The 243,793-nt window shown below is 41.4% G+C and overlaps 2 protein-coding genes and 1 non-coding gene across 7 annotated transcripts; all 3 read right to left on the bottom strand.

Moving 5' to 3' along the window:
* Window positions 1-280: 280 nt before the first annotated feature.
* On the bottom strand, window positions 281-157,764 carry MEIKIN (meiotic kinetochore factor). Its single transcript, XM_066276734.1, has 15 exons — window positions 157,632-157,764; window positions 157,390-157,483; window positions 156,909-156,999; window positions 155,193-155,253; window positions 141,115-141,252; window positions 132,062-132,181; window positions 129,216-129,255; window positions 118,542-118,606; window positions 115,509-115,567; window positions 79,274-79,435; window positions 75,683-75,763; window positions 65,191-65,310; window positions 33,659-33,782; window positions 1,048-1,241; window positions 281-787 (listed from the first exon to the last, which is right to left on the bottom strand). The coding sequence occupies exons 1-15, from the start codon at window positions 157,762-157,764 to the stop codon at window positions 281-283; spliced, it is 1,989 nt and encodes a 662-aa protein (XP_066132831.1).
* Window positions 157,765-163,829: 6,065 nt separating this feature from the next.
* On the bottom strand, window positions 163,830-222,938 carry ACSL6 (acyl-CoA synthetase long chain family member 6). Of its 5 annotated transcripts, none has more exons than XM_066278428.1 (21): window positions 222,668-222,938; window positions 204,839-205,059; window positions 201,127-201,241; window positions 200,431-200,495; window positions 200,058-200,159; window positions 199,452-199,551; window positions 198,781-198,959; window positions 197,765-197,797; window positions 196,414-196,465; window positions 193,123-193,196; window positions 191,290-191,367; window positions 189,915-190,049; window positions 189,417-189,551; window positions 188,253-188,348; window positions 187,214-187,286; window positions 185,013-185,101; window positions 183,704-183,820; window positions 180,352-180,495; window positions 178,616-178,717; window positions 177,591-177,662; window positions 163,830-166,597 (listed from the first exon to the last, which is right to left on the bottom strand). In XM_066278428.1, exons 1-21 carry the CDS (start codon window positions 222,714-222,716, stop codon window positions 166,460-166,462), a joined length of 2,169 nt encoding a protein of 722 aa, XP_066134525.1. In that variant the 5' UTR covers window positions 222,717-222,938; the 3' UTR covers window positions 163,830-166,459. The 5 variants fall into 5 exon arrangements, with proteins under 5 accessions (XP_066134525.1, XP_066134524.1, XP_066134526.1 ...); XM_066278427.1 differs by lacking the exon at window positions 191,290-191,367 and adding an exon at window positions 191,425-191,502 and having other exon boundaries at window positions 222,668-222,937; XM_066278429.1 differs by lacking the exon at window positions 191,290-191,367 and adding an exon at window positions 191,425-191,481 and having other exon boundaries at window positions 222,668-222,937.
* Window positions 222,939-238,856: 15,918 nt separating this feature from the next.
* TRNAS-GCU (transfer RNA serine (anticodon GCU)) lies at window positions 238,857-238,932 on the bottom strand. Its single transcript has one exon. It is a non-coding gene; the product is annotated as a tRNA-Ser (tRNA).
* Between the last annotated feature and the right edge of the window lie 4,861 nt (window positions 238,933-243,793).

The following is a 243,793-nucleotide window of genomic DNA, read 5'->3' as shown; positions in this document are numbered from 1 at the left end:
TAAGATTTTTGCCCTCAACAGTTAACGGTCCTCTCTCTTTGTAAATTGCCCCATGTACTTGGAGAATGAGAAAAACAAAACAGGAATCTGTAAAGATATTCACTCTTTTCCTTTCACTAAGCTCTAAGGCTTGAGTCAGGGCAATCAGTTCCGTCTGCTGAGCAGAAGTGCCTTGAGGTAGAGGCTGTGCCTCTACAGTCTCTGCTAGAGTTACTACTGTATACCCTGCCTGCCTTTCTCTTCTTGAGTTGATGGAGCTGCTTCCATCTACATACAGCTCCTAGTCGGGCTCCCTTAGGGGTTGATCTAGCAAATCTAGCCTGCTGGAGTACACAGCATCAAGCACTTCTAAGCAATAGCTTTGCAGCTTTCCCTTATTCACTGGGAGCAGTGTCACTAGATTTAGAGTGGTACACACCTCTATTACTAGTCTTGAGTTTTCACATAATAAACTCTGGTACTTAGTGAGGTGGGCATTAGTGAGCCAGTGATGTCCTTTGGCATTCATCAGAGTCACTACTGCATGTGGCACCCACACTTTTAGGTTTTGTCCTAAAGTTAGTTTGTCTGCCTCCTGCACCAGCATGGCAGTGGCTGCTAGGGCTCTCAAGCATGGTGGCCAGCCCTGTGCAACCCCGTCTAGTTCAGAGAGGTAGGCCACCGGTCTAGGCCATGACCCTAAATCCTGGGTTAATACACCTACTGCTGTCTTGCTCCCCTCTGAGACATACAGCACAAAAGGTTTTGCTAGGTTAGAAAGACCTAACACTGAGGCAACTTGTAATTCCTTTTTAAGAGTCCAAAAGGCACAGTCTTATTCTGGCCCCTAGTCCATGAGCTCTTTTTCTCCACCCCTTTGTGACTTCATAGAGGGGTTTGGCCAATAATTCAATGTTGGGGGTCCACAAACCGCAGAATCCTACTGCACCCAGAAATTCTCTTAACTTGTCTCCTTGTGGTGGGGGCTGGAATGTTCTAAATAACCTGTTTCCATTCTACTCCTAGCCTCCTTTCCACCTGCTGGAGAATGAATCCTAAGTATTTTACCTGCCTCTGGCAGATCTGGGCCTTCTTCTTTGAGACCTTGTATCCATTCTTCTCTAGATGGTGTAGAAGCTCATCCGTTCCTTGAGCACATCCTTGGAGAGTCTCATGACCTAGCAACAGGTCATTTATGTACTGAAGGAGGGCACACTGATGTCCTGTGCAGGAAACCTCTGGAGGTCCTGAACAAGGGCCTCCTCAAAGATGGCAGGGGAGTTTGTGAACCCTTGTGGGAGCCTAGTCCAGGTGTACTGCACCTTTACCACTGTAGCTGGGTCCTCCCATTGGAAGGCAAACAGCTCCCGGTTTCAGGGGCAAGTTTTATACTAAAGAAGGCATCTTTTAAGTCCAAGCAAGTGAACTATGAGACTTGAGCAGGGAGGAGGTTTAGGAGTGTATAAGGATTTGGTACTGTTGGATGCAGGGTCACTGCTGCCTCATTTACAACCCTCAAGTCCTGTACTGTCTGATAATCACTGGTCCCCAGTTTTCTGACAGGGAGCAAAGGAGTATTCTAGGTTGAATGGCATAGGATAACAATGCCATACTCTTTGAGCCTCTGTAAATGAACTTGGATTCCTTCCAAGGCCTCCCTAGGAATTGAGTACTGTTTCTGGTTGATGGGCAGTGCCCTAGGTTTTAACTCTATCCGCACTGGCACTTGGTTTATTGCCAGCAGGGGAAGGAGGGTTCTTCAGGGTATTTTTGAATTAGTTTTTGGCTTGGAGGCTTCCCAGATGCAGCAGCAAAAATCCTCTACTTCTCCTTTCTGGGGGTGGTTAGAGTTAGAACAAGCCTGGGCTTAGGCACCTGTTGTAACCTCCCAGCTAGGGGAAGAGAGCCTGGGCCTGATTCTGGCGACGCAGTGGGAGTCATCTCCGGCTTGGGCTCAGGCGAGCTTATGCTGGGACCTCATAAATCTGACGAAGACAGGCCTGAGTCAGTGCAGTATCTGGGGTGGACAGAGAGTCAGGTTTGGACGGGTAGAGCCTCAACAGCACATAAGGTGGAGGAGCCAGAGATTCTGCTTCTTCTGGGTCACTAGGGGTTAAAATTTCTGGCGTTGGCTGCTACAGCGGCTCTCTGGGTATAGTGGAACTCTTCCCTGCTTTAACTACCAGTACTGTAGAAGCCTGACCTGTAAGTCAAGTGGGTGGGTGAAAAACTAGTGTAAGCCAAGTGTCTATGTAGGGAAACTGGTCGGGGTGGCCTGGATCTCTAGTGACTACCTGCCACATCTTCTGTACAAGAGCCTTACCTAAGCTTCCTTCTGTAGGCCATTCTACCCTAAAAGGAGGCTACTCCTCAATTTCCCTGGGGACATAGTAACCCTGTAATCCCCTGAGAACTTTTTCTTAAAATTCTTAACCACTGTGGCTAAAGGAGTGGGTTTTCCCTGTGAGCCTCCTATACCTACCACGACAGACAACAGTCATGCTACAAGAAGGAATAGGGGAAGGGGAGGGGAAACTTGGAAGGGGACGCTATTTGCTTCAGTCTGTCACCAGTCATTCCCCTCATGGAAATGGCGGGCCCTGTTGGCTTATGGCAGGCTGATATAAACTGTCAGCACACAATTCTGTCTCTTAGCCTTACGAGGAACCCTACAGAACTGCAGTTCAAGACCCAACACTCACTTCAGCCCTGTGGGAGAGTCAGAACCCTCTCCCAGTGTCCATCTCATTCACTCCGCATTCACTCTCTTTCACACAACCTCCCACACACCAGTGGAGGGTGATGAGTCACCATTCCTAACCCTGTGGGGCCCATTCCCCACAACCTGTGGAGGGTGATGAGTCACCACTCCTGTGGGGACCACTCCCCACATCTGTGAAGAGTACACAGTCACCGCTCCTAATCTAGGGTCACCCTCTCCGGAGGGTGATCAGGCCTCCCTTCTGCCCAGTGGGACAGGACCCTAGCTAGCTTCCCTTGACCAGTTTTCCTTACCATGGCTCTGACATGCCTTCATTTTCTTGTTCTTTCATTGTCTGGTCCTTGCTGGGACCAGTGATGGGGATCCCCCCTCCACCCTACAGAGGCATCCACACGGGGAAATTCCCAGCATACTCTCAGCAGGCATGTCTGCAGGGTGGCTTGGGGAGTCCCCAACAGGGTGCCTGAAGTCCACAAATTGCAGGCATCTTTCCTCCTTGGTTCCCAGCCAATGAACCATATATTGCAGGAATCAAAGGAGGACAAGGATGCCCAGACAACTTGATGAAGGAAGTAGGATGTATTAAAGCCGGTGGAGCATGTGGGGATTATAGCTCCAAAACATGGGCTCCCCGAAGTTGATTTTCTTACAATTTATATACCTTTACAGTAGCTAAGCAATAGGCATGTGATTTCTTTGTTTAAGGTTTCCCAGGACTCAAGGAGAGGGGAGGGAAAGTTTTGGTGGGGACAGCAAAGGAGAAGGGGTTTCCAGATCACTGGTCATAGTTACATACAGATCCTGCTATTCTTGCTTTGTATTGTAATTATGGAATATAGATAATTTATTGCTGGCTGACTAGGTTACCCCTGCTGGCTCCTTTCCCTTATATTCTTTTTTGTTTCTTCCTTCTCAGTGACGAGGGGGCCTGCTCCTCCTTCCTCAGTCTCTGAACACCTGCTTCCAATAACATAAAAGATTGGGCAGTCTTTTCTGGTTATCAGACCTAGGAAAAAGTGGCGGTAAAATTGGAATTTTTAAACCACCATACAAGTAAGAATGGCATTAATTGCCATGGCATAAATTTTCCTGAAAGAAATTAATTTTCATTGATAGCATCTAGAAAGAAGACATTCAAGATCAAGATGATGAAGTAAAACTGCCTAATAACACTTAGATGAACTCAGGGTACATCATACATCAAAGGTTTTGAAGAGATGGATACAGCAAAGAAGAGTGAGAAGGAGCAGTAAAAAGACAAGATAAGAAAATGTCCCCCACATGAGGAGGGGGATCAACTGTGTTGAATATTGCTGAAAATTTAAGTGTCCATTAGATTTGTCAACATAGATATCTTGACAAAAACAGTTTCAATGAAGTCACATGAGCAAAGGTCTGAATGGAATATGTTCAAAAACAAGTAGAGAGGAAACAGAAAAGCAAGTACAGACGTCTTCTTTTGCTGACATAAGAAGCACAGAAATGAGGATTGAGAGAAAATGAGAGGAGGGAAAACTGAGTTTCCTCTTTTTTTAAGATGTAAGATATTAGAGAATTTTATATGCTACTGGAAGTACTCTAATAGAGATGATGAAATGAAGCATCTACTATGTGCCAGGTGCTAAGAATACATTAACAAACAAGGGCCCTGGCCGGTTGGCTCAGCGGTAGAGCGTCGGCCTGGCGTGCGGGGGACCCGGGTTCAATTCCCGGCCAGGGCACATAGGAGAAGCGCCCATCTGCTTCTCCACCCCCCCCTCCTTCCTCTGTCTCTCTCTTCCCCTCCCGCAGCCAAGGCTCCATTGGAGCAAAGATGGCCCGGGCGCTGGGGATGGCTCCTTGGCCTCTGCCCCAGGCGCTAGAGTGGCTCTGGTCTTGGCTGAGCGACGCCCCAGAGGGGCAGAGCATCGCCCCCTGGTGGGCAGAGCGTCGCCCCTGGTGGGCGTGCCGGGTGGATCCCGGTCGGGCGCATGCGGGAGTCTGTCTGACTGTCTCTCCCCGTTTCCAGCTTCAGAAAAATACAAAAAAAAGAAAAAAAAAAAACAAACAAACAAGACAGGTACAACCTTCACCCATAAGAAACTAACAAGAAAACAAGCAAAGTTATTACAGATTGTGATAAGTGCTTTTAAAGAATCAAACTTTTACCTTCAATATGAAATAGTCTTGAATTCCTCGCCTTGAATTCTATTAGACATATACAAAAGAAGGTCCTTTATATAATGACATTTCCATGAGTAACATTCTTTTAACAAATATTTTTAAAACATTTAACATGTTTAATAACTCTGGCAGTTGTTCTAGAACCCGTAAATACAAAGAACAAGTTGCAGTTCCTGCATGAAAGGACCTTACAGTCTAGAAAGTAAAAACATAATTTGTACATTGTGTTAAATGCTATGATGTGGGCATGTACAGGATGCAGTGGGAATACAAGAAAATAAAACTAACCTTTTTTTAAGAATTAAGCAGAGTTTTCTGAAGTAAAGAGTAAATATGAATTAAAAATAACAATAGGAAAATATAAAAATTCAGTGACCCATATAATCTAATGGTAAAATTGAACTACTTAGATTAAGAGAAGTATGTAAAATACATTTAAAAGATTAGAATTTATTCATAAGACACTGGAGAGCTATTGAGGGATTTTAAGCAGAAAACAACATGGTCAGATGAGCATTTTAGAAAGCTCCCTCTGGATACATTGTGGAAAATTGACTATAGGGTAAAGAATAAAGTCTGAGAAACTAGTGAGGAGGCTGTTACATTAAACCAAGCAAGGCCCTGGCCAGTTTGAGGAAGGAGGGTCAGGCCCCCTCTTCCCTAAGAAGGAAGAAACAAAAAGAATACAAGGGAAAGGAGCCAGCAGGGGTAACCTAGTCAGCCAGTGATAAATCAACTATATCCCATAGTTACAATTCAAAGCAAGAATAGCAAGATCTGTATGTAACTATGGCCAGTGATCTAGAAACTCCTTCTCCCTTGCTGTCCCCACCAAGACTTTTCCTCCCTCTCCTTGAGTCCTGGAAAACCTTAAACAAAGAAATCACATGCCCATTGCTTAGCTAATGTAAAGGTATATAAGCTGTAAGAAAATCAACTTCAAGGAGCCCGTGTTTTGGAGCTACAAGTTTCACGTGCTCTGCCAGCTTTAATAAATCCTACTTCCTTCATCAAGTTGACTGGGCGTTTTTGTCCTCCTTTGATTCCTGCAACAGGTTGGATCAGTGGTACAGTGTTGGCCCAGTGTGTAGAAGTCCCGGGTTTGATTCCTGGCCAGGGCACACAGGAGAAGCACCCATCTGCTTCTCCATCCTTCCCCCTCTTCTTTCTCTCTATCTCTCTCTTCTTCTCCCGCAGACAAGGCTTCATTTGAACAAAGTTGGTCCTGGTGCTGAGGATGGCTCCATGGCCTCTGCCTCAGGTGCTAGAATGGCTCCAGTTGCAACAGAGCAATGTCCCAGATGGGCTCCCTAGTGGGCATGCTGGGTGAATCCCGGTAGGGCACATATGGGAGTCTTTTTGCCTGCCTCCTGCTTCTCACTTCAGAAAAATACAAAAAAACAAAACAAAACAAAACAAAAAAACACAACAAAAACCAGGCAAGAAATATTGACATGAACTCAGGTAATAACCATAAAAATGAAGAGTGGAAAATATTGAGGGTTATTTAGGATTTAAAATCAACAGAACATCATGATTGACCACCTATGAGAAGGTTAGAGAAAGGGAGGGGTCATGGATGATGACCAAATTTCTGGCTCAGGTAACCTAGATGGATGAAGCCACCTAGCATTGAAACATATAAGAGGGGAAAGAACTGCTTCAAGAGGGAAGATAAGTTCAGTTTGGTATATGTGGAGCATGAGACACCATGAGAACCCATATGGTAATGATAAGTATTTGGCTACATAGATCTAGAACCTTTAGAAAGGTCTTAGTTAAGTCCATCAGTCAGGATATTATATATTACACATGATAGAAAATCCAAACTAAACTAGCATAAGCAAAGAATAGAAAGAGAGAGAGAGAGAGAAAGGAAAAGAAAATTAACTAGCTTTCATAACTAGACCTAAAGTAGATAGACAATGCAGACACAATTGCATCCAGGAATTGAAACAATGATATCAAGAATCCAGTTTATCCAATGGGAAAAAACTAAAAGTGTTTCCCTTAGGATTGGGAACAAGACAGGAATGTCTGCTTTCACCACTCTTACTCAACACAGTACTGGAAGTCCTTGCCACAGCAATCATACAAGAAGATGAAATAAAAACTATCCAAATTGGTAAGGAAAAAGTAAAACTCATTATTTGCTGATGACATGATACTGTATATAGAGAACCCTAAAGATTCCACCAAAAAGCCACTAGAACTGATAAATGAATTCAGTATAGTAGCAGAATAAATGTAAATATTGAGAAATCAGTTGCATTTTATAGCAATAATGAATTATCAGAAAGGGAAACTAAGAGAACAATCCCATTTAAAATTGCATCCAAAAAAATACCTAGGGATTCTTTTTTAACTTTTCCATTGATTTGGAGAGTGAGAGAAGATGGGAGGGGGAAGGGCGAGAGAGAAAGGGAGAGAAACAACAACTCATTGTTCCACTCAGTTGTTCCATTTAGATGTGCACTCATTGACGGCTTCTCAGAGTTTTGAACTGGTAACCTCAGCTTTCCAAGTTGTTGCTTTATCTACTGCACCACCACCAGTCAGGCAAAAGAGCCCATCTTTTGATTGTATTGTTTGTGTTTTTGATTGTATTGTTGTGTTTTGATCCCTAAACAGGGATCAAATATGACATCGGCACACCAGGATGATGCTTTACACACTGAGCCATCTGGCCAGGGCATCCTAAGAATAAAGTTAACCAAGGAAAGAAATTGAAGATACAAATAACTAGATGCATATACAGTATTCATTGATAAGAATAATTAACATTAAAATGTCCATACTACCCAAAGCCATCTATAGATTCAATGCAATTCCTATCAAGATACCAATGGTGCCCTGGCTGGCTGGATAGCTCAGATGGTTAGAGCATTGTCCCAAAGCACAGAGGTTGCTGGTTCAATCCCTGGTCAGGGCACATACAGGAACAGATTGGTGTCTTTCTCTCTCTCTCTCTCTCTAAAAAAAAAAAAAAAAAAAAAAAAAAAAAAAAGATACCAATGGTGTATTTCACAGAACTAGAACAAACAGTCCAAAAATTTATACAGAACAACAAAAAAACTCCTAGTAGCCAGAGTAATTTTGAGGAAAAAAAAATATGGAAGAATCATGCTACCTGATAGCAAACTATACTACAAGGCCATAGTAATCAAAACAGCATGATACCATCATAAAAACAGATATACGGATCAATAAAATAGAATAAAGAGCATGAAAGTAAACCTACACCTTTATGATCAATTCATATTTGAAAAAGAAGGCACACACATACAATGGCATAAATATAGTCTCTTCAATAAAGTGTTGGGAAAATTGGACAGATACATGCAAAAAAATAAAATAAAATCAGACCACCTTCTTACATCATACACAAGAATAAACTCAAAAGAGATTAAAGACTTAAATGTAAGACTCAAAACCATAAAAAAATTGAGGAAGACATAGGCAGTAAAATCTTGGACATCTCTCTTAGCAATATTTTTTCTGATACATATCCTCAGGTAAGGGAAACAAAAGAAAAAATACACATATAGTAGTATATTAAACTAAAAAGTTTTTGCACAGCAAAGGAAACCATCAGTAAAATGAAAAGACAACTCACTAAATGGCAGAACATATTTGACAATGTTATATCTGATAAGGAGTTATTAGTCAAATTTTATAAAGAACATATACAACTCAACACCAAAAATACAAACAATACAATCAAAAGATGGGCTCTTGGCCCTGGCTGATTGGCTCAGTGGTAGAGTGTCGGCCTGGCGTGCAGGAGTCCCAGGTTCAATTCCCGGCCAGAGCACACAGGAGAAGCGCCCATCTGCTTCTCCACCCCTCCCCCTCTCCTTCCTCTCTGTCTCTCTCTTCCCCTCCCGCAGCCAAGGCTCCAGTGGAGCAAGGTTGGCCTGGGTGCTGAGGATGGCTCTGTGGCCTCTGCCTCAGGCACTAGAATGGCTCTGGTTGCAGCAGAGCGATGCCCCAGATGGGCAGAGCATCGCCCCCTGGTGGGCATGCCGGGTGGATCCTGGTCGGCGCATGCGAGAGTCTGTCTGACTGCCTCCCCGTTTCCAGCTTCAGAAAAATACAGGAAAAAAAGAAAAGAAAAGAAAAGAAAAAAAAAAGATGGGTTCTTTTGCCTGACTGGTGGTGGCGCAGTAGATAAAGCAACAACTTGGAAAGCTGAGGTTGCCAGTTCAAAACTCTGAAGTTGCTGGCTCTGAATGCATGCTTATTAGCGCAGCATGACTTGAATGGGAGATTGTCCACACAATCCCAAAAGGTTGCTGGCATGAAAAGCCCAAGGTTGCTGGCTTGAGCAAGGGGAAATGAGCACAACCCCAGTCAAGGTATGCAAGGTATGTACGAGAAGCTCAATGTACTAAAGTGAAAGCAACTCACTCTCTCTCTCCCTTCCTCTCTCTCTCTCACTCTAAAAACAAACAAACAAACAAACAAAAATACCAGGATTTTTTTTCCTAAATAGACATGTCTCCAAAGAGGACATACAGATGGCCAACAGACATATGAAAAGATGTTCAACATCACTAATCATCAGAGAAATACAAATTAAAACAACAGTGAGATATCACTTCAACCTGTCAGAATGGCTATCATCAATAAATCAACAAACAAGTGTTGGCAAGGATGCAGAGAAAAGGGACCCTTCTTCACTGTTAGTGGGAATGCAGAATGGTATGACCACTGTGGAAGGCAGTGTGGAGTTACCTCAAAAAATTAAAAATGAAACTGCCTTATGACCCAGTAATTCCACTTCTGGGAATATATCAGAAAAAGCCTGAAACACTAATTCAAAATAATATATACACCCCAGCCCTGGCCGGTTTGCTTAGTGGATAGAGCATCGATTGGCCCAGCATATGTACATCCCAGGTTCGACTCTGGGTAGGGCATACAAGAGAAGCAACCATCTGCTCTGCTTCTCCTCCCTCACTCCCTTCTCGCTCTCTTCCCCTCTTGCAGCCAGTGGCTCAATTGGTTTGAGCATCAGCCCCAGGCACTGTGGATAGCTTAATTCGTCTCAGTTTATCAGCCTCAGATGCTAAAAAAAGCTCAGTTGGTTCAAGCATTGGCCCCAGATGGGAGCTGCCAGGTGGATTCCAGTCGGGACACATGTGGAAGTCTGTCTCACTCTTTCCCCTCTTCTCATAAAAAAAAATATATATATATATTTACAATAGACAAGATTTGGAAGCAGCCCAAATGCCCATCACTAGATAAGTGGATTAAAAACTATAGTATATTTAAACAGTGGAATACTAACTACTCAGCCATAAAAAGGAAGGGAATCTTACCTTTTGTGACAGCACGGATGGACCTAGAGAGCATTATGTTAAGTGAAATAAACCAGTTAGAGAAAGACAACTACCATTGATTTCACTTATATATGGAATCTAATGAACACAACAGAAACAGATTCATAGATACAGAGAACAGACTGACAGCTGTCAGAAGGGAGAGGGTTGGGGTGCTGGCTAAAAAAGATGAAGAGATTAAACAAAACAAAACAAAAAACTCATAGACAACTATATGGTGATTACCAGAGGAATAGCAGGGACTGGGGGAAGTAGGAGAGGGTAAAGGGAGGATAAATGGTGATGAAAGGAGACTTAATTTGGAGTGGTGAACACCTAATACAGTATATGTATAGATGAGGTGTTATATAATTGTACATCTGAAACCTATATAATTTTATTAACTTATGACACCCCAATAAATTAAAAAAAATAGAACTCAATTTCTCCATCCCAGCTCTAATATTTTTAAAAAATTTTTTGTTTTACTGACTGATTTTAGAGAGAAGAGAAAGAGAGAAAGGTGGGGGTGGAGGGTAAGAGAGAAGCAGAAAGAATGAACTCACAGCTGCTTCTCATATGTGCCTTGACCAGGCAAGACCAGGGTTTCCAACCCGTGACCTCAGCATTCCAGGTCGATGCTCTAGCCACTGTGCCACCATTGGTCAGGCAACAGCTCTTAATTTCTTAATGTGAACTCTACTCCCAGGCAGGATCTCCATTTGTGGACACAAGATAGCTGCCAACAGTTCCTTTCAGGTAAAATCCTTTCAAATAAAAATTCAAGTCTATATCCCAGTATTCCCCCAAAAGCTCTGAGATTTAATTCAATAGTGTCATTTTAGGTCTTGGACCCATTCCTGAATCAATCACTGTGCCAGAGTTGGAAGGGCTATGTTAATTGACTTAAGCCATTAAAAGCCCACCCTTGGAATAATGGGATCTCATGAAACCATGTGGCTTAGAAATTCAAAATCCAACTAGGATGAAGGTAGAGGGAAATAGAAATACAAGGATGAACAAGATGGAGTTTCTGCACTAAAGGAGTTTGTAGTCTAGGAAAGAAAAACATACTTTGACAGGCAATTATATATGTAATACACTGTGATAAATGCTATGATGTGGGCAAGTAGAGAATACCATAGGGTTACAGGGAAACACAATTAACCTTTTGGGGAACAGAAGTAGGGACAGTCACCACACATATCCACTATCAATATCCATGGCAGTTAGAGACAAAGATTGAGGTCAATTGTATAGAGATGGTAACTGAAGCCAGTGGTAGAAATGATCACCCAGGGAGACTGTGTAATATGAGAAGAGACCCTAGAAAAGAACCTAGAACACACAAAAATGTAAAGGCAGAGGAAACCAAAACTTTGGAAGAACTGGAGGTGAAAAAGCTAAAGATTAGATAAAATCCTGGAGAGTAATGCTTCAAAGACATCATTCCTTACTGGAGGCTTTCAAGAAGAGAATACTAGTTTGCAACATCGCTAGCTGGGAGCTGTTGAGTAACATGAGAAATGAAAAGTACCCCTTTGATTAGCATCAAGGAGGTTGCTGGTATACCTGAGGGGACCAGTGTCACTGGAGAGCCAGAACTGAAGCCAGTCAGATTCAATGTGTGTTGGGGAGAGGGAAAAGAGGAGAAATGGATGAAGAATGGTTGGGTAAGTAGAAGAATATATGAAGTAAAGGGAAGATATTTATTTATTTATTTATTTATTTATTTATTATTAATCTTTTTAGCCAGAGAGAGACAGAGAGAGGGACAGATAGGAACAGACAGGCAGAAAGGGAGTGAGATGAGAAGCGTTCTTTGTTGCAAAACCTTAGTTGTTCATTGATAGCATTCTCATATGTGCCTTGACCGGATTGGGGAGGGGGGCTACAGCAAATCAGTGACCCTTTGCTCAAACCAGTGACCTTGGGCTTAAGCCAGTGACCATGGGACCACATCTATGATCCCACGCTCAAGCTGGTAAGCCCATGCTCAAGATGGATGAGCCTGCACTCAAGTCAGGACTTCAGGGACTTGAATTTAGGTCCTCTGCATCCCAGTCTGATGCTCTATCCACTGTGCCACCTCCTGGTCAGGCAAAAAAAGAAATTAAAACAAAAAGATTTGGAAATAGATTCTACATATACGTGAAATCATATGGTATCTGCCTTTCTCTGACTCATTTCACTTAGCGTTAATTCCCTCTAAGTCCATCCATGTTGTTGCAGATGACAAGATTCCATCCTTTTTTATGGCTGAGTAATATTTCATTTTATATTTGTATCACTTCTTTATCCATTCATCTATTAATGTACACTTAGGTTGATTCTATATCTTTGGTCTTGTAAATAATGCTTCAATGGACATATGAATGCTTATGTCTTTTTGATTTAGTCTTTTGGGTGTCTTCAGATAAATACCTAGAAGTGGAATTTCTGGGTCCTTCTAGGTCTCTTGTTATAGCCCTTTGTTTTGAAGTCTACTTTGTCTGGTACAAGTGTTGCTACCCCATCTTTTTTTTACCCCATTTCCATTTTCATGAAAAATTTTTTTCTATTCCTTTACTTTTCATCTGTGTGTGTCTTTCAATCTGAAGTGAGTCTTTTGTAGGCAGCATATGTAAGGGTCTTATTTTCTTACCCATCTACCCTTTGTCTTTAGGTTGGAGCATTTAATTCATTTACACTTAAAGTAATTGTTGATAAATATATAGTTATTTCCATGTTATTATTAATACATTTGACCTTTTTTTTTATTCTTCTCTTTAAGAAGTCCCTTTTATATTTCTTGTAATCCTGCCTTGGTGGTGATGAACTTTTTTCTTGACAAAATAAGTGAACAAAAAAACAGAAACAAACTCATAGATACAGAGAATATTTTGATGGTTGACAGATGGGAGGGAATTGGGAGAATGGGTAAAAAGGGAGAAGGGATTAAAAAGTACAAACTAACAGTTACAAAATATTCATGGGGATGGAAAATACAGTATAGGGAATATAGTCAATAATATTGTAGCAACTATGTATGGGGTTATATGGGTACTAGATTTATCGGGATAACTTTTTCTTTAATTATTTTAGAGAGATAGAAAGATGAAGGGAGAGAGACAGAGAGAAGCACTCATTTGTTGTTCCACTTAGTTGTGCATTCATTGGTCGCTTCCAGTATGTGCCCTGACTGCAGATTGAACCTGTAACCTTGGTGTTTTGGGAGGATGCTTTAACTGACTGAGCTAACAGGCCAGGACCCAGGATGGTAACTTTTTAAGTTATATAAATGTCTAATTACTATGCTGTACACCTGAAACTAAGTCACCTGTAATTTAAAAATTACAAAATACTTTAAAAAATTTAATGGAAATTATGTCATACCTGGCCTTTCATGCATTTTTTAAAATTTATTTATTAAATTTAATGCAGTGACATTGATAAATCAGGGTACATATGTTGAGAGAAAACATCTCTAGATTATTTTGACATTTGATTCTGCTGTATACCCCTCCGCCAAAGTTAAATTGTCTTCTGTCACTTTCTATCTGGTTTTCTTTGTGCCCATCCCCTCCCCCACTGCCTCTCCTCTTCTTCGCCCCCTCCCCCCTCCCCCCACCCCCCACCCCTGTTGCCATCACATTCTTGTTCATGTCTCTGAGTCTCATTTTTATGTCCCTTCTATGTATGGTTTCATATAGTTCTTAGTTTTTTTTCTGATTTACTTATTTTACTCCGTATAATGTTATCAAGGTCCATCCATGTTATTGTAAATGATCTGATCTCATCATTTCTTATGGCTGAGTAGTATTCCATAGTATATATATACCAAAGCTTTTTAATCCACTTGTCCTCTGAGGGACACTTGGGCTGTTTCCAGATCTTCGCTATTGTGAACAATGCTGCCACAAACATGGGGGTGCATTTCTCCTTTTGGAGCCATTCTATGGTGTCCTTGGGGTATATTCCTAAAAGTGGGATAGCTGGGTCAAAAGGCAGTTCGATTTTCAATTTTTTGAGCAATCTCCATACTGTTTTCCACAGTGGCTGCACCAGTCTGCATTCCCACCAGCAGTGCAGGAGGGTTCCCTTTTCTCCACATCCTCGCCAGCACTTATTCTGTATTGTTTTGTTGATGAGCGCCATTCTGGCTGGTGTGAGGTGATATCTCATTCTGGTTTTAATTTGATTTCTCTAATGATTAGTGATGTTGAGCATTTTTTCATATGCCTATTGGCCATCTGTATGTCCTCTTTGGAGAAGTGTCTATTCATCTCTTTTGCCCATTTTTGGATTGGGTTGTTTGTCTTTCTGGTGTTGAGATTTACAAGTTCTTTATAACTTTTGGTTATTAACCCCTTATCAGAAGTATTGTCAAATATGTTCTCCCATTGTGTAGTTTGTCTTTTTATTCTGTTCTTGTTGTCTTTAGCTGTGCAAAAGCTTTTTAGTTTGATATAGTCCCATTTGTTTATCCTGTCTTTTATTTCACTTCCCCGTGGAGATAAATCAGCAAATATATTGCTCCGAGAGATGTCAGAGAGCTTACTGCCTATGTTTTCTTCTAGAGATGCTTATGGTTTCACAGCCTACATTTAAGTCTTTTATCCATTTTGACTTTATTTTTGTGAATGGTGTAAGCTGGTGATCTAGTTTCATTTTTTTGCAGGTAGCTGTCCAATTTTCCCAACACTATTTGTTAAAGAGGCTGTCTTTACTCCATTGTATTTCCTTACCTCCTTTGTCAAAAATCAGTTGTCCATAGAACTGTGAATTTATTTCTGGGTTCTCTGTTCTGTTCCATTGATCTATATGCCTGTTCTTATGCCAGTACCAGGCTGTTTTGAGTACAATGGCCTTGTAGTATAACTTGATATCAGGAAGTGTGATACCTCCCACTTTATTCTTCTTTTTTAAGATTGCTGAGGCTATTCGTGTTCTCTTTTGGTTCCATAGAAATTTTTGGAATATGTGGTCTATATCTTTGAAGTATGTCATTGTAATTTTAATTGGTATTGCATTGAATTTATAGATTGCTTTGGGTAATATAGACATTTTAATGATGTTTATTCTTCCTAACCATGAGCACGGTATATGCTTCCATTTGTTTGTATCTTCCTTGATTTCTTTGATCAATGCTTTGTAATTTTCCGAGTACAAGTCTTTAGTCTCCTTGGTTAAGTTTATTCCTAGGTACTTTATTTTTTTGGTTGTAATTGTGAAGGGGATTGTTTCCTTATTTTCTCTTTCTGACTGTTCATTGTTGGTGTATAAAAATGCCTCTGATTTCTGAGTATTGATTTTATATCCTGCCACTTTGCTGAATTTATTTATCAGGTCCAGTAGTTTTTTGGCTGAGACTTTAGGGTTTTCTATATACAATATCGTATCATCTGCAAATAATGATAGTTTTACTTCTTCTTTTCCAACTTGAATGCCTTTTATTTCTTCTTCTTGTCTGATTGCTGTGGCTAGGACTTCCAGGACTATGTTAAATAAGAGTAGTGAAAGGGGGCACCCCTGCCTTGTTCCTGATCTTAAGGGGATTGCTTTTAATTTTTGCCCATTGAGTATGATGTTGGCTGTGGGTTTCTCATAGATGGCTTTTATCCTGTTGAGGTATGTTCCCTGTATTCCCACTTTGCTGAGAGTTTTGATCATGAATGGGTGCTGGATTTTATCAAATGCTTTTTCTGCATCTATTAAAATTATCATGTGGTTTTTCTCCTTCTTTTTGCTTATGTGACGAATCACATTGATTGATTTACGAATATTGTACCAGCCTTGCCTCCCAAGAATAAATCCCACTTGATCATGGTGTATGATTTTTTCCATATATTGCTGGATCCGGTTTGCTAATATTTTGTTGAGGATTTTAGCATCTATATTCATCAGAGATATTGGCCTATAATTTTCTTTCTTTGTTTTGTCTTTGCTTGGTTTTGGAATCAGAATTATGCTCACCTCATAAAAGGAGTTTGGAGGTCTTCCTTCCTCTTGAATTTTTTGAAATAGTTTGAGAAGGATAGGAGTTAGTTTTTCTTTGAATATTTGGTAGAATTCACTTGTGAAGCCATCGGGCCCTGGACTTTTCTTTGTTGGGAGTTTTTTGATAACTGTTTTGATCTCTTTTGTTGTAATCGGTCTGTTTAGGTTTTCTGATTCTTCCAGATTGATTTTTGGAAGATTGTATGTTTCAAGGAATATGTCAATTTCATCTAGGTTGTCTAGTTTTTTGGCATACAGTTCTTCATAGTATTTTCTTACAATATTTTGTATTTCTGTTGTGTCAGTTGTTATTTCTCCTCTCTCATTTCTAATTTTATTTATTTGAGTCCTCTCTCTTTTTCTTGGTGAGTCTAAAGGTTCATCAATCTTGTTTACCTTTTCAAAGAACCAACTCCTAGTTTCATTGATCCTCTGTATTGTTTCTTTAGCCTTTATGTCATTTATTTCTGCTCTGATCTTTATTATTTCCTTCCTTCTACTAGCTCTGGGCTTTACTTGCTGTTCTTTTTCTAATTCTTTTAGATGCAGGGTTAAGTTGTTTATTTGAGCTTTTCTTGCTTCTGAAAGTGTGCCTGTAGTGCTATGAACTTCCCTCTCAGTAGTGCTTTCGCTGTGTCCAAAAATTTGGAGTTGTTGTATGCTCATTGTCATTCGTTTCTAGGAATTTTTTAATTTCTTCTTTAATCTCATTCTTAATCCATTCATTATTTAACAACCTGCTATTTAGTTTCCATGTGTTTGAGAATTTTTGAGCTTTTCTGTTGTGGTTCATTTCTAGTTTCATGCCGTTGTGATCGGAGATAGTGCTTGATATGATTTCAGTCTTCTTAAATTTGTTGAGAGCACTTTTGTGCCCTAACATGTGGTCTATCCTAGAGAATGTACCATGAGCACTTGAAAATAATGTATATTCTGCTGCTTTAGGGCGAAAGGTTCTGAAGATATCTATTAAATCGAGTTGATCTAGTGTGTCCAATAAGGGTGCTGTTTCTTTGTTAATTTTCTTTCTTGAGGATCTATCTAGTGATGTTAGTGGGGTATTGAAATCCCCTACTATTATAGTATTGCTGTTGATCTCACCCTTTAAATCCATCAAAGTCTGCTTTATATATTTGGGTGCTCCTATATTAGGTGCATAGATATTTATAATAGTTATATCTTCCTGTTGGATTACTCCCTTTATCATTATGTAATGGCCTTCTTTATCTCTTACTATATCCTTTGTTTTAAAATCCAGTTTGTCTGATATAAGTATTGCTACCCCAGCTTTTTTTTCATTTCCATTTGCATGAAATGTTTTTTTTCCATCCTTTTACCTTCAATCTATGTGTATCTTTTGTTCTAAGGTGTGTCTCTTGTAGACAGCATATGTATGGGTCCTGTTTTCTTATCCATGCAGCTACCCTATGTCTTTTGATTGGATCATTTAATCCATTTACATTTAAGGTTATTATTGATATGTAATTGTTTATTGCCATTTTATTCTTTAAAACTGTATTCCTCTTTTGCTATATTCTTTTCCCACTTTGATCTGTTTATAACAGGCCCCTTAACATTTCCTGCAGCATTGGTTTGGTTGTAATGAATTCCTTGAGTTGTTTTTTGTCTGGGAAGCTTTTTATTTCTCCTTCGATTTTAAATGATAGCCTTGCTGGATAAAGTAGTCTTGGTTGTAGGTTCTTGTTCTGCATTACTTTGAATATTTCTTGCCATTCCCTTCTGGCCTCAACTGTTTCTGTTGAGAAGTCAGATGTCATCCTTATGGGGCTCCTTTGTAGGTGATAACTTTCCTTTATCTTGCAGCTTTTAATATTTTCTCTTTATCACTTAGCTTTGGTATTTTAATTATGATGTGTCTTGGTGTAGGTTTCTTTGGGTTTCTCTTTAATGGAGTCCTCTGTGTTTCTTGGACTTGTGAGAGTTTCTCTTGCATTAATTTAGGGAAGTTTTCAGCTATGATATGATTGAACAAAGTCTCTATCCCTTGTTCTTTTTCTTCTTCTTCAGGAACCCCTATGATGCAGATGTTATTTCTCTTCATGTTGTCACAGAGCTCTCTAAGAGTTTCCTCTGACTTTTTGAGTCTCTTTTTTCTTTTCTTCTCTGCTTTCATGCCTTCATTCCAGTTGTTCTCCATCTCGCTGATTCGATCCTCAGCTCTATCTATCTTGTTTTTAATTCCTTCCATTGTGGTCTTTATTTCTGATATTGTATTTGTCATCTCCGACTGATTCTATTTTATACTTGCTATTTCTTTATTTAGTTGTTCATGATGACCATCCATTGTTGTTCTAAGATCCCTAAGCATCCTTTCAATCATTATTTTGAACCCCGCATCTGGAAGTTTGATTATTTCCATATCACTCAGTTCATCTCCTGAAGGTGTCTCTTGTGGTTTCATTTGGATTGCACTTCTTTGTCTTCTCATTGTCTGTTTTTGGGTGTTTTATTTGTAGAGTTGGTTGAGTCTAGGCTTGGTGTTGTCTGCCTCCAGTTTTCAGTTGTGTTATTTCTAGGTCTTCTTAGGTTGGTATCAGCTGTTATCTGTAATCCACTTTCGGATTTGGGCAGCTTTGAAGTCTTGATTTGTTTGTTTTCTTAACAGGTGATAGTCTTGTTTACTGATCTCAGCAGGGGGCTTCCTTGAAACTGTATCCAGGAATGCGATGGGTGTAACCTGAGACTCTGAAGGTCTCTTTAGCCAACTAATCTCCCTGGGGGCAGGGTGTTTTCTCAGCTTCAGTAGGGGGAGGTGTATCTCAGATCTCCATGGAGACCTGAGTTGCTGCCCCTCCTCCCCACTTCTTGTTTTCAGCTGTGTCTTGTTGCGCTGATTGGAGCTGGATAGATGTCCAGAGATCTCTGATCCGGGAACAATTCAGCTCTGCGTTGTGAAAGGTTCAGTCCCTCCCCCAGCTATGGCCACCTCCAGCACGGATGAGTCAGCTTTTTTAAGTCATCTCCTTCATTCCTTAGCCCCTCACAGTCTGTCCCTCTCTCTTTCCTTTCCACTTGGGAGATAAGCTGGTCTTTTCAACACACCTCGCTCCCTGGTTGCCAGGTAAGTGGCTGTGAGCAGTAGTTTCTGCTCTTTTCCCTTGTATGAGATCCCCTCTGGGTTCTCAGCCTCACCCCCCCTCCATTCCTGTACGCAGGGGAGATTCAGGCGCTCCCTACCATGTTTGCTGTGGCTTCTTCTTTGCTCCTTGGTTTTTGAGAGCTGTTCTTGCAGTTCAGAGTTGGTTTTTCATGCTGATTTTTTCTAAATTGATTTGTATTTCAGTTTGGTGGTGAGAGCTGGGCATCTGTGCGTCCGCCTACTCCGCTGCCATCTTTTTCTCCCCTTTCATGCATTTTTAACTGAACTTTCTGGGTACTTATGACCTGAGATTTTTTTCATGAAGTATAATTTTAAAATATCATTTTAAATGCTTAATAATTAAATTTAATTAGTTATATGCTGAAGTAAAGTCCCTGAGGCAGAGAAGGCACATCAATCCTGGGGCAGGGCACATACAGGAATAGACTGATGTTCCTCTCTCTCGCTCTCGCCATCCCTCTCTCTAAAATCAATAAAATAAACATTTAAAAATCATAATTAAAGTTATATCCTCTACCCTTAAGCCTTGAACACCAGTTGCAACTCCCTCCTTCTTCCCATCTTTCCTTGTGCTCTGATGATACAAAAACAAACAAACAAAAAATATTGGGCTCAAATGGTCTTGTCTTCATATCCTGGCTCTATCACTCTCTAAATTACATGATCTTGGCCAAGTATTTATCTCTCTTAGCTATATTTTCCTTAACAGCAATATGAAACTATTAAATGTTTATTTCCTCCAGCCCCACCAGGCTCAGTCTAAGAGTCAGGTATCATTCTTTCTCATAGGCACCTACCACCTGATTAAACTATCAAATAATCTGTTCTCATTCTTGCCCCCTGCCCTTGGATTATAAACCCCTTGAAGTCAGCAAACAGGCCTTCTATTTAATTTAATCTTTCCCCACTGCTTATCAAATTTTTGCTTTTAAAACTACCACAAGATTTAATGACAGCTGAGTACTGATTTAGAATTCAGGTCTAAATTTGGTTGTAGCCACCACCATTAATGATTTCTTCTACATTTCCTAAAACTTTCCCATATTTCACCTGCAAATGAAAATGTAAAACAAAAATTACAAATAGCTTTGTACATGGGTTAAGGCCCTGTCAAATCATTTACAAGAACACTTTTATAGGACTCATTTAAAAAGAAATACTATATAGATTACATAACCTCAAAGATTATGTAACCTATATAGATTACATAATTCATCAATTTTAGAATTTTCTTTCTTATGGAAACAGTTTCAAAAACTTGACTCTTATTTACTTTTATGTATAATAACATTAGTAAAACCATGGACTATGTTAACTGACAATAGGATTGCTGCTTTGTAAAAGGGCATTGTTGAAATGTGACAAGTTACATTATTAAAAAAATCCTACAGATAGTATTAGCTAAAGAAGGTTATTTGGGGATGAGGTAACATAGTAAATATTAAGTGCATGACTTATTGTCCATGTTATACATTCCCTGCTTCAGCAAATCTTGAATGTAGAGCAGCGGTTCTCAATCTGTGGGTCACAACCCCGGCGGGGGTCGAACGACCAAAACACAGGGGTCGCCTAAAGCCATCGGAAATACATATTTTATTTAAAAATGTATTGTATAATAAATATGTATTTTCCGATGGCTTTAAGCGACCCCTGTGTTTTGGTTGTTTGACCCCCACCGGGGTCGCGACCCACAGGTTGAGAACCCCTGATGTAGAGTTTCTTCCAGTCAGACCTGAAATTAGGTCTCTCACTCATATGATTTCAATTAAGTTCTGTTAAAAATAGTTCATAATATAAGCGAGTGCATTTTTAGTGCTTCAACAACTTTACTATAATTTTAACCAATACAAAAGAAAAACTTGGGGGAAAAAACAATCAAAGGAAGTTACATAGAACTCTGAGGTAGGTTATTTATAAATAAATAGTTGAAATCATCTATTTAGTGTACAGTTCTCTAATATAAGTTATTTTTTCTTATTTTACATTACAAATACATATATTAAAGGAGCATATAGGAAAATGTTTCTTTTTTAACTGATTATAAGTTATAAGAATCTCAGTAGAATTTTAACACCAGGATATATATAACATGTAATTAGAGAATTTTGGTTTTTAAATTTCATATAATTTCAGGCAGATATTCTACTTTATGGACTTTGACTTCACATTCATGTCTTCAAAGAAGTGAAGATTCAGCCACAGCTGCTAAATTCTGCCATTTGCTTTTATTATAATATCTGGAGGAAAAAAATATAACAATCAATTACTTCATATACATCACAAACAGTTGTCCAATAGTTATTAATAACCAGACATTGGGGAGAGAGCTCTTGATGTCCAGGTCACTCTACTTTCATCCCATTGAGCCATAGGAAACAAAGCCAGAGTTCATCAAAAAATGAAAGGAATAGCAGCTGGCCCACTCCTTCCTGGATATGCTGAGGGCACCCTTTGGAGAGACCTCAATAACATCCCAGTGGAAATCCCAGCAAAGACAGCTGTCAGTGGCCATCACAAGGCCTCTAACCCCAGCCTGTAACCAGTGGTGGGATTCAAATAATTTAACAACTGGTTCTCTGCCCTAATGATCACTTTAAGTATAAAAAAAAATGATATACTGAACGCTAGTTTATTATTTCATGCATTTAATACTTAAATAACAACAATTAAAGAGGTACACAAAACTAGATTATAAGAGTTTTAAAATATTAATGAAAAAATATTAAATAATACCTGACAAAAAACAATAAAACTGTTATTTAAGATTTTTCCATATTGCTTCTTGTTTGGCATCCTCACTTGCAATTTTTTTCACCTATGGACAGAATGAACATTACTACGGGTGCTTAGAATAGGTTGTTGCGTAGATGAATGATAAAAAGAGTAAGGAATGTAAATTTGTGATTTCTACATTTTTAAGCCGCCCACCTTAGAGAGAACCCTGATTACAAGTGCCATTTTAACAACTGGTTCACTGAACTCAACAAAAAATTAGGTATCGGTTCGGCCGAACTGGTGCGAACTGGATGAATCCCCCCACTGCTGGTAACTTGGAGGAACTGATCCCTGTCTCCTCAGCCACCACTCAAGCTGAAGACCCTCACATTTTCCTATCCACCCTTCCTTTGCATTCTCCTACCCTTTGGTTTAACTGGGCCCAGATTCCTCTCAACACAGATCCTGGGGCCTTTCCCCACCACACATACATCTTGTACCATGAGATTCAGAGTGGAGCCAGCTTTACTTATTCCTGTTGTCACTTTCATACTGTGATACATGCCACCACCTGACCTAATCCACCATTCTATATCAGTGGTTCTCAAACTTTGTAGTACCTTAGAATTAACTCATTTATTTATTTTAAATATCCTGATATTCAGGCCACACTCCAGAGCAATCCAATTAGAATTTCTGGGCAAGGGACTCATATATCCAGGAAAGTCTGAGGTACAGCTAAGTCTCAACACCAGTGACCTATTATCTTTGCCATCAAAGTGTGGTCCATGGACTAGTAATTTCATCATCACCTAGGAGTTTATCAGAAATGTAGAATCTCGAACTTCATTCACTGAATCAAAATCTCCATTTTAAACAAGATTCTCAAGCAATTCATAAGTATATTAAAATTTGGGGAGCACTGGCTATTCTACCCTCTACTCCTCCTTACTGTTGTTTTTCCTGACCTCAGACACTATTTGCTCACTTATTAAAAAATATAGAAACTGGGCCACAAGTCAGTCCACTTCATTCCAACTTTTGAATAACTTCCCAAGTGGGCAATCATCCCATCCAACTAAAGTCCCATCTACCCTCCTTAGCCTTCATATATACATCCAGAGGTATGTCCTGTGTTTTCCCCTGACATCACCTAGAATGCATCATTCCTTTTTTTTTACAACTATATATTTTCATTTACTGATCAATTTTAGAAAGATAGGAAGGGAGAAAAACAGAGAGACAGAAACATTGATCTGTTTCTCTATGTGCCCTGACCAGGGATTGAACCTACAACCTTTGCATATTGGGACAATGCTTGAATTATTAGGCCAAGACTAGAAAACATCATTTCTGAAACTTTACAATAATAGCAACCTGAGAGTCATCCTGTAACTGTCCCTCTTTCTCACTACCCTGTATCAGTACCTAATCGGTCACTAAGCTATGGCAATTATACCAATAAACATTTTCAGTTGTTCTCAAATCCCAGAACTCTAGACCAGATTGCTGGAGCTGTGACTCAGGAATATGCATTATTTATAAACTCCCCAGGTGGTCTGAGTGCCACACTTTGAGATACACTTGCTCAGATCCTCATTTTCTCAACTTTGGTCATTATGGCTTTTGTAAAACTCCCATCTGATCTTTCTGTTTCCAGGCTCACTTCTTTCCAAGACATCTCCACATTTCTAGCCAGAATGATCTAATAAAAAAGCAATTTGACCACGATAAAGTCAAAAGTCAGTATGACTTAGGAGAATTTCCATGATCTGATGCCTTATTATTATTCATGACTCAGTTCTCAGAGTCCTATATCTATTTCAGCTGAATATAACTACTTTTAGTTCCTTAACTGCCTGAGATATGTTAGGCCTCTGTGCCTTTATTTGTGCTGATGCTTCGGCCTAGAGGCCTATGCTCAGAATGCTCCTGGGGGCTTAAGATCATCCTCTGGAGCATTTCCTACCTTTCCTATGTACCCCGAAAGAGTCCTACATAGAGCTCTATGAAAGTGTCTATGCCTCCATTGCACTTGTTTTATATCTCTGACTTCCTCTATGAGATAACACATTTCATAAAAACACCTATGTGTTTATCTCAATATCATCAGCAAGTAACTGTGTCTAGCACGACATCCAGACTCAATACATGTTAGCTGAATGAATGATACAATCAACCTCAGAACTTTCTCTTTTTATTCTTTAGCTACAAGACAACGAATGAACAGTTTTAAGAAGTCTCCACGATGCCAAACTAGTTTGAGTTCCTTTTCCCCAAGAAATGGACTGGCATCCTTCACCTCTGTATTTGTACTTGGTCAATGGGTCTGTGTCAAAGACTACACACACTTACCCGGAATATTCTTTATATGAGATGGCATGACCAAACATCATAAATACAATAACCACACAATATACTTTAGACTTTTTGCAACCAAATGAAAAAAAAGGAATTAAAGTTTTCAAAGAAGAGAATATGTAGTGAGCTAAACTTGAGAAATTAACCTAACCTATAAAAGCAAAAAATAATTACTGCAGATGAATGATTATTATATGTCAGATACTTTACATAGGTTATCTCTAATCTTTGCAACAACTCTTTAAGTTAAGAGCTACTATTATGTCAGTTTTACAGATAAGAGGGTAAAATTCAGAAGATTTAAGGAATTTGCTCATGTGACAGAGCTAGATTTGACCTTAGGAAATGTCCTACTCTTTATTTATTTATTTTTGCTTATTTATTTATTTATTCATTTATTCACTGTTTTGTTTTTTGTTTTTTTTGTGTGTGGGTTTTTTTTTGTATTTATGATTTTAATTTGTGTTTACATAGATTCAAGTGTCCCACCGAGTATATCTCCCCCACCCGTGTTCCCCTAAGCGCCCCTCTCTGTCCCCTCCCTCCAATGCCATCCTCTCTTCCCTCTAGGATTTGCTGTCCTGTTCTCTATAATGCTGTGTTATGTGTATAGAATTTCATTAATCTCTTTCCCTTCTCTGTTCCCATCTTCTCTTCTACTTTCCCTCTGACTGCTTTTTCTCTGGTCCCTTTGATTCCATCTCTGCCTCTGTTCTGTTGCTCAGTTTACACTGTTCATTGGATTCCTCATATGAGTGAGGTCATATGGTATTTTTCTTTCTCTGCCTGGTTTCTTTAACTTAGCATAATAGTTTCCAGGTCCATCCATGTTGTCGCAAAAGGTAAAGTTTCCTTCTTCTTCATGGCCATGTAGTATTCCATTGTATATATGTACCAAAGATTTTTAATCCACTTGTCCACTGATGGACACTTGAGTTGTTTCCAGATCTTGGCTATTGGAAACAATGCTGCAATAAACATGGGGGTGCATTTCTTCTTTTGAATCAGTAATTTGGTATTCATAGGATATATTCCTAAAAGTGGAATAGCTGGGTCAAAGAGAAGTTCCATTTTTAATTTTTTGAGGAATCTCCATACTGTTTTCCACAGTGGCTGCACCAGTCTGTATTCCCACCAGCAGTGCAGGAGGGCTCCCTTTTCTCCACATCCTCGCCAGCACTTATTGTATGTTGTTTTGTTAATGAGTGCCATTCTGACAGGTATGAGGTGATATCTCATTGTGGTTTTAATTTGCGTTTCTCTGATGATTAGTGATGTTGAGCATTTTTTCATATGCCTATTGGCCATCTCTATGTCCTCTTTGGGAATGTCCTTCTCTTAAGTGACTTCTATTACCATCTCTCAGATACTCAAATATTTTTTCATCTCATTCCTGTGTGATACTTCTACCTGCTAAAAACTAAAAACTCAAACTTCTTACTAAATATATATTTATATATAAAATAAAGGCTGTTATCATATTGCAAACTTGAGACAAATTTATAACACACTATCGGCTTTTTTGAAGATCAAAATAAAATAGAAATCATAAAACCTTACTATAAGAATAGCCAAAGGTTTTGTTTGATTTTCCAAAAGGTATTGTTAGCTTAGAAGCCTTCCCTGACACTTCAAAGCAAAGTTCTAGTTTCTAACAGAGCCTGGTTCCACTTCTAGCTTACCACCTTACAGAGGAGACTGAGGGATTTATCTTATCACTAGTCTGTAAGCCCTGGAGGGCTAATGCTGTACACAGCGAATACTGTTGTGCCTAATAAATACTTGCTGGTCAAATTAAACTGGCAATATTTTAGACATCCATTGCTATAACTATAAGAAGTACAAAGCAATGATTGTCCAAACTTCTTCTTGGCAAAAAGAGAAAAAATCTCTGTTTAAATAGAATACAGAAACCCAATGTATAAAGCAAAGGGGAGCAAAACTGCTCTTTCTAAATAAACTAGAAAACTCAGAGCTCTATCTACTCTACCTCCCTTATCCCTTATTTGATAGCTTCCTAAACCACTGAGAGTCAGGAAAGCTAAGTTCTACTTCTTATTCTGCCAGTAATTAGTTGTGTGAACTTGGACAAGTCACTTATTGATCTGGCCAGGTCATTTTTGTTATGTAAAATGAGAAAAAGAGACTAGATCATTCTATAGTTCTCAAAATCTAGTGCTTATTGGAATCACTTTGAGAGCTCATCAAATTGCAGGTTCCTGTGCCTTATCTCTAGGAAGTATGATTTACCAGGGCTGCAGTGATTCTGTGCCTATGGTCAGAGAAACCCTGGACTAGATGTTTTCTAAGGCCTCTTTTATCTAGCTGTCACCATACTTGGAGCTCCACTTATCCACACCACATTCTCTATCACATCTCTTTTCGACACTTTCACCATGTTTTCTTTAATCACCATAGTGCCAATCATTAATGAACAAGCAGCATACTGAAAAGAGGTCCTAGCCCATCAAAAGTGAGCTTCACCCTGTAATGCTGATTAGATTACTGCCAAACTAGCTAAAACATTAAATGCCAGAACTAAAAATAGACTGCTGCATGTTTAAAATAACATGATCATTAGTTAGCTCATAGCTTTGCTATTTTTATTAAAGGAAAGGCAGAGACAAGTTGCGAGAGGTTAAAAGGGAATTTCTTAAATGAGGAGGCTGCTAAAGGAGGTGAGAGCCTAGAAAGAAACCAGATGATGGCACAATTGGTTCAACGTGCAACAATAGGTCTCAGATTTAAACCAAAAATTTTGGTCTCACTCAAAAGAACTTCCCACACACATTTTAGTTTTGATTTGTTACATACTTAAACCCAGAATGGTGGCACTACGTGATGTCAGAAACCAATATGACAGGCCAAAAAGTTCAAATTAGAAGAAGTTTCTCTATTTTTATTTTTAAACTTTTTATCGAAGTATAGCATGCACACAGAAATGTACACATATGTGTACTGTACAGCTTTATGGGTTTTCATAAACAACACACCAACATAACCAGCATCCAGATAATAAACAAAACACTACCAGCACCCTAGAATTCTCTCACATAACCCTTTCCAATTACTACCTCATCTCCCAACAAGGTCACCCAATACGGTAATTTCAATCATAGTTTAGTTTGCCTAGTTTTGTAATATATATAAGTAATAATACATGTACTTTTTTGTGCCTGGCTCCTTATGTAATATTCATCAATAGTATTGCATGTACAGTCATCCCTTGCCACATCATGGTTCACTTTTCACAGTCTCACCGTATCACAGATTTTTAAATTGCATGTATCTAATTTTGTATCATGGATTTTTCACAATATTGTGGGATTTTGTGGTGTATAGGTATTTTTATATATTTATTATTTTAATTATTTTTGTGGTAAAATAAGCAAAATACGTGTGGGAAAGGTTAATAACAGTGTGGGAAAAGTTTATAAGAATGTGGGAAGGATTTATAAAGCCTTCAAATATATATAAATAATAAAATAAATATAAGGTTGCTACTTCACAGATTTTCACCTATCACAGAATGTTCTGAAACCTAACTACCACAACAGACCGACAGATGAGGGACCACTGTAACTGTACATTGTTGATTCTCACTGCTATACAGGTATAGCATTTCAATGAATAACTATACCACAGTTTACTTATCTATTATATTGTTGATGGACATTTGGATAATTTCCAATTTGGAGCTACTATCAACAGTGCTGCTATGAAGATTCTAGTATAGATCTTTTGAAGAACATATGTACATATTACAGTTGAATATATTCCCAGAAGTGGAATTGCTGGGTCTCTTTCCTCCTCTAGGAGGTGTGAAATATCTAGGAGACTAGAGAAATGAGAGATATGCCTCCTAAGGTAAAAAATGCATTGTTGTTGCTGGCCCCTCCTACAACCAAAAAAAAAATGCATAATGCATAGGGGTCCTTTTTAGATTTTGGAGTCAACATATTTCTCATTTCAGTGTACTTCTATAGCTCATTTATCAAGTCACCTAAAAAGCTGCTGGTTTTGAGAGGGTCTCAAAACAAGAGAAGGCTCTGCAATAGGTCCAGGCTACTGTATAAGATACTCTGCCAATTGTACCATATAATCCAGGCAATCCCATGGTACTTGAAGTGTCAGTGACTGATAGAGACATTGTTTGGAGCCTGTGATGAATTACAGCACAGGTCCTTAGGATATTAGAGCTAAGCCCTGTCATTCTTTGTGGATAACTACTCCCTCTTTTTGACAGAGTATTTGGTTTGTTAGTGGGACATAGTAGAGACTAAACACCTCACCATGAGCCATCAAGTCATAACAGGAGCTGAGAATGCCCATCATGAATTGTGTGTCGTCTGATGCACCAAACCCTAAAGATGGCTGTGAAGAAAAGCACTCTATTATCAAATGGAAATGCTATATATGAGATTGGACTAAAGCAGGCCCTGAGGCATAAATAAGTTATATGAGGAAGTGGCCCAGATACCCATGGCCCCCAGTTCTGCCAGATTACCTTCTCTCTCCCAGCCTGCACTTATGGCATCATGGGAAGTTCCCTACAATCAAGTGAGTGAGGAAAGAAAACTCAGACTTGGTTCACAGATGATTCTGACAGATATGCAGGCACCAGCTGAACGTAGACAACTGTAGTACCTATAGCTCCTTCCTGGAGCAACCCTGAAGGAAATTGGTGAAGGGATATTCTCCCAGTGGGACAGAACTTAGAGCAGTGCACCTCATTGTTCACTTTGTTAGAAAGAGAAAGGGGCATGATCTGTGCTGGCGCAATGGATAAAGCTTCTACTGGAACGCTGAGGTTGCCAGTTTGGAACCCCGGGCTTGCCCAGGCAAAGAACATATGAGAAGTAACTATGAGTTTATGCTTCCTGCTCCTCCACCCTTCTGCCTTTCTCTCTCTTTGTCTCCTCTCTCTAAAATCAATTTTTTAAAAAAGGAAGAAAGAGAAAGGGTCAGATGTGCAATTATGTATTGATTCAAGGATGGTGGCTAATAGTTTGGCTGGATGGTCAGGGACTTGGGAGGGACACGACTAGAAAATTGATGACAACAAGATTTAGGGAAAAGGCATGTGGATAGACCTCTCTGAATGGGCAAAAAAAATGAAGATATCTGTATCTCATGTGAATGCTCAACAAAAGGTGAATTCAGCAGAGGAGAATTTTGATAATCAAGTTGATGACTAATTCTGTTGATACTAATTAGCCTTTTTCCCCAGCCACTGCTGTGATTGCCCACTGGCCATGATAGAGATTACACATGGGCTCAGCAACATGGACTTCTGCTCACCAAAGTCGGCCTGGCTATAGCTACTGCTGAATACCCAATCTGTAAGCAGCAGAGACCAACACCAACTCCCCAATATGGCACCATTCCTTGGAGTGATCTACCAGCTTCCTGGTGGCAGACTGATTACACTGGACCATTTCCATAATAGAAGGGGCAACATATTATTCTTATTGGAATAGATACTTACTCTGGATATTAATTTGCTTTCCCTGCATGCAATGCTTTTGCCAAAACCATGATCCAAGGACTTATAGAATGCCTTATTTACTATCATGGTATTCCACAGTATTGCTTCGATCAAGGAACTCATTTAGCAAAGAAGTGTGGCAATGGGCCTATGCTCAAGTTATTGGTCTTATCATGCCCCCCACCATCCTGAAGCAGCTGGCTTAACAGAATGGTGGAAGGGCTTTTTGAAGACTCAGTTACAGCACCAGCTAGGTGGCAATACCTTGCAGAGCTGGGCAAGGTTCTCCACAAGATTGTATATACTCTGGATGAGCATCCAATATATAGTGTTGTTTATCCCATAACTAGAATTCAAAGGTCCAAAAATTGAAGGGTAGAAATAGAAGTTGGACCACTCAATATTATCCCTAGTAATACACTAGCAAAATTTTTGCTTCTTGCCCCCATGACTTTATGCTTTATTGGTCTAGAGGCCTTAGTTCCAAAGGGAGGGAGTTCCCACTGGGAGATACAACAATAAACCTGGCCACTTCAGGCTCTTTGTGCCTCTGAATCTACAAGCAAAGAGGGGAATTTCTGTACTGGTTGTGGTAACTGATCCTGACTACCAAGGGAAAACTGGGCTAGTACTTCACACTGGAAGAGTATGTCTAGAATACAGGAGAGCCCTTAGCACATCCCTTAGTATGTATTATATTATCATGCCCTGTGACTAAGGTCAATGAAGAACTATAAGAACCCATTCAAGTAGGACTAGTAATGTCACAGACCCTTCATAAAAGAGGATCTGTGTCACCCCCTAGTTAAAGTACCATAACCAGCTGAGGTACAGAGGGAATATGGAATGGATACTAAAGAAAACTAGTATAAATACAGTTATGACTACATGGCTAATTAAGCAAATGTATTTGTTTTCTTCCCTCTCTTATGCCATGTCATCCAACATAAGATGTATTAATAACATTTAACTTTATATCACAGTACTTGAGATACAGAATACCAAGAAGAGTAAACATCACTCAAGGACTTTGAAACCTCTTCTGGAGAAGTAGTTAGCACATTTTTGGTTGTATGTAGGACAGTGGTATTATGTTAGGTAGAGTAGGACTTTGTTACTGTCTTTATTTGGAGATTATATATGATTTATGGAGATGTGTATGAATACATGGTTGACAAAGAGTGGACTGCAACAGTTAGCTGTATGAGTCAACTTGTCTAGGCTATATTACCCAATTATATTAAATACTAATGTTGGCATTGCTGTGAAGGTATTCTTTAGATGTGGTTAACATCTGTAATAACTAACTTTGAATAAAGGAGATTATCCTTGACAATGTGGGTAGGCCTCATCCAAACAGTTAAAAAACCTTAAAAGCAAAACAGGTTTCTCTGAGGAATAATAAATTCCTCCTGAAGACTGCATCAACATCATCTCCTGCCCAAGAGTTTCCAGCCTATAGTTTTTAGCCAGGTGTTACAATTTCACTGAGTCATGTCCTTGAAGTGAGTATTTACATCCTACTAGTTCTGTTTCTTTGGTAAAACTCTGATTGATATGGCATCTACTATTCCTGTTTCTTTGGTAAAACTCTGATTGATATGGCATCTACTATTCCCTACCACCAGGGGTCCCCAAACTTTTTACACAGGGGGCCAGTTCACTGTCCCTCAGACCATTGGAGGGCCGGACTATAAAAAAAAACTATGAACAAATCCCTCTGCACACTGCACATATCTTATTTTAAAGTAAAAAAACAAAACGGGAACAAATATAACATTTAAAATAAAGAACAAGTAAATTTAAATCAACAAACTGACCAGTATTTCAATGGGAACTATGCTCCTCTCACTGACCACCAATGAAAGAGGTGCCCCTTCTGGAAGAGCAGTGGGGGCTGGATAAATGGCCTCAGGTGGCCCGCGGGCCGTAGTTTGGGGACCCCTGCCTACCACTATGCTAATGTTCCCAGAGATAGAAATAAAAGTCTATTATGTGATCTCTGTCCTTGAAAACTTCATAACCTAAAGAATATAAAAAGTCAGCATTATAACTTATGACAGGTAGTAGTATATTCTAAAGTGTCAAATGAGTAGCACTGAATTAAGTATTCAAGAAACTTAGAGAAGAAAAAGGTCTCTGAGGATTTAGGGAGTGCTCAGGACTGGCTCCGTAGAAGTAACAGAAACAAGGATCAATGGGAACTGATATGCAGTGAGGGAGGCATGGAAACACCTGAACTTGAAGTTTAGATACAAAGATTGAACTTCTTGGTAGAAATGTGACCTTGGACAAATTGCATACTAATTTGAGCTTCTGATTCTTTTTTTTTTTTTTTTTTTTTTTAGTTTCTGATTCTTAATATACAAGATGAGGATAATAGTACACATTCTGTCTAAACAAATGATATATAATAAGGTGGTTAGCTCAATTCCTTTCACAAAGAAAGTAATCAACCAATGTTAAGTAAATGCAGGATAATCACATCTTTAAAAAGAATCCTACTAAAATAAAACCCAACAATACTAAATTTCAAATAGTCATAAGAGGAATCATCTTAAACACACTTTAAGAGTAATACGAACATGGTATGTCCTCGTGCCTCCTGACCATCCAGAGTATAATTGTATATGCGTAAGGCAACATTAAAAAAAAGCAAATGTATGTTCTTCTTGTTTCCATAAATTCGTTATCAAAAAGCATGATTTTAAGTTAATAAAACTGTAATTGGAACTAATTTCATTTTTTGAAAAAAATCTCACTTCCAGGGATCAATGAGCATGAAAAAAACTCACTACTGGCCCTGGCCGGTTGGCTCAGCAGTAGAGCGTCGGCCTGGCGTGTGAGGGACCTGGGTTCGATTCCCGGCCAGGGCACATAGGAGAAGCGCCCATTTGCTTCTCCACCCCCCCTTCCTCTCTGTCTCTCTCTTCCCCTCCCGCAGCTGAGGCTCCATTGGAGCAAAGATGGCCTGGGCGCTGGGGATGGCTCCTTGGCCTCTGCCCCAGGCGCTAGAGTGGCTCTGGTCACGGCAGAGCGACGCCCCGGAGGGGCAGAGCATTGCCCCCTGGTGGGCAGAGCATCGCCCCTGGGGGGCTGCTGGGTGGATCCCGGTCGTGCACATGCGGGAGTCTGTCTGACTGTCTCTCCCCGTTTCCAGCTTCAGAAAAATACAAAAAAAAAAAAACAAAAACAACAAAAAACTCACTACTCAAAGAATTAAATAAATAGCACTAATTTTTCAAAAGATAAAGTATTTGACTTTCAAAAAATTATTTTAATGGTTCTGAAACCTGGCCAAACTTAAAATTTTACTATTTTCACTTGTGCAAGAACTGTCAGAATACAATTTAGCCTGACCAGGTGGTGGCGCAATGGATAGAGCATCGGACTGGGATGCGAAGTACCCAGGTTCAAGACCCTGAGGTCATCAGCTTAAGCGCGGGCTCATCTGGTTTGAGCAAGGCTCACCAGCTTGAGCCCAAGGTCGCTGGCTTGAGCAAGGGGTCACTCAGTCTGCTGTAGCTCCCCGGCCAATGCACATATGGGAGAGCAATCAATAAACAACTAAGGTGCCGCAACGAAGAATGGATGCTTCTCATCTCTCTCCCTTCCTGTCTGTCTGTCCCTATTTGTCCCTCTCTCTGACTCTCTCTGTCTCTGTCACAAAAATAAAATAAAGTAAAATAAAAAATTCTTAAAAAAAGAATGTAATTTATAACTGAAGTTCCTTTATACATAAGGAATTTATGATGAAAACATGTTTTATGGCTTTAAAAATAGGCTCTGCATTCATACTACAGTACCTTGAGGAATACCTTTAGGAAGAGAATATTTTTTCTTTTTTACAGTAACACCTTTACTTTTCATTTGTCTAGTTCCTGGTGATGCTCTAATAATACAACAGAGTTCTGATGTATTTAAAGGAACCTGAAAAAGAAGGAAAAGCAGACATTGCATAATTTTTCCCAGTACCATATTTGTATGTTATTTTATTTCAAAGGCAAATAGTCTTAATATCCATATTTCATCAACATTAATAAAAAGCCTTTGTAAAGTGCTTATTCATGCTGGATACTACTTAATTGGTTTTATTTTTTTTTAATTTTTTAATCATTGATTTTAGAGAGAAAGGAAAGGAGAAGGAGGGAAAGGGAGAGAGAAAGAGAGAAACACTGATTTGTTATTCTATTTATTTATGTATTCATTGGTTGGTTCTTAGATGTGCCCTGATCAGGAATTGAACCCACAACCTTGGCATATGGGGACAATGTTCTAACCAACTGAGCTACCTGACCAGGGATGACTAATTGGTTTTAAAACATTTGCTTAATATTCACAAGAACTAGGCAAGGCAGATTATATTATCCCCATTTGTAAAATGAGGAACCTTAGATTCTAAGAGATTGGATAACCTATTTAAGGACAGACAGAGAGTAATGATAGAGTTGAAACTTAAGCACTCTCAAGTGGGAGAGAGTGTCTAAAAATTTACTAAATTAAAATACAATTTAAATTTAATTGAGTTAAACACTAGATTTTCTTGATTTCCTAACTCCTGTAATCTCAACAATTTCCCATCAAGCAGTCTCCAGAATAAAGAAATAATATATCTTTCAGAAGTGATATATTTGTTTTTTAGGACACAAAAGTAGAGATGTGTTCATTTTAAATAAGCCTATATGGAAGCCTCTTCTACTGTAAAATTCCACATCATCCTCTGTGGTGGAAATTTGCAATTTTCTTGCCCAGCATTCATTTTCCATTCTTCTGGTTCTCTTGGGAGAAACTATTTCTACCAGCCTGCATATCACCTCTTCTGTATAGATAGGTGAAGCTGATAATACTTCTGGTGCCAAGATAGCCATATAACTGAGCCTAGCCATTCAATATATTCCATGACCCTGGACAGAGTGACTAGCTCAGATAAGGACAATAAAAAATGGGCCAATAGGAAGAGGATATGCTGAAACTGAGGTTCCTGCACTAAGTGGTCCCAGATTGATACCAATCCTTGCTATAGCTGTTGTAGTAGAAACAGACACAAATATTCTTAGGGTGATAGATCTTCAACTTAGGTCCATAAGATTCTTATCAAATAAGAGCAAGAAAATAAATGATCAGGGTCAGGATCAGTGTCCAAGTTGTCATTCAAGATTCAGCCCAGTGTCCAAGTTGTCACTCAAGATTCAGCCCAGAATAGTGTCAAGCAGATATGATGGACAAAATACATTTCATATCCTTCTATAATTTCACTATACCAATGAAGGAAGCACTAAATTCACAGAAATCAAGCTACCATGTATAAGGCTGTACAAGAATATCAAACAGTAGATTTAAGCTCTCAGGACAGAAGATATAGATTGCCAAATCAGAATAGAATAACAATGTATAAAATGATTATAGAATTAAGAATTCACATCTCACAAATAAGCAGACAGAAGACTATGAGGAATGAAAAATAGACCTGAAAAAGAAACAACTGGAACTTCTTGAAATACAAAATAAAATGTGTGAATAAAACATTGATGGAAGGTTTCAAGCAACAGAGTAGACACAGCTGAAAAGAGAATTACTGAAGAAATTATCCAGAATACAACAAATAAGTGAAAAATATTAAGAGGTTTAAAGATATAAAGGATAAGAAGAGGCTTAACATATTCTAATTACCATTTCAGAAAGAATAAAACAGATAATAGCTGAGAAATTTCCCAAACTGATGAGATATATGAGTCTACAGATTCAGAAAGCCTAATAGCATAAGCAAAATTAAAATAAAGAGCTGCAAACAAACATATTAATCCATCTATGTATACATTGTAGTGAAATTATAGTATACCCAAGATAAGAACTTTTAAAAACCCAGAAAGTAAAGATATATCAATCCCAAAGATCACCCTCAGGCTCAGTGACTCACTAGAAAGACTAATAGGATTCAGAAAATCTCTAATATTCAGAAGCAGATTAAGGTCAGTTGAGCCCCTGGGTGCAGAAGAAAATATTGGGCCCCTTGACATTAGAAAAAAGGGTAAGGTTGGGGTTTTGTGGAGCCCTTCAGAAGTCGGGGCCCAGGGCGTGCACTCGGTGCACCTGCTATTAAATCCGCCTCTGATAATACTCATACTTATGGTTTATTTCAAAATGGATACAGATTAAAATCAGCAAAGGGAAAAGGTACATACAGTCGAGTTCAGAAGAAAAGGCCTGTAGAGCTGAATGGAGGAGGATAAACTTTCAGTTATCCTCTTAGTTGAGTCACATAAACAGTAATTAATTCTCCCATGTGCAGAGTGTTGCCAACCAGGGAAGCTTAGTAAGCCTTGACTTAGACCCCAGTCCCCCAGAGGTCAAACTGATACAAGGTGGTCCAAAGACTTAGGCATCAAAAACAGTCGTTTACTATAAATCATGTTGTTAGCATAAACTATCTGGGTAGCTCAGGACAAAAAAGACATTATTATTGGGCAGAATACTCCAAGGTCATCTCTCAGGATCCTGTGGGAATGTGCAGGCCTGCTGAGTTAACCATTTCTTGCTTACATACCATTTACAAGGAAATGACAGAGGCTAACGAAAGAGTTGCAATAGCAATATGGTAGTCAGAAGACAGTGGAATGATAACATCAAAGAAAAAAATGTCAACATAGAAGTATATACCCAATAGATGCAAAAAAATTAATAAAAATCATAATCACATCAAAGCAAACTAGAAATAAGAGGTAATCCTCAACCTTGTAAAGGATGTTAGTGGTTGTGGGTATTGTTTCTCAAATTTTTTTCACTTTTATTGGAGAGGATGAACAATCTGGTGCTGTGGTTCAGTAAGACCATATGATTATTTCTGGCTGAGTTCTGAGCAGAGGCATGTCCCTTCTAAGCCAGAACATTTAATTACTAATGTAAAAGAACCTTATAGCATGATCGGTGGTGGCACAATGAATAGAGCATTCACCTGGGACACTGAGGTCCCAGGTTTAAAACACCAAGTTTGCCAGCTTGAGCATGGGCTCATCAACATGATCCCATGGTTGCTGGCTTGTGCCCAAAGGTTGCTGGCTTGAAGCTGAAGGTTGCTGGCTTGAAGCTGAAGGTTGCTGGCTTAAGCAAGGGGTCATTGGCTTGGCTTGAGTCCTCCACCCCCATGAAAGCACATATGAGAATCAATCAGTGAACAACTTAAGTGACACAACAACGAATTGATGCTTCTCATTTCTTTTCCTTCCTGTCTCTCTCTCTCTCCCTCTCTTTTATATGCATGTGCTAAAAAAAAAACAAAAACCTTCTAGAACTTATTTTTTCAACTGGTATAATTTCTAGCAATATTCAAGATGACTTCTCTGTCACCTATAATGATCAATGGAGGTATAGATAGCATGAGTAAATAATGAACCTTTGTTGTTTTAGCTGCTAAAATTTTTTGAGTTGTTTTTTACTACATTTTATCCTGTTTAGCACAATTTATCTATAAAAAATGTTGCACAACTTTTAACCTTATCAATTTCCTTTAAGATCTCAAATATGAAATATGTTGTACTGGAGGTCTTACTCAGGAATATAAGGTACAATTCACATGGAAAAAACATTATTATTCATAGATGATATGACTGACTACACAAAAAGTTCAAAAATATTTGCAGACATATATTATCATTAATAAGATTTAGCAGGGTTTGAGCTAAGCACAAATATATATATTTAAATTGTATTTTTATACTTCATCAACTAGTTAGAAAATGTAACTTATAAAGAGACATGTCTAACAAAAAAACTTGCAAGATAATTCTGGTTAAAAAGATAACTCTGTCAAAAAGTATTAAAGAACACCTAAATAAATGAAGGGATATACCATGTTCATGAAATAAAAGATTTAGTAAAATCACTCAATAAAATTGGAATAGAAGGAAAGTACCTCAACATAATATGTGACAAACCACCAGCTACTATCACACTAAATGGTGAAAAAAATGAAGGCTTTTCCTCTAAAATCAGAAACAAGACAGGTTTCCCACTCTCTCTAACTTAACATAGTTCTGGAAGTTTTAACCAGAGCAATCAGGACAGAGAAAGAAATAAAAGGCATCCATATTGGGAAAGAATTAAAGGTATCACTTTTTGAAGATGACATGATTCTGTATATAGAAAACCCCCAAGAGTCCACCAAAAAATTATTAGAAACAATAACCAATACAGTCAAGTCACAGGATACAAAATCAATATACAAAAGTCTACTGTTTTCCTATATGCCAACAATGAAACTTCAGAAAATGAACTAAAAAAAACAAAACAATTCCTTTTACAACAGCAACAACAACAAAAGAATAAAATACCTAGGAATGAAATTAACAACAGATGTGAAAGACCTATATACTAAAGAACTACAAAACATTACTGAAAACAAAAAAGACACAATGAAATGAAAAGATATTATATGTTCATGAATAAAAAGGATCAACATAAAAATAACCATATTACCCAAAGTAATGTACAAATTTAATGCAATCCCCATCTAAATCCCAATGTCATTGTTTAAAGAAATATAACAAAAAATCATCAGGTTTGCATGGAACCTTAAAAAAAATCCTGAATAGCCAAAGCAATTCTGAGAAAAAGAATGAAGTTGGAGGTATCACACTACATGACTTCAAATTATACTATAGAGCCATGATAATCAAAACAGCATGGTATTGGCAGAAAAACAGACATACAGACCAATGGAATAGAATTGAGACCCCAGAAATAAAGCTACATATATATGGACAAGTAATCTTTGACAAAAGAGCCAAAAACAGACAATGAAAAAAAGAAAGCCTCTTCAATAAATGGTGCTGGGAAAATTGGAAAGCCACATGCAAAAGAATGAAAGTTGACTACAGTTTGTCCCCCTGCACAAAAATTAATTCAAAATGGATCAAAGACCTAAATATAAGATCTGAAGCAATAAACTACACAGAAAAAACATAGGTACTAAACTCATGGACCTTAGCCGTAGAGAACAATTTATGAATTTGACCGCAAGGGCAATGGAAATAAAGGCAAAAATAAATAAATGGGACAATATCAATCTAAAAAGCTTCTGCACAGAAAAGAAACTTACAACAAAACAAAAAGGCAGACATCCAAATGGGAGATGATATTTGTAAAAAACAGCTCTGGTGAGGGGTTGATATCCAAATAAATATTATATAAAGAATTCACAAAGCTCAGCAACACAAAAGCAAACAATCCAATTAAAAAATGTGGAAAGGACCTGAACAGACTCTTCTCCCAAGAGGACATACAGAAGGCCAAGAGATATATGAAAAGATTCATTTTCACTAGCTATTCAAGAAGTGCATATCAAAACTACAAGAGATACCACCTCACACCTGTTAGATTTGCTGTTATCAACAAGACAGGTATAAACAAGTGTTGGAGAGGCTGTGGAGAAAAAGGAACCCACATTCACTGATGGTGGGATGGCAATTTAGTATAACCATTTTGGAAGAAAGTATGGTGGTTCTTCAAAAAATTAAGAATAGAATTACCATATGACTCAGCAATCCCTCTTCGGGGTATCTCTATCCCCAAAACTTGAAAACATTGGCACAAAAAAAACATGCACCCCCATATTCATTACAGCCTTATTCACAGTGGCCAAGACATGAAAATACCCAAGTATCCCTTGGTAGAGGATTGGATAAAGAAGATGTGGTACATATATACAATGGAATACTACTCAGCCATAAGAAATGATGACACAGTGACATTTACAAAAACATGGATGGACCTTGAAGTTTTTAATAGTTTTTTCTATTTCCTCCCTGCTAATTGGTCTGTTTAGGCTTTCTGCTTCTTCATGACTCAGTCTAGGAAGGTTGTATTGTTCTAGGAATTTATCCATTTCTTCTAGATTGTTGAATTTGGTGGCATATAGTTTTTCATAGTATTCTACAATAATTATTTGTGTATCTATAATGTCTGTGGTAATTTTTCCTCTTTCATTTTGGATTTTGTTTATATGAGTCCTTTCTCTTTTTTCCTTGGTGAGTTTTGCCAAGGGTTGGTCAATTTTGTTGATATTTTCAAAGAACCAGCTCCTTGTTTTATTGATTTTTTCTATAGTTTTTTTTTTTGTTCTCTATTTCATTTATTTCTGCTCTGATTTTTATTATGTCCTTTCTTCGGCTGGTTTTAGGTTGTCTTTGTTCTTCTTTTTCTAGTTCCTTAAGTTGTGAAGTTAAGAGGTTTACTTGGGATTTCTCTTGTTTGTTCATATAGGCCTGAAGTGATATGAACTTCCCTCTTATTACTGCTTTTGCTGCATCCCAGAGATTCTGATATGTCGTATTGTCATTTTCATTTGTCTGTATATACCTTTTGATCTCTGTGCTTATTTCTTCTTTGACCCATTCATTTTTTAAAAGAATGTTGTTTAGTTTCCACATTTTTGTGGGGTTCTTCCCCTCTTTTTTTGCAGTTGAATTCTAGTTTCAAGGCTTTATGATCAGAAAATAATGCTTGGTACAATTTTAATTTTTCTGAATTTGCTGATGTTATTTTTGTGGCCCAGCATATGGTCAATTCTTGAGGATGTTCCATGTACACTAGAGAAAAATGTATACTCTGTCGCTTTGGGATGAAATGTCCTGTAGATGTCTATCATATCCAGGTGCTCTAGTGTTTCATTTAAGGCCAATATATCTTTATTGATTTTCTGTTTGGATGGATGATCTAGAGCCGTCAGCGGTGTACTGAGGTCTCCAAGTATGATTGTATTTTTGTCAGTTTTTGTTTTTAGGTCAATAAGAAGCTGTGGTCCTTGGTTTGGTGCATATATATTAAGGATTGTTATGTCTTCTTGATTCAGTGTCCCCTTAATCATTATGAAATGACCATTTTTGTCTCTGAGTACTTTTGCTGTCTTGTAGTCAGCATTATTAGATATGAGTATTGCTACACCTGATTTTTTTTGGATGTTGTTTGCTTGGAGTATTGTTTTCCAACCTTTCACTTTGAATTTGTTTTTATCCTAGTTGCTTAGAAGTGTTTCTTGTATGCAGCATACAGTTGGATTTTCTTTTTTAATCCATTCTGCTACTCTGTGTCTTTTTATTGGTGAGTTTAATCCATTTACATTTAGTGTAATTATTGACACTTGTGGGTTCTCTCTCTCTATATATAAATACATATAAATATATTTTTAAATGAGGGAAGGAGAGATAGTGAGACAGACTCCCGCATGTGCCTCAACCAGGATCTATCCACAACCCCCATCTGTGGCCAGTGCTTGAAACAAATGAGCTAATTTTAGCTCCTGAGGCTGACATGCTATTGTCATTTTATAAATTGCTTTCTGTTAGTTTTGTATCTTATTTGATTCTTCTCTTTTGTTTTTCTATCATTTGTTTTTGTTTGCTTGTATTCCATACTTCTTTCCTCTGTTACTACTTTTTTAAGTTATGTGCTTCTGTGGTGGTTTTTTTCAAGGGTAGTTATCATTAAATAATGAAAAGGGTACCTACCATGTTCATTGTAGTACACTATCTTATGAGTGCTTCTGCACTCCATCGTCCTTTGCTATTGTTAATCTCCATCCTCTCCCCCCACTTTTTTTTTGTTGTCACAGTTTAAATTTGGTTTTATTGTGTTCTTGGTGGAGCTTTTACTTGTGGTTTTGTTTTGTTTTGTTCTTTGTATCTGGTTGGAAAACCCCCTTTAGTATTTCCTAGAGTGGGGGTTTTCTGATGATAAATTTCCTCATCTTTTCTGTATCTGTGAATGTTTTTATTTCTCCTTTATATTTGAAGGATAGCTTTGATGGGTAATGTATTATTGGCTGAAAGTTCATCTCTTTCAGGACTTTAAATATTGGGGTCCACTCTCTTCTAGCTTGTAGAGTTTCTGCTGAGAAATCTGATGATAATCTAATAGGCCTTCCTTTATATGTTGTATTCTTCTTTTCCTTGGCTGCCTTGAGAATTTTTTCTTTGCCATTGGTTTGTGCCAATTTCATTATGATGTGCCTTGGAGTAGGTTTGTTGGGGTTAAGAAAACTCGGTGTTCTGTTTGCTTCTTGAATTTGAGGCTTTAGTTCTTTCCACAGGCTTGGGAAGTTCTCGTCTATTATTTGTTTGAATATGTTCTCTATTCCATTTTCTCTCCTCCTTCTGATATACCTATTCTTCTTTTTTTTTTTTCCTGAAGTTGGAAATGGGGAGGCAGTCAGACAGACTCTGCATGCACCCGACCAGGATCCACCCGGCATGCCCACCAGGAGGCAATGCTCTGCCCATCTGGGGCATTGCTCTGTTGCAACCAGGGCCATTCTAGCACCTGAGGCAGAGGCCACTGAGCCATCCTCAGCACCCGGGCCAACTTTGCTCCACTGGAGCCTTGGCTGCGGGAGGGGAAGAGAGAGACAGAGAGGAAGGAGAGGGGGAGGGGTGGAGAAGCAGATGGGCACTTCTCCTGTGTGTCCTGGCTGGGAATCGAACCCAGGACTCCTGAACACCAGGCTGACGCTCTACCAATGAGCCAACCAGCCAGGGCCCCTATTAGTCTTATGTTAGTCTTTTTGATGGAGTCAGACAGTTCCTGTAGGGCTTTCTCATTTTTAAAAATTTTTGAGTCTCTCTTCTGTTGTGCCTCAAGTTGCTTGTTTTCTATGTCACTAATCTTACCTTCTATCTGGCCTGTTTTATTAGCTAAGCTTGGTACCTCGTTTTTCAGTTCATGAATTGAGTTTTTCATCTCTGTTTGATTTGTTTTTATAGTTTCAATTTCCTTGGTAATATATTCTTTGTGTTAGTTGAGTTGTTTTCTGAGCTCCCTAAATTGCCTTTCTGTGTTTTCTTGTATATCTCTGAGTATTTGTAGGATTTCTGTTTTAAATTCTCTGTCATTTAGCTCCAAGGTTTCCAATATATTAAATTTTTTCTCCACAGATTTTTCCTCATCTATCTGTGCTACATCTCTGTCTTTTGTATCCATGATACTTTATTTCCTTTTCTGTAATGGCATCTAAAGGCAGTTTTGGTGATAGCACTAATGAGAATTAATAAAGAATAAAAAGAAAAAAATGGAAATAAAAAAGAAAATTTATTACTTCCCTCTTTTTATCTTCTCCTCTCCCCTCCTTCTTGAGAAAATATTGTGATGAACTGTGAATCATATTGTGCTAAATGGAACAAAAACTACCTATAACGGAGGGCTGAGTTGGGAAGAAGTGATAAAGGGGCAAAAAAGGAAGTAGGGACCCACAAAATGCAAAAAAGGAAAAAATTTGGGTCAAGAATAAAATGATTTGCTTTTAAGTGATGGTTGACTAAGAGATATAATGAGAGGGATAAAAGGGAAACAGGAAAAAGGAAAAAAATTAATATTGTATTAAGTGGAGCAAAAACTAGGTAGAATGGAGAGCCAGGGTTGAGGGGAATGCTAATGAGTTAAAAAGCAGAGTCAAAAGCACCCAAAATGCCACAAAGAAAAAAAAATTGAGTCCCAAATAAAGTAATTTGTTTGTGATTGCGGATTGAATGAGAGGAAAATTAAAGGAGAAAAGAAACTAATAGAAAGGAAGAAAGAAGATAATGGGAAAATGGAAAAGAAGAAGAAAGAAAAAAGAAGAGAGAGAGTTAAGGGTTTTGGAGTGTAACCCTCATAGAGAGAAAGCAAGAAGAAAAGAAAGAAAATGGGAGATTTAACACTTATGGGTAGTATAGTTCAAGAAGGTGAAAGAATAAGACGGGCAGAGAATAAATGAACCAAGGTGGAAGAGAAAAAAAAAAGACCAGAAGATGAAAGAAACAAAAAAAAAAAAAGAAAAAATTTATAAAGTCTGTGGATTTTTCTTGATTTTGAGAGGTTATCTTCTTGCTTTTTCTTTCCTCTCCCTCTTCCTGGTTGGTGACTCTATACCCCAGCTCTGCCCCTGTGGCATGCTTAGGTAGAGATTTGCAGTTGATAAGTCTCTGGCGATGTCATATATTAGGCTTCAGTCTCATTGGTAGTCGAGGCTTGTTGGCATTTGCAGGCTCCGACAATGAAAGAGTCCATTTTCCCAGAGCTTCTCTCCTAGTCTCTCTTTCCTGAATTAGCAGCCTGATGATCCAGCTATGAGGTTGCTGCTGCCTCTGTCTGGAGAGTAAGAGGCTCAGAGAGCTGGCAAATCCCCACTCTATCCCCACTCTGCGCAGGGCTCTGGGTAAGGCTCTCTCAGTCAGAGCTGCCAGTGTAATCAGGCGGGGCTGGAAGCCAATTGCTCTCAAGGTGCCTTTCTATGAGCCTCCAGGTGTGTCCAGTATGCCTCAGTATTCTGTGGCACCACTCTCCCCAGGCTTTTTGCACTTTGTACCCTGTTTTGGCTGGGAAGAAGATGCCCTAGTTGCTGCCTGCAGAACAGGAGGTCTAAAAAGCTGCCAAGTCCCTCTTTTTAACGTATAGCCCTGAGTATGAAAGCTCTGCCAATCACAAGTTGCCCCCACCCCTACGTGCATAGCAAGAGGCACTCAAACATATCACACCTCTTGTCTCTCAGATCGCTGAACTGAGAGAGATCAAGCCACGTAGGTCAGTTGGGAGGTGATCAGACTGTGGGTTAAGCTAATTTCAGCGATTGGATCTGCAGATCTGCTCCGGAAACAGAGTACAAGCTGCTTGCGCACCCTTCCCCCTAACGCTTTTGTATTTTTTCTTCCCAGGGATGTTAGCTTGAATGGCTGGGTGAGGCACCCTGCCTGCCCAGAGAAGTTTGGGAGTAGGAAAGTTCGCTTTTGCACACTCCCTGTGTGTCGCTGTTCAGGGTGCAGGGACCACACCGAGACTCTGGTCACAGTCCATGCAGAGGCCTCTGACCCTGCTCCTCTGTCCAGGAACATGGGCGCCCACTCCTGGGCACTAGGAGGAACCTCTCGCACACTATCTGTGCTGCCAACCAGGGTATCGGGGCTAATGGCGGCTTCTGCTTGCCTGTCTTTGCCGGGTCCAGCACAGGCATTAGCTCATGTTGGCTGAATCGCTGCAGGCACACTCTTTCCTCGGCTTGGACGTCTGTGCCACAGCCTGGCTCCCTCTACACCCTTAGCCCTCTATCTCAGTTCCAAGTGAAAGCAGCCCTTGCTCAGGTTAGTGAGGAAGGCAGAGTGTTCCTTTCTCTATCTTATTTTCTACAGGGTTGATTATATATTTAGTCAATTTTTCACTTGATCATACCTTCGTTTTCAGTGTATGGGACTTCCAGATGCTCCAAGGATAGATTATTCTGTCTCTGGTTGAAGAATTTGTTGAAATTTTGGGGAGATTAATTGGTAGCACTCCTCACAGTGCCATTTCTCTGACGTCACTCCCAGATTTTTATTTTTAAAAATGTTATTATTGTCATTATTATTTTTCTTTTAAAGTGAGAGGAGGGATGATAGTGATACAGACTCCTGCATGCATCCCAACTGGGATCCACCTGGTAATCCTTGTCTGGTACCAATGATTGAATCAAGCTATTTTTAGCATCTGAGGCCCACACTCAGACCAACTGAGCCATCCTCAGTGGCTGGGGCCAATGCTCAAACAAACAGCCATTGGTTGCAGGAGGGGAAGAGGGAGAGAAGAAGGAGAAGGAAAGGGAGAGACACAGATGACCGCTTCTCTTGTGTGCCCTGACCAGGAATCAATCCTGGAACATCCATATACCAGGCCTACACTCTATCTACTGAACAAATCAGCCAGTGCCCCAATCAGCTTTTAGAAACACAATCTTTTAAAATATATATATTTTAGAGAGAGACAGAAGGGGAGAAAGAGGGAGAAGGGAGAGATGAGAAGCATCAACTAGTAGCTCTTTCACTTTAGTTGTTAATTGATTGATTCTTATATGTGCCTTAACTGGGGTATTTGGGGGAAGGGTCAAGCTGAGCCAGTGATCCCTTGCTCAAGCTAGCAATATTTAGCTCAAGCTAGCAACCTTGGGATCATATTAATGATCCTACACTCAAGCCAGCATGCCCATATTCAAGCCAGCGACCCTGTGCTCAAGCCAATGAGTCCACACTCTAGCTGGTGACTTTGGGGTTTCAAACCAGGGCCTTTAGTGTCCCAGGCTGATGCTAAACCCACTGTGCCACTACCAGTCAGGCTAGAAACACAATCTTAAATATGAGCAGATAATTAATATAACAGGTAAAGAGCCCTGGCCGGTTGGCTCAGCGGTTGAGCGTCGGCCTAGCGTGCGGAGGACCCGGGTTCGATTCCCGGCCAGGGCACACAGGAGAAGCGCACATTTGCTTCTCCACCCCTCTGCCACGCCTTCCTCTCTGTCTCTCTCTTCCCCTCCCGCAGCCAAGGCTCCATTGGAGCAAAGATGGCCCGGGCGCTGGGGATGGCTCTGTGGCCTCTGCCCCAGGCGCTAGAGTGGCTCTGGTCGCAACATGGCGACGCCCAGGATGGGCAGAGCATCGCCCCCTGGTGGGCAGAGCCTCGCCCCTGGTGGGCGTGCCGGGTGAATCCTGGTCGGGCGCATGCGGGAGTCTGTCTGACTGTCTCTCCCTGTTTCCAGCTTCAGAAAAAAAAAATGAAAAAAAACAACAACAACAACAAAAAAAAACAGGTAAAGAAAGAAAAAAGGGGAAAAGATAAAGCAAGCAAGAAACAGACTACAGTAGTGAAAGAAAACAGTGAGATTAACTAATTAACATTAGAAAATATGCAACCAGGAAATAAGTATGTTATAATAAAGAGGCATCCAGAAAACAAAATAGGAATTCTTATGCATTAAAAAAATATACATTATGGGACTTCAGAGTAATGTGAGAGATACCCTTGATCTCTCCACTTGAAATTTCAACAAATCAGTGACGTCACGGAAATGGCGCCGTGAGCAGCGCGTCTGACAGCTCTCCCCTAAATCACAACAAATTTATCAACTAGAAACAGAAAAATTTATCCTCGGAGCATTCCGGAGTTCCACACAAACTGATAGCGAAAGGACTGTTATCACTTGAATCTGAGAGACGAGGGTGTGGAGAAATCTACCACAGGGACGTTCTTTCAAACCGCAAGGAAGTGCGCCTGTTTGCTATCAATAAGACCACCCTCAGATGCCGATAAGAAAGAGGAAATCGAATATTATGGATACAAAAGAAAGAGAGGTAACACAAATAGATGTGGAAAAATCTATGGAGAAAAGACTTAACATATTGGAAGCCTTGGAGCTAAATGACAGAGAATTTAAAATAGAAATCTTAAAAATACTCAGAGATATACAAGAAAACACAGAAAGGCAATATAGGGAGATCAGAAAACAACTCAATGAACACAAAGAATATATTACCAAGGAAATTGAAACTATAAAAACAAATCAAACAGAAATGAAAAACTCAATTCACGAGCTGAAAAACGAGGTAACAAGCTTAGCTAACAGAACAGCCCAGATTGAAGATAGGATTAGTGAAATAGAAGACAAACAACTTGAGGCACAACAGAGAGAAGAAGAAAGAGACTCAAAAATAATAAAAAACGAGAAAGCCCTACAGGAATTGTCTGACTCCATCAGAAAGAATAACATAAGAATAATAGGTATATCAGAGGGAGAAGAGAAAGAAAATGGAATGGAGAATATACTCAAACAAATAATAGACGAGAACTTCCCAAGCCTGTGGAAGGAACTAAAGCCTCAAATTCAAGAAGCAAACAGAACACCAAGTTTTCTTAACCCCAACAAACCCACTCCAAGGCACATCATAATAAAGATGACACAAACCAATGACAAAGAAAAAATTCTCAAGGCAGCCAGGGAAAAGAAGAGTACAACATATAAAGGAAGGCCTATTAGATTATCATCAGATTTCTCAGCAGAAACTCTACAAGCTAGAAGAGAGTGGACCCCAATATTTAAAGCCCTGAAAGAGAGGAACTTTCAGCCAAGAATACTATACCCATCAAAGCTATCCTTCAAGTATGAAGGAGATATAAAAACATTCACAAATACAGAAAAGATGAGAGAATTTATCAACAGAAAGCCCCCACTCCAGGAAATACTAAAGGGGGTTTCCCAACCAGATTCAAAGAACAAAAGAAAACAACACCACAAGTAACAGCTCCACCAAGAACACAATAAAACCAAACTTAAACTGTGACGACAAAGGAAAAAAAAGGGGGGAGAGGATGGAGATTAACAGTAGCAAAGGATGATGAAGTGCAGAAATACTTATAAGATAGGGTACTACAATGAATATGGTAGGTACCCTTTTCATTACTTAATGGTAACCACCCTTAAAAAAACCACCACAGAAGCATATGACTTAAAAAAGGTAGCAACAGAGGAAAGAAGTATGGAACACAAACAAACAAAAACAAATGATAGAAAAACAAAAGAGAAGAATCAAACTAGATACAAAACTAACAGAAAGCAATTTATAAAATGGCAGTAGGGAACCTACAAGTGTCAATAATTACACTAAATGTAAATGGATTAAACTTACCAATAAAAAGACACAGAGTAGCAGAATGGATTAAAAAAGAAAATCCAACTTTATGCTGCCTACAAGAAACACATCTAAGCAACAAGGATAAAAACAAATTCAAAGTGAAAGGCTGGAAAACAATACTCCAAGCAAACAACACCCAAAAAAAAGCAGGCGTAGCAATACTCATATCTAATAATGCTGACTACAAGACAGAAAAAGTACTCAGAGACAAAAATGGTCATTTCATAATGATTAAGGGGAAGTTGAATCAAGAAGACATAACAATCCTTAATATATATGCACCAAACCAAGGAGCACCAAAATATATAAGACAGCTACTTATTGACCTTAAAACAAAAACTAACAAAAATACAATCATACTTGGAGACCTCAATACACCGCTGACGGCTCTAGATCGGTCATCCAAACAGAGAATCAATAAAGATATAGTGGCCTTAAACGAAATACTAGAACACCTGGATATGATAGACATCTACAGGACACTTCATCCCAAAGCGACAGAGTATACATTTTTCTCTAGTGTACATGGAACATTCTCAAGAATTGACCATATGTTGGGCCACAAAGAATATATCAGCAAATTTAGAAAAATTGAAATTGTACCAAGCATATTTTCTGATCATAAAGCCTTGAAACTAGAATTCAACTGCAAAAAAGAGGGGGGAAAACCCACCAAAATGTGGAAACTAAACAACATACTTCTAAAAAATGAATGGGTCAAAGAAGAAATAAGCGCAGAAGTCAAAAGATATATACAGACAAATGAAAATGAAAATACGACATATCAGAATCTCTGGGATGCAGCAAAAGCAGTAATAAGAGGAAAGTTCATATCACTTCAGGCCTATATGAACAAACAAGAGAGAGTCAAAGTAAACCACTTAACTTCCCACCTTAAGGAACTAGAAAAAGAAGAACAAAGACAACCCAAAACCAGCCGAAGAAAGGAGATAATAAAAATCAGAGCAGAAATAAATGAAATAGAGAACAGAAAAACTATAGAAAAAATCAATAAAACAAGGAGCTGGTTCTTTGAAAAGATCAACAAAATTGACAAACCCTTGGCAAGACTCACCAAGGAAAAAAGGCACAGGACTCAAATAAATAAAATCCAAAATGAAAGAGGAGAGATCACCACAGACATCATAGAAATACAAAGAATTATTGTAGAATACTATGAAAAATTATATGCCACCAAATACAACAATCTAGAAGAAATGGATAAATTCCTAGAACAATACAACCTTCCTAGACTGAGTCATGAAGAAGCAGAAAGCCTAAACAGACCAATCAGCAGGGAGGAAATAGAAAAAACTATTAAAAATCTCCCCAAAAATAAAAGTCCAGGCCCAGACGGTTATACTAGTGAATTCTATCAAACATTCAAAGAAGACTTGGTTCCTATTCTACTCAAAGTCTTCCAAAAAATTGAAGAAGAAGCAATACTTCCAAACACATTTTATGAGGCCAACATAACCCTCATACCAAAACCAGGCAAGGATGGCACAAAGAAAGAAAACTACAGACCAATATCTCTAATGAATACAGATGCTAAAATACTAAACAAAATACTGGCAAACCGAATACAACAACATATTAAAAAAATAATACATCATGATCAAGTGGGATTCATCCCAGAATCTCAAGGATGGTTCAACATATGCAAAACGGTTAACGTAATACACCATATCAACAAAACAAAGAACAAAAACCACATGATCTTATCAATAGATGCAGAAAAGGCTTTTGATAAAATACAACACAATTTTATGTTTAAGACTCTCAACAAAATGGGTATAGAAGGAAAATATCTCAACATGATAAAGGCCATATATGATAAACCATCAGCCAACATCCTATTAAACGGCATAAAACTGAGGACTTTCTACCTTAAATCAGGAACAAGACAGGGTTGTCCACTCTTTCCACTCTTATTCAACGTGGTGCTAGAAGTTCTGGCCAGAGCAATCAGACAAGACAAAGAAATAAAAGGCATCCATATCGGAAAAGAAGAAGTAAAGCTATCACTTTTTGCTGATGATATGATCCTATACATCGAAAATCCGAAGGACTCCACAAAAAGATTATTAGAAACAATAAACCAATACAGTAAGGTCGCAGGATACAAAATTAACATACAAAAGTCCATAGCCTTTCTATATGCCAACAATGAAATATTAGAAAACGAACTCAAAAAAATAATCCCCTTCACGATTGCAACAAAAAAAATTAAATACCTAGGAATAAACATAACAAAGAACGTAAAGGACCTATATAATGAAAATTACAAAGCATTGTTAAGGGAAATCGAAAAAGATACAATGAGATGGAAAAATATTCCTTGTTCTTGGATAGGAAGAATAAATATAATCAAAATGGCCATATTACCCAAAGCAATATACAAATTTAATGCAATTCCCATCAAAATCCCTATGAGATTTTTTAAAGAAATGGAACAAAAAATCATCAGATTTATATGGAACTATAAAAAACCCCGAATAGCCAAAACAATCCTAAGGAAAAAGAATGAAGCTGGGGGCATTACAATACCTGACTTTAAACTATATTACAGGGCCACGATAATCAAAACAGCATGGTATTGGCAGAAAAATAGACACTCAGACCAATGGAACAGAATAGAAAGCCCAGAAATAAAACCACATATATATGGTCAAATAATCTTTGATAAAGGGGCCAATAACACACAATGGAGAAAAGAAAGCCTCTTCAACAAATGGTGTTGGGAAAACTGGAAAGCCACATAAGAATGAAACTCGACTACAGCCTGTCCCCGTGTACTAAAATTAATTCAAAATGGATCAAAGACCTAAATATAAGACCTGAAACAATAAAGTACATAGAAGAAGACATAGGGGCTAAAATCATGGACCTGGGTTTTAAAGAACATTTTATGAACTTGACTCCAATGGCAAGAGAAGTGAAGGCAAAGATAAATGAATGGGACTACATCAGAATTAAAAGTTTTTGCTCAGCAAGAGAAACTGATATCAAAATAAACAGACAGCCAACTATATGGGAACTGATATTTTCAAACGACAGCTCAGATAAGGGCCTAATATCCAAAATTTACAAAGAACTCATAAAACTCAACAACAAACAAACAAACAATCCAATAAAAAAATGGGAAGAGGACATGAACAGACACTTCTCCCAGGAAGAGATACAAATGGCCAACAGATATATGAAAAGATGCTCAGCTTCATTAGTTATTAGAGAAATGCAAATCAAAACTACAATGAGATACCACCTCACTCCTGTTAGATTAGCTATTATCAACAAGACGGGTAATAGCAAATGTTGGAGAGGCTGTGGAGAAAAAGGAACCCTCATTCACTGTTGGTGGGACTGTAAAGTAGTACAACCATTATGGAGGAAAGTATGGTGGTTCCTCAAAAAACTGAAAATAGAACTACCTTATGACCCAGCAATCCCTCTACTGGGTATATACCCCAAAACCTCAGAAACATTGATACGTGAAGACACATGTAGCCCCATGTTCATTGCAGCACTGTTCACAGTGGCCAAGACATGGAAACAACCAAAAAGCCCTTCAATAGAAGACTGGATAAAGAAGATGTGGCACATATACACTATGGAATACTACTCAGCCATAAGAAATGATGACATCAGATCATTTACAGCAAAATGGTGGGATCTTGATAACATTATAAGAAGTGAAATAAGTAAATCAGAAAAAAACAAGAACTACATGATTCCATACATTGGTGGAACATAAAAATGAGACTAAGAGACATGGACAAGAGTGTGGTGGTTACCAGGGGTGGGGGGGGAGGGAGGACATGGGAGGGAGGGAGGGAGAGAGTTAGGGGGAGGGGGAGGGGCACAGAGAACTAGATAGAGGGTGACGGAGGACAATCTTACTTTGGGCGAGGGGTTTGCAACATAATTTGATGACAAAATAACCTAGACATGTTTTCTTTGAATATATGTACCTTGATTTATTAATGTCATCCCATTACCATTAATAAAAATTTATTAAAAGAAAAGAAAAGAAAAGAAATTTCAACAAATTGAATAGCTATAACTCAGCAAAGCAACCTCAGTTGGGCTTACAGGCTTGCTTGAAAAGATCACTGCATAGAATTGACCAAAGGTGGGAAGGGTAGGCCCTGGCTGGTGGCTCAGTGGATAGAGTGTTGGCCCAGCATATGGATGTCCTGGGTTTGATTCCTGGTCAGGGCACACAAGTGAAGCAGCCATCTGCTTCTCTCCATACCCCTCTTTCTCTCCCTTTTCCCCTCCTGTAGCCAGTGGTTTGATTGGTTCGAGTGTTAGCCGTGGGTGCTGAGGATGGCTCGGCTGGTACAAGCACCAGCCTCAGGTGCTAAAAATAGCTCAGTTAAGAGCATCGTCCCCAGACAGGGGTTACCAGGTGAATCAGATGCATGTAGAAGTCTGTCTCACTATCTCCCCTCCTCTCATCTAAAAAAAAAAAAAAGAAAAGAAGAAGGTGGGAAGGGTTGATAAGTGGGGTAGAAGACAGGAGCACTTTTGGTCAAGGTCTGGAGAGGAGAGAAACCCAGACAGTCTGGGTTTTTGTCAATCAGGAATCCAGAGAGGGGAGAACCATAATGGTAACCACCTATGAAAAAACCAATACTGAACCACATAGTTTAAAAAAAGAAGAAATGGGGAAAATGTATGTAATACCACCATCAAAAACAACTAAGAGAAACACAAAAAAAGAAGAATCAAAGGAGACACAGAGCTACCAGAAAACAATGGCTATAGGGAATCCTCAAGTGGCAATAATTACCCTAAATGTAAATGTACTGAACTCACCAATAAAGAGATACCAGGTAGCAGATTGGATCAAAAAGCAAAATCTAACCATATGCTGCCTTCAATAGACATATTTAAGCTACAAGGACAAAGCAGACTCAGAAGTGAAAGGCTGAAAAACAATTCTCCAAGCAAATAAAATAAAAAGAAAAGCAGGTATAACCATACTCATATCTGACAACACTGACTTCAAGACAACAAATGTAACAAGAGACGAAGATAAACATTTCATAATGATAAAGGGGGACATTGTATCAAGAGGACATAACACTTCCTAATATATATACACCAAACCAGGGAGCACCAAAATATATACAACATCTACTATCTGATCTAAAAATAGAAACAGACAAACACAATCATACTTGGAGGCTCAACACACCCTTGATGGCTTTAGATAGATCATCCAAACAGAAAATCAATGAAGAAATGGCCTTAAATGACACACTATAATAATAAATATACATAATTGACATTTACAGAACATTTCATCCCAGAACATCAGATTATACATATTTTAGTTTGCATGGACATAACATATAGATAAACCATGTGTTAGGCCTCAAAACTAACCTCAACAAATTCAAGAACATTGAAATTTAGCAAGTATATTCTCTGACCATAAGGCTTTTGAAATTAAGACTTCAGTTGTAATAGGAATTAAGGAAACCAACACAAATGTAGAAATTAAACAACATACTTCTAAGAAATGACTGGGTCATAAAATAAATAAAAACAGAAATTTAAAGATATATACAAACAAATCAGAATGACAACATGACATATCAAAACTTCTGGGATGCAGTGAAAGTAGTAATAACAGGGAAATTAACATCATTACAGGTTTATATTAAGAAACAAGAGAGATCTCAAATAAGCAACCTAACATCACATCTTAAGGAACTCAAAAAAGAAGAATAAAGAAAATCAAAAGTCAGCAAAAGAAATAGTAAAAATTAGAGCAGAACTAAATGAAATAGTGAATAAAAAACTATAGAAAAAATTAATACAACAAAGAGCTGGTTCTTTGAAAAGATCAATAAAATTGACAAACCTCTGGCTAGACTCAATAAGAAAAAAAGGAAGGATTCATATAAACAAAATTCAAAATGAAAGAGCAGAAGTTACCATAGACATCATAGACATAAAAAGGATCATACCAGGCCCTGGCCGGTTGGCTCAGCGGTAGAGCGTCGGCCTGGCGTGCGGGGGACCCGGGTTTGATTCCCGGCCAGGGCACATAGGAGAAGTGCCCATTTGCTTCTGCACCCCTCCCCCTCTCCTTCCTCTCTGTTTCTCTCTGCCCCTCCTGCAGCCGAGGCTCCACTGGAGCAAAAGATGGCCCGGGCACTGGGGATGGCTCCTTGGCCTCTGCCCCAGGCGCTAGAGTGGCTCTGGTCGTGACAGAGCGATGCCCCGGATGGGCAGAGCATTGCCCCCTGGTGGGCGTGCCGGGTGGATCCCGGTCGGGTGCATGCGGGAGTCTGTCTGACTGCCTCCCTGTTTCCAGCTTCAGAAAAATACAAAACAAAACAAAACAAAACCCTAAAAGACAAAAATCATACGATTCTATCAATAGATGCAGAAAAGGCATTTGATAAGATACAACATCCATTTATATTTAAATCACTCAGGAAAATGGGTATAGAAGGAAAGTACCTCAACATAATAAAGCCCACATATGACAAGTCATCAGCCAATATCATACTAAATGGTGAAAATCTGAAGATTTTTCCTCTAAAATCAGGAAAAAGACAAGGCTGTCCACTCTCTCCACTTTTATTCGATGTACTGCTCGAAGTCCTAACCAGAGCAATCCAGCAAAAGAAAGAAATAAAAGGCAAAGCCCTGGCCAGTTGGCTCAGTGGTAGGGCATTGGCCTGGTGTGCAGGAGTCCCAGGTTTGATTCCTGGCCAGGGCACACAGGAGAAGCGCCCATCTGCTTCTTCATCCCTCCCCTTCTCCTTCCTCTCTGTCTCTCTCTTCCCCTCCTGCAGCCGAGGCTCCATTGGAGCAAAGTTGGCCCAGGCGCTAGGGATGGCTCCATGGCCTCTGCCTCAGGCACTAGAGTGGTTCTAGTCACAATGGAGCAATGCCCCAGATGGGCAGAGCATCGCCCCCTGGTGGGCATGCTGGGTGGATCCCGGTCGGGCGCATGTGGGAGTCTGTCTGACTGCCTCCCCATTTCCAACTTCAGAAAAATCCAAAAAAAAAAAAGGGCAACCCTACTGGGAAAGAAGTAAGTAAAGTGATCACTTTTTGTAGATGACATGATCTTGTATATAGAAAACTAAAGACTCCCCCAAAAACTACTAGAAACAATAAAATACAGTAAAGTTGCAGGATACAAAATCAACATACAAGAGTCTACTGCTTTCCTATATATCAACAATGAAATATCAGTAAATGAACTAAAAAAAACAATTTGTTTTACAATTGCAACAAGAACAACAAAATACCAAGGAATAACCTTAACAAAGTTTGTGAAGGACCTATATACTGAAAACTACAAAGCATTGCTGAAAGAAACTGAAAGACAAAATGAAATGGAAAAATATTCCAGTATCATGAATCAGAAGAATCTATGTAGTTAAAATGGCCATATTACCCAAAGCAATATACAAAATGCAACCCTCATTGAAATCCCAATGTCATTTTTTAAAGAAATAGAACAACAAAAAAAATCACCAGGTTTGTTTAGGACCATAAAATACCCCATATAGCCAAAACAATCCTAGAAAAATGAATGAAGCTGGTGGTATCATCCTACATTATTTCAAATGATACGATAGAGCCCTGATAATCAAAACAGCATGGTATTGGTAGAAAAACAGACATACAGACCAATGGAACAGAATCAAGACCCCAGAAATAAAACCACATATATATGGACAAATTATCTTTGACAGAAAAACCAAAAACATACAATGGAGAAAAGAAAGTCTCTTCAATAAATGGTGCTGGGAAAACTGGAAAGCCAAATGCAAAAAAATGAAACTTGACCACATTTTGTCCTCTGCACAAAATTAATTCAAAATGGATCAAAGACCTAAATATAAGACCTGAAACAATAAATTACATAGAAAAAACCGTAAGTACTAAACTTATGGACTTTAGTCTTAGAGTGGATTTTATGAATTTGACCCCAAGGCAAAGAAAGTAAAGGCAAAAATAAATGAATGGAACTATATCAAACTAAAAAACTCTGTACAACAAAAGAAACCAACAAAAAACCAAAAAGGCAGACATCCAAATGGGAGATGATATTTATAAACAACAGCTCTGATAAGGGGTTAATATCCAATATATATAAAGAACTCACAAAGTTCAGCAATTAACAAGTAAAAAATCCAATTATAAAATGGGAAAGACCTGGCTTCTGGTGGGACAGTGGATAAAACATTGACCTGGAATGCTGAGGTCGCCAGTTTGAACCCCTAGGCTTGCCTAGTCAAGGCACATACAACAAACAATGAATAACTAAAGTGAAGCAACTATTTGATACTTCTCACTCCCTGTCCCTCCCTCTTTCTCCTCTCAATAAATAAAATCTTTAAAAATAAAAAATTAAAAAAAATTTTTTTAAATGGGGAGAGGACCTGTAGAGACACTTCTCCCAGGAAGAAATACAAATGGCCAACAGGGATATGAAAAGATGCTCATCTTCATTAGCTAGTAGAGAAATGCAAATCAAAACTACAATGAGATACTGCCTCACACCCATTAGATTGGCTATTATCAACAAGACAAGTAATAAGTGTTAGAGAGGCTGTGGAAAAAAGGTATCCTCATTAATTGCTGGTGGGAATGTAAACTGGAACAGTCACCATGGAAGAAAGTATGATAGCTCCTCAAAAAATTAAGAACAGAACTACCATATGACCCAGCAATTCTCTAGTGGACATCTACACAAAATACTAGAAAACATTGGTATAAAAAGACACATGCAGCCCCATGTTCATTGCAGCATTATTCACAGTGACAAAGACATGGAAACAACACAAGTGTCCCTCGGTAAAGGACTGGATAAAGAAGATATGGTACATATATACAATGGACTACAACTCAGCCACAAGAAATGATGACATATTGCCATTTACAAAAACATGGATGGACCTTGCGAACATTATACTGAGTTAAGTAAGTAAATCAGAAAAAGCTAAGAAGTATAAGATTTCACACATAGGTGGGATATAAAAATAAGACTCATGGACATATAAAAATGTAAAGTGGTTACCAGGGGGAGGGGGTGGAAAAAGAGGAGTAAAGAGGGACAAATATACTATGACAGAAAGTAATTTGACTTTGGGTGATAGGCACACAGTACAATCAACAGTTCAAATGCTATAGAAAGTTTTCCCTAAAACCTAGGTATTCTTAGTGATCAGTGTCACCCCATTAAATTTAATTTTCTAAATAAAAAATATTATGACATAAATGTAAAATCTTCAATACAAGATTTGGAAGATAAAATTGAGGGACTCTTCTAGAGGGTAGAACAAAAGCATTAAGAGGTTTTTTTAAAAAAGATAAGAAGATGGAGGGTCAGTATAGGAACTCCACTATCCAAATAATAGATGTTCCAAAAATAGGAGAAAAAACAGAGACCTACAACTTATTAATGAAATGATTTAAAAAATTTCCCCAAACCGAAGTGTGTGTGTTTCCAGATTAAAAAAATTTACTGAGCGGGCGGGTGGTCCGCCGCGAGGCGAGCCACCGCCCGTCCCCGCCCCTTGCCTCTCGGCGCCCCCTCGATGCTCTTAGCTGAGTGTCCCGCGGGGCCCGAAGCGTTTACTTTGAAAAAATTAGAGTGTTCAAAGCAGGCCTGAAAAGAAATAAAATTAAAAAAAAAAAATTACCATGTTCTAGCTTGATATACAAAGACCCATACCAAGGCACATTACCATGAAATTTTATAACACTGAAGATACAGAGAAAGAGAAGTTGATCATTGATAAAAGACTAGGAATTGGCATTTTGAAATAAAGGTGGGAGGGTAGAACTATAATAGTTATGCTAGAAAACTTCTAAGAAAAATTATTTGCAACCTAGAATTCTCTGGCTAACTTATCAATCACATATGAGAAAGGAAATAAAAAACAATTTCAGCCATGAAAAGGTCTCAAACAATTTTTATACCAATGTCTCCTTTTCTCAGGAACCTAAAGAATGATTAGGTTCACCAAAATAAGGCAGAAAGGGAAAGCTATGGGGGAAACAGAAGATACAACCCAGGAGAAAGTGAAAGTGAATTCTAGGATGATGGTACAGGGCGATCCCAAGATGTCAACCAAGCCCTACTTCTAGAGGGCAATACAGCACACTCTCTTAGAACAAGTCAGAAGGCTCCAGGAGAGATTTTAAAAATTATTATTGACTTTAGAGAAAGAAGAAGGGGGAGAAAGAGAGAATGCGAGAGAAATATTAATTTGTTTTTCACTTATTCGTGCATTCCCGTATGTGCCCTGACTAGGGATCAAACCTGAAACCTTTGCATATTGAGATGACACTCTATCCAAGTGAGCTACCTGGCCAGGGCCCATGAGACACTTCTTTAGTAAGTTGAAATTCAGGAAAAACTTGATGCAACTGAAGATCTAGAGAGGCCATATAGATAATTGGTGAAGTTTAGGATTGATTAGACAGAAAAATAGAAAAACAAGTGTTATGGGTTGAATTGTATCCTCAAAAAAGGGGGGGGGCTGATCTGTGGTGGCGCAGTGGATAAAGCGTCGACCTGGAAATGCTGAGGTCGCCGGTTCGAAACCCTGGGCTTGCCTGGTCAAGGCACATATGGGAGTTGATGCTTCCAGCTCCTCCCCCCTTCTCTCTGTCTGTTTCTCTCTCTCCCTCTCTCTCTCCTTTCTAAAAATGAATAAATAAAATTTAAAAAAAAGCGGGGGTATGTTGAAGTTCTAACCTCAGTACTTGTGAAGGTGACCTTATTTGAAAATAGCATGTTTGCAGATTTAATCAAATTTAGATGAAGCCATTGGGGTGGGCCTTAATCCAATATGACCAGACAGGTGTCCTTTTAAGAGGCACTTACAGAGAATGCCATATGAAGACAGAGACACACACAAGCACAGAATGAAGAAAGGCATATGAAGATAAAGGCAGAGATAAGAGTAATGCCTGGGGCTGACAGAAGCTAGAAGAGGCAAGGAAGATCCTCCCCTAAAGGATTCAGACACAACATGGCTAACACTTTGATTTCAGATTCCAACACTTACTGTGAAAGAGTCAATTTCTGTTGTTTTAAGAAGCCACCTACCTTGTGGTACTTGATTACTGCAGCTCAAGGAAACCAATGCAACAAGTTAACAAGATAATTATTTACTCCTGCACACCACCCAGAAAAATAAAACCACATACAAGGAAAAGTGATCATAGTTCATCCTTTACCAAAATTGAGAAAATCTCCATTGATTTTAAGAATTATGAAACTGAATTGAGAAAAAAAACATTAAGTCTCAGTCTCATAAACTTCCATTTTCAGTGCCTGAAAAAAATAAAACGATTTCCTCTCTCATCTCCAGGGCTAACATTCAGCTGAGGTTCATACTGGTATCAGTTATTTACAGTCTGAGGTAGACCTGACTGGGCCAACATCTATTTTCATATATCAGAACCTGTACCTCTGCCTGAACCATTAAATATTTTGAAGATCAACCCTTTCCTAACTCAAAGGCTCAGTGCCTTTCCAGAATGAAAATTCTCTATATAGACCCAGGACAGCTATCTCAGCGGATAGAGCACTGGCCTGGTGTGTGAACATCCTGGATTCAATACCCAGTCAGGGCACACATGAGAAGTGACCATCTGCTTCTCTTCCCCTCTCTTTTCCTCTTTTCTCTCTCTTCCCCTCTTGCAGCCAGTGGTTTGATTGGTCCAAACATCAGCCTCAGGTGCAAGGATAGCTCGGTTGATTCAAGCATTGGCCCCAGATGGCGGTTGCCGGTGGATCCCGGTCAGAGTACATATGGGAGTCTGTCTCCCTTCCTCTCGACTAAAAATAAATAAATAAAATAAAAAGAAAAGTTTCTATATACGTAGCTGCTCTTTGAGACTGCTATGTTTTCTAGTATTTTGAAGGAAACACTTGGGAAGCTCTTTCAAAACACAGAAGAAAAGAACCAAAAGATGCAAAACAATGGGAGAAAGGATAGGTCAGTACAGACGACAAAAAAAAAAAAAAAAAAAAAAAAAAGTTAAAAATTATGCATTTTAGGATATAGAATAAATAAAATTAAACAATAATCAGAGTTATATTAGAAAATGTTTGAACTAAAAAGTTATCGTATAAGAGGACTGAAAGGCCTCAACATATTGCTAAAGCCCCTCAACTCAACCCTTTTCTCCTACCAGTTTTATTGAAATATAATTGCATATTACACTGTATAAATTTAAGGTGTATAACATAATAACTTAACATAGTATATATTGTGAAATGATTACCCCACAAAGTTTAGTTAACATCCACTACATGAAATATTTACAAAAATATTATTTTTCCTTGTGATGAGAACTTTTAGTATTTATTCTCTTAGCAATTTTCAAATATATTTTACAGCACTGTTTCCTTCTCTTCTAATTTAAAAAGTACATTTAAGTATATCTTCAAAAGAAGGATGTATTCTGCTTACAAAGTGACCATTCTAATAAGTCGCATACCCACCTGACACCATACATAGTTATTGGAATATTATTGACTATATTCCCTATGCTGTACCTCACATCCCCATGACTGTTCTGTAACAACCAATTTGTACTTCTGAATTCCTTCACCTTTTTCATTCATTCCCCCAGCCATCCTTCCATCTGGCAACTGTCAAAATATTCTCTGTATCTATGAGTCTGTTTCTGTTCTTCTTGTTTGTTTTTTAGATTCAGTTGATAGATATGTAGTTATTGATATTTCATTGTTCATGCTTTTTACTTTTTTTCCTTCTTAAAGAAGATCCTTTAGCATTATATGTAATACTGGTTTGGTGGTGATAAACTCCTTAAGGCTTTTTATTGTCTGGCAAGCTTTCTATATGTCCTATTCTAAATGACAGCTTTGCTGGGTAGAGTAATCTTGGTTGTAGGTCCATCACTTTGACTATTTCTTGCCAATCAGTCGTGGCCTGTAAAAAAGTTTCTGTTGAGAAATCAGCTGATAGTCTTATGGGAGCTCCTTTGTAAAGAACTGATTTTCTCTTGCTGCTTTTAAAGATTCTTGCTTTGTCTTCAACCTTTTGTATTTTAATTATGATGTATTTTGGTCTGGGCCTCTTTCATTTTATCTTGTTTGGGACTTTCTGTGCTTCCTGGACTTGTATGTTGATTTCCTTCACCAGATTAGGGATGTTTTCTGTCATTATTTTATGCAATAGGTTTTCAATTTCTTGCTCTCTCTCTTCTCCTTTTTGCACTCCCATGATACAATGTTGGTATGCATGAAGTTGTCCCAGAGGCTCCTTACACTATCTTCATTTTTACAAATTCTTCTTTTGTTGTTGTTGTTCTGACTGGGTGTTTTTTTGCTTTCTTATATTCTAAACTGCTAATTTGATTCTTGGCTTCATCTATTCTACTGTTGATCCCCTGTAGATTATTCTTCATTTTAGTTAGTGTATCCTTCATTTCTGACTAGTTATTTTTTATGGTTTCTATGTCTTTTTTCATGCTGTTGAAGTTCACACTAAGTTCGTTGAGCATCCTTATAACCACTGTTTTGAACTCTGTATCTGGACATTTGTTTTGCTTGCCTCCATTTTCACCAGTTCTTTTTCTGGAGATTTCTCCTGTTCTCTCATTTGGGACCTGTTTCTTTGTCTCTACATTTTGGCTGCTTTCCTGTGTTTGTTTCTATGTATTAGGCAGAGGTGCTATGTTTCCCAGACTTGCTACAGTGGCCTTATGTAGTAGGTGTCCTGTAGAGCCCTATGGTATAGCCTCACTGGTCATCTGAGCTGTGTGTTCCAGGTGCACCCTGTGTAGGCTGTGTGCTCTATACTGTTATAGTTGAACCTGAACTGCTGCTGGCATCATTAGGAGGTATTGACTCCTAGGCTGATCAGTTGTGAGGACCCACTGTGACTAACTACAGTGGAGGAGCTGCTGTGCATAAGTTGGCCCTACAGAGCTAGACTTGCTTCAGTGGAGATGATAGGGTTGTAATCCAGCATGGTATGAAGCTATCCACCAGGTGGAATGGCTCTGGAGCCTTCTGGGAGGTGCAAAGTCAGCCTTTGCCTGTGCCTTGCTTGGGGCCACCCAGCATGAGCTACAGTGCGATGTGTAGACGGCTGTTACTTGTACTAGGTTTAGAGGTGCCCAGGAGAGGAAGAGCTGTGAACCAAGGCCATATACCACTAGTTCCAGGCCTAAGATGAGGGTTGCTGAATCCAGATACTTCTTGTTTGAGAGATTTTAGGAAAATCTGAAGCATCAGCCAGACAAGCTATTCTCATGAAAAAGCCACTGGAAACAGCTTGGGTTGACCTGCAAGTTTGCTGGGGTGGGGTCTCAGGGAATCATCAGAGTGGGCAAACAGTGTGAGCCAGGTTGATGGAGTCTCAGATATAGCACCTGCTCGCTGCCTCTGTGGAGTGAGGGAGGGCTCATCAAAGGAACAATGGCCTCTTCCAGTAGGCCTGGCAGAAAGCTGCCTTTCCAGCTCTTGCTTTGATGCTGGACAATTCAGTTCCTCCCTATACATCTCTGGTGCCTTTTTTTTTTTCTGAAGTTGGAAATGGGGAGGCAGTCAGACAGACTCCTGCATGCGCCCGACCAGGATCCACCCGGCATGTCCACCAGGTGGCGATGCTCTGCCCATCTGGGGGGTTGCTCTGTTGCAACCAGAGCCATTCTAGTGCCTGAGCCAGAGGCCACAGAGCCATCCTCAGTGCCCGGGCCAACTTTGCTCCAATGGAGCCTTGGCTGCAGGAGGGGAAGAGAGAGACAGAGAGGAAGGAGAGGGGGAGGGGTGGAGAAGCAGATGGGTGCTTCTCCTGTGTGCCCTGGCTGGGAATCGAACCTAGGACTCCTGCACGCCAGGCCAATGCTCCACCACTGAGCCAACCGGCCAGGGCCTCTGGTGCCTTTTAATCTGTTGCCTCTAGACTGGAGCTCAGAGGAAGCAAGTTTGAGTTAGTCCATGTGTGTGGCCCTTCTAGAGGAACTGCCTGGGACTCCAGCAGTCTCTGTCTCCTTAAGTCTTAATCCCCACTGGTGTTTTTTTTTTTAATGAATTTCTTTTTTTTAATATATTTTTTTAATTTTTTTATTCATTTTAGAGAGGAGAGAGAAATGGAGAGAGAGAGACAGAGAGGGAGAGAGAGAGAAGGCGAGGAGGAGCTGGAAGCATCAACTCCCATATGTGCCTTGACCAGGCAAGCCCAGGGTTACGAACCGGTGACCTCAGCATTTCCAGGTCGATGCTTTATCCACTGCGCCACCACAGGCCAGGCCCCCACTGGTTTTTATAGCCAGAAGTTATGGGGTCTTCTCTTTCTGGCTCTGGAATACTGGGCTAGGAGGCAGGGTGTGGGGCTGGGAGGACTCGATCCTCAGGGGGAACATCAACAGTCGAGATATGCCTCCCAATTATAACCCACTATACGTGGGTATAGGACCAGTCTGTTCCATGTCTCCACCCCTCTTACTAGTCGTGATGTGGCTTCTTTAAATCCCTAGTTGTAGGCCTTCCACTCAGTTTGATTTCAGGTGATTCTGAATTTTGGTTGTTCTGTAGTTCAGTTGTAATTTTGATGTGGATGTGGGAAGATTAGAATACTGCATTTATTTACACTGCCATATTGAGGAAGCCCCTCTTTATTAAATGTTTGTTCGGATTCACCAGTGACACAGCTGTCTGGTCCTGTATTTTTGTTTGTTGGAAGATTTTTGATTATTGATTAAATCTCCTTGCCATTATTGGTTTGTTTAGATTTTCTATTTCTTCATGATTCAACCTGGATAGGCTGTATTTTTCTAGGAATATTTCCATTTCTTCTAGGTTGTCCAATTTGGGGCATGTATTGTTCATAGTAGTCTTTTATGACCCTTTATGTTTCTGTGGTATCAGTTTTAATGTCTCCTCTTTCATTTCTAATTTTATTTTTTGAGTCTTTTCTTTCTTAGTAAGTATTGCTCAAGGTTTGTCTATTTTGTTTATCCATTCAAAAAGTAGCTCTTAGTTTCACTGATCTTTTCTTTTGACTTTTAGTCTATTTCATTTATTGCTGTCTGTTTTGTTATTATCTCTCCAAATGCCTCTAGTCTCAGCCATTTTCAATCTATTCTCTACCTCTGGAGCCAGAATAAACTGTATACAAAAACATCTGATATCATCTCCTGTTCATAATCCTTTATTGGCTCCCCTTAGGAAAAACTCCAAATTCTTTAATATGGATTATGAGACCCTATACTCTCTTGACCCTGATTTATCTTTATAATTTTACCTCTATCCTTCTCCTCACCACCTGGATCCCCGCCATCACCCCAGAGTCACAATGAAAAGGTCTGGCTACACTAAACCATGACACAATCCTCAAGTTCTGCCTCTTTGTTTCTTTTTTTCTTTGCCTCGTCCTGTCTTACTATATCTTTCTCTCTGTATCTCTGCCCTAGCTCACTGCTTTCTGGCTCTTTTCTGTCCCTTCTCTCTTCTGTTCTCCCTTTTTCTGCTCATCCCCTTTCTCTACTGCCACCCATACACCTATGGCTCCTAGAGTCATTAGTTTTATGTATTCTTTATTAACAGAGCATAGCACTTTCACATAACACAATTTATATGTAAAGATAAAAACTGAGTTTTGGATCAAAGTAGGATAACATTATTTCCTCTAATTCTTTAATATCTCCTAGTCCTAAGGATATAAAATGTTTTGGCCATGGCATCCAAATATCCCTTGTTTGGAATTATAACTGATAACTGATTCCACATGTACATGATAATAACCTTAACTGAGTTACATATTTTTAACAGTATCTCATATACAAAGTATCTATCTAATATAATAGTAAGTATTTCTTTTGGCAATTGAAGGGAAAATTGAAAACACTACCTCATTTGAAAAATGTCCTTGCAAACTTGATACCAGAACAATTTCATCTGAATTAACACAGTTGCTGACATTTGGAAATAGGTCCTCCAAAGATGCTTTTTGTACTGAGGACAGATCCATCTATAAAAGAATAAATTACTCTTTTGTAAAAGTTAAATGTTGCAAAACCAAGTATTTATAAGTAATTAAAAGAAAGTTAAAATATACTATTTCATTAAAAGCATTTTCTGATGAACCTGACATAATTTTATCTGAATTAATATAATTGCTGACAATTTTGAAAACAATTCTTCAAAAGATGCACGTTTTACTGGGGACAAGTCAATCTATAAAGATTATAATAATACTTGGAAACTAAATAGCACGTTATTAAATAACAAATGGGTTAACATTGAGATTAAAGAAGAAATTTAAAAATTCCTAGAAACAAACGATAATGAGCATACATCAACTCGAAATTTATGGGACACAGCAAAATCAGTCCTGAGAGGGAAGTTTATAGCATTATAGGCATACCTCAAGAAGCTAGAAAAAGCTCAAATAAACAACTTAACCCTGCATCTAAAAGAACTAGAAAAAGAACAGCAAGTGAAGCCCAGAGCTAGTAGAAGGAAGGAAATAATAAAGATCAGAGCAGAAATAAATGACATAGAGGCTAAAGAAACAATACGGAGGATCAATGAAACCAGGAGCTGGTTCTTTGAAAAGGTAAACAAGATCGATGAACCTTTAACGAGACTCACCCAGAAAAAAAGAGAGAGGACTCAAATAAATAAAATTAGAAACGAGAGTGGAGAAATAACAACTGACACAACAGAAATACAAAATATTATAAAAAAATACTATGAAGAACTGTATGCCAAAAAACTAGACAAACTAGATGAACTGGACAAATTCCTTGAATCATATAATCTTCCAAAAATCAATCTGGAAGAATCAGAAAACCTAAACAGACCAACTACAACAAATGAGATTGAAACAGCTATCAAAAAACTCCCAAAAAAGAAAAGTCCTGGGCCTGATGGCTTCACAAGTGAATTCTACCAAATATTCAAAGAAGAACTAACTCCTATCCTTCTCAAGCTATTTCAAAAAATTCAAGAGGAAGGAAGACTTCCAAACTCCTTTTATGAGGCGAGCATAATTCTGATTCCAAAACCAGGCAAAGACAACACAAAAAAAGAAAATTATAGGCCAATATCCCTGATGAACTTAGATGCAAAAATTCTCAACAAAATATTAGCAAACCGGATCCAGCAATATATGAAAAAAAATTATACACCATGATCAAGTGGGATTTATTCTTGGGAGGCAAGGCTGGTATAATATTTGTAAATCAATCAATGTGATTCATCACATAAACAAAAGAAAGGAGAAGAACCACATGATAATTTCAATAGATGCAGAAAAAGCATTTGATAAAGTCCAGCACCCATTCATGATCAAAACTCTCAGCTAAGTGGGAATACAGGGAACATACCTCAACATGATAAAGGCCATCTATGACAAACCCACAGCCAACATCATACTCAATGGGCAAAAATTAAAAGCAATCCCCTTAAGATCAGGAACAAGGCAGGGGTGCCCCCTTTCACCACTCTTACTCAACATAGTCCTGGAAGTCCTAGCCACAGCAACCAGACAAGAAAAAGAAATAAAAGGCATCCAAATTGGAAAACAAGAAGTAAAACTATCATTATTTGCAGATGATACGATATTGTATATAGAAAACCCTAAAGTCTCAGTCAAAAAACTACTAGACCTGATAAATGAATTCGGCAAGGTGGCAGGATATAAAATCAATACTCAGAAATCAGAGGCATTTTTATACACTAATAATGAACTGTCAGAAAGAGAAATCAAGGAATCAATTCCCTTTACCATTGCAACCAAAAAAATAAAGTACCTAGGAATAAATCTAACCAAGGAAATTAAAGACTTGTACTCAGAAAATTATAAAATATTGATAAAAGAAATCAGGGAAGATACGAATAAGTGGAGGCATATACCTTGCTCATGGTTAGGAAGAATAAACATCATTAAAATATCTATATTACCCAAAGCAATTTATACATTCAATGCAATACCGATTAAAATACCAATGACTTACTTCAAAGATATAGAACACATATTCCAAAAATTTATATGGAACCAAAAGAGAACACAAATAGCCTCAGCAATCTTGAAAAGGAAGAATAAAGTGGGAGGTATCACACTTCCAGATATCAAGTTATATTATAAGGCCATTGTACTCAAAACAGCATGGTACTGGCATAAGAACAGGCACATAGATCAATGGAACAGAACAGAGAACCCAGAAATAAACCCACAGCTCTATGGACAACTGATATTTGACAAAAGAGGTAAGAAAATACAATGGAGTAAAGACAGCCTCTTCAACAAATGGTGTTGGGAAATTAGACATCTACCTGCAAAAAAATGAAACTAGACCACCAACTTACATCACTCACAAAAATAAACTCAAAATGGATAAAAGACTTAAATGTAAGGTGTGAAACCATAAGCATCTTAGAAGAAAACATAGGCAGTAAGCTCTCTGACATCTCTTGCAGCAATATATTTGCTGATTTGTCTCCACAGGCAAGTGAAATAAAAGACAGGATAAACAAATGGGACTTTATCAAACTAAAAAGCTTCTGCACAGCTAAAGACAATAAGAACAGAATAAAAAGACAAACTACACAATGGGAGAATATATTTGACATTGCGTCTGATAAGGGGTTAATAACCAAAATTTATAAAGAACTTGTAAAACTTAATACCAGAAAGACAAACAATCCAATCCAAAAATGGACAAAAGAAATGAATAGACACTTCTCCAAAGAGGACACACAGATGGCCAATAGACATATGAAAAAATGCTCAACATCATTAATGATTAGAGAAATGCAAATTAAAACCACAATGAGATATCACCTCACACCAGTCAGAATGGCGCTCATCAATAAAACAACACAGAATAAGTGCTGGCGAGGATGTGGAGAAAAGGGAACCCTCCTGCACTGCTGGTGGGAATGCAGACTGGTGCAGCCACTGTGGAAAACAGTATGGAGATTCCTCAAGAAATTAAAAATCGAACTGCCTTTTGACCCAGCATATCACTGTTAGGAATACACCCCAAGAACACCATAGTACTGTTTGAAAAGAAGAAATGCACCCCCATGTTTATGGCAGCATTGTTCACAATAGCAAAGATCTGGAAACAGCCCAAGTGTCCATCAGAGGACGAGTGGATTAAAAAGCTTTGGTATATATATACTATGGAATACTACTCAGACATAAGAAATGATGACATAGGATCTTTTACAACAACATGGATGGGCCTTGATAACATTATACTGAGCGAAAGAAGTAAATCAGAAAAAACTAAGAACTATATGACTCCATACATAGGTGGGACATAAAGATGAGACTCAGAGACATGGACAACAGTGTTGGGGTTACAGGGTGGGGGGAGGAGAGGAAGGGGGTTGGGGGAGGGGAGGGGCACAAAGATCATGGCTTTTCAGCATTTGCCATATTCCCCCCTTGATCTATAGACAGACAGCAAATATTTACTTATGGTGTTTCCACTATAAAGACTGCAGTCTTAGGGACAAATGCTGATGAACCATTTCAGCAGTTCCTCCTTCTTCAAAGACTTATATGTCAACATAGAGCTCCATGTTTCATAGGACATACTCAAGCTCACTCCATGCTCTCTGGAGCTTTAGCACAAGGGAATGCCCTTTTTTTGTTGTTGTTTTTGTTGTATTTTTTCTTTTATTTATTTATTTTTTGTATTTTTCTGAAGATGGAAATGGGGAGGCAGTCAGACAGACTCCTGCATGCGCCTGACCGGGATCCGCCTGGCATGCCTACCAGGGGTGGGAATGCTCTGCTCATCTGGGGTGTTGCTCTGTTGCAACCAGAGCCATTCTAGTGCCTGAGGCGGAGGCCATGGGGCCATCCTTAGTGCCCGGGGTGGCTTTGCTCGGGTGGAGCCTTGGCTGCAGGAGGGGAAGAGAGAGACAGAGAGGAAGGGGAGGGGGAGGGGTGGAGAAGTAGATGGGCGCTTCTTCTGTGTGCTCTGACTGGGAATTGAACCTGGGAATCCTGCACACCAGGCCAATGCTCTACCACTGAGGCAACCGGCCAGGGCCTAGGAATGCCCTTGTTGATCAAGCTACCCAAAAGAAAATTATATGGAGCAACCATGACAGACCGAGCAAGTCAGTTTCATACTATTCATCACTAGAACGCTGCAGCCCTGTGTAAACAGTTTCAACTTTCTCGGGAAGCAGCACGGCACATTGGGAAATCCTGTCCAAGGGGTCCTATACTGCCCCTTCATTTGGAGTTAACCCTCAAGGACCCCTACCAGGACAACTTTGGCAGATGGATGTTACTCATATACCTTCATTTGGCATACAGTCGTATATCCATATTACAGTGAATACATATTCCGGATCTATAGTAACCTCTGTCAGAACAGGAGAGGCTGCTAAGCATGTTACAGCTCATTGTCTGTATGCATTGTTCTATTATTGGATTTCCTAAACTGGCTAAACTGAAAATGCTCCTGCATATAGAGCAAAAGCATTTACTGTATTTTGTCATGCTTACAATCTTTATAGTTAAGGTATTATTAAAGTGTACTCAGCAAACATTTTAAGGTCAATTTAAAAAAAAATTTAAAAGGGGGTAGTCATATCCTGGAACTCCTACGGGTCTACCATATCATGCTTCTTACTTAAAAAAAAAAAATTTGGCCCTGGCCGGTTGGCTCAGCGGTAGAGCGTCGGTCTGGCGTGCGGGGGACCCGGGTTCGATTCCCGGCCAGGGCACATAGGAGAAGCGCCCATTTGCTTCTCCACCCCCCCCCCCCTCCTTCCTCTCTGTCTCTCTCTTCCCCTCCCGCAGCCAAGGCTCCATTGGAGCAAAGGTGGCCCAGGCGCTGGGGATGGCTCCTTGGCCTCTGCCCCAGGCATTCGAATGGCTCTGGTTGCGGCAGAGCAACGCCCGGAGGGGCAGAGCATCGCCCCCTGGTGGGCAGAGCGTCACCCCTGGTAGGCGTGCTGGGTGGATCCCGGTCGGGCACATGCGGGAGTCTGTCTGACTGTCTCTCCTCGTTTCCAGCTTCAGAAAGAAAAAAAAAATTTACATTTCTTTTGAATGCTGATGAACAAGAGACACCAAATCTTTTTCGCCTGCAAACTATTACCTTCTTTATTTGATCCAGCTAATAACACTGTTTTGTCTTTTTCCAAATAGCTCCAGATATATGGAAAAGATTTATATAGGCGGATGGGGATCCTCAAAACCCTCAGTGAGATCTTATGAGCATGGCTTTTAAGACACCTAGAGGCAGATAAAGCCCAATAGAGATCAGGGGAACTACCAGCTTTTAGGATATACCCTTAAAGGCTCCAGCGCCCCAAAGGGGTCTCATAGGATGCCATCTGGGTCCTGCTTCAATAGTGGAAAGGAAGGTCACTGAGCTAAAGCCTGCCAGGCTTACATGCCTCTGCTGTGAGGAAACAGGGACACTGGAAGGTAGGCTTCCCCCTTGCTCCTCTAAGGGAGGGTTCAGTCTCTTCCAGCCCTGCTCCAGCCACCTATGACCTAACCTTGCCCAGAATGCTGGGGTTAGCCACTGAAGGCTGAAAGTGCCCAGGGCCGTTGGCCCCATCTACGACACTGTGGACGAGCCTAGGGTATTTCTTCCAAGAAGCAGGTAAACTGATCTCATTTGCACAAGGGCCACTTAACTATGTTTTGCCTGAATAGTCAGGTTTTTTATTCTTCCCTCAAAGATCTCTGTTGTGGGTGTTGATAGTCCTATTTTCTGCTGCTTTGCTTAATATATAGTGTTTCCTTTATCCCTCCTACCTCAATGCCCACTCATATTTAAGGCTGGGACCTACTCCTAATTTAGAGCTCTCTTTCCCCCTTTTTCCAACTTCTATTATGAATCTACCTTTGCCACCCAGCTTAGTGTATCCCAAGGTTCTCTTTACCATGCCACAGTCACAGAGCTCCAGGGAAAAGCAACCTGGTCTCATCTCTCCAGGCAGAGAACAGAAGCTCCATATCCATGCATGCTGCAAATGGCTTTTCCAGTCTACCTGAATCATTACCAGCTAGAAGCAGCGGTCATTGGGACTTGGACATGAGCTGCAAAGTATATAATGGTGACAACAATTCCAGTGCCAAGAGGACTTTTCCTGGATGTGGACTTTTCCTGGACTCCTGCTTTCTGTGACAGCTCCTAAGAGACTGAACTGTGGTTGGGTTGCATTTTTCAGGAATTTGGCATGGTAATGGGGCCAACTTGGACTTGGTGAACATGTTAAGGACACTACTCTTTTATGGATTCTTGCTGTATTGGCCAAGAGTTTGCTTAAAGGCTTTTAATCACTGTAAAAAAAAATAGAAGACTGGATAAAGAAGATGGGGCACATATACACCATGGTATACTATTCAGCTAGAAGAAATGATGGCATCGGATCACTTACAGCAGAATGGTGGAATCTTGATAACATTATGGGGAGTGAAGTAAGTGAATCAGAAAAAAACAAGAACTGCAGGATTCCATACATTGGTGGGACATAAAAATGAGACTAAGAGACATGGACAGGCGTGGGGTGGTTATGGGGGGTGTGGGGCGGGGAGGAGGGAGAGGGGAGGGGGAGGGGGAGGTGTACAAAGAAAACTGGATAGAGCACTGTTTCCCAACCTTTTTTGTGCCATGCCCCACCTTAACCTTTCTAAAATTTTTATGTCCCCCCATGTAACATACATAATTTTTAACATTAAAAAATTGATTTGTTCACTTAATAAACATAAATGATAGGTTTCTAGGAAGAAATCACTATGAAATTGTTAACAAAACACAGTAAGTAAAATTTCAAAACATATAATGAAAAACAGAAATTTAAATTCCAAATAATTTTAATACAGATTTTTCTATATTAATTTATTATTTTAATTTAGTGTGATCCTTGCGCTTGATGCTTGCTGCACAGAGATTTTATATTAGGTTCCAACTTGGTTAGCTTTAGTCTCAAGTCTCCACGTTTTGTTATATCCAGCCGATTTCTTTTTTTTTTTTTTTTATACCAGTAAATCATTTACAGCACTAAATCCACATTCAGCTAAAAATGAAGATGGAAATGGTAGCAATAGTTTTCTTGCACATTTGGTTGAATTTGGGTATTTGATTTCTGTTTCCTCACAAAGCCATGCCATCGTTCCTTTGATATTAAATAAAGCTTTAACTGACTCATCATTTTGCAATTCTGCAAGTTCTTCTTGATACTGCATATTTGATATATCAGACAAATCCACTAACATTGGCTGCATCATCCATGTTGGGAAATCAATTTGTTTTAAATCAGAAAATCTTTCTTTTAAATCAGCTGATAGAATATTCAAATGATTGACAATAACAAGTAAAGCGGTATCAGTTACTTCACATTTTTGGAGCCAATGAAACTGTTTAAAGTTTTTGTTGTTAATATGTTTCTGACATAACTCAATATTGGTAATGAAACCAAATATCTTTGCTTTTGCATCGACAAGAGTTTTATTTGTTCCTTGAAGTTGCTTATTTAATATATTTAGTTTTTCAAAGATATTGGCTAAATAACTCACAAATGCTTTACCATCTATTGTTAACAGATACTTCATTTCAGGTTTGTCGCTTAAAAAATCACTAAGAGTATCAAACAGTTCCATAAATCTTTTCAAACAGTTTCCTTTAGATCAGGGGTCCCAAAACTTTTTACACAGGGGGCCAGTTAACTCTCCCTCAGACCGTTGGTTGGCCAGACTATAAAAAAAACTATGAACAAATCCCTATGCACACTGCACATATCTTATTTTAAAATAGAAAACAAAACGGGAACAAATACAATATTTAAAATAAAGAACAAGTAAATTTAAATCAACAAACTGACCAGTATTTCAATGGGAACTATGCTCCTCTCACTGACCACCAATAAAAGAGGTGCCTCTTCTGGAAGTGCGGTGGGGGCTGGATAAATGGCCTCAGTGGGCCGCATGCAGCCCGCGGGCTGTAGTTTGGGGACCCCTGCTTTAGATAGCCATCTTACTTCAGTATGAAGTAAAAGTCTCACATGGTCTTCATTTTGTTCTTCACAACATAGCTTGAAAAGACGCTCACATTTGGCACTAGCTTTAATAGCATTAACACACTTTATTACTGTATGGAATACTTCATTCAGAACAGGCGAGATGTTTCAGCTACCAAGTTTTCCCTATGAATAACACAATGCACAAGAATCATTTCTGGATTCACATCTTTCATCAATTTTAAGCAGCCATTTTTCTTGCCCATCATATTGGGAGCACCATCTGCAGCACAAGATGTTATATTTTCATTGGTATATCATTGACATCTAAGTATTTTTTTAGCTTATTATATATATCTTTGGAGGTAGTGGTGCTTTCTAATCTTTTACAGAACAACATTTCTTCAGCAAAATGTCCTTTATCAATATATCTTACGTAAGTTATCAATACTGCCTCACTGTCTCTCAAAGTTGATTCATCCATTTGCAAGGAGAATTTTCTTGTTTTCAGCTTTTCAATAAGTTGTTTTTCAATATCCTCACTCATTTCGTCTATTCTTCTGCTAACAGAATTGTTACTGAGTGGCATAGCTTTTACATCTTTGTCATCTTTTTCAAGAACCGTTTTAAGAAATGCTGATATTGATGGTTTTATTAAATTCTCTCCTATAGTGTGTTTTCTCCAGTTTTAGCGATGAATAAAGAAATTTGATAACTAGCCTCAAGAACACGATTATTAGTTGAAGTATGAGCAGTAAATAGAGACTTTAATGTTGTTCTTTTTTCAAAATTTTTCTTTAAAGTTTTAAAGTAACTCGAATCTGAATTAATATGAGCACTATGTTTCGCCTTCAAATGCGCCTCAAGACGACCTCGTTTCATTGATTCGTTGGTCAAGCATTGCTGGCATAAAAGACAAAAAGGAATCCGCTCATCGTGAACAGCGGGTATGAACCCAAATTTTAAATATTCCTCCGAATATTGACGAGTTTTTTTCTTGCTTGCACCACTCATTTTACTATGGGCTATAATAAAAATAAGATCAATTAAAAACTAATATTAAAATATGTGTTAAAATATATTCAATGTGACATAGAGTAAACGTATACTAAAAATTCATATTTATTTAAATGTATATAACACATTTACTACACTACCACCGCAAATCAAAAGGTATCTATATTTTTTCCACTTGACAAAATTTTCTGGAAAGTTATGCTTCTAAAATTAAAATTGTCGTGCATGCACTATTATAGCCCCAATAATATTTATAAAATTTCTAGCCCGGATGCAAGAAGTACTTAATAAAGAGTTTAATATTGATAAAAATAAAATCAAATACTTACCAATTATATCTATACAATATATATATGTATATTTATTAAATCAACGAGCTTTTACAACAGTTTTGACTGACACTTATTTCAAATTAACACCAACTGAATGATGTGAAACACTACAGAAGTTGCGATGGGCCAATTAGGTGAGAATAACTGCATTGTTTAGCGAGTTTTTAAAACGTCCGGGGTTCCCTGCGGCAGACGGCACGCTCCGCGGTGAACCCAGGACGAAGTTTACTTGACGATGCCAATCACCCAGTTGATATTTTGGTCTCGTCAAACGAAATTATACTTAATAATTATTTACCGCAATTATTTAAGAATTGCATTTTTTGTTAAATTTGGCACCGATATCTAGCATTGCATTTAAATGGCCCGGGGTGAAAGAGTTAAAGTCGTGTCGAGTCCATTTTCAAATTGCCCCCCTTAACTATCGAAATGCCCTCCTGTGGGGCGTGGGCTCCACGTTGGGAAACACCGGGATAGAGGGTGACGGAGGACAATCTCTCTTTGGGTGAGGGGTATGCAACAGAACTAAATGACAAGATAACCTGGAAATGTTTTCTTTGAATATATGTACCCTGATTTATTGATGTCACCCCATTAAAATAAAAATTTATTTATATAAAAAAAGATTATAATACTTTGTAGCTTTAAAGTTATTATTTAAATAGGTATTTTTTTAGCTATAGCATCATGTAATTTTTCCTATTCCTCGTCCAATTAATATTTATAAGGGACTTATTAACTGAAATCCATCTACTTTTTCTGTGAGTTTAAAGACTGAGACTGACAGTCAAAGAAAGAGAGTCAGATACAGAAAAGGACAGATAAAGAAAGCGATCAAGATAGGTTAGTGCGTCAGTATTCTAATCCTTTTCTTTCTTTTATGTATAGCAATATACAGAGCACTTCCACTGAACGTGTGTTCATTCAAAATAAAAATAAAAATATTATTCTCTATATGCTATATTCCCCTGGTGTGACAGAAACAGAACAACAGGAAGGAAGGGGAGCCAGAAAATAGATACTACAAGTGCAAATACTAATACTTACCTCTAAACCAGCTGTTTGCGAAGTTGGAGTACTTGTTAACAGGTATCTGCTTTTCTTACCAGCAGTAGTGGGATTTGTGTTCTATCAATGTTTTGTGAAATAGTGAATTAAACAACAGAAAGAAACTACTTTAATACCATAAAAACACAACTTAAAATGAGTAGACTAAATCATAATGTTCCATACTAATAACATTTTAATCTTCTAATTAAATTTTAAACCTCTAGACAGATAACTAAAGAATTTTCTGAATTGAGCTAGGTGTAACAACTCCCAAGAGAACTTCATGTAGTGCAACAACTATTTGAGAATACCTTGGTTGAAATCACTCTTTAGGAAGAAAAGCTAATTAAAGTTTTGAAATAAAGAATGATGCTTTGATTATCTTTGTTAACTGCTAAGAAAGGTATTTTACTGGCTCTGGCTGGGTGGCTCTGTTGGTTTGAGTGTAGTCCCAATATGCCAAGTTTGCAGGTTCAATTTCCCCCAACATGATCAGGGCACACACAAGAATTAAACAATGAATGCATAAATAATTGGAACAAGAAGTTGATGTTTCTCTCTATAAAAAAAAAAGAAATGTATTTTACTTATAACATTTGTTATATTTCTAGAATATACTGTACTTTTTATGGAAAATAAATAATTTTTGAAGCTGTTAAAACATGTAATAAGGATACTTGGTTTAAAATATATACATTTAAATGCATATAGATACTTTCTTTTATGGAACATCAAAGTTAAAGAAAGTACAAAGTAGGATACAGACTCATTTTCTATTTCTTCTTTTTTTTTTTTTTTTTTTTTTTTTTTACAGAGGCAGAGATAGACAGGGACAGACAGACAGGAACAGAGAGAGATGAGAAGCATCAATCATCAGTTTCTCGTTGCATGTTGCGACTATTTAGTTGTTCATTGATTGCTTTCTCACATGTGCCTTGACCGTGGGCCTTCAGCAGACCGAGTAACCCCCTGCTGGAGCCAGGGACCTTGGGTCTAAGCTGGTGAGCTCTTTGCTCAAGCCAGATGAGCCCGCGCTCAAGCTGGCGACCTTGGGGTCTCAAACCTGGGTCCTTCCGCATCCCAGTCCGATGCTCTATCCACTGCGCCACCACCTGGTCAGGCTCATTTTCTATTTCTTGAAGATGCAAAGAAGCAGACAAAAAGAGACAAATCAAGATGAGAGACAGAAAGAGAAAAAGACAGGATCAGAGAGTTAAAGAGTTGAAGACAGAGAGAAAAGAAATTACACGGAGAGGGAGAGGGAAAATGAGAGATAAAGAGAGAGAGAGAGAGAGAGAGAGAGAGGAAGGGAGAGAGAGAGAGGGAGAGGGAAAGAGAGAGAGAGAGGAAGGAAGAGAGAGAGAGGGAGAGGGAGAGAAAGAGAGGAGAGCAGGGAGGATGAGGGAATAAAGAGGCATAGGGGAGGGGGAGGGAAGATAGACAAAAGGCACAGAGAAAGAAAAAAAGAGAGGAAGATTAAGAGGAGAGATGGAGGGAAAAGAGATGGAGAAGACAGAGACCAACAGAGACTGGGCAGAAAGACTGAGATTGACAGCAAAAGAAAGACAATCAGAGACAGAAAAGGACAGAGAGACAGAGATAAAAGCAGAGACAGGGAGAAGAGAGAGACAGAGCTTGAGAGTGAGAGACAAAACCAGGGAGAGCAATAACAAAGAAGCAGGTAGAGAGGCAGAGCAGAAAAATAGTGATAGGGTCAAAAAGAGAGAAGACAGCCAGCTTCCTTTCTAGCCATCATCTGCCTTTTCAATTCTTGGATTCCACAAAACAACCATGTCCTTCAGATAAATCTCTCTGAATAGGGGTCTATTATATGCTGTGAAGTGTGGAACCCAAACTCAGAGTTAAAACTTGAACAGCATAGGAAAGTTTGTGTTAGGTTTCTTTTTTCTTTCTTTTCTCTTTTCTTTCTGTCACTTTTCTTTCTGGCTTAAAAATCTCTGAAACTAGTTGTTTGTTCAAGATATAATCTAGAATAATTCATTAGAAAAAATTTTTATCAAAAAACTAAGATAAAGAATGTAACGGGCATATTTACCTGATATACCGACTATGTCAGCTCTCTAATTTATTAGCTATATAATCTTGTAATTTCTTCATCTGAACGATGAGGATTATTCTACCCCTAGGGACTGCTGTGCAAAGGTTACAAATAACACATTTAAAGAGAACCTCTGGTTCTTAGAGAGTAGGAGATAATGATAACTGTTTTTATTAAAAAATTCTTTTCTCTTCTTTTCCAAGTGAAAGGAGGGGAGACTCCCTCATGTGACTCAACCAGGATTCACCTTGCAACTCCCATCTAGGGTCGATGCTCTGCCCATCTAGGGCCATGCTCGCAACTTAAGTTATTTTTAGCACCCAGGGCCAACATGCTCAGATCAATCAAGCCATGGCTGTGGGAGCAGAAGAGAGAGAGAGAGAAGGGGAAGGGTAGTGAAGCAGATGGTCACTTCTCCTGTGTTTCCTGACTGGGAATCAAACCCAGGACATCCATATACTGGGCAACACTCTACCACTGAGCCAGCCAGATAGGGCCAATAACTGTTATTAACACTGTGGTACCCATGGAGGTACTCTGCTCAGACCCAAAACAAACAACCTGTTGTACCATCTCAAGGAGTGCAATGAACCAATAGTCCCCTGCTATAACATCTTTAGAATCTGCTTTAGCTTTCAGGCTGAGACCATAATTTTCTCAGGCAAATCTCAGCCAACATTTGAGCACAGCAGCCCAACATAAGATTCCTGTAATGGACAATCTTTGCTCCAGACCTCCCCACTCAGAGTGTTTCTGTCAGATCCACATTGAAGACTGAGGTTCTCTTCCTCGGTGCTGTCTTTAGAGGTGACAGCCATTTCCTACTCAGCACCATGGCTGCCCTCAGACCCTTTCAAGAAACCCAAGATTGTCAAAAAGAGGACCAAGAAGTTAATTCGGCACCAATCAGACTGATATGTCAAAATTAAGCAGAATTGGTAAAAACCCAGAGGCACTGACGAGAGGGTGCACAGAAGATTCATGGGCCAGATCTTGATATCATCAGAGTCACTGACCCCACGCCAAGCTGTGCAGTGAAAAAAATGAAATAGCTATGTGCATGCTGTGTTTGTGTTAATAAAGCCATAAACTTTTAGCATTAAAAAAAAAGGTTATTCCTGCTCGATCCTGCTTCCTCCCTGCTTTCCTTTCTCAGGTATTGCCTGTTCCAATATGTAACTTGAACTCTAATTCTGTCTAAATAGCTATGCCCCAAGAGACACAACTGTCAATTGTCAGTCCATTTACAAAACATCTGGCTATATAGAGCTATAAATATAGCACCTCTGCATATCCCCTAGATTTGTTAAAAAATCGAGCACATCTAAATCTTCCCAATAAGTATATTTTCTTTTTAGCCTTTTTTAAAAATTTGAATTTTATTGGGGAGGCACTGTTAACATAATTCTACAGGTTTCAGGTGCAGAATTCTACAACACATTTCTGCACACCATATTATGTGTTCACCGCACCAAATCAAGTCTTTCATAGTCTTTTCAAGAAGTAGTTAGTAAAAGACCAGTGCTTACCAATGCAAGTTCCAGGGGCTGAGGCAGCAGAACGTTGATAACTGATTTACCTGCATTGCTTTCAAGAACAGACCTCTGGTGAGATGATGGAACCTTGATTTTTAGATGAGAGCTTAACTTTGTTTCAAAAATTGTATCTCCAGTTTCAGGATCTTTCCCAGTCTGAAACAAATTCATAATCACGGCTATTAAAAAAATGTCCTATATTAAAATAGGACAACTTCTCAGATGTCCTATTTGTATTGTTATATATAATTGTCACATTTAAAATAAAACATATGTATTATTCTATCTATCCATCCATCTATTCCCTCAACTTGAAAAAAGTTTTAAACTTAAAAATAAATCTTTTTCTAAAAATAGTAAGGTGGTCTTCACAGGAGTGGGCAAAAGGCTTACAGTTGTTCATATAGAAAATAATGCAACAATTATCAATAATAATATAAGAATGATCCTGTGTTTTGTGTACTTATAACGATAAACCTACTTTTACCCACCACTGTATATTTAAGTCAAAAAAATATGTTGAAAGACAAAATGGTTTGCAATATACTCAGCTCAAAAAACTTCCCTACCACATTTAAGGCAACATCTCCCAAAAAGTGTTCTGTTAAAAGAAAACAAATAATTACATCTATCAATCAATAGTTAAAACTAAATTTTAGAATAAACACTGAATGTCTTCATTATGCAATAATATGCATTTAAAAAACCAAAAGTCCTTTCTAAGACATCAGAAAGCTGCAACTATAAGAAAATGTTGCTTTGCCAACTAATCCCTGTATTGAAAATGGTAGACTGTTCAGTGATTGCTTCTCTGTCTGTTCTAAATTGTGTAACTTGTCTACGGCCATACCACACTGAACGTGCCCGATCTCGTCTAAATTGTGTAACTTGACTAACACTTTCAAGATGTATTAAAATAGTACTCAAAGTTTAAATACATTCATCATTATTGAGGAAGTGCAATTTGAATGGGGTCCTGAAAGAATGATGAGATTTTAAGTTGAGGGTGAGAGGAATGAAGAGGATGGTAGAGGATGGTAGAGAGAAAAGAGGAGAAGGAAGTAGAAGAGGCATATTGCAAGCAAAGGAAAGAACAAAGGTATAAAGCGAAAAGTAAGGTACTTAAAGGCATCTACTGACTTCTTTCTTTCACTGAAGATTTCACACCTGTATACAGCTTTTTCTCTCTCTCCTGTCATTATTCTCAGCAATTTTATCATTCAAGTGGATGACCCAAGCAACCACTGGCCTCTCAGTTGCTTGACCTCTGCATTTCTAATAACCTTTCCCTCTCATGCTATTTTGGTCACTCCATGATCAAGCTTAATTAGTCCTTAACCATCAACAGAAACTAAAGAATCACTAATTCAAATAGCTTCTTCCCTCCTTCCAACTCTGCTCAGTTGTCTTCATGAAATAAACTTCCCCCTACATTGAAATCTCCAGTTTACTGATCCTACCATTTTATCTGCATCCATGATCCTTCTCCTGTCATTCCTTTCGTATCTACTGCCATCCATCATTACAAGTGCTTTCTTATCCCTTTCTCCTTACAATTACTTTCTTATTCTTTTCTCTTCCCGATCACACATGCCCGACAAATCCCTAGCCCTAGATAAACCCTGACATCAATGTTATCTGGACCACCAGTCCAAGTGAGTGCTGGAGAAAATGATACAATCTGGCATATTAGACACCACAAACTCAAAGGGAGTAGCCACAGATGGGGAACTCTTCTATACTTCTCTAGCTTTTTGTGACTATTTCATGCTTACCCTATTTTCCTCAAACCTCTCATCCCTTCTCTCTTCCATTCTCAGCTGACAGCCTTACTTTATGCTTCCCTCCAATTACATAAAATATCAAACAGGATGCAACCACTCAGGACTCATAATTTTTAGGAGCCTTTGCAAAATGAAAATGGCCCCTGTTAAAAAGCTATTAAAATATCTTTCCACACACAAAGCTTTCCTTGCTACCACTGTATTTACAAATGTTCCACAATGGAAATCTCTCTTCTTTTAAAAGCTGGTTCTTCCACTGGTATTCTGGATCCTATTTCTCCTCATTTTTTCAAGGACTTCCCTCTTCCATATAATAGTATCGAAAGTTTTTTTAAACACCTTATTGAGATATAGTTCACATACCATAAAATTCACCCATTTAGCCTGACCTGTGGTGACACAATGGTTAAAGCCTCGACCTGGAATGTTGAAGTCACTGATTCAAAGTCCCAGGCTTGCCTGGTCAAGGCACACATGAAAAGCAACTACTACAAATTGATGCTTCTAGCTCCCTCTCACCCCATATCACTTTCTCTCTCTCTCCTTTCTAAAACAATTAAAAAATATTCATCCATTTAAAGAACAAATTGATGGTTGTATATTTACAGCATTGTTCAATCATCACCACAGCTTTAGAACATTTTTGTCCCACCTAAAGAAACTCTATACTCATTTGCAGTCAATCTCCATTTCATCTCCATTAGCCCTAAGTAAGCAGTAATCTATGTCCATTCTAGATTTGCATATCTTGGACATTTCTTATAAATGGGTTAATATAATACATAGTCTTTTGTGATGGCTTCTTTCATGTGGTATAATATTTTAAAGGTTCAACAAGTTGCAGCATGTATCAGTGCCTCATTTGTTTTTATTCCAAATAATATTTTATTGTATGGATACAATACACTTTACTTTTAAAAAAGAATTCATCAGTAGACAATGAAGATGTTTCTACTTTTTGGCTATTATGAATAAATGTTGCTATGAACATTCATGTGTAAATTTTCATGAGAATGTATATTTTTTATTTATCTTGGGTATAAACCTGAGAGTAGAATTGCTGGGTCCTATGGTAACTCCATGTTTAAAATTTTGAAGAACTGCCAAATTGTTTTACAAAATGACTGCACTATTTTGCATCCCCATGAGAATGTCTGAAGGTTCAATTTCTCCATATCCATTTGTTACTATCTTTTGTGTGTGTGTGTGTGTGTGTGAGAGAGAGAGAGGGGGGGGGAGAGAGGAAGAAAAAAAGGGAGCGAGATGAGAAGCATCAACTTGTAGTTGTATCACTTTAGTTGTTCATTGATTGTTTCTCATATGTGCCTTGACCCCGGGGCTCTAGCCAAGCCAGTGACACCTTGCTCAAGCCAGTGACCTTTTGGCTCAAGCCAGTCACCATGGGGTCATGTCAATGATCCTACACTCAAGCAGCCCTGTGCTCAAGCTAGTGAGCCTGCACTCAAACCTTGGGATTTTGAACCTGGGTCCTCAGTGTCCCAGGTCAACACTCTATGGACTGCACTACCAATGTTCAAGCATTATCTGTCTTTTTGATTACAGTCATCCTGGTGGATATAAAGTAATATCTCATTGTGGTTTTGATTTGCATTTCCCTAGTGACTAATAATATTGAGCATCTTTTTATGTGCTTACTGGCCACTCGTGTATCTTCTTTGGAGAAATATAGGGAAGTTCTTATATACTAGCTTCTCAGGGATGGTGAGAAAGAGATGCCTACTAGGACCAGAACTTTTGAGAAGAGACAGAAGATACATGAGCATAAGAAGTGACATTTATTGCAAGATGACACATTTAAATTACAGGATGCCTGATTTACATAGAGGTGTGGGGGGGGGGTAAGAGAGAGAGAATTGGTGAAGCAAGAACTGAGAGTATTCATAAAAGCAGGAAAGGAAAGGGAAATATAACCATGAGAAAGTAAAGGAGCATAGAAAAAAACCCTAGAAAGTATGGGAAAAATTTTTATTGCTTTAGATTGAAGAAGTGAAATTCAGCCCAACTTCAAATAGATCTTTAGGTAACAGGAAGCTCTAGTTGCCTCCTACGTTACATTCAGCTATCCCCTCTTCTTCCCTTCCATAATTCCTATTAGCCTACTTTTTTACTATGTTCCGGTATATACTATCATTAAAACAAAACAAACTACCTCTGACCCTGCCTCTCCCTCCCATTACTATTTTTTTTCTCTATTTCTCTCCAGTGTCTAGCTCTATACATAATCATTACTTCCTCAATTTTTCTGAGAAATATTTGACAAATATAATTGTATATTATTTAAACTTGTACAGGGATAATTTGATACACATATACCTTGTGGAGTGATTACTAAGATCAAGATAATTAACACATCCATCACCTCATTTAGGTAACTGTGTGTGTGTACACGTGGTGAGAAAGTTTCAGATCTATTCTCACTAACTTCCAGGTATATACAGTAACATGTTATTAACTATCATTACTATGCTGTACGTTAGAGCCTCAGAACTTGCACTCTTTTACCTTTATCTCCCTATTTCCCCATTTGGTTCCCCCTAGACCCTGGCAGACATCATTCTATTCTGTTTCTATGAAATTGAAAATTTTTTTTTTTAGGAGTTCATGTATAAGTGATACCATACAGTATCTGATTCTATGGTTTATTTCACTTAGCATAATGCCCAGACACACTGTCACAAGTAATGAAATTTTTTTGTGGCTGAATAATATTCAATTCTATCAATACCTATATCACATTTTCTTTATCCATTCATCCATTGAAGAACAGTTATGCCTGACCTGTGGGGGCGCAGTGGATAGAATGTTGACCTGGAACACTGAAGTCACTGTTTTGAAACCCTGGGCTTGCTGAGTCATGGCACATATAACAAGCAAGCAATGAACAACTAAAGTGAAGCAACTATGAGCTGATATTTCTCGTTGCACCCACCCGTCTCCTCTCTCTGTAAAATTAATAAATAAAATCTTAAAAAAAAAAAAGAACATTTAGGCTGTTTCCTTATCTTGATTGATGTGAATAGTGCTGTAATGAACATGGGAGTACAGCTATCTCTTTGAGATACTGATTTCATTTCCTTTGAATACATAATCAGGAGTGAGATTACTGGATCACATAGTATTTCTATTTTTAATTTTTTGAGGAATTGCCATATGGTTTTCCACAACAGTAGTACCAATTTATATTCCTATCAACAGTGTACAAAGGTTATCTTTTCTCCACAATCTTGACTACATTTGTTATCTCTTGTCTTTTTGACGATAGTCATCCTAAAAAGTATGAGGTAATACCTCATTGTGGTTCTCATTTGCATTCCATGATGATTAGTGATATTGATCACTTTTTCACATGTCTGTTGATATGTCTTCTCTCAAAAAATGTCTATTCTGGTATTTCACCCATTTTTAATTGGATTATTTGTTTTTGTGAAATTGAGGTGTACAATTCCTTTACATATTTTGGAAATTAACCCTTATAGGACATGAGATTTGCAATTTTTTTCTCCTGTTGTGCATTTTCTTTTCAATTTATTATTTTCTTTGCTGTGCAGAAGCTTCTTAGTTTGAAGTAGTCCCACTTTTTTATTTTAGCTTTTATTGCATTTCTCTTTGGCATCTTATCAAAGAAATCACTACCAAGACCAGGCATGGCCAACAGTTTTTGCCCCCAGGCCAGATTAGAAAGAAAACTTTTTTCACGGGCCGGATGAAATATTAAAATTAAAAAATGTTAAATACAAAAATGATTTGTTTAAGTAAACAAAATTTTATTATGTAATTTGTTTATGAATAAATGTGAGTGAAAAAAATTTTAATATGCAATATTACGTCACGGAAATGGCGCCGTGAGCAGCGCGTCCGACAGCTCTCCCCTAACAACAAATTTATCACAACAAATTTATCAACTAGAAACAGAAAAATTTATCCTCGGAGCATTCCGGAGTTCCACACAAACTGATAGCGAAGGACTGTTATCACTTGAATCTGAGAGACGAGGGTGTGGAGGAATCTACCACAGGGACGTTCTTTCAAACCGCAAGGAAGTGCGCCTGTGGTGAGTCAGCCCATATACTTGGGAACCGCGAGCCGCCGCGAGCGGCCACCGCGAGTCGCCGCGAACCGCCGCCGCGAGCGGCCGCGCGCGCGCGCCCGGTCCGGTTGAGCACCGCTGACGTTCCCAGCGGCCTGCACACAGCGAGTGGGGGTCGCCGGCCACCGGTGCCCGGAGCGCCCCATTCGCGCGCGTGCCTTGGGCATTCCACGCGCCCAGGGCGCCCTGCTGGTCCGCACACCCAGGGGGCTCCATTATCCTGCGCCTGGTGCGGTCCAGCCGCCAGCGGTGCGGCCAGCGGGAGAGGCTTGGGAGATTCTCTCCGTGGGCGGGGCACCTCACCCAGCCATTCAAGCTAACAATCAAGCGTTGGGGGAGGGGCGCGCGCAGGCAGCCTAAAATACCTTCGGAAGCACAGCTGCGACCCAATCACTGAAATTAGCTTAACCCATGAAATCTGCGCACCCTCGGTTCTAATTGATAAGATCTCTCTCAGTTCAGCGATCCAAGACAAGAGGCGTGATATTTTTTAGTGCCTCTCGCTAAAGGGGCGAGGGCAATTTCTGATTGATAGAGCCTCCATATTCAGGGATAAACGCTAACAAGAAGGACTTGGCAGATAATAAGGTCTATACTACACTAGTCGTAAGCAGAGACTAGTGCCTCTTCTTCCCTGCAAAAACAGGCTACAAAGTGTGGAAAGCCTGGGTTGAGAGGTCCAACTAAATGATAGGCGCTGAACAGTCACCTTGACAACAATTGACTCCCACCCCCGCCTGATTACACTGGAGGCCCTGACTGTCAGAGCCTTCCCCAAAGCCTTGCACTCAGTGGGGATAGAGTGGGGATTTCCCAGCTCTTTGAGCCTCTTACTCCCCAGGCAGAAGCAGTTGCAGCCTTATAGCTGGATCACCAGGCTGCTAATTCAGAAAGGGGGGACTAGGAGAAAGAATCCAGGAAAACAAACTCTCTCATCGTTGGACCCTGCAAACGCCAACAAGCCTTTACTTCCAGCAAGACTAAAGCCAATTATATGACATTGCCATAGAATCCCATCAACTGCAAATCCCTACCTAAGAGTGACACAGGGGCAGAGCCTGGGGTACAGAGTCACCGACCAGGAAGAGGGAGAGAAAAGAAAAAGGAAGAAGTTAACCTCTCAAAATCAAGAAAAACCCACAGACTTTACAACTTGATGCACTAATTTTTTTTTTTGTTGTTGTTGTTTGTTTCTTCTATCTTTTTGCCTTTATTTCCTCCACCTCGGTCCTTCTATTCTCTGCCCATCTTATGCTTCCCCTTTCTTGAACTACACTACCCATGAGTGTTGCATTTTATTTTTCTTCTTCATCCTCACCCTCCTTTAAGGTTATACTCCAAAACACTTAACTCTCACTCTCTCCTCTTTTGTTTTGTTTTTTTTTTTGTCTTGCTTTATTTTGTTTTTTTCTCTTCCTATTTTATCTCTTCCTTCGTTTTTCTCTTTTTCTTATTTTTTCCTTTCTATTCGTTTTTTCTTTTCTCATTTTACTTTCCTCCCATATAATCCTCAATCATGAACAAATTAGTTAATTTGGGACTCAAGGCTTTTTTTTGGCTTTATTTCTCTTTTTTGCTTTTGTTTTTATTTTTTTTTCTTGTTTGTTTATTTTTGTGGCATTTTGGGTCCTCCCAACCCAAGGTCTTCATTGTATTTAGTCTTCACTCCACTTAATACAACAGATTTTTACTTATTATTTTTATTTTTTCTTCTTTATTATTATTTTTTGGTCCTTTTTTCTGGTTCCCTCTTATCCCTCTCATTATATCTCTTAGTTGACCATCACTTACAAGCAAATCATCTTATGCTTGTCTAAGATTTTCTTCCTTTTTTTTTTTTTTTGCATTTAGTAGGTCCCTACTCCCTTTTTTTTGCCCCTTGAACTCTTCACCCCAAATCAGGCCCTCCATTATAGGCACGATATTTCCCTGAGGAGGGGAGAGGAGGGAAAGAGAAGAGAGAAAAAAAGGGGGAAATAATAAATTATTACTGTTTTTTTTGTTGGGGTGTTTTACCCTTTTTTTTTTCTTTTCTTTTTACTCTTTATTAATTCTAATTAGTGCTATCAATAAGACCACCCTCAGATGCCATTAAGGAAGAGAAAATCGAATATTATGGATACAAAAGAAAGAGAGGTAACACAAATAGATGTGGAAAAATCTATGGAGAAAAGACTTAACATATTGGAAGCCTTGGAGCTAAATGACAGAGAATTTAAAATAGAAATCTTAAAAATACTCAGAGATATACAAGAAAACACAGAAAGGCAATATAGGGAGATCAGAAAACAACTCAATGAACACAAAGAATATATTACCAAGGAAATTGAAACTATAAAAACAAATCAAACAGAAATGAAAAACTCAATTCACGAGCTGAAAAACGAGGTAACAAGCTTAGCTAACAGAACAGCCCAGATTGAAGATAGGATTAGTGAAATAGAAGACAAACAACTTGAGGCACAACAGGGAGAAGAAGAAAGAGACTCAAAAATAATAAAAAATGAGAAAGCCCTACAGGAATTGTCTGACTCCATCAGAAAGAATAACATAAGAATAATAGGTATATCAGAGGGAGAAGAGAAAGAAAATGGAATGGAGAATATACTCAAACAAATAATAGACGAGAACTTCCCAAGCCTGTGGAAGGAACTAAAGCCTCAAACTCAAGAAGCAAACAGAACACCAAGTTTTCTTAACCCCAACAAACCCACTCCAAGGCACATCATAATAAAGATGACACAAACCAATGACAAAGAAAAAATTCTCAAGGCAGCCAGGGAAAAGAAGAGTACAACATATAAAGGAAGGCCTATTAGATTATCATCAGATTTCTCAGCAGAAACTCTACAAGTTAGAAGAGAGTGGACCCCAATATTTAAAGCCCTGAAAGAGAGGAACTTTCAGCCAAGAATACTATACCCATCAAAGCTATCCTTCAAGTATGAAGGAGATATAAAAACATTCACAAATACAGAAAAGATGAGAGAATTTATCAACAGAAAGCCCCTACTCCAGGAAATACTAAGGGGGGTTTTCCAACCAGATTCAAAGAACAAAAGAAAACAACACCACAAGTAACAGCTCCACCAAGAACACAATAAAACCAAACTTAAACTGTGACAACAAAGGAAAAAAAGGGGAGAGGATGGAGATTAACAGTAGCAAAGGATGATGAAGTGCAGAAATACTTATAAGATAGGGTACTACAATGAATATGGTAGGTACCCTTTTCATTACTTAATGGTAACCACCCTTAAAAAAACCACCACAAAAACACTTGACTTAAAAAAGGTAGCAACAGAGGAAAGAAGTATGGAACACAAACAAACAAAAACAAATGATAGAAAAACAAAAGAGAAGAATCAAACTAGATACAAAACTAACAGAAAGCAATTTATAAAATGGCAGTAGGGAACCCACAAGTGTCAATAATTACACTAAATGTAAATGGATTAAACTTACCAATAAAAAGACACAGAGTAGCAGAATAGATTAAAAAAGAAAATCCAACTATATGCTGCCTACAAGAAATACATCTAAGCAACAAGGATAAAAACAAATTCAAAGTGAAAGGCTGGAAAACAATACTCCAAGCAAACAACACCCAATAAAAAGCAGGTGTAGCAATACTCATATCTAATAATGCTGACTACAAGACAGAAAAAGTACTCAGAGACAAAAATGGTCATTTCATAATGATTAAGGGGAAGTTGAATCAAGAAGACATAACAATCCTTAATATATATGCACCAAACCAAGGAGCACCAAAATATATAAGACAGCTACTTATTGACCTTAAAACAAAAACTAACAAAAATACAATCATACTTGGAGACCTCAATACACCGCTGACGGCTCTAGATCGGTCATCCAAACAGAGAATCAATAAAGATATAGTGGCCTTAAACGAAATACTAGAACACCTGGATATGATAGACATCTACAGGACACTTCATCCCAAAGCGACAGAGTATACATTTTTCTCTAGTGTACATGGAACATTCTCAAGAATTGACCATATGTTGGGCCACAAAGACAATATCAGCAAATTTAGAAAAATTGAAATTATACCAAGCATATTTTCTGATCATAAAGCCTTGAAACTAGAATTCAACTGCAAAAAAGAGGGGGAAAAACCCACAAAAATGTGGAAACTAAACAACATACTTCTAAAAAATGAATGGGTCAAAGAAGAAATAAGCGCAGAAATCAAAAGATATATACAGACAAATGAAAATGAAAATACGACATATCAGAATCTCTGGGATGCAGCAAAAGCAGTAATAAGAGGAAAGTTCATATCACTTCAGGCCTATATGAACAAACAAGAGAGAGAGCCGAAGTAAACCACTTAACTTCACACCTTAAGGAACTAGAAAAAGAAGAACAAAGACAACTCAAAACCAGCCGAAGAAAGGAGATAATAAAAATCAGAGCAGAAATAAATGAAATAGAGAACAGAAAAACTATAGAAAAAATCAATAAAACAAGGAGCTGGTTCTTTGAAAAGATCAACAAAATTGACAAACCCTTGGCAAGACTCACCAAGGAAAAAAGGCACAGGACTCAAATAAATAAAATCCAAAATGAAAGAGGAGAGATCACCACAGACATCATAGAAATACAAAGAATTATTGTAGAATACTATGAAAAATTATATGCCACCAAATACAACAATCTAGAAGAAATGGATAAATTCCTAGAACAATACAACCTTCCTAGACTGAGTCATGAAGAAGCAGAAAGCCTAAACAGACCAATCAGCAGGGAGGAAATAAAAAAAAAAGTATTAAAAATCTCCCCAAAAATAAAAGTCCAGGCCCAGACGGTAATACTAGTGAATTCTATCAAACATTCAAAGAAGACTTGGTTCCTATTCTACTCAAAGTCTTCCAAAAAATTGAAGAAGAAGCAATACTTCCAAACACATTTTATGAGGCCAACATAACCCTCATACCAAAACCTGGCAAGGATGGCACAAAGAAAGGAAACTACAGACCAATATCTCTAATGAATACAGATGCTAAAATACTAAACAAAATACTGGCAAACCGAATACAACAACATATTAAAAAAATAATACATCATGATCAAGTGGGATTCATCCCAGAATCTCAAGGATGGTTCAACATACGCAAAACGGTTAACGTAATACACCATATCAACAAAACAAAGAACAAAAACCACATGATCTTATCAATAGATGCAGAAAAGGCTTTTGATAAAATACAACACAATTTTATGTTTAAGACTCTCAACAAAATGGGTATAGAAGGAAAATATCTCAACATGATAAAGGCCATATATGATAAACCATCAGCCAACATCCTATTAAACGGCATAAAACTGAGGACTTTCTACCTTAAATCAGGAACAAGACAGGGTTGTCCACTCTCTCCACTCTTATTCAACGTGGTGCTAGAAGTTCTGGCCAGAGCAATCAGACAAGACAAAGAAATAAAAGGCATCCATATCGGAAAAGAAGAAGTAAAGCTATCACTTTTTGCTGATGATATGATCCTATACATCGAAAACCCGAAGGACTCCACAAAAAGATTATTAGAAACAATAAACCGCCCTGGCCGGTTGGCTCAGCAGTAGAGCGTCAGCCTAGCGTGCGGAGGACCCGGGTTCGATTCCCGGCCAGGGCACACACAGGAGAAGCGCCCATTTGCTTCTCCACCCCTCCGCCGCACCTTCCTCTCTGTCTCTCTCTTCCCCTCCCGCAGCCGGGGCTCCATTGGAGCAAGGATGGCCCGGGCGCTGGGGATGGCTCTGTGGCCTCTGCCTCAGGTGCTAGAGTGGCTCTGGTCGCAACATGGCGACACCCAGGATGGGCAGAGCATTGCCCCCTGGTGGGCAGAGCGTCGCCCCTGGTGGGCGTGCCGGGTGGATCCCGGTCGGGCGCATGTGGGAGTCTGTCTGACTGTCTCTCCCTGTTTCCAGCTTCAGGAAAAAAAAAAGAAGAAAAAAAAAAAAAAAAAGAAACAATAAACCAATACAGTAAGGTCGCAGGATACAAAATTAACATACAAAAGTCCATAGCCTTTCTATATGCCAACAATGAAATATTAGAAAACGAACTCAAAAAAATAATCCCCTTCACGATTGCAACAAAAAAAATTAAATACCTAGGAATAAACATAACAAAGAACGTAAAGGACCTATATAATGAAAATTACAAAGCATTGTTAAGGGAAATCGAAAAAGATACAATGAGATGGAAAAATATTCCTTGTTCTTGGATAGGAAGAATAAACATAATCAAAATGGCCATATTACCCAAAGCAATATACAAATTTAATGCAATTCCCATCAAAATCCCTATGAGATTTTTTAAAGAAATGGAACAAAAAATCATCAGATTTATATGGAACTATAAAAAACCCCGAATAGCCAAAACAATCCTAAGGAAAAAGAATGAAGCTGGGGGCATTACAATACCTGACTTTAAACTATATTATAGGGCCACGATAATCAAAACAGCATGGTATTGGCAGAAAAATAGACACTCAGACCAATGGAACAGAATAGAAAGCCCAGAAATAAAACCACATATATATGGTCAAATAATCTTTGATAAAGGGGCCAACAACACACAATGGAGAAAAGAAAGCCTCTTCAACAAATGGAGTTGGGAAAACTGGAAAGCCACATGCAAAAGAATGAAACTCGACTACAGCCTGTCCCCGTGTACTAAAATTAATTCAAAATGGATCAAAGACCTAAATATAAGACCTGAAACAATAAAGTACATAGAAGAAGACATAGGTACTAAAATCATGGACCTGGGTTTTAAAGAACATTTTATGAACTTGACTCCAATGGCAAGAGAAGTGAAGGCAAAGATAAATGAATGGGACTACATCAGAATTAAAAGTTTTTGCTCAGCAAGAGAAACTGATATCAAAATAAACAGACAGCCAACTATATGGGAACTGATATTTTCAAACGACAGCTCAGATAAGGGCCTAATATCCAAAATTTACAAAGAACTCATAAAACTCAACAACAAACAAACAAACAATCCAATAAAAAAATGGGAAGAGGACATGAACAGACACTTCTCCCAGGAAGAGATACAAATGGCCAACAGATATATGAAAAGATGCTCAGCTTCATTAGTTATTAGAGAAATGCAAATCAAAACTACAATGAGATACCACCTCACTCCTGTTAGATTAGCTATTATCAACAAGACGGGTAATAGCAAATGTTGGAGAGGCTGTGGAGAAAAAGGAACCCTCATTCACTGTTGGTGGGACTGTAAAGTAGTACAACCATTATGGAGGAAAGTATGGTGGTTCCTCAAAAAACTGCAAATAGAACTACCTTATGACCCAGCAATCCCTCTACTGGGTATATACCCCAAAACCTCAGAAACATTGATACGTGAAGACACATGTAGCCCCATGTTCATTGCAGCACTGTTCACAGTGGCCAAGACATGGAAACAACCAAAAAGCCCTTCAATAGAAGACTGGATAAAGAAGATGTGGCACATATACACTATGGAATACTACTCAGCCATAAGAAATGATGACATCAGATCATTTACAGCAAAATGGTGGGATCTTGATAACATTATAAGAAGTGAAATAAGTAAATCAGAAAAAAACAAGAACTACATGATTCCATACATTGGTGGAACATAAAAATGAGACTAAGAGACATGGACAAGAGTGTGGTGGTTACCAGGGGTGGGGGGGGAGGGAGGACATGGGAGGGAGGGAGGGAGAGAGTTAGGGGGAGGGGGAGGGGCACAGAGAACTAGATAGAGGGTGACGGAGGACAATCTTACTTTGGGCGAGGGGTTTGCAACATAATTTGATGACAAAATAACCTAGACATGTTTTCTTTGAATATATGTACCCTGATTTATTAATGTCATCCCATTACCATTAATAAAAATTTATTAAAAAAAAAAAGAAAAAGAAAAAAAAATTTGTTTATTAATAAATGTGAGTGAAAAAAATTTTATTATGCAATATTATTTTAATAAAAATATAAGTACATACCATATAAATATCCAAACTGTATCGCAATCAATCGAAACAATATTTAATTAATAGAACGAGCTTGAAGGGGTTATATCACAAATAAAACAATTATTTCGTTTTACAAACAGCCCGGACACGTTTTCAGTTATCAACTGCAGCTATTGTCTATGCTACAATGCCACTTGATTCAGCAAACTTAACCACAAAAATAACAAATTGTTTGACCTTGGGTGTGCACTGGCAAACTCCACCTAAAAGAATATGGGTTTCACATCGCCGCTAAATGTCAAACAGTTCATATGAGTACAGAGAGTACAAAGTTGTAAATCTTTATAATGGAATTTTTTTAAAAAAAATAAAGAAGTATTGCAAATCCATTTGACCAATTATTGGAAGTTAACCCTAGATTAGTCACACGCGAAATTCTTTTAAATCTTCTTAAATATCTCGATTTCCAATAGTCAAAGATGCTTCTGCTTCTGAGTAGCTGAGATTTTAAAGTAGCAGAGAATATTAAAAATTTAATCGCGGGCCGCATAAACTCATTATGAGGGCCAGATCCAGCCCGCGGGCCGTATGTTGGCCATGCCTGACCAAGACCAATGTCAAGGAGCTTTTCCCTTATGTTTTCTCCTAGGAGGTTTATGTTTCAGGTCTGATATTTAAATCTTTAATCTATTTCTAGTTAATTTTTGTGAATGGTATAAGGTAGGGGTCTAGTTGCATTCTTTTCCATGTAGATATTCATTTTCCCCAGGACCATTTATTGAAAAGGCTATCCTTTTCCCATTCTGTATTCTTGGCATTCCTGTGAAAAATCAGTTGAATATAAATGTGTGCGTATATTTCTGGGGTCTCTATTCTGTTACAATGGTCTGTATGTCTGTTTTTATGCCAATATCATACTATTTTCATCTCTATAGCTTTGTAATATAGATTGAAATCAGGAAATGTGATTCCTCTAAACTTTGTTCTTCTTTCTCAAGACTGATTTAGCAATTTGGGGTCTTTTGCAGTTCCATAAAAATTTTAGAATAGTTTTTATATTTCTTGGGGGGGGGAATGCCATTGGAATTTTGATAGAAATTACATTGACTCTGCAGATCACTTTGGATAGTATGGACTTTTTCATAACATTGATTCTTCCAATCCAAGAACATGAAATATTTTCCCATTTACTGTGTCTTCTTCAATTTATTTCATTAATGTCTATAGTTTTCAGTATACAGGTCTTTTACCTCTTCAGTTAATTGTAGGTGTCCTACAATTCAATTCAATTCTAGCATTACCTACTACCTAAATATAGTGTCAGATCCCATGATTAAGGGTTCAGCCCCACAGACTGCTCTCACCCTAGTTCAGATGCCAATTCCAAGTAGAGGTCCCCAGGTTACCTACAACTTCTGTCCAATTTGGCTACAAATTGGAGTTTCCCACCATCTCTGCTCAGGTTCAATTAATTTGCTAGAGTGGCTCACAGAACTCAGGGAAACACATTTGTCAATTTATTAAAGGATGTATAAAGGATAAATATTAATAGTTAGATAAAGAGATACATAGAGTGAGGTCTAGGAGGGTCCTGAGCATAGGAATTTTTGTCCCTGTGGAGTTGGGGTGTGTCACCCTCCCAATGTGGATATATTTCCCAACCTAGAAGCTCTCTGAATACCCTGTTATGGGGATTTTTAAGGAGGTTTCCCTATGTAGTCATGAGCAATTATTAACTTCATTTCCAGCCTTTCTCCACTCTGGAGAAGAGGGGTGGGGAGGGGTGGCTGAAAATTCTTAGCTTCTAATTATGGCTTGGTATTCTTGGTGACCAGTCCCCATCCAGGAGTGTCTCATTGGAATAAAAGATCTTCTCGTGTTCTTATTGCTTAGGAATATACAACGGTTTTAGGAGACTTGTGTCAGTAATGGGACCAAAATCCAAAATTAAAACAAGACTTGTTTCTAGGGTTCTTATCACTTAGGAAATGACAAGATTTAGGAACTCTGTACCAGGAACTATAGGCAGATATTTTTCTAGTATCTCATAGGACTGCTTTCTAATTTCTCTTTCAGAGAGTTTGTTGTTAGTGTATAGAAATGCAGTGGATTATTGTATGTAGTCTTGTATCCTGCAACTTTATTAAACTTGTTTATTAATTATAACAGGTTTTTTTTGGCAGAGTCTTTAGAGTTTTCAACATATAAAATCATGTCATTTGCAAACAGAGGTAATTTCACTTCTTTTCTAATTTGGATGATTTTTTTCTTTTAATTACCTAATTGATCTGGTGAGGACTTCTAGTACTATGTTGAATACAAGTGTCAAGACAGCTTTATCTTAGTGTGATCTTAGACGAAGAGCTTTTAACTTCTCACCTTTGAGTATGATGTTATCTGTGGGCTTATCATATATGACCTTTAATTATGTTGTGGTATAATCCTTCTATATCTAATTTGTTGAAAATTTTATCATAAAAGGATGTTGAATTTTGTCAAATGCTTTTTCTGCATCTATTGAAGTGGTCAGACAATTTTTGTCCTTCATTCTGTTAATGTGGTGTATATATCATTAATTGACTTATACATTGAACTATGCTTTTTTATTTATTTTAATTTATTGTGTTTACATAGATCAGGGGTCCCCAAACTTTTTACACAGGGGGCCAGTTCACTGTCCCTCAGACCACTGGAGGGCCGGACTATAAAAAAAAACTATGAACAAATCCCTATGCACACTGCACATATCTTATTTTAAAGTAAAAAAATAAAACGGGAACAAATACAATATTTAAAATAAAGAACAAGTAAATTTAAATCAACAAACTGACCAGTATTTCAGTTTGGAGCATGGGAACTATGCTCCTCTCACTGACCATCAATGAAAGAGGTGCCCCTTCTGGAAGTGTGGTGGGGGCCGGATAAATGGCCTCAGGGGGCCGCATACGGCCCATGGGCCGTAGTTTGGGGACCCCTGACATAGATTCTAGTGTTGCCCCAAATGCATCCCCCCTCCCCCGTATTCTCAACATCTACCTTACCCCCCTCCCTATAGTGCCCTCCCCCCTTCCCTTCAGGTTTATCCCATCCTATCATCCCCCTTCCCTCTGTCCTCTTTTCCTCTGGTCCCTTTGATCCCTCCTCTGTCTCAATTCCATTCCTCAGTTCACTTTGTTCATTGGATTCCTCAAATGAGTGAGGTCATATGATATTTTTCTTTTTCTGCCTGGCTTATTTCACTTAACATAAACATTGAACTATTGTTGCATGCCACTTGATCATGGTATATGATCCTTTTAATGTGCTCTTGAATTTGGTTTGCCAGTATTTTGTTGAGAATTTTTATTCTACATTCATCTGGAATATTGACCTGTAATTTTCTTTTCTTTCAATGTCATTGTCTGAATTTGGTATCACAGTAATGTTGGCATCATAGAAGGAATTTGGAAGTATTTCCACCTCCTCAATTTTTTGGAAGACTTTGAGAAGGACTGGTATTAATTTTTTTTAATGTTTGCTGGAATTCACGAGTGAAGCCATGTGGTACCTTTAATTTACTGTGAGATTATTGATTACTAATTCAATCTCTTTGCTTGTTATTGGTCTGTTCAGATTTTCTATTAATGATTCAGTTATGGTAAGTTGTATATTTCTAGAAATTTATCTGTATCTTTTAAGTTATCTAATTTGTCAGCATGTAATTTTTTTTTTAGCATGTAATTTTTACAGTAGTTTACTATGATCTCTTGCATTTCTGTGGTCTGTTGTAATGTCTCCTTTCATTTATAATTTTGTTAATTTGAGTCACCTCTTTTTCCCTAGTCCAGATAAAAGCTGATCAATTGTTTACCTTTAAATAAACCAATTCTTAGTTTTGTTAATCATTTCTATTGTCTTTCTAGTCTCTGTTTCATTTATTTCTGCTCTAATCTTTAATACCTTTCTTCTAACTTAGGATTTAGTTTGTTCTTTTTCTAGTTCCTTGAAGTGTAAGATTAGGTTGATTACTTGACATCTCAATTTTTTTTTTTTGAAAGGAGGGGAGCTAGAGACACAAACTCCCGCATGTGCCCTAACTGGGACTCACCTGGCAACCCCCATCTGGGGCTGATGCTTGAATCAACCACTATCTTTAGTGCCCGAGGCCAACACTCAAACCAACCAAGCTACCCTCAGTATCCAGGCTTATGCTCAAACCAATGATCAAACTAATAAAGCTACTGACTTCCAGAGGAAAAGAAAGAGAGAAGGGGGAGAGGGAGGTGAAAAGAAACAGATGGTGGCTTCCCTGACAGAAAATTGGACCTGTACATCTGCAAGCCAGGCTAATGCTCTATCTCTTGAGCCAACCAACTAGCCAGGGCCTTAACTTTTCTTCTTCCTCCTCCTCCTCCTCCCCTTCCTCTTTCTCTTCTTCTTCCCTTCTTCTTCTTCTTTTTCTTTTTCTTCTTCTTCTTCTTCTTCTTCTTCTTCTTCTTCTTCTTCTTCTTCTTCTTCCTCCTCCTCCTCCTCCTCCTCCTCTTCCTTCTTCTTCATCCTCCTCCTCCTTCTTCTTCTTCCTCCTTCTCCTCCTCCTCCTCCTTCTTCTCCTTCTTTTTCTCCTCCTCCTCCTCCTCTTCCTCCTTCTCCTTCTTCTTCTCCTTCTCCTTCTCTTTCTTGTCCTCTCCTTCTCCATCTTCTTCTCCTCTGCCCCTTCTCCTTCTTCTTCTTCTTCTCCTTCTTCCTCCTCTTCTTTGTCTCCTCCTCCTCCTCCTCCTTCTTCTTCTTCTTTTAACAAGACAGAGACAGAAACAGAGAGAGGGTCAATAGGAACAGACATACAGGAAGAGAGAGATGAGACATATCAACTCTTTGTCATGGCACCTTAGTTATTTATTGATTGCTTTCTCATTATGTGCCTTGATCAAGGGGCTCCAACTGAGCCAGTGACCCCTTGTTCAAGCCAATGACCTTTTGGCTTAAGCCAGATGAATAGGCGCTCAAGCCAGTGACCTTTGGGTTTTGAACCTGAGTCCTCTGCATCCTAGGCCACCACTTTAATCCACTGCACCACCACCTAGTCAGGCTCAACTTTTCTTTTTTTTTTTTTTAAAAAAAATACTTTATTGATTTTACAGAGACAGGAGAGAAATGGGAGCATGGAATGGGAAGTAACAACTCTTAGTTGCTTCATGTTAGTTGTTCATTGCTTGCTCGCTGTATGTGCCTTGACCAGGGAAGCCCAGGGTTTCAAACCGGCAACCTTGGCATTCCAGGCCAAAGGTTTATCCACTGCACCACCACAGGCCAGGCAGGCTCAACTTTTCTTAATGTAGGCATTTATCACTATAGGCTTCCCTCTTCAAGCTGCTTTTGCTGTATTTCACGGTTTTGGTATGTTGTACTTCCATATTCATTTGTCTCAAGATATTTTTTGATATTTCTTTTTTCTTTTTCTTTTACTCTTTCTCTTTTTATTACTTTTTTACTTGTATGTTGTTTTAACTTCCACAAATTTTCTAACTTTCCAGCTTTATTTCTGTTATTTTTTTATTTTTTATTTTTGTATTTTTCTGAAGTGAGAAGTGGGGAGGCAGACAGACTCCTGCATGCACCCAACTGGGAACCACCTGGCTAGCTAACTAGGGAGTGAACTCTGCCCATCTGGGGCATTCCTCCACTGCAACAGAGCCATTCTAGCACCTGAGGTGGAGGCAATGGAGCCATCCTCTGTGCCCAGGCCAACTTTGCTCCAATGGAGCCTTGGCTGCGGGAGAGAAAGAGAGAGATAAAAAGAAGAGGGGGAAGGGTGGAGAAGCAGATGGGTGCTTCTCCTGTGTGCCCTGGCTGAAAATCAAACCCAAGGCTTCCACACACCAGGCCGATGCTCTACCACTGAGCCAACCAGCCAGGACCTTCTCCTGTTATTTTTTTTTTCTTCTCCTGTTATTGATTTCTAATTTCACATCACTGTGGTAGAAAAAGATACTTGATAAAGTCTTCTTAAATTTTTTTAAGACTTATTTTATGACCTAACATGTGATCTATCCTGCAACATATTCAGTATGCATTCAAGAAGAATGTGAATTCTACAGTTGTTGGTGAAATGTTCTGTATATATCTGTTAGGTCCATTTGATCTAAAGCAGGGGTCAGGCGGTAGAGCGTCGGCCTAGCGTGCGGAGGACCCGGGTTCGATTCCCGGCCAGGGCACACAGGAGAAGCGCCCATTTGCTTCTCCACCCCTCCGCCGCACTTTCCTCTCTGTCTCTCTCTTCCCCTCCCACAGCCAAGGCTCCATTGGAGCAAAGATGGCCCGGGCGCTGGGGTTGGCTCTGTGGCCTCTGCCTCAGGCGCTAGAGTGGCTCTGGTCGCAACATGGCGATGCCCAGGATGGGCACAGCATCGCCCCCTGGTGGGCAGAGCGTTGCCCCATAGTGGGCGTGCCAGGTGGATCCCGGTCGGGCGCATGTGGGAGTCTGTCTGACTGTCTATCCCTGTTTCCAGCTTCAGATAAATGAAAAAAAAAAAAAAAAGAAAAAAGAAATAAATAAAGCAGGGGTCAGAAACCTATGTCTCGTGAGCCAGATGTGGCTCTTTTGATGGCTGTATCTGACTCGCAGACAAATCTTTAATAAAAAAAAAAAAACATTAAAAATATAAAACATTCTCATATATTACAATCCATTCATTTCCTACTGCTCATGTTCATGGTTTGCAGGTGGCTGGAGCCAAACACAGCTGTCCTCCGGGACAACACCAAATTTTTATTAAATAATGTGTAACGTACATGGGTCGTTGTGAGGCCAGGAAGTAAACTTCCCTCCTTTTAATCAAATAGTCAGCTAGCTAATTGCAGAAACCCTTTTGACGAAGAAGATGGCTAAAAGAAATAAAGATGAGCAGTATTGTACTTTTCAGCAGGAATGGACAGAGGAATTCACCTTTGTGGAGAGAGCAGGTTCTGCAGTGTGTCTAATATGCAATGATAAAAATGCATCAATGAAATGGTCAAATATAAAGCGGCACTTTGACACACGCCATACTACATTTGCATAGAAATATTCAGTGGGGGACAGCAGGAAGAAAACATGTCAAGAGCTACTGTGCAAAGTGCAAGCTAGTCAGCAGCAACTCTGTGTTTGGACCCAACAAGATGACTGGAATTTGGTCAGCTTTGCTGGTGCTTTAGCAATTGTGAGAAACAAAAAGCCATTCACAGATGGGGAGTATGCCAAAACATTCATGCTTGATGTTGCCAATGAACTTTTTGACGACTTTTCGGATAAAGACAAGATAATCAAATGAATAAAAGACATGCCTCTGTCAGCAAGAACTGTTCATGATCATACCATCATGATAGCAAGTCAAATTGAGGCAACACAAGAGAAGGACATAAATGCAGCACTATTCTTTTCTCTCGCTTTGGGTGAGTCAACAGACGTAAGCCATTTATCCCAGTTCAGCGTGATAACAAGGAATACTGTCGGTGACACGCTACGTGAGGAAAGTCTTGCTGTTTTGCCTATGAAAGAGACAACAAGATGGGAGGATTTATTCAAATCTTTCACTGAGTTTGCTAAAGAAAAAAAATCTACTGATGGATAAACTTATCTCGGTGTGTACTGATGGTGCTCCGTGCATGGTACGGAAAAACAGAGGATTCATAGCGCTTCTTCGTGAACATGAAAAGAAACCCATCCTAAGTTTTCACTGCATCCTACATCAGGAGGTGTTTTGTATTCAGATGTGTGTGGAGCAGCTTGGTGAGGTGATGTTGCTGGTCATTTGGGTGGTCAACTTTATTGTTGCCCAAGTTTTAAATGATCGCCAGTTCAAAACACTGCTGGATAAAGTTGGGAATAGTTATCCTGCTCTGCCTCTGCACAGCAATGTGTGTTGGTTGTCAAGAGGGAAGGTGTTCAGCTGTTTCACGGCTTGTCTGAGCAAAATCTGGATTTTCTTTTTTTTAATTTTTTTTTATTTTTCTGAAGCTGGAAACAGGGAGAGACAGTCAGACAGACTCCTGCATGCACCCGACCGGGATCCACCCGGCACGCCCACCAGGGGCAACGCTCTGCCCACCAGGGGGCGATGCTGTGCCCATCCTGGGCGTCGCCATGTTGCGACCAGAGCCACTCTAGCGCCTGGGGCAGAGGCCACAGAGCCATCCCCAGCGCCAGGGCCATCTTTGCTCCAATGGAGCCTTGGCTGCGGGAGGGGAAGAGAGAGACAGAGAGGAAAGTGCGGCGGAGGGGTGGAGAAGCAAATGGGCGCTTCTCCTGTGTGCCCTGGCCGGGAATCGAACCCGGGTCCTCCGCACGCTAGGCCGACGCTCTACCGCTGAGCCAACCGGCCAGGGCTGGATTTTCTTGAAATGAAAAAATCAAGCATCTTGAGTTAGCTAATACTTAGTGGCTCCTGAAGTTCTACTATCTCGTGGACATTACTGAACATCTGGACCAGCTCAATGTGAAGAAACAAGGCATTGGAAATACAGTCTTATCCCTTCAACAAGCAGTGTTTGCATTTGAAAACAAGCCAGAACTTCTCATCACCAACATTAAAACTGGTCGTTTACTACACTTTGAAAAACTGGGAGAGTTTAAAGATGCATGCAGGGCCCTGGCTGGTTGGCTCAGTGGTAGAGCGTCGGCCTGGCATGCGGGGGACCCGGGTTCGATTCCTGGCCAGGGCACATAGGAGAAGCACCCATTTGCTTCTCCACCCCCCCCTCCTTCCTCTCTGTCCCTCTCTCTCTTCCCCTCCCACAGCCAAGGCTCCATTGGAACAAAGATGGCCCGGGCGCTGAGGATGGCTCCTTGGCCTCTGCCCCAGGCGCTAGAGTAGCTCTGATCGCGGCAGAGCGACGCCCCAGAGGGGCAGAGCATCACCCCCTGGTGGGCAGAGCGCCGCCCCTGGTGGGCGTGCTGGGTGGATCCCGGTCGGGCGCATGCGGGGGGTCTGTCTGACTGTCTCTCCCCATTTCCAGCTTCAGAAAAATACAAAAAAAAAAAAAAAAAAGATGCATGCACGGCAAGTGACCCTGCTCATATCTTGATCTCCAGCAGCTAGTGGGCTCCACATCTAATCTCCTACAGCAGCGGTTCTCAACCTGTGGGTCGCGACCCCGGCGGGGGTCGCCTAAAGCCATGACCCACTGGTTGAGAACCGCTGTCCTACAGTAATTCAAAGTGCGCTTTGGAGAATTTCATGAGCACACTCGTCTTTTCAAGTTCATCACCCATCCAAACGAGTGTGCAGTGGACAACGCCAACCTGAGTTACATCCCCAGTGTCTCTGTCAGAGATTTTGAGCTACAAGCTGCTGATCTGAAGGCCTCAGACATGTGGGTGAATAAATTCAAGTCACTGAATGAAGATTTGGAAAGACTTGTATGACAGCAAGCAGAGTTGGCAAGTAAACACAAGTGGGGAGAAATGAAAAAACTTCAATCCACAGACCAGCTGATTGTCAAAACTTGTAATGCGCTTCCCATCACATACCACACACTGCAGCGTGTGAGTATTGCTGTACTGACAATGTTTGGCTCTACATATGAAAGTGAGCAGTCTTTCTCACATCTAAGAACATTAAGACCAACCTCTGATCATGTTTAAAGGATGGAAGTCTCAATGCCTGCATGAAGCTTAACCTCACCACATATCAACCAGACTACAAAGCCATCAGCAAAATCATGCAGAACCAGAAGTTGCATTAATGGTAAGAAGTACTTTATTCATCATTGGTTAGCAACAGCATAACAACGTTATTAAAAAGAATTCAGAGACTTATTGTACTTTAAAAGTGTTGGTCTTACATAAAACACACACATATACTTGTATTTAGTGTTAAACATATTGTATGGCTCTCACGGAATTACATTTTAAACTATGTGGCATTCATGGCTCTCTCAGCCATAAAGGTTCCTAATCCCTGATCTAAAGTATACTTCAAGTCCATTACTTCCTGTTGATTTTCTGTCTGGATGATTTATCCATTATTGAAAGTGGGATACTGAAACACCCAGTAGTATTGCATTGCTATCTATTTCTGCCTTTAGATCTGTTAATGATCATTTAATATATAATATATAGGTGCTTCAATACTGGCTATTTATATATTTATATTTGTTATATTATCTTGGTGAATTGACATCTTTACTATAATACAGTGACCTTCTTTTGTCTCTTATTACACCTTTGACCTGAAATCTATTTTGTATGATTTAAGTATAGCTCTCTTTGGATGTCTGTTTGCATAGAATAACTTTTTTCATCTCTTCATTTTCAGCTTGAGTGTCCTAAAAGCTTGAGCAAGTCTCTTGTAGGCAGCATATAGTTGAGATATATACATATATATTTTTTTTTATTTTTTATTTTTTCACTCTATGTCTTTTAAATGGTAGATTTTTTTCTTTAGCAAACTCAGTGAAATACTTGAATAAACTACTTATATTTATAGTAATTATTAATAGGTAAGATACATAAGAACTTATAGATACATAGAACTACCACCATTTTGTTAATTGCTTTCTTATTGTTTTATAGTTCTTTTTTCCTCTCTTGCCTTTCTTTATGAATTGATAGTTTTGTAGTGTTATTTTTAGATTCTTTTCTCTTTATCATTTGTGTATTACACACATTTCTGCTTTGTGATTACAACAGGCTTTCATAATACATTTTATAGTTATAACAGTATTATATACTTATAACAAATTAACTTCAATTGTAAAATAAAAGGTTCTACACATTTGTTTTCCTCACACACAAACATTTTATGTTCCTGGTGTTTCAATTAACTTTTTATGCTTTTAGACTTCACACTTCTATACCTCTTCAACCTATTCCAATCTAGCTTGCTTCTCATTAGTCCACTAAAATTATTCTTGCCAAAGTAATCAGTTTCTTTCTTGATTCTAAATGCAATTGACATTTCTTTCTTTTCTTTATTTTTAATTTTTAAATTTTATTGAGAAAATTAAATTTAACACAGTGATACTGATCAATAAGAGTATATAAGTTTCAGGGAAACATTTCTATAGAATTTGAACTGCTGATTATGCTGTATACCTATCACCCAAAGTCAAATCATTTTCCATCACCTTCTATTTGTTTCTCTTTACACCCTTCCCCCAACCCCAACTCCCATCCCCATCCCCTACATCCCCCTCTCCCTGGCAACCACTTCAGTTTTATTTATGTCCATAAGTCTTAGTTTCATATCCCACCTATATGTAAAATCATACAGTCCTTAGCTTTTCCTGATTTACTTATTTCACTCAGTATAATGTTCTCAAGGTCCATCCATGTTGTCATAAATAATGTAGCAACAGGTCATCATTTTTTATGGCTGAGTAGTATTCCACTGTATATATGTACCACATCTTCTTTATCCAATCCTCTATTGAGGGACACTTTGGTTGTTTTCATATCTTGGCCACTGTGAATAATGCTGTGATGAACATGGGAGTGCATATGTCTTTATGTACCAATGTTTTCGAGTTTTTGGAATAAACATCCAGTAATTCTATTCTTAATTTTTTGAGGAACCACCATACTTTCTTCCAAAATGGTTGTACTAGTTTGTATTCTCATCAGCAGTGAGTAAGGGTTACTTTTTCTTCACAGTCTCTCCAACACTTGTTAGTATCTGTCTTGTTGATAATAGGCAATCTAACAGGTGTGAGGTGGCATCTCATTGTAGTTTTTATTTGCATTTCTTGAATAGCTAGTGAAGATGAACATCTTTTCATATATCTGCTGGCCATTTGCATGTCCTCTTGGGAGAAGTGTCTGTTCAAATCCTTTCCCTATTTTTAATTGGAATGTCTGCTTGTTTGTTGTTGAGCTTTGTGAGTTCTTTATATGTTTTGGATATTAACCCCTTATCAGAGCTGTTGTTTGTAAATATCATCTCCCATCTAGTTGACTGCCTATTAGTTTTGTTGTCAGTTTCTTTTGCTGTGCAGAAGCATTTTAATTTGATATCATCCCATTCATTTATTTTTGCCTTTACTTCCCTTGGCTTTGGGGTCAAATTAATAAATTGTTTTCTATGGCCAAGATCCATGTGTTTAGTATCTATGTTTTCTTCATATGTAATTTATTGTTTCAGGTCTTATATTTAGGTCTTTGATCCATTTTGAGTTAATTTTTTTGCAGGGGGACAAACTGTAGTCAAGTTTCATTCTTTAGCATGTGGCTTGCCAATTTTCCTAGCACCATTTATTGAAGAGGATTTCTTTCTCCATTGTGTGTTTTTGGCTTTTTTGTCAAAGATTATTTTCCATATATATGTGGTTTTATTTCTAGGCTCTCAATTCTGCTCCATTGGTCTGTATGTCTGTTTTTCTACCAATACCATGTTGTTTTGATTATTGTGGCTCTGTAGTATAATTTGAAGTCATGTAGTGTGATACCTCCAGCTTCATTCTTTTCCCTCAGGATTGCTTTGGCTATTCGGGTTTTTTTTTATGGCTCCATACAAACCTGGTAATTTTTGTTTTATTTATTTTAAAAAATGACAATGGAATTTTGATGAGGATTGCATTAAATTTGTATATTGTTTTGGGTAATATGGCCATTTTAATGATGTTGATTCTTCCAATCCATAAACATGGCATATTTTTCCATTTCATTGTGTCTTTTTCAATTTCTTTCAATAATGTTTTGTAGTTTTCAATATATAGGTCCTTCACATCTGTTGTTATGTTTATTCCTAGGTATTTTTTGTTTCTGCAATTGTAAAAGGAATTGTGGGGGTTTTTTAGTTCATTTTCCAATGTTTTATCACTGGTATATAGAAATGCAGTTGACTTTTGTATACTGATTTTGTATCCTGCAACTTTACTGTATTGGTTTATTGCTTCTAATAGTTTTTTGGTGCAGTCTTTGGGGTTTTCTATGTATATACAGGATCATGTCATCTGCAAAAAGTAATACTTTTACTTCTTTTTTCCGATATGGATGCCTTTTATATCTTTCTTTTGCCTGACTGCTCTGGCTAAAACTTCCAGAACTATGTTGAATAAGAGTGGAGAGGTTGACAGCCTTGTCTTGTTCCTGATTTTAGAGAAAAAGAAAAACACCTTCATTTTTTCACCATTTAGCATGATATTAGCTGATGGTTTGTCATATATGGTCTTTATTATGTTGAGGTACTTTCTATCTATACCCATTTTCTTGAGTGTTTTAAATATAAATGGATGTTATATCTTACTGAGTTCCTTTTCTGCATCTATTGATAGAATCGTATGATTTTTTGTCTTTTTTTTTTAATGTGATGTATTATGTTGATTGAGTTATGTATGCTGAACCATCCTTGTGCTCCTGGAATGAATCCCACTTGATTGTGGTGTATTATTTTTTTAATGCATTGTATGCAATTTGCTAGTATTTTGTTTAGGATTTTTGCATCTGTATTCATTAGATATTGGTCTGTAGTTTTCTTTTTATGTATTGTCCTTGCCAGATTTTGGTATGAGTGTTATGTTGGCCTCATAAAATGCATTGGGGAGTATTGTTTCTTCTATCTATCTTTTTGGAAGATTTTGAGAATAGGTACCAAATCTTCTTTGAATGTTTGGTAGAATTCACTAGTGTAGTCATCTGGTCCTGGACTTTTATTTAGGGGTAGTTTTTTTTTTTTTTATATAGTTGTTTCTATTTTCTCCCTGCTTATTTAGGTTTATTTGGGTCTATTAGGTTTTCCACTTCTTTTTGGCTCAGTGTAGGTATAGTTCTAGGAATGTATCCATCTCCTCTAGGTTGCTGAATTTGGTGGCATATAATCTTTCATAATATTCTACTATGATCCTTTGTATCTCTATGATGTCTGTGGTAATTTCTCCTCTTTCATTTCAGATTTTGTTTATGAATCCTTCCTCTTTTTTCCCTTAGTGAGTCTAGCCAGTGGTTTTATGATTTTATTGATCTTTTCAAAGAACAAGCTCCTTGTTGTATTCAGTTTTTCTATACTTTTTGTTTTCTATTTCATTTAGCTCTGCTCTAATTTTTACTATTTCCTTTCTTTTGTTGACTTTGGGTTTCCTTTGTTCTTCTTTTTTGAGTTCCTTAAGATGTGATGTTAGGTTATTTACTTGGGATCTCTCTTGATTCTTGATATAAGCCTGCAATGATATAAACCTCCCTCTTATTACTGCTTTTGCTGCATCCCAGAAACTTTGATATGTCCATGTTGTCATTTTCATTTGTCTATATATATCTTTTGATCTCTTCTTTTATTTCTTCTTTGACCCAGTCATTTTTTAGAAGTATGTTGTTTAATTTCCACATTTTTTTTGGATTTCTTTACTTCTTTTTTATAGTTGAATTCTAATTTCAAAGCCTTATGATCAGAAAATATGCTTGGTATAATTTCAGTCTTCTTGCATTTGTTGATGTTAGTTTTGTGGCCCAACATATGGTCTTTCCTTGAGAATATTCCATGCACATTGGAGAATATATAATCTGACATTTTTGGGTGAAGTGTGCTATAAATATCTATTATGTCCATTTGGTCCTGTGTGTCGTTTAAGGCCAATATTTTTTTTATTGATTTTCTGTTTTGATGATCTATCTAAAGCCATCAATGGTGTGTTGAAATCTCCAAGTATGATTGTGTTTTTTGTCTGCTTCTATTTTTAGATCAGTTAGTAGATGTCATATATTTTGGTGCTACCTCGTTCGGTACATATGTATTAAGAAGTGCTATGTCTTCTTGATACAATGTCCCCTTTATCATTATGAAATGTCCATCTTTGTCTCTGGTTACCTTTGAAATCAGCATTGTATCAGAAATAAGTATGGCTACACCTGCTTTTCTTTGGATATTTGCTTTGAGAATCATTTTCCAACCTTACACTTTGAATCTACTTTTGTTCTTGCAGCTTAGATGTGTCTCTTAAAGGCAGCATGTAGTTGAGTTTTGTTTTTTTTATCCAATCTGCTACTCTGTGCCTCTTTATTGATGAGTTCAGTCCATTTACATTTAGGGTAATTATTGACACTTGAGGATTTCCTACAGCCATTTAAGTTTTGTTTTCTGGTAGCTCTGGGTCTTGTTTGGTTCTTCTCTTTTGTGTGTCTGTCAGTTATTTTTGTTTGGTGGTATTCCATACTTCTTTACCCTGTTCTTTTTTTTTCAGCTGTGTGTTTCAGTAGTGGCTTGTTTGTGTGTGGTTACCATTAGGTTGTTTGTTTGTTTTTTTGTATTTTTTCTGAAGCTGGAAACGGGGAGGCAGTCAGACAGACTCCCGCATGTGCCTGACCGGGATCCACCTGGCACGCCCACCAGGGGACGATGCTCTGCCCATCCGGGGCATTGCTCTGTCGTGACCAGAGTCACTCCAGCACCTGGGGCAGAGGCCAAGGAGCCATCCCCAGCGCCCGGGCCATCTTTTGCTCCAATGGAGCCTCGGCTGCAGGAGGGGAAGAGAGAGACAGAGAGGAAGGAGAGGGGGAGGGGTGGAGAAGTAGATGGGCACCTCTCCTGTGTGCCCTGGCCAGGAATCAAACCCGAGACTTCCGCACACCAGGCCGACACTCTACCACTGAGCCAACCGGCCAGGGCCACCATTAGGTTTTTAAGAGAACAGTGTTCATATGTACAAAAGTCCTATGAGTGCTTCTGCACCCCATCCTCCTTTGTTACTGCAGATCTTTATCCTCTCCCCTTTTATGTTATTGTTGACGGATATTATCCTTGTTTTTATCACGACCTTGTTTGAGCTTTTACTTATAGTTTTGATTTGTTTTATTCTTTGTATCTGGTCAAATAATCCCCTTGAGTATTTCCTGCAATAGGAGTTTTCTGGTGATAAATTCTCTCAGCTTCTGTACGCCTATAAAAGTTATTTTCTCCTTCATATTTGAAGGATAACTTTGATGGATATAGTGTTCTTGTCTGGTAATTCCTCTCTTTCAGTACTTTGAATGTTTGGGTCCACTCTCTTCTAGCTTATAGAGCTTCTGCTGAGAAGTCTGATAATAACCTAATGGGCTTTCCTTTGTATGTTATGTTCTTCTTTTCTCTAGCTGCCTTGGAGAATCTTTGTCATTGATTTTTTACAATTTTATTATGGTGTGCCTCAGAGTAGGTCTATCTGGGTTGTAGTAACTTGTCATTCTGTTTGCTTCTTGGATTCGAGGCTCTAACTCTTTTCATAGACTTGGGAAATTCTCATCAATTATTTGTTTGAATAGGCTCTCCTTTCCCTTCTCCCTCTCTTCTTCTGATATACCCATATTTTTATATTGCTTTTTCTGGTGCAGTCAGACAATTCTTGTAGAACTCTCTCAGTTTTTTTAATGCATGAGTCTCTTCTTTTCTCTGTAGCATCTCTAGTTGCCTGTCTTTGATGCCACTGATTCTTTCCTCTATCTGGCTTGTTCTATTAGCTAAACTTGCTACCTCAGTCTTCAATTTATGAATTGAGTTCTTGATCTCTGTTTTTAAAGATTCACTCTCCTTGTTGAGGTATTCATTTTGTTCATCAATTTGTTTTCTGAGCTCAATAAGTTGCCTATTGGTGTCTTCTCACACCTCGTTGAGTATTTTCAGAACTTCAATTTTGAATTCTCTATCATTTAACTCCAAGGTTTCCATGTGATTGAGATATTTTTCTGGAGATTTTTCATTTTCTTTCTGAACTATATCTATGTCTTGTGTAGTCATGGTATTTGATTTTTTCTTCCTTGATGGCATTTGTGAGTGATATTGTTAATAACCCTAATAAAAACAGCTAAAAGAAAAAATTAAGATAAAAAGAATGCAATAAAACATAAAATTTTTTAAAAATTATAACAAAAAACCTCACAGAAATAAAGATCAAAAGCAAACAAAAAATAATAACAAAAACAAAGCACCCACAAAAAAATAAGAAAAAAATATAAAAATTAAAGAATGAAATTCAAAGGGGATACAGACAAAAAATAAGAAGAGGAAATAAAGAAAAACAGAAAAAAAGGGTAAAAAAAGGAAAAATAAATTTCAGTTTTGAAAGGTTTCTTTCAGTAGCTGGCAGTGAATTACAAGTTTTAGCTCTGTGAAATTCCTCCGCTGAGATGTTCCTGTCACAATATCACCAGATGTTCCTACAAAATAACATAGGTGGGGCTACAGTTGCATTGGTGGGTAGGGTGTGTTGTGAGGGCTTTCTGACTTCAGCATTACAACTTTAGTGTTCCAGCTTTATGGCTCTAGCAATGGTGATTTCAGGCTTCCGATTGTTCCTTCCCACATCTCAACAGACCTGGGGACTGGATTTGGAGCACCTCTGTTCTTCAGGGGAGAGAGTGGCTCTGGAGAGCTAGCTGTGGGATTTGTCTCTGCCACTCTCCCTGCTGTGAGGTGAGGGAGGCAGGATCTGGGTGGCTGGGGGTGGGGTTGCACTTTAGCTTTTCTATCTCTGCCAAGTGCATGCTGCAGGCAGACTGCAGAACATTGGCCATGCCATATGGCCACTTTGGTTTATCTCCCACTCTGCCCCTCTATCTCAATGCTCCTGCCAGCAGAAGGAGACCCAGTCACTCCAAGTTTCCCTCTCCATAACCCTCAGACAAAATCCAGAGAGCCCAAGCTTCCCTCCTCTTCCAGCAGAGGATAAAAAAACACACAAAAAAACCCCGGTCACACCGATTTTGTCTCCTCTCTTCTCTAAAGCCCACCACAAATGCATTTTATCTTCTGCCTCCCTTTTCATTCCATCCCACTTTTAGGTCATTCAGTGCATGGATCTTTCAGGTGCTCCTGTGAGCCCAGCTGGGGTTCCTTCACTGCATTATGGTTGTTCAATTTGTTGAAATTTCAAGGGAGAGATCAGAAGTATCTCTCATGCCAACATTACTCTGACGTCATCTGACATTGACTTTTCTAAAATTGAGAAACTTTATTTTTCAGAGCAGTTTTAGGTTCATGGCAAAATTTAGCAGATTATACCAGATTCCCATAAACTCCCTGTCCCCACTCATGCACAACCTCCCCTATGGCATCATAATGGTACATTTGTTAGGATAAATAAACTTATACTGACACATTATTTTGCTTCTCCCTGAAAAATTTTTATTACTATTTCTTACGAGGCAAGTCAACTGGCAGTAAATTTCTTCAATTTTTGTTCGTCTGAAAATGTCTTTATTTCTCCTTCACTTTTAAAGGATAATTTCACAGAGTACAAAATTCTAGGTTGGAGGTTTTCTCTCAACACTTTAAATATTTAACTTCACTCTATTCTTGCTTGGATAGTTTCTGAGGAGAGGTCTGTAATTTTTTATCTTTCCTCTTCTATAGGTAAGACATTTTCCCCCCTTCTGGCCTCTTTCAAGATTTTTTAAAATTTCTGTTTGATTTTTCAATGTTCAAATATGATATGGCCAGTTATAGTTTTGGGGGGGCATTTATCCTGCTTGGTGTTCTCTGAGCTTCCTGGACCTGTGGTTTGGCATCTGACATTGATTTTGGGAAACAGTCATATTGCTTCAAATATTGCTTCTGTTGCTTTCTTAGTTTCTTCTCTTTCTGATATTTCAATTATGCATATGTCATATCTTTGTAGTTGTCCCACAGTTCTTAAATATTATAGAGTTTTTAAAATTTTTTTATCTTTGTTTTTCAGTTTGGGAAGTTTCTATAGTCATAATCTCAAAATCAAATATCTCTTCCTCAGCTGTGTTTAGTCTACTAATGAGCCCATCAAAGGTATTCTTCATTCCTGCTATAGTGTTTTTCATCTCTAGAATTATCCTTTTGATTCTTCCTGTTTTTGATATCTAGAACTTATTTTTTTATTCTTTCATATAATTTCCATTTCTCTCCTTATACTATTTTATCTTGCATGTTGTTTACTTTTTCCTATAGTGTCCTTATCATATTTATCATAATTATTTTAAATTTCTGGTCTGATAATTCTATCACTAGTTATAACTCTGGATCTGATGCTATTCAGTTCTTCAAACTGTGTTGTTGTTGTTTTTTTACCTTTTAGCATGCCCTTTAATTTTTTGCTAAAATGTGGACATGATATATTTGGTAATAGGAACTTTGGTCAACAGGCCTTTAGTAGAATAAGGTGTGGGGGATGGGGAGTAGTCTATAGTTTTGTGAGTAAGTCTCAGTTTTTTGTCTAGCCTGTGCCCCTCAACTATGAATTTCACCAGTGCTTCTTAGTTTTTCCTCCCTTAGGAGGGACAGCATGGCTAGAGGGTACTGTATTATGTATTTCCTTTTACCCAATGTGGAAGTCTAGAGGGAGCTAGAGTTGAGTATTTTCCTTCCTACACTTGGAAGAATATAATTGGTTGGAGTTGGTTATTTTCCTTCCCCCAACTGGGTTAGGCTCTGATGATACGCTAGCAACTTAGGCTCTGATAAAATATTTTCTTCTGAGGGCAGGTCAGAAAAACAGAATACTATGGTGTATTTCAAAATGGTTCCTTATCCATCCCCACTAGTAGAAGTATGAAATGATTTTTCTCTGATATTCATCATCAAGATCTTGTAGAATTCCTAGAGGTACAACTCAGGAAAGTTGTACCTGATGACTGGGCCCCCCTTAAGTTTTTAACTTTCAGAGTTGTCCACATTGAATTTCCAGTAATTTACAAATCACACTTTTGTTTTTCCCACCCTAGCACTGGTTCTCAGGGAGGTTTCTGTTCATGTGTTTTTGCTCCAGTAAGTTGTGATTCTCTGTAATCACTTGTCTGTCTTTCTAAGTTTTGGTACAGCAGCATTCCCTGTGACCTTACTTCATTGATGGATCAAAATAAGAGTTGTTGGCTTTTCAGTTTGTTCAGGTTTTTATTTGTTGTTAGGAAAAGCGTGGTGACTTTTAAGTTCCTTACATACTGGTCTGGAAATTGGAAGTCTGACAGCTGCTCAAAATCTTTTATAATACTGGACCTGCAAGTAGCATTCAACATTGTGAACTACTCTTATTTTGAGGAATAAACACACTCTTGTCTTGGCTTCTACAATACATATTTGTTTATTTTCCTCTTCTCTCTGTTCACTCTTCCTTTTCTACATGAATGTATAGTTTTTTTTAAATGTTTATTTTATTGATTTTAGAGCGAGAGGAAGGGGGGAGAGAAAAAGAGAGAGACACAGGTACTTCTACCTATTCCAGTATATGCCCTGACCAGGGATTGAACCAGCAACCTCTGTGCTTCAGGACGATGCTCTTACCAACTGAGCCATTTGGCCAGGGCCTGAATGTAGAGCTCTCTAAGGATTGATCCTAGACCACCTTCTCTTCTGCACTTTATAAATATTCTTTCTCAGGTGGTTTTATCCATTTCCATGCATTTAAAAATATTTATTTATTTATTTTTATTTTTCTTAAGTGAGAAGCAGGGAGGCAGAGAGAGACTCTCACATGTGACCCGATTTGGATCTACCTGGCAAGTCCTCTACCGCAGTGGTCCCCAACTCCCAGGCCACAGACCAGTACCAGTCTGTGGGCCATTTGGTACTGGTCCACAGAGAAAGAATAAGTAACTTACATTATTTCTGTTTTATTTATATTTAAGTCTGAATGATGTTTTATTTTTAAAAAATGACCAGATTCCCTCAGTTACATCCATCTAAGACTCATTCTTGACGCTTGTCTAGGTCACATGATACATTTATCTGTCCCACCCTAAAGGCTCGTCTGTGAAAATGTTTTCTGACATTAAACTGGTCCATGGCCCAAAAAAGGTTGGGGACTACTACCCTACTGGGTGATACTCTGCCTATCTTGGGCTGTTGCTCCATTGCTCAGCAATTGAGCTATTTTAGCACCTGAGATAAGGCCATCGAGCCATCCTCAATGCCCAGGGCCAACTTGCTCCAACCGAGCCATGGGTGCAGGAGGGGACTAGGGGAAGAAGAAAGACAGAAAGAAGGGAGATGACGAGGGGTGGAGAAGCAGATAGTCGCTTCTCCTTTGTGCCCTGACCGAGAATTGAACCTGGGACATCCATATGTCAGGCCAGTGCTCTACCACTAAGCCAACAAGCCAGGGTCTAAAAATATTTCTAATATTACACATTCCTCTTCTGTTTTCCTGACCTACAGATTTATAGCCAATGGCTCTTCCAACATTTTCATCTTTATGTGCACTCAAACCTCCTACCTTTCCTATCACATTAAATAACATCTCTAGTCACCAAAATGGCTTAAGACAGAAACCTAGAAGTCTTTTTGAACAGTTCTCACTCTTTCATCCTCTATAGTCAATCCATGAACTCTATAGTCAAAATTATATTAAATTCATGCATATTTCTCCATCCTTCCTACATCATAGTCAAAGGCAACCCAATCTCACATCAAAAATCTTTGTGATTTCAGGCCCTGGCCAGTTAACTCAGTCATTATCTGGAAATGACAAGGTTGCAGGTTCCATCCCCGGTCAGGGCTCACATGGGAAGCACCCAATGAATGCAAGACTGAGTGGAGCAACAAATGCATGCTTCCCATACCCATGCCCCCATCTCTCTAAAACAATCAATCAATAAAAAAGAAAAGTAAGCCCTGGCCAAATAGCTTAATTGTTTAGAGTGTCATCTGGAAGCTCAGAGTTTCTGGGTTTGATCTCCAGTCAGGGCACATACAGGAAGCTCAATGTTCCTGTCTCTCTGTTTCTCTCTCTCACTGCCTTTCTCTAAAAAAAAAATACAATTTTTTTGTGACTTCATATTAATGATCCTTCCTGCTGACATTCTTGCCCTCTGTCAATTTGCTCCACAAAGTATACAATGGCATTATTGTGTGTAGTGGAAAGAATACAGGTTTTAGATCCAGAAAGACCTGCTACAAGCACCTTAAACATATTGGTTAACATTGAAACCTCATTTCTCTCAGTTATAAAAAAGTAAAACAAAACAACAACAACAAAAAAACCTTACCTGATAGGAATGCCATAAAGAAAGATATGTATAATTAATGACAAGTGCTTAGAATAATGCTTAGCATCAAGTAGCTACCTAGATAGTAGCTCCTGCTACATAAAGTCCAAAGACCTCTAGATTCCAGGCTAACATTTCACATTTATTCTCAGCATAAAATGCCACTCTGGCTACACAGTAAATGTCTATTTTGGCCTTAATGATTAACAGACATCCAATTATCCAAAATGAAGTTAGAAAAATTATTAATTTTAATTCTCTTCCATTAAACTTATATATACACACATATATATAAGTTTAATGGAAGAGAATTATTACACTCATGTAACAATAATGTAATAAAATTGCTAAACTCCAAAAATATTTAAATTATTGACTTAAATCACTGAAAAATAATTTCTATAAAATGTTGGTTAAAAAGTATATCCTATATTAATAAAATTTACAATTCATGTAGTTATTTTGGTTTAATACTTGCTTTTTTCTTTGTTTCTTCAGGGGTTAAAGGGTCAGCAAGTACTTCACAATCTGTGTTATCTATAAATAAAAACAAACTTTAGTATTTTAATTATTTAACTTCTCATTACTTATAAGTACAGAAAACTCAAATTTGAAAAAAACACCTAATTTAATAACTATGTCTTTGTAATAGCTTTAGAAGAAACACTCATATATTGAATGTTTATTATTATTATTGTATTGAATAAGCTGAGAAATAGGATAAAATAGTCTTTAAAATATCTAATCTCAAGATCTCCAGGTTTCATAGGAGTAAATGCTCTATATAAAAGATTTACACTTTAATTAGTAGAGAAAGTATATATGATTAAAAATTTTCATTAATTATCCTTCGATTTCCATTCTTTTGTATTTTCAGGCTCTCTCTTTCTACTGCAACTTTTCTATCAGCATTTAAAACATACTCAGGTCTCTTTCATCTTACCAAAAATATTATCTGTCCCACCACACCTTCCTGCTACATCCCTTCTCTCCTCTTATCCATTAACAGGTTTCTTCAAAGAGCTGTCCACATATACTAATATAACTTCCTTTCCAACTCTTTACTCTAAACCCATACAATCTAGTTTCAGTTCCCACCAATATGAGCAGAAACATTTCCTGTTGGACCTCAGTATAATAGGCATGAACATCTTCCCCTTCTGGCGTCTTTTATACCTCTTCTTCAATCTTGACTTTTCCCTTTTCCTCACTCTCCAAATTCAGTTCGAAGTAACAAGCATTTATTGAGTGTCTGCTATGTATCAATATTACCATTATATGTACTTACTATTGCAAATTTGGCTTTTCTTTATTCTTAACACTAGTACCTTGAGAGAAGGCACCAAAAGATTTTCCTTTAGGTTATTTCAATAGCTTTTCCATTCACCCTATCAGTCCTGTTCACATTATATACCTAAATTAAAAATCTAACTACATTTGCTTAAAACTTTCCAAAGGCTTTCCATGGTTCTCAAGTTAGAACTCAAACTCCTTAACATGGCATGCAAAATCCTGGTTTTTATGATCCCTGTATTGCTTACATATTACAGCTTCATGGTGGAAGCAAATGGGCTGCTAGGTAAAATGCAGAATGCCCACTTTAAATTCAGATTATCAATGAATAATTTTTTAGTAGATGTATTTCCCATGCAGTAGAACAAACATGTGTAATATCTATGATGTAATTATATTAAAATTATTTGCTGCTTATCCAAATTCAAATTTAACTGGACATTCTTTATCTCTATTTGCTAAAACTGGCAGCTCTTGAGAGAAATTTGGAAGCTTTTTATCAGAGAGCAGACTAAATAAAGATTAAAATTTGAGAACTAGCCTTGAAGAACTTCCACATTTGATGACTAATAGTAGTAGATAATACTGCAAAAGAGACCGAGTAAAAGTTGCCTGAGAAGTAATTACTTGTTTATTTATTTGTCATTATTACTAAGACTATTGGCTCCTTGAGGGCAGGAATAGAGGCATTTCTTAATTTTCTAACACTTAGTAAAGAGCTTGACACAGAATTGGAAAAGTGATGAATTTGCTGAATTAAGAAATGTATAAAAAATATCTCTAGAGCAAGATGTGACTTATTTAATTTTGAATTTTAATTCAATCAACCACATAAAGTAAGAATACAGAGCATACATAATTCCAGAGTTACTATTTTGCCACATTACCAGGCTTTATAAATAATAGTTACCACAGCCAAAGCACAATTACTTATTGAGCAAGACCTAGGTAAAATCATGATTTTGGTACCCTTACAGCTTTTCCTTTCATTATTACCTCTCTTTCCTATTCACAAATTCCCTTACTCTTTGGTCCATAAAACAAATCTTACTAATGCTCACCCTCCAGAGTAGTAGTTGCTACTCCTTCTAAGGAAGTGTGATTTTACAAGTTTAGTTTTTATTGCTAGATTATTTCCTTAGAAAAAAACTATCTTAATCATTTTTATACCCATAGTTCCTACCATAATACTTGGCATTTAGTAAAAGCACAGTAAGACAACTTCTTAGAGAGAAATTGTGCAAAAAAACTTTTTTTAAGTTCATATAAACCCATTAGGAGCAAAACAGAAATTCCTTAAGTTTATCCCCAAATAGATGCTATAAAACTTATTGTAGGAAACAAAGAAAGAAATATGAGCTACAGCAGAGGTTAAAAAAATTGTAAATGTCTTGCTAAGTTTATTCTATTATAAAATAACAGAGTGCCTATAATTCAAGGTGCTTTGTCAATCCTTTTATTTTTCAAGCATCAAACATAACTCCAATATATCTGTTTACTGATCATCTTCCTCTCCTATGACTGAAACTTATGAGGGTAGGGAGTATATATCACTCCTCACTGGCATACACAGCAATGCCTAAAACAGTGCATAATCATAAAGGATTATTAATGAATTAATTATGAGTGCTATGTTGATAGTTAAAACTTCCTTTATAACTCATCTATCTTCATTTTTATTTCTTTTTTTTTTTTTTTTTTCATTTTTCTCAAGCTGGAAACAGGGAGAGACAGTCAGACAGACTCCCGCATGCGCCCGACCGGGATCCACCCGGCACGCCCACCAGGGGCGAGGCTCTGCCCACCAGGGGGCGATGCTCTGCCCATCCTGGGCGTCGCCATGTTGCGACCAGAGCCACTCTAGCGCCTGAGGCAGAGGCCACAGAGCCATCCCCAGCGCCTGGGCCATCTTTGCTCCAATGGAGCCTTGGCTGCGGGAGGGGAAGAGAGAGACAGAGAGGAAAGCGCGGCGGAGGGGTGGAGAAGCAAATGGGCGCTTCTCCTGTGTGCCCTGGCCGGGAATCGAACCCGGGTCCTCCGCACGCTAGGCCGACGCTCTACCGCTGAGCCAACCGGCCAGGGCCTATCTTCATTTTTTAAATACAACCAAGCTGAAAAGCACTCAGTGTCCTGGGCTACCAATTTTCTTCATATATACTGCTTTGTGATAAAAATAACAAAATACAGAATTATGAAAATTAGTTTTACTACATATTACCTGACTCAGAATTTGAAGTATTCTTTTCTTTTGGAGAAATATTTTCGTCTGCTAATGTCATCACTCTACAATAAAAACAAATTAATGGTAATCTCTTAATCTTTCAGTAACTTTTGAGAATCCTCAAATAATACATAAAATGACATTTATATGCAATCATTTATCCTGTAGAAAGAGTACAATGGGTTAAAAAAATATGTTACTATATCTGTATGAACAAATCATTTAATGTTAGGCAGTATATTTATGCATGTGTCAGTGTGATACAGTATTTGCAGAGGACAAGACATAGTGTTTGGAATCAGGCAGACCTGGGTATAAAGCCCCGTTCTGCTATTCACACTTGAATGGCCTTGGGAAAGTTACTTAATGTGTCTTGAATCTTGGTTATCCCATTTATGCAAAAGGAACAGCAATATTGTTTCCCAGGATTGTTATGCTGGTAAGGATCTCAAGTAACATGAGACATAACTTTTAAAAAATTAATACCTTTTTCTCTTCTACATTTTCACAAATGAGACTGCTTTCAATTCTATCCAAATGTGTAGGAGAGGATTAGCTATTACAACAGGATCAAAGCTCAACATTTGACTACCAGATTGGAACTTCTGAGTCCCTAGCAAAACCATAGAGTTGAAAACCAAATGTAAAAAGGTGTTTTTCTAAATTTCTTTTAAATGTTTATTGAAGAGTTGAACTCTTTAATCAAAACACAATTTTTCAATACCACCATAAAAATTCAATAAAAAATTTTAATTTAAATAAAACAATTATCTCTTTCATATTTCCTCTTGAAATTCATCCTGTCAAAATAGTACTTTGTTGCCCTTGAGTTAAATTTCAGGTGTATACCATTGCTTTTGTGGCATTCTCTTGCAATAAATGTGTTTTATGTAATAAAAAGCCCAGCATAATATCACATTAAACTCTTACCATTGATTTTAAATTTCTTCCCTTTCCCAACTTATACCTAATTTAGACTCATAACCTGCAATGAGAAAAGCAACCATGGTGGGTTTTTTTTCTCTATTTCTTCTTTTTTCCTCTCCCATTTGGTAACTACTCTTTAAGGTCCTTTGTCACTGGAGTAGGAAGAAGTTGTAGAAAGAGACAGAAAGATCTTTCTTGATTTTGACTGATGCTATTATAATATGCCAAATTCTGACTCTTTCAGGCATGAAATATTTTGAAGGGTGCAGTGATATGATTCCTCTATTCCTGGCACTCTCTCACTTGCTGTTATTTATGATCTTCTTAGATTTTCCATTTGATGATAGAACTCCAAGCCCCTTTTAATTCAGTCTACTTTTCATTTTGCAGAAGTCATGCTGGGCATGATCCCTTTCAAAATGATCCATAACTGGCTCCTTTCTGTGCATTGTGCATAAATCTTCGTTGAGTTAAAATCTGAAAGTATAACTAGTTTCCTCTTTATTCTGCCATTATAAAGCATCTAAGCAGACCGTCTTGCCTTTAGACGAGTCCGAAACCAAATTTCAGAGGACACATGTCAAACTTTGCAAATGGTTCTCTTGGAGTTTTCTCTTGTGTTGAGGTGAGGGAGAAGTCTCCACCTCTCCTTGCATATGACACCAATAACTCTTATCAAAGAAACAAACATTCTTGGTCATTTCATCTTTTCAGTGCATTCTTAACCTTTTCTTAAATAGCTTGGGGATTTGTAATAGGCTAATGCCAGGAAACTGGGCTTTGACCTCACCTTTTATAAATTCTGCAACGATGGGTCTACACAGAACAGGGGATGGGAGATGTCATCATTTTAATTTTGTTGTCATCTATTGAGGTCACTGCCCAAACTCTAAGACTACATGAAAGCCACATATAACATCCTGCTACATTCTTCAGTTTCCTATTAATACATGTAGATTAAGGATCAGTGGACAAAGCCACAGAGTTTTACTATTAACCATACAATATATACAGAACTCAGAATGTGACTAAAGATAGCTTTCCCCTCCATGCCTTCCAGCCTAAAGAATTACTGGAAAGAGAAAGAGGACAGAAGCTTAGGAAACAAGCAGTTAGGCAATGGGAACTGATTTTTCTCCCTCAAGCCCAAAATCTGGAGGTGAGTGGGAATAGGTAGGAAGATAACATTATAAAAGGTAAAGAAAAAGCTAAAAGTAGAGAAAGAATGCGCCAAACTTGAGGAATAAACATCCATACAGGTTGTAAACTCAACACAAAAATAAGAGGTTGGGATATTCAGGCAGAGAGGGAGCTTCTGTTAGGTTCCACACACTAAGAGCAATGTAGAGGTGTTCAAATTTAGAATCCAAACACCTGGAATAGAGTTGTTATGTTGAGGTGACTCTACTGAAAAGGTTACAGAAAGGCAACCAGATCAAAGTCTAGATAGAGGACTTTAACGAGACTCAGGAAGTCTAGGGTAGCAAGAAAAGCAAAGACGAAGGAAAAAAATTAGAAATGGAATATCTCAGGCCCTAAATAAGGTCATAAGTTCACCAATGACTTTATTGTTGGAGTCTAGCCCCGGTATAGTAAAAGACTTGAAACCTGCAGCACAAATTAGTAAAAATTCAGAGACAACTTGTGGATATAAGATACTTCAAACCCCAACTTCACTTCTCTGTCATCTATATCCTGCCCCTATGCTTACTTAGGGTGACTATTTGTCCAAACTGGGACCTTTCTGAGAATAAAAGGAAGCTCTATTAAAAATTATGTCAGTGATGTTGAACATTTTTCATCTGTCTATTGGCCATCTGTATGTCCTCTTTGGAGAAGTGTCTATTCATCTCTTTTGCCCATTTTTTGATTGGATTGTTTGTCTTCCTGGTGTTAAGTTTTACAAGTTCTTTATAAATTTTGGTTATTAACCCCTTATCAGATGTATTGTTGAATATGTTCTCCCATTGTGTGATTTGTCTTTTTATTCTGTTCATTATTGTCTTTAGCTGTACAAAAGCTTTTTAGTTTAATATGGTCCCATTTGTTTATCCTGTCTTTTATTTCACTTCCCCGTGGAGATAAATCAGCAAATATATTGCTGTGAGAGATGTCGGTGAGCTTACTGCCTATGTTTTCTTCTAAGATGCTTATGGTTTCACGGCTTACGCTTAAGTCTTTTATCCATTTTGAGTTTATTTTTTTGAATGGTGTAAGTTGGTGGTCTAGTTTTATTTTTTTTGCAGGTAGCTGTCCAATTTTCCCAACCCCATTTGTCAAAGAGACTGTCTTTACTCCATTGCATGCTCTTACTTCCTTTGTCAAATATCAATTGTCCATAAAGGTGTGGTTTTATTTCTGGGTTCTCTGTTCTGTTCCATTGATCTATATGCCTGTTCTTATGCCAGTACCAAGCTGTTTTGAGTACAATGGCCTTGTAGTATACCTTGATATCAGGAAGTGTTATACCTTCCACTTTATTCTTCCTTTTCAAGATTGCTGATGCAATTTGTGTTCTTTTTTGGTTCCATATAAATTTTTGGAATATGTGTTCTATATCTTTGAAGTATGTCATTGGTATTTTAATTGGTATTGCATTAAATTTATAAATTGCTTTGGGTAATATAGACATCTTAATGATGTTTATTCTTCCTAACCACAAACACGGTATGTGCTTCCACTTGTTTGTATCTTCCTTGATTTCTTTTATTAATGTTTTATAATTTTCTGAGTACAAGTCTTTAACCTCCTTGGTTATGTTTACTCCTAGGTCCTTTATTTATTTATTTTTTTGCAATAGTGAAGGGGATTGTTTCCTTAATTTCTCTTTCTGACAGTTCATTGTTGGTGTATAAAAATGCCTCTGATTTCTGTGTATTAATTTTATACCCTGCCACTTTACTGAATTCATTTATCAGGTCGAATAGTTTTATGACTGAGACTTTAGGGTTTTCTATATACAGTATCATATCATCTGCAAATAATGATAGTTTTACTTCTTCTTTTCCAATTTGGATGCCTTTTATTTCTTCTTCTTGTCTGATTGCTGTAGCTAGGACTTCCAGTACTATGTTGAATAAGAGTGGTGAAAAAGCACAGTGAGATACCATCTCACACCAGTCAGAATGGCGCTCATCAACAAAACAACACAGAATAAGTGCTGGCGAGGATGTGGAGAAAAGGGAACCCTCCTGCACTGCTGGTGGGAATGCAGACTGGTGCAGCCACTGTGGAAAACAGTATGGAGATTCCTCAAAAAATTAAAAATGGATCTGCCTTTTGACCCAGCCATCCCACTTTTAGGAATATATCCCAAGAACACCATGTCACTGACTGAAAAAAAATGCACCACCATGTTTATGGCAGCATTGTTTCACAATAGCAAAGATCTGGAAACAACCCAAGTGTCCGTCAGTGGACAAGTGGATTAAAAAGCTGTGGTACATATATACAATGGAATACTATGGGGCCACAAAAAAGAAGGAAATATTACCTTTTGTGACAACATGGATGGAACTGGAAACTATTAAGTTGAATGAAGCCAGGCAGAGAAAGAAAAATGGCATATGACCTCACTCATTTGAGGAATCCAAGGAACAGTGAGAACTGAGGAATGGAATTGAGACAGAGGAAGGATTAAAGGGACCAGAGGAAAAGAGGACAGAGGGAAAGGGGATGAGAGGATGGGATAAACCTGAAGGGAAGGGGGAAAGATGCTGTGGGGAGGGGGGCAAGGGCGATGCTGAGGGGAATAGGAGGAGGGGAGATGCATTCAGGGTGACCCTAGAATCTATGTAAACACAATTAATTAAAAAAAATTCAAAAAAAAATAAAAATATGTCAGAATAAAAGGCACATACTGGGGCTGTTTCAGGCAAATCAATAGATATGATCACCTACCTATATGCCATCTTCAGGAATATGGAATGGGGAGAAAATCTAAAAGTCTCAGCATTCAGACCCTGCCTGGTTAGCTCAGTTGGTTACAGTGTTGTCCCAAAACTCCAAGGTTTCAGATTCAATCCCCAGTCAGAGCACATATAGGGAGCTGATAATTAATGCACAACTAAGTGGAACAACAAACAAATGCTCTTCTCTCTCTTTCCCCCTTCCTTTCTCTGTCTCTCTAAAATCAATCAATAATAAAAAGAAGTTTCAGCATTCACACAAAAGGGACTTTAAACAATAAGTTTACATTTCGATTACAATTTACATTCAATATTATTTTGTATTAGTTTCAGATGTACAGCATAGTGGTTCGACAATCATATATAAAATATTTTGTAAAGTGTTCCTACTGCTGTTTTCAGTACCAAACTGGCACCATATATAGTTATTGGAATATTCTTTACTATATATATATATCCCATGCTGTACTTTACATCACTGCAAAAGCCACTTCTAAATGGAAGTAACTGAATGGCATTAATCACTAACTTTAACTTATAATTTCCCAGCTAAATAAAGAAGAAGGATGATGAAAGTTTAGTTATTTAAAGATAAAGATATATTCTCTTTGCACATCTACATGATTTTATTTTTAAAGATAGGTCAGCATTTAAGAAAGACAGGAAATAGGTTTAGAGATACATATAACCAACCAACTACATTTGCTTCATTTCAATACATAGGCAACAGTCACTGAAATGAGTCTGTACAGATTTTATAGCAATATAACCAAAACTCCTTTTCTCCATTAGGTCCTACACATCAAAGTTGCAGGATTTTAATTTTGTGAATGTGCTACTTAATTAAAGAGAATGACAAAAAATCTAGTAGATAATAGGTGCTCAAATCTGGCATCATTATTATACAAACATCACTCCTTCCCTTTTAAGAAAATATTGTGTTGTAAATTCTGAAGTCCATCATCATTCCTTTCTCATGACTTTAATCATTTATCTTAAGATTTTTTTCACTGGGGTTTACCAAAAAAAGAATAATTCACCTAGGAATAACAGTAATAGATATTTTCAGAAATTTCTAACCATTTTGATACAAGCATATTCATAAGGAGGCTAGCATGCTAATTCTTTTTTCTCACTATACACCCTTTCCCAAAAGGACAACTATGCCTTCAGCCCAGAACTTGTCCCTTGCTCTCCAGGCTGGGATATCCAACTGCTTGCTGGATCTATTCAATTCAAAATACTGTAGGTATTTCAGTACTGCAATGCCTTATTTGCATTGACTTCGGTTATCGTCGGTTTTGATTTTTGTTGATTTTTTTCCGTGAAAAATTTGTCTCAATTTTCATCAGTTGCCTTGAATTTCCTTGGCATGCCCATGTGACCTTGCTGCTAATTTTGCAAAAACAAAGGGCGATCCACATGTTCTCCTGCTCAAGTGTGGCATTGTTTCTCGTTGTGTGAGCATCACCCCTTGCATCTAGCCAAGAAATTCCATTGTTTTCCAGTGTTTTTGTGCTTTTTTTTTTTATTGTGAGTACTAATACTACAACTACATGTAAGTGATTACTGTGTATACAGTAGTCAGTGTAAAGTGTTTATTTTGCATTTTTCAGTTTCAAAATGTATGTAATGCACGTAAGATAAAATCACATGTGCTCAAATCTCATTGTCCCTGTTAAGTGTTTCCCTTGCTAATAAGTTAACCCTTTCCTTTTAGCTCCATCATGGACCAAAGAAAGTTTCCAGAGCCAGCAGCCCTTCGAAGAAAAAGGCCGGAACACGATCCGAGTTGAGGAAGGAAATCATTAAAAAATACGAGAGCGGCTTCAAGATTGCTGAAATCGGCCACATGTATGGGAAGTAGCTATCCATGGTAAGTTCCATTGTGGCGAAAAAGGAAGCAATAAAAGAGGCTAATGTAGTGAAAGGCATGAATGTACTAACAAAACAGAGAACACAAACAATTGAAGATGTTGAACAGTTATTATTAATTTGGATCAATCAAAAACAGTTAGATAGTGATTCTGTTTTGGAGGCCATCATATGTGGAAAGACCAGGCTATTGTATGCAGATCTGATTAAGAAAATGCCTGGGAAGAGTGCTAGTGTACTTAGTGATTTTAAGGCCAGCAGAGGCTGGTTCAAAAAACTGAAGAGGTGCACTGGCATACACAGTGTTACTAGGCACAGCGAAGGTGCAAGTTCGGACAAGTCTGGGGCTGAAAATTTTCTGTCTGAATTCAAAGATGACATAGAGGCTGAAGGATTCATTTCCCAACAAGTCTTCGACTGTGATGAAACTGGCCTCTTTTGGAGGAAAATGCCAAAGAGGATGTTCATTACACAGGAGGAAAAGGCACTGCCAGGACATAAGCCTATGAAAGATAGGCTAACTCTTTTGTTGTGTGGTAATGCTAGTGGTGACTGTAAAGTCCTTACTGGTGGACCATTCAGAAATTCCTAGAGTGGTTAGCAGAAACAATGTGATTAAAAGTAAGCTGTGTGTGATGTGGAGGGCAAACAAGAAAGCATGGGTCATGAGGCCAATTTTCATTGAGTGGATGAATAAAGTGTTTGGCCCGAGTGTGAAAAAATACCTCCAGGATAATCAGTTGCCCCTTAAGTGCCTCCTGGAAATGGACAATGCTCCTGCACATCCTCCAGGTTTAGAGGACACATTGTTGGAAGTGTTCAGTTTTATCACAGTGAAGTTCTTGCCCCCTAATACCACACCACTCATCCAGCCCATGGACCAGAATGTCATTTCAAATTTCAAGAAACTGTACACAAGAGCAATGTTTCAAAGGTGCTTTGAGGTGACATCAGATACAGAACTGTCCTTAAGAGAGTTCTGGAAAAAACATTTCAACATTCTCAACTGCATCAGCCTCACAGATAAGACTTGGCAGGAAGTGACATCCAGGACAATGAACTCTGCCTAGAAGAAATTATGGTCAGAATGTGTGCATGAGAGAGATTTTGAAGGGTTTGAGCCTTCCCCTGATGACCCTATACATCTGGTGCAGTCCACTGTTGATTTGGGGAAGTCTCTGGGTTTGGAGGTGAGTGGTGAGGATGTGGAAGAGTTGGTGGATGACCACAGTGAAGAACTCACCACTGAAGAGCTGCAAGACCTTCACCTAGAAGTGCAACAGATGGCAGATGAAGAAGTTGCTTCAGATGAGGAGGAGGGGAGAATGTGCCTTCTTCAGAGATTAAGGACATCTTCTCCATGTGGAGTAAGGTACAGGGGTTTGTGGAGAAAAATCACCCAAAGTTGTTGCAGGTTGTGCCTGCAACTTGTTTAATGATAATGTCTTGCCCCATTTTAGGCAAATCTTAAAGAGGCAGCAGAAACAGACCTCTCTGGACAGCTTTCCTGTGCAATATGGGTCTATTGACTCTGAAGCTAGTCCCAGTGCCAAAAGACCAAGAAGGGAAGTGACCCCAGATAGTGCCATACCTAAGGTCCTTATGGAGGGGGATTCCCCTTCCAAACAATAATATCTGTAACATTTCAAATTCCCACCAACATGTATGAGGGTCTCAACTTCTTCACATCCGAGACAAATTTGTTATTATCTTTTTGGTTATAGCCATCCTAGTAGGTATGAGATGGCAAATCATAAAAGTTGTTCATTTCCCTAATGGATCAAGATAATGAACATCTTTTCATGTGCTTATTGGCCAGTTGTTTATCTCTTATAAAGAAATGTTTACTCAGATCCTTTGCCTATTTTTAAATTGGGTTATTTTTTCTTATATTGTTGAATTGTAAGAGTTATTATATATTCTGAATACAAATCCCTTATCAGATATATGATTTGCAAATATTTTCTTCCATTCTTTGGATTGTCTTTTCACTTTCTATATAGCATCTACTGACTTAGTTTTTAAAATTATTTAATTTTTTTCTAAGTTTATTCAACTTTTTAAGATTAAGGTATTAAAAAATTTCATTATAGGCCCTGGCCAGTTGGCTCAGTGGTAGAGTGTCGGCCTGGCATGCAGAAGTCCTAGGTTCGATTCCCGGCCAGGGCACACAGGAGAAGCGCCCATCTGCTTCTCCACCCCTCCCCCTCTCCTTCCTCTCTGTCTCTCTCTTCCCCTCCCGCAGCCGAGGCTCCATTGGAGCAAAGATGGCCTGGGCGCTGGGGATGGCTACTAGGCCTCTGCCCCAGGCGCTAGAGTGGCTCTGGTCGCAACAGAGTGACGCCCCAGAGGGGCAGAGCATCGCCCCCTGGTGGGCAGAGCGTCGCCCCTGGTGGGCGTGCTGGGTGGATCCCGGTCGGGCGCATGCGGGAGTCTGTCTGACTGTCTCTCCCCGTTTCCAGCTTCAGAAAAATACCAAAAAAAAAAATTTTTTTTTTCATTATATTTTATAGAACTACTAAAAACATTTCATAGTTTCCTATTACATTCAAAATAAAATAAAAATCCTAGCCCTTAAGGCCTTTCATGATCCAGACTGTGGTCACCTTGAAATGTCTCTCACATATACTTTACCTTTAGTCTACATGCCCCAAACCAAACTTTAGATCTCTCCCCAATAATATGTTTCTCCTCAGTCTTCCTCATCTTAACAAATGGCAACACCATCCTTCTAGTTGTTCAAGACAAATCTGTGGAGTCAGCCTTGACTACTTTCATACTCTACCACTTGCCCATCAGTGTTCCACCTGGATGATTCTACTTTCAAATTACATTCAAAATCTGACTTCTCACTACCTCTCCTCTTACCATTCGGATTCATTTTCCAATATTTCTTGTATAGATTAAGACAAAATTCTCCTAAGTATAATTCCCTAATGCCTTGCCTCCTCATAGTCTAGTCTAAACACAGTAGCCACAGTGATTTAAATTTTTTTCTTTAATATATTTCTTGATTTTAGAGAGAAAGGAAGGGTGGGAGGAGAGAGACAAGAACATCAATCTGTTCCTGTATGTGCCTTGACCAGGGATCGAAGCGGCAACCTTTGAATATCAAGACTGCTAACCAACCAAGCCATCCAGCCAGGACTGATTTTTTAAAACATAAGTCATATCATGTAATCCTTTTAAATCCTTCAGAGGCTTTCCAATTCATTTATATTCACTTACAGTGCCTTATATTACCTGGCCTCCTGCTTCTTTTCTCTGTTCACCTACTATTTCTCTCCTCCTTCACTCTACTCTAGGAGCCTAGGCCTTCTTGCTTCAGGGCCTTGCTACAAATATTTTCTCTGCCCAGATTGCTCTTTTCTTCAGAGATTCACAGAGTCTGTCTCCTTCTTTAGGCCTCTGCTCAAATGCTACCTTTTCTTTTCTTTCTTTTTCTTTTTTAAGTGAGAGGAGGAGAGATAGAGAGACAGACTCCCACATGTGCCCTAACAGGGATCCACCTGGCAACCCCATCTGGGGCCGATGCTTGGACCAACCCAGCTACTGGCTGCGAGAGGGGAAGAGAGAGAGAATGAGGAAGGTGGAGGAAGAGAAGCAGATGGTCATTTCTCATGTATGCCCTAATTGGGAATTGAATCTGGGATGTCTGCACTCTGGGCTGATGCTCTATCTACTACTGAGCCAAATAAACAGGACATTCAAATGCTACCTTTTCAATGATGACTTCTCTGACTATATTACTTAAAACAGCAAATCTTCATCCCAAGTCTCCTTAGCCCACTATCTTGCTTTATTTTATTTTATTTTTTGTATGGAATTCATTACTATATAACACAGTATAAATTTACTGAATGTATGAATACCTAAGTTTGGGGCTAACAAACATACTGTCTACACAACTATTAGAACACAAAGTTTTGAAAAACACAAGTTTTAAAAGGTCAGTTCTTACATTTTTCTATGGCATTTCTGACAGTCTTCTGAAGAGGAAGCTAGGGGGGAAAAAGCCAATATATTAGAAATATAATTCAAACACAGACCAGAGGCTAAAGTTACTTTAGGTAAAAATAAATATTTCTTCTAAAATACATGCTGACAGTGCAGTTTATTTTTCAATTTTTATTTTTTTACATTGTTTTTATGTCTGTCACTTAAAATTATTTTCAAAATACCAAAATAAAACAAAATTATTATAAAACTTTATGAGATTCAGGAATTTTCATCACCTTCTTTTGGAGAGTTCTTTATAATTTTTTAGATAGGTCCCTTTTTTTTCTTTTTTTCTTTTTGTATTTTTCTGAAGCTGGAAACGGGGAGGCAGTCAGACAGACTCCCGCATGTGCCCGACTGGGATCCACCCAGCACGCCCACCAGGGGGCGATGCTCTGCCCATCCGGGGCGTTGCTCTGTTGCGACCAGAGCCACTCTAGTGCCTGAGGCAGAGGCCATGGAGCCATCCTCAGCACCTGGGCCAACTTTGCTCCAATGGAGCCTTGGCTGCGGGAGGGGAAGAGAGAGACAGAGAGGAAGGAGGGGGGAGGGGGGAGGGGTGGAGAAGCAGATGGGCGCTTCTCCCGTGTGCCCTGGCCGGAATTGAACCCAGGACTTGCGCATGCCAGGCCGACGCTCTACCACTGAGCCAACCGGCCAGGGCCTAGATAGGTCCCTTTACATCTATTATCTTACTTGATTCTTACAATTCTGTGAGAAAAACATACTATTTTACTATTCTCATTTTACATATAAAAAAACTGTTCAAGTAGTAAAACTAATAATATCTGTATACATGGGACTTAAACTCAGGTCTCGTGGTTCTTTGTCGAGTATCAACTAGATATTCATATTAATAGATTCATTAGTCAAAAGAATGCCTATCAATCAATATTTTACTACCTACATACACTAGGATTTTACTAAAATATGAAGAGCCATGGGTATAGTCATTTGACTTATAACCCTCAGCAGCTACAGAACTCTGCTTACATAAAATTAGAATATAAAAATTCCAAGTTAAATGAAAATGAAGTGAATGGTGCTTCCCAACCATTGCAAGCCATTTCCCTGAAAGGGAGGTTCCTAAAACATAAAGGATGACAGTGGACACATACTGTCCAGCACCTACTTTCTGTTATTGCTGGTAACAGTTTTCTGCTTTTTCTTCTAGTAGTCAAGACATGGCCTGTGACTCACTGTGGTAAGAGCATATCCCCCTGACCAAAGTGACTGTTCAGGGATATGCATTTGAACTAATTTAAGCCAACGTGAAAGGCCCAGGTGTCCTAATCAAATTGTTGGAAAAGAAAAGCACTTAGTTCATTGGATATGAGGCTGTAGGTATATAAGCCTGGAGCTAAGAAGGGTTGCTTTATAAAGGGAACTTGGCTGAGAGTATAGCTAACACAGATGGATTCTGAGCTAAGATAGAAAGGAATTGGGTCCTATGGATATCATTTGAAACCCTGTATCAAGTTGTATCTGTTTCTGATTTATTGTGGAATTTTTTAGGTAATACATTCCCTTTTTAACCTAATATAGTTTGAAATAGGGTTTTTGTTTGTTTGTTTGTTTGTTTGTTTTTTGTCATTTGCAGGTGGACAAAGAACCTAACTGAAGTACTTGCTGAAAAGGCAGACTATTTCTTTGTACTTTATATCAGCAAAGGTGTTGCCAAACTAAATATAACAGAAAAGACAAGGCCTTTAAACACTGTTAGAAATATTGCATCCAGATAGAAAGAAGGAGGAAGTTAATATGTTCCTGATAATATGTATTTTTTTTGTATAGCTATGACTATTAGAACTATAGTAATGATTCTCATACCTTCACATAGCCCCCACTCCCTGAATAAATGAAATAAAACAGGATAGGGGAACCAAAAATTGAATCCAACAGTCACAAATAAATCTATATTACAAGTGAATAACAACTGTACTTTTGCAGCAATATCTAAAATAGTCAAAATTGAGAAACAGCTCAAGTGTCCATCAGTAGATAGGTAGATAAAAAAGCAGTGGTACATTTTCACAATGCAATACTACTCAGCCATTAAAAAAATAAGAGACTTTTTGAGACAGCATGTATGGACCTGGAGATTATTATGCTCAGTGAAATAAACCAGTCAGAGAAAGACAAATACCATATGATCTCACTTATATGTGGAATCTAATGAACAAAATAAACGGAGGAACAAAATGGAAACAGAGGTATGGACACATGGAACAGACTGACAGATGTCAGAAGGGTGGGGGTTGGCGGGCTGGGTGAAAGAGGGTGAAGGGATTAAGCTTCAAACCATGGTTATATATACACTTACATATATATAAACATAAACACAGCCAATAGTGTGGTGATAGCCAGAGGAAAAGAGGTTGTGGGGGCTAGGTGGAGGTAGGCAAATGGGGAACATGAGAACAGAAAGAGACTTTGCTTGGGTGATGCGTGCACAATGTGGTGTACAGATGGTGTTTTGCTAAGCTGCATACTTGAACCCCAATGTCACCCCTATAAATTCAATTAAAATAACAACTGCACTAAATCAGGGAAGGGAAAGTAGCAAAATCACCATTAGAGGAACACCACAGCAGTAACTGCTACAGTCAGATTTTTCTAATGTCTGTTGATATCAGTGAATAAAAGTTTGAAGAGAGGATTTTCAGAATTTCAAACTATCCTTTTTCTATATATTTATTAACTACAAAGAGAAACTAATAACTTTACAGTAGATAAAACTAACAGATACCACCTTAATCAAGTGAGGAGGGTTTTTCCTGTGATATGAGAAAAAATGTGAAAACTCACCTAAAATTGAAGAGAGATTTGAAAACTTTGGTGCCTTCTCTATTGCTACTGCTTTACTGGTATCCAGAAGAGTGGAATTCTTGCATTGCATGTATTCTTCTAACTTGGGGCAATCCCAATCTAAGAAAGCAGGGAGAAATGATGTAAAACTTTGAACACAGCACCAAGTCACAGGTTACCCCCCCCCTTCAAAGTAGGTCCCCAGCCCATACCTAACTATAATTAACCTTTTGGGTGAGAAAGACAAAAAAAGATAAGCCTTGATGACATCAGGATACTAAATAATCTTTGGCCTTCTTCTGTGCTCTAACCCACTTTCTTTTACTTTTGCTCCATGAAGATTATTGATCTAAGGTACAAAGAGTATACATGGAAGCTGCCTCTCACATTTTATGTGTAAGTTATACCTACGTTCCATCAACTATCATATCACTAAATAACATACTGCTATTACTTGCTATCAGTTTTAAGCTTTCCATTGGCTTCCCACTATGGAAAATGAGGCTATTTTTCCCAAAATCCATTTGTTCCCATCTTTTCCACCCTTCTCATTGTCCTCACACTATTATATCACACATTTAACTATATCAATATTCAATGTAGGCATTATGATGGTAACTTGCCATAAAAATGCTATTTACTCTTTGTGGTATACCATGACCACCTTTTGTTTTTCTTGGGGTCAATAAAAGCCTTTTCTGTTTAGTTTTTTTTTGTATTTTTCATGTATTTATTCCAAAACTCTACTAAATTGTATAAATCCACTCTATTCCATTCTCTGGTATCCTAAAGTTTCATAATGTTCTATCATTTCTATGCATTTCATCTGTTGTGTTAGACACACTGTGGCCCTCTTAATCCAGAAATCATATTTTTTATCTTTAGAGAATGTTCTTGAATTACTTCTTTGACATTTTTCTTCTGTTTATTTCATTATATTTTTTCTGGAACTTCTATTATTTGATATTGAATTTCATATTGCTTTTCTAATTAACTTCTCCAAATTGCAATCCTTTTTCTTCCTTTTTTTTTCCAAAAAATTTCCTCAGCTTTATTTACTAATACTTCTAAAACTTCTACAGTTTTCTATTCTGCTGTTGCATTTAATTTTTTGTCTGAATAGTCCCTTTTCTTATAGCACCCTATTTCTATTTTGTATATGTAAGATAATATTTTTGTTGTCACAATGAAAATGTTTTCAGTATTTTCCTCCCTTTGTGTTTCTATTGCTGCTAGGGTCCTTTTCTTATTTTTAAATTTTTTTATTTTATTGTGGTAGGAACACCTAACATGAAATCTAATTCCTTAAACTTGTAAGTGTATAATAGAGCATTGTGAACTATAGGCTCAATGTTATACAGCAGATCTTCAGAACCTATCCATATTGTATAACTGAAACTTTATACCTGTTGAATATCAACTCCCCATATCCTCCTCTCCATAAGCCCTGGCAAACAACATTCTACTCTATACTTCCATGAATGTGACTACTTAAGATATCATATACAAGCCCTGGCCTGTTGGCTCAGTGGTAGAGCGTCGGCCTGGCGTGTGGGAGTCCCGGGTTCGATTCTCGGCCAGGGCACACAGGAGAAGCACCCATCTGCTTCTCCACCCCTCCCCCTCTCCTTCCTCTCTGTCTCTCTCTTCCCCTCCTGCAGCCGAGGCTCCATTGGAGCAAAGTTGGCCAGGGCACTGAGGATGGTTCTGTGGCCTCCGCTTCAGGCGCTAGAATGGCTCTGATTGCGGCAGAGCGATGCCCCAAGATGGGCAGAGCATCGCCCTCTGGTGGGCATGCTGGGTGGGTCCCAGTTGGGCGCATGTGGGAGTCTGTCTGACTGCCTCCCTGTTTCCAACTTCAGAAAAAAAAAAGATATCATATACAAGCAGAATAATACAATATTTATCTTTCTGTGACTGGCTTAGCATAATGTCCTCAGAATTCATCCATGTTCCATATAACAGTATTTCCTACTTTCTTAAGGCTAACATTCCATTGAATACATACACCATATTTGCTTTATCCATTCATCCACCCATACACATTTAGTTGTTTCCATACTTGGCTATTGTGAATAATGCTCCAGTGAACATGGGAATGAAAATATGTCTATGAGATCTTGATTGTAACTATTTTGAATAAATACCCAAAAGTAGGATTACCATATCATACAGTAGGTCTATTTTCAGTTTTTAAAGTAACCTCCATACTGTTTTCCATAATAGTTGCACAACTTTACATTCCCATCAAAAGTATGTAAGGGTTCCAATTTCTCCACATCTTTCCCAACACATCTTTTAAAAATAATAATCATTCTAACAGGTGTTACCCGATTGTGATTTTGATTTGCATCTCCCTGGTTAATGATGTTGAAAGTCTTTTCATGTACCTGTTTTCATGTACCCGTATTTGTATATTCTTTGGGGAGGATCTATTCAAGTCCTTTGCCCTCTCTTTTTTTTGTGACAGAGACAAAGGGACAGATAAGGACAGACAGGAAGGGAGAGAGATGAGAAGCATTAATTCTTCATTGTGACACCTTTCTTGTTCATTGACTGCTTTCTCATATGTGCCTTAACCTGGAGGAGCTACAGCAGAGTTAGTGACCCCTTGCTCAAGCCAGTGACCTTGGGCTCAAGCCAGTGACCATGGGGCCATGTCCATGATCCCATGCTTAAGCCAGCAACACCACGTTCAAGCTGGTGGGCCCCTGCTCAAGCCAAACGAGCCGGCACTCAAGCCCGCAACCTTGGATTTTCAAACCTGAGTCCTCTGCATCCCAGTCTGATGCTCTATCCACTCGGCATCCTCTAGTCAGGCCTTTGCCCATTTTAAAAATCATGTTATGTGTTTTGTTTTCCTGAGTCGTAGGAGTTTCTTAATATGATTTGAATATTAATCCCTTATCATATGTGAGGTTTGCAAATATTTTCTCTCACTCCGTAGGTTGCTTTTATACTCTGTTCACTGTTTCTTTTGCTGTGCAGAAAGCTTTTTAGATGTATGTACTTACAGTGGTCCATTTTTGCTTTTGTTACCTGTGATTACCGTGTCATATCCAAACTGTCCCATTTTCTTCTAGGAATTTTATAGATTCTGGTCTTAAGTTTAAAGTCTTTAATCCATTTCAAGTTGATTTTTGTTTATGGGGTAAAGGTCCAATTTGATTTTTTTGTAAGTGGATATCCAGTTTCCCAACAAAATTTGTTCAAGAAACTATTCTTTCCTCATTGTGTATGTTTGGCATACTTGTCAATCAGGAGTCTATATACACATGGATTTATTTCTGGGCTCTCTATTCTGTTCTCCTGGTCTATTTCTATCCTTATGCCAGTACTATAATATTATAATTACTGTAAAATGTAATTTGGAATATATTTTGAAATCACATTATGTTGATTTTCTATCTGGTTGTTCTGTTATTAATATTCAGGGTTTCATGAAGAGGAGCCGCAAAAGAATGAGGCAGTAACAATACTGCAAGTGGAGGACCCCAATCTCTCCAGGATTGAGGTGCCTTAGAGAGATCAGCTATCGAATTTATTAAGCAGAAACATGTCATCTTATGTAAGAAACTAACAAGCAGAATACAGTGTATAATTTTATTATTTAGCTTTGCAAAACTGATTAGATTTCTCTTGCCTTTTCTGAGACATAACACCACATTATCTGCTGTCTGATTCCTGATCTGCAGAAAGCTCCAGCAGGGCCAAGCATCCACGTCCTTGGGCCTTCTCTGGATGCAACTGCTTTCAGTCACGTATGCTTGGTCTCAACCTTCACTTCCTCAGGATGGGAACTGAAACTCAGTGCTTTGGCTTTCCTCCAACACTATTCATTATTGAAAGTGGGAGTATTGAATTCCCCTATTACTGTATTGCTGCTTGTTTATGCCTTCAGTTATGTCAGTGTTTGCTTTATCTGCTAGATACTCCAATGTTGGGTACATAATTATTTATAATTGTTCCTGGCAAATTGACTCTTTTATCATTGTATAATGTCTTTTTTTGTCTTTTGTGATAGTTCTTGACTCAAGGTCTATTTTATCTGATATAAGTAAAGCCATTCCTGCTCTCTTTTGGTTACTATTTGTATGGAATGTCTTCTACCCCTTCACTTGCAGCATGTGTGTCCTTAAATCTAAAGTGAGTCTGTTATTTATTTATTTTTAATAATTTCTTTTTAAGTGAGAGGTGGGGAAATAGTGAAACAGACTACCACATGTGCCCTGACCGGGATCCACCCAGCAACCCCCGTCTTAGGCTAATGCTCAAATTAACTGAGCTATCTTCAGTCCCTGAGGCCAATGCTCAGACCAACCAAGCTATCCTCAGTGCCTGGGGCTGATGCTAGAACAATTGAGCCACTGAATGCAAGAGGAAAAGAGAGAGAAAAGGGGGAAAGGAAGGAGAACAGATGGTGGCTTCTCATGTGGGCCCTGACCACAGATCAAACCCAGGACATCTGCACATGGGGCTGACTCTCTATCCACTGAGTTGGACAAGTTAGTCTTTTAAAATCCTCTCAGCCATGGAATTTTGATTGGGGAGTTTAATCCACTTACATTTAAAGCAATTATTGATAGCAAAGGACTTATTACTAGCATTTTGTTAATCGTTTTCTTTTTCATTTTAAACATTTTTTTATTTATTCATTTTAGAGAGGAGTGAGAGAGAGAGAGAGAGAGAGAAAGAGAGAGAGAGAGAGAGAGAGAGAGAGAGAATGGGGGGAAGGAGCAGGAAGCATCAACTTCCATATGTGCCTTGACCAGACAAGTGCAGGGTTTTGAACTGGCGACCTCAGCATTCCAGGAAGATGCTTTATCCACTGTGCCACCACAGGTCAGGCCTTGTTAATCGTTTTCTGTTTTTGCAGTTCTTTTCCCCCTTTTTTCCTCTCTTGCCATGTCCTCTCTATTTTTATTAATTTTTATATTAATATGCTTTGGTGTCTTCCTATTTTTCTTGTGTGTATCTTCTATAAGTATTATCTTTGTGATTACCATGGGACTTATATATAAAAAAGTTTTAATAGTCTATTTTAAACTTTAATAAAAACTTTAATCCTATTCAAAAACTCTACCTTTTTATTTCTCCCATCAAATATACTCTTATTCTTTTAACACTGTTATTGGTGCTACAATTTACATCCTTTATTGTGTATCCATTAATATATATTTATAGTTATCTTATTCTTTTAAATTTATTTATTTATTGACTTTAGAGGGGAAAGGAGAGGGAGAGACAGAGAGAAACATCTACCCTCTAACTCCACCTATATATGCATTCGTTAGTTGATTCTTATGTGTGCCCTGACCGGGAATCAAACCCACAACTTTGGCATATGGGGATGATGCTCAAACCAAGTGAGATATGGCCAGGGCTTATAGTTATTTTAAATACAGTACTCTTAATTTTTATACTAGAATTGAAAGTGATTTATATACCACTATTACAGTATTAAGTATTCGGTATTTGTCTACATATTTACTGGGAAGTTTTGTGCTTTTATAGTTTTTTTTTTGCCCTGGCCAATTGGCTCAGTGGTAGAGCATCAGCCTGGCATACAGGAGTCCTGGGTTCGATTCCTGGCCAGGGCACACAGGAGAAGCGCCCATCTGCTTCTCCACCCCTCCCCCTCTCCTTCCTCTCTGTCTCTCTCTTCCTCTCCTGCAGCCGAGGCTCCATTGGAGCAAAGTTGGCCCAGGCGCTGAGGATGGCTCCATGGCCTCTGCCTCAGGCGCTAGAGTGGCTCTGGTCACAACAGAGCAATGCCCCAGATGGGCAGAGCATCGCCCCCTGGTGGGCATGCTGGGTGGATCCCGGTCGGGCACATGTGGGAGTCTGTCTGACTGCCTCACCGTTTCCAACTTCAGAAAAATACAAAAAAAATAAAAATAAATAAAATATAGTTCTTTTTTCTTTTCTTTTTTTTTAGCAAGCAAGAGAGAGGAAGGGAGAAAAAGGAAGACAGAAGATGAGAAGCATCAACTCATAGTTGCAGCAACTTTGTTGTTCATTGATTGCTTTCTCATGTGTTTTAACTGGGGGGCTCCAGCCAAGCCAGTGACATTGGGCTCAAGCAGAGACCATGGGCTCATGTCTATGATCCTATGCTTAAGCCAGTGACCTCATGCTCAAGCTGGATGAGCCCACGCTCAATCCGGTGATCTTGGGGTGTCAAACTTGGGTCCTCAGTGTCTCAGGCCAACCAACACTCCAACCACTGCACCATCACCTGTTCAGGCTTCATATGCTTTTATATTGCTGTTCAGAGCTTTTTGTTTTGACTTATGAGGCATGTTAAGAAATAATAATAATTAACTCCTTTAACTTTTGTTTGTCTGAAAGGGTCCTTATCACTTCATTTTTATAAAGGATAGTTTTGCTGGTTATAGTATTCTTGGTTGAGAGTTTTTCTTTCTGCACTTTGACTATATTATTTCAGTGATACACAATATATACCTTCTGCAAGATTTCTGCTGAGAAATTTATTAATAGTCTTGTGGGGTTCCCATGTACATATCAAATAACTTTTCTATTGCTTTCAAAATTCTCTTTGACTTTTGTCAATTTGATTATGTATCCTGGTGTAAATTTCTTTGTGTTTCTTATTTGAGGTTTTTTGGGCTTCTTAGAACTGAATATACATTTCCTTCCCCAGATTTGGGATGTTTTTAGCCATTGTTTCTGTCTTCTCTCTGTGTCTCTCATTCTCTTTCTCTTCTCCCCCTGGAATAAATATTTTGATCTGTTTGTGCCCCATAAGTCTTGTAGGCTTTCTTTACTTTGAGTTTGCCAATTCTTTCTTCTATTTGATCTAGTCTGCTGTTGAATACCTTTATTGGATTTTTCAGTTCATTTATTATAGTCCTTAGCTCTAAGATTTTTGTGTGGTTCTTTTAAAAGTTTTATATACTTTTTTGAAATTCTCATTTTTCATGCATTGCTTTCCCAAGCTCATTGAACATCTTTATGATGATTATTTTGAATTCTCTGTCAAATAAGTTATATATCTCCATTTAACCATGATGAGTTTCTGGATTTCTTTCTTTGGACTATGTTTCCTTGTTTCTTCTTTTTCTTTGATTTTTGCATTGATATCTGCACATTAGAAAAAACAGCCACCTCTCACAGTCTTCATGACTAGCCTCAAACAGAAGACTCTCACTAATCAGCCCAACCAGAAATTCTGGGTTCCTCTCAAATATTCTTCCTAGTCAAAACCACTATCTTTGTTCCTAGTAGCCACCAGGTGTCTAGAATATACTAGTTCACATTAGTGCTCTGAGATAGATGAGATAGAAGCCACTTCCATGGGCAGCCCCCAATTCAATTTCTTTCCCAGAAAAGAGCTGGAATCTAGTGAATACTTGATTGCTAGACCAAACTTTTATCTTTGTTCTCATCAGCCATCAGTTTCTAGAGTATGTCAGGTCCCAGCAGCACTCTGAAAAAGGTAAGACAGTATCTAATCCTTTGAGTTGCTCCCAGAAAATTTAGAATGTTTGATGCATAGGTCAGTCCTTTCCTTCCATCCTCAAGGAGAAGCTGGAAACTGGGTATTTCCTGTCAATTGTATGGCACCATGCTGGAGGTAGGGTTTCTGATGAGAGGGTTTCTTAAATTTTCCTCCTGGCTTTGATGTGACTACTTTCATGCTCTTCTGGGGTTCAGAAGCTCCTCAACTAGTTTCTAGATTTCTCACAAATGAAATTAGTCCATGTATTGCTGTTGAATTGGTGTTGTCCCTGAGGGAAGGAAGGTCCAGGGCTTTTTATGCCAATACCTTTCTGATGTGTTTTCTCATATTTTGTTTTGTTTTCATCTCTATGTTTTATGCTAGAGGCTTTCCTCAGCAGCCCAGTGATCCTTGGTCACTGCTCATATTTAAGAAGGGATCCTAAAAGGCTAAGTGGAATCTCTATGACCTATTTGTGGCTTGCCATGCAGTTGGCTTCACTGTAGGGTGTTCTTTTCAGTTTCATCAAAGGACTACTGAGGTCATTTTCTTTAGATATTTTCTATAGAGTTGCTCAGATTTCTCAGGGAATTGTCTCTATTCTTTTGCCTGGGTGCTAGTATTCTGGAAACTGGGCAGAAAAATGAGCTGTTGGGTTTGAATGGAAATAGACACTGGGTGAGCAGATTCTACAATTTAGAATATAGTTACATTTAAATTCTCCCTCTTCTTTGTTCAATGCAATATCTGAAGAAGGTGGCTCTTTATATATAATAAATAACCCCAAGGTCCTGGCCAGTGGCTCAGTGGACAAAGCATCAGTCTAGCATATGGATGTCCCAGGTTCAATTACCAGTCAGAACACACATTTTGAAGCAACCATCTGCTCCTCTTCCCAATCTCTCCCTCTTCCCTCCCATAGCCAGTGGCTTGAAATTATATGTGGGCCCAGGTGCTGATGATATCTTGGTTGGTCTGGGCATGCCAGCCTCAGGCACTAAAAATAGTTCAGTACCCAAGCATTGGCCCCAGATGGGGGTTGCTGGGTGGATCTCGGTCAGGGTGCATGTAGGAATCTGCCTCACTATCTCCCTTCCTCTCACCAAAACAAGATAAAACAAACAAACAAACAAATCCAAAATCTCAGTGGCATAAAATGAAAGCCTTTATTTATTATCCCCATGTTAGCTCAGATAGCTCTGCTTCAGATTACAGATCTGCTTATCAACTACACAGCCCTTTGCACTCTGCAGGTTGCCTGTGCTGTTCTGCTCTGTACCTGTCACTCTGGGGTCTCACAGCAGAAGCAGAAGCAAATTAAAATAAGATATATTCTTCCCATGATGGGAAAAGTTTAAAGGACAAGGCCGACCATTTAAGCAGATTTCAAAGGTTTGCATATGTTTTATCCACTAATGTCCTATTGCCAAAGCAAATCACATTGCTAACTCCAAAGCCAAAGTGTGCAAAGGAGGCTTTGGTGAGGAAGACAAGTATGCCTTCTCAAAAAGATCATTATTCAGTGGAGGATTTGTGGACAAAGGCACAATTTCTGTAATGAAACAACTTAAGATTTAAATGTTATTCTCACCTAAAAGATCTGGTTCTCTGAAGAGTTCAGGTGATGGGAAGCTGCTTGAATTCTCTCCAAAATTCTTGAATTCTGTATAAGAGTCTGTGATTGAATAGCTCTGAAGAGAACTAGACATATCATGCTGCGAACTTAGTCCTGTAGAATAAACAAACAAACAAAAAGAGCAAAATGTTTTAGTAAACAAATTCAAAATCTTAAAAATTCAAATTTGTAGAAATGTACATGCAGTTGTATGTTCAGAATGTAAGATTACTTCCACATACAACTGAAATAACATACTATTGGTAAACAATTTTAATTTCATCTTAGAAAATAATTGTTTTTGATGTAGAGAAAATGCATTATAATCCTTTTCCATTATTTTTCAAAGTTTAATGACTTATTCCTTCCCATCTTTGGTTCAGTTATGGTTCTTGACACTAAAATTCAAGTTTTATATATAAGTAAGCCACTAACTAGTTGAAGAGAAGAAAGGGTGATTGATTCTAGTTATTCTATTTAAAAAACAATGAGCCTAGCCTGACCTGGTGGTGCAATGGATAAAGCATCGACCTGGAATGCTGAGGTCACTGGTTTGAAACACTGGGCTTGCTCAGTCAAAGCAATATAAGAAGCAACTATGAGTTGATGCTTTCTGATTCTCCCCTCTAAAACTCAATAAATATAATCTTAAAAAGTATTCTCAAAGAAAAAAAAAAAAAAAAAAAAAAAAGAAATGAGCCTACATTTCCAGCCAAGATGTTGGCATAAGTAAACATGGTGCTTGACTCCTCCTATACAACCACATCAAAATTACAGGTAAACTACAGAACAATCATCATTCAGAACCATATGAAATCAGATTGAATGGAATTTTTACAAGTAGGGAATTAAAGAAGTCACATTGAGACTAGTAGGAGGGTTGGAGATGCAGAATGGACTGGTCCCACACCCACCTGTGGTGGATAAAAATTGGGAGGGATATCTCAGCTGCTGGAGCCCCCTGAGGAGGGAGGATTACCCATCCCAGAGTTCCAGTGCTAGGAAGAGAAGTCCCCAATAACTTCTGACTATAAAAATCAATGGGGATTGAGGCTGAGGGTGACAGAGGCTGCTGGAGTCCCAAGCAGTTCCTCTTAAAGAGCCTGTACATGGACTTACTTGAAATCACTCCCTCTAACCTCCAGCATTTGGACAGCACCTTGAAATGCACAAGGGACATACCAGAAGAAATGGAATTGTCCAGCATCATGGTGAGACCTGGGAAGGCAGCTTTCTCTCAGACAGAAGAACTGGCAGAGCCCATTGTTCTTTTTCTGAGCCCTCTTACCATAGAGCTGGCAGGTAGAGGCCATATTTGACTCCATCAACCTGGCTCACACTATTTGCCCCACACTAGTGATTCACTGAGGCCTCGCCCCACCCAACTTTTGGATCTACCCAAGTTGTTTACAGTGGATTTCTCATACAAATGGCCTGTTTCGGCTCAAGCTTCAGATTTTCCTAAAACTTCTCAAACAAGCAGCATCTGGCCTCAGTAAGCCCTGTACTCCTTGCTAAGTGGCCCCAGGCCCAGCACTAGCAGCAGCTAGCCTTGGTTCACAGCTTGACCTCATGCAGGCACGTCTAAGCCCAACACAAGTAACAGCCATCTGTATATCACTTTGTAGTTCATGCTAGGTGGCCTCAGGCAAAACAGAGGCAGTGGCTAACAATGGCCTTCACTTCCTAGCAGGCCAGTGAACCCAGTAGACAGCGTCAGACCAGGTCAAAGCACCACCACTCACCCAACTCCACAAGCAACATACTTAAGAGGCAGACTCAGCAGGCACCAGAGCTCTACTAGAGTAAGTCTTGCTCTGTGCAGTGGGCTCCTGCACAGCTAATCTTCCACAGTGGTTGGAGGTTGGTGGTCAGTGGTTACAGCGAGTCCTTGCAGCTGATCGGCCTGGGGATAAATCCTTCCCATTGATGTGTCAACAGCAATCAAAGACCAACTACAAGAGGAAGGTGTAACAGCACACATAGAGTGGCACACCTGAGGTGTCCAGCTGGGGTGAATGGGGAGTCTGTGCCACTGGACCCTACAAAACACTTACTACATTAGGCCACTCTACCAAGCCTGGGAGACATAATAGCTCAACCTAATACATAGAAACAAATATGGGGAGGCTGCCAAGAGGAGGAGACAAAGAAGCATGTCCCAAATGGAAGAACAGGACAAAACTCCAGAAAAATACCAACAAAATGGAGAGTAGCAATCTACTAGATACAGAGTTCAAAATACTGCTTATAAGGATGTCCAATGAACTTAGTGAGAAACTCAACAGCATAAAAAAGGACCAGTCAGAAATGAAGGATGCACTAACTGAAATAAAGAATAATTCACAGGGAATCAACAATAGAGTAGATGTAGCCAAGAATCAAATCAGCAATCTGGAATATAAGGAAGCAAAAAAACACCCAATCAGAACAACAACAACAAAAAGAATCCATAAAAAAGAAGATAGTGTAAGGAGCCTCTGGGCCAACTTCAACCATACCAACACTGTAACATGGGGGTGTCAGAAGGAGAAGAGAGCGAGAAATTGAAAAAATGACAGAAATCTTCTCTAATCAGGTAAAGGAAATAGACATAGAAGTCCAGGAAGCACAGAGTCCCAATGAAGATGAACCCAAAGAGGCCAACACCAAGTTGCATCATAATTAAAATGCAAAAGGTTAAAGACAAAGAGAGAATCTTAAAAGCAGCAAGAAAAAAGCAGTTAGTTACTTACAAGGGAGTTCCTATAAGACTATAAGCTGATTTCTCAACAGAAACTTTACAGGACAGAAGGGATTAGTAAAAATATTCAAAGTGATGAAAAGCAAATACCTACAATCAAGATTACTCTACCCAGAAAAAGTATTATTTTTAATCAAAGTACAGATAAAGAGCTTCCCAGACAAGAAAAAGCTAAAGGAGTTCATCACAACCAAAGCAGTCTTATATTAAATAATAATAATAAAAAAAAGAGCCTGACCAGGTGGTGGCTCCATGGCTAGAGTGTTGACCGGGGGTGCTGAAGACCCAGGTTTGAAACCCCGAGGTCACTGGCTTGAGCACAAGCTCATCAACTTGAGCATGGGCTCACCAGCTTGAGTGCAGGGTTGCCAGCTTGAGTGTGGGATCACAGACATGACCCCATGGTCACTGGCTTGAGCAAGGGGTTACTAGCTCAGCTATCCCCCCTCCCACGCAAGGTATGTATGAGAAAGCAATCAATGAATAACCAAAGTGCCCCAACTATGAGTTGATGCTTCTCATTACTCTCCCTTCCTGTTTGTCTCTGTCTCTGTCTCTGTCTCTGGCAAAAAAAAAAAAAAAAAAAAAAAAAAAAAAAAGATAAAAAATATGAGCAATAGCTACATACCTATCAACAATTGAATCTAAAAACAAAATAAGTGAACAAGCAGAACAGAAACAGACTCATAGATAGAATGTTTTGAAGTTTTCCAGATAGGATGGGGGGTTAGAGAAATGGGTGAAAAAAGTGAAGGGCTTATGAAGTACAAATTGGTTTTTACAGAATAGTCATGGGGATGTAAAGTACAGCACAGAGAATATAGTAAATAATATTCTAATAACTATGTATGGTGTCAGATGGGTGTGAGATTTATCAGGATAATCACTTAGTAAGTTATCTAATGCCTAATCACTGAGGTGTATACCTGAAACTAATGTAATAATGTATGTGAACTATAATTGAAAATAAAAAGTGATTTTCTTTTATTTTTTAAGTGAGAGAAGGGCAGATAGTGAGACAAACTCCTGCATGCACCCCAACCGGGATCTACCTGGCAACCCTGTCTGAGCCAATGCTCTAGTACCGAGCTATTTTTAGCACTTGAGGCTGATGCACTCAGACCAACTGAGCCATCCTCAGCACCCAGGGGCCAGACTGTAACCAATTGAGCCACTTACTGTGAGAGGGAAAAAGGGAGAGAAGGGGGAGAGTGCGGGAGAGAGAAGTAGCTGGTCACTTATGTCCTGACTGGGAATTGAACCTGGGATGTCCATACACCAGACTGACACTCTATCCACTGAGCCACCAGCCAGGGCCAAAAAGTGATTTAAAAAAGTAAATTAATAAAAATAAATAATTTCTTTTAAAAAGAGAAAAATAAATTTTAAATGATTACATATTTATAAAAAAATAAAAAGCAATGAGCCTAAACATAGACAAATAAATGTAAAAAAAACTGTACAGGGTATAGAATAGACTCATACATATATGAGCAACTGATTCTGTACTAAGATGCAAAGGAAATTCAGCAGAGAAAGGCTATTCTTTAAAAAAAAAGTTATGCTGTAACAACTGAATATCCATATACGAAAAGACAAAAGACTTGCACTCATACCTTCAACATATAAAAAAATTAACTTTTAATGGATCACAGACCTAAATATAAGTCCTAAAATTATAAAACTTCCAGAAAAAAAACAGAGGAGAAAATCTTCATGATACTGGGGTAGATTTCTTTGCTGTAACATTAAAATGATGAGTCATAAAACCATAGCAATGATAAACTGGACTTCATCAAATTAAAAAAAATTATCTTCGAAAAAGGCTGTTAAGATGAAAAGGCAAGCAACAGATTAAGAGAAAACATTTGCAATTGGAATGGAATCCAGAATATAAAGAACTCTGAAAACTCAATTATAAGAAAAAAATATCTCAATAAGAAAATAAGTAAAATATTTTAACACAGAACCTCAGACTCAGAGTTCTTAAAGTCATCCTTATGAGAGTGGACTAGAATAATTTTCCAATAAATTATTGTGATAGAATTTAGTATTAAAAGTTAACAACCAGACAGGTTAGAAAAGAGAAAATCTGCTATAGTCAGTCAGCATTTATTAAACACTTCTAACATGAGAAAATAAAAGTTAACACTAACAGAAACTGGCAGGTTGGAGCTTAAGGGATGAAAGGGGAACATGGCTCTGAAAATGTACTATTCTCTGTTCTGGAGCTGACTTATACCTATCTCTGCTCATCCACTGCCTACCTGAGAGAACTTTGTCCTTCCTACTTTGAACTCATCACACCTTTCTCTTTCACTCAAACCCCCTCCTTAAAGCTGACAATTATTTCCTACCTGACCACTTCCTCCTGCTACCACTGCAACACTTAAATTGATTGACCCAATCTACCATCCTTCTTCACCTACTCACATGTCAGAGGTAAGGTTATTCCTCTGAGTATCTTTTGTTTTCTCTACTCCCAGTGTCTTGTCCCTGTCCTTGCTACTTTCTACTCTTCTCTGTCTTCATTTTTTCCACCCACATGTTGTTACATCCCTTTTTCCTACCACCTCTCAAAATTCCATGAATACCACTCACAGGAGAGCTATCCCTTCCATCAAACCCCAGCACTCAACCCAGGTAGGAAAAGTCCTGTACTTACCATCTGGGTTGTTGGGTAGAGAAAACAATAAATAAATGTTCATGACTATATCAGTTGGAGGTTGTTTCTGGTGTCACAAATTAGAAATGTAAATGCATTTAAATTACATTTATACTACGGGAATCCAAAATGGTGGTGGAGTAGGTAGATGTTACACTCACCTCCTTCCAGGATGAAACTGGAATTACAACTAAATTATAGAATCATCCTGAATAAAATTACATTTAAATAAATTATATTATACAGTTTTAAAAAGTCATATAGTTCTACAATGCTTATAACAAAAATTATAATCTCTTGTTTCATACCTCCAACATAATTCTCTATAGACAACTACTTTTAACTCTATTAACTGTTTCTTTTGATACCTTTATATTTCTAAATTAAATGTATTCAACAATTATAATATTATGACTGCTCAAATATATTTAGAGCTGAGCCATGAACTATGAGCTGTATTCATCATGTTTTTGCTATAAAATTTTTTCTTGGATTAGCTAATTTTTAAATTACTTTACCTACCAGTTCCTCTTTATTTTCTTTCCTTTCCTTTCTTTCTCCCTCCCTTTCTCCTTTCCCAATCTCCTTCCTTCCTTCCCTCCTTTCCTTCCTTTCTTCCTTTCTCCCTCCTTCCCTTCTCCCTTCCTTCCTTCCTTCTTCCTCCTTCTCCTCCTCCTTCTTCAGGCTGCCAGTTTGATCCCTGATCAGGACACATACAGAAATAGATCGATGTTCTCCTCCCTCTCTCCCCCCCCTTTCCTCTCTCACTAAAATCAATGAAAAGAAATAAATAAAAGTATTGTAATCGGAGATCACAATATACTTGCTCAAATATAGACTGTCTTCTAGACATGCTGTACAGGTGCCTTCTTTCGATTTCCTTTTACCATTATCCCAAAAAATTCTTTCACTTATTTCCTGCATGAAAGCCTTTGATTCCTAGATCCGTGATTTCTTTATTGATTTATTCTCTGATTTTGTTGGAGTATCTACATTTCCTGAGGAAAGGTGCATAAAAGACCTTTCTAAAAATTTCTTTATACTACCTTCACACTTTAGTGACTGTTTGGCTGGGAAGAGAATTCTAAACTAATATATTTAAAAAGACTGATTTCATTGTTTGACAGATCAAACCTCACTTCCCCCTCTTCTTCTTCTGCCCCACTTCTTGGGAAGACAAGAAAGCTCTGGCACTCCATCTTTTGACAGTGGCAGCAAGTTATAACCACACACAGGAAAACTCATTCTGGGCCCATCCTCTAACCATATAAAAATCCCAACCCAATCTCCTTTCCCAGTTCTCTCAAGCCATTTTCAGTTTTGCTTGGGAGATGCCCTCTTCTCCAGAAAGCCTCATTATATGAATAACAAACCTTACCATTCCAGACAGCAGTCTGGAAATCTGAACCAAATTTTGGGTGGGGACCCATCTGGTTTCTGCAAAATTAGTTCTCTTTAGAATTTTAAATGCATTTTTCTACCACATTCTAGCTTCTGAAATTGCCCTTTAGAAGTTCAATGTCATTCATGTTCTTGATTGGTTATTTGCAATCAACATTTTTTTTCCTCTGGAAGATCGAAGGATTTCTTTGTCCTGAGGATTTTTTAATTACATAATGTTGTGCCTTGGTGTGGGTCTTTCTTTATTCATTGTGATGGCAATTGGTGGGGTTTTTTCAGTATATACACCCATAACCACTTTTAATTTTAGAAAAATTTCTATTTGTGTTTAATAATTTCTTTTCTGTTTATAATGTCTAAAACTACTATTTTTCAAGATGTTAGATGCCAGGACTACCTTTTTTTTTTTTTTTAAGAGAGAGAGAGAGAGACAGGAAGGGAGAGAAATAAGAAGCATCACCTCATAGTTGCATCACTTTAGTTCACTGACTGCTTCTCATATGTGCCTTGTGCTTTGATGGGGGGTGTAGGGGGGGGCTCCAGCCAACCCAGTGACCCCTTACTCAAACCAGCGACCTTGGGCTCAATCCAGTGACCTTGGGCTTCAAGCCGGCAACCTTTGGGCTCAAACCAGCGACCAAGGGATCATGTTGATGATCACGCTCAAGCCAGCAACACGGGTTTCAAGCCTGGGTTCTCAGCATCCCAGGCCAATACTCTATCCACTGCACTACCACCAGTCAAGCTCATCTGCTAATTCTTTATTTTTTAAATAGCAGCTTTATTGAAATAAAATTTATAATCCATAAACCTCAACCTTTTAAAGTGTATAATTTGGTGGTTTTTAGTATATTCAGAGTTGTGTCACTAATGCCATTATTTTTCTTTTATTTTCTCTTTCATTTTGTTCAACTTATACTATACTGTAGTTTCTTAATACATCATAGAATATTTTACTTCTGATTTCACATTTTAAAGAACTCTTTTTGTTCTCTGCATGTTCCTTTTTATACTAGCCTGAACTTGTTTCATATACATTTTTCATCATCCCAAGGATGATAATCAAGATATGGCTTTTAAGTTTTCTTTTCCTTGCCTTGTCCATGTCCTTCAAGTTTCTTTGTATTTCATATCTATTTATTTTTAAATTTTAAATGTTTTTCTTTCTTACTTTCTCTTTTTTTTTCTTTCTAGAGAGACAGGAAGGCAGAGAGATGAGAAGCATCAACCCATACTTGCATCACTTTAGTTGTTCACTGATTGCTTCTCATACGTGCCTTGACCCAGGGCTCAAACCAAGCCAGTTACCCCATACTCAAACTAGCATAGCAACCTTGGGCTTCAAGCCAGCGGCCTCTGGGCTCAAGCCAGAGACCATGGAATCATGTCAATGATCCCATACTCAAGCTGGAGACTCTACTCTCAAGCTGGCGACCCCACACTCAAGCTGGTGACCCCATATTCAAACTGGCAATCTTGGGGTTTCGCACCTAGGACCTCAGTTTCCCCAGTCAACACTTTATCCACTGTGCCACCACTGGTCAGGCTTAAATGTTTTCTTTAAATGCTTTCTTTAAACATTCAAGAACACTAATTCTTGAATGTTCAAGAACAAGGTACTAAAATAGCAGCTGGAAACTCAGAATTTATGAGTGAAATTTAGGAATTAGTGAGTATTACTGAAGGGTATTTAGACAGAGACCAAGCCATTACTGCTAAAATATAGGTCTTCTTCTGGGCAGAGAAGTTTCCAAAAGAGAAATCCTACATTCCCCTAATGTGGGTATGTTTTCTTGAGGAGGAAAAAGTGGGTAGGGGATTTACTACCAAGCATACACACTTTACCAATTCCTTTCCCTCCTTCCCCCATCCCCTCTGCAAGTTTGCAATCTAGCACCCCTGCGCCAGGCAGCACCTACCATCCCTGAGTCAGACCCTCTGTTTCAAGGTCTCTGTACTGCTAGGGTAGGAAAGAGTAGTTGCCAGGCCATACAGTGTTGAAGTGATCAAAACATCTAACTGCTACTTTTAAAATTTTTCAAAAATCCTCTTTTCAACACTATCTATACAGATTCCTCCAGGTATATGTAATGCCTCTAATTCCTAAACCTATAGCCTAAGTCAGTTTGATTCTTGGTTTGTTCTCACTGTAGGCAGCCTTTTTCTCCTAGCACTTTTTTTTTCTTTCTTTCTTTTTTTTTTTTTTTTTTGTCTGTTAGGGCAGGCCACTTATAATTTATTCATCTGCCTCCTAGATTCCAAACTTGTTGGTTATCTATTGTCAGCTGAGATCTTGTTCTTCTCCACCTTTTAGTTTCATGTCTTATTTATGCCTTTACTGATATTTCCATGAGGTTTTAACAGAAAGAAGTAAATGCATATGTTCAATCTTCCACATTAAATAAAAAGTCCTGAATTAATTTTCATAAAATTTCAAAGTTACTAGATTTCAAGACAGAATTAAAACAATTACATGTTTGATATAGTCCCATTTGTTTACTTTTTCCTTTGTTTCCCCTGCCCAAAGAGATATATTGGCAAAAATATTGTTTCGACAAATGCTTATATTTTCTTCTAGGATTTTATAGTTTTGTGACTTACATTTAAGTCTTTTTTGAATTTATTCTTGTGTATGGTATAAGTTGGTGGCTAGTTTCAGTTTTTTGTATGTATCCATTCAATTTTCCCAACACAATTGACTGACGAGACTGTCTTTACTCCAGTATATGTTCTTGCCTCCTTTGTCAAAAATTAATTAACCATAGGCCCTGGCTGCTTGGCTCAGTGGTAGAGCATCAGCCTGGCATGCAGGAGTCCCGGGTTTGATTCCTGGCCAGAGCACACAGGAGAAGCACCCATCTGCTTCTCTACCCCTCCCCTTCTCCTTCCTCTCTGTCTCTCTCTTCCCCTCCCACAGCCAAGGCTCCACTGGAGCAAAGTTTGCCCGGGCACTGAGGATGGCTCTGTAGCCTCTGCCTCAGGCACTAGAATGGCTCTGATTGCAGCAGAGTGAAGCCCCAAGATGAAAAGAGCATCGCCCCCTGGTGGGCATGCTGGGTGGATCCTGATCGGGCGCATGCGGGAGTCTGTCTGACTGCCTCCCCGTTTCCAGCTTCGGAAAAATACAAAAAAAAATAAAAAATTAATTGACCATAAAGGTGTGTGCGTAAAGGATCTGAACAGACATTTCTCCAAAGAGAATATTAAGGTGGCCAATAGATATATGAAAAGATGCTCAATGTTATTCATCATCAGAGAAAAGCAAATTAAAACTATAATGAGATATCACCTAATGCCTGTCAGAATGGCTAATGTCAATAAACCAACAAACAAGTGCTTACAAGGATGTAGAGAAAAGGAAACCCTCATGCACTAATGGTGGGGATACAGACTTCTGCAGCCATGGTAGAAAACAGTATGAAGTTTCCCCCCAAAATTAAAAATGGAAATACCTTTTTTTTTTTTTTTTTCTTTTCATTTTTCTGAAGCTGGAAACAGGGAGAGACAGTCAGACAGACTCCCGCATGCGCCCGACCGGGATCCACCCAGCACGCCCACCATGGGGCGAAGCTCTGCCCACCAGGGGGCGATGCTCTGCCCATCCTGGGCGTCGCCATGTTGCGACCAGAGCCACTCTAGCGCCTGAGGCAGAGGCCACAGAGCCATCCCCAGCGCCCGGGCCATCTTTGCTCCAATGGAGCCTTGGCTGCGGGAGGAGAAGAGAGAGACAGAGAGGAAAGCGCGGCGGAGGAGTGGAGAAGCAAATGTGTGCTTCTCCTGTGTGCCCTGGCCGGGAATCGAACCCGGGTCCTCCGCACGCTAGGCCGATGCTCTACCGCTGAGCCAACCGGCCAGGGCCTTGGAAATACCTTTTGACTCAGCAATCCCACTTCTGAGAATATATCCAAAGAAACCTGAAATACTAATTTGAAAGAATATATGCATCACTATGTCCATTACAGCATTATTTACAATAGCCAAGATCTGGAAACAACCCAAGTTCCCATCAGTAGATGAGCAGATGGTACATTTTCACAATGAAATACTACTTGGCTATGCAAAAAAAGGAAATCCTGTCTTTTGTGACAGTATGAATGGACCCAGAAATCACTATGCTAAGTGAAATAAGTCAATCACAGAAAGACAAATACCATATGATCTCACTTGTATGTGAAATATAATCAATAAAATAATTTAACAAAATAAAAACAAAACATAGATATATAGAATAGACTGACAGCTGTCAGAGGGGTAGGGGTTAGGGGGCTAGGTGAAAAAAAGTGAAGGGATTAAGCAAAAAAAATTATATATATATGACATATATAGATGTGACACATAGACACAGACAACAGTATGGTGATAGCCAGAGGGAAAAGGGGTGGAGGGAGGTGTTAATGGGCAAAGGAGGGATAAATGGGGATGAAAAGAGACCTGACTTTGGGTGGTGAGTACACAATGCAGTATTTAGATATTATTTTATTGAGTTGTACATTTGAAACCTGTATGGTTTTATTAACCAATGTCACCCCAATAAATTGAATGAAAAAGTAATTACATGTTAAATAGAATTTTATAGGCTGCTTAAAACCTAACCATTTATATTTTATGAAAAAAAGCACTCCAGGTTACAAATATTAATCAACAATTAAACCCTTAGAAATACAACCAGTTAGTAAATTAGAGACAGTCTATTCTCTATTTCCTTCTATCTTTCACACATCAACTTGATAAATCTAGTGACTAAGGACATTTATCATATATTTAAACTACAACTTTAGAAAATACTGGTTATGATTAATGGTTTATTTTCTCATTTTAAATAGAGCCCAAAACTTACTCAATTAGCATGTGAAACTGTATTATGTCCCAAGCATGGGATAGAAAGATAAAATGTAGTGCTTATTCTCAATGGCTTTAGGGTCAAGAGGAACAAAAAAAATTACACTATTGTTTTGAGTCCTATGACAAAGAGTGTCACAGAACAACCAGAATAGAACACCTTATTCAGAAAGAGAGAAGACGGTTGCAGCTTTGATTCCCAGTCAGGGCACATACAAGAATCAACCAATGAATGCATAAGTAAGTGAAACAAATTGATGTTTCTCCTTTTTCTCTCTTCCTTCCTTTCTCTCTCTAAAACCAATAAATAAAAATTAAAAAACCAAAAACAAATAATACAAAAGAGAGAATAGCCAGAAGAGGCTTCCTAAGAGAGATGGCACTTGAATTTATGTTTGAAGAATAGTAGAAGTTAACCAGGAAAAGAAAAGAAGGAGAAAAAAAGCATTTGTTGAGCACCTCTTATGTTCTTTTGCATTATATTATAGGAAATATTCCTCTACCTTATCTTCTAAATTGTTGATTTGATTTTCATCTGAATTCATTTAATATTAGGCTTGTTTACTGAGTTTTTAAATTTGATATTTTTATTTTCCAGGAACTATAATTTTTTACAGTATCCTATTATAGTATGGATTCAATGGCAACTTGCCTCTAAAAAAATATTTACTTAGAAGTTTTCTGCCATTTACTTGGATGTTAGTCCTTCTGTTTGTTGCCTCTCTTCCATGGCACTGATTTTCTTCAAAAGTTTCACTGTTCCTGGTCATCTGTCCATATTTCTACTTGACAATCTCTGTATGGCAGTGAGTATTAATTTTGTAGCCTGCTTGCAGAGATTTCAGAAGAGTGATGAGAAATTCTGAGAACTTATGTTCTAGGTGGGGACGTCCTCCTCAATTTTCTGGGTGTTGTAGGTTACATGGGGGAATTGCCATTGTCTAGCCAGTGCCCAAACTGAAAGTCTCCAGTATCAGAATTTCCACTCCAGAGAGCCATACCATATCTTTATTCTGGGGTTAACAAGTACAATCTATCTTTATTTATTTTTTCTCCCTTTGCTATCCTTGCAGCAATCTGGAGTTACTTCAGACTCTCTTTTGCTTCTCACTCTAGCCCCAACATTGACTTCTGGGAGCCAACCCCTTAGTTCACTTTGCTTGGGAGTAGTTCCCAAGGTTTTTATACAGGCAGCAGGCACTAGCAGCTGCCAGTGTTTTCTATATAAGAAGGGTATGAGGAGAGAGGCCAGGCCACATAATGCTGAATGTGGTGCTTAATCCACCACCTTGACATTTCCTTTAAGGTCCTTTCTATTATAGTTTTTTTTTTTTTTTTCATTTGTTGATCAAGCATTTCAAAACCTCTGGAACTATTCTTACCTCTGTAGTGGTTTTTCTCTGCTTTTGATTTATTCATTAATCTGATCTCATCTGCTTTAAAGAACTCCTCAGTATTTCTGCTATACTGAAGACATCCTTTCTTGTTTTTAAAAATAACTTCAATTACACCAGTATGTAATGGTTTACCAGCAGCCCTCCACATCTAATTCCCTATTTTACATTACTACTGAGTCATCTTAAAGACACCCATAACTTAATGCATTAAAAATAAAATTTATGATCTTTCCCACAAACAATATTTTTTCAGTGAATGGTACCACCTAAAATGTCCAGTTATCCAAACCAGAAACAGGTGTCGTCTTTGATACTTACATCTCCTTCACTCTTCATTTGCCAAATTCTATCAATTTCACTCCCTAAACTAGCCACCATCAGATATGCCCACCTCTTTCCATTTCCAATGTCATCTCTTAGTACAAAAGGCCATCATTTCTTCCTTAAACTACTGCAGTAGCTTCCTAACTGGTCTATTTACATCCACTTCTGCTTCTTCCCATACTTTAGCTAAAGTGATCATATCAATCTCTATGTAAAAGACTTGAGTGGCTTCTGGCTGCTCCAAATATAAACACTAATAGCTATGACATGGCCTGCAAGGCCTCTGTCTGTCCAGCCTTACCTTATTACTACATTTCCTCCTCTTCTCTGGACTGCAGCCACACTGGCCTTCCTTCAGTTCACTGAACACATAATGCTCAGTCCAAGTTAGGGTCTTTGTACATGCTGTTCCTTCAGCCTGAACTGCTCTTTGCTCGTCTCTTTGCAGAATTAAATTCTACTCTTCTTCAGATCTCAATTAAATGCTATTCCCTCATGGATGCCCTTCTTAATCTCTCCAACTAAAACTCAATTAGTTAAAGTCAATCTCTCTTTTTCAGCATTTGTCACCTCTCTCACTGAGAAAACACCTCTTACACTGAGATGGGGAGTCAGAAGAGAAACAAATGGATGCTTACTGCTTTCAAGAAAGAAAACTGAGGAAAATCATGTCTGACTGTCTTACCTGATGCTAGTTCACTATTTGATGAACTACTGTCAATATGGAGGTCATCAGTCAATGAATCCTATGTGAAATAAGAATTAAAGATAGAAAATATTATAAGATTGGATATTATGTCACATTGATTTGTTCATTTTGAAATTGAAAAACTAATGTCAACTTTGTATTAGTTTCATATGTAGAATAGATTCTTTCAGCTTACTGATCAGATGTAATCTGATATTTAATAATACATCTGAAAACAAACATTAAAATATAATATTGTAGATATATTTAGGGAGTCAACAAAATACTAGTCAATTAACAACTGTGAGATAACTCAGCAACCAGAAGATAAAGGTGAATATTTTTCTGATCCTCTAGGTAGGAAGGGCTTTTTCCCTCTAAATATGAAAGCAAAATAGATCAAAAGAAAAAATGATAAATAAGTCTAAAGTACCAGAAATAAAATTAAAGGCAAACAAATATGAAAATACTTGTTATATGTGTAAAGTATAATTATAGTGTATAATGAACAAGTATTTCACAAAAAAGAAACAAAAATGACTAATGAAATTAGAGAAAAAAGCATTAAGTTTACTAGCATTCAAAGAAATGAAAAGTAAAACAATATCCTACTTTTTATCTATCAAATATATATATATTTTAAGTTTCAGGTAAGATAGTGCCAACATGAATCAAAAAATTTAAACATGATCCAACCTTTGACTCAGTGCAAAGTATTTGTCTTAGGATACCAAGTTGAGGAGCACAAAAAAAATTCTTCATTAAGATATCCACTGAATCTATAACTGCAAAATCTTAGAAACAATTTCAATCCTCCAACCACAGGAAAATAATTATATAAATTACAATACATCTATCTATAAGACAAAGCATTATGCACACCCTAAAAATCATATTTTTAAAAACTAATGTTAGAGGAATGTACCATTAGATAATTTGTAAAATGATTTTTTAAAAGGCACAAAAAGAATGTAAAAGAAATATATATATTTCTTCTAAAAATTAGAAAGAACTGCTTAAATACTTCGAGTAGTCTGATCTACAAGGAACACTTAAGAGTTATAATCTGGGTTCAAAGCCTTTTTAAAAAATGCTTTATTTTGGTTGAAACTGCCCTCCCCAAAAAAACATTACAGAGGATTATGTAAACAATAACAGTGGAACATAACTAAAAACTTTAATGCTAATATCAGATGAATTACAAACAATTTTTAAAATCAGAATTTCTCTAAACTACTGTTATCCATCTTTAAAATACTGAACAGAATCCATATTAAACACAGTAGATCAAGAAGTTACGGTATATAAAATTCTAATGGAAACAAATCCTCTGTTTCTATATAGTTGCTAACAGAAAGTCAAGTGGGAAAACATGAAAATGGCTTTAAAATGTTTAAGGGCTACCCAACATAAGGGAATTGGAAACATACATGAAACGTTTTAATACGTCATGCAGAAAATTAGCTGTTGACAGATTTCTCTCAAATTTTTGTCAAGGGAATGAAAAAACAAAAATGCATGGCTATGCATCTACCAGAAACAGAAATTCAAGGTCCTGTCTGAACACAGAACATCAATGTTCATAAAAACACTGGAAAGCTACGTATTTGGTCTCTGTTGAACAAAGGCCACATTCCACTTTCAATGGCGGTATATCAGGTCCGCGGGTCCATACACTACAGCACCCGAGGATCTTAGCAGAATCATACATACGCTCAATGGAGCAATCTTCTCATCCTGGGTCTCTTCTTTGCTAGCGCTATTTTCTTGCAGGGTTTTCTCTTCTGCATCTCCTAACTGAGAGCTAACAAACAAACAACACAATTAGTTTGCACCACCTGGACTTAGCTCTCCACGTCTCTGTTCACACTATTTGGAATCTGAACAGCTCTTCTGGGGACATCATTAGGAAAAAGTATGGAACAGAGCTTACCAATACCCAATTTATTCTATGGATGCTTTTCTGAATGTTTTCTCTCACTCGCTTTTAGGTAAGTTTGCAAAATTTCCTCTTTTAAAAAATATTGTTCCCCTGAAGTTTCTGGATCTACGTTCTGAGAAGAACGAAATCATAGTTTCAATTTATTTATTTCTTTCGTTGACTCTTAGAATGAGAGGTTATTAGCTACCAGACCAGGACTGAGGGTCTGAGGAGGAGGCCAGAAGGCACAGGCTGTCACCCGGGGCTATGCACCTGTGTGGCTCCCAGCAGCTGCTGCCAGGCCCGCTCCGCTCCGCCTTCTCCACGATCTTCCGCAAACCGTGAGCTTTGCCATTTCTTTTCAGGCCTAAACGAAGGCGGCAGGTTTCAGGGCAAGAGTTATGGAGGCCAGCCCTCTGGCTTCAGGGTTCCCGGGGGCCGAGGCCCAGCTACTGCGCGTCCCTCAGCCCCACCTCCATGCTCTTCCACCCGCCCGTCAGTGCGGCAGAACTTACAGTGGGCAGCGAGCCTTCGGCCCGGGCCCGGGAGGGCTTCTGCCATCACCGGCGGGCCTAGGTCTAGCGTTGGCGTCAGGTTGAGCCTCTGACCCGCCTTCCTCTTGCGTGTATAGACCTGTAGCGGCCACATTGCCCCCACTCCCAGGCCTCCGGGGCCTCTCGGCCCTGGGCTGTCTGTCTAGTCGCCTTCCTGAGGAACTGAGCCACTGTGGAGGGGACTGAAGTCCAGGAGTGGTCTGCAGCCCAGACTGAGAGAAGCGAGGGGGACGCACAGCACCAGACGGGCCACCTGCCTCACTCCAGCGTTTTTATCCTGGCCAGGCCGCGCGCTGAGGCTTCTGGGAAGACGGAGAAAGATGGCAGCCTCCCGCCTCCTGGCTGTGCAGCCGTTTGACGGTGGCCCGCGTGGCTCCTGGGCCTTTGATGCAGGCTCCCTGGCTTCGTGCTGACGGGGAAGTCACAGTAAAAAGCCTATTTCTTCCCCCAGGAGTTTGTGCCAACACCTGCTACTGGCGCCTCAGCTGCTCTCGGTATCAGCACTGCAGTAAAGCCCTCGTTAATGGCGTTTTAGGTCTCTGAGCACAGGGAATCCCGCTGTGGGTTATCCCGACTCGGTGCAGGAAGGCCAGCGAGGAACGAAAGGATATGACAGTAAAAGGGAGTGTCACATTGATCACCTTCAGTCAACAGGGGGGCCATAGTACTTGAGAGTCTATCCAAGCATTTGGAAATCTTGGGTTCCAGAAGTTTCTTTACCCCTTACCCCTGCCCAGAAACTACCTCCTGGACACCTGGACATACTTTGTTAAGGTGCGGAATTCTACAGGGGCACCCCTGGGCTCAGCTCTTTTGCTCTGCTCAATTGGAGGACCGTAGGAATGACTCTCTCTCTCCATACATCCAAGCTGAACCGTCTGGCTGCATTTGATAAGCATATTGTGCATATAATAACCATTTTTTTAAATGACATTGTACAATATTTAAAAATGCCCTTTGTAGAGATGAAATTAGAAAACTCAAAGACTTTTCTGTGATGCTCCAACATTGTGTGGGACTATAAACACATATATAGCTTCTCTCTCTCTCTCTCTCTCTCTCTCTCTATATATATATATATATATATATTTTTTTTTTTTTTTTTTTTTTTTTTTTTTTTATTTTTCTCAAGCTGGAAACAGGGAGAGACAGTCAGACAGACTCCCGCATGTGCCCGACCCGGATCCACCCGGCATGCCCACCAGGGGCGATGCTCTGCCGTGACCAGAGCCACTCTAGCGCCTGGGGCAGAGGCCAAGGAGCCATCCCCAACGCCCGGGCCATCTTTGCTCCAATGGAGCCTCAGCTGCAGGAGGGGAAGAGAGAGACAGAGAGGAAGGTGGGGGGTGGAGAAGCAAATGGGCGCTTCTCCTATGTGCCCTGGCCGGGAATCGAACCCGGGTCCCCCCGCACGCCAGGCCGACGCTCTACCACTGAGCCAACCGGCCAGGGCCATAGCTACTATATTTTTACATCACTTCTTATTTCAGATCTGCTCATAGAAAGTCATTTATGATAATCGATTTAATATATAATTAATCCACTAAAATTTCACTTTGTAAAGAACAGAGAGCTGTCATTCTTACCTGATTACAGTGTTTTGAGTCACTGAACCAATACTTAGTACCTTATTCTGTGTTAAGCATTGTGGTAGGTCCTGCAGATAGAGGTGAATTAGAAATGGTCCTTCAGTCAGGAATCTCATGGTTTTGTTGCAGTATAAAGCACTGATCATATTTCAATATCCTTTCTTTAGTCACATCCATAATATACTGACAGCCAGACTCTAGTTTATAAGCCAAGTCTCCAGACTCTACTTTCCCTTCCTTAAATGATCCTTGGGAGGTCTGGATTCTGGGATGCCCTAGACTAGAGCTAGAAATGGAGGAAACACTGAAAGAGGAAAACAGCTTAAAGCAAAGGCTGACCAGCCCTTTGATGGCCCTATTCCGTAGAACTCTGGCTATATTGAATTACATTCATTGATGTGCCATCACGTAAACATTTAGGGGATTAAGGGAGTTAATGGATAGGGTTTCAAAACTGGAAATAACTTTTTGTATGATTTCTTGAGTCGCAGGATCTTTGGAGATGATCTATCTTCCCCCTCATTATGCAGCTGAAGAAACCACAGCCTAGGGAGGCTTATAATGACAGATGGTTGGCATAGTGGCATGGGTCTCCTGACAGTTGGCAAGTTTGCTTGTCATGCTCCTATTCCTCCTAAAACATGGCTGTGAAAGGAATGGGGGAGCCAGAAAAAGAGCTTGAAGCCCTTGGTAGCAAGGGAAGGGGAGGGGACTACAGATAGACTTGGTCTATTTAAAACTTTACCTAGAGCCAGCCTATAAATAGAGAGGAAATGTGTCCTCTACAAAAGGGTAGAGAGCAGAGACCCCTCAACTCCATCATCTCTTTATGACCCCACATATCCCCAAATACACAAACACAAGTATAGGCATTCAGTCATGAGTGTTAAATTGAACTTCTTTCACTTCCCTGTTGTACTGCCCCCATATCTAAGACTCAGAATTCTGCTATCAGTGTTTCATTTTAGTCATGTGACAGGATTGATTAGGTTTGGGACAGTCATGGAGATGCTAACTTCCATGGGAAAACAAATTCCAAATGTTGAAGAATTTCTGAAGAAAGCTTTTTGGAAAACAGCCAGTATGTGGATTTAGTATTTCCTGGAGCCCCGAGGAAATATTTATGATAACTTTTTTTTTGGAGAAACCCACTGAGCAATTTCAATTATTGTACCATCCAAAGGCTTTCGGGTCCAACTGAAAACCAGTTTATTTATGCTTAGTTGTCAAGAATGAAAAAATAAATCAGTGATAGATGAAATGTACCTTCAGGTATTACAGTCTTAATGCTATCCAACATATGGGGGTAAAAAAGGACTAGGGGATTTTCATTCAATAGACTTTGCTTGAGCATCCACTATGGGCCAGATCTTCTGCACTGAGGCTACAACCTCAAGTAACTCACAATCTGAGTGGGAGTGGGGCAGAGGGACAATCAACCAGTCAATCATGTGGGACACTTCTCAGAGATAATAATACTTGAGCTGAGTTTTAAGAGATGAGTGGTAAGTTAGATGGATTGAAGGAAAGAGCATTCTACAAAAAGAGGATTGTACGTGTTGCATAGAGGCAGAGAAAAACACGATGCTTTTAGGACACTACAAAAAGTAGTTGGTATGATTGGAGCCAAGGCTCCATGGAGGAAGGGCAGAAGAGGTACTTGGGCCTTGTGTGCTGAACCAGGAAATCAACTTCATTCTGAAAACTATGAGAAGTCATTGAAGGAATATTAAGTAGAGACTGGCATGACCAGATTTCCAATTTAGAAAGGTCTCTGTGACTGAAATGTGGATGGTGAAATTTGAGGAAGCTGGGGTGGAAACAGAAGACTAATTAAGAAAGCACTGTGTTGGGCAAATAAGTTTGTAAAATGTGATTTTTATGCTCACTTTGTTAAAAATGGCGCTGCCCACGTGAATGATGCTGCTAGGTGATACTGCTAATTACCTTCCTGTTTGGGAAGAGACTTTGTTATGCTAATGTGTGCTGGAAGAGAGGTTTTCACACCAGAAAGTTTTAAGAAGAAGGAAGAAAGAGGAATGAGGAGACCATGTGTTTTGCAGAGTGAGAGGCCATGTTTGTGCAGAGAAGCAGCCAAGATGGCGGAGTGCTGAAGGAGAAGCCAGTTTGTGCAGAGTTTTTGCAGAGAGCAGGAGATGGGGACCTAGAGGTAACTGAGCTATTGGGGGCCTTTGATTCCAGGAAAACCTGGATGTGTCAGTAGCTTTGTGAGCACTGAATGAGTGGGTTTTGGTGCCCAGTATGTTTTTACTCGCTGGCTGGGTGCGAGGCTAGAATAAAAGGAATGGCCCGCCAGTTTTCAACTCCGCTGTTTCTCTACCATCTGTCCTAATTCAATGAGAACCTGCACGTGCCAGGTGGCTGTGATGGCCGCGACTATTTGCTGTACACACACTGTAATATTCCAGACAAGAAATGAGAGTGAAGCCAATTACACTAAAAGCTGTGAGACTAGAAAGGAGTGGAGGCTAGCTAGCAAATACATAGAAGGCAGACTGCATAATTTAGACTTGGGAGAACATATCATTTTAAGAAAGTGTACCTGGTTAACTTGTATATGGGTAAAAGACATTATGGAAATACTGTTTATAGGCAATCATGATGTAAAATTTGAATACGGTTATTCTTTTCTTTCTTTTTCTTTTTTTTTTAGTGCCAAAACCTGGGAGTGACCATATTCTTTTAAAAATATAAAACAGTTTAAATCCAGGACACATTTGGTAATAGCAAGTGTGCAAAGCAAAGGAGGGCCTCTTACGGGACCATAAAATAATAAGGCTTTGAAATTTGGGGACCCTTACAGAGGATGTAGACTTTGCAGACTAGTGACATAGCCTGATACCATTTTTACCATAAGCACTATGATCGATGATTACCAAATATACTAATAGCACAGGATTATGTAATATAAAGATATAAAATAGTAATTATAAGCAACTTTGAGAAACAAAAATTTTTTATTTTTTACAAGTTTTTATAAATGCATTTTATATTTTATATGCATGCTATTATAACAAAGCAACTAAAATATAATATAGTTAAGATACTGTTATGCATATTTAAAAAGTAATATTTTAATCTTTTTAAAAATTGAAAGTAGAATAAGCAATTCTTCAAAAAATATCCATTTTCCTCCCATGCACTTGTTGCAATGACTTAACAAGGAAAATTAAAATAACCAGTCAAATGAATGTTTAAAAGCCACTGTCACAGTCAAATGAATGTTTAAAAGCCACTGTCACCTCAAGAAAACCTTTTCAGTTTGGGATCAGGTTTAGAAATGCTTGTATTCCAGATCTTTATCTATTGCCTCTGGGTGATAGCCACTCATTGTACTCTAACTGAAGTTTCTCATTTGGGGCTTTCTCCTCACTTGAATGCTAATTCCATTCTTACTGCAGTTAATTGTAGCTTCACAGAATGGGCTGTGCAGCATACTTAAGAGAAAATTCAGACTACCAGGATCGTTTTGTATTTTCATGTACAGGGGGTCCTCAGGTTACTACACAGTTCTGTTCCTATGACAGCGATGTAACCTGAATTTTGGTGTAAGTTGAAACATACTGTAACTTAACACAAACAGAACACTTGCACTTTTAACAGTCCAAAATGGTGTGGGTAAGTGTACTGGGGGACACCAACTCCCTCACGCATATGCCACGTTACTGCATATTCTCCCACCGCACACAACTAAACTAGTTCGCTCATGTAGTCCATAACTATGAACTAATGGCGTAAGCTGTAACACTCAAGTTTCAATTTTGTTGTTAAGTTTTTATGGCAGTGAGTGTAAACTTGAAATGTCTTATGTCAAGACTGTCATAACCGGAGGACCCCCTGTATATGCTTCCTTAACATAAAAACAGGCAAGAAAATGTAGCAACTTAGCTCAACATATAGTTTATCAATTCTATATATGATTATTCATTATTTTTTTCCTGAGATAATTGAGCAAGTTTGCAAATAGTCTGTTTTCATGCAAAAATACATTTTTCCATTCTTTACATTCATTTAGCAGTATTTTGTATTCTAAATAACTAGATCACATTTGTGCTTTAATACATTTGGAAAATAAAGAAAAATTCATTTTCTTTACTGCAGAAAAATAAGATTTTTTTTGATGGGTAATATAATCAAGTTAAGTGCCAACTTCAAGTTGCTAAAACATCACCTGACTATAAAAGTAGCAATAGAAAGTTCTATTTTTTTCTCATGCTTGCAGTTTCACTTAAATTAGGAATAAAAGGTTGACTTGCTCATATGAAGGAGACATGGTATGTTCATTTCTTAGACTCCTGAGTTTAAGTTCCTAATAGTTGGAGTTAGGCCTATGCACCACACCTGGTCAGAGTTCCCTCTCTCACCTGGGGATAATCACAATATAATACAGAGATGTCTTTTATGGCAAAAGGAAAAAAAAATGACATATATTCTATTTTATAATATATACAAGCTTAGTTTGTAAAATGTGAGAATTACTAATGCATTTGAATTAAAAGAAACAGATAAAAGGCCAAGTGTTTAAGAGCAAGCATGTTTATGCCTAAGGAATTAATCTCTGTTGAACCTCTAGACTTAAATTGGATCTGACATCCACTATGAAGTTGAACATCGTAAGTACATAGACTTAAAGAGAAATACAAACTTTTCCCCACTAAATAAAGTTAGGAAATCTGAAGCAAGAAGGATCTGTCCATTAATACATATTGTTTCATTTCTCCTTTATTAAAAAAAATTCAGTGGAGTTAGAGGAATAGATATACAATGTACATGCAATATATTTCGGGCCCACTGTTCACTTCTCTCGGCACTTCTGCAGTAACTTGTCTACTGGCCCAAGTGTGAGGATTTCACACAGACCAGGAAGGCTGATAGAAACATAATATGCTCTGGCATGTAAATTTTACCTCAATAAAGGTGTTATAAAATTTTTATTTAAAGATTTTATTTATTCATTTTAGAGGGGAGAGAAAGGAAGAAGTGGGGAGGAAGAGGAAGCATCAACTCCTATATGTGCCTTGACTAGGCAAGCTCAGGGTTTCGAACCAGCAACCTCAGCATTCCAGGTTGATGCTTTCCACTGGGCCACCACAGGTCAGGCAAAAATTTTTAAATAAGCACTTTTGTTACAATAAATTCATTGCTAACATTTTAAAGTATTGCATAGTTCTCTATCAAGAGGCTTTACTTCAATTTGTTAAACTGTACTCCTGTTGTTCCGGGAAAAAAGAAATATAAGATCTTCAAAATAAAAAAAGAAGAAATCTTAAGTTCTCCATAATCAACCATATCTAACTACTATGAGGTATACATAGAATCAAAATAAGTTCCTTTTGGAAACAAATCCAGCTATATAATTAAGTTGAATAGAAGGACAATGGGAAACAGCTTCATTTTCTTCAAGATGTGAAGCTAGCTACTTGCCTTTAGTACAAATATCCGATTCAGCTAAGATTTTCCCTTTTAATTAGTCAAATATATATTGAATAAAAAAAAATAATGCTAAACAGATGTGGCCTTGGACATTTTCTGGTATTTGTTTATTCAGAAATGCCTTTAAAAGTTAATGTGTGTAGAACTAGCTCATTTATGAAAAGTCAAAAATATAAATGCAAGTAGAGAGTCTGCAAAGAGAATATACCAAAGGAATACATATAAAAAATTGGATAAATACATCCAATGAAGCTGTGGTTCACTTTTGCCAAGACTGAACTGTAAGTGTGTAATCACTGATGCACACTCATCCAAAGGCTGTGTGATCATGCAGCTTTTAAGTTACAGTTTGGGTTTGCTCCAGGGGAAAGAGGCTTCTGGAGTGTGAACACTGCTCCCATCTCTGCTTTCCAAGTTCTGTCTCTAAAGAAAACATGTTCCTAGGGATGTTTCATTCTGCAGATGGACAGTCTATAGGTTGGACCTTAACTGTTGTTCATGCTGGGCTTTAATTATATGAAATTGTTGACACCCAGGTGCAAGAAGTGTCTAAATACATAATACAAGAGAGGAGGTTTTGTGGTTGAGCTTAAAAGCATTTAAAGATGTTATGAATGGAATTATTCCCCAAGGAGTTATTTATCTATGATGGACTTAAAACATTTTCTAAGGGTCTTTTGAAGAGGTTCTTCCAAAATTATGTTGTGGAAAAATTACATTATTTGGAAATAACACTTCTTCCCCACATCATGCCTTGATTGTCTTATTGAAAGAAAGTGAAATTGTTCAGAATTATAGCTGTTTTGGGTTTCCCAGACCTGGAATGGACATATTGAGAATGGGAGACTGGAAGAACCCAGTAAGGAACATAAGTACACTAATTGCTGCCCATCCTGAGAAATAATTCTGGGTTTCTTTTCCCAAGTCTTTCCCAAAGTTCCATTCATTGTAGAGTCAACAGACAGCTTTTAGAATTCATGTGGTAAGAAGTCCAAGAACATACATGTACTGTTCTTGAAGAAGTTATACATTACGTTTTTTTCTAGGTAGTTACTGAATATTTTAATGAGCTTATAAACAAGAAAATGTATTATTGCAAGACTTTTGCAACATGTTATATAAATATAACATTTGTTTTAAGAATATCTGACTTTGCATTTTTTATGAATAAAAGTAAAAATTAGAAAAAACTTTTTTTGCATCAACAAGAATTGTCATGTTTGAAGACTCTGAAATTATGTAGGTTGTGAATTATCATGTTTTGTTTTAGCATGATTCTGTACACCTAGTTTTAATTTTTAAGTATGATTTAATTATAATTTTGACAATTAGTTATTGAATGAGGTAGTCCATATTGCCTAGATATTTGCTGTATCTGGTTACTATTCCACAAGTAATTAAGTACAATATATCAGTTATATTTTTCCTTTATGTTTAATAAGAATGCTATGAACATGAAGAATATATTTCTTTTAGTGGTACACGGTTTTGAGGAAAGTCTTGATTTTTTACATTGCCATTTGCTATATTTTTAGCAGCTTGCTACAATATCATTATAATAAAAATAAAGTATACTCAGTGGTGATAGAGAAAATATTGTTAAGGACTTCTTAGGACAAGAAAAGGCTCAGTCATAAGGTCACGTACTTATTCATTTTCAGCTGCATCATTCTGACTCATTACTTTCAAGAATAACTGTAATATTGCTACACAGTCCATTGTACTGAGAAGAACTTCCCTTGAACTTCACATGGAGATTGAGTAAAGCTCTTCTATTTGTTTTTTGAAGTACTCTCTCAGCTCAGCTCTCTTAGCCTTTAGTGTTGGTGTCAGCAAGCCATTTTGAACTGAGAACATTTCAGAATGGATGTGAATGGCTTTAACCTAAAAACCAAATGCAGAATACATTTTTATCAGGAATATAACAGCATATATAGTATACATGATAAAAGTAAACAGGCATATGGAAATAGACATATTGATATAAAAACACTATGCCTATTTAAAAGTCAAAATTATGTTAACATTTCAGCCTATTTGACATGTCTGAAAGCTGCTTTCTTTCCTTCCTGCCCTTCATTGAGCCAGTCAACATAGATGAATTGGCTGCTTACTCTGTGCCAGGCACTGAGGACACAAAGAGGAACCACAAGTGCCCCTGCCCTCAGGGAGTGCACACTGGCATCCCAGAGAGCAGACACACTGGGCAATCATTAGATGATCAGCTATGGCCAGGATGAAGAGCAGCTAACCCAGTTATGGCCAGGGAGAGGAAGGAGCAGTCAGGGAAGCCTTCCCAAATCAGATGAATGGTAAAGAATGAGTAAGAGCTAGCCAGCCAAGGAGGAGAGGTGGGTAAAAAGGGCTTTCCAGGCAGAGGCAACCCCAAGAACAAAGCTATGGAAGAAATGGTTGAGTGTGAGAAAGGAAGTCCAAGTGGTTTCTTATAGTTACATAAAGTGGGAGGTATAGGGGGGTGAGAGATGACACTGAAGTAGTAGATGGGCCACTAGGAGAAGCTCAGATATTATACTGAAGACAATAGGGACGGACTGAAGGTGTTCACACAGGGCAATGACATGGCTGAATACACATTTTAGAAAGATCTCTATAAGAGAAATGTGAAGTGGTTTTTAAGAACATTAAGATTGAAAGTAGGGAAAGCAACCAGAAGGATCTGGCCAATCCATGGAAGAGAAGATAAGGGCCTACAGTTAGAGTAGTGTCAGCGACAAGTTAGCAGTCCTAAGAACAATTCAGAGATAAATGGGCAAAATGTAGTAGAGAAAGAGATAGCCTTAAGAACTCCCAGGTTTCTGGCTTGGACAGCTATGATGTGGCATGATGGTGCCACTCATAGGAGTAATATAAAGTCTACGGGGGCCTCATCAGGCATTGGCTCAGTGGATAGAACGTCAACCTGGGACGCTGAGGACCCAGGTTAGAAACTCCAAGGTTGCTGGCTTGAGCACGAGCTCACCAGTTTGAGTGTGAGATCATAGACATAGCCCCATGGTCACTGGCTTGAGCAAGGGGTCACTGGCTCAGCTGGAGCGCCTTGGTCAAGGAACATATGAGAAAGCAATCAATGAACAACTAAGGTACTACAACTACCAGGTGATGCTTCTCATCTCTCTCTCTTCCTGTCTGTCCCTTTCTCTCTCTCTATCTCTCATGCAAAGAAGGAGGAGGAAGAGGAAGTGGAGGAGGAGGAGGAGAAGAAGAATGGGAGGAAGAAGAAAGAGAAAAAGAAGAAGAAGAAAGAGGAGGAGGAGAAGAAGAACAAGGAGAGGAAGAAGAAGGAAGAAGAAGAAGGAGGAGGAAGAGGAGGAGGAGGAGAAGGGGGAGAAGGAGGAGGAGGAGAAAAAAGTCTAGGGGGGACATGATGAGTCTATGTTTTTAAAAATTTTTGCTGTAAAATTTTATCACATCTATTGGAAGGAGATGTGGCCCTCAGACTTGGTCTTTACATTGTCTATTTTCATGAGGCATATCCCAAGTCTCCTCATACAAAGTCTCTTAGCAAGGCTGGAGGTGGGGGTGGGGCTAGTGAGGCTCTGGCTGAAGGGCCAACTGTCAGTTCTATGAGAATTTTATAATCTGGGCTTGAGTTGAATCCTGGAATGATACTATCTCTAATTATATCCTGACTGACAGTTGACTCTGAATTCCATGATTTTGTTGAGATAATAAATCTATATCATTAAATACCAAATAGGCTTAAAGATTTCTATAACATAGACTTTAAAAAACTAACTCAGCCCTGGCAGGTTGGCTCAGTGGTAGAGCGTCGGCCTGGTGTGCAGGAGTCCCGGGTTCGATTCCCGGCCAGGGCACACAGGAGAAGTGCCCATCTGTTTCTCCACCCCTCCCCCCTCTCCTTCCTCTCTGTCTCTCTCTTCCCCTCCCACAGCCAAGGCTCCATTGGAGCAAAGATGGCCCGGGCGCTGAGGACGGCTCTGTGGCCTCTGCCTCAGGTGCTAGAATGGCTCCGGTTGCAGTAGAGCGATGCCCCAGATGGGCAGAGCATCGCCCCCTGGTGGGCATGCCGGGTGGATCCCGGTCGGGCGCATGCGGGAGTCTGTCTGACTGCCTCCCCGTTTCCAACTTCAGAAAAATACACACACACAAAAAAAAACCCCAAAAACCAAAACCTAATTCAATATATATATGTTAAATACACATATACATTGATTTCGTTGTTTTGTTGAGAAAGTACTGAGTGTCAGGTGCTGTGTCAGGCACTACAGAGACAAAGAAGGCACAGCCCTGCCCATATGGAGCTTACCCTCTAATCACTGAAACGGGATACCCTAGTTAAACTCAAGGATAAGTAGGCTTTAGCCAGATGAAGACAGCAAGGGAAAAGTAGTAGTTGCTGCTATGTGGCCTGAGGAGAGGACGGTGCCCTAGGCAGAGGCAACATGTGCCATAGCACATTTGGGGCATTATAAGTGCAGGCTGAAGCACATAGTACAAACGAAGAAGAAAGAGATGGGGCTGGAGAGAGAGACTAAATTATAAAGTATGAATATGCCAAGGTAGGGAGTTTGGAAATAATTATTTAAATAATTTTTTTAGGTGAGAGGAGGGGAGATAGACAGACTCCTGCATGCACCCCGACTCGATCCACCCAAGCTATTATCAATGCCTAAGGCTGACGCTTGGACCAACCAAGCTATCCTCAGCACCGTGGAGCTGATGCTCGAACCAATCAAGCCACTGGCTGCAAGAGGGGAAAAGAGAGAGAAGGGGGAGAGAGAGGGGAAGAGAAGCAGATGGTCACTTCTCCTGTGTGTCTTGACTGGGAATTGAACCCTGGAAGTCCATATGCTGGGCCAACGCTCTATCCACTAAGCCAACCAGCCAGGGCCTCTTTAAATGATTTTTAAGCAGTGACAGAACCAGAATAGCTCTTTACATTGATTAACTTGTTACTAATGGATTGCAGTGAGGAAAAGTGGAAGCTGGACGACCAGATTTGGGCTTTCAAGTGGGCTGTGGAGATAAACAGATTTCAGGGGTAGAAAGGACAGGACTTATAATCGGTTTGGGTAATTGGTAGAGAAAGAGAATAATGGTTCTAGGTTTCTGCTTGAGCAGAAAGACTGGAGCAGCAGAAAGATTCTTTGGAGGTGGGAAGATCAAGTATTCATATAAAATTTGAAATGCTTCTGAGACACCAAGTGGTCTATGGACATTGGGTATAGAAATGTTAGTATGCAGGACAGAAAGGCAGCCTCGACTGCAGATGAGGAAGTGTGATCTGAGAAGTAGAAGGGAACTGGAATGTGGTTACAAAAGCCAGAACAGAAGAGGGAGGTTATTGCTTCAGACACTACAGTCATATAAGAACTGTTAATAAGATCAATGGACTCAATTAGGAAATGACTTACTTAAAAAATCAATATATATACCACTTCATACCTGTTAGGATGACTATCACATCCCCCCATACACAAAGAAAAACAGAAAATAAAAAGTATTGGTAAAATTATAGAGAAATTGGTTGGAACACATTGTTGATTTCCACTGCTGTGGAAAACAGTATGGCGTTTCCTCAAAAAATTAAGCCAGGGTTTCCAAAAAATAAATGTATAGCCATGTTCACAGCAGCATTATTCAGAACTGCTAAAATGTGGAAGCAACACAAATGTCTATCAGTAGATAAATGGATAAGCAAAATGTGATACACACACACACACACACACACGCACACACACACTGAATCCTTATTCTCTTTTAAAAAGAAGGAAATTCTGACATATCCTACAATATGGATGAACCTTGAGAACATTATGTTATGTGAAATAAGCCAGTCACAAAAAGACAACTACTGCATGATACCCCTAGTATGAAGTACTTAGAGTAGTCAAAGTCAGAGAGAGCGAAAGTAGAATGGTAGTTGTCAGGGGCTGGGAGGAGGAGGTGGACTTGGGAGTTATTTTTTGGTGACACTGCAGAGTTTCAGTGTTACAAGAAGAAAAGAAGGATAGAGAAGGATGGTGGTGATGGTTATACAATATTATGAATGCATCTAATACCATTCAACTATACACTTAAAAATGGTTAAGATGGCCCTGGCTGGTGGCTCATTGGATAGAGCATTATCCTAGTATGCTGAGGTCATAGGTTCAATCCCCAATCAGGGAGCATATAAGAAGCAATCAATGAATACACAGCTAAATGGAACTAAGTAGAACAACAAATTGATGCTTCTCTCTTTCTCTCCCTTTCTCTCTCTCTCTCAAATCAATGGAAAAAATTTTAAATGGTTAAGTTGACACATTTTATGTTATGTTTATTTTACCACAATAAAAAAATGGAAAAAATCAATGTATGCAAATAGTTGCAAAAATTCAATGTCACTGATAGCTTTCAAAATCTTTGATACTAACAGTTTAGTGCCCCAGCAGGTGAGTACTTTTTTTTTTTTAAGTGAGAGGAGGGGAGATAGTGAGACAAATTCCACATGCACCCCAACTGGGCTCTACCTGGCAACCCGTCTGAGACCAATGCTCGAATCAGCCGAGCTATCCTCAGCACCCGATGCTTGGACCAGCCAAGTTATCCTCAGTGCCTGCGGCCACTGGCTGTGAGAAGGTAAGAGGGAGAGAAGAGGAAGCGGTGGGAGAAGAGAAGCGGATAGTCACTTCTCCTGTGTGCCTGACTGGGAATCGAACCAGGGATGTCTGCATGCCAGGTCGACACTCTATCCACTGACCCAGCCGGCCAAGGCAACAGATGGGTATTTTGAGATGTCAAAGAATCCTTTGTACAGAAAACTCTCCCTTACATTCAACGATTTTTCAGATAAAAACTCAATTTACAAAGAATACCTCTAGAACAGCTATACTTCCAACTTCATAAAAAACTTTAATTTTTATCAAGTTCTAGCTCCCCCCCATGCTCATAATGTAAAAATGTAAAAGTTCTCAAATGAGCACAGCATTAGTAAATCAGATTCATCTTTGTCTCTCAAAAATTTGTTCTAATTAAGGATTCACTTTTCATAAAAAGAATAGCATTTTTAAGGGGTTCCTGTGGTGGGAAGGGGAGGGGAGGAGGAGACTTCAGGCCAAAACAAGAGCTAACATTATAGCAGCTGCCTCAACTTTACTTCACATAGTGAAATGATTTCTACTCAGACATCCATATAAATAGCTGGAAATCTGGGCTAAAAGAGGTTATTATCAAATGTTTCAGAATTACTTAAAGTTCTTATAAAAAGTGTTTTGGCCTGACCAGGCGGTAGCGCAGTGGATAGAGCGTTGAACTGGGATGCAGAGGACCCAGGTTTGAGACCCCAAGGTCACCAGCTTGAGTGCGGGCTCATCTGGCTTGAGCAAAAAGCTCACCAGCTTGGACCCAAGGTCGCTGGCTCCAGCAAGGGGTTACTCGGTCTGCTGAAGGCCCGTGGTCAAGGCACATATGAGAAAGCAATCAATGAACAACTAAGGTGTTGCAACGCGCAACGAAAAACTAATGATTGATGCTTCTCATCTCTCCAATCCTGTCTGTCTGTCCCTGTCTATTCCTCTCTCTGACTCTCTCTCTGTCTCTGTAAAAATAAATAAGTAAGTAAGTAAGTAAGTAAATAAATAAATAAATAAAGGGTTTTGTTGGAAAACCCAATGTTCTTGATATTCAAAGAAGCAAGGGGTTGAAAGGGAGTAGGGCAGCTGTTTTCTGTACTCTCTAGAATAGACATTTTTTTCTAATTTGTTTTTGTCAAACTTGAACCATCTTAGGGGACCCAAAATTCACTAACAAAATGTCCCAAGGGAGACATTTTCAGACTATATTGCGCTGAGAACTAGGGGTTCTGAAAAGGCTACTACTGGGGGGGGGTTGGAGATGGGGTATAGACAGGGGTGGGATGAGGTGGGGGAGAGGCAAGCAGTATGTGGGGCGGGGTGGGAGAGTGATGAAGTGGGATGGTTGGCTTGAAGCGGGGTGGAAAACAGGCTCTGGTTTAAGCCTTGAACCCCGTGACAACGTTGCTCTTATGTTTTGTGCATGCTCAACAGTCATATAAGATGTCATCTAAGTTCTGCTACATAAACAAGTTTGGAGATCACCATTTGACAAAAATACTAGTTAACCTGAAGAAAACATGCATACAGTCTAAGTCAAACTTAATCCTGGATGCAATGATTTAACTTTGTAATTCATGTTCACTATCATAAAATGAAAAATTGGAAAAATGACAGTGCTAATGTCCTTAACTTAAAAAAGAAAAGTTCTCTTCCGATAGAAACAGTATCATATAAAGACTCTTGGTAAGTGCAAATCAGCTCTCCATCTTCTTTCGTAAATGGAATTAATTAAAAAATTTTTAAAGGAGATGCAAATGCCAAGATATAATCTGTACAGTGTTCCTGCAGCCTGGGCTCCAGCTCCTCAGCATTCCTAATGGCACAAGGAGAACAGTGTGTAATTGGGACAAGAGACTGTGTTCAGTACAGGCAAGGGAGTGAACCTTTGAAATTCCAGTAGTGACAAGCAGAGGCTAAAGGCAAACAGTTCAGGGAAGATAGATTTCATAGGGAAAGCTACATTATGCTATTTAGATGGCAAGTACAAGGTAAGAGAAAATATGATTTTAGAAAGAAAGGACTGCATCAACAGGTAGATTCTGAATATCTGTTACACCAGTTACTGCAGCAAGCCTAAAGGGACAATGGGGACAGAAAAGAAGCAGAGAGTCGCTTCTCAAATGTACCCTGACTGGGGATCGAACACGGGATCGAACCTGGGATGTTTGCATACCAGGCCAATGATTCTCTATCCACTGAACCAACCAGCCAGGGCAAAATATTTTTAATGAGGGCTTCCAAGTCATAATTTGAAAAATCTATCAAGTGTCAAAGTTCACTTTGTATTGCTTATGCAAAGTAATAGAGCATATAAAAGTCAAGATGGTTAAATCAGTTAAGTAGGCTCACATGCTTCCACGTACCTACATTTAAAAATTGATAGTTATTTTAAATGCTTTCTATCTACTCATTAAAATATACCTTCCAAAGATCTCCATAAATTAATAATTGTTGAGTTAGTTCCAGGAATTGTCCATTTCTGGTAATTAAATTACATTAATTTTTTATCTATTTCAACATTTAATTCATAGCAACACTGCCCAGTAAGTCTGAACTCTTAAAGCTTTTGTTGAATGATTTAAGCCTTGGGCTTGGATACGTGTGTGTGTGTGTGTGTGTGTGTGTGTGTGTGTGTGTGTGTGTGTGTATAAATTAAAAAATCAGTGTTATGCCGTAATTGATCATTCAAATTTGAGGAAAAGGGGAAAGGGCAAACTGAAGATGGATTATGGATTAACTCAATTTCTGTTAAAGTTTATAATGTCCGTGGACCCTCCTCAGGCCTGAGGCCTGGTGTTTGCTGTCCTGTGGTCAGCTGAAGGCACACACTGGCTGTGGTGGGGAGGATACCATAGACCAACAAAGAGGTGACAGCCTTGGCAGTAAAACGCAGGCCTTTGGGATGCCATATGACTTCTCTGTATTTGTTTTTTTTATTTTTTATTTTTATTTATTCATTTTAGAGAGGAGAGGGAGAGAGAGAGAGAGAGAGAGGAGAGACAGAGAGAAAGAAGGGGGGAGGAACTGGAAGCATCAGTTCCCATATGTGCCTTGACCAGGCAAGCCCAGGGTTTCGAACCGGCGACCTCAGCATTTCCAGGTTGACGCTTTATCCACTGCGCCACCACAGGTCAGGCATGACTTCTCTGTATTTGATGTTACCATGGTGAGGGCAGATTATTAGAGCAGTAACTCTGCTTCAAGTTTACGGAAAGTCAAGAACATGTCTCCTCTCAGTGAAAGCTCTCTGACTTGCATACTGGTTATCACTGGAAATATAGCCAAAAGTACCTTTTAAACATAATCTTAAGAGTCTTTTCTAGGAAGGGGAAACAAGGTGTTATCATTCTCCACATGCCCTGGGGCAAGTCATACATCCCAAACCCAGCAGGGGCATGCAGGCCTCAGGAATCACAGGAACTAGTCCAGTTTAGTAATCCTGTCCCTGGGCCTGGTGCACACAGCGTGCCCTCAAAGCCAGCCTTTTAGATTAGCACACACGCCCACAGTAGCCAGATCTTGTATCACCCATCTGTGGCCCTGTTCTACATGATCATATGATCTGGTCACCAGTTTCCCTTATGGAAGGGCAAGGAAACCAGTTCTACCACAATTAAAAATTTAAATAATTATGATGTCAGAATTGACCTTTCCTTAAGAAAAATAAATATAAATTGCTTCAGTGCCATAGATTTTATAATTTTATTTTTATAATTTTATAAAGATTTATTCTTCCAGGTCTTATTTGCCCTAAAACATGCTGTCAGATGAGAGTAAAGCAGTGCTTCTCAACTAGGTTAATGTAAAGATATATTTCAACATTATAAGGAGTGAAATAAGTAAATCAGAAAAAAACAAGAACTACATGATTCCATACATTGGTGGAACATAAAAATGAGACTAAGAGACATGGACAAGAGTGTGGTGGTTACCAGGGGTGGGGGGAGGGAGGACATGGGAGGGAGGGAGGGAGAGAGTTAGGGGGAGGGGGAGGGGCACAGAGAACTAGATAGAGGGTGGCGGAGGACAATCTGACTTTGGGCGAGGGGTACGCAACATAGTTTAATGACAAAATAACCTAGACATGTTTTCTTTGAATATATGTACCCTGATTTATTAATGTCATCCCATTACCATTAATAAAAATTTATTTAAAAAAAAAAAGATATATTTCAAAAAAAAAAAGTCTCTCAGATCTTGAAGCTATGTTTAGATTTCCTCACTTTGAAACTTTTTTTTTTTATTTAGTGAGAGGAGGGGAGGCAGAGATAGACCAGCATGCTCCCCGACTGGGATCCACCCAGCAAGGCCCACTAGGGGGCGATGCTGTGCCCATCTGGCGCATTGCTCTGTTACTCAGCAACTGAGTTCTTCCTAGGGCTTGAGGCAGAGGCCATGGAGCCATCCTCAGAACCTGAGGCCAACTCACTCCAATCAAGGCATGGCTGCAGGAGGGGGAGAGAGAAAGAAAGAGAGAGAGAAGAAAGAGGGGGGGGGAGAAGCAGATGGGTACTTCTCCTGTGTGCCCTGTCCAGGCATCAAACCTGGGACATCCATATGCTGGGTGGACACTCTACCACTGAGCCAACCAGCCAGGGCCCTCAATTTGAAACTTAAAAAAATTAGTTTTAGCCCTGGCCGGTTGGCTCAGTGGTAGAGCGTCGGCCTGGAGTGCAGGAGTCCCGGTTTCGATTCCCGGCCAGGGCACACAGGAAAAGCGCCCATCTGCTTCTCTACCCCTCCCCCTCTCCTTCCTCTCTGCCTCTCTCTTCCCCTCCCGCAGCCAAGGCTCCATTGGAGCAAAGTTGGCCCAAGCACTGAGGACAGCTCCATGGCCTCTGCCTCAGGCGCTAGAATGGCCCTGGTTGCAACAGAGCAATGCCCCAGATGGGCAGAGCATCACCACTTGGTAGGCATGCCGGGTGGATCCCGGTCGGGCGCACGTGGGAGTGAGTCTGTCTGACTGCCTCCTGGTTTCCAGCTTCAGAAAAAAAAATACAAAAAAAAAAAAAATTAGTTTTAAATGGTAGAAATGTTTTTTTAATTGCAAGTAATTACTCTAAGAGTTTTATATTTAAAACTAGTTTTAAAATGCTTTTAGGTTATCATGAAAATGAACATACAAAATTTTTTTTTGTGTGTGTATTTTTCTGAAGCTGGAAACGGGGAGAGACAAGTCAGACAGACTCCCGCATGCGCCCGACTGGGATCCACCCGGCACGCCCACCAGGGGCGATGCTCTGCCCACCAGGGGGTGAGGCTCTGCCCCTCCGGGCGTCGCTCTGCCGCGACCAGAGCCACTCTAGAGCCTGGGGCAGAGGCCAAGGAACCATCCCCAACGCCTGGGCCATCTTTGCTCCAATGGAGCCTTGGCTGCACGGGAGGGGAAGAGAGAGACAGAGAGGAAGGAGGGGGGGGGGTGGAGAAGCAGATGGGCGCTTCTCCTATGTGCCCTGGCCGGGAATCGAACCCGGGTCCCCCGCACACCAGGCCGACGCTCTACCACTGAGCCAACCGGCCAGGGCCAAAATTTAAAATTCTCATAAACCTTGCACTATATTTGGAGACCCTATGGGAGAAACAAAATTTTATGAAAGACAATTATATTAATTACAATATATACTAGGAAATTTAAAAAATAAGAATATTAATTTTTTTCTACTTGATAAATTTTTCTTTTTGAATTTTTAACTAAAGAGGATATATAAATGGTATATGTAAATAGGACCAAGTATGCTTATGAATTCAGTTACAATAAGAATCCCAACTCTGCAAAGACAAAGGTCTTAATAGACTACTGTGTCCTCCGCTAATTCTCTGTTTCTCTCTCTTTGTAGAGGGCATGCTGGGCTAACAGATCAATGACCCTGGGGGCACAGTTTTCCTGATGTACTAGCATATAAATCTGCCTGCTGCAGCCAAGAAGTGTCCCCACAAAAATAAAAATAAGACAGGGCTCTGGTCTGGACTGCTGCAGCAACTGGAATCAGACCATGCACACAGGATCAAGTAGTGACAGCTAGGGTAATATTTCAGCTTTATGAACATCTGTGATTATGAGGACAACAAGCAGTCCCACTTGATGTCTGACACATCTCAGTCCAGGACATAGGCTGTGGCAGTCAGGTTGAAATAGGCCTTCTGGGTCTGCTGGACAAAGCCTACCTGCAGGCCACACCACGGAGGGTGTGGGGAATGTAGGTCAGAGTCACTGTGGCTTAATTTAATTTTCATCTCTGCCCAAAGGCTGTAACAAGTATGGGGAAGGTTATAGTTACCTGTTCAAAAGAATGGAGTCCACTTTCTTTTCCTAACCTCACCATATCTTCCAAAATGGCTTTCTTCAGTTCCTAAATTAAACCAATAGGTAAAATTACAACACCAAAAACACATTTCATACCAACATGCTCCCTATCCACCCAAACTGGGGCTAACATTCGCTGGGAGCATCCCAATCATCACCTCTCATCTGGCAAGTAAGTACCTGGCAGGCCCAAAGGAGTGATAATCTAAGGGACCACTTGATTTTTTAAATTGAATTTATTGGGGTGACATTGGTTAATAAAATTATATGGGCTTCAGGTGTCCAATTCTATAATACATCAAATTCTATAATACATCATCTGTATGTTTTATTGTGTGTTCCACTTGATGTTTTTAAGTGGCCTTCTGGTCAACCTGGTAATTCCCAGAGGCCCTGTCACCCCAGAAGAGCTCAGGGGCTAGTGGAAGTGACAGGGTCTGTGGCTGCTGCTGAGAAATGGGCCACATGACTGGAGGGTGGGTGCTAGTCAGAGCACAGAGATTCTCTTCCACAGGACTCCCCATGTACCGTGAGTTTTCTACAAGGTGTGATTGGTTAGTGCTCTAAGGAGAACTGTGCTACTTTCTCAATTTCATGACTATCTCTCTAAGCCCAGAAGATACAAAATCCACCTCACAGCTGGAGAGAACGTATGAGTCAGAAGACTTCTGCTCACATCTAATACTGCTGTTAACAAGCTGTAAGGCCTTGGGCAAGCCACCATCCTCTCTGGACTGTCCTACAAGCTGCATACCAAGAGGGCTGGACAAGCTTTCTGTGACATCTCCTAGCTCTAGAATTCAATTGTTTATCAAACTTTTTAAGAAGGAATGTGAGTTCCTCCAACAACAACAAAAAAAGTTGAACTTCTAGTTTAGGGTTCCCACCATTTATAAAGTTAGAAATTTCCCTACGTGTTTGAACTTTGCCAGTCTACTGTTGTTTCGTCCTCACACTCTGCAGTATCATAAAAGGGCCAGCAGCCTTCCAGATACAGACCTTACTTGCGCAGAGTTCTGCATATGTCCCTTCAATCCCTCTCTTCTGTGCCCAGAGGGGCATAACTTCAGGGTCAGGCACAACAATGCCCACCAAAAAGGCCTGCAATCCCACCAAAGAAAATGAAATCATGACAAAAGCACTGTTTTCTACTCTGCCACATTTGTTTCAATTTTTTTCTAAAAAATTATAAAACTTTTGATATAGATATAAAATTAAAGCTACAAGTACAAGACATACCAATCACTGAGATAAAACAATTACCAAAATTGACAAAATCTTTTTAAAATAATACAAAAGCCCTAATATTATTATTTTTTAACTTATAAAAGTATAGTTGGCATATGATATTAGTGACAAAAGCTTTTAAAATGGTTATTTGCAGTCCAGCATTAAAAATAATGTCTTGGTATTCTCAGACTCCACCCTTTTCTAAAAATAAGTATATGCCTATGTTATGAAAATTTCTACCAATATATCACGCATGTTTGTTTACTTTCTGATCTATTTCCTTAACTTCATAAAAAAATGAATAAAGAATAAACGTAAGGAGCTTAAGAGTCAATAAAGTTAGACCTACATGTACCTTTGAGTCTCATGCCAAACTCAAATATTTGAGTACATTTTCAGGATGTTAATCAAACAACTATGAACCAAAACATACTTCTCAGAATTTCCTGGCCATTTAAAAATTGTTTAATTAATATGGTCATATATTTCATTAATATAGTTCATTAAATTATTTAAAATAATTCATAATTTTAATTACAGAAATCAAATGAATATGAAGACTATATTCACAGTGATCTTTCTGACTTTAAATCTAAATGATGTTGAAAGCAGAATAAAAATCAATTCTCTCCAAATAATTTCATCCAAAACCATATTCATTAACATATTAGCTTACTCTATTAAGCTATATTATCATCAGTGTCATTTTTGCAATACTGATCTATATCTGTATATGTGCATATTTCAAAATCAAAACAGCAGAACCCTGAATCTTGCTTCAGTATCTTACTTCAAACTGCCTCTTGGAAGTAGGTATAGCATTAGGTAAACATAGTGGGTACAGAACAGGGAATATAGTAAAAAATATTGTAATAACTATGTATGGTGTCTGATGTGTACTAGACTTACTGAAGTAATCACTTTGTAAGTTATGTAAATATCAAATCACTGGCTTGTACAATTGAAACTAATTTAATATTGTATGTCAAGTATCAATGAAAAATAAAAAATCGCTTGACGTGTAATGGCACAGTGGATAAAGTGTTGACCTGGAACACCGAGGTCACCAGTTCAGAACCCCCAACTTGCTTGGTCAAGGCACATATGAGAAGCAACTACTATCAGTTGATGCTTCCCATTCCTTACTCTGCCTTTCTATCTATCCTTTCTCTAATATTAGTAAATAAAATCTTTAAAAAAATAAAATAAAATAAATTATTTAAACACACACACAAAGTTAAAGTGGTGGGAGTGTCCATTACTACCATTATTTCAAGAAACTTATTACCTAACTACAATTTATCGAACCCTAATCAATTAAGATGTCTCCTTTCAAAAGGACTTTCCTCTCATAATCTAATGTGTAGGGAAATACCGGTGTTTGATTAGAAATTAATGTTTACCCCTTTAATCAAATACAAAATACTTAGGAAAGCATTCTGAGATAACTCTAGGTTTCTCAGCAGACTCAGCACTTGTGAGGAACTGAAGCCCAGGAGGCTCACCTGTAAGCTGTCCCCATGGACATAGGTTTGTGCCACAGGCTCACTCCGGCTATAGATGTTCTCAATCTTCTCAGGTGCAATGTATTCTCCCTGAGCAAGTTTAAATATGTGCTTCTTCCGATCAATAATTTTAAGAGTTCCTGCCTGTGGAGTTGGACAAACAGCTTCATAAAAAGATGGCATCCCCTGAGCCTGAACCCTTCACCCCTTAGTGCCATAGTCCCTCCCTCCTGTCCTGTCTCATCCTGAAGACTCGACCCAGATCTGCTCCTCTGTGTGACCTCTCTGCTCTTACACAGCCACTGCGCACCACAGGTTGATGGCTCCCTGAGCGCCCACTGTCCTTCACCCTCAGCGTCTACCCCCTCCGTTGCAGCCCCTCCCACACCTGCCACCCTCCTCCACTAAAGGCCCACCTGCCTTCCCACCAGGGTTCTCTGGCCCAGACCCTTGCACCAGCTGTCCCTCTTCTCATAGCATCTGCAGATTTGCTCCCTTAAGCCAAGCTCAGGTCTCTCGCCCACCTACTGCCCCACCCCCAAAGAGCGGCCTCTCCATCCCCAGCACATAGCATAGCTCTGGCAGGCCCCCAGGGACTCCCACATGATGAGCCAGATGGCCAGGAACTCTGCAGCAGGCAGGCCACCCCTTGTGTAGTGAGTGTTTGGGATCCTGGCCTCCAGGACCCCCACTCACCTCCCTGCCTCCCTTCCACATTTATTGGGTTTCCTAAGTGGGTTTCTCTCCTTGGCTCAACCCTTGAATGCTACATTCCTCACCTCACTGACAATACTCCTTGAGGTTACTGCCATTTATCTCTTCATTGGCCACTCCCATGTCTGTTTGAGCTTCCAGCCAGACAGACCTCTTCACTCAATGCCAGACTCACAACTCGCCTATCTTCAGAATGTTTCAGACAACAGGCTGTTTGCAGATGCCACATGTCCTCAAAGGAAGCTCATCACCATCCTCCTCACATCTGTCCCCATCCCCAAGCCCCATACACTGGAGATGGCAGTGTCATTTGCCTCTCCAGGGACTTCTAGCAGTCAGACTCAGCCATCCTCACTCACAAATCTCTCTCTGTCAAAACCACTTCCTTGCCTGACCAGGCAGTGGTGCAGTGGATAGAGTGTCAGCCTGGGATGCCAAGGACCCAGGTTCAAAAGCCCAATGTCACCAGCTTGAGCACAAGCTCATCCAGCTTGAATGCAGGCTTGCCAGCTTGAGTGTAGGCTCACAGACAGGACCCTATGGTCGCTGGCTTGAGCCCAAGGTTGCTGGCTTGAAACTCAAGGTCACTGGTTTGAGCAAGGGGTCACTGGCTCAGCTGGAGCCCCCCTGGTCAAGGCACAAATGAGAAGCAATCAATGAACAATTAAAGTGCTGCAACTATAAGTTGATGCTTCTCATCTCTCTCCCCTTCTCTTGCATGCACTAAAACCAAAAACAAACAAACAAAAAAACCCATTTCCTAACCGGACCTTGGTATACACTCTGCTCCTGCTCCATCTTTCGATCCACCAGAACCAAAACAATTTCTCCAGAAGAGAAAAACCAGCAGGCTGTTTTGCTCAAAACCCAGGCTGGACATCACATACTTTCCCTACTTCCCTATACTGCTTTCTTGGTATTCATAGCACCCATGAGCTGGGTATCATCACCTCCATTGCAGAGATGAATAGAGGGAGGATCAGAGAGGTTACTTAACTCCTCCCAAGCCACACAGCTAGGAAGTAGGGGAACTAGAATTTGCATGAGGTCTTTCTGGATTGGAAGCTTACACTTTTTCCTTGAACTAGTTATCTAATACTATTTTAAAACAATAATTTTAAAAAACTGACTCCACAGACTGCCTGCCTGCTGTCTTGGGCTTTGAGTTCAAACACAACACTAGGTACTTTATGTGAATTAATTTGCTTGCTTCTCACAATGCCCTGAAAAAGGCAGGTGGTTTCAGCTAAGTCAAGCGGCATCAGTGGCAGAGCCATGGCTTTGTGGGGTTTTAAGTTTTTTCTAATTTTGAGGGTCTTCTTTAAGAAAAATAATATAAAATGAAGTACAGAGCCTTGGAAGGGGCTTATGTAAGTGAGAGGACCTGACGCCTAAGCGTCCTTAGCTGATGGGACAGTCTTCCCTCTGTCAGTCGCTGAGCCTCACTTGACTTCTCCAACCTGCCTCCTCTGTACCTGTGGGCCCTCAGTTAGGACTGCCTGCTCACACCTCTAGTGTCTCTCCACTCAGCATGTGCTATTACTCCTGCCCGCCTTCCCCCTGTCTCCTCTCACTTAGGGTTTGACTCCCATCCTGAGACACGAACCCAGTAGACACCTGTCCTCTGCCTTGCCCCAGGTGAGTATGGCCCTCCATGCACGCCCACCACACTAAGTTGGGAAGTGTCTCAAGATGTGTTGCTCCCCGAGCAAAGTCCCTGACCACAGCACACACCAAGGACACATCCTGGTCTGCTGCAAGAAGGCGCATTTCTCAAAGGGGAGCACACAGATCCAAGGAGGGGCAAATAGCTCACCAGCCCTGGAGAGGATTCAACACCACTCACATGATCAATAAACTCAGCATCTCAGAACACCCACCCCAAACCTTAGCACCTTCCTGGAGGCACAGGAGAGGTTTCTGGGGTGGCGGCGTCAGGCAAGGGCCCTCAGTTTCAGAGCAGGGCCTTTTTCTGCGCACAGCTTTCATCTTAGCACCACCTACATGCAGGCACTGTGCTGAGGTATAATCTCATTTATTCCTCACAACAGTAACTGCACAGGTAAGCAGTGGTATTAATGAGGCTCAACACCTGATTAGGGCTAAAAGTTGGGGGCCACAGCCAAAGAATTTCACGTAGCCACACACTCTTAGAGTTACTACAGAGTCCAGAGAGGGATGAGGCTTTCTTTGCTCATGGCCACGTAAGCCACTGATCAGAGCAAAGGAACCTGGCCACCTTCCGGCCCAGCTCCAAGTTTTCCTGCTGTGCGATGCCACCTCTCAGCTTGGGCCAGCACCAGAGCTCCCAGGCCCTGCCTTTCTCAGACCTCCGAGGGCTATGAACTCCTGCTCTTCGTAATACACCCATCAGATTCCACAGCACTGTCAGGTCTCTGGAAACCATTAAAGGGAGGGAGTGGGTCCCACACTCCAGCTCTACCCTCCCTATCTTTATAGATCCTTACCACCTGCCTCCTGAGGACGGAGGAAGAAACTCTAGGGGCAAAATAAAGAAGAACTTCTCAATCCCCAGTGGTGGTCAGGAAGGATGTGGAGAAGACCCCTGCCTCAGAGTGAAGCAGATTTATACCCATCACCCAGATGTTTGGAGCTCCAGAGTTCCAAACATACACACCGGCAGCCACCGCCCAATGTCTCCAGTGTGGAGCCAGCCATCACTGTCCAGGGCCTCCTTTGTCTTGTCTGGATCTTTCAAGTAACCTTTGAACACATTTGGTCCTCTCACACAGATCTGTAGGGACAAATACCAGTTTCTCTCAGCCCACAGCAGAAGGATTCCTGATGTGTGGTTGTCAAAAGGCACATGTGAATAATGTACTCTATTCCTCCAGAAATCCCCGTGGAAATGGCAGTGATGACAAAATAGGACAGTCCAAGCTGTCTCCCACCTTCTCTCAGGCAGCATCCTCTCCATGTTATTTCTCTGTTCTGGTCACCTGAGGCCTCCCTCCACCAGCTCTCTCCTCAGGAGCCCCCTGGCCTGTGGCATATGCTGCTTTGTGACAATGGATGGGGTCACATCAGATAAAGATGGCTGGCTGATTCTACCAGATTGCCTCAGCACCCTCCTTCATGACAGGCAGCCAGTCAGCTTTCCACCCACTCCCATGGAATGAATGAGTACCAGCCAGCTCTGTCCACCCCATCTGGCCTATTTGCAAATGGTCATGTTTCTGCTGGGACAGATCCGCAGCAGCAGGCCATGCTACTTAGGGAAAAAATGGGATTTTTATTTTTTCGAAGTGAGAAGCAAGGGGGAGGCAGACAGACAGACTCCCGCATGTGCCCGACCAGGAGGCAATGCTCGGTCCCTCTGGGATGTTGCTCCACTGCAATCAGAGCCATCCTCAGCACCCGGGCCAACTTTGCTCTAATGGAGCCTTGGCTGTGGGAGAGGAAGAGAGAGATAGAGAGAAAGGAGAGGGTGAAGGGTGGAGAAGCAGATGGGTGCTTCTCCTGTGTGCCCTGGCCGGGAATTGAAACCGGGACTTCCACATGCCTGGCCGACGCTCTACCGCCGAGCCAACCAGCCAGGGCTAAAAATGGGATTCTAAGAAAAGTTTGGGAGCTCTGGCCAGATAGCTCAGTTGGTTAAAGTGTCATCCTGATGCACCAACGTTGTGGGTTCGATCCCTGGTCAGGGTGCATTCGAGAATCAACTAATAAATGCATAGATAAGTGGAACAAATTGATGTTTCTCTCTTTCATCTTTCCATTCTCTCTTTCTAAAATCAATAAAAATATTTTTTAAAAGTTTAGAAGTTCTGAATCTTGATTTAGACCAACTCAGTCCCAGCCCCAGCCCTGTTTCATAAAAAGGTGAGGAAATACTGAATTTGAGTCAAATTAATCAGTAATTCAAAGTGACTTTACTCACTACATATAGCATCTACAGACATGAATGGATAAATGTTGACATTTACCTCTCCCTCTCCTTTGCTGGTCCAGTAGCTCAGTTCCTCAACATCAATGAGCTTGATGTGATTGCAGGGCAGAGGTGCCCCTACATGCCCTAGAACACCAGAGCAATATGGCACTGGTCAGAGTTGAGATCAATGCCAGCAGTGAAGGTGCCCATTGCATGTAAACCCCCGCCCCAAGTGATCAAGGTAAGGAATTATGAATGAAAAGCATCACACCTGTAGAGGGGCATTTGTCAAAGATCAGTGGTAAATATAAAACAAGGTCAGGCCAGCCTCTGTGGGCCTTAGATTTACACTGATTCTTAAAGAGCTGGGCAGGCACACCAGGCCTGGCACCCACCTGCACAGGTCTGTGGTGGGACTGGTACCCACACCAACCACATGGACAGAATTTTTTACAATCATGCCCACCTTAAAAGTTTCCCCATTGTCAAATTGCACGTCTTAGTTTGGTGTTCATAAAGTATAGTCATCATTGCTTTTCCTGCCATCACCAGACTGTTGATTAACGGGCACAGTAATTATCTAGAAATCTTGTTAAGATGCAGATTCTGACTCAGTAGGTCGGGGATGAGCCCTGAGATCCTGCACCTCTCACAGGCACCCAGGTGATGACATTGCTTCTGGACCACACATTACACTTCGAGTAATAAAGGAATGAAAAACAGAAAGAGGTAACTCGCCCCTGAAAGATAAGACTTCAAATTTTGGTCTTACATACCACGCCAACCATGAAACTACACTGAAGTCATTTTCTAGTAATTTTTTTGTGGTTGTTACAGAATTCACTGGCAAGGTAGAGAGTTTTTAATCAGGTCCTAAAAGAAATGTGAGCAACAGAGCCTTGGAGATTAAAAAATGATTTGGTTTCTCTTTTAAATAAGGGGTTGACCTAATAAATTTAAAATTAAAAAAAGTCAATACATAAAAAAATTGAAAAAAAAGACAGTTTAAATAAGGGGTTGAAAACTCTTTCATAGTTTATACAAAGATACCTATCTTCTCATACTCAATAATAGCCTCTGCAATTTTTTAAGGATGAAAAAGAAAGGCAAAACATAAAAAGTGCTACATAGAAAAATGTAGAGAATGACATAAGAGGGAAGAAAGTGTCCAAAAGGAAGGGGATAAAGGAGAGTATTAAAAAATATGATGGCAGCAACAAGAAAAATGTTAGTGAGCCGGGACCTTAGAAGAAAGTCCTTGTAGTAGATTTGCCAGTAATAGAAAGATAAAAAAATTCATGTACCAAAGGCTTTATTCAGCTAGAGTTTAAAAACTAAAACTCAGAAAAAATAATGCTTCTGTACTTGACTTGGCCAAATATGATTCAATTTAGAATCCACGGATCATGTTTCTTCTGACTACCTCCCAGTATCCTGGGAGCAGGACTGCAGTGCTGGGCATATTTTCTGTGCAGCACATTATCCCAAGTTTTATAGTTTGCAGGTGAGCAAACTGTAGCCTGAGAGTGGCCCTGGGCTCACACAGCAAGCTGGTGCTCTAAAGGAGTCTTTCACTGAATGGTTTGCAGACTCTTCCAGTATCTGGTCTAAATCTGTGATGGACAATGCAGGAGTTACTTGCTGCTTCCTCCTTTCCCTGAAAGGTAAGTTTTCCGAATGAGGGAGTAGACAGGAGCTGCTCCTTCCTGAGGCTGCCACTGTCTTCCAGACACTAACGTCATAAAAGACTGTCGTTCCCAAAGGGCTTCAGAAATGGCCCTTTAAGAAATAGTGCTCTGGCCACTAGGAAGTTGCCTCTTCTTCCTTGATCATATCCAAACCATAGCCTGCTTCCTGTTATTCTAAATAAATATAAGTTATTCTAAAATAGCTATAAGCAAGGTTCTGTGGTATTTAGAATCTATGAAATCTAATTTTCTGGTATTTACTGATATAATCATTTTCCACCTGGAGTTATATGTTGTGATCTAGTGTGTGTGTGTGTGTGTTTAATATAACTTCTTTTTATCTATAAAAGAAATTGGAATATGAAAAAAAAGGTAAGTAAAAAAATACGTGGCACAGAGAACAACAGATCCATATGCTACAATCTAAACATAACCACCATCAGTGCTGCTCTGTTCCTGTTGTTTTTCAGAAGTGCCCTTGCAAATTTACTTTCCATGAGAAAGTTCTGCAGCTGTTTTAACTCAGCAGGGCCTGGTGAACCATTCCCACATCTCTGGTCTATCCTACCTGAGGTCCAGTCCCCAGGTGTAGTAAAGGTACATCCAGCTGTACACTCAGTCTGTCCATAACCTTCATAAACCTTTAAGCAAAACATAGAAACCACACTGTAGGCACATACCATCTTGCAGCTGGCTGGCTGCCCTCTTCAGCCAGCTAAGCTCCTGCCCAACATCTGGCTGTTCCATGGTGGGAGGGGAATTGCTCCAGGTGAAGCTGAACACAGATAACAGGTGTGGCGACTTTGCTTGGGAGAACTGCTACTTTTACCACACTTAGTAGATAAGGTTACATGGTTTGGTGTAAAGATTTTTGACCTATTTTCAATTACTGGCTCTATTTTTCACTTGGATACTATGTATTAAAGACAAATACTTTAAAATAAATGGCATGGTTTATTTTGCCTCTCTAAGATATTGCCCTCCAGAGCTTCACGAGAGTCTGCCTTAGAGGTGGTCAAGCCTGCTGGGGTAGAAAAAGGGGCCAGTGGCTTTGAAAGTATAGTTTTAAGCATGCATATAGATGATATAGATGAGCCTACTTTACCTAATACCCATCATTCACAGCCATGTTACTATACTCTGCTTATGTAGAAACTTAATAAATATTAATTGAGTAGGTAAATGAAGGAATGGAGATTTTAGAGATGACAAAACCTATTGAATCAAATGACAAAACACAAATGGACTTTCTTCATCCCCTCCCTGGACTCCTTTTCTGGGCTGGGTGACGTTCTACAGGCTGACGAAGGCAGGGATGCTGGTACAGGTATGGGGCAGGCTCTCCGGCACACAGAAACTGTATCTCAGAGTTTCTCAGACTGCTTTTCCCAGAAGGGATCCACCTGGCTTTTCAGGATATCGAAAGGTCATCCTGGCTTTCACTGGCACCGGGATTTATTCATCCTCACAGAAACTGAGCTTTGATCCCATTAAAATCTTGTCCCTGGGATCTTTCTGTACACAGTACAGGATATCACGGGTTTCTGGCACTGTCCTAACACATATCTCATTGCCCTTCAAGGAGGCCACACACAGGTAATAAATACCTGGCATCCCAGTGCCGCCCGGAGGAACCCTAGCACCGCTGGTGATGCAGGGGCCGCTCCAGTCACAATCATCCGTACACAGCCACCAAGGCTTGCCTGTGGGGACAGAGAAGAACCTGCTCAAGTCTGTGCTGCTGGTGGTGGTGTCTAGCCCATCTGGGCCTCAACCAAGGTCAACATTCAACATTTGTGCCCTACCTGGACCGTAGGGTAGGGATCAAGAGAAGGCCTGAGGCTGCACAACATGAGGGGAGGAAGTCCCTTCTTCTTCAAAATGAACCAACCTAGTCAGCTGTGGAACTCAACCCACAATATGGCCAATTCTTTTATGCTTTTCAGATAACTGCCATTAATCTATGTGGCATTCTATAATTCAGTTCTACTTTCCTTCAAATACACAGCTGTTCCCTCACTCTCCCATCATTTGCAAGCATTCAAAAGCAATTACTTAGGGCAATTCCCTCCCACTTCCACTTTAATGGCCTCACCTTTTCTCATTTATAAATCAATACCACAATCCACTCTATTTACTATGCATTGCAGAGAACAAAGAATTCTTTAAATATATCATTTCTGTAAGGTGAGCCAAGAGAGTTTAAATATTAATTTCATAGCTAAAAATATTGTAAGAAAAAATGAGTAATACTACGAATTAACTACAAATTCCTTGGGCAATGCAGAACTTGCAGACTTTAGTGAGGATCCAGAAATGAATCATTCATGATCAGCCTGGTTTGGGAGAGGCTGAAGGGACAGGACACAGGAAGGCAAAGGAAGATTCTTGGCCACCTGTCTAGAACCTAATGCTGATTGAAGCCACCATGGCCAGGGCCACAAAAAAGGGCCAAGAGAACCTCAGGCCCTAGTGGCTCCTTGGTGGACCTGACCACACAGGCAAAGTTGCCCCAATGACTATGGAAGTCAAGGGACCTACTTTCCAGGAGTCTCTCTTGCTGGTTGCCTCTTGGCAAATATAATACATCTTCAAATAACAAAAATGAGGCCTTTAAGATTTCAATGGTAGCTTAAGCTATGATTTCATGACTAAATGAGTTATTATTTTATAAGATTATAGGCCACTGGGATGAACTCCTCTACTTCTTCTGTAAGGCCATCTGCTGGACACTTGAGTGGCACTCCATAATCACTTGTTCATTATCTTACCTGAATCTTATTAAAGAATAGCTCATCCCAGATACTATCATTTCTGATGATTCCACTCCGGACCTCAGCCTGTTTACGCCTTGCTGCAAACTCCAGCAGCCAGCGCTTTAATGGGGTGTCTGCCTGGCTGAAGATCTGAGGAGCAGAAGTTGGAAATAGCTGTTGGGCATGCATGTCCCACCTCTACACATACTCCCCCAAAAGAAGACCCAGACTGGCCGACAGAGAAGCCACACTACATTTTGCCCCTGCAGGTCAATGAATGTGTGACATCCAGCCAGTTGCCCAATCTGAGCATACTGTGGGCTAGAAATTCCTGAAAAATATCTCCCCCGCAAGGGTTTTGGAAAATAGGAAGAAAGTGGTGAGAGAGAATATAAGAGGCCATTTCCACGACCCGGGGGCAGAGGCATGGAAAGCCTGCCTGGGGCTCCAGACCTGCCCATACATACTTATAGCTAGCCCTCAGCCTGGCCAGAGACTTTCTGCGGGACTCACCTTGTCATACATCCGGTTCAGCAGTCGCGGGACCACAGGGAAGATGGTGGGGTGTAGAGCCTTCATGTCATCCGAGAGGAGACGGATGTCTCCCTGGAAGAAGCCAACACGCCCTCCGTGGCAGTAGACAACAGACTGGAGGGGAGGACAGGAAGGGAGGAGCCCCTCAGGGAGGTCCCTCCTGGCTGTAGTAGAGCTCTCCACAGTTCTGCCCTACAAGGAGGGCGCCCATGACACCCACCCCAGCTCTGGCTGCTGCCACGAGACACTGAATACCATCTGAGGTGCCACCCTCCCTCCCGTGCTCACCACTTTCACACTAAATCCCACTCAGGCATGGGGAGAAGTAGGAGATGGAGTGGAATCAGAGCCTCTGGAGATGCCACAGAGCAGCAGTCCCATTGTGCCTGCCTCTCTTGCTCACTACCAAACCCTGGACAGGAGCTTCCCTGGAGACTCAGGTCTCTGAGCTGTACCACACGCTGGGAACGGGTCTGCTCCAGGTCCAGGGGCACCTCAGCAACGCTGGAAGGGGGTGCAGTGCCTGTGGACACACTGCTAATGTTTGATACGAAGCCAAGGGACAGCCTGCTGGTTGATAATGGGACTAGGAGTAGTCAGGGGCCTAATGCATGCTTGATTTAATGCTCACAGCAACCCTATAAGGGAGACAGTATTTTATATGTCCATTCTATAGATGAGGGATGCAAAGCTCAGAGAGGTACAGGGACCTGCCTGGTTACAAAACTAGTTCACAGTGTTGCTGGCATTCTAATCTAGGTCTGGAGAGCATGCCTTAGTATGCCATAGCTCCCCTAAGGCAAGATGGGACAGGCTTAGAAGACAGTTATTCACAGGCTGGTCCCTTGAGTGACACAGGTAGAGAATGTTCCCGTAACACCATATGGACCTCACCTCCATCCCCTACTCCCCACAAGGCCTGTCTCAGGGCCATTCATAACACTGGTCGCATCTACAGCCTGAGGGTCATGACAGTTTGACTGCTCAACTTCACTGTCTTGTTTTCTTTTCTAGGAGTTTGTGAGAATATAAGTGTTTTGGCCATAAACGGGGCCATACTGCACAGAGCTTGAATGATAAAGCACTTCTTCAAGCTGTGGTGCTCCCTGAGCTGATGCCATCAGCTGGGGCCTCTCTCAGCCCAGGCATGTCCATAGAGAAGACAGGGCAGGCCTGGGGTCATCCCTGAAGCAATGCTCCCAGGAGGGACAGGTGGGGTGGCCCAGGTCCTCTGACCCCTGTAGTACCTTCTGAGGACAGGGCAGTTTAGTTCTACTTCCTGGCACTGGTGACAAGTGACACTTTGCTAGGGTTCTGGGTTCTGGGCTGTGCCTCCCTGAAGCCAGGGCCTTACCTGCACCATTCGCTCAAACATATGAGCTAAAGGCAAATAGGAAATGTGCACATCCGCACAAGTGGGAGCCCACTGACTCTGCAAGAAAAGAGAAGGAGCCCAGGCAAGGCCCGGTCAGTCAGGTGGGCGTCTTACCTGGATCACTCTCTCAAACATGTGAGCCAAAGGCAGGAAGGAGATGAGCACATCGTCCTGTCTCGGAAAGATCACTTTCTGCAGGTGACGGGCATGGGAGACAGAAAGGAGAGAAACACTGACAGGAAGACAACGAGAGAGGCATAAAACAACAAAGAGAAAATGGTCCTGAAGGGGCAAACAGGAAGATGGGGAGGGGATGAAGAAGTGGGCGCACAGAGAAAGAGATGAGATGAGAGAGAAAAAAATGAGAGTGAAAGAGGAGAGGGAGAGAGAATCAAAGGAAAGAGAGGGAGAGAGGAGTGAGAGAAAGAGAGAGAGAGAGAGAGAGAGAGAGAAGGTGAAGGAGAGAGAGAGAGACGGTAGCGAGGAAGCGGAGGGTTAGGTCGCAGCGCCAGTGGGTCTAGGTTATCTGCAGAAGCAAAGAGCCACATGAAGCACACATAAACCGCAGAGCCCCGCTCCGCAGGGAAGTCTCCTCTGGGGGAGGGCCTGCACCTCACTCGTGCTCATTCTGGCCGGTACCACAGGAAGGGGCTCTCCCTCTCTCCCCCAGCTGCAGGAGCTGCCCCAGGCCCCATTGCACCAGTCTCCCTGGGCCACCTGCACAGCAATTCAGAGGTCTCAGCTTGTCAGCACTTTCTAGTCCTTCCAGAGAAAGGGGCCCAGAAAACCCTAGCTCTATACCAACCTCCTTGGACAAAGGAGGGGGCAGGCCAAGCCCCAAACAGAGGGCTGAGTCAGGCCTCCCACGCCATGGCCTGGAAATGGGACCTTAAAGGGGAAGGCTGAGAGGGAGCCCTGCTGTGTCCTCCAGCCCAGATGTCACAGATAGACTAACCTCAGAGATGGGGCTGGGCCAGGGGGCCTGCACAAGGCCTGAGCCCAAGGACGGGCCGTACCTTCAGGAGCTCTCCTTTGCTGGATGCCCTGCTCTGCCCTCTGTAGACACTGGCATTCTCCTGGGCTGACTTTTGGACAAGTTTGGACAAGACTGGGAACCTGGCTCAGGGCTCCTGACCAGGGCTCTACCAAAATATGGGCCTGTTTGGGTGATATGCTCCATAATGCCACGTGCTGGGGACGTGTGTCGTGATTTTCTCCACAGTAGGAAAGAGCCTAAGTTACATAAAAAGGTACCTTCCTTGCTCTTTAATAAGACCATAGGACATCCGGATACTCACCATGTGTGGAAAAAGGTCCTCCTTTCTTAGCCAGATATAAAATGCTAACATGCTTTTCATCAGGTCAACCTTTTTTAATTTTAGATTTACCTTTTTAAGTACAACCTTATAAATTAGCAATTGCTGTTGTTTCTCAGACTCTAGTAGTCCTTAAATACAAAACGACTGAATTAAACCCTGACCTACTTGAAAATCAACTTATTAAAGATTACTTTCTAAATAAAGGTACAAACAAAACCACAGGTGTTTTTGAAGTTCAAAATGCAAAAACAGATTTACAGATTTTTTTTCCTTCTGGGATCTTAGCACTCTTAGAAATCACCGAAATATTTGTCAGGTGTAGGTCGTTTCAGTGTTTGGGATTTAAGGCATCTGCAGGAGTGAGGGTTGCTTTAATAAGAACAGACTCCTGCCTGTGAAGGGTAGCCCAGGTTATAGCGGAAGGGCAAAAAACCCTCTGAGGTTTGAGGATATCCTCAAGAGGCACCTGCATTAGTGAGTCTACTTTATTCACCTCTGTCACTTTCAGAAAGCCTGAGAAATCAGCCACCACGTTCCCATGGGTTAGCATTGCACCTTTTGGGCTCCCTGAAAAGAGAAAGCAAGAAGGCAAATTATGTAGTTGCAAGCTCAAGGGTCCACTCCTTAGGATGGCACCAGACACTAGCGCTGTGCACTGCCTCCGGCCTTCGTCCACAGCCACCTTCAGAGTCTTAGGCATATGACTGCTGCTTCAGGGACCTTTGTCTTGTAGACACTTGAAGCCCCCAGGAGGCTTCTAGCAGCTTAGGACCAGAAGACAGTTGACACACATGCACAGGGGGCGTGCCTCAAGGGACTGGCTGTACTCTGAGCCTCACCCTCTCCTGCCTCCCTCAGGGAGCACAGGTCCTTGGCCCGGTCTCCCCACACACACCCAGTCCCTGTGCTGCTCTGTGAGCAGGAGCAGATCTCCTCTCCAGAAACCAGCAGCCAGTGCGTCTAGCAGACTTCCCCGTTGCCTCCAGCATGGAAACACCCAAGCCCAGGACAGGCCTGCAGTCCAGAGTGCTGGTGCGGCCCCTCCCACCTGCTCATAGGCAGGGATGGGACCTGGATGGTTTTGCTCTGTCATGACATGACCTTTCACTACTGCTTGTGAGGAAGCCTGGGACTGCTAGGATGACTTAGAGGACAGTGGGTTGGGCAGAGATGGGGACACAAGGCTGAGGTGCTGCTGGTTAGGTCTGACTGGACTCAAGTCCTGGCCTTGCCTCTCACTGCTGGCCAGCGTTCCTCCTCACTTTCCTTACCTTGAAAATAGGGTCAGTGATACCCACCTCAAAGGGCTTCTATATGCTCTAAGCCTCAAGGCACAAAATACTCTAATATGCTCTAATCCAGGCATAAAAGATGTTAAATTAGAAGTTTCCACTGAGTCAGCAGACACAATAGCTGTAAAACTCCAAAAGAGAGGGGCCAGGCCATGTGCAGAATTCCCCTCGAAGTATCAAGTAAACCAATATGTAACTTTTCAACCCTTACCCAGAAAGTGGTCACCAAAGGGCTGAGGAGAGCTTGAGGGTGTTACACTGAATCAGCAAGAGCCCATGAAATGGAGAGTTTGAAATATCTGCCCCAAACCCTCTCCTGGCTTCCTGTTCCCATTTGCTTCTTCTCCCTCCCCACTGAGGGTGGGAACCTTCACGAGTGGGGGGGGGTAAAGCGGGAGGAGGAGAAAGGCCAGAAAGGAAGAGAGGACGATGGACCACGCCTTCCCCACCAAGCCTGCAGTCAGCCCAGTTGGGAGGGGAGAAGTCGCAGTGACTTGGACTGATTCATACTTTGGGCCAACACTTATAATTCTGAATTAAGTCCCACTGTGGCTGAGAAGAAAATTTCCCCAGAATGATTCCACCACCGGTGTCATGAGCCACATATCAGGTTCAGATCATATTTTCCACCTTTCCCCACTGAAAGAACAACATAGCTCTTGATGAAGCTGGGAGCTGGGACACATGGCGCAGAAGGGAAGCTATATCCGGGGCCATGAAGCCGAGGACACGTGTGGCTCATGTGCTTGACAGGAAGATGATGACCAGGGGCACAGTACAGGCTCAGACTAACACCAAGGAAATCCAAGTGTGCGGCCAGGCGGGGTGACATCAAGCAAGAAGCCTGCTCACTGCCCAGACACCAGCCATACCTCTGGAGTGAGGCTTGGCTATAATCACCATCTGTTTTCAAGCACATCTATCCCACTCCCACATCCCACCCCACCCCACATTGCAGATGTGGAGCCCGGGCAAGACAGCCCAGCTTGCAATGGTGATTCCAGTCTGGAAAAGCCCTGGACATGAGGCCAGCCCTCTCCAACTAGCAATGGCATTGATGCATCACAGGTTCTTTTCCAGATATGGGGGCAGCATCTGTAACCAAATGACCTGTTAAAAGCCTGAGGGCACTCTTGGATAGCAAGGGTCCAAGCTAAAGGCCACAGTAGTGACCTGCTCCCCAACCCAGGGCAAAGGGACATGTCACCAAAATTTCACATTGTGAAACTCATACAAAGCAATGCAAACCCGAAAGGCATCTCTGAATTCTGGGTTGTCAGGTCTTGGAGGGTGAGGGCTGAACCCTTTTTTCTCTGGCAGGGTTTTCCAGTGTGTTGGAAATTCTCAAACCCACTTGAGTTAATGGCTACAATCCATCTCCATTCAATAAAGCCATGCTGCTCACAATCCACCCACAGGGACAGTCCTCACGGTAGGGCTGATTAAGGATTTGCCAGGCGCCTTAGAGGCTGTGTCTGCAGAAGGCACGGGGAGCCCCAGGTCATTGCCCAACAAGAGCCACCATCAAGGCAGGCCAGTCTTCAGTTTGAAGAAAGGTGGCTGGAAAGTTTTTGCGCATTCAGGGCAGGGCACGTGACTTCTCAGGTCATCAGATGAGACGGAGAGGCAGCAATGGAAAGCACTAGGCTGGAAGCTGGCAGAGCAGGGCACATTTGCTGGTGCTGTCCACTGGGACAGCCCCCACACCTGCTCACCTCACAGGCCATGCTGAGGCCACAGTGGCAGACTGTAAAGTGCTGTGCCTGTGCCCATGGTCCTCGGGAGAGTTCTGCCTCCCTCAGGAACCCTTTCCTGGCTGTTAACCACAATGCTGATACGTGTGCCCCACTGTCAGCACCAGGCACGCAGTGCATGACTTCTGCTTGTCCTGCTCCTGACAGCCATGGCATGGAACCCAGCTCCAGCCTGCAGAGCACCTGTACTGCCCCTTCTTACACTTTCCCGTCCTCTGCTTGGCACCTTTAACCCTCCTCATCACAGATGAGAAATCAGGGACAGTGGTGGCAGAAGGGTTAAGTCACTGGCTTTAGCCCCTTGGAAAGTAGCTCTCAGATACCATATCTCACATGCCTTCCGCTGTCCCTGACACAAAGGCCAGGCAGAGGCAGGAAGCTAAGGGGTGAGAGCTGCTTCTCAGAGGAATGGCACAGCCCAGCTGCCCTCCTCTGGCTCCAGCCCCAGGAAGTGGCAAGCCCCACCCAGGACCACCCCGTTCACACCTATCCGTCCACACCCAGCCACTGTTTGGCCATTCTATGGTACCCAATCCCGTATTCCACCAATACTTCTGAAACCAGGCTGCCCTTTGCTGGGCACCAGGAGTAGCAGGAGGGACCCAACATCTGGAGCTAGACACCAGAAAAGGCTCAACCCACCCCACAGGGCACCAAAGACCCCTGAAGTCACCCTGACAAGGCTGTCAGGGGAGGGTACGGGTGGCCCTGGCTAGTGACCTGGATGCCTCTACTTACCTGTTGTGCCACTTGTGAAACACACAATGGAGAGGTCACTGGGCTTCGGGGGCTGCAGAGGTGAGAAGAGGGGTGTGTTAAAGAGGCCCGATGCGGCCCCTCTGTGCATACCCTCCATGCGTGTGCTTTACGTGTTGGCACACGTGTGTGCCCTGTGCTGCAGTCAGAAAGGTGGGCAGGCAAGTCCCCGGGGAAGGGGACAGCTGAGGAAGCCTAATAGGGGTATGTCATCGACCTGTCCCACCAACCTGACACGGCTCCTGCGGCCTCCCCCGCCTTCAGTCTGAGCTGAACTCTAGGTGGGATGGGCTGCAGTGGCCACAATCTGGGCCTCGACCAACGATCTGACCTTTCGAGTGGGTGTGACCCAGTTCCCTCCTTCCTTCCCACTTTTTCCGCAATGGCTGCGGTCAAGCTTGGGAATGGAACATATAGCTCAGGGAACTGAGCTGCCTACTGTGCCACCAAGACTGTTCTGCATCAGGTCCTTGCCCTGACACTGGGCACAGAGTCCTGGAGTCACCGGGAAGAGCCCACCATGACTGCTTGCACATAAGGGATGGCTTCCCAGAGGAGGTGATATGAGCTGAGTTCAAAGGACAAGCAAGATCTCTCTAGGTGAAGTGAGGGTAAACTAGGCCTGCACAGGCAGAGGCACGAGGGGCCAGGGCATGCTGCAGATTTGGAGAACAGTTTCTAAGGCCAGGGCATACACCAGGGGCTACCCTGGCAGGAACCTGGGAAACAGGTTTGTGACCTGCTCAGGCCTGTGTATGAGAAGCTCATGGGATGGTGAGACAAGTGGGAGGGCTAAGTTGGAGGGAGGACTGGAAGCAAGAGGTTTTGTTAGGAAGCTGAAAACCCCTGAATGCCCCCTCCCAGGGAGCAGTGAGCCTCACCGGTGACTTGACCCTAGGCAATATCACTGGGGATGACAGACAGAAAAGATGAACAAAGACAGCGGATGCCACAAAGCCATGAGGCATGTAGTCCACTACTGGCTTTGTTGCCGTTCCGTCCAACCCACCCCCTGGGGAGTTCACTGCAGTCAAAGGGAAAAGGAAGCTTTCCCAAAGAAAGCTCGTGGAGAACCAAGGGTGGCCAGGATTCGTTACCCCTCGCCTCCCCACCCCCAACATCTGATTCCTGTTCCAGGTCCCTCTCTGCACCCTCACCCACTGAAGTCCTGGGCACCCACGTGGGCATTTCCTGACTTGCTCAAAGGAGTTGCTTATCACCCCAGGGCTGCTGCTCTGGACTCTCTCCTGAGCCCCGTGCACAGTGAGGGCCCTGTGAGGACTGCCCTGCACACTATCCTGCTCAACAGAGACCTGTTGGAAGAAGAGCTTACCACAGGAACATGATGATTCTGCTGGCCACAGTCCTGGAAGAGGAAAGCACTGACTTTAAGTGTTCAAAAGTTCTCAAAAATCAAAAACTAATAATAAATCAAAATAAACTCTGCACTGTATGCCTTGCTCCTATGCCAAGCCCAGAGCTTCTCTGACCAGATGTGGTGCATGTGGATCCACCACCTCAGTGGTCTCTCCTCAGATACACATCCAGGCCTAGGCCACCCTCCACCTGACTGATGGGGCCTGAGGCCCAAGGGAGAGGCTTGGCACCATGCACATGCCCAGTGGAGGAGGCGGCCTGAGGTGCCCATGGCACATCTGGACACATGCTCAGGGCAGAGTGGCCTGGGCTTCCAGATTGGTCAGTGCTGAAGGGGCATATGGGGGTTGCCGGCACAGATGTGGCTCCTAAAGCTGTGGAGATGTGCACATGTACAAGCATTACAGGTACAGTTAGAGCATACAGGAAGGCAGGAGGGACCTAGTTCCCAGAGGGCAGAATTGGGGTCAGCTGCTACTGAGCAGGGCCTGAAGCCCCGGAGGCCAGGATATACTGTGTTACTCCAGCAGGTTACCAGCTGACAACTTTGGGGAGGCCATATACAGAAAAGTCAGTTCTGCTGGCTGCTGGGGGTCTGGCACACACTTGCAAGAACCTCTCTGTGACTCGTAGACTTCATGTCTACAGTTCTTGGGCTCAGACAGACTGACAGCTAGCTGGAAATGAGGAGGCTGTGTGAGCAGCTCTGGGGCAGGCTGGTACCACCACTCACCTGTTGGTGGCTATGTCATTAACTATGGAGCCAACTGAGCCTCTCATCTGGTGGATGCCTGTGGGCCCTAACCCCCCACCCCCACCAGCCCAGTAAAGCCTGCTGTGTCTCAGCCCTCACACGGCCTGACAGCCCATGGCATGCACTGAGGGCATAAGTGGGGCAGATAATTGGCATCTCTGGCTTGGTGGCTAACCAGCAGTGGCCAGCAGACAGCCCAGACAGCAGCAGCCACTCACCTCCACAGCTTGCAGGGACTTAACGAGCACCCCACACTCTTTTCCTCTGTCTTTCAGAGCTTCCTCGAACGGCTCCATGAGGACAATCAGCTTGAGTCCTGGGGTCTCCTTCCTCTCCACATGCATCAGCAGAAGCTGGGCCTTTTGAGGGGTGTCCACAATCACGGTGCTAATGTCCGCTGCAGGGACCACCAAGGACAGGCAGGCTGTGACTGTGTGAAGCACATGCTAGGCAGCGGAACCATGGGCTGCATGTGCCACAGCTGGTGTGTAAGTAAACAGGTAAGACAGAGGAAAGGGCTTGGAGGCTGGATGGAGCTGGGGTGGATGGCTAGGTTGTCTCCTGGAGCAGTTTCCAAGCCCCCTTTGCTGCAGGCTCAGCCCCTATCACCTCAGGTCAGCTTGAGATATTTAGCACTGGCAGCATCTGGCCCAAGCTGTAGTCACCCACAGAGGATGAGCAGCCCACATGGGGGCTGGTGCAGAGGCTCCTTCTTGGCAGCCAGGCCCTGTGGTCTCAGGAAGCCACTTAGGGGCCAGATGGACGCCCCCTTGTGTTTTCTGAGAGCAGAAGCAAAGTGCTTCTGATTAGTGTTAGACAAATGGCGTAGCCTGAGAGGCTGGGGCTGGAGCTGGCTGCCAGTGGCAGGGAGGGGTAGTGGTGGGCTCACCTGTGTTGATGATGTAACGGATAGCCCCAGGGCCCAGGGTGTCATAGAGTGGGACCACCACCATAGAGTACGTGTAGCAGGCAAGCTCCGCGATGATCCACTGTGGAGACACGCGGGGCAGGGGTGGAGAACACAGAGCAGAGAGGAGGGCTGTACTGCCCTGAAGCCAGGCAACCCGGGTCCTTGCTCTAGATCCTATAATGAGAGGCCTCTGTTCTGGCCCTCTGCATGTGGCAATGAATCCTTTAGACAATGGCTGTTCCTGCTCATGCACAGCCTTCGAGACCATGCTTGCCCTAGGGAAATCTGGAATTCCAAACAGCCCCATGCCAACTTCTAGGGCTGTCATGGGCTTTCCTCCCAGGTCCTTCCTTCCTCCGGCTCAGGGAGTGGCTGTGTATTGGGCTGGGTAGGGTGTGGATAGAGCTTGGCTGGGATGTCCTGGTTAGGGGCAAAGCCAAGGGAGCAGGAGGGTGTGGCTTGGACCAAGCATCCCCATTTTTTCTCTCGTCCCAGGCCTCACAACAAGTGGAAGCAGGGTTGTTCTATGGTACCCAATCCCCTACTCCACCAATACTTCTGAAACCAGTCAAGGTAGATGCTCACCTCTGGTCGATTTTGTGCAAAAACACCAATAAACTGATCTGTGCATGCTTGACAATTGTACTGGAGAAGTCCGGACCCGAGAAATTCTGCCTTGTCGGCCACCTGCACACAGGTGTGGGGAAGTGATGGGCACATAAAGAGTCTTCAGCAGGGGAGGGCAACCCCCAGGAGGGATCCAAGGCTTCTACAGGTCTGAGAAACCGCTAAGACTCCCACCAAGGTGTCTGGCAGCCCTGTGAGGCTGCTTCCAGAAGTTTGGCAGACAGGCGGGGTGGGGGGAGTACAACCCTCTGAGACCCAGCAGGGTGTCCACAAGCCCCCTAAGTGCCCAGTCTGCAAGGGAAGACAGTGGAGCCTGTCCTCTGTCACTCACCTCCTGGTAGGACAGCCACTGATAAGGCTTCTTGGACTTCCGGAAGCCCAGACACGGTCCATTGCCTGCAGAGAGATAAGCGGACCTTGTGCAGGGGAGGAGGGTGTGGTGGAGGTGCCAGCAGACACCTGGATGGACCATATTGTGCCTGTCTGACCTGCTGAAGTCTCAGAAAGCCTAGAGTACACAGCATGACATCTCCCCCGTGATCAGGGAGGTTCAGGAACGGGGGCTGACTCAATGCGGGTTCCTACCATGAGCTGTATGATGCAGCCCCTACAGAACACAGAGACCTGGGCCACTGGCCAGAGCTGGCAGTTTGCTTCTCTGCAACCACCTCCCTTTGCCTCATACCCTGGGTCACCCGATATCTTGGAGGCTCAGGGTTCAGAACCATGCCAGCCAGTGACCTGGAGGTTCCAGGATCACCAGGGACGGCCAATGGAAAATATAGAGTATGGGCTAAGAGATGGCTTAAGATCAGTCAGTCTTAGGTCTGGAACAAAACCGAGGTCAGTCCTTGGCCACATAATGCAGCTACTTCTCTGATTGGGTGGGCAGAGGACCAAGAGTGGCTCTTCTCCTGGGAACCTAGGCACCACTTACTTGCCATGCCCCTGTACCATGCTGGCTCACCCCCACGCTTGAACCTGCTCAACCCTGCCACAGCCCCTCCACACCCATGGTCCCTCTCACCTGAGATGCTAAGCCCACGACGGAACACCTCATACATGGTCCTGGCATCATCATAGTAGTGGGTGAGCAGCCGAGGGCCGTCCCCAATCACGGATCGCCGGGCCCCACCACTGTCCTAAGAGCCAAACACAGGCCAGAGAAGCAGGCTGAGGCAGGCAGGGGCATCAGCAGAGGGCACCAGCATGCACCAGGCTGTGCCTAGCTTGAATACACACCCCAGTGGAGTTGGGACTTGCTCTGTGTGCACTCACACACATGGCCTATGCACACCTGGACTATACACACAACTTGTAAACAAGTTCACATACATATGGCCTGTACACAGTTGACATGTATGCATCCACACACACAGTTGGTTCATGCACACAGGCTTAAGCGCACTGGTCCCTCTCTCTCTCTCTCTCTCTCTCTCTCTCTCTCTCTCTCTCACACACACACACACACACACACACACACAATCACCCACATACCAGGTCAGCATATACAAAATGACCAGAATTTCACTGACGGTTCATACCACCTATGGTTCACTCATACAATGGAGTGGAGAGTGTTGGCTGGAGTTAGGCTACCCTGGCTTTATGATCAACCTGCCAAGTTGTTCCCCTCATCCCTTCATCTGCTGCTGTTATGCCCCCAGGTTAAGAATCATTTGGGTGCCAAATAGCATTCACATAATAGTGTGGATTAGTTTTAGGACCAGCTGAGGGCACCTTCCCAGGAACAGAGAAGCCTAGAAGGCTGTGGAAGGCACAGGGCAGTGAGTTCCTGGGGCCTCAGCAGTGTGGATCCAGAGTGGGAAGGTGGCAAACCCCTCCATGCTGTGAACTAGGGAGAGGAGCTGGGTCTCCTCCTCTTCCCCCACCTCCCTCTGCAGGCTCCCCAAACCCAGGGCTCTGCAGAACTATAGCTCCACCTCTTCTCTCTGGGTTGCATTGGGCTGACCCATGGCCTGCCCTCTCTTACAACATCAGGTCTAAGGAATGTCTGTGAGAGCCATAAAACAGATAGTCAAGCTCAAAACCACAGTTGGCTCCTGTTTTTATTTTATTTTACTTATTGTCTTTCAAGAGAGAGGAATGGAGGCCCTGGCCGGTTGGCTCAGTGGTAGAGCATCGGCCTGGCGTGCAAGGGGTCCCAGGTTCGATTCCCGGCCAGGGCACACAGAAGAAGCACCCATCTGCTTCTCCACCCCTCCCCCTCTCCTTCCTCTCTGTCTCTCTCTTCCCCTCCCGCAGCGAGGCTCCATTGGAGCAAAGATGGCCTGGGCGCTGGGGATGGCTCCTCGGCCTCTGCCCCAGGCGCTGGAGTGGCTCTGGTCGCAACAGAGTGACGCCCCAGAGGGGCAGAGCATCGCCCCCTGGTGGGCATGCCGGGTGGATCCCGGTCGGGCGCATGCGGGAGTCTGTCTGACTGTCTCTCCCCGTTTCCAGCTTCGGAAAAATACAAAAAAAAAAAATAATAAATAAATAAATAAAATAAATAAGTAAAAAGAGAGAGAGGAATGGAGAAAGAGCTAGACAGACAAAAAACATCTGGTTCTGCCTGTGCCCTGACCGGGGATCAGACTGGCATCCTCTGCACACCGGGACAATGCTCCAGTGGTCGGCAAACTCAGTAGTCAGCAGAGCCAAATATCAACAGTACAACGATTGAAATTTCTTCTGAGAGCCAAATTTTTTAAACTTAAACTATATAGGTAGGTACATTCCTTACCAAGGTAGTGCCCACACATAGTATTTTGTTGAAGAGCCACACTCAAGGGGCCAAAGAGCCGCATGTGGCTCGCGAGCCACGGTTTGCCAAACAGGGCTCCAACCAACTGAGCTATCTGGCCACGGCTTTCAACTGTTTTGTAATAAAAAGTTCTGTTTTGCCAACGAGTACTTCCTGAACACCAGCCCCATGTAAGAATAATGGGAGCTGGGCACATATACCATCAGACCTGGATAGCACTCAGGGTGACGGACGTGACAGAACAAGAAATGACAGCACAGAAGCAGTTCCAGTGGCCTGTGTGTGCTGCAGACGAAGGCAAGGAGTCTGGCCTTTGGGTTGAGGGCCCTGGGGAACCAGTGTGGGCTCTAAACTGGGCTGAATGACATGATCTGAATTGTTCCCCACTCTGCAGTGCATGGTAAATGCCCATGCCCTGTGTGATCAGGGCCCCTCCTCATTTCCTACTCTCCTCTGCCCACTCCACTGCAGCCACTCTGTCTTTTTCTGCTCCTGGGTGAGAGGCCAGGGCGGGCTCAGTCTTCCCAGGAAGGGAGGCCTTGGCTGTGTCCGTGGACTGTCCTCCCAGCCAGACCCATAAGGTATCTCTGCACCCCCCGTCACTGAACTAGAGCCACTCCTCATCCAGACCCTGTCCAGATCACTGTTGCCTCCATCCCAGATGCCCAGGTCCATCTTCTTGCCTGCCCTGCCTCAGTCGCCCTTCTATAGCACAAACTGGCTCTATCCCTACCACCAAAGACCCCAAATAAATCTGTGCCCACCCCTGAGGGACCGGCCCAGTTCATATGACTCTAGCCTTGTTGACCTCTTCAGGTGAGCTATCGTTATAAACTTACCCAAATCAACTACTTTTAGTGATTTCTCAGTTTCATCTCCACAAATCCCAGCACAGCCTTAGGAACAGTACTCTTTTTATTACTCACTTTACTGTTGAGGCTCAGAGTATTAAGAAACTGCCAAAGACCACAGGGCACAGCCAGCCTTCAAACCCAGGGTCACCATAGACCATTCTCGTCAGCACTCTGCTAGCCCCTCAGCAGCCCCTCTCTACTGCCCAGCAGCCCACACAAATAATCACCACTTCCGATAATTCTGATGATTCTGATAATGCTCAGGTACATCTTCACACACTGGTACCTTTGCACACACCATTCCTTCTGCTGGAAAAGTGCCCTGAAGGACCCAGCCCCATCTTGACCTGAGCCCTCTCCTATCAGGCAAAACTCTGCCATTCTTATGCTCACCAAGATGCCCCATTAAAAGCTAAAAACAAGGTGCCAGACAGTGGATGCAGCATGACATCATTAAGGGGGGGGCGATATCTACATGTGCTCATGGACGATCGTTAACACAGTTCTCGGGAAAGGAGAACTGAGGGACGAGGAGAGGACAGTAGAAGCTCTCAGTTTGTGTCCCTTTGTTCCTCTTGAACTGTGTGAATATCTTATCTACTCAAAATGAACAGAATTAAAGTTCAGAAAAAGGCAATGTTTTAAAAGGCAAAATAAATTCCATAAGCTTAAAAGAGAAATAAATATCACTGGCCCTTATAGACTAAGCTTAGAACACACTTACCCAGGCTGGGCCTGGGGTGGGCTTGGCTCTGGGTCCTGGCAGCAGACCAAGGCTGGGTACAGAGAAGGGAACTGACCTGGCAGCCCCTTGAGAACCTACTTAGGCCTCCTCCTGTGGCACCAATGAGCCAAGGCCCACACCCAAGAAGCAAGCAAAGCAGAAATCCAGATCAAGGCCAAGGTCAGGCTCTGCCCAGGGCTCAGATCTGGCAGAGGCTGAAGGAACATCCCATAGGAGACTGCCCAAGGCCAGTGGAGCTTGCTAGTTGGAGACCAGGAGAAATCAAGATTCTCTGGGCTATCTCAGGTCAAATAAGCCACAATTTTGGCTTCTACCTTCATGATGCCTGTCCTCTGCCCATTATTTTCCACAGCTCAACTGCTCGAACCCTGCTCACCTCCACTTCCTCTGACTGTATCAGGAGGTTGCACGGTGGTTGCAAGGCCTTTGGCCGGTGAGTAAACCAGTAGGCAAGGATGGCGGCCAGCGCCCCCATACTCATGAGGGTGGTGGCCGAAAGACTGCGGAAGAACTGACCCAAGTCACCCAGCTCGGGCAGCCGCAGCATCCTCAGAATCTCCTGCGTCTGCATCTTCTCCAGAAGTGAGAGGATGAACTCTGCAGGAAACAAGAGGCAGGTGAGGGAGGAGACCTGACAGCAGGCATGGGAGGGCTAGTGAGTGGCCTCCCACCTGTCTTGGATCACAAGTGACACAATGACCTTGGCCACATACACTGTAGGACAGGCCTGGACAGTCCCCTGGTACCACATGGTGTATCCTAGCAGCTGGCTGCCAGGAAGGTGACAGGCCAGAACCCCAAGCAGGCACACCTGACAGTCAGCTATCTAGCCAGTTTTCCTCTGCTCAGACCCTAGGTCATGCTTGACAGCTGCTTCCATATCTTCCAGGGACTAGGACAGCTTTGGGGTCAATGCCTGCTGAGCCCCAGGGCCCGGTGCCCTGACTATGTTGTATGGTCACAGCATTTGGCTCAGCTGTGAGCATGCGTGACATAGTGCCCAGTCTGAGTGGGGGTAAGGGGGTGCAGACTCCTCCCACTTCATCTCAAAGCTCCCAGGCCCAGGCCCTGACCCTGAGGAAGACAGAGAAGGCAAGGGGTCAGGGGGCTGCACTTTGCTTAGAACTGAGGAGGGTAGCCAGAGCAAGCCCGGTATTAAATGTCTTTATCGCCACTGGGGCCTCCTTGGTGTCACTGACCAGTAGGACCTGAGGCTAGAAACATTGGCCCACAGACCAGCCCAGACAGATACCTCTAGCCCTCATGATATGAGGGCAAGGGCCTATCTGCCAAGGGTCCTTTGGGTGACACACAACAGGGTCTCCCCAGGCCCACATCCTGGCCACCATGGGCTCTCCTTAAAGAAAAGTTGGAGCCAAAGATCTTCCAAGGCCAGAGGTAACACTGGTGTCCACTTTCTGAGGAACAGCAGAGTCCGGTGAGCAGCTGGGGTGGGGATGGACACTGCTCCACTGGCCCCAGACTGCTCACCACTATGCATGTGGCTCTGAACCACAAGCACCAGAAGCCACATCTGTGCTGTCCTCCCCAGGATCCCATCAGCTCACGTCCAGAGGAGGAAGGAGGTGGCAGAAAGGAGCAGGTGTTAAACTGATGGAAGGGAAAGAAACCGAAGCTCAGCGAGAAAGGGCTCAGCAAAGTGCCTGTGCACTCCCGGGGTCGCCAGCAGCTCTCGGGATATTAGATATATCTTAAGTCAGGGTCCACACTCACTACTGGAGTCTAGCTGGCCACAGTGGGCCTGTTCAGGGGACATGGAGGATGCCCTGAGGTGGGCAGTAGAAGCACTTCTTTGAGAAGCACTGGTAACTGACTTGGTTTAAAGAGAGCAGGTCCAGGGGGCTACCACATCCTGCTGTTAGCTAAGTGAAGCAGTGTTGGCAGGGCAGACATACGGGCAACTGGGGTCAGGGGGCTGCACTTTGCCTAGAACTGAGGAGGGTAGCCAGAGCAAGCCCGGTATTAAATGTCTTTATCGCCACCGGGACCTCCTTGGTGTCACTGACCAGTAGGACCTGAGGCTAGAAACATTGCAGAACACCTACCGCTCTGCCAGCTGCGAGGCTGGGGGGCTGCAGGCTGCTATGCACCACCCACAGGCACCCTCCTCACTGGCCATCGACCTTTAGAAGCATGGCTGTGGTTTCCCTACTCGGGAAACAATAAGAAACACAACAGCTGCCACTCTGCAGCGACAGAATATAAGCCAAACAGCAATTGCTGAACCCCGAGAGAGCAGGGATCTACTGAAATGCCAATAAACAGAATCTGTGCTAAACTGTAACATCATCTCAGCAGAGATGAAGTCAGGGATATGCAGTCATTGCAGAGAAAGTGAGTCAAGCTCCTTGGTTCCTATCCCTTCTCCTTCACTTAGAAGCTCCACAAGATTGAGCATGTTCCAACTCTCTGGACCTCCACTTCCCCATCTTTAAAATGGGGACAGGATCACTCAGGCATGTGAAGTTCCTGTCCTGTATCGGGTGCAGGTAGAGGCATACGATGGCTAAGGGGACGTCTGTCAGACCGAGGTGGCTGCTCAGCCCAGGCTGGTCCAAACACTGGGCAGGTGGCTGGGCCCAGGCACTTTGTGTGGCCCCATAGGAGTTGATGCTCTGCAGATGGTATAGCAGGCTGTTTGAGTCCTGCGAACACTCATCAACTACCCAGTAGCCAGCCAGAACATTCTCTCTGAATTCCTGAGCCAAAAATCTTGTCTGACTAGCAGCCTCTTTGGGCTGGGTCAGTGCTGAGGCCATTCACAGGAGTGACCACTCCTGGCATATGATCAAATTAAGGATCTTCATCAGCAAAGCAGAGCCTATTATGGACCATCAAGAAAAACCGCTCTGGGGAGGGTTTTGGCCAGTTGGACAGCTGCTTCCTTGGGACATTTATTTCCCTAATCCACAGATGAAGAGACCAAGTCACAGTCAGGCCCATCAGATAAATGACAATACAGATATGCACAAACACTTGGGCTGGGCTCTGAGCTGACTGACCTTTCCCCTAATGGGCGAAACTTACTCAATGGACTGGACAACCAAGCCCCAAGAAGTCTCTGCTAAACTCCTACAAGTTCAGCTATATGATCCCAAAAGTTTTGGAGAAAATCCTGGAACTTCTCTATCACCAGTCCTTGGTCCTTGGCAGTTGCTCACGGGCCCTATACTGTCACAGAACATGAGCATTTGTGGCATGTTGGGGCTTTCACAGAGCACAGCACAGAATGGTCAATACCATTCATCTACCCACTGTCCACCTTCCCCTCCACCCACTCACCACCCATCCACCCATCTTCCCACCCACCCATCCATCTACCCACTCACCAATCCACCCACCCACCCACTCATGCATCCACCCATCTATCCACTCACCCACCCATGCATTTACTTAGATGTCCCACTTTCATCTAGCTCAGGGTTAGGCACTGGGATAAGCCAGATGTAGGCCTGCCCTCAGTCTCATGGAGAAGACACATGAGGAAGCAGGCAGTGCTGTGCAGTGTGGCTGGGGCTATGATCAGCCATGGGGAGCCAGAGGAGGTGCCAGACTCAGGTAGGGAGAATCGGGACAGGCTTCTGGCAGAGACAGAAGGATCAAGAGGAAAAGGTGTCCCAAGCAGAGGAAAGCAAATTTACAAAGGCTGGAATTGAGATTATTGAATACTTAGCAAACTGAATATTCTATTTGGAAAAAAGTCCTGAGTCCATGAAACCTTATACAAGAGTCAGCGCCACAAGTCTAAGGATGGCCTCCCAGATATGCTGAGCTTTCAGAAGACACCAAAGTGTTACAGTCCCCAGGAGAGGGAAGAATAGAACTTATTTAAACTTCCTGAATTCCTGCGGCCTGAGAAGCCCTTGCCTACATACTGCACTGTTGGATCCTCAAAACAGTTTCCTGCACTCATTATAAGGTAGAGAACACAGAGATTCCACTGAAGAAATGACCTGCCATTTATGGATACAGTCAGCGAGTGAGGGAGCCAGGACTTAAGCCCCAGATTACAGCCTCCGAAACCACTGCCTTGTGTCACACCACCCCCCACCGGGGCCAATGCTGCACTCTCCATTCCCACACCCAGTGCTCTCCTTCATAATAATGCTGAACCAACAAAAAACCATCTCCAGAGCTGCTCAGAAGAGCCCAGGCCCAGGTTACACTGAGCCACCAGAGTCTGTAAGCAGGACCAGTCACTGTTCTGTGCCATGCACACTCTATGGGTAGGCTCCCTCCAGCCTCACATCAAGAACCCACCCTGTTCTCATGGCTGAGTGACCTCCTCCAGGAAGCCCACTCACCCAGGACGATGGAAGGAAGTGGAAACAGGCTTGGCCACCAGCTCCTCCCCAGGCTCCTACTTAGGTGTCCACCACTAAGGAGCTCTCAGGCTTAGCTGTAGCTCCTCTGCCCTGAGGCTGGGCCTGTTCCCCTCCTTGACTGCGCAGTGACCAAAGGGTGTCATTCTTCCAGGCTCACCAGCCTTCTCAGACTGCTTGCATTAACCCTGAGATTCCCTTCAGACCTGAGAGCCACTGGAAATTTAGGTCCTCTAAGGCAGTGATCCCAACCCCCGGGCCGCGGATCAGTACTGGTCCGTGGGCCATTTGGTACCGGTCCACAGAGAAAGAATAAATAACTTACATTATTTCTGTTTTATTTATATTTAAGTCTGAATGATGTTTTATTTTTTAAAAATGACCAGATTCCCTCTGTTACATCCGTCTAAGACTCACTCTTGACACTTGTCTCGGTTACGTGATACATTTATCCGTCTCACCCTAAAGGCTGGTCCGTGAAAATATTTTCTGACATTAAACCGGTCTGTGGTCCAAAAGAGGTTGGGGACCATTGCTCTAAGGACATGAGCCTCAGAGCTAGCCTGAGCAAACAAGGCCTTGGCAAGGGGAAGGGCAAAGCCTAGGCCTGGGAGTCTGCTCTCATCTCACTATTCACAAGGCCTTGGTTTCCTACAACCTCCATGTTCTCTGTCAACCTGGGTTGGGGCTCAGTGGTCCCTGGGGTCCCAGCCATGGCTGCTCCTTCGTGCCCAGGAGGCTCTCCTGGTTGCAGCAGCCTGGGGCATAGGGTGGGGGTGGGATGGTACCCAAAGGACTCAGTGGTGCTGATGTTGCCAAGTGAGCAGCTGTGAGTGTTTGTAAATATTCACCTGGCAGGAGCAAAAAGCCCTAGGTAGGTAGGAACTAGCTTCCTCATCTCTGACACAGATTAATCCAGAATTCCAAGTGGCGGCCAGGCTGGGGCACTGGGACGCCCCTGCACTGTGTCCTCGGCCAAGTGAGTGCATGTGGAAGATGGGTGGTGAGTCATATTCCCCCAAACCCAGGGAGGGTGGGAATGGGAAGAAGGGGCACTGGCAGGAAGCATGGTGGCTCCGAATTGGCAGAGTGACAGAGGCCAAGCCCCACTCAGAGCATAGTCCCTGTGGAGATGGCCCTGGAGCCCCTGGGTAGCCTTTAAGAACCCTCTGCTGGTGTAGCCTAAGCCTAAGCCCAACACTCAAGACCTTCACAGTCCAGGTCAGTGGCTCCATCAGCACTATCTCCTACACATATCTCAACCCTGACTGCTCCTGCCCAGCCCACAGCCCCGGCCCAGCGCAGCCACAGCTGAGTGCAGTTGAGACTCCCATACCAGCCTCCTCAAACGTCTCCTGTCTCTGACCAATGCTCACACTGATATCAAAGTTACTTTCTTGTCACATAGATGTGACCATATCATGCCACTGCTCACAAACCTCATCTGGCTGGCTCCCTGCTACCTTAGGGCAAAAGTCCAAACTCTTCCTGCTGGCACTGAGGCTTCCATGATCCTCACCCCAGCTTCCCTGTGTGCCAGCCTAGAGTGGGGTGGGGGTTCTTGTGACAGGGTTCTGGGTCTCTGCAAACCTCTGAGGCCTTCAGAAAGGGTGAGAAGCACAAGGCAGGCCACCAGATCATCAAATAACCTGCTCAACTCACAGTGAATAGCAAGAAAAAAAAATCACAACCTCTCCCAGGGCCCATGGTCCCTGGCAAACAAGCTAGAGAAAGGGCCCAAAGGGAAGTTCTGGTGCTGGACTGACCTGGGTCCAAATCTTGACTCAGACTCTTGAGAGCTGTAAGACCTTGGACAAGTTACGTCACCTCTTGGTGCCTCATCTTAAATAAGCTCATGGACAGATAGTGCAGTGCCAGGCACGTAGAAAGGAAAACACTTGGTAGAGAGCAGTTAGCTGAAGCGGCTCCTCTTGTTTCTTTGCCAGACATTAGGGCACAATGACAATCTGCAGAAGTATTTGCATTCACACCCTACCTTTCCAGAGGGCTCCTGGCACTGGGGAGGCGGCTGAGCTGGTCCCATTAGTACCAGCCTCCACCTATAAAGAACACGTGGGGCTCAGGAAGAGAGCTTACCACATCTCAGCCAAAGCACAAAAGTAGCGAAGGCCCTGCCCCAAGTCTGCCCTCCTGGGGACAGCTGATGGCAACAGTCACCTGCTCTGAGAAGCTGGGTGATGTTGGAGGTGTTAGCAGTGGCTCCCCGGCAGCTGTGGGAGCAGGTCTGGCAGGGACCTGAGCACAGAACAGCTCTATGAGAAGCTGCTGGCCCCTTCAAGGCGTTCCCTGCACTGCCCCCCCCCCCCATCTGCACACTGGGCATTGCTGGCTCAGATCAGCTCAAAGCCAAGCAACCAGCCTTAACCCCTACTCTGCCAGGTTGCAGGAGCGTCAGCTCAAACCTCTTTGCACACCACCCCAGCTCTTTCAGTACTGGAGAGCAGTTTGCCAAATGGGTTGCTTAAGGACAAAGTCTCTTTACACATCCTTCTGTGATACTTACTAGTGGCCAGGGCCTCAGCCATGCACTGGGGCCCGCAACCAGCAGGAGTGGTAGGGGTGGCGGGAAGCCAGGTCCCTGGTGCTGAAGGAAGCCTGCACCATGCCCAGGAAACTGCCTCCAGCCCCTGCCAGGGGCTGCCTCCTCTCCCCACCCCCACAAGGTCACAACGAGTCTCCTTGGGGAGAAGAAGAAAACTGGGCATGGTCCCAGATAAAGTATCTGCTTAGAGATGCTCTGAGGTGTGGGGACTCTCCGGACCAAGGGTCAGGGTCTGCAGGCGGAAGATACTAGCTTTTCCTCTGCAAGACCCCAGGCAGTACAGCAGCCCTCCGTAATGCCTGCCCGGAGAGACATCTTCCTAGCTTGCCAGGCAATGGCCATCCTGGAGCTGGAATCCACACCTGGCCCTGTTGGAAACCAAAACTGAGCTCTAAACTCTCTCAGCACTTCTGGTGGACAGACTGGGCCTCCCAGGGCCTCCCAGGCCCTCACTCCTGCAAGGTTCTGTTTTCTCAGGGCGAGGGAGGGGGCCAGGGATCAGGTATGGCCCATTTTCACGCCTGTTTCCATGGCCAGCACACAGTAGGCACTTGATGGCCACGGCTAAAGAGTAAAAGGCCAGTCCAGGTTCCAGGGCGCAGCTCACCCCACCCCCTCCAGGCTCTACACACGAGTGCTTCCAAGCCTTCCAGGACCCACCACTGTTGCCCACCCAAACCCAACTCACCATCTCAGACCATGGTCCACTGCTCTGAGCTTCCTCTTGAGAGCTGTTTGCACAACCTTCCTGGCAACTCTAGAGCCCACAGACCTTGCAACAACTTCCCTGGTGCTGATACAGTTTCTACTGCTCACCCCACTGCCTGATGAGAGCTTCCTGCACCAGCAGCCCTCACTGGCAAATTCCCACAAGCTTATCTGGGCCCCCAGGCCCAAGCCTCCCATAATCCACCTGGAAGAAGCTTTAAAATGCAAATGCCTGAGCACCCATGTTGGCCCAAAAAGCCCCTTCCCCAACCTTCCCGGCAGGTTCCCTACTTTTCTCTAGACATCTTCAGAGATGTCTTTAAATAAGATAAAACCTTCCTTTAGTGGTTCTCAGGGCTGCTCCTGGGGCAGAAAATCCAGTGGCCACACCAACGTCCTGGCTGAAAGCATACACAGGTGCCAGAGCCGTGGAGCCCCACAGTTCTATCCCAGGAATTGTATGGCCCCATTGCTAGGTTATAAAAGCACAAATTTCATCATCACACCTGTGTAGCCCTGACCTGCAAAGAAGAAAACACAGCACCCCACACCTGGCCTGGCATCCACCCCATCTACAACGGGACTCACAAGATCTCTTCCATGAGAGGGGGGCTTCCCCTCCGTCTTCCTCTTGGGTTTTTATTACAGCCACAGGATCACAAATGTTGGGGCAGTGCTGGGGCTGAGAGCCTCCCGGAGCCCAACTGCACATCCCCCAGGAGAGATGGACCCATGACTCAGGGTTGCTGGGTTACAGGGAGGCTCACCCATCCAAGCCTCCCTGAGGAGCCTGACTATAGCTCTGAAGGTTCAAGTAAGCCTCTTGAATGTGGAAAGGCCCAACTGAGGTTGGCTGTGCCTGACCACTGTGCAGGGCCACCTGTCCCAACTAGCTTGAACTCACTGGAAACATGCCTCCTCATAGCAATTCACTTGGTGTGGGAAGCAGCCTCCACTGTCCTCTGCCTCCCACCCCCCACATCCTCATGCCAGCACCTCTCAAGAATCTCACTCACCCTGAGACCTGGTCAGGGACCATGGGTCCACATGACGGTAGCACCAAGAAGCTAGGCTCAGACAACACTTTCAGAAACTGAAAAATATAAATAGCCTTGAGAACAGAGGAGCAAAGAGAAACACAGTGTCTTTCACAGGCTCTGAGATAAGCATTGTTCTTATTACAAATCAGGCCCAACAAAATTCTCAGAGCAGCAGAGGCTAAGACAGTGGCAGCGTTCCCTTTGGAAATATTTCCAGGGTACAATGACCAGGACTAATGATGTAGATGTGCTTTGGCCTCATTGTCCTTCCTTCCACACCAAGCCCTGGGACAGCAGGCACAGCCCCGGGAGACCAGTGAGGGCCAGAGGGCCACAGCACCACGCAAGCAGAGGGAAACCCCCTGGCCAGGCCTGGCTATGCAGACAGCCAAACCCTGGGGCTGCAACATGACCCTCTTCCCTACAGACCAGTCTGCACCAGGGCCACCAGTGTCCTGGCCTGCAGGAACTGTGAGTGATCCGTTTCCACCACTGGCCCAGGCTGAGGACACACTGCAAACCCTGCAGGTTCAAGCTCAGCAAAGGGAACATGAGCTGCTCCTAGCAGGGCGATGATGTCAGAACTCAATTGCAGGTGGCCTATAGGGTACCGGAGGGACGTGACCTCCTCCAGCTAAAGGGAAGGTCCTGCTCAGACATGTTTATGGCCTTAAGCCTGGGGGAGCAAGAGGGATTTGCTTGCTCGCTTTTCTACTCAGGAGCATCTGGGTACACCCTGCTCAGGGAGAAATGCACAAAAGACAGAACCTGAGACCCATCCTCAGTCAGGGAGGCAGAACAATGGGAGAATTAGGAATAAGGCAGAAAGGAAGGTTCTGAGAAAGGGACAGAGTGACGGAAGTGTGTTGTTAAGTCACAGGAAGAGCCTGTAAGATGCTGAGCTCCTGGGAAGGAGGCAGGGGCCAGGCAGCTCTGAGAACAGCGCAGGAAGCTGAGGCTGGGAGGATACCCTTTAGCTGCAGAAGGAAAAAGCTTGTGGTTGGTACTGTCTGTATGCGTCATTCCTTTGAAGTCACAGCCACGAACTAACGGCGCCCACCAGCTCACCTGACCTAGTGCTCTGGTGTTTCAGGGTGTAAAAGTGCCCTGCAAGCTGTGCACCTAGATCCCTGCCAAGGGGGTGGCTGTTGCCGCCAGAAGCCAACGGGAGCCCTTTGCCCACCATTCCAGGTGTTGTTACTTCTTCACAGAACAGACAACAAGCAGAGAAAAGAGAGTTCTAGTTAAAGGTAAATTTTCTGACAAATTTGATCAGCTTAATTCTCTGGCTTCACCATACTTTGACAAAGTGTCTCATGTGAATGCCACAAGGAAAAACAACTCTGGATTTCACTCAGTTCAGTGGAAGGCTGTGTTGGTCTACGGGACTGTACCACCTCCTGAGTTATCCCTCTGGAGACCAGGGCCACAGGGCAGCTGCTGTTTTCTCTCACTGCCCTCTGGCTGCCGGGCCGTTGTTGGCCAGTAGGAATCCATGGTGTCCAGAGGGTTAATGCCAGGCTTAAGCAGCTTAGCCCTGAGTAGGGCAGGGAGCACTGAGAACCCCAGGCTCCTTTTCAAGGCCACAGTGAATGGGAAATATGCAAATGACCGCCTCCCAAGGACAGGCAGGGGAGGGCCTGCTGCTGGCTGGCTCAGCTGTCTCTCCACTCTGGACCTGTCACATGAAAGGGTTTGTATTCCAGCCACTGGCTCCAGCCTGGCTAGGCTGAGGCTGTTCTCACCAGAAAACAAAAATCTCTTTCAGCTCAGAGCAAAAGGAGGCTCTGGCTGGCTCAGGACTGTTGTTAGCCGTTGTTCACATTGCTCACGCTGACCCACCCAGAGCACCCATCACTTGGATTCTCACTGAACCCACCATCTCTCCAGAGGAAGCTGGAGGCTCTGTGGCCTCTGAGCTAAGCACTGCATCAGGTCAGGGGGTGAGACCAAAAAATGGGGCGGCCCATTCTGATGCTCTGTCGGTTTTGTCCTTTCCAAAAACTAATATTGGATTCATCTGAGGTAGCAATCCTTTCTTTTTTGATACAAGGGAACTGGTAATTCTCATGGTGTTGATGGTAAACATAAAAAAATATGTGGGAGGGAAAATGCGATGGTAAACAAAAATGTACAGAGAGGACTTTTAGGGACGAAGGCCATATATGTTTTCTGCCTGTCACCAACAGCTGCTGCCACCAATGCCCTTGGGCTGTGGGTGGGGTCTGTGGTAACCCATAGTCCAGTGTGTGCCATCACTAGCTTCTGGAACACTCCAGGGCTTGGACATCGTCATTAACAGAGGTCAGACTTCAGTCTTGTTCAGACTGTCAGAGGCCAGAAAGGCTACTTTGCTGACACCCTAGGGCCACCAGGAGCTGCCCATTAACCACAGCACAAATCTTGTACCCTATGGAGCACAGATGCTATTCAGACTCCCATTAACAAGAGACAATGACACAGCCAGGTCATTTAGCCTGAGAGGCAGTCTAGGACAAAATCACTTAAGGGATCCTGAACCAACAGGAGGTTCAGTGGACAATCTGCAGACCTCCTGCAATCCACAGGAAACGGGCCTCGTCAGCCTCTGAGCCGAAAGAAAGCACTTGTCTCTAATGACCGTCCAGGTGCCTCCCCTACTGTTAGTTGGGGCCACACAGTGTGCACAGAGTTCATGAAGCTGCCCTGGAGAGGAGGGGAAGACAGGACACTTCAGAAGGAAAGGGGGCTTCACAGCTTTTCCCTGCTGTCTGACCGGTGGTAAGGATATCAGAGACACATATACCCAATTCTCCTGCCAGCCCGCTGGCCAGGGGAAGGCCCACCTCCCTTCCTTTCCATCCACCACCTCAGGCAGAGCCAGGCTTGGAAAAAGAGCCTGAAGGCAGGGTGGGGAGATGAGAATGGATGAGTTGAAGGTGTCCCCCACTGAGAATCACATCCAACCGATCTACTGGAAGGTACTGTCACCATTAATACCTAAGTTCTCCAGCCGGCAGGGTCCTGGAGTCTAGGTGGCTTTATGCAGGCCAAGCTCTAGGGAGACAGAAGCACTGTCCCTTCCAAAGTCAAGGAGTCACTGTAGGCCTGGATGGATTCCAACTGAGTGCCCTTTCTCCGTACTGATAACTGCCTTCCTCTCATTGGCCTCTAAGGCCTTGCCATCCAGCCTCTGGCCAAGCTCCCTACTCAATCTCCCTGTCCAATCTCCCTGGCTGGCCTGCATCCCATCTTGCTGCTCTCTCTGTCCCAGCTCTTACTACCTACTTTCTCTTCCCCATCTCTGACTGTCCTTGCTATGTGGCCTCTAGCTGGTCTTGCTGTCCTATCTCTGGTTGACTTTTCTGTCCTTCCCATTGGCTCTTCTGCCTACTTGGCAGGATCTGCAGTCATTGTCCAGAATGGTTTGTTGCCACGGCCAGGACAGGGTTTGGTGGTTGGGAGGAGCCCCACAGGGCAGTCTTTAGCCCCAACAGTCCTGGAGGCAAAACAGGACTTTGTGGCAGGGCAGAATTCTGCTCAGTCCCTCGGGATCCGCCTCCTGTGCTGGTGGACCAGGCTGCAGTGTGCTGGGAGTTAGGCAGGGTCCTGGCAGGACTGGTTAGTGGGATCTGTCCCAGAGCTGCCCATCCCCTCTCCCATTCCTACAATAGCCATCAATCACTAGGTCTGTTCCTGGCCCAACAGGTGCCAACCCAGATTTGCTTATCCCAGGGTCTGAAACTAAGACGCTGATTGTTCCCTCACTGGCTCCATCCTGGCCTGGCTTCCCACTCTAAAGCCCCAGGAGACAGCTATCTCTCAATGCACATCTGAATGGGCAGATGGCAAAGCAGAAGCTAGCCACCCCCAACTCTTCATAGACACCCCCAGCAAAATGCCTGGAATTGCTGTTGCAAAAGGAAAGGTGTCTTCAGGAAGAGCAGGTGAGTAGGTACAGGTGGGACTTCTTGGTATTTGAAATCCTTCAGGCTTTGAGATTACAGGTTGGGCCTCAGAATAGCTAGCTCAGCTCAGCTCAGCCGACTCTCCATCTTCCCACTTCTGCCTGTCACAGACCCCGAGTCACACAAAGAAACTATGTCTGAAAATGACCACACCACCCATGGGCTCTGAGGGCTACTGGGTAATGGTGGGGGACCATCCCTGGGCATGCTGAAGGAAAACCCCCATGGCCCAAAGTAGCATCTTGCCCATAGCGCTCCCCTCCTGGGGTCCAGTGGGTGGTTAGTGGGGAGTCTGGCCAGGCCGAGGCAGGAAATACAGCTGTTACATAAAACCATCCAGTGGGCTGTGGATCCTGACTGGGGCCTCCTTTCAGCTCTGCTTGGCTGGAGCTCCCAGACTACTGGGAGACTGAAAACTTGGAGCTCTAAGTCCTCAGAGAAGACTATGTTCTACAAAACCAGTTACCCTGCAGCTGTACGTTCCATCATTCATTCATTCATTCATTCATTCATTCATTCATTCATTCATTCATCATTCTGCAGCTCTTCCTCCTGTTCTGGTTTCTCAGCACTAAGGGCTGTCCAGTGAAGGCTGACCTGGTCCTGCCTGCACAGAGTTCACACCTACTTTCCCCTACTGCTTCTAGCATACTGGCATTGGCATCCATCTGGGCAGAGAGACTGACACTTAGTAGGAGCACACTCAAGGTCTGTTGCTCATTAATTGGCTCGTGAGAAAATGGCTTATAAAACACATCATTATTAAAATAAACTGTGCTCAGAGAACTGTTTATACCATTCATGTATGCAGTAACCCTGATCCACACTGTGTGCCTGGCCCTGGAGGGGCACAGAGAGGGGACACTTTGACCCTGCCCTCAAGAAGGTCAAAGGGCTAGTGGAGGAGGCCAAAGTTCAGTGGAACATATGCCGCCAGGGGATGCATGTGACTTGAGGGGTGCAGGGGCAGTGTCACCTTAGCCATCCACATGCCCATTTTGAGCTGTACACAACCACTACACAGAATAAAGTTCATGTTGCCTGGCCTGGCATTCTAGGGCCTGCAGAGCTCAGCCCTGGTGACTTCGCTGGCCAAGCAGAGTATGTTCCTCCCCTAGACCTCAGTTAGTCCCATGGCCAACCTTTCCTCACACGGGTCTGTCTGACTGGAAGGCCTTTTCTCCCTTTCCTCCCTTTCTGCATGTCAGAACCCTACAGCCTCTCTCAACAAGGCCTAGCTCACACTGTCATAACTTCAACCAACACTTCATGAGTCCTTTCCTGTGTCCCAGCCCCTGCTCTTGGCACCTCACACCTGTCCTCTTTTAAGCCCGCCCCTGACCTGACAGCCAAGGACCGCTGTCTTGCCTATGCCCATGACAAGCCTGCTGGAGAGGCTCAGACCCTGCCTGATCATACCTGGAGAACCCTTCCTGGACTGGAAGTCTGAAAATTGGGTCTGGCTCACAGCTCTTAGGAGTTGCTTCACCATTGAACCTTCCTGTGTCTCAGTGCCTCATCTATTAAGTGGGGATAATAGCACTTCAGTGTTGTGGGGAAGGTTAGAGGAAAGCTTGAGGAATTGTAGAACCCAGTGCTTGACCCATAGTAGGTGCTCAGGAAAACAGCAGTCAAATCATCATGTCTGCAACAACACTTCCCCCCATAAAGAATATCCCCTATTCTGTGAATATCTGTGTGCTTACCGTGTGCCAGGCCCTGGAGAGTTACACAGTGTAGTTTCTATGATACAGACACCTATAACTTTTGCCTCTTTTTGCAAATAAGCCAGAGCTTCATGCCTACCTACTCTGCTTGCTGCGTGTATGGGACAGCCCTGGATCTCAACTGTAGCTGAGCTAAATTCAGCTTTCTGAAGGTTAACCTAAGAGCCCTTATAACCATAAGGAACAGAAAACTAGCTGGAAAGCTGAATGGCCTGGTTCTGCTGCTGTGCTCTCTCACTGGAACCACCCCATATCCTCCCAAAGGCCGAGGAATGTGAGAAGGTGCAGAGATCAGGATTCTCCCTCATGGTGGCACTGTGAGCAAATCCAGGCTTTCTCTTGTGAGGTATGTCCTCAGCTTCTCTGCCTGGCATTCCACCATCTGCCAAGGTCCTAACTGCCTTCTTGGGGCCCCTGGCACAGCCCCAGACTGCACACCAGTCCTCCACCCCTATGGGAGCCCAGGGTTGGGGGAAGATCTCATAGGGCTGAGCTGAGCCAGGCTGTGCAAGTCTGTGCCTGCCCTGGACACCTTCAGCCAGATGGCTGCCACACTGGTCTGAGACACCAGGGCCAAGGTCACAGCTCAGGCCTACTACCTTCCCTTCCTGGAGCTCAGCCTCAAATGGGCCACCCTTGGGCCACCCTTAGGCCACATCTATTCTTGTACACTTCACAACAGCCTCCAACTGCTCTCCCGGGCTGCATGCTCCCCCTGCTGGCTCAGCCTGACCACTGCAGTAAAATCAAGAGCTTCTCTGTGCTCTAAATCAGTGGTCCCCAACCTTTTTTGGGCCACGGACCGGTTTAATGTCAGAAAATATTTTCACGGACCGACCTTTAGGGTGGGACAGATAAATGCACAAAATAAAATTATGCGACCGGTGTAAAAACTGGTATTTTTAAATATAATAGTCGAACTTACAAGACAAGCGTCAAGAGTGATTTAATAACTGTTTTCACTGACGGATGTAACAGAGGGAATCTGGTCATTTTTAAAAAATAAAACATCGTTCAGACTTAAATATAAATAAAACGGAAATAATATAAGTTATTCATTCTTTCTCTGCAGGCCGGTACCAAATGGCCCACGGACCGGTACTGGTCCACGGCCCGGGGGTTGGGGACCACTGCCCTAAATGAAAGCTTCTTTCTCCTCCAGGATCCCTTCCTAGCCAGACTCCATTCTCCACCCACTAGGTTCCCCAGTCACAAAACCCTGAAGGCCCACTCCTACTATGGTTCTTTCTTCATACCTTCTTTGGCCTTACTTTCTCTACCTGGAGTGTGGACTCCCTGCCCTTGACAAATACTCCTTTATGCTGCAAAAGTCCACTCAGTTGTTACTGCAGGCCAGGTAAACGGTTGAGCAGACTAGGCCCTGGATTGGGCCCTGTACAAGGGTTTGGGGCTGCATCAGCCTAGAGGAAGGGGCACCCTCCTAGAAATTCACTTACTTTGCACAATGGTGCCACATAGGCGGGCGGAGTGTCGGTCCATTGCCACCAAGGTCCTCTGAGCACTGATGGCACTGAGACGGGGCACAGCATCCGACTAATGCTTGGTCTATTTAATCTGTTTGCTTGTTTACTACTCAACACACAGGTGGAATGTGGGTTGGCCTTCCCAGGGCAGATGCTACCCTTGCTCTTCAAGGGCTCAGAGCACATGGCTGCCTCTCCCAGATAGTCAGTTCCTCCTCCAGGTGGCTCACCCTACCCTTCATCTGTCATTCTCTCCCTGTGGCCCCTTGAAGGCAGTGCTTGTCATCCTAGGGCCCAAAAGCACATAATTGGGTGACAAAAAACACATAATTCTTCTAAAGGGTGGCATCACCTTGGTGGTCTTCTGTTTCTGGCTGAGCTAACGGGTTGTGGCAACTGCAAGGTAGAATGTGTTCTCAGTTTTAGCTTAGCAGTCCTCTTTGCCCTCAGAGAAAGGCTAGGGTCCAGGCAACGTCTCAAGCATAGTGGGCCATGATCTGGGAATGCCCCAATGTGTGTCTGGGGTGTTCTACACAATGAGTGCCACATATCAGCCTCAGTCTCTGGGACCTAGTGTGGCATCTTGGAGGAGATTCTTGTTTGCAGTGAGACTTTTGCCCCTGTGCAGGCAGCGGCCAACTGCACCAAGAGTCATCCTGTTTGACCATTCCAGGATCCTGTACAGTTCCTCAGCAAGGCAGTTCCCCTATTCGGGAAGGCATGTGACCAGTTTGGGAAACACTCCACAACAAAGCAGGACTGAAGGCCAGTCTGAGTCAGTGCCTGCTGAACCCCACTTTCAGACAAGGAATCCACACTATGAGGGTTTTTTTTTTTCACAAGCCATTGATGACTCCTGCCATATGTGGCCCTGTAGCCTTCATATACTGTCCAGCAGCCACAGACAACCAAGGCCCCAGAGAGCTGCCCTTGGGTCCATGGCTGGGTGGAGCCTCCTAAAGGTATGGAAAAGGGGTCTCAGCTCTGGGAAAGACTCTAAGACCATCACCCAGGCAATAAAAGGAGGCTGTTACTATCATCATCATTTTTGATAACTCATGCTCCTTATGCCTGACCCCAGCTCTAGCCCTGACCTTGCCTGTTGGACAAGCACATCAGGTCCAGAGTGGCCCTGCACAGACAGTGGCAGACAGAAGGAGCTTAGGGAGAAAAGGGGATTAGAGAGGCCTTACCTGCCCCTTGCCCGGGGGAGGTGTCCCTGTGGCCTAACTTAGGGCAATGGGAAATGGGTGGGAGGAATGATTACCTGGCCCACCGAGTAGGCTTCTAGGTTCAAACCTACTACCACCAAGCACTGAGCAATGACTAACCAGTTAAAACCCCAGTCCACCAGATATTATCCGTGTGACACTGGACAAGTCAATTAAAGGGGAAAGCACCTCCAATCTCTTAGGATTTGTTATAAATATCAAATTAACATGCAAAATTGCAGGTAAGGATTCTAAAAGAGTTGACACCCACCCCCCACCCCACCGCTCTCTTTGGCTCAAAAAGAACCTTATTAACTCCTCTGATATGTTTGGATATGAAATAAACATTAACATTCACAGAGCATTTTATCTGGGGTAGGTCTGGTTTAAGATTCAAGCATTTCACATATATTATCAGGCTGAATCTGCACATGGGGTGATGATGTTGGGGGGAGACCCTTTAGTGGTATAATATGAGGCTCACAAAGGGGAGGGCTGGTGCAGGCAGAACTGGTGGGTGAATGGGCCTGTGGTGAGACCCCAGGTGTGTGTGGAGGGAAGGGAGGAAGTGTTGAGCAGGGATGCAGAAGAGATCCTCACAGACTCCTGAGAGATTGCAGGGGTAAGGGGCTGACTCCTGTGAGGGGAGATGAGGACATAAATCCTGGGCAAGGCTGAGGAGCCAAGTAAACCCCACTTTACAGATCTTGTACTCATGGAGAGGTCTGAGGAGAACCCCTTCCTGGGATCAGGAAGCCCTAGACCAGTACTGGTTATGTTGCTGACCTGCTGCAGGATCTCTGGGACCAACACCCTTGGTTTCCAGACGCTGGAGATGGACAAGGATACACTAAGTCTGTTCCTGGACTTGGCCTTGGGGGACAAGTGGGCTCAGGGCCTAGTCTGATCTGTGGATGGCCATAAGGGAGGGGGTCGCAAGAACAAGAGGGAGGTTGTTATGGGGTCGCAGAGGGCATGGCCCCTCATTTCTGCAGACCCAGCTGCCTTCCAAACCCGCCGGGAGCCCCGCAGAATTTGGTGGTGACCTGGGCGGCCTGGCAGAGGAGGGCCTGAAGGAACGGCTAGGCAGCTGGGGCTAGGGGCTCACTTCCCTTTGGCACCAAGACCCCCCACAGCGTGCCGGGGCTGGGGGTCAGGGACAAGGACAGGATGGGGACTTACCCGCGAACAGCCAGAGAGAGCCCCCCGAGACAAGGAAGAAGGTCAGCATGTCCGTCAGCAGGTCCCGGCCCGGCCCGGCACAGCCTCCCGGGCCCACAGGCGCGCAGCCCGGCAGCCCAGCAGTCGCCGCGCCGCAGCCGCCAGGTATTTTTAGCCCCCGCTCCCCGCTCCCCAGCGGCCCCTCCCCGCGCCGCTGCAGAGTCTCAGCGGGAGGGGGAGGACGCGCGCTCCAGCGGCCCCCGGCCTGCCCGCAGCCCGCCCCAGTCTGGCACTCCCCACCTCCACCCTGCACTGCCGGGAGCTCAGACGCACCGCTGAACCGCCAAGGCCCCGTGCGGGGGAGGGGCCGGGCCAAAGCGCGGAGCAGCAGTCTCCGCCCCCGCCCCCAACGTCAGGACCCGGCGTTCTGGGGAAACCGGCAGGAGAGGGGCGCACGGGCGACCAGTGGGGAAGCGTGACGCTGCGCCCACTCCACAAATGCGCGACTCTGTTTTTTTTATGGCTGGGCAGGCTCAGGTGGCAGAGGGATCGCAGTCACCTGTCCTAGCAGGCACACATGTCTGTAGGCTGGCGCCCGCTGACGCAAACCCAAGGACCCGAATTTGCGGACACCGGGATACTCTGGGTGTCAAGTCTGCAAGTCAGTGAGAAGAGGGGGGTGAGGTTCTTTCTAGCCTCTAGCAAAGGGGCAGCTAGATCAGACAGTACCCAGACTGTCTGGGGAAGCCAGTCCTTGTATCTGCCCTGTATGAAGATTGAATCTGAGGCCAAGGTCAGAGGGGGTTCCATGTAGTCACAGGCTGCCATTGAGGTCACAGGAAGCCGTATGGGATCACAGGTATCTCAGAGGACACAGTGAATAGCCACACAGATGGACACCTGCTGGCTGAGGGGTGGGACACCTGTTTCAGTGTCTGTGATTGAAAGAAGTAGGCCTTTTCTTGGGAAAGAAGTATAGATATTCTGGTGGGCCCCGATCTATACCTGAATTTCAAAGTCACCTCCTCCCCACTCTATCCTGTTCTCGAACATGCACGTTCCACTAGGCCTCCAGCACCAAGGACAGTGCTCAGGCCGCCCAACCTGTGTATGTATAGGCAGTCTTTGCAGCGCAGGCACTGGCTAACTCAGGAAGAAGAGAATGACCAGAGACTAGAGGTCAGGCAGCAAAGGGTGGAAGAGCCAGAGATCTCTTCAGACCCAACAGAGACCACCTACCCTGTGTGCATGTGTGCTCACAGCACAACAGCTGGGGCGCAGGCTTGTATAGGGGCCTGTGCCTGCAGTGCCAGTATATGGCATGTGTGTGCCCACGGTTGTCTGTGTACACCTTGCAAGTGGGCAAATGTGTATCTCTGACACTCTTGTGCTTACAATAGGACCCTCCACCTTCCCCGCGGCAGGATCTGGACGCCTGGGAAAGCTGCTCCTGCAGGACCTTGGGCACAACCTGGTCGGGACTTGGATGGAATCTCTCATGCTCCATGCTTGGCAGGGCTCCTCTAAGAGGGTGTCACATGACTGTCAGAATCCCCCTTCCACAACCACTGGCAACAGATGAACTGGAGACCTGCTGGTGCTCAGGAGGAAACCCACGGGGAACCAGAAAGCTGGGCAGAAAGAAGGCATCTTACCGTACTAGATTGACATAGAGAGGTGGGCAGACAGTTTCTCCATAGGCCAGGGGCTAGCAAAGCATTTCATCACAGAGCAAGGGGCCCAGGAGCCAAGAGCAAATGCCAGGCCCAGTCTTCCTCTGCAGCACTGAACTGCAGAGCTGCTCCCAGCCCTTGTGTGGCTCCTGGCAACTTCCTCTCTAGAGTGATGTCATGGGCCACATTTAGTCTGGCCTCCTGCAGAATGGTGCATCCAGTTACTCTTCCTTTAGATGTCTCTTCTATTGTGAATATTTTAATTCAAAAATCTGCGCTGGAACCGTGACAGATTACAGGTTAACATGCTCTGTTTTCCTCTGAGCATGGCTTGGTCTCACCTGAGGGATGGGGACAGAAGAGCCTTGGATCCGGTTGTGGGGTGTTGGCCAGGTATCTCTTTCTAGGCCTGTTCCCATCACTGTGTAAGGGATTTGTTCCTTCCTGTCCTGGGCTCCTGAAGTTTCCTTCCCCTCTGTGGGTCTCCATCTGTGGACCATCTGTGGGCCTGGGCAGTTGTAACTCTGAAACCTCCAGACTGTGTGGGTGTGGCAGCTATAGAACCCAGCAGGGGGAACCCAGGGCTCAGAGACATGGAGGCTAGGCTGGAGGGTCCTTGAACTTCTTCCTTAGTCAATAAGATCAGCTACAGTAGTGGCATCTCTGTTCACACCTATCTCCTCCCAGATTAGCACCTCTGAGGGGGCAGGCAGGCAGGCTGATCCTGATCATGTTTTCAGCCTTCACAGGGTCTGGTTCAGAGAATGCAGAGACCATTATCCCATTCCGCAGAGCAGTCAACTGAAGTCTAGAGAAGAGAGCATCTGCCTCAGGTCCCATAGCAGTTCTGGCCTCCAGACTCCCATTCATTCATTAATTCATTTACTCACTAATTCACTTGAAGGGGTTCAGAACAGACTTCTTCAAGATGTGCCACTTTGGCATGCAAACTATTTTTAGCTGAAGGCATTTGAAACCCTGCAGGCTCATGAGAAACTTTTACTTCTCCCTTAAAGAATTTAAATTAGCCTGACTGGTGATAGCACAGTGGATTAAGCATTGAGCCTGAATGCTGAGGTCTCCAATTTGAAACCTGAAGTCCCTGGCTTGAGCACGGGATCACCCTTGCTCTGGTCTGATCCCTAGGCAGGGTACGTATGAGAAGCAATCAGTGTTAACTAAGTGAAACAATGAATTGATGCTTCTCTCTCAACCTCTCTTTCTCTCTCTCTCTCTTAAAAAAAAGTTTAAAAAAGAATTAAAATTAAGGACCTTGCCCATAATAAGAGTTATCACCAGAAATATCTCTTCTTGCCTATCTCTACGGCAGGGAAAACTTCTAATAACTGAACATCTGCTTTTCTTATTGTCCTGAAGATGACTTTCTTTCCCTCTGAAGCCCAAAGGCACTTACTTCCTTCTTAGCTCAGAATGTCACATATATCTTATTTTAATTCCCTGTCTCTGAACCTCTCAGGTATGTAAGGTTCCATGCATATGTATGGAACTAAATTTGGTCATTTTCTCTTGTTATTCTGCCTTATATTGCTATAATGATTAGACCCGCTGGAAGAACACAGAGGATAAAAATAAGTTTCTTCCCCTATTCCCCCCATACAGTCATTCAGCTATTGCTCACTAATGTGTCCTGCCTCCACTGGGCACTGGGTGTGTGTGGAGACAGAAAGCAGCAGTAACAGCAGTCCAGGTTGATGAACGTGGTGACACACATTTTATCCTAGCCTAACCCAAGAAGACTTTCTGGAGGAGGAAATATTTGAGTTTAGTCCTAAATCTTGCCAGGCATTGAAGTGGGGACAAGGAAACCACTCCCAGTCCTGGCTCTGATTCTGTTATGCTGTGCAGCCCTGGGAAAGCCTCTGTCCCTTTCTGTTCACTGTTCTAAGTTAGGGCTGAACTAGAGCCTCTTGGCATTAGGACTAACTAGCCATAACTCTGTTGCCTCTTTTTCGTCAGCAGTTCTGGTCATACCCTCTGGTCTGTGAGACCCTGTGTCTACTGTGTCCAGCCTGCTAGTTCTCCAAGAATAATGACCAATGCAATTTTGTGTGTTTTCTAATAATAATATCAAACATTTATATTAGTTGTGCCAGGCATTATTTCTAAGCATTTTACATATGTGATATAGACTGAATGGTATCTCCCCTACCCCATTCATATGTTGAAGACCTAACTTCCAATGAGATTGTATTTGGAGGTAGAATCTTAAAGGAGGTAATTAAGGTTAAATGAGCTCCTCACAGTGGAGTCCTAATCCAATAGGACTAATGCATCATAAGAAGTGACAGAGATACAAGATCAGGATGCATGTACACAAAGAAAAAAACATGTGAGGCTGTAGCAAGAAGGCAGTCATCTGCAAGCCAAGGAGAGAGGCCTCACCAGAAACCAGCTCTGCCAACATTTTCATCTTGGACTTCCAGCATCCAGAACTCTGAGAAAATAAATTTCGGTTGCTTAAGCCACCCAGTCTGTACTATGGAAGCCCAGAAGACTAATGCTATATGTTAATTCATTTAATCTTTACATCAACTTTGTCTTCCCCCACTCCCACCCCAGAGCATAGCACAATTCACTAAATATTTGTTAAATGAATGAATGATGAATACAATTTATTCAGTATCATAGGCTGCTTTTTAAAGCCTGACCACATGAGTATTTCCCCCATGTTATTATCTCTTTAAATGAACAATATGGATACATGCTAGTCATTCATGTATTCATTCAATTATCAAGCAAATGTTGAGTCCCCCTGTGTTTGAGGCATTGTGTAGGTCCTGGAGATGTAGCATTGTGTAGGTAGCAGTGAATGAAAAAACAAATAAAAAGTCCCTGCCCACGTGGAGTGCACTTGATCTATAAAAATGCCATTGCCCAGCTGTCAGACATGAGTTAACTCACTTATGTGAGAAGATTTCTTTTAATTGAAAATTCTCTGGTGAGCCTGACCAGTGGTGGTGCAATGGATAGAGTGTCAATCTGGGACACTGAGGTCCCATGTTTGAGGCCCCAAGATCACTGGCTTCAGCATGAGCTCATCTAGCTTGAGCACAGGCTTGCCACCTTGGAGTCACCAGCTTGAATATGGGATCATCGACATGATCCCAAGGTCATGGTTTATGCCCAAAGGTTGCTGGCATGAAGCTGAAGGTCACTGGCTTGAGCCCAAGGTTGCTGGCTTGAGCAAAGAGTCATTGGCTCCGCTTGAGCCCTCCCAGTCAAGACATTAAGAGAAGCAACCAATGAACAACAAAGTTGTTGATGCTCTGAGTTGATGCTTCCCATCTCTCTCCCCTTCCTGTCCCTTTCTCTTTCTCTTTCTTCAAAAAAAATTTTTCTCTCTGATGAGCCAACCAGAGAGACACAGCAACCAGATTCCTTTCTTCTAAAAAGACCAATAAAACAACTAGTGGGCTTCTGAGATTTCTCCAGAACTATAAAAGGTCAAAGATGAAGCCTTGGGAATTTGTCTGGAATCCACAGGGTTGGGATCAAGCCACCAGCACTGGTCCTTGAGGAGACACCTGTGTATACATGTAGCACACACAGGGTCAGCATGTGATGGGAAATAAATCACATTTTTAAGGTTTTGCAAATAAAGCAAAAAATAATTTGAAGAAAATATAGATAAATTTTATGTTATATTGGGGTAGGGAAAATCTTTTTAAGCACAAGAAAGAAGGCGGAAACCACAAAGGAAAAGACAGGTAGATTTGAAGATCTGACCATTTAAATGTCTGCTGTTAAAAACCACCATTAAAAAATCTAAAAGATAGCCCTGGCTGGTTGGCTCAGTGGTAGAGCGTTGGCCTGGCGTGAGGAAGTCCCGGGTTTGATTCCCGGCCAGGGCACACAGGAGAAGTGCTCATCTGCTTCTCCACTCCTCCCCCTCTCCTTCCTCTCTCTCTCTTTCCCTCCCGCAGCCAAGGCTCCATTGGAGCAAAGATGGCCTGGGCGCTGGGGATGGCTCCATGGCCTCTGCCTTAGACACTAGACTGGCTCTGGTCGCAACAGAGCGATGCCCCCTGGTGGGCATGCCGGGTGGATCCCGGTCGGGCGCATGCGGGAGTCTGTCTGACTGCCTCCCCGTTTCCAGCTTCAGAAAAATACAAAAAAGAAAAAAAAATCTAAAAGATAGATAACTTGCAAAAAAAAAATATTATAGGCCACAGGGGGAAAAAAAAGCTTTTTTTATAAATTGAATTTTTAGGGTGATACTAGTTAACATAATTGTACAGGTTTCAGGTGCCCAATTCTATAACACATCTTTGCACAGTATATGTGTGTTCACTGCCCCCCATGTCAAGTCTTCGTCCATCCTCATTTATCCCACATATACCCTCCCCCTCTCACTCCCCCTGCAATTGAGACAGACTCATGCATAAAGCAGGCTGACAGCTGGGGGGAGGGAGGTGGAGTCCCAGAAAAAAGCTTTGATGCATAACTCAAATCAAGAAGACAAGCAAAGAACATGAACAGGTAATTCAAAAAAGAAAAAATGTTGCCCTTCTCTGCCTAGCTATCTGAATGTCACACCCATTTTTATGTCTCCTTCTACCAAAGACTTGAGGTGGGATCCCCCACCCCAGATATGTCACAAGGGTGCTGATCCGTGTAGGAGGGAAGATTAGCATTTCATAAGCCCACATCACTCACCTGGAAGCCCCAGTCCCCATCACTATTCTCATCACATGGAATCTATATCTGTTTTCTTGGTGACCACCTAAGCAGCTCAGCCCTGGGCCAGGCAAAATGATAACAATAAAAGCAGGGTAGATATCAGGAGAAAGTGATCCTAATAACCTGCAAACCCTTTCTGAAGGGCAGCTTGGCAAGGTGCGACACACCTCAACAAATTCTTAACCTTTGACTACCACTGGCAGGTTTGTATAGGAACACAAAGGAGAAAAAAAAAACAAGGAATTATTTGTTCACAAGAATTGTCAATGCAGTATTATTTATAATAGTGCCAATCTGGAAACTACGCGAATGTCCAATCACAAAGCTGAGTTCACTTTGTACATCTGTGGAAAAGTGGATGCTCTGCTGCCCATAAAAATGATGATGCAAAGATCACACAGTGACACAGAGAAATGTTCATGGCATGTGGCCAATTGAAAAACGCAGGTTATGAGTACATTCAGGCATGACCAGGTGGTGGCACAGTAGATAGAGCATCAAACTGGGATGCGGAGGACCAGGTTCAAGACCTTGAGGTCGCCAGCTTGAGTGTGGGTTCATCTGGTTTGAGCAAAGCTCACCAGCGTGGACCCAAGGTCGCTGGCTTGAACAAGGGGTTACTCAGTCTGCTGTAGCCTCACAGTCAAGGCACGTATGAGAAAGCAATCAATGAACAACTAAGGTGTCACAACGAAGAATTGATGCTTCTCATCTCTCTCCCTTTCTGTCTGTCTGTTCCTATGTGTCCTTCTCTCTGACTCTCTCTCTTTCTCTGTAAAACACACACACACACACACACACACACACACACACATTCAAGATGATTCCAATTATATTTGAAAGTATTTACATATTCATGGAAAAATAGTGGTTATCACCAAGTGGTGGGAATAAGTTTTTTCCTTTGAATTTATTTGTATTCTCCAAATTTTCTACAATGAATAAACATTTAACAAGCAAAAGTTTATTATAATAAGAAGCCATTTCCAAAGCCCTCTCTTGGATCAGAAAGGGCTTAGGGGCTGAACAGAGACAAGCAGCTCATGGGGTGATAAATCAGAGAAATCATAGTGGTGTTCCCTCCCACCCAGGATGAACTGCAGAGTATGAGTAGAGATCAGTGTTACCAGACTCTTCTCCTTTTTGGTCTCTTGGCATCTTCCCCCTCTCTGGTGGCCATTAGAGGTCCACATTGAACTGGGGCTGAGGAGAGATGTCAAGGCTGGAGGCGACCTTGAGGACCTTCAGAGTGGCTCATGCCATCCCAGGGAGGTGTTAGAGAAGGAGGGGACCAGGGCAGAGGCAGACCCTTTTAGAAGTGGTGGAAGGAGAAAATCCTTTTAGAGAGGAGAGAGAGAGAGAGAGAGAGGAGGAGGAGGAGCAAGAAGCAACAACTCCCATATGTGCCTTGACTGGACGAGAGCAGGGATTTGAACCAGTGACCTCAGCATTCCAGGTTGATGCTTTATCTACTGTGCCACCACAGATCATGCCAGAAGAAGAAACTCTTGAGGAGGGTCCGGGTGCCAAGGAACTCAAAGGAGAACATTTCCAGAAGAGGATGGTGCATCTCCTAGAGGTGGGCAGGATGCTTCCCATTCTCAGAGCTTGTGACAGGGAACCGAAATGTCAATGCCTAAAGCAGTGGTTCTCAAACTTTTTGAATTCAGGGTGCATTTAAAATCCTACAAATATTTCTTCTAAGATGCTTATGATTTCATGGCTTACATTTAAGTCTTTTATCCATTTTGAGTTTATTTTTGTGAGTGATGTAAGTTGGTGGTCTAGTTTCATTTTTTTGCAGGTAGCTGTCCAATTTTCCCAACACCATTTATTAAAGAGGCTGTCTTTACTCCATTGTATTTCCTTACCTCCTTGGTCAAATATCAGTTGTCCATAGAGCTGTAGGTTTATTTCTGGGTACCTGTTCTGTTCCATTGATCTATATGCCTGTTCTTATGCCAGTACCATGCTGTTTTGAGTACAATGGCCTTGTAGTATAACTTGATATCCAGAAGTGTGATACCTCCCGCTTTATTCTTCTTTTTTAAGATTGCTGAGGCTATTCGTGTTCTTTTTTGGTTCCATATAAATTTTTGGAATATGTGGTTTATATCTTTGAAGTATGTCATTGTTATTTTAATTGGTATTGCATTGAATTTATAGATTGCTTTGGGTAATATAGACATTTTAATGATGTTTATTATTCCTAACCATGAGCATGGTATATGCTTCCACTTGTTTGTATCTTCCTTGATTTCTTTTATCAATGTTTTATAATTTTCTGAGTACAAGTCTTTAGTCTTCTTGGTTAAATTTACTCCTAGGTACTTTATGTTTTTGGTTGTAATAGTGAAGGGGATTGTTTCCTTAATTTCTCTTTCTGACTGTTCATTGTTGGCGTATAAAAATGCCTCTGATTTCTGAGTATTAATTTTATATCCTGCCACTTTGCTGAATTCATTTATCAGGTCCAGTAGTTTTTTGACTGAGACTTCAGAGTTTTCTATATACGATATCATATCATCTGCAAATAATGATAGTTTTACTTCTTCTTTTCCAACTTGAATGCCTTTTATTTCTTTTTCTTGTCTGATTGCTGAGGCTAGGACTTCCATGGCTATGTTGAATAAGAGTGGTGAAAGGGGGCACCCCTGCCTTGTTCCTGATCTTAAGGGGATTGCTTTATTTTTTGCCCATTGAGTATGATGTTGGCTGTGGGTTTGTCATAGATGGCTTTTATCATGTTGAGGTATGTTCCCTTTATTCCCACTTTGCTGAGAGTTTTGATCATAAAGATCATAAAGGGGTGCTGGATTTTATCAAATGCTTTTTCTGCATCTATTGAAATTATCATGTGGTTTTTCTTCTTCCTTTCATTTATGTGATGAATAACATTGATAGATTTGCAAATATTGTACCAGCCTTGCCTCCCCAGAATAAATCCTACTTGATCATGGTGTATAATTTTTTTTATATATTGTTGGATCTGGTTTGCTAATATTTTGTTGAGGATTTTAGCATCTATATTCATCAGAGATATTGGCCTATAATTTTCTTTCTTTGTGTTGTCTTTGCCTGGTTTTGGAATCAGAATTATGCTGGCCTCATAAAAGGAGCTTGGAAGTCTTCCTTCCTCTTGAATTTTTTGAAATAGCTTGAGAAGGATAGGAGTTAGTTCTTCTTTGAATATTTGGTAGAATTCACTTGTGAAGCCATCAGACCCCTGACTTTTCTTTCTTTCTTTTTTTTAATAATTTTATTTTTAATGGGGCGACATCAATAAATCAGGATACATATATTCAAAGATAAAAACTCCAGGTTATCTTGTCGTTCACTTATGTTGCATACCCATCACCCAAAGTCAGATTGTCCTCTTTCACCTTCTATCTAGTTTTCTTTGTGCCCCTCCCCCTCCCCTTTTACCTCTCCCTCTCCCCCCTCCCCCCGTAACCACCACACTCTTATCAATACTCATAGTTTCACTTTTAAGTCCCACCTACGTATGGAATAATGCAGTTCCTGGTTTTTTCTGATTTACTTATTTCAACTTCGTATAATGTTATCAAGATCCCACCATTTTGCTGTAAATGATCCGATGTCATCATTTCTTATGGCTGAGTAGTATTCCATAGTGTATATGTGCCACATCTTCTTTATCCAGTCATCTATTGACGGGCTTTTTGGTTGTTTCCATGTCGTGGCCACTGTGAACAATGCTGCAATGAACATGGGGCTGCATGTGTCTTTACGTATCAATGTTTCTGAGTTTTTGGGGTATATACCCAGTAGAGGGATTGCTGGGTTATAAGGTAATTCTATTTTCAGTTTTTTGAGGAACCACCATACTTTCTTCCATAATGGTTGTACTACTTTACATTCCCACCAACAGTGTATGAGGGTTCCTTTTTCTCCACAGCCTCTCCAACATTTGCTATTACCTGTCTTGTTAATAATAGCTAATCGAACAGGTGTGAGGTGGTATCTCATTGCAGTTTTGATTTGCATATCTCTAATAACTAAAGAAGATGAGCATCTTTTCATATATCTGTTGGCCATTTGTATTTCTTCCTGGGAGAAGTATCTGTTCATTGGACTTTTCTTTGTTGGGAGTTTTTTGATAACTGTTTCGATCCCATTTGGTGTAATCGGTCTGTTTAGGTTTTCTGATTCTTCCAGATTGATTTTTGGAAGATTGTATATTTCAAGGAATTTGTCCATTTCATCTAGGTTGTCTAGTTTTTTGGCATACAGTTCTTCATAGTATTTTCTTACAATATTTTGTATTTCTGTTGTGTCAGTTGTTATTTCTCCACTCTCATTTCTAATTTTATTTATTTGAGTCCTCTCTCTTTTTTTCTTGGTGAGTTTAGTTAAAGGTTCATCGATCTTGTTTACCTTTTCAAAGAACCAGATCCTAGTTTCATTGATCCTCTGTATTGTTTCTTTAGCCTCTATGTCATTTGTTTCTGCTCTGATCTTTATTATTTCCTTCCTTCTACTAGCTCTGGGCTTTACTTGCTGGTCTTTTTCTAGTTCTTTTAGATGCAGGGTTAAGTTGTTTATTTGAGCTTTTTCTAGTTTCTTAAAGTGTGCCTGTAGTGCTATGAACTTCCCTCTCAGTACTGCTTTTGCTGTGTCCCATAAATTTTGAGTTATTGTATGCTCATTGTCATTTGTTTCTAGGAATTTTTTTATTTCTTCTTTGATCTCATTCTTAATCCATTTATTATTTAACAACCTGCTATTTAGTTTCCCTGTGTTTGAGAATTTTTGAGCTTTTCTGTTGTGGTTCTGATATCGCTCGGAGCAATATATTTGCTGATTTATCTCCACGGGGAAGTGAAATAAAAGATAGGATAAACAAATGGAACTATATCAAACAAAAAAGATTTTGCACAGCTAAAGACAATAAGAACAGAATAAAAAGACAAACTACACAATGGGAGAACATATTTGACAACATGTCTGATAAGGGGTTAATAACCAAAATTTATAAAGAACTTGTAAATCTCAACACCAGGAAGACAAAAAATCCAATCCAAAAATGGGCAAAAGAAATGAATAGACATTTCTCCAAAGAGGACATACAGATGGCCAATAAGCATATGAAAACACGCTCAACATCATTAATCATTAGAGAAATGTAAATTAAAACCACAATGAGATATCACCTCACACCAGTTAGAATGGCGCTCATCAACAAAACAACACAGAATAAGTGCTGGGAGGATGTGGAGAAAAGGGAACCCTCTTGCACTGCTGGTGGGAATGCAGACTGGTACAGCCTCTGTGGAAAACAGTATGGAGATTCCTCAAAAAATTAAAACTTGAACTGCCTTTTGACCCAGCTATCCCACTGTTAGGAATATACCCCAAGAACACCATAGACCTGCTCCAAAAGGAGAAATCCACCCCCCATGTTTGTGGAAGCATTGTTCACAATAGCGAAGATCTGGAAACAGCCCAAGTGTCCCTCAGAGGACGAGTGGATTAAAAAGCTTGGTACATATATACTATGGAATACTACTCAGCCATAAGAAATGATGACATTGGATCATTTACAATAATATGGATGGACTTTGATAACATTATACGGAGTGAAATAAGTAAATCAGAAAAAACTAAGAACTATATGAATCCATACATAGATGGGACATAAAAATGAGACTCAGAGACATGGACAAGAATGTGATGGTAATGGGGGGTGGGGGGTGAGGGGGGATGGGGCGAGGAAGGAAAGAGGGGTTGGGGGGAGGGGAGGGGCACAAAGAAAACCAGATAAAAGGTGATGGAAGACAATTTGACTTTGGGTGAGGGGTATACAGCATAATCAAATGTCAAAATAATCTGAAGATGTTTTCTCTCAACATATGTACTCTGATTTATCAATGTCACTGCCTTAAATTTAATTTAAAAAATTTTAAAAATCCTACAAATAATTGTAGGCACACTATATACAAATTTCTGAGAAATATGTTATAATAATTAAGTCAAATATTAAAGAAAAAAAAGAAAAAAATATTAAAGTAAAAAATATAAAGTCCAAGCGTGCTTTTATGGTAATTAAACAAAATAAATACAACAAAATTAAATTTATTCTGACATTAAATAACATTTTCATGTTACATTTTTTGAGTTATGCTTTTTAGAATTTGTAAAAAAGAGGGTTAAAAAAATTAAAAACCGACAAAAAGTTATCTTTTTATATATATATATATATAGATATATACTTAGAAAGATTTAGTAGATTTGGCAGGTCTCAGGGCGAATGTGTTAAGTTTTTTCATTCTTGTGTTTATGAGAAACATGAGCCTGATGTGTCCTAGCGATTTCTTCAATGTTTGGGCATATATTTGAAAGGCAAACTCTCATTTCCTTGTCAATACATTGAAGAATTCCTCTCTTTTTTACTCTTAATTGTGTTGAGTGCAGAAAGCCCCCCCCATACATATCATCTTAACTTTACAACAAACAAAAGATAAAAGAAACTTGCCTGCAGTCTCTCTGGAAAACATGGGGGGTAGTGTAAACAATCCAGCACCACAGCTTAACAGCCTTTTGCAACCTATTCAGGCAAGTGAGGTGGAGGGTTAGGCAGACTGTCAGTTTATATTCCGGGGATCAGGAACTTTTTGGCTGAGAGAGCCATGAATGCCACATATTTTAAAATGTAATTCTGTGAGAGCCATACAACAACCCATGTACGTTACACATTATCCAATAAAAATTTGGTGTTGTCCCAGAGGACAGCTGTGATTGGCTCCAGCCACCCGCAACCATGAACATGAGTGATAGGAAATGAATGGATTATAATACATGAGAATGTTTTATATTTTTAACATTTTTTTTTATTAAAGATTTGTCTGAGATCCAGATGCAACCATCAAAAGAGCCACATCTGGCTCGGAGCCATAGGTTCCCAACCCCTGTTATAGCCAATTTCCCACCTCTGTCCCTCAAAAATCTAAACTCCAAAAACCCTGTTGGTTTTTTGGTCCCCAACAGGCACATATTTCTCTGAATACCATAGGGCGCAACTACAAATCTTCTAGGGCACACCAGTGCACCCTGGCGCACACTTTGAGAACCACTGGCTTAAGGCATGGAAAACAAAGCAGTGCTTTGGGAGAGCACCATCGGGGCCAGGAAAGAAGCCAAGCACAACCCCAAAACACCCCAAAGTTGGGGATGACCATTGGCTAGAAATCTGTCCTTATGCAGAAAGGCCAGCTGGGTGGGGGTAGAGACACCTGGGCCAGCTGTTCTGTCCTCTCTAACCCACAGAGGCCCAGAGAGGGGCAGAGGCTTTCTCAAGGTCTCACAGCAAATTAAGAGGAAGACCAAACCAAAACTCAGGCATTCTGACTCCTAGCCTAATGTACCAATCCATTACCCCTAGGGAGAATTTAAAAAAAAATTAAAAACATAAATAATGCCTTTAAATATATCAATTATTTAAAACTAGTATATAAAAACATTACCTGTCATCCAATTCAGTTTATTTATGAGGTAAATATAGAGAGAATTCCAAAACTTGACATGACATCACATTTTTTACAAAATGTTTATTTCATTGATTTTAGAGAGAGAGAAAGAGGGAGAGAGAAACAGGAACATTGATCTGTCCCTGTATGTGCCTTGACCAGGAAGCAACCTCTGTGCTTCAGAACAATGCTCTAACTAAGCTATCCAACCAAGGCAACATCAAATTTTTGAACAACTAAAAAAATATAGGCCAATATCAGATATAAATATAAGTACAACAATTTTATATGAAACTTTAACAGATGGATTAAATGTTAAAGTTTTGGAATTCTGCTGAGATAAAACAGAAGCTGTGTCCAGGGAGCCAGGCTGACATGGAGAAGAGCCAGCGCACTGACACATAAACATTTGTTGAGCCTCATCCAGGTGCAATTGCACGGTGAGCTTATAGTCTACTTCCAGCAATTCTAAGATATAAGAATTATTTATTGTTATCGGAGATAATAAGAAATATCTCAGCAGCAGCTTCTCCGGAAATGCTGCCCTCACTATGCACTCCACTCCACTGGTTACAGGGAAGAAGAAACTCCCCTCTACTTTCCTAGATTCTTTCAGCCAGGAAAAAGCCAGTGGATACAGTGTCGACCTGGAACGCTGAGGTCACTGGTTCAAAATCCTGGGCTTGCCTGGTCAAGGCACATATGGGAGTTGATGCTTCCTGCTTCTCCTCTCTCTCTCTCTCTCTCTCTCTCCTCTCTAAAATGAATAAATTTTTTAAAATCTGAAAAAAAATATTTAAAAACCCACAAGACAGATTAATAGAACAACCAAATTTAACTTCATATATGTGCATGGAACCTCACATACATGAGACAGAGACCCCACATGCAAGAGAGGTTCAGAGATAGGGAGTTAAATTGAGATTTATGTGACATTCTGAGCTAAGAAGGAGCTAAGATGCCTTTGGGCTTCAGAGGGAAGGAGTTCATCTGCAGGACACTGAGAAGAGAAGACATTCAGTCATTAAAAGTTTTCCCTGCCATACAGATAGGCAAGAAGAAATATTTCTGGAGATAACTCTTATTATCAGCAAGGCCCTTAATTTAAATTCTTTAAGAGGTAAAAGTTCCTCATGAGCCCTCAGGGTCTTGAATGCCTTTAGCTCAAAATAATTCACATGCCAAAGTGGCACATTTTGGGGAGGCTTGTTATGAACCTCTTCACCATCCACAACTTTGCAATAGGAGCTGTCGTGTTCACACAGTGGGACTGTGTCCCTGGCTCACTGATTTATCTAGGTGACCAATAACTGGCCCAAGAGGTGGACCCATCTGAATTCTTCTCTGGGAATTTGGAATTAGAATTTTAGTCCTTTTATGCAGACAGTGCATATGTGCAGAGAACATAAAGAATGAAGCGAATATGCCTAAAGAAGCAGAGATGAGAAACAGAGGCTTGCATTGCTGATTTCTCTATAGGGCCATTGAGGGGTGGAGGAAGTCAGTACAAAAGAACCAGACTAGAAGAGGGCTCAGGCCCAACTATATCGTATCTCAAAACAAATCTCAGGTAAAGATTTTCAGCCAGTCCACGATGGAGCCTGAACTTGTGATGGCCCTCATTTCTGATGGCACCTCTCTCCCTGAATCCAGTGTGCTCAGAGGCCCAGCTGCATTCTTGCATTTGGAGCATATTGAGATGCTCCCCAGTGACCCTCTAATCAATCCTTAGCTTGCTTTAGCAACTGCTTGCGGTTGCTCGTACTAATATACATAATTTTGCAAATGAAGATATTGAGACTTAGAAAGCTGAAGTAACTTGCCTGAGAACCTGCAGCTGGTCTAAGATTTGAACCGAGCCATCAAATTCCCAAGCCTGTATTCTTTCCATCTACCTATTAATGGAAAAATTGGCAATAATCTTATAAAGAGAAATCCACAAAAATTCAACATTGTTTCTCAATGAAATCTCTTAAAATTAGGAATCTAGGATTTCTTATGTAAAAAAAAAGGAAAGAGTTAATTTCTGGTTTTTTGTTTATTTTAATTAAGTGAGAGGAGGGAAGGCAGAGACAGACTCCTGCATGTGCCCCCAACTAGGATCCACCTGGCAAGCCTTCTAAGGGGTGATGCTCTGCCCATCTGGGCCATTGCTCAACAATTAAGCTATTCTTAGTGCCTGAGGCACAGACCACAGAGCCATCCTCAGCTCTCAGGGCCAACTTGCTCCAATCGAGCCATGGCTGCAGAGGAGTAGAGAGAGAGAGAAAGAGAGAAAGAGACAGAGAGGGAGAGAGAGAGAGAAGTGAGATGGGGAGGGGTGGAGAAGCAGATGGGCACTTCTCCATGTGCCCTGGCTGGGAATCGAACCTGGGACATCCACACAGCAGGCCGACGCTCTACCACTGAGCCAACCAGCCAGGGCTGAGTTAATTTCTTGGGAAGAGAAAATTTGAATTCAGGAGACTGTTTGTTTGTTTATTTATTTATTTTTTATTTTAGGAGCCGGTCTATTTTTTTAGTGGGAAAATATGGCAAGTGGAAGCCTAGCACCAACCTTTCCTCTCCTCCCTGAAGCCATTACATCCTCACTGTGGTTTGTGTGGGGGCAAACCTAAAGGGAAGGAAAGATAGTAACACCCACCACAAATTCTCAGTGATAATAGCAGGAAATCCACCCAAAATACCAGTGTGTCCCGTGTATGTGTCTGTATGACTCCAATTTCATTCAAAAGAATTTCAAAAATATATTTTTAACTTGTAGAATGAAAACTCCTGAACAAGGAGAAGGTAATGGAATATAAAACACCCAGAACGGACAGGCTGGGCCAAGTGCCCGATGAAGAGAGGACAGTCTGACAAGGTGAATTCCCAGAGACTGTGGGGGTAAGGAGTGAAGGATGACTCAGCCACCAACACCTATGGAGAGTCAGACCGAAACCCACAGGACCACCCTCTCCATGTAGGAGAGGTCTAATACTCGTCATCTCTTCCACTCAGTAGTAATCATACTGATATCTGCTCAGCCATCTGGTTTGAAGGTGACACAGTAGAAGTCAGGTATTGTAGAAGTTTAGCATGAAAAAGAAATCGTGAAGCAGATATAAATATCCGCAGGACCTGTTCTGGTGGAGAATTGTGGACAATTTCCCCTAGCACAGTCTTTTCTGAGTCATCTTGGGCCTTTAGGAGTAGAGGGGATGGCTTCTAAACTGTGCCCTGAGGGAAGATGAGGAAGGTTCCTTCGGGGGAGAGGGGCAGAGAACTGCATGTAAGGTTAGGAAGGAGCACTGGGCAGACAGGTCCTCTGTCCAGGCCCCTCTGTTCCCTGTGGCCCCTTTCGTAGGCACTGCCCCACAACGTACCCACTTTCAGCCCCCCTTCCTCCTTGGACCCTTCCGTTTCCATCACCATGTCCCTCACAGGCCAGCCCTCCCAGCCAGAGCAGAAGTTCAATGCCTCCAGCCAGCCACAAGAGCCCAAGGCCTGGTATTGCTGAACCTCCTGCCATATTAACCACAACTCTCTCCTCATGGTCTCTACTTCACCTAATGTTTCTCTTCCCATGAGACCAGTTTCCCGGGTTTTTCGGCTGGAAGGACCATGTCCCTCCTGTCTCACCCCATGTTCCAAATCAGACTTGTCTTTCCAAGGCAAGCACAGATGGTCCGACAGGGGAGAGACCACTCATATTTATCTGGGACAAGGAGTGCATGCCGATCAGTCCTCCTGCTGTGGGTGCTCAAGCTGAGTTCTGCCTCCATTGGAGACGAAAGAGAGAAAGAGGAGGAAAGACCCCAAGTGAGTATCGAGAGGGTAGGAGCTCCAAGAGAGGCAACTAAAACTTCTGTACTAAACAGGAGTCTTAGTAAGGGGCTGAGTATTTATTAAATGTGAAAATAAGTAAGTATAACAAAATACACAGGAAAAGTTTTCATTCACAAAAGCAACAAAAATAGAAAATAATTGGAAATTAACAAGATACCTTCAGGACCTAAATGAAGAACACTCTAAAACTTTATAGAAGGATATAAAAGAAGACTTCAGCAAATGAAGAGATGAACTATATTCCAGAATTAAAATACTAAATATTACAAAAATGTCAATTGTCCCCAAAGTTATGTTTCTATTTAATGCAATCTCAATTTCTTTTTTGTTAAGGGAAAGATAGTAAGACAGACTCCTGCAAGTGCCCAGACTGGGATCCACCCAATAACTTCTAGTGAGAGAGTCACATCATCTAGTGATGATGCTCAAACTGAGCTATCCTCAGCGCCTGAGGCTGATGCTTGGAACAATCTAGCCACTGGCTGAGGGAAGAGAAGAGAGAGAGAAAGGGGAGAGAAGCAGATGGTTGACTCTCTTGTGTGCTCTGACCGGGAAAGGAACCTAGGATATCCATATATTGAGCCAATGCTGTATCCACTGAGCAAACCAGCCAGGGCCGCAATCTCAATTTTAAACTTAACAAAATAAATTTAAATTCAATTTGAAGGATATGCATTTATAATACTGGCCAAGAGATATTTTGGAAAGGAAAACAATAATAAAAATTAAAATGTCACAATAAATAATTAATAAATAAAAAAATTATGTCTGTGATACCAGCACAGAAACAAATAGACAAATTGATTAGAAGCTCAAAAACTAAATAAAAATACTACATGAAATTAAAAAATTTTGGTATATTTTTTTTCTTCTTTTTTTATTTATTCATTTTAGAGAGGAGAGGGAGAGACAGAGAGAGAGAGAGAGAGAGAAGAGACAGAGAGAAGGGGGAGGGGCTGGAAGCATCAACTCCCATATGTGCCTTGACCAGGCAAGCCCAGGGTTTCGAACCGGCGACCTCAGCATTTCCAGGTTGACGCTTTATCCACTGCGCCACCACAGGTCAGGAAATTTAAAAAAATTTTGCAACCCCCAAATATTTCATACAAGGAGCTCTTAAAAATCAATTTAATAAAACATCCCAAAGATGACTAAGCAATACCAGAAAAGAAAAAGGACAAATGGCTAATAAACACAAAAAATAGTCAATATTACAACTAATCAAAGAAAAATTCAATAAAAATAAGGTGCCTGACCTGTGGTGGCGCAGTGGATAAAATGTCAACCTGGAATACTGAGGTCGCTGGTTCAAAACCCTGAGCTTGCCTGGTCAAGGCACGTATGAGAAACAACTACTACTGTGAGTTTATGCTTCCTGCTACCCCCCTTCCACCTTTCTCTCTTTCTCACTTCTCTCTAAAATCAATAAATAAAATCTTTAAAAAAAAAAAAATAAGGTACATTTTTTTCTATCAATTACCAAAGTTTAAAACATGATAGTAGATTCTATTGGAAGGATTGAGGACATGGGTTTTGATCAGCTTTTTGGGAGTGGGAGGGCAATTTGGCAAAATGTACAGTATTTTAAGTGAGCATGTTCAATCTAGCAGTTCCATTTCTAGGAATTTGTCTTTAGGACAAAAGGTGCAGAAATAGCTATGGTATGAATATTCAAAGATGTTTAGCATGATGTTACCTAAAGTGTAAAAAATTCAAGGCAACTTTATTATCAACAATAATGGCTTAAATACACATGAGAGAAAATACTTTGTGGCCATTAAAAATAATGGTATGAGACAATATATATTGTTAATGTCAGAAAATGGTTACATTGCATTAAGTGAAAACAGTTATTAAATCCATTCTTCTAAAAATTTTTAATAAAATTGTGAACTGGAATGTAAAGTGTAATTGCAATTGAAAAAAAAAAAAGAAGGCCCTGGCAGGTTTGGCTCAGTGGATAGAGCATTGGCCCAGTGTATGAACGTCCCGGGTTCCATTCCCAGTCAGGGCACAAAAAGAAGTGGCCATCTGCTTCTCTCCCCCTCTTTCTCCCCCTTCTGTTTCTCTTCCCTTCTAGCTTGTTGGTCCGAGCGTCGGTCTTGGCTCTGAAGATAGCTCAGTTGATTCGATCATCATCAACCCCTGACGGGGGTTACCGGGTAGATCTCTGTCAGGGCACATGCAGTAGTCTCTCTTTCTCCCCTACCCTCACTTCAAAAAAATAAGAAGATATGGTTGGAAGAGTGTCAAGAAGGATACAAACTGACATGTCAAAAATAAGTGATTGCCTCTGAGTTTGGGATTCATGGTGGTTATTGTAGTCCTTTTTGATGCTTTTCTAAGTTTTTCAAACTTTTTGTAATAAATGTATATTACATTTGTGGCCAGAATGAAAACCCCAAAAGTAATCTTTTTTTTTCTTCAAAGAATGCAAATAGAGACATATGTAATAGGTGGCTTTTTAAAAAAAGGATTTTTTTTCTTTTTGCAAATGCATTGCCAACTGCTGTAGAGAAGACAGGCTGGATGGGGGGTGAGCTGGATGCTCTGGAAATGGAGGTGAGGGGACACAGGGTTTCCCCTACCAGCGGAAGTTGGTGTGGCAACTGACACAGATGTGAGCAGTGGGAGGAAAGCAAAAGGAACATCTTAAAGGTTTTTCTCTAATATCTTTTGCCACAAAATCATATTGATCCTGATTACAGTGTCTTTTCCATGAGTCAGTGTCCTCTGATCCGCAGATGTGTCAGAGGCTCAGGCTTCCTCTGAGCACCCAGGACAGACAGACCCCTGTTGCCTTTTTGGAAACTGGGTTTCAGAATTGGTCACTCATTATTTGATCACTGTTCACTTTCATTTACCAAATGTCGCTTTAGGCTCCTTCTAACATCCAGGCAATGTGGCCATGGTCTTTACCCACAATTTGAACTATTATATTGATAGAATGCCATCCAGCCAAGTTCAAGCTAAGTCTTTCTTTCAGGGAGACTGCAGGTCCCACAGTCAAGCATGGATAGAACTTGCCCTTGGGAATCAGAGTGATGTTCTGTGCATGCTGACCGTCCCTTATATGCCTTCTTTCACTTGTGTGGATGGAGCTCAGGGCTGAGGTTTGTCTCTTTGTGGCATGGACTAAGAAACAACACAGCTCAGAAGGAGGTTAATACATCAAAATATTATAACACATGCAATGGCTTGGCACCAACTCATTTGGCTTCTCCCAACCCAGGTATCATCCTAAGTGGTACCATCTCCAAGGATGACCATGTTCCTGCCCTCTCCTTTCAATTTCTTCTGTTACCCCATTTCTTTTATTTTAATTTCCTTTTTAAAGTTTTTAAAAATTTATTCATTTTAGAGAGGAGAGAGAGAGAGAGAGAGAGAGAGAGAAAGGGGGAAGGAGCAGGAAGCATCAACTCCCATATGTGCCTTGACCAAACAAGCCCAGGGTTTTG

Source organism: Saccopteryx bilineata, chromosome 4, assembly GCF_036850765.1.
Source record: "Saccopteryx bilineata isolate mSacBil1 chromosome 4, mSacBil1_pri_phased_curated, whole genome shotgun sequence".
Classification (NCBI taxonomy): domain Eukaryota; kingdom Metazoa; phylum Chordata; class Mammalia; order Chiroptera; family Emballonuridae; genus Saccopteryx; species Saccopteryx bilineata.
This window is presented reverse-complemented; position numbering and strand designations above follow the sequence as displayed.

Bases quoted from the DNA above. Each gene is read 5' to 3' on its own strand.
- MEIKIN (XM_066276734.1), bottom strand. From the start codon at position 157,764: ATGTGGCCGCTACAGGTCTATACACGCAAGAGGAAGGCGGGTCAGAGG. The intron at 65,311-75,682 runs GTAAGTATTAGT...ATTCTTTTATAG, and splicing joins CGCAAACAGCTGGTTTAGAG to ATGGATCTGTCCTCAGTACA. The intron at 1,242-33,658 runs GTACTGTAGTAT...GCCATCTTTGAG, and splicing joins TCCTAAAGGTATTCCTCAAG to GAGGCCCTTGTTCAGGACCT.
- ACSL6 (XM_066278428.1), bottom strand. From the start codon at position 222,716: ATGCTGACCTTCTTCCTTGTCTCGGGGGGCTCTCTCTGGCTGTTCGCG. The intron at 180,496-183,703 runs GTGTGTATGTTT...CCAACTCCACAG, and splicing joins ACATTGGGCGGTGGCTGCCG to GCAGGAACTCTTAAAATTAT. The intron at 177,663-178,615 runs GTCTGTATCTGG...GGTTTAATTTAG, and splicing joins CAGAACTCTGCGCAAGTAAG to GAACTGAAGAAAGCCATTTT.